Source organism: Idiotropiscis lumnitzeri, chromosome 2, assembly GCF_059441095.1.
Source record: "Idiotropiscis lumnitzeri isolate Australia: NSW breed Sydney's pygmy pipehorse chromosome 2, RoL_Ilum_1.0, whole genome shotgun sequence".
In the NCBI taxonomy this organism is placed as follows: Eukaryota; Metazoa; Chordata; class Actinopteri; order Syngnathiformes; family Syngnathidae; genus Idiotropiscis; species Idiotropiscis lumnitzeri.
The window spans coordinates 19,463,218-19,738,514 of NC_142392.1; the positions used below are offsets into that span (position 1 = coordinate 19,463,218).

At 42.8% G+C, this 275,297-nt stretch overlaps 5 protein-coding genes and 2 pseudogenes across 5 annotated transcripts; 4 read left to right on the forward strand and 3 right to left on the reverse strand.

Moving 5' to 3' along the window:
- Positions 1–12,664: 12,664 nt before the first annotated feature.
- Positions 12,665–19,408, reverse strand: LOC148341898 (uncharacterized). Its single transcript, XM_088287982.1, has 3 exons — positions 19,354–19,408; positions 15,388–16,761; positions 12,665–12,684 (listed from the first exon to the last, which is right to left on the reverse strand). The coding sequence occupies exons 1-3, from the start codon at positions 19,406–19,408 to the stop codon at positions 12,665–12,667; spliced, it is 1,449 nt and encodes a 482-aa protein (XP_088144108.1).
- An 8,771-nt stretch (positions 19,409–28,179) lies between these two features.
- Positions 28,180–31,278, forward strand: LOC148341899 (uncharacterized). The gene is made up of 2 exons (XM_088280880.1): positions 28,180–28,588; positions 29,803–31,278. Exons 1-2 carry the CDS (start codon positions 28,465–28,467, stop codon positions 31,038–31,040), a joined length of 1,362 nt encoding a protein of 453 aa, XP_088137006.1. The 5' UTR covers positions 28,180–28,464; the 3' UTR covers positions 31,041–31,278.
- Positions 31,279–49,232: 17,954 nt separating this feature from the next.
- LOC148341900 (uncharacterized) lies at positions 49,233–98,935 on the reverse strand (the record flags this gene model as incomplete). The annotated part of the gene is made up of 3 exons (XM_088287983.1): positions 49,233–49,238; positions 55,842–56,442; positions 98,259–98,935. Coding segments are annotated over 3 exons (1,284 nt in total), but the record flags the coding sequence as incomplete, so codon positions are not given.
- On the forward strand, positions 63,482–94,177 carry LOC148341901 (uncharacterized; annotated as a pseudogene).
- A 12,806-nt stretch (positions 98,936–111,741) lies between the features above and the next one.
- Positions 111,742–166,825, reverse strand: LOC148341902 (uncharacterized). Its single transcript, XM_088287984.1, has 3 exons — positions 166,773–166,825; positions 140,035–140,238; positions 111,742–113,642 (listed from the first exon to the last, which is right to left on the reverse strand). The coding sequence occupies exon 3, from the start codon at positions 113,509–113,511 to the stop codon at positions 111,742–111,744; it is 1,770 nt and encodes a 589-aa protein (XP_088144110.1). The 5' UTR covers positions 113,512–113,642; positions 140,035–140,238; positions 166,773–166,825.
- A 7,498-nt stretch (positions 166,826–174,323) lies between these two features.
- Positions 174,324–176,449, forward strand: LOC148341903 (uncharacterized; annotated as a pseudogene).
- Positions 176,450–178,706: 2,257 nt separating this feature from the next.
- On the forward strand, positions 178,707–232,728 carry LOC148341904 (uncharacterized). Its single transcript, XM_088287985.1, has 6 exons — positions 178,707–178,722; positions 196,964–197,745; positions 197,914–198,058; positions 217,918–218,297; positions 227,172–228,027; positions 232,700–232,728. The coding sequence occupies exons 1-6, from the start codon at positions 178,707–178,709 to the stop codon at positions 232,726–232,728; spliced, it is 2,208 nt and encodes a 735-aa protein (XP_088144111.1).
- Positions 232,729–275,297: the final 42,569 nt, after the last annotated feature.

Consider the following 275,297-nt stretch of genomic DNA (forward strand, 5'->3'; position numbering starts at 1 on the left):
TCTTTACAAATCAAATGAGAGTAAAACGTGTACAAACCTGCTTTGTGTGGCACAACACGAGGCTGGTTGCAAACTTCTCCCAGCAGTTGAAGATGTTGGTCGTTCTCTTCTTTTATTCCACAAAGTTCCTCTTTGTACTTGGGTGTCGTTCTTGCACACATTTTCAAATGATAATTCCAAAAAATCCACACTTGATCTCTGCTTGGCGATGAGTCATGTGCCTCTTTTCGTTAGCGGCTAGCAAGCTAACAAGCCAAGCTAACTACGCCAAAAAGCATCAACGCGCGAAGATGAGGTTATCGGGACACAAAGACTTAATGAATTATGTCGACGTCCTTTAGATGAGCACTGGACATCCTGTAAAAAAATTACAGTCAGTTCTACACTAAATCAGAAGAATTTAGCGGTGGGTGTTTTTGTTCCGGTGTGGACGGGTCGGTGGATGTGGTCGAGGTCCTTCGGAAGCTGCGCGCTTGCTAATGACGTCATGCTTCAGACACGTATTTTTCAAATATATTTCTTTGCCTCTGTGTCTGTTTTTACACCTTGCTGTTCTATTTTAATATATATTTTATATAATATTTGAATTCGGTTGATAAAAAAAATAAATTAACGCCACATTGGGGAGTCAGCTCTTACGTCACTTCCGCCTTTGCCCGGAGAATCCGCTGCTGCAACTGCAGTGGGAGTTTACGTTTCTCCGACCGAACTTGCAACAATGCTGTGGTTCACTCGTAGGCTTCGAAGTTAACTTTAAAAACTGCTAGCCCATAGGGCAAGTGCCACTAAAATTTGCGTTGCCCGAGTGGCCAAATTACTTGCCCAACTTGGGCAAGTGACAATTTTTTTTCTCTTGCCCAAAGATTAAATTACCTTGGCCTGAGTGACTTTTTGGATGACAAAGTGTCTAATTACAAATTGCATGAATTTTTTTTGTCGGACAGTGCCTCGAAAGAATTACAACAGAATTACAATTACATAGTCTTGTTTTCATAGCATAAACAGAACACAGTCACTGACACTATGTCAGGTCACATCATGGAGCTAATGAATTAACAGCCAATAATCAAATATTACTCCCTTCCTTACTCGCAACTGAATTGTCTACTTAAAAATATGCGAGCTACTTTAGTCATGTCAGAATCCGAAATGTTCGGATTTGAACGAACTCGTCGCCACTTGTAAACATGCGCAGAAGGTAAGAAAACTTCCGGCTGTCAATTTTCGGACGAAATATCGTAGGTTTTTGTTGTGTTTTTCAAACTTCAAATGAAGATGCAACTCCAGTGAGTTCCAATACTGCGGGGCAGTGCGGCGCTATGCCGAACCAACACACCAAAAAGTCGTAACTGGCGACCGTTCAAAAATCAGAAATATATTCTTTCTTTTTTTAAACCACAATGGCCGAAGGAGGGAAAAGTGTGATTTTTTATTGCAGATACACTTGCAAGGACATTTTCAAGTCGGACCTTTCAAGAGAAGCTATATCGTCCAACACTCACTCAGTGGTGCATAAGTGTGTTTCTGTATATTATTTGTCCAGCCGTGGTGTCATAAATGATGATATTTTGATGGGGATTTACTCAAGTAGGACAAAGTAGGACTTCACTGAAGGCACAGGTGTGAAATGCACTGAAGTAACTTAAAAAGTAAAAGTAAAAAAAAAAAAAAATTACGACTGTTTAATAATGTGCAAGAAAGAAAAATGTTGACAAATGTTGCAAATAATGATATTTTCCAGGAGGTATTTATTTCTTTGTTGTTTATTCATTCAATTCTATACTTATTTCAATATTTGAGTATTATTTTTCTTTCAATATGTCGTATATTTTGTCTTTGAAGTGTGGGTCCTTGCTGCCTTCCGGAGAGGCAGCCGAGCAAGGCTGGATTGGTGATGGAAAAGAACGAAAGAAAGAAGAAAGATTTTATTCTCGTCACATGCTGATGTCAAAAGAAGTCTCCCCAAAAACGTGTGCGTGTGTGCGCTCCGCACGCGTGCGAGCCCCCTCTCAGACATTCCCTTCTTACAGGGAATGCCCAAATAGGACATGAATATCTAATTTTCCCTTGTTGCATATGCATTCCCATCCCGCTAATCTTTGGGATTTCCCTCCAAAAGTCCCCCAGAGGGAGAGCAGATGCGTCTCCCCTTTGATACGACCAGTCTACTCGTGACCACCTTAAATTACTCTCATACTCTGGAAGGTCACTGACCTGGCGAGAGAATTGCCCCCACCATAAACAATGCTCAGGCCTATTTTCTCTCAGGGCAGTATCTGGTTACATCGGAACTTCAGAACCAAGACTGGTCACTTCTGTGAGCTCCAGTCCCGTCATAGTTTCATAAAGAGAATTACTTCCCATATCTATATTAGGCCATTTAAAAATACACTACTTTTTAATATATATTTAAGTTTGCTTATGTAATAATACAATATTTATTCAATTATTTTAATATGTAAAATTCTCAACAATTTAAACCTTTTTATTTCACACTTGAAAATTTCTTAACATATTTGTTCTTTTGAATATGTGTGCAATTTAAATTATTCCATCCATTCAGCCATTTTCTGCCACTCATCCAGGGTCGGGTTATTGAATTAATTTTTAAGTATTTTTTATAATTCAATATTTATTTCAAGATCAGGACTCTTCTCAATGAGTTCAATATTTATAAAATGTTTCTATATTTGTTATTAATTGAATTAAGTCTGTATGTGATTTCCAATTTTACATTTTAATATTTTCCTATTTCACTATATAAATAATCCAATCTATAAAAAATATAATAAAGCATGAAAAAAAATATTTGGTATATTTTTCCGAAGTGAGATTCTGCTTAGCAACAAACGCCAAACGCTTGATGGAGCTCAACCTAGAAAGTGTATTTAGCCAGTCAGAAATTTATTCAGAAAGCGAAATATTAAATGTATGTGAGGGGATATTTGATGAGTTTGAGTTTTGTTCAATGGACCATACATATACGAGCCAGCCAAACACAGCGAGAAAACCAGCGCTGACTCCAGTCGCTATCAAGTTGCCAACTCCTGACATACCAAAACCTTTGAGAGAAACTGAGACTATTTGCGTTTCTCTTTCTGGTTCTTTTTATTGTTCAACTTCTTGTTCTATTTTTCACCTTTTCACACAGTGTAATGAAGGCCAGTTGAGCAAGTGGAACAAGTGATTTTATTGATGATTGCGGAAGGCACCGATTTCATAAGCACAGTTTCTTCTCACACCTTTTCCATTAAATACGATTAAAAAGACAACTGAAAAGCATAATGTTAAAAAATGTTGTTCCAAGCAAAGGCAATTAATTTTATTTACATGTTTGATGTAAACACCAAAACAAATCATCACTCAGACACATTGCTTCTTCTGGCACAGATCACATTGGCTTAATGTCAATAAAAAAGCTTTGCAAAATTCAATATATCATATTTTATTCTAAATCAAAATTTACATCTTACCACAAAGAGTCAGTTCCTTCAGTTTTTTGTTTTCTTTTTTTTAAGCTTCAAGGATCGCTGCTTTTCTCACCAGCACAATTGTGTCTCACAGCATGCTGTTTAGTGGAGAATTTTTTAGCACAAACGCTGCAACTGAATGGCTCTTCTCCACTGTGTGTTCTTGTATGTTTTGTTAAATTTGCCTTTAGAGAGAAGCATTTTCCACAAACTGAGCATGAAAAAGGTTTTTCTCCATTGTGCGTTCTTGTGTGGATCGTTAAATAAAACTTTCGAGAGAAGCTTATGCCACAAACCGAGCAAGAAAAAGGGTTTTCTCCACTGTGCGTTCTTGTGTGGATTGGTAAATCAAACATTTGAGAGAAGCTTTTGCCACAAACTGAGCAGGAAAAAGGTTTTTCACCACTGTGCTTTCTTGTGTGACTTGTTAAATTTGATTTTCGAGAAAAGCTTTTACCACAAACCAAGCAGGAAAATGGTTTTTCTCCAGTGTGTGTTCTTGTGTGGCTTGTTAAATTTGCCTTATGAGAGAAGCATTTTCCACAAACTGAGCAAGAAAAAGATTTTTCACCACTGTGTGTTCTTGCGTGAATTATTAAATGAGACCTTCGAAAGAAACTCTTGCCACAAACTGAGCATGAAAAAGGTTTTTCTCCAGTGTGTAATCGTGTATGTGTTTTTAAATCTGGCTTAAAAGAAAAGCTTTTGCCACAAACTGAGCAAGAAAAAGGTTTTTCTCCAGTGTGCGTTCTTGTGTGTTTTGTTAACGTTGCGTTTTGAGAGAAGCCTCTGCCGCAAACTGAGCAGGAAAAGGGTTTGTCACCACTGTATGTTCTTGTGTGACTTGTTAAATGTACCTTTTGAGAGAATTCTTTGCCACAAACTGAGCAGCAAAAAGGTTTTTCTCCACTGTGCGTTCTTGTGTGCCCTTTTAAAGACAGCTTTGGAGTTAATGAGTCAGTGTGACATGCCCTTTCACCTTTGGCTTGCCCATCATCATCATTAGTATCATCATCATTGTCATGAGCGTCTGATAATGTGTCCTCATGATGTGCTTGTGATGGCCCCCAGTGGTCTTCATCACCGTCTGTTGTCACATGATGACTTGAGCTGCTGCTTGTAGGCTCCGCCCATCTGTTGTCCTCACTCTCATCCTTGTTTTCATCTTCAGTCTTTATAGGAAGAACGTTCACTGGTGACTTGTTGATCTCCTCCTCCTCCTTCTCCTTTTTGATGTGAGTCAAGTCTGGCTCCTCTTTCACAGAACGGAGATCGTTTTCACTGACGTCTGCAGGACACAAAAAGACAAATTTGGTTTGGTCATATCAAAGCTCAGGCAACGACTTTGTCTTATTTTCTACCGTGCTACCTTGACTTGTGCCTGCCGCATACGGAGCAATGTGTGGACCCCAACTTGGACTGGACCATAGGGGCATTTCACAGAATTACGTCCTACGATGTAAACCTCCCTTTCGCAGCACAACTGTGATAAACGAGTATTTAAAAAGGAAGCACCTTGCGGCTGATGCCCGATTTCATTCCTGACATAGTCACAGACGTTTCTGGAATATGAATTCAAATTCAACTAAGATACACCATCATATTTCTTTTAGAGTTCACTGAATTATTTTTTAACTGCAATGATGCTTAACAGCCATAGGGTGTCAGTAATGAGTAACAAAGTAACACAACACCTCCCATTGTTCCGTCATCATTGTCATTTGGATAAATTACCAGGAACTATGAGTTGTGGGGGAGATCCAAACCACCTGGGCCACAGGAACTTTATTACCAGGAACTAAATGTTCCTGGACTTGTAGGTAGAAAAGGGGGTTGTGACTTTCAGCCTTTTTGAGACCATAGTAAGACAAAGATGCAGATGCATTCCTTGCAGCATGCGCTTGTTCACTGATCGAGATCCGTGCAACCCTGGATGGATGCATTCAATGTATTTTAAATGTTTGGATGAGGTGAAATTACGCACATGTACACAAAACTGTGCAGGACCACCCGAGGTTCATTGACTCTCACACGACCAAGCCAGTACAAAGTTCAAAAATGAAAAAGACCGATACGTACTTGACTTTATCAAAAAAAAACAACTTAATATTTTGTGTTTTATTCACTAAAATTTATCAACCGCCATTGACGTTTTCGCAGTGTGCACATTTTTAGAGTCAGGCGAAATTCCTTCCGAAATGAATTGCTTGAACAAAATATAAAAACCAGAAAATGTTATTTTGTTATTTTAAATGTAAATTTTATCCTGGGAAAAACATGGAGTTCACCCCCCACTATTGGTTATTCTTTGGCATATATTTTCTGCACTGATTTCATTTGACATAAACAATTGCTCAGCAGACCTGCAAGTAAAAGGCAATATTTAAAAATAAAACGGCAATAACCTTGAACGCATTTCCCCCAAACAACTTAATGTTGTGATGCATATTTTTAACGATAGAAAGTCGTTGTTTACAAAGCAAATGAGAGTAAAACGTATACAAACCTGCTTTGAGTGGCAAAACACGAGGCTGGTTGCAAACTTCGCCCAGCAGTTGAAGATTTTGCTCGTTCTCTTCTTTTATTCCACAAAGTTCCTCTTTGTACTTGGGTGTCGTTCTTTCACACATTTTCAAATGATAATTCCAAAAAATCCGCACTTGATCTCTGCTTGGCTTTGAGTCATGTGCATCTTTTCGCTAGCGGCTAGCTAGCTAACAAGCTAAGCTAACTACGCCGAAAAGCATCAACGCGCGAAGATGAGGTTATCGGGACACAAAGACTTAATGAATTATGTCGTAGTCCTTTAGAGTAGCACTGGACATCCTTTGAGAAAAATTGCAGTCAGTTGCACACTAAATCAGAAGAATTTAGCGGTGGGTGTTTTTGTTCCGGTGTGGACGGGTCGATGGATGTGGTCGAGGTCCTTCGGAAGCTGCGCGCTTGCTAATGACGTCATGCTTTAAGCACGTATTTTTCAAATATATTTCTTTGCCTCCGTGTTTGTTTTTACACCTGGATGTTCTCTTTTAATATATATTCTATGTAATATTTTAATTCGGTTGATTAAAAAAATGTAACAAAATAATTAAAATAACGCCACAGTCAGCTCCGACGTCACTTCCCCCCTATGCCCGGAGAAGCCGCTGCTGCTCCAGCAGTGGGACGCTTACGTTTCTCCGACCGAATTTGCAACAATGCTGTGGTTCAATCGGGCAGCAAGATTGTATGAATATAATGTCTGCGTATACTCGCAGTGCTTCTCAATTATTTCACGCCCGCCCCTACCAAGAGGAAAAAGATTCGCGCCCCCCCACCACCATTTTTTTTCTGTTTTTGTAGATTGAGATTAGATTTTGTCAATAAAATATCCCTTAACTAAGCTAAATGGATAAGAAATATAATTTTGAGAACTATTATAGTGAGGATCTCGAAACTCAGTACTCTGTTGTGCAAATATTGATGAGATGACAAATATTTATCACATCATGTCATTATCCACACCGCTTATCCTGAACAGGGTCGCGGGACGGTGCTGGGGCCGATTCCAGCTGACTACGGGCGAAAGGCGCACTACACCCTGAACTGGTCGCCAGCCAGTCACAGGGCAGACATAGACACCGTCACTGAGTGGGAACTGAACCCACGTTGCCTGCACACAACTCAGGCGAGTGTACCACTACACCATCTGTTTTGGCCGTTATTATCTTTTCAATTGTTTATAGTTAAGAGACTGTTGCATGCCATTCCCCTTTAAGTCCCAGTTTGGTGGTGCACTGCCCCTTTAAGAGAGTGTCAAAAGTCAGCGCGAGAACAAGCGCTTCCTGCTCACACAAAGTCTGTTATACACGTAGCCAAGTAGCCGTTAGGTTGTGTCTGATGCTTAAGTCCATAAAACGGCATTCCCTGTAAGTGTTTTTAAAATATTTAACCATTGATTGATGCTAATTAGTAGAGTTTGTAAATCGCAAATTAGGATGTGAACTATTTGCATTGCCGACTGTGCCGCCATTTTGTTTATTGTTGTGATGTATTTGTTACCGTTTCACACCTGCCATATAAAGAGAAGGTCTAAACCCATCCTGGCGTCAGTGACTGATTGTGTGGAGGTGTTTAACTAACTGGTTAGCAGAAAGGTTCTGTGAGGCCAGTATACACACACATCCATGTCTAACCAAATTAAAGATTACATGGACTAAACTGGTTTGATTATTCCTCACCTGGACAATATTGTGTTCTAATCAACTCCTGAAAATCTGTCCTACAAGCAAATATTTTACAGAAGGATTGTATTATGATTGCTGGCATTATTTTAAACACTTACAGGACAGAAGGTCAATTATTTAATTTAGCAGGTTCATATTTACGGAATATGTTAAACATTGATGAAACAAAAAGCATTTATCAGATGAAAGTAGAAGCACGGCTCACAAGAATAACTGGGATTGTAGTCCTGATGTTTTCTGATTTATTATATTTTTCTCATATGCTAAATTTATAGTACTTAGTTTAAATGTGTGAACTTTATTGAAATTCTCAGTCGTGAGAACAAATTTGCACACATAGCATTTCCATGACTTGCATTCACAGCACTTCATGGACAAATATGACGAAGCACATTCTCCACATTGGCTGTAGAGATGCAAACATACCAAATTGGGCACTGGAGGACTCACACAGACGCTATAAAAAAAACACATTCCGAAAGACAGAACAATTGGAGATCGGAGCACATGCACATACGCATGCACACACACAAACACTTACATACACTTGCACATACACACGCACGTACACAAGCTCATACACATAGACTCGCACATACACATGTACATACACGTATACCTGCATATACACGTGCACATACACATGCACACCGACAAGATTCCAGAGCAATGGCAGCTGGAGAGACTGCCCGCCGGAGAAGGCCAGCCTTGGCGTGCCAGTCTTGGGCACAAGACGGGAATCAACTTATCCAGACGATGACTAACCTGGGGAGGACCTTCCCTTGGACGTGGACCCGTGCCGTGGGAGGGAGCGAGGACGACCGATTCAACCTACATTACCCTTGTGTTGCAAGTATGGTGACGAGCTTGCGTGACGTGTGGGGTGCGCATGCGTGGAGGAGGGAGGGGGCGGATGTTGTTGGAGTGTTGAATGAATGAAAAGGAGGAAGTGAAAAATGGAAGAGGGAAGAGCATGAAAACAATAAAGCGAGGCTACAGGTACACCACTGTCTCCCTGCTGGCGTGTTATTATTGATTGGGAGGACTCCGCTTTTCGACGACGTGCGCCGATCACGATCCCCGGGCAAATCCGGCCTTGGAGACTAATCTCCCCTGCGTCCCCCCCCCGACCACGGTCAGGAGGAAACCGAGCAGGAACGGATAACACTTGACATAAAAAACTCCTATTAAAACTGAAGCTGGGCTGAAAGATGGTGCGCATTTTTTGACTGTGCTCGCCCGAGTGGAGTTTCTCGTGAGATTAAGAAAAAGCCGCCCAGATATCTGTCTTTGTACTATTTCCTGAACTCCAGAAATGGAAGAAACTAAATATCGGAACTCTCATCAGTTGTTGAGTCTTTATTTGACCCTTTTCTTCTTGAGTACAAAAACCGAACACGCATTGGCGTAAGTTTGGCTTTTAAAAGTTGATTTACTAAATACTTCTCATTTCCACGGTGACTCAACTCCAACAATACTAAAGCTGTTGCTTTATGTTATCCCTATAGAATTTTTGTTTAAAATCCCCCTGGCTCTTCTTTTTGTCTTTTCTATATTATGTACGTATTAATAACTGTTTTTGTTAATGTTAATAAAGTTTTTGGCAAAAAATGTATTAGTAAATATTTATCATGTCACTGATGGTGTAGTGGTACACTCGCCTGAGTTGTGTGCAGGCAGTTCCCACTCAGTGACGGTGTCTATGTCTGCCCTGTGACTGGCTGGCGACCAGTTCAGGGTGTAGTGCGCCTTTCGCCCGTAGTCAGCTGGAATCGGCCCCAGCACCGTCCCGCGACCCTGTTCAGGATAAGCGGTGTGGATAATGACATGATGTGATAAATATTTGTCATCTCATCAATATTTGCACAACAGAGTACTGAGTTTCGAGATCCTCACTATAATAGTTCTCAAAATTATATTTCTTATCCATTTAGCTTAGTTAAGGGATATTTTATTGACAAAATCTAATCTCAATCTACAAAGACAGAAAAACAATTGGTGGTGGGGGTGTCATGTTCCGCGTCGGGCATGACAGGAGTTTTTGTCAGTGTTTACCTGTGCATGCGGGTTTTGTTATTGTTTTTGTCACCTTCTTCCTGCCATGTGCTTCTGTTATTGTTTGGTCAGCTGTGTTAGCGTTTCCCCTCAGCACTCGTCATCACCAGCCACGCACCTGCTTCCCATCTGCTCCCCTAATGACTTGGACTATTTAAACCCTCCAGACCGACAACGCAGTGTCGGGTCATTGTTCCTCCTTGCCGCATTTCCCGTGGGTCTCGCGACCTTGGACTGTCACGACCACGCCCTGTTCCCGTTAATGCTTTGTCATCGTTCCCTGTCCGCCTTGTTCGTTCCCGTCTCGTGTTTGTTCCTTGTCCTCGTTCCAGTTTAGTCTCGTTTGGTTTGCCCTTTTGTTATTTTGGCACCCTGCCACGTGTTTGTCCTTGTGTGACCCTGTCAATAAATTCCCTTAACCCTATCCACCTCCTGCCTCCTCGCCTTTTGGGTCCACCTCCTCCTTGCCGTAAGGCACTCATCACAGGGGGGGCGCGAATCTTTTTCTTCTTGGTAGGGGCGGGCGTGATATAATTGAGAAGCACTACTAGTATATGCAGACATTATATTCATACAATCTTACAGCCCGAGTGAACCACAGCATTGTTGCAAGTTCGGGAGGAGAAACGTAAACGGCTTCTCGGGGCATAGGCGGAAGTGACGTAAGAGCTGACGCGACGCGCAACTATGGCGTTAATTTAGTTATTTTGTTAATTTTTTATCAACCGAATAAAAATATTCTATAAAATATATATTAAAATCGAACAGCCAGGTGTAAAAACAAACGCAGAGGCAAAGAAACATTTGAAAAATACGTGCTTTAGCATGACGTCATTAGCAAGCGCGCAGCTTCCGAAGGCCCGTCCATATGGGCTGATATTTGTGCCACTAGAAACTGAATATTTGAATTGAAGACTGGATATTTGAATTGAAGACTGGATATTTGAATTGAAGAGTCGATATTTGAATAATTAATAATTCAAAAATTCAGTTTTTAATTCAAATATCCAGTCTTCAGTTCAAATATCCAGTCTTCAATTCAAATATTCAGTTTCTAGTGGCACAAATATCAGCCCATAGTATGGTCGTTTTTCAAAGTCGCACAGAAAGGATTTCCTGTTCGACACGAAAGCGGAAGAACAGGACACACCCCGCTGTGATATGATTGGCTGCTGGCTGTGTGGCGCACTGTCACCAACTCACCGACAGATGTCGCCATTTGCGATGCAAATCATTGTTATCTTCTAAACATTGGAAAAACGTAAGATTTGAACCGTATGCACGAGAACAAACATTTTAGTTCCCAAATATGAACTTGAGAGATGTATTGAATTTTACTTTTGTTGCTGGTTTTGTTTTCACATCTGACACCATGTTGTTGGTTGGATAGTATTCCAAATGTATTTCCCTATTATTAACAGTTGACATGATAAAGTGATACTTTATGTCAACATATTTGCACCTTTGCCTTTTTCCAGGCTTTTTCGACAAGTTGCGATGTGGTTGTAAATTTTAAATTAAAATATGTCACTCTTTTATTACTTAACTGTTATTGTGTTAGAAAATAATTTCGGTATTTATTTAAGTACTTTAATATTTCATTATTCGTTTCAGTATTCATTAAACTACAATAATTCACTATTAATTTCAAGATTCATTGAACTGCTTTAGGATTCATTTAGTATTCAATGTTTAATCGTTACAGAATTTCCTTTTTAAATTTTTGTTTCATCATTTTGTCCAATCTTAATCTCTTGGAAAATTATTAGCAAGCACCAACACAAGGTTTTTAAAGATAAAGATAAAGATGTCCTTTATTAGTCCCACAATGGGGAAATTTGAGGTGTTACAGCAGCAAAGAAATAGATCACACAGAGGCGGCGGCGTAATGTCGCCGTTAATGTATAACATTAGCAGCAGACATTCATAAAAAACATGCAAATATACACTGTATATACGTAAATACACAATCCCCATGTATATATACACACTTACATCCCACAACATATACAAGCGTAAGGAAACACTCCGAATGTCTGTCCATGGTAAAGGAAATTAATAAAAATACTGCAAAGATAAGACGACTGCAATGGTAATTGAAGGATTGTATTATGATTGCTGGCATTATTTTAAACACTTATACAGGACAGAAGGTCAATAATTAAAGTTAGCAGGTTCATATTTACGGAATATGTTAAACATTGATGAAACAAAAAGCATTTATCAAATGGAACTAGAAGCACTGGTCACAAGAATAATAACTGGGATTGTAGTCCTGATGTTTTCTGATTTATTATATTTTTCTCATATGCTAAATTTATAGTACTTAGTTTAAATGTGTGAACTTTATTGAAATTTTGGGTAGTGAGAACAAATTTGCACACATAGCATTTCCATGACTTGCATTCACATTCACAGCACTTCATAGACAAAGACGACGAAGCACATTCTCCACATTGGCTGTAGAGATGCAAACATACCAAATTGGGCACTGGAGGACTCACACAGACGCTATCGCAAAAAACACATTCCGAAAGACAGAACAATTGGAGATCAGAGCACATGCTCATACACAGGCACACATGCACACCGACAAGATTACTGTCAAGGCCCTCGGCTGGAAAGCGGTGGAGAGCGGACCCTTAAGCGCAGACACAGGAGGTAGAGTTGACAGGGTGTTTATTGAAAGCCGTCAAGCAACACACAATAATCGCTTTGGGTTAGAATCTATGAATTTGGGACCGCAAGGGTCCTAGGGTTACAACCGCCGGGAAGGCGAAACGAAAAACGCTGGGTGACCGAGTCACTCCAGGAAACAAATAACGAGGGAACAGAAAACGCTTGCAACGCAAGGAACCGAAAACACAATGCTTACCACGAAAGGGTGAAGACAAATCCAATTAGAACGAGAACTTAAAGCGAGCCGTAAATAGCTGAGAGGAAACAAAACACAAATACGCGAACAACAGAACGAGATCCAATCACGAGACAATCAATCTATGAACAGGAGCAAGAGCATGAGCAACGCAGGATAATAATCCGACGCGGGTATGTCCGTGTCGGCTGCTTAAATAGAGAGTCATTAGCGTCTTAATGACGCGCAGCTGAGGCAGTCGGGAGCGCGTCCCGCTCGTGGCCTCTTCCCGGAGTGGAGCCGCCGGGCCACGCAAATGCCCGCCGGAGAAGGCCAGCCTTGGCGTGCCAGTCTTGGAGACCTGACGGGAATCAACTTATCCAGACGATGACTAACCTGGGGAGGACCATCCCTTGGACGTGGACCCGTGCCGTGGGAGGGAGCGAGGACGACGGATTCAACCTACATTACCTTTGACATAAAAAAAACTCCTATAAAAACTGAAGCTGGGCTGAAAGATGGGGCGCATTTTTCGACTGTGCTCGCCCGAGTGCAGTTTTCTCGTGAGATTATATTATTATTTGTCCAGCCGTGGTGTCATAAATGATGGTATTTTAATGGGGATTTATTCAAGTAGGACGAAGTAGGAAGGTTCAGGTGTGAAATGCACTGAAGTAACTTAAAAATTAACAGTAAAAAAATTACGATTGTTTAAGAATGTGCAAGAAAGAACTCAATCTGATCGAAATGTTGTGCTTTGACAAATGTTGAAAATTATTATATTTTCCAGGAGGTATTTATTTCTTTGTTGTTTATTCATTATATTCTGGACTTATTTCTATATTTGAGTATTGTTTTTCTTTCAATATGTAGTATATTTTGTCTTTGAAGTGTGGGTCCTTGCTGCCTTCCGGAGAGGCAGCCGAGCAAGGCTGGATTGGTGATGGAAACGAACAAAAGAAAGAAGAAAGATTTTATTCTCGTCACATGCTGATGTCAAAAGAAGTCTCCCCAAAATCGTGTGCGTGTGTGCGCTCCGCACACGTGCGAGACCCCTCTCAGACATTCCCTTCTTATAGGGAAGGCCCAAATAGGACATGAATATCTAATTTTCCCTTGTTGCATATGCATTCCCATCCCGCTCGTCTTTGGGATTTCCCTCCAAAAGTCCCCCAGAGGGAGAGCAGATGTGTCTCCCCTTTGATACGACCAGTCTACTCGTGACCACCTTAAATTACTCTCATACTCTGGAAGGTCACCGACCTGGCGAGAGAATTGCCCCCACCATAAACAATGCTCAGGCCTATTTTCTCTCAGGGCAGTATCTGGTTACATCGGAACTTCAGAACCAAGACTGGTCACTCCTGTGAGCTTCAGTCCCTTCATAGTTTCATAAAGAGAATTACTTCCCATATCTAAATTAGGCCATTTAAAAATACACGACTTTTTTTTTTCATTTATTTCAATTCATATTTAAGATTGCTTCTATAATAATACAATATTTATTAAATTATTTTATTATGTAAAATTATCAACAATTTAAACCTTTTTATTTCACACTTGAATATTTCTTAACATATTTGTTCATTTGAATTTGGATGCAATTTAAATTATTCCATCCATCCAGCCATTTTCTGCCGCTCATCCAGGGTCGGGTTATTGAATTAATTTTTTTAGTATTTTTTACAATTCAAAATTTATTTCAAGATCAGGACTCTTCTCAATGAGTTCAATATTTCTAAAATGTTTCTATATTTGTTATTAATTGAATTAAGTCTGTATGTGGTTTCCAATTTTAATATTTCCCTATTTCATTATATAACTAATCCAATGTATACAAATATAATATAGCATGAAAAAAAATATTTGGTAGATTTGACAAAATGAGTTTTTCCAAAGTGAGATTCTGCTTAGCAACAGACCCCAAACGCTTGATAGAGCTCAACCTAGAAAGTGGTTTTAGCTAGTCAGAAATTTATTCAGAAAGCGAAATATTAAATGTATGTGAGGGGATATTTGAAGGGTTTGAATTTTGTTCAATGGACCATACATATACGAGCCAGCCTAACACAGCGAGAAAACCAGCGCTGACTCCAGTCGCCATCAAGTTGCCAACTCCTGACATTCCAAAACCTTTGAGAGAAACTGAGACGATTTGCGTTTCTCGGTCTGGTTTTTTTTATCGTTCAACTTCTTGTTCAGTTTTTCACCTTTTCACACAGCGTAATGAAGGCCAGTTGAGCAAGTGGAACAAGTGATTTTATTGATAATTGTGGAAGGCACCGATTTCATAAGCACCGCTTCTTCTCACACCTTTTCCATTAAGTACGATTAAAAAGACAACTGAAAAGCATAACGTTAACAAATGTTGTTCTAGGCAAAGGCAATTAATTTTATTTATAATGTTTGATGTGAACACACAAAAAAACTCATCCTCACTCAGACACAATGGTCCTTCTGGCACCTATCACATTGGCTTTGTGTCAATAAAAGATCTTTGCAAAATTCAATTTTATCATATTTTATTGAAAATCACATTCACATCTTACCACAAAGAGTCAGTTCCTTCAGTTTTTTTTTTGTCCATTTTTTAAGCTCCAAGGATTGCTGCAATTCTCGCCAGCACAATTGTGTCTCTCAGCACCCGTTTTAGAAAAGAATTTTTTAGCACAAACGCTGCAACTGAATGGCTTGTCTCCACTGTGCGTTCTTGTGTGGTATCGTAAATGTGACTCTTCAGAGAAGCATTTCCCACAAACTGAGCAGGAAAAAGGTTTTTCACCACTGTGTGTTCTTGTGTGACTTGTTAAATATGATTTTAGAGAAAAGCTTTTACCACAAACCAAACAGGAAAATGGTTTTTCTCCAGTGTGTGATCTTGTGTGATTTATTAAATCAGACTTTCGAGAGCAACTCTTGCCACAAACTGAGCAGGAAAAAGGGTGTTCTCCACTGTGATTTCTTGTGTGTTCTGTTAAACTTGCCTTTCGAGAGAAGCATTTTCCACAAACTGAGCATGAAAAAGGGTTTTCTCCAGTGTGTAATCGAGTATGTGTTTTTAAATTCCACTTAAAAGAAAAGCTTTTGCCACAAACTGAGCAAGAAAAATGGTTTTCTCCAGTGTGTGTTCTTGAGTGAATTATTAAATGAGACCTTCGAGAGAAACTCTTGCCACAAACTGAGCAGGAAAAAGGTTTTTCTCCACTGTGTGTTCTTGCGTGGCTTGTTAAATGTGTCTTTTGAGAGAAGCTTTTTCCACAAACTGAGCATGAAAAAGGTTTTTCTCCAGTGTGTGTTCTTGTGTGATTTGTTAAAAATGACTTTACATTAAAGCTTTTGCCACAAACTGAGCAGGAAAAAGGTTTTTCTCCACTGTGCTTTCTTGCGTGGCTTGTTAAATGCGACTTTTGAGAGAAGCTTTTTCCACAAACTGAGCATGAAAAAGGTTTTTCTCCAGTGTGTGTTCTTGTGAGACTTGTTAAACTTGAATTTTGAGAGAAGCATTTTCCACAAACTGAGCAGGAAAAAGATTTTTCAACACTGTGTCTTCTTGTGTGGATTTTTAATTGAAACTTTTGAGAGAAACTCTTGCCACAAACTGAGCAGGAAAAAGGTTTTTCTCCATTGTGCGTTCTTGTGTGGATTGTTAAAACAAACTTTTGAGAGAAGCTTTTGCCACAAACTGAACAGGAAAAAGGTTTTTCACCACTGTGCTTTCTTGTGTGACTTGTTAAATTTGATTTTTGAGAAAAGCTTTTACCACAAACCAAGCAGGAACATTGTTTTTCTCCAGTGTGTGTTCTTGTGTGGCTTGTTAAATTTTCCTTACGAGCGAAGCATTTTCCACAAACTGAGCAAGAAAAAGATCTTTCACCACTGTGTGTTCTTGTGTGAATTATTAAATGAGACCTTTGAGAGAAACTCTTGCCACAAACTGAGCAGGAAAAAGGTTTTTCTCCACTGTGCATTCTTGTGTGGTATGTTAAACCTGAATTTTGAAAGAAACTCTTGCCACAAACTGAGCAGGAAAAAGGTTTTTCTCCAGTGTGTATACTTTTGTGGTATGTTAAACCTGAATTTTGAGAGAAACTCTTGCCACAAACGGAGCAGGAAAAAGGTTTTTCTCCACTGTGTATTCTTTTGTGGTATGTTAAACCTGAATTTTGAGAGAAACTCTTGCCACAAACTGAGCAGGAAAAAGGTTTTTCTCCACTGTGTATTCTTTTGTGGCATGTTAAACCTGAATTTTGAGAGAAACCTTTTCCGCAAACTGAGCAGGAAAAATGTTTTTCTCCACTGTGGGTTCCTGTGTGCCTTACTAAATGAGACTTTCGAGAGAAGCTTTTGCCACAAACCAAGCAGGAAAAAGGTTTTTCACCACTGTGTGTTTTTCTGTGCCCTTTTAAAGACAGCTTTGAAGTGAATGAGTCAGTGTGACATGCCCTTTCACCGTTGGCTTGCCCATCATCATCATCATCATCATCATGAGCGTGTGATAATGTGTCCTCATTATGTGCTTGTGATGGTCCCCAGTGGTCTTCATCATCTTCTGTTGACACGTGATGACTTGAGCTGCTGCTTGTAGGCTCCGCCCCTCTGTTGTCCTCACTCTCATCCTTGTTTTCATCTTCAGTCTTTATAGGGACAACGTTCACTGGTGACTTGTTGATCTCCGCCTCCTCCTCCTCCTTTTTGATGTGAGTCAAATCTGGCTCCTCTTTCACAGAACGGAGATCATTTTGTCTGACGTCTGCAGGACACAAAAAGACAAATTTGGTTTGGTCAAGTCAAAGGTCAGGCGGCGACTTTGTCTTATATTGTTTCTACCGTGCTACCTTGACTTGTGCCTGCCGCATACGGAGCAATGCGTGCGACCCCTATTTAGAATTAGAATTAGAAATCCCTTTATTGTCATTGTACTCAAGTGTGCAACGAGATTAGAGAGCTCCCCTCTCCAGTGCAATACAACAATAATACAGACAAATATATAAATTGGATAAATAAGAGAGTGCAATGGAAAATAATACTGAATAGGGTATATAAAAAAACACATCACGATGCTGTTCTGCAAGGTAAGGGTGGTCTCGTGTGTGCGTGTGAGAGTTCAGAATAGAGATGGCTGTCTGAAAGTAACTGTTTCTCAGTCTATTGGTCCTCGATTTGATGCATCTGTAGCGCCTGCCAGAGGGCATCAGGTCGAACAGGTGTGAGTTTGGGTGGGTATTGTCTTTGACGATGTTGAGAGCCCTTCTGAGGCACCGGGCGGTGTAGATGTCCGACAGCGAGGGGAGAAGGCAGCCAATAATCCTTTGCGCTGTTTTGACTGTCCTGTGGAGCCTCACTCTGTCCGCCTCAGTGCAGCTGCTGTACCAGGTGGAGACACAGTAGGTCAGCAGGCTTTCGATGGACAAGTGGTCGAAGGTCAGCAACAGCTTCTTGTCCAGGTTGAATTTCCTGAGGACCCTCAGGAAGTGCAGACGCTGGTGGACCTTCTTTACCACTGCTGTGGTGTTGTGTTTCCAGGAGAGGTCATCGGAGCTCTGTACTCCCAGGAACTTGAACGTGTGGACCCTCTCCACACATTCGCCTCTGATGTAGAGGACGTGTGGCACAGTCTTATTCCTCCTAAAGTCGATGACGATCTCCTTTGTTTTTGAAATGTTAAGTTGCAGTCTGTTGTCCTCACACCAAGCCGTTAGTCTCTGGACCTCCTCCCTCCTGCCTCGTCACCTTTCGAGATCAGACCGACCACTGTCATGTCGTCGGCAAATTTGACGATGGTGTTGTTGCCGTGGGCCGGGCTGCAGTCGTAGGTGTAGAGGGCGTATAGGAGAGGACTCAGCACGCATCCTTGAGGGGAACCGGTGCTCAGCGTTCGGGTGGAGGACATGTAGGGGCCGAGTAACACAATCTGGGGTCTGTTGGTCAGAAAGTCCTTAATCCAGATGCGTGTGAGGGCAGGGAGACCGAGAATGTCCAGTTTGGAGATGAGGATGTCTGGTATTATCCTGTTGAATGTCGAGCTGTAGTCCACAAAGAGCATCCTGGCATAGCTCTGCTGTTGTTCCAGGTGGCCCAGCACACATGCAGAGCAGTGTCGATGGCGTCCTCAGTGGATCTGTTAGCCCGGTATGCAAACTGGTAGGGGTCCAGAGTGGGAGGAAGGCAGTCCCTGATGTGCTGGAGAACCAGCCTCTCGAAGCACTTCATGACGACTGGCGTGAGAGCAACAGGGCGGTCGTCATTCTGGTGGATTGTGGGTGACTTTTTGGGGCCAGGAATAATGGTGGAAGTTTTCAAGCAGGAGGGGATGACTGCATGAGCCAGGGAGCGGTTGAAGATCCTGCAAAAAACATGTGATAGTTGGCGGGCACATGCTCTGAGGAATTTGCCTGGTATTCCGTCGGGTCCAGTAGCTTTCCTGGGGTTAATAGCCAGGAGTGCACGCCTCACATCGTGTTCCTCTATGGTGAGTGAGGGGGAGTTGAGGCATGGAGTGCGGGAGTGTGACGGTTGGAGTGAGTCAAAGCGAGCAAAGAAGGGGTATAGCTCCTCCGCCAGCAACGTACTCAGGTCTACAGACGTTATGCTACTGGCTCGGCAGTTGGTGATGCTCCGTAGACCCTGCCACACCTCCTGTGGTCTGTTGCTGGCAAGGTGGGACTCCAGCCTCCCTTGTAGTCTGTTTTGGCTCGCTTAATGCCTTTTTTCAGGTCAGCACAGGCCACACTGTACATGTCTCTGTCACCTGACCTGAAGGCAGTGTCACGGGCCGTGAGGAGTGATCGAACCTGGCTGGACATCCAGGGTTTCGTGTTCGGGAAAGTCCGAAGGGTCCTGTTTAGAAACTTCTCTGACAGTTCCGAAATATGAACTTGACAAACGTCTTCAACTTAACTTTTATTGCCGATTTTGTTAAAACATCTGCCACCATGTTGTCGGTTGGACAGTATTTCACACAGATTATCCTGTACCGCAGGCGTGGGCAAACTACGGCCCCGGGGGCCACATGCGGCGTTTTGATCAGGCTCGCTGAACTTGAAAAAAAATTAAATGAATAAACCTTGTTCATGTTTTATTTTCAAAATACTGTGTTTTTTCAAAGACATATATATTGTTGGAATGCTTTTTTTTCACTTTCATTTAAAATTAAATGTATTTTTTTTTCTCAGATGAGGTGAGGGTACCAAAACACTTTATCCATCTGCTCCTGGTCCGGCCCGTCTGTCAAATTTTTAGAACCCATTGTGGCCCGCCAATCAAAATGTTTTCCCATCCCTGCTGTAAAGGATCACAGGAGCCTATCCCAGCTGTCTATGGGCGAAGGGCGCACAACTCCCTGAACTGGTCGCCAGCCAGGAACAAGGCAGACATAGACACTGTCACTGAGTGAGAACCTGAGAGTAAAACGTGTACAAACCTGCTTCGTGTTGTAGCACAACACGAGGCTGCTTGCAAACTTCGTCCAGCAGTTGAAGATGTTGCTCGTTCTCTTCTTTTATTCCACAAAGTTCCTCTTTGTACTTGGGTGTCATTCTAGCACACATTTTCAAACGCCAATCTCAACAAATCCGCACTTGGTCTTTGCTTGGCGATAACTCGTAAGCTTCTCTTTGTTCGACGAGACGAATGAAAGATGGCGTCGTTTTTTTCCTTCGAGAAAATGGCAGTCTGTTCGTCACGAAAGCGGAAGAACAGGACACACCCCGCTGTGATATGATTGGCTGCTGGCTGTGTGGAGCACTGTCACCAACTCACCGACAGATGTCGCCATTTGCGATGCAAATCATTGTTATCTTCTTCTAAACATAGAGAAAAACCTAAGATGCACATGAACAAACATTTTAGTTCCCAAATATGAACTTGAGAGATGTATTGAATTTTATTTTTGTTGCTGGTTTTGTTTTCACATCTGACACCATGTTGTTGGTTGGACAGTATTCCAAATGTATTTCCCTATTATTAACAGTTGACATGATAAAGTGAAACTTTATGTCAACATATTTTACAGGGTTTTTCGCCAGCGACGTGGTTGCGAATTTTAAATTAAAATACGTCACTGTTTTATTCTCTAAATGTTAGAGTCTTAAAAAATGATTTCAGTGTTTATAACTTAACTAACTTAAATATTTCATTATTCATTAAACTACGGTGATTTTTTTTTTCAAGATTCATTGAACTGTTTTAGTAATAATTTAGTATTCAATGTTTAATCGTTACTGTAGTTACTTTTTAAATATTTGTGTCACTATTTTGTTCAATTCTTATGTGATGGAAAATTATTTAGCAAGTCAGGTTTTTGTTATTTATTGTGGCCACCTGCTTTTGAAGAAAGTGTCTTTCGCTTCTTGTACTCGAGGATTCTTTGTGAAGCCAAAACAACACGACCTTGACTGATAAGTAGGCTCAATGCAGAAAAAGTATCTTTTTGTTTTAAGATTACACAGTTCCTGTCAAATAAATCTTCATCTTCCTGTGTGCGTCAGTATCTTCCCACGCACTTCTCCCACTGAGATCACTCTGCAGACTGACTCAAAAGACAATTTATTTTCCAGACTATCTCATTGATCTTCCCTTACTGCTGAAAATTCCACAACAATCTGGGGTCAGACGTGGGATAGCTGAAGATCCGCCGGTGAAATTCAGGGACGCTGGCGGGTGGCCTACAGGGTCTGTGATGACAAATAATCGCTGACTCCAGTCGCCATTAGATTGCAAACTCTTGACATTCCAAAACCTTTGCGAGAAACTGAGACAATTTGCGTTTCTCTTTCTTGTTCTTTTTATCGTTAAACTTCTATTGGCTTAGTGTCAATAAAAAATCTTTGCAAAATTCAATACATCATATTTTATTCAAAATCACATTTACATCCTATTAAAGGAGTCAGTTCCTTCATTTTTTTTGTCTTTTTTTAAGCTTCAAGGATCGCTGCTATTCTCGCCATCACAATCGTGTCTTTCAGCACTATGTTTTGTAGCGAATTTTTTATCACAAACGCTGCAACTGAATGGCTTTTCTCCACTGTGTGTTCTTGTGTGGATCCGTAAATGTGACTTTTCAGAGAAGCTTTTTCCGCAAACCGAGCAGGAAAAAGGTTTTTCTCCAGTGTGTATTCTTTTGTGGTATGTTAAACTTGAATTTTGAGAGAAACTCTTGCCACAAACTGAGCAGTAAAAAGGTTTTTCTCCAACGTGTGTTCTTGTGTGGATTCGTAAATATGACTTTTCAGAGAAGCTTTTACTGCAAACCGAGCAGGAAAAAGGTTTTTCTCCAGTGTGTGTTCTTGTGTGGCTTGTGAAATGCAACTTTTGAGAGAAACTCTTGCCACAAACTGAGCAGGGAAAACGTTTTTCACCACTGTGTGTTTTTCTATGTTTTGTTAAAGCCGAGTTGTCAGAGAAGCATTTTCCACAAACGGAGCATGAAAAAGGTTTTTCGCCAGTGTGCGTTCTTGTGTGATTTATTAAATCAGACTTTCGAGAGAAACATTTACCGCAAACCAAGCAGGAAAAAGGTTTTTCTCCACTGTGTGTCCTTGTGTGCCTTGTTAATCGTGACTTTAGAGAAAAGCTTTTACTGCAAACTGAGCAGGAAAAAGGTTTTTCACCACTGTGTGTTTTTCTATGTTTTGTTAAAGTTGATTTTTGAGAGAATCCTTTGCCACAAACAGAGCAGGACAAGGTTTTTTCTCCACTGTGTGTTCTTGTGTGCCTTGTTAAATGTGAGTTTTGGGAGAAGCTTTTACCACAAACTGAGCAAGAAAAAGGGTTTTCTCCACTGTGTGTTCTTGTGTGCGGTTTTAAAGACAGCTTTGATGTTAATGAGTCAGTGTGACATGCCCTTTCACCTTTGGCTTGCCCATCATCATCATCATCATTAGGATTATCGTCGTCATGAGCATCTGATAATGTGACCTTATGTGCTCGTGATGGCCCCCAGTGGTCTTCGTCACTTTCTGTTGTCACGTGATGACTTGAACTGCTGCTTGGAGGCTCCGCCCCTCTGTTGTCCTCACTCTCATCCTTGTTTGCATCTTCACACTTTATAGGGACAAAGTTCAGTGGTGACTTGTTGATCTCCTCCTCCCCCTCCTCCTTTTTGATATGAGTCAAGTCTGGCTCCTCTTTCACAGAACGGATATCGTTTTCACAGACGTCTGCAGGACACAAAAAGACAAACACACATTTGGTTTGGTCAAATCAAACCTCATGTGGCGACTTTGTCTTGTATTGTTTCTACATGACTTGTGCCTGCCGCACACGGAACAATGCGTGCGACCCGGTGTGAAAGAAATTACATGTCATGTCATCATGTTTCAAAACTATGCTTACAGATTAATAGAAGGTCACAAAAACATGGACCTCTTAAACAGGAAAACGTTAGTTCAGTGGTAACAGAGTTGTGTCTTTGCTGGCAGTTTAGCAGGAAGCCACAAAAACAGATGCGCATCTTGAACCGTGTTTGACAGGAAACCAAAGATGTTTTGGAAGCTGAAAACGTTACAACAAAAGGAAGCGTGTGGACGGGTGTGAAAGTGTGTCCATTTTGTATGAGTTTGCATATTCAAATCTGCATCAATAAAAAGCCACATGGGAGAAGAAATCTTTGGCTTTCACTCTGGGAACTACCATATTTTCCGACCCATAGGGCGCTCTTTAAAGTCCCACATCTTACCCTAAACAAACAAAGCGCCTTGTAAGGCGACTGCGCTCATCATATGGACTAAGTATCACTCGCGACCATCAACCCTTTTACTCATTGGGCTGTTTGGAGTGCATGTGAGCACACCCTGCTGGACAAAGTGTGAGTCATCTATGCTTCTAATTGACCGTGACTTATACATTATGTGACTATGGTGTTTGGGTGATGGTGAAGGAGAAAGCTGGACAAAAGGGCAGCTGTCCACAATGTTGTAGTCTGTCTTATCATTTATGTTATAGCAAGCAAGAAACGTCCCAGATTTAGATGACAGACAAAAAGCCCAAAGCACATCTCTCTAAACAGTCATGTGATTGGCTGAGTCTGAGTGGCTCCCAAGAAGCCATTGCTATAATCATTTTGTGTTATTTTTATTTCTTTTGGGTTTATTGATGGCATGAGAGATACATGTTTTGTTGTTAATTTTATTTCTTTGTTTCATTGTTTGCTTGTATGCTGAGTTTTTTTTGTTTTGATTTGAAACCGTGACTCTAAGGAGTGTGGTGACCAGTGAAGTCCCTCCCGTGACGTTGTCTTGTAGACTTTTGCCAAGACACCTGTTATTGGTTAGAGTCATTGTTAATGACAGTGATTCCCAATGGATTAATGGCATCTGTCATTGAAGTGGGGCAATTCCTTATGGTATTAAGTCCAAGTGAGTTGCCATCGGCTGAGTTAGCGCGAGCAGCTGAGCTGTAGCTGAGCTAACAGCAGCCGAGCTCGCCCCAACAGGTGATGCGCCCTTCGAGGCAGCGCGTCCTATGGCCGTAAAAATCCTGGCCTTGTTGGTAGAAAAGGGGGTTGTGGCGTACTCCCTTTTTAAGACCATTGTAAGGCAAATATGCAGATGCATTCCTTGCAGTATGTGCTTGTTCAATGATAAGATCCGAGCAACCCTAGATGGACGCATTCAATGTATTTTAAATGTTTGGATGGGGTGAAACTACGCACATGTGCACAAAACAGTGCAGAGCCACCCGAGGTTCATTGACTCTCACCTGACGAAGCCAGAACAAAGTTAATAAATAAATAAGACCAATACGTACTTGACTTTTTAAAATAACGTAATATTTTGTGGTTTATCCACTAAAATTGATCAACCACCATTGATGTTTTCGCCGCACTGTGCACATTTTTTAGAGTCAAGCAGAATTCCTTCCCTAAGGAATTGCTTGAACAAGATATAAAAACCAGAAAATGGAAAATAATCAGTTCAAATTTTATACTGGGAAAACACGGAGTTTACCCCCCACTATTGGTTATTCTTTGGCATTTATTTTCTGGACTGATTTCATTTGCCAAAAACAAATGTTCAGCAAACCGACAAGTAAAAGGCAATATTTAAAAATAAAACGGCAATAACCTTGAACGCATTTCCCCAAACAACTTAATGTTGTGATGAATATTTCTAATGATAGAAAGTCGCTCTTTACAAAACAAATGAGAATAAGACGTGTACAAACCTGCTTTGAGTGGCACAGCACGAGGCTAGTTGCAAACTTCGTCCAGTAGTTGAAGATGTTGCTTGTTCTCTTCTTTTATTCCACAAAGTTCCTCTTTGTACTTGGGTGTCGTTCTTTCACACATTTTCAAATGATAATTCCAAAAAATCCACACTTGATCTCTGCTTGGCGATGAGTCATGTGCCTCTTTTCGTTCGCGGCTAGCTAGCTAACAAGCTAAGCTAACTACGCCGAAAAGCATCAACGCGCGAAGATGAGGTTATCGGGACACAAAGACTTAATGAATTATGTCGTAGTCCTTTAGAGTAGCACTGGACATCCTATGAGAAAATTACAGTCAGTTCCACACTGAATCAGAAGAATTTAGCGGTGGGTGTTTTTGTTCCGGTGTGGATGTGGTCGAGGTCCTTCGGAAGCTGCGCGCTTGCTAATGACGTCATACTTTAAGCAAGTATTTTTCAAATATATTTATTTGCCTCTGTGTTTGTTTTTACCCCTGGCTGTTCTATTTTAATATATGTTTTATATAATATTTCAATTCGGTTGATAAAAAAAATTAACAAAATAACTAAATTAACGCCGCATTGGCGAGTCAGCCCTCCGTCACTTCCGCCTTTGCCCCGGAAACCGCTGCTGATCCAGCAGTGAGACGTTTCCATTTCTCCTACCGAACTTGCAACAATGCTGTGGTTCACTCGGGCTGCAAGATTGTATGAATATAATGTCTGCATATACTAGCAGTGCTTCTCAATTATTTCACACCCGCCCCTACCAAGAAGAAAAAGATTCGCGCCCCCCCACCACCAATTTTTTCTGTCTTTGTATGTTGATCTTAGATTGTCAATAAAATATCCATTAACTAAGCTAAATTGATAAGAAATATAATTTTGAGAAATAATATAGTGAGGATCTCGAAACTCAGTACTCTGTTGTGCAAATATTGATGAGATGACAAATATTTGTCATGTTATTGTTGGAGTTGAGTCATCGTGGAAATGAGAACTAGTTAGTAAGTCAACCTTTAAAAGCCAAACTTCCTCCAATGCGTGTTCGTTTTTTTGTGCTCGAGAAGAAAAGGGTCAAATAAAGACTCAACAACTGATTAGAGTTCCGATTTTTAGTTTCTTCCATATCTGGAGTTCAGGAAATAGTACAAAGACAGATATCTGGGTGGCTTTTTCTTAATCTCACGAGAAACTGCACTCGGGCGAAAAATGCGCGCCATCTTTCAGCCCAGCTTCAGTTTTTATAGGAGTTTTTTATGTCAAGGGTAATGTAGGTTGAATCGGTCGTCCTCGCTCCCTCCCATGGCACGGGTCCACATCCAAGGGAAGGTTAATCATCGTCTGGATAGTTGATTCCCATCTGGTCCCCAAGATTGGCACGCCAAGGCTGGCCTTCTCCGGCGGGCAGTCTCTCCAGCTGCCATTGCTCTGGAATCTTGTCGGTGTGCATGTGTATGTGCACGTGTATATGCAGGTATACGTGTATGTACACGTGTATGTGCGAGTCTATGTGTATGAGCTTGTGTACGTGCGTGTGTATGTGCAAGTGTATGTAAGTGTTTGTGTGTGTGCATGCGTATGTGCATGTGCTCCGATCTCCAATTGTTCTGTCTTTCGGAATGTGTTTTTTATAGCGTCTGTGTGAGTCCTCCAGTGCACAATTTGGTATGTTTGCATCTCTACAGCCAATGTGGAGAACGTGCTTCGTCGTATTTGTCCATGAAGTGCTGTGAATGTGAATGCAAGTCATGGAAATGCTATGTGTGCAAATTTGTTCTCACTACCCAAAATTTCAATAAAGTTCACACATTTCAACTAAGTACTATAAATTTAGCATATGAGAAAAATATAATAAATCAGAAAACATCAGGACTACAATCCCAGTTATTCTTGTGAGCCGTGCTTCTACTTTCATCTGATAAATGCTTTTTGTTTCATCAATGTTTAACATATTCCGTAAATATGAACCTGCTAAATTAAATAATTGACCTTCTGTCCTGTAAGTGTTTAAAATAATGCCAGCAATCATAATACAATCCTTCTGTAAAATATTTGCTTGTAGGACAGATTTTCAGGAGTTGATTAGAACACAATATTGTCCAGGTGAGGAATAATCAAACCAGTTTAGTCCATTTAATCTTTAATTTGGTTAGACATGGATGTGTGTGTATACTGGCCTCACAGAACCTTTCTGCTAACCAGTTAGTTAAACACCTCCACACAATCAGTCACTGACGCCAGGATGGGTTTAGACCTTCTCTTTATATGGCAGGTGTGAAACGGTAACAAATACATCACAACAATAAACAAAATGGCGGCACAGTCGGCAATGCAAATAGTTCACATCCTAATTTGCGATTTACAAACTCTAATAATTAGCATCAATCAATGGTTAAATATTTGGAAAACACTTACAGGGAATGCCGTTTTATGGACTTAAGCATCAGACACAACCTAACGGCTACTTGGCTTCGTGTATAACAGACTTTGTGTGAGCAGGAAGCGCTTGTTCTCGCGCTGACTTTTGACACTCTCTTAAAGGGGCAGTGCACCACCAAACTGGGACTTAAAAGGGAATGGCACGCAACAGTCTCTTAACTATAAACAATTGAAAAGATAATAACGGCCAAAACAGATGGTGTAGTGGTACACTCGCCTGAGTTGTGTGCAGGCAACGTGGGTTCAGTTCCCACTCAGTGACGATGTCTAAGTCTGCCCTGAGACTGGCTGGCGACCAGTTCAGGGTGTAGTGCGCCTTTCGCCCGTAGTCAGCTGGAATCGGCCCCAGCACCGTCCCGCGACCCTGTTCAGGATAAGCGGTGTGGATAATGACATGATGTGACAAATATTTGTCATCTCATCAATATTTGCACAACTGAGTTTCGAGATCCTCACTATAATAGTTCTCAAAATTATATTTCTTATCCATTTAGCTTAGTTAAGGGATATTTTATTGACAAAATCTAATCTCAATCTACAAAAACAGAAAAAAAATGGTGGTGGGGGGGCGCGAATCTTTTTCCTCTTGGTAGGGGCGGGCGTGAAATAATTGAGAAGCACTGCGAGTATACGCAGACATTATATCCATACAATCTTGCAGCCCGATTGAACCACAGCATTGTTGCAAGTTCGGGAGGAGAAACGTAACCTTCCCACGCTTGTTCCAGCAGCGGCTTCTCCGGGCATAGGGGGGAAGTGACGTCGGAGCTGACTCGCTTTTGTGGCGTTATTTTAATTATTTTGTTACATTTTTTTATCAACCGAATTAAAATATTACATAGAATATATATTAAAAGAGAACATCCAGGTGTAAAAACAAACACGGAGGCAAAGAAATATATTTGAAAAATACGTGCTTAAAGCATGACGTCATTAGCTAGCGCGCAGCTTCCGAAGGACCTCGACCACATCCATCGACCCGTCCACACCGGAACAAAAACACCCACCGCTAAAGTCTTCTGATTTAGTGTGCAACTGACTGCAATTTTTCTCAAAGGATGTCCAGTGCTACTCTAAAGGACTACGACATAATTCATTAAGTCTTTGTGTCCCGATAACCTCATCTTCGCGCGTTGATGCTTTTCGGCGTAGTTAGCTTAGCTTGTTAGCTAGCTAGCCGCTAGCGAAAAGATGCACATGACTCAAAGCCAAGCAGAGATCAAGTGCGGATTTTTTGGAATTATCATTTGAAAATGTGTGAAAGAACGACACCCAAGTACAAAGAGGAACTTTGTGGAATAAAAGAAGAGAACGAGCAAAATCTTCAACTGCTGGGCGAAGTTTGCAACCAGCCTCGTGTTGTGCCACTCAAAGCAGGTTTGTACACGTTTTACTCTCATTTGCTTTGTAAACAACGACTTTCTATCGTTAAAAATATGCATCACAACATTGAATTGTTTGGGGAAATCGTTCAAGGTTATTGCCGTTTTATTTTTAAATATTGCCTTTTACTTGCAGGTCTGCTGAGCAATTGTTTATGTCAAATGTAATCAGTGTAGAAAATATATGCCAAAGAATAACCAATAGTGGGGGGTGAACTCCATGTTTTTCCCAGGATAAAATTTACATTTAAAATAACAAAATAACATTTTCTGGTTTTTATATTTTGTTCAAGCAATTCATTTCGGAAGGAATTCCGCCTGACTCTAAAAATGTGCACACTGCGAAAACGTCAATGGCGGTTGATCAATTTTAGTGAATAAAACACAAAATATTAAGTTTTTTTTTTTTTTAAAGTCAAGTACGTATCGGTCTTTTTCATTTATGAACTTTGTACTGGCTTGGTCGGGTGAGAGTCAATGAACCTCGGGTGGCCCTGCACTGTTTTGTGCACGTGTGCGTAGTTTCACCCCATCCAAACATTTAAAATACATTGAATGCATCCATCCAGGGTTGCACGGTTCTCATCAGTGAACAAGCGCATGCTGCAAGGAATGCATCTGCATCTTTGTCTTACTATGGTCTCAAAAAGGCTGAAAGTCACAACCCCCTTTTCTACCTACAAGTCCAGGAACATTTAGTTCCTGGTAATAAAGTTACTGTGGCCCAGGTGGTTTGCATCTCCCCCGCAACTCATAGTTCTTGATAATTTATGCAAATGACAATGATGACGGAACAATGGGAGGTGTTGTGTTACTTTGTCACTCATTACTGACACCCTATGGCTGTTAAGCATCATTGCAGTTAAAAAATAATTCAGTGAACTCTAAAAGAAATATTATGGTGTATCTTAGTTGAATTTGAATTCATATTCCAGAAACGTCTGTGACTATGTCAGGAATGAAATCGGGCATCAGCCGCAAGGTGCTTCCTTTTTAAATACTCGTTTATCACAGTTGTGCTGCGAAAGGGAGGTTTACATCGTAGGACGTAATTCTGTGAAATGCCCCCATGGTCCAGTCCAAGTTGGGGTCCACACATTGCTCCGTATGCGGCAGGCACAAGTCAAGGTAGCACGGTAGAAAATAAGACAAAGTCGTTGCCTGAGCTTTGACTTTACCAAACCAAATTTGTCTTATTGTGTCCTGCAGACGTCAGTGAATACAATCTCCGTTCTGTGAAAGAGGAGCCAGACTTGACTCACATCAAAAAGGAGAAGGAGGAGGAGGAGATCAACAAGTCACCAGTGAACGTTCTTCCTATAAAGACTGAAGATGAAAACAAGGATGAGAGTGAGGACAACAGATGGGCGGAGCCTACAAGCAGCAGCTCAAGTCATCACGTGACAACAGACGGTGATGAAGACCACTGGGGGCCATCACAAGTACATCATGAGGACACATTATCAGATGCTCATGACAATGATGATGATACTAATGATGATGATGGGCAAGCCAAAGGTGAAAGGGCATGTCACACTGACTCATTAACTCCAAAGCTGTCTTTAAAAGGGCACAGAAAAACACACAGTGGTGAAAAACCTTTTTCCTGCTCAGTTTGTGGAAAAAGCTTCTCTCGAAAGTCTTATTTAGTAAGGCACACAAGAACGCACAGTGGAGAAAAACATTTTTCCTGCTCAGTTTGTGGCAAAGAATTCTCTCAAAAGGTACATTTAACAAGTCACACAAGAACACACAGTGGTGACAAACCCTTTTCCTGCTCAGTTTGCGGCAGAGGCTTCTCTCAAAACGCAACGTTAACAAAACACACAAGAACGCACACTGGAGAAAAACCTTTTTCTTGCTCAGTTTGTGGCAAAAGCTTTTCTTTTAAGCCAGATTTAAAAACACATACACGATTACACACTGGAGAAAAACCTTTTTCATGCTCAGTTTGTGGCAAGAGTTTCTCTCGAAGGTCTCATTTAATAATTCACACAAGAACACACAGTGGTGAAAAATCTTTTTCTTGCTCAGTTTGTGGAAAATGCTTCTCTCATAAGGCAAATTTAACAAGCCACACAAGAACACACACTGGAGAAAAACCATTTTCCTGCTTGGTTTGTGGTAAAAGCTTTTCTCGAAAATCAAATTTAACAAGTCACACAAGAAAGCACAGTGGTGAAAAACCTTTTTCCTGCTCAGTTTGTGGCAAAAGCTTCTCTCAAAAGTTTGATTTACCAATCCACACAAGAACGCACAATGGAGAAAAACCTTTTTCATGCTCAGTTTGTGGAAAATGCTTCTCTCTAAAGGCAAATTTAACAAAACATACAAGAACACACAGTGGAGACAAGCCATTCAGTTGCAGCGTTTGTGCTAAAAAATTCTCCACTAAACAGCATGCTGTGAGACACAATTGTGCTGGTGAGAAAAGCAGCGATCCTTGAAGCTTAAAAAAAAGAAAACAAAAAACTGAAGGAACTGACTCTTTGTGGTAAGATGTCAATTTTGATTTAGAATAAAATATGATATATTGAATTTTGCAAAGCTTTTTTATTGACATTAAGCCAATGTGTTCCGTGCCAGAAGAAGCAATGTGTCTGAGTGATGATTTGTTTTGGTGTTTACATCAAACATGTAAATAAAATTAATTGCCTTTGCTTGGAACAACATTTTTTAACATTATGCTTTTCAGTTGTCTTTTTAATCGTATTTAATGGAAAAAGTGTGAGAAGAAACGGTGCTTATGAAATCGGTGCCTTCCACAATCATCAATAAAATCACTTGTTCCACTTGCTCAACTGGCTTTTATTGCACTGTGTGAAAAGGTGAAAAATAGAACAAGAAGTTGAACAATAAAAAGAACCAGAAAGAGAAACGCAAATCGTCTCAGTTTCTCTCAAAGGTTTTGGAATGTCAGGAGATGGTAACCTGATGGTGACTGGAGTCAGCGCTGGTTTTCTTGCTGTGTTTGGGTGGCTCGGGTATGAATGGTCTATTGAACATAACTCAAACTCTTCAAATATCCCCTCACATACATTTAATATTTCGCTTTCTGAATAAATTTCTGACTAGCTAAATACACTTTCTAGGTTGAGCGCTATCAAGCGTTTGGGGTTTGTTGCGAAGCAGAATCTCACTTCGGAAAAACTATAATTTTGTCAAATATACCAAATATTTTTTTTCATGCTGTATTATATTTTTTATACATTGGATTATTTATATGTTGAAAAAGGAAAATATTAAAATTTAAAATTGGAAACCACATACAGACTTAATTCAATTAATAATAAACATAGAAACATTTTTGTCGCGGGTCGCTAAGCGACGAGGAGGGGGGAGGACCCAAAAAGCGAGGAGGCCGGGGAAGGTGTAACTTAAAGGGGATTTATTGAATGGTTTAACAGGGACAAACAACGAGGCAGGGTGAAAAATAACAAAGGTCAACTAAACGTGACTACACTGGCAGAAGGACAATGAACCAAAACGGGACGGAAACGAACGAAGCGGACAGGAACAGGAGACCAGGGCGGAGAGCATGAACAGGGCAGGAAACAAACGCGGTCGTGGAAATCCATGAAATGCGGCAAATGACCCGACACTGCGTTGTCGGTCTGGGAGGTTTAAAGAGACAGAGTGATCAGGGGAGCAGATGGGAATCAGGTGCGTGATGATTAACAGGGAACAGGTGCGTGGCTGGTGAGGACGAAAAGGCTGAGAGGGAAACGCCCCTACACAGCTGACAAAACAATAACAGAAAAGCACATGGCAGGAAGGAGGGAAGAAAATAACAACAGAAACACTGACATGCCCGACACGGGTCATGACAATTTTATAAATATTGAACTAATTGAGAAGAGTCCTGATCTTGAAATAAATATTGAATTATAAAAAATACTTAAAAAATTAATTCAATAACCCGACCCTGGATGAGCGGCAGAAAATGGCTGGATGGATGGAATAATTTAAATTGCACACATATTCAAAAGAACAAATATGTTAAGAAATATTCAAGTGTGAAATAAAAAGGTTTAAATTGTTGAGAATTTTACATATTAAAATAATTGAATAAATATTGTAGTATTACATAAGCAAGCTTAAATATAAATTGAAATAAATGAAAAAAAAAAGTCGTGTATTTTTAAATGGCCTAATATAGATATGGGAAGTAATTCTCTTTATAAAACTATGAAGGGACTTGAGCTCACAGAAGTGACCAGTCTTGGTTCTGAAGTTCCGATGTAACCAGATACTGCCCTGAGAGAAAATAGGCCTGAGCATTGTTTATGGTGGGGGCAATTCTCTCGCCAGGTCAGTGACCTTCCAGGGTATGAGAGTAATTTAAGGTGGTCACGAGTAGACTGGTCGTATCAACGGGGAGACGCATCTGCTCTCCCTCTGGGGGACTTTTGGAGGGAAATCCTCCTGGGATGAGGACATTCCAGAAAACCTGATTAAAAAGTCACAACATTGGTTGTCAGAATTTTCAAAACTACAAGGATTCACAGTGGACAGATGTTTTAAACCACTCAGATTTGGAAATGTCACATCTGCGCAACTTCATAATTTCGCAGACGCGAGTGAGAAAGGATACGGAGTGGTTACATACCTTCGTGTTACAAATGAAAGAGGTGAATCGCATTGCTCTTTTGTAATAGGCAAATCACGAGTATCGCCTTTGAAACAAACTACCATTCCTCGATTAGAGCTTACGGCGGCTGCTGAGGCTGTGAAAATGGACAAAATGATGAGAAAAGAGCTAAAAATGCCATTGAAGGAATCCATATTCTGGTCAGATAGTACCACAGTGTTGCGGTACCTTGCAAATGACAGTGCCAGATTTAAGACTTTCGTGGCAAATAGAGTATCGCTGATCAAAGATCATTCCATGGTCAGTCAGTGGAGGCACGTAAGTTCAGGGTTGAACCCGGCTGACTATGCATCTAGAGGAATGAAACCAAGCGAGTTCCTCTCAAACAAATCTTGGATTCAAGGACCGGACTTTCTTAAAGATGATTGTAAATCTTGGCCAGTGTCACCAGTAGCATCAATGGACATTCAGAATGACCCAGAAGTCAAGGTCATGAGCGTTACTGTTGATACTGTGCGAGACGATCCAATCAGCCAATTTATTTGGTACTACTCAGATTGGTACAGATTAAAAAAGGCTATTGCCTGGATGTTGAGATTCAAACAGCTACTCTTAAAACTGTCGCATGAGCGCAAAAGTTTGCCATCCAGTGATAGCCGATCGAAAAAGGGAAATACAGAGCAAAAGTTGAACAGAAATGAATGTTACTTAACTGTCACAGAACTGGAAGATGCAGAGAAGGAAATTGTGAAATTTTGTCAAAATCAGAGCTACAAAGATGAAATCCTTACTCTACAGAGGGGTCAAAAGGTCAAAAGGACTAGTCATATATTGAAACTAGATCCTGTGTTGGACAATGATGTCTTGAGGGTGGGCGGAAGGCTGGATAAATCTGCTTTACCATGCAATGTGAAACACCCTGTAATACTTCATCAAGACCACTATGTATCGTCTTTGATACTCAGACACATTCACATGCAAACAGGTCATAGTGGTAGGAATGTAATGTTGTCCAAGCTGAGAGAAAAATATTGGATTCCAAAAGCTGATGCAGCTCAAAGGAAAATCTTGTCAAAATGTGTCATTTGTAAAATGTTGTCAGTCAAACCTGGTGAACAGAAAATGGCAAATCTGCCAAAAGATAGACTTGAAATGGACAATCCCCCTTTCACAAACATAGGGATGGACTATTTTGGACCTTTTGATGTTAAATGTGGCAGGAGTAATGTGAAAAGGTATGGTGTTTTATTTACATGTCTTACCACAAGAGCAGTTCACATAGAAGTTGCGCACTCACTTGAAACTGATTCATGCATTAACGCATTCAGAAGGTTTGTAGCCAGGAGAGGTCAAGTTTCTGTTATGAGATCAGATAATGGTACAAACCTGGTTGGTGCACAAAAGGTAATGCGTGAAGCAATCAAAGGTTGGAACAAGTCAAAAATTGCTGAGTCACTTTTGCAAAAAGGTGTTACATGGATATTCAATCCACCTTCTGGGTCTCATTTCGGTGGGATTTGGGAGAGACAGATCCGTTCTGTTCGACGAATTCTTGTTTCATTATTGAAACTACAAACTCTAGATGATGAACGTCTTCACACTTTGTTTTGTGAAGTGGAATCTATTATTAATAATAGACCAATTACCAGAGTTTCAAACGATCTAAATGACATAGAAGCATTAACACCAAATCATTTGCTGCTTCTAAAAAGACAACCTGTTTTACCACCTGGTTTATTTGAAAAGGAAGATTTGCACTCAAAGAGAAGGTGGCGTCAGGTTCAATACTTGTCAGACATTTTTTGGAAGCGTTGGGCCAAAGAGTATCTCCCACTTTTGCAAGAAAGGCAAAAATGGTTCAATGTGAAAAGAAACCTACAACCCGGTGATATTGTTCTAATTGTAGATGACAGTGCACCTAGGGGTTCATGGGTAATGGGAAAGGTTGAAAATGCAATCCGTGATTCGAATGGTCACGTGAGAAGAGTTTTGGTTAAGACTAAAAGTAGTGTTTTGGAAAGGCCAGTTGACAAGTTATGCCTGTTGCTTGAAATGGAACAGTGATGTGATTAGTTTCAAAATACAAACGTGTTGCGTTTACATTTAAATATGGTTTCTATAATAGAACAGTTTAGAATGTCGCTTTTGTAATTTTTGTGATTGTTATGCCCAAACAGAACAATTAGGGGCCGGAATGTTAGCGCCATTTCACAAATGTTTATATTTTTATGGATAATGATTGCAAATATTTGTTTTTTTCCATTTGCATGTTTGTGAGAAGAAATTATACATTTCTTTGTCTTTTGTAATTATTTTGATTTGTGGAGTGAAATGTGTCAACGTTAGAGGGCGCAATTCTTTATTTACTGTAATGCACGAAGAAGAAAGTGTTTTTTTGGTTGAAGAAGAAATAAAGATGATGGCGAAGGAGCAACACGGTCTTTTTTCCGTGCTTCGACCATCAGTGTTTGTTCACGCGTAAAAAGTTGTTTTTATTCGCCACCAAACGAAGAGGTTGAACAACGAAAATAAGAAGAAACTAATGGAATCTAAAATAACCTCTACACATAGCATTTCCATGAGCTGCCCTCACATTCACAGCACTTCATGGACAAATACGACGAAGCACATTCTCCACATTGGCTGTAGAGATGCAAACATACCAAATTGGGCACTGGAGGACTCACACAGACGCTATCAAAAGAAAAATACATTCCGAAAGACAGAACAATTGGAGATCGGAGCTCATGCACATACGCATACACACACACAGACATATACATACACCTGCACATACACTTGCTCATACACGTGCACATACACACGCACACACCGACAAGATTACAAAAGAATGCCAGCGGAGAGAGAGACGGAGGGACTGCCCGCCGGAGAAGGCCAGCCTTGGCGTGTCAGTCTTGGGGACCAGACGGGAATCAACTATCCAGACGATGACTAACCTGGGAAGGACATTCCCTTGGACGTGGACCCGTGCCGTGGGAGGGAGCGAGGACGACCGATTCAACCTACATTACCTTTGACATATAAAACTCCTCTAAAAACTGAAGCTGGGCTGAAAGATGGCGCGCATTTTTCGACTGTGCTCGCCCGAGTGCAGTTTTCTCGTGAGATTAAGAAAAATACACCCAGATATCTGTATTTGTACTATTTCCTGAACTCCAGAATCTGAAGAAACTAAATATCGGAACTCTAATCAGTTGTTGAGTCTTTTTTTTTTACCCTTTTCTTGAGCACAAAAAACGAACACGCATTGGAGTAAGTTTGGCTTTTAAAGGTTGATTTACTAACTACTTCTTATTTCCACGGTGACCCAACTCCAACAATAACATGACAAATATTTGTCCTCTCATCAATATTTGCACAACAGAGTACTGAGTTTCGAGATCCTCACTATAATAGTTCTCAAAATTATATTTATTATCAATTTACGTTAGTTCAGGGATATTTTATTGACAATATAATATCAATATACAAAGACAGAAAAAATTGGTGGTGGGGGGGCGCGAATCTTTTTCTTCTTGGTAGGGGCGGGCGTGAAATAATTGAGAAGCACTACTAGTATATGCAGACATTATATTCATACAATCTTGCAGCCCGATTGAACCACAGCATTGTTGCAAATTCGGTAGGAGAAACGTAAACATCCCACTGCTGGAGCAGCAGCGGCTTCTCGGGGCAAAGGCGGAAGTGACGTCGGAGCTGACTCGCTTTTGTGGCGTTATTTTAATTATTTTGTTACATTTTTTTTATCAACCGAATTAAAATATTACATAGAATATATATTAAAAGAGAACAGCCAGGTGTAAAAACAAACACAGAGGCAAAGAAATATATTTGAAAAATACGTGCTTAAAGCATGACGTCATAAGCAAGCGCCAGCTTCCGAAGGACCTCGACCACATCCACCGACCCGTCCACACCGGAACAAAAACATCCACCGCTAAATTCTTCTGATTTAGTGTGGAACTGACTGTAATTTTCACACAGAATGTCCAGTGCTACTCTAAAGGACTACGACATAATTCATTAAGTCTTTGTGTCCCGATAACCTCATCTTCGCGCGTTGACGCTTTTCGGCGTTGTTAGCTTAGCTTGTTAGCTTGTTAGCCGCGAACGAAAAGAGGCACATGACTCATCGCCAAGCAGAGATCAAGTGTGGATTTTTTGGAATTATCATTTGAAAATGTGTGAAAGAACGACACCCAAGTACAAAGAGGAACTTTGTGGAATAAAAGAAGAGAACGAGCAACATCTTCAACTGCTGGACGAAGTTTGCAACCAGCCTCGTGTTGTGCTACACAAAGCAGGTTTGTACACGTCTTACTCTCATTTGCTTTGTAAACAACGACTTTTTATCGTTAAAAATATGCATCACAACATTAAGTTGTTTGGGGAAATCGTTCAAGGTTATTGCCGTTTTATTTTTAAATATTGCCGTTTACTTGCAGGTCTGCTGAACATTTGTTTATGACAAATGAAATCTGTGCAGAAAATATATGCCAAAGAATAACCATTAGTGGGGGGTAAACTCCGTGTTTTTTTCCCCAGTTTAAAATTCGAACTGATTATTTAACATTGTACATATTTCGGTATTTATATGTTGCTAAAGAAATTAAGTTTGTCATGTCATCATGTTTGAAAACTAATCTGACAGATGTAGTGTATTTTTATTTCCACTGTTGGAGTTGAGCCACCGAGAAAATGAGAAACATTTAGTAAATGAATATTCAAAGCCAAACTTACTCCATAGCGTGTTCGTTTTTTGTACTCAAGAAGAAAGGGGTCAAATAAAGGCTCAACAACAACTGATTAGAGTTCCGATATTTTAGTTTCTTCGATTTCTGGAGTTCAGGAAATAGTACAAATACAGATATCTGGGCGGCTTTTTCTTAATCTGACGAGAAACTATACTCGGACGAGTACAATCGAAAAATGGCGCGCTGATCTCAGCCCAGCCTCACATTTTCTAGGTTTTCTATGTCAAGGGTCATGTAGGTTGAATCGGTCGTCCTTGCTCCCTCCCCCGGTCCACGTTAAACGTCCAAAGCTGACCTTCTCAGGCAGGCGGCAGTCTCTCCGTCTCTCCTTCCCCTGTAATCTCGTCAGTGTGCAGATTGTGTGCTGTATGTTTTCACAGATCAAATTATGTGTTTTTGGTGTTCCTGATCGCGTCCCTGTGACGTCCTCCCCTGCCCAACTTGTTGTTTGTATCTTCTATGGCCTATGTGGAGAATGTGTTTTGTCGTATTTGTCCATGAAGTGCTATCTGGTTTGTCATCAGTTTGACCTGAGCAGACTGAATTTGTTTGTTCTGAATGAGAGTGTGTATGTAAGGATTTTTAATAGGACATGTCAACAATGATCATGCAGAGGTGAAAGAGTTGAAGATTGGGCCCAGCAGGAAGAATGCAAGCAGTGCGCTGTGGTCTCACCTCCATCTACTGTGGGACCAGTAAGTCAGGCAGCCCCCACGCAGGAGATAAGGGGTGATAGTTATAAACCAGTGCCGAATTGCCCCTTCTAAAACCCAAATGTTATTGCATTAATATTCCGTTTTATCAGTTCAACTAACGCGTGTGCGTCCTAGTGTGCATTGAAAGATGCAGCATAAAATATGTTTAAAAATTTGGATAATAACTAAAGCAAAATTAAAACGAGAAAGATAATTGGCTACATAATAATGGGGGTGAAATTAATCTTCATTGCAAGAAGCGGTGAATTAAATACAGAAATATAAGATCATAAAGGAATGAATGCATGTTCCGTGGAATGTGATTTGTCAACACGGAAAAGCCCTGAGTGATGAAATCGTTAACACTGATAAGAGATACAATTTTGTTGAAACAGGACTGCAAGGTTAAAGGTCATGCAAAACGGAAAAAAAAAAAGATCTAATGTTCCATACTTCAGTTTGGCGACGGATGTACAAGGGTAATTCAATTAATGGAACGACATTTTGAGATGGAAATGACAAGAATATGAATTATCATGTTATGAGGGGACTTTTGAGATACAGTAAATTGATTTAAATTAAATTAGAATTTTTTAGTCTGCGCATAATCCACTTCAAAGAATACTGACTCATTGGTTGAGGAAAACGGGGTTATATTAGTTCAGTGGTTCTCAATTATTTCCTGCCACACCCCCCCTACCTAGAAGAAAATAAATTTGCGCCCCCCACCACAATTGTTTTTACATTTCGTACTAATGTACAAGTTCTTTGTATATTAATGTTGGATTGTCAATAAAATATCCCTTAACAAAGCTAAATTGATTAAAAAAAATATATATAATTTTGAGAACGACTATTGTGAGGCTCTCGAAACTCAGCACTCTGTGGTGCGAATATTGATGGGATGATAAATATTTACTATACGTTTTTGTTTAGTTTTTTTTTAACTTTATTAACATGAACAAACCAAACAGTTATTAATGCGTACATAATATAGAAAAGACAAAAAGAGCCAGGGGGATTTCAAACAAAAATTCTTTATAAATAACATAAAGCAACAGTTTTAATTTGTTGACTATACATTTTTTTTCATGTTTACAATCTGTTTGACGTCAAACCGCTTCGTTTTGATGACGTCAGCCATTTCCGTGTTCCAGCCTGAGAGCGTCTGCTAAATTGCTCACGTAGCCATCGTCTTATTTTGTTTGGATACGTAATGGTTGCAATACAACATTTCTGTTCATAGCTGCTGGCTCTCCGCCCAAACGCGGTTTGAGTCAGACTTCTTTTAAAAGTCGAGCGTCCATCGAAGCAATTCATTTTAGCGATTAGCGCCTCCTTGCTCGCTCTGCTGCGGCGCAAGATAGCTTGGCGCGGGGCATTTAAGGAGCGGCGAAAGAAATCACTTCCGGGTCAACGAGCGACGGGGCGACGCTTTTTGTTTTTGTTAATCAGTACTGCGTGACAGGGCGACATGTTTTTTTAAAACCAGTACTGCGTGAACTCGGGGCACAAACAGCTTTGACGAGCTCAAACTCGCATTGCCTGAGATCGCCTTTTTCGGTCCCAAAACCATGCAAAAAAGCATGTTCGCCAGGGTCCCACACGCCCCCCTCAGCATCGCACCGCGCGCTACTATTTGAGAATCACTGGTGCAGCACAACACGAGGCTGCTTGCAAATTTCGCCCAGCAGTTGAAAATGTTGCTCGTTCTCTTCTTTTATTCCACAAAGTTCCCCTTTGTCCATCTGCGCCCCCTGGTCAGCTCCTCAATGGACCCACTCCAGTTTGCATACCAGCCTGGCATCAGTGTGGATGATGCCATCATCTACCTGCTCCACACTTCACTCTCCCAGCTGGAGAAGGCGGGGGGCACGGTGAGGATCATGTTCTTTGATTTCTCAAGTGCTTTCAACACCATCCAGCCCGCCTTATTGGGAGACAAGCTGGAGCAGGCGGGAGTGGCCCACCACCTCATCACATGGATTCACGACTACCTCACAAACCGGCCACAGTACGTGAGAACACAGGACTGTGTGTCTGACGTGCTCCTCTGCAGCACGGAAGCGCCGCAGGGAACTGTGCTGGCTCCCTTCCTGTTCACCCTCTACACCTCGGACTACAAATACAATTCCACAACCTGTCACCTGCAGAAGTTCTCTGATGACTCTGCGATTGTCGGCCTCATCACTGACGATGACGATCGGGAGTACAGAGGGGTTACGCAGGGGTTCGTGGACTGGTGTCAGCAGAACCGCCTCCAAATCAACGCTGGGAAATCCAAAGAGCTGGTGGTGGATTTCCGCAAGCGTCGGCACTCTCCACCTGCACCAGTGAATATCCAGGGAACAGACGTTGAGAGGGTCTCAACTTACAAGTACCTGGGTGTTCATCTGAACAATAAACTGGACTGGAGCGACAACACAGACGCTCTCTATAGGAAGGGTCAGAGCAGACTCTTCCTACTCAGGCGGCTGAGGTCCTTTGGCGTTCGGGGAACACTCCTCAGGAACTTCTATGACTCGGTGGTTTCATCAGTCATCTTCTATGGAGTGGTCTCCTGGGCAGGAGGCATCTCGGGCCGGGACAAAAAGAGACTGGACAAACTGGTGAGGAGGGCCAGCTCTGTCCTGGGCTGCTCCCTGGACTCTGTGGACTCAGTGGGGGGCAGGAGGATGACGGCAAAACTGTCATCAATGCTGGACAAACCAGCCCACCCATTCAATGACACTCTGAGAACACTCCACAGCTCCTTCAGTGACAGACTTTTCCACCCTCGCTGTACCAAAGAGAGATTTCGCCGCTCCTTCCTGCCGTCTGCTGTCAGACTTTTTAACAAGAACATTGGGTCAGGCCTACAAACGGGAGGGCATTAGTGCAATTGTGCAGTCCTAGGATGCAATATAAACCGCTACTGCACTTTCACCCAAAGGGTACTTTAATATTGACCAATGATGTATTTTGTTTATATTACAGTATTCTTATTACTGTACTTCTATCTCTGCAGTATTTCTACCATTGCAGGACGTTCACTATTACAGTACTTTTATCATTGCAGTACTTTTATAATTGCATTATTCCTATCATTGCAGTACTTTTACTATTACAGTACTTTTACCATTGCAGTATACTTTATCATTGCAGTACTTTTACCATTACACTACTTTTATCATTGCAATATTTTTATCATTGCAGTATTTCCAATCATTCAGTAGTTTTTATCATTGCAGTGTTTTCCCCCTCGGTATAATGGACAGACATTAGGAGTGTTTCCTTACACTAGATACGTTTATACTGTGTATATTTGCATGCTTATTATGAATGTCTGCTGCTAATGTTATACATTAACGGCTACATTACGTCTGTGTGATCTATATCTTTTCTCCTGTAACACCTCAAATTTCCCCATTGTGGGACTAATAAAGGACAACTTATCTTATCTTATCTTATCTTTGTACTTGGGTGTCGTTCTTTCACACATTTTCAAACGGCAATCTCAACAAATCCGCACTTGATCTCTGCTTAGCGATAACTCGTGTGCTTCTTTTTGTTAGACGAGAAGAATGAACGGCGTTGTCGTTTTTTAATGTCGTGCTGAATGGATTTCCTGGGTGAAAACTGCAGTCTGTTCAACACAAAAGTGGAAAAATAGGACACGCCCCGCTGTGATATGATTAGCTGCTGGCTGTGTGGAGCACTGTCATCAATTCATGCGCCCCCCTTAGCATCGCACCGCGCCCCACTATTTGAGAATCACTGTATTAGTTAGTTAAAAAAGAAGAGCTAAATTATAGTTGACGTGTTCATGGTTGTTCTGAAGGTTCGCATGTTTATAGAATCATCCCTTTGAGTTGTGATTAAGAAGGGGATATTTTCTGAATGAATGTTAATTGTGATGGCTTTATGATATACACAGTTATATGGTTAATAATTGTGCATCGTTTGACATTCTGCTGTATTGTTAATACTGTTTCCCTTTGATTGGTGTGGCGCATGTAATGGACAATGTGCTTATTTTGTCGGTTGCGGGATGTCGATGCGCAATCCCGATTGATGACGTGAGAGAGTGTGCACTTGAAGAAGGGGAGTGTGCGAGTCGCGGAAGGAGTCAGTTGGAAGGACAGTAAAAACCCGGTTATCGCGGTGAATGGGGACAGAGACCACCCGCGAAAACTGAAAATCCGCGAAGTAGCGGCACACCTTCAAAAATGCTTAAAAAAAATATATATATACAGTGGAACCTCGGTTCTCGAACGACTCTGAGGTCGAACTAATCGGAGTTCGAACAAACATCGGAGTTCGAACGCCCGTATGACGCGTGAGTGCGTACGCGAGGGTGGGACTGAGCGGCGTACGGGTGTAGATCACTCTCTTGCTCTCTTTATGACCAACTGTTGTCGCGTGCGGACGTGCTGCGTTTTGCTCTCGCGTTTTATAGAGGTGTACGAAGTGTTTTAGCCCCTAATCATGCCTCCAAAGAAAGTCAGTGCAAGCAGCAAAGGAATGTTTCAGTGTTTGAACAATTTGCTTTTCGAACAGGGTTCAGGAACGGATTATGGTCGAGAACCGAGGTTCCACTGTGTATGTATGGAACCTCGGTTCTCGAACGACTCTGAGGTCGAACTAATCGGAGTTCGAACAAAAAAAATAGAGAAATTGTTGCTTCGCAGTTCGAACAAACATCGGAGTTCGAACGCCGGTATAACGCGTGAGTGCGTACGCGAGGGTGGGATGCTGAGCAGCCAATTGACCAATTGTTGTCGCGTGCGGACGTGCTCCGTGCTGGGAAGTGTTTTAGCCCCTAATCATGCCTCCTAAGAAGGTCAGTGCAAGCAACAAAGCTGCTACTAGCGAAAAAAGAAAAGTAGTGCGTACAACTATTGCATTTGATTCGGTGTTCGAACAAATCGGTTCTCGAACAGGGTTCTGGAACGGATTATGGTCGAGAACCGAGGTTCCACTGAATAAATATCTCTTTGGCTTACGATGGGCTTAAAAAGGGAGAACGTCACAACCTCCTTTTCTACCAACAAGCCCAGGAATTTTTAGTTCTATCTCTTAATGCAAAAAGAAATACTTGTAAACATATTTCGCTTGAAGGATTTCTATTCTATCGATGACATTATGTTGCGATGGCCCCCAGTGGTCCCCATCAATAAGTTAGGGTCCCACAACAGGTGTTCCATCAGACGCACACAAAAGCCTGTGTGTGCTAACTTCAGCTCGCTTCCAGAAACGTCTGTGACTTTGTCCAGAATGAAATCGGGCATCAGCCGCAACGTGCTTCCTTTTTAAATGCTCGTTTATCACTGTTGTGCTGCTAAAGGGAGGTTTACATCGTAGGACGTAATTTTGTGAAATGCCCCCATGGTCTGGTCCAAATCGGGGTTGCACACATTGCTCCGTATGCGGCAGGCACAAGTCAAGGTAGCACGGTAGAAACAATATAAGACAAAGTCGTCGCATGAGGTTTGACTTGACCAAACCAAATGTGTTTGTCTTTTTGTGTCCTGCAGACGTCTGTGAAAACGATCTCCGTTCTGTGAAAGAGGAGCCAGACTTGACTCATATCAAAAAGGAGGAGGAGGAGGAGGAGATCAACAAGTAAGTCACCAGTGAACGTTGTCCCTATAAAGACTGACGATGAAAACAAGGATGAGAGTGAGGACAACAGAGGGGCGGAGCCTCCAAGCAGCAGCTCAAGTCATCATGTGACAACAGAAGGTGATGAAGACCACTGGGGGCCATCACAAGCACATAATGAGGACACATTATCACACTCTCCTGATGATGATGATGATGATGATGATGGGCAAGGCAAATGTGAAAAGGCATGTCACACTGACTCATTAACTTCAAAGCTGTCTTTAAAACCGCACACAAGAACACACAGTGGAGAAAAAACATTTTCATGCTCGTTTTGTCGCAAAAGCTTCTCTCGAAATTCAAGTTTAACAATCCACACAAGAACGCACACTGGAGAAAAACCTTTTTCCTGCTCAGTTTGTGGAAAATGCTTCTCTCAAAATTCAAGTTTAACAATCCACACAAGAACGCACACTGGAGAAAAACCTTTTTCCTGCTCAGTTTGTGGCAAAAGTTACTCTCGAAAGTCATATTTAATAATTCACACAAGAACACACACTGGAGAAAAAACATTTTCCTGCTTGGTTTGTGGTAAAAGCTTCTCTCAAAATTCAAGTTTAACAATCCACACAAGAACGCACACTGGAAAAAAACCTTTTTCCTGCTCAGTTTGTGGTAAAAGCTTCTCTCAAAATTCAAGTTTAACAATCCACACAAGAACGCACACTGGAGAAAAACCTCTTTCCTGCTCAGTTTGTGGAAAATGCTTCTCTCATAAGGCAAATTTAACAATCCACACAAGAACACACACTGGAGAAAAAACATTTTCCTGCTTGGTTTGTGGTAAAAGCTTCTCTCAAAAGTTTGATTTAACAATCCACACAAGAACACACAGTGGAGAAAAACCTTTTTCCTGCTTAGTTTGTGGCAAAAGCTTCTCTGATAAGTCAAATTTCACAAAACACACAAGAACACATAGTGGAGAAAAACATTTTTCCTGCTCAGTTTGTGCCAAGAGGTTCTCTCAAAAGTCGTATTTACGAAACCACACAAGAACACACACTGGAGACAAGCCATTCAGTTGCAGCGTTTGTGCTAAAAAATTCTCCACTAAACAATATGCGGAGAGTCACAATTGTGCTGGTGAGAAAAGCAGCAATCCTTGAAGCTTAAAAAAAAGAAAACAAATAACTGAAGGAACTGACTCTTTGTGGTAAGATGTAAATTTTGATTTTGAATAAAATATGATATATTGAATTTTGCAAAGCTTTTTTATTGACATTAAGCCAATGTGATCTGTGCCAGAAGAAGCAATGTGTCTGAGTGATCATGATTTGTTTTGTGTGTTTACATCAAACATGTAAAGGAAACTTTGCCTGTAACAACATTTGTTAATATTATACTTTTCAGCTGTCTTTTTAATCGTACCTAATGGAAAAGGTGTGAGAAGAAACTGTGCTTATGAAATCGGTGCCTTCCACAATCATCAATAAAATCACTTGTTCCACTTGCTCAACTGGCCTTCATTACGTTGTGAAAAGGTGAAAAACAGATCTAGAAGTTGAACTATAAAAAGAACAAGAAAGAGAAACGCAAATCGTCTCAGTTTCTCTTCAAGGTTTTGGTATGTCAGGAGTTGGCAACTTGATGGCGACTGGAGTCTGCGCTGGTTTTCTCGCTGTGTTTGGCTGGCTCGTATATGTATGGTCCATTGAACAAAACTCAAACTCTTCAAATATTCCCTCACATACATTTAATACAGTGAACCCCCGCTACTTCGCGGTTCACCTTTTGCGGGTTCAGTGCTTCGCGGGTCTAAAAAATATTCGGGAACATTGTAGTTTCGCCGAGCGGCACAAGGGGGCGCTGAAGCGGTTAGACGGCCGGCGTGCGCCGAAGAGGAGAGTGGACGAAGAAGAGCAGGTTCCCCCGGACGATTGGTGGCGATGGACACGATCGGACACCGTGCGTGAGCGCCGAAGGAGACCGGCCGGCGTGTGTGGCTGTCAAGCCGAAGATAAACAACTTCCGCCCGGGCACTCGCGCGGCGACATTTGGCTTCGTTCGGGACCGTGCGTGAGCTCCGAAGGAGACCGGCCGGCGTGCGTGGTAGTTAAGCCGAATAGGAGCACCTTCCGCCCGGGCAACGGCGGAGAGCGAGGCTGTCAGTTATGAATGAATAAATGAATAAATAAATAAATGAAGAATGCCACCTTTCATTTCACTGTCATGATCCGTGCCTGTCATGCCGCGTGTGTTTTTGTTTTTTCAGCTGTGTGGGCGTTCCTCCAGCGATAGTCTCGCGCCATGCCATCAGCTGCTGCGAGACGCGCTGATTACACTGACTATATTGTGATTATAATAAATATTGTAACGTTGTATAATATCAGGCCAATTTGTCCATCAGCGAACGCTTTTATTATTAAGCCAAAAACGGCTGCTGTTGGCCGCAACCACGCCGATCAGAGAGAGAGCAACACAACAACAACATAACGTTCACTCCCCTGCTGCCTTCACAGCCTCCACAGAAAAGAGGAAAACACAGAACCCTTGAACTATTTACAAAGTCGCTACACTATCTTTGTATCACCACCTTTTTTCCGTGTCTGCGTTTGGAGAGTCCTCTTCAATCCTCCAGTTCTGCTGGAGGATCATAACATTCACAGGGCACACCGGACGGCGTACCAGCAGGTAAAAGTCGAAGTAATTGAATAAATACAAAAATAATGGCTGGGGAATAAAAAAATAATAAGTTTTAATATTTGTTTTTTTGTTATAACATGAATTCGCTGGTCAGCTTAATACATATTTTTTAACATTATGCTTTTCAGTTGTCTTTTTAATCGTATTTAATGGAAAAGGTGTGAGAAGAAACTGTGCTTATGAAATCGGTGCCTTCCACAGTCATCAATAAAATCACTTGTTCCACTTGCTCAACTGGCTTTCATTACGCAAGCATAAGTTTAAATGTTTTACTTTTTCCGGACATTGGCTTTCTATAAATTTCTAGTCCTTACACGTCAATTGTTGTTTCGGATCCTTTTTTTCTAGCTTTTTACTGTTTGATTTCCCCATGTTTCCCTTAACTGTTCTCCAATCCCTGAACAGGTTGACAATTACTCTGTCTTAGGTAATTCCCAAGCTTCTGCTTCCCAGACAGTTGTTAGTTAAATTTCCCGTTCCAAAATGAGGTTGCAAGCCTCCATGCACATGTTACACAGCTTGAAATGATGGGCCAACTCATCTGCCGTGCAACGTATTTATTTTTCTCCAATCAGCAGCACTTCTCCCTGTCAGGGCACAATAGTAACATTCAGAAATGTTCTTGAAGCGCAGCTTCTCTTGCGTCCTCACAAATTGACTGTTCTTCTGCTACCGTCACACCAAAACCATTTCTATTACAATTTCTGACAATTCTATGACAATGGTTTTATATCTTAGACCACATAACTTGCTGTATTATGTTAGCGAGGAAAACACAATATGCACGTTTAATAACAAAGACTATAACTCAATGAAATATAATTAAATTAAAGGGTTTTAGCTGTTGCTCTTACAATACTTTTTCACATACTGAACTGGTTTAATCTACTTTACTACAGTTGTCTTAAACATTGAGAACTTCAGGATGAACATTGTATATCTTTGTGATGAAACCTAAGAATTAATAGATTTCTAAAACATTAAATGTGGGCAATGGTTTCCAGCACTGGCTAATGGGTTAGTGCTAATAGAAGCCCACAACATGCACTTTGGAGCTTAGCTTGGCAAAACACTAAGATTAATACTGGCACCTCATGACACAACCTATCCTGTTTCACATTAACTTTGGCACAACTTCAACTTCTAAACACCTCGCAACGTCAGTTACCAAATTACACATATCATGCTGTATTGTTTCGTCTCCCGCGATCGCGTCGCACAACGTATCCGCCATTGCAAACGTACGTCGTCACGAATCATATTCAAAAACTAATTTATATACACACATCTTCTATCTAACTAGACATCTACAACACCTGCAACGTTTGTGACCATTATCTACTCCTGCTTATCCTTTTTAGCTTATTTACAATAGATTTTACCTGTCAGGGCACAATAGTAACATTCAGAAATGTTCTTGAAGCGCAGCTTCTCTTGCGTCATCACAAATTGACTGTTCTTCTGCTACGGTAGTCAGCGTCGGCTCTGATGAGCAAGGTCCTAGGCACCCTCTGCTGGCGAAGCTAATATTGCACCCTGATAAACATACAGACACTAAACCCTCATGTTCTCATTGGAAAATGACATTCAGCCCAACGACAATAAAATTTCGGGGGGGCAACCATTTCTATGTATCCATTTATCGCATAGCGCCACACACACTTATTCATTCACACTATTTTTCCCCCTATTTTTCCTTTATTTTCCCTCTTGACTTTTATTTTTCCCCTTTTTTCTTTTTCCCCTTATCTCTCTCTTTTCCCTTATTTCTCTTCCCCTTATTTTTCCCCCTTCAAACGCGCGTGGAGGATACACCCCTGTTATCCTCTATCAGTTTTATAGACTATCTCTGTCTCTTCACGTAACATTGACTAGTATTCTTACGGTTTTACACAGTTTTAAAGACTTACTCTGTCTATTCGTAGTGGAGTCCGCCCTCCAATATCCCCACGGAATTTAACTACGTACCCCTTCAAATGCCCACATTTATCCTATTCGGAAATGACACACTCACCCAAGATGAGCTGAACGTCTCTCTCCGCAGCCTCCCTTCAACTTTCAGCCTTCCAGCAGCAAAGTCGAGGACCAGGTCCAAAAAAAGAAACACAAAAAAACAAAAAGAAAAAGGGGAAAAGAAAAATAAATCCTGGAAAAAAAAAAAAGAAATCCTCGTCGTGGCCACGATTGTCCCCGGTCGTCGGCTTCGCCCCCGGACGCTTCCAGTATGTTGGGTTCACGGCTCTCGAAGGACCAATTATATGTCAGGTTCGCCAATTTGACATATCGGGTTCATAGCTGGAAGGAGAAAGACGCACAGCCCAAGTGGATACTGAGAGGTTAACAACGTTTATTTGACAACTTTATCTCCCCCCTGTTCGTCAATGCTTTTTACACATTCCCTTTTATAACATCGGGGAATCAGATTACACTTCAAGAAATCAGATTACACTAAAGGGTGGTACAGTTCCTCTTCTCAAAAGCTGGTTTCGTCCGGTTCATCATTGGCGTGTCGCCGTGGGTCGCAGCTGACTGCAGCTGACTTTGACGTCAACATCTTCTATCAGGACCCCGCATGTTGTTGTTTGCGTCAGACTTTGGGGCCAACTTCTTCTTATCAGGGCTCATCACGACGTTGGTTACTTCATCCTCACTTCTGAAGAAGTGCCACCGCCCTGCCAATTCCTAGAAGCCCCTCTCTGCAGTAGAGGGGCCCTCCTGTATCACCCCCCACACTGCAAACACTCAGCACAGTTCACTCCACTGCAACATGATCTGTGCACTATGTATTGAAATAAAGTTGCGTCATGGCAAATGTAGAATAACATCTAAATATTATTCTAACACTAATAGAATAATAAAAGACTGCCCACTAAAACAGACCTGCAAAGTGCGCATGGAACGGGATCACGGCTGCAGGATTGTCATGTCATGTCATGTATCCGTGCATAACTGCGCGCACTGGCTTTTTGATTATTTCGTGGCGAGACAGAGGGGGAGGGTGGGAGGAGGAGATGAGGATTAGCTGGGAGGTAAGGATTAATTATGAAATACAACACAATTTCAAGGCTTTTGGCGGAAAGCGGGGAACAAAGGACCCTTTTGGGGAAAAGCGGGGAACATCGGACTTATATTTAGAAAAAGGGTCCTATATTCCCCGGTCCCATACAAAGCGGGGAACATAGATACGCTCCCCATGAAGGCCATGGTGTTTCTATGGTAAGGACCGGGATGGCGAGCGCAAAAAGGCGACTGCTTACGGACCGTTGTTGTCATTTATTTTGACTACTTTTACAGAGAGAGATAACGATAACTATCTTAATAACAGATAACTGCCCCTGGGACTCACTAAACTGGTCTAATCAAAAATTCATGTTCAGAAGAAGATTGGGCTGCCAGGATGGCCGAGTGGTCTAAGGCGCCGCGTTCAGGACCCAGTCTCCCCAGGAGGCCTGGGTTCGAATCTCGAATTTCCCCATTGTGGGACTAATAAAGGGCAAATTATTATTATTATTATAACTACAACCTATTTCATAATAACAGATAACTGCCCCTGGGACTCTCTGACACTAAACTGGTCGGGACCAAGTTTCATGAATGAAACCGAGTCCGTCTCCGCCAGCTTTCACAGGCACAGACGAGAAATCATTTCCTTATTCAATCAAACAGCCGGCCAATTTTGCTGTAGTTCCGTCGTCTTTAATGAAAAAAAAATATTGTTCATCACTTTTCACTACTATTACGAACATGGCATATCCTTTTGATGAGGATCCCATTGATGAAAGTGCAGCATTAACCCACAGAGAATTAACTACGTCGCGAGCGGATCATTCGACCCCGCATAGACGTCTAATCATATCCTGACAACTATCTGTTTGAGTGATACAGTTTCACTTTATAGTCCATTTCTACATCCATAACCTGCTATAATCCGTCCGCACATCTTCAACATCACCAGTCACAGTCTCATCCCAGCACACGAATGAACTCGCTGCTGTAACTCTCTGCTTAAGTCAAGCCCACCCTCGAGAGCCATATACTCCACCGTGATTGGTAGGTTCGTTCAGCTCCGCACAAAACACTGTAACGTGCCAGTCATATCAAATTCGCGGGCCGCACGAACATGAAACTTTCATAATAAGGCGGGGGCCGCAAACTATCATGCCGCGAGATTGAGACCCCTGTTCTAGGCAAAGGTAATTAATTTCATTGATAATGTTTGATATGAAAACAAAAAAAACTAATTATCACTCAGACACGTTGGTTCTTCTGGCGCTGATCACATTGGCTTAGTATCAATAAAAGAGCTTTGCAAAATTAAATTTATAATATTTTATTCAAAATCACATTTACATCTTACCACAAAGAGTCAGTTCCTTCAGTTTTTTGTTGTCTTTTTTTAAGCTTCAAGGATCGCTGCAATTCTCACCAGCACAATTGTGTCTCTCAGCACCCTTTTTAGAAAAGAATTTTTTATCACAAACGCTGCAACTGAATGGCTTGTCTCCAGTGTGTGTTGTTGTGTGGCTCGTTAAATGCGAAACTCTTTCCACAAACTGAGCAGGAAAAGGGTTTTTTGCAGCGTGTATTCTTGTGTGTTCTGTTAATCGTGACTTTTGAGAGAAACTTTTCCTCCAAACTGAGCAGAAAGAGTTTTCTCCGCTGTGTGTTCTTGCGTGCCTTGTTAAATGAGAATTTTGGGAGAAGCTTTTACCACAAACTGAGCACGAAAAGGGTTTTTCTCCAGTGTGCGTTCTTGTGTGTTTTGTTAACGTTGCATTTTGAGAGAAGCTTTTGCCGCAAACTGAGCAGGAAAAGGGTTTTTCACCACTGTGTGTTCTTGTGTGGCTTGTCAAATGCGACTTACGAGAGAAACTCTTTCCACAAACTGAGCAGAAAAAAGGTTTTTCTCCACTGTGTGTTCTTGTGTGACTTGTTAAATGTACCTTTTGAGAGAATTCTTTGCCACAAACTGAGCAGGAAAAGGGTTTTTCTCCACTATGTGTTGTTGTGTGTTTTATTAAATTAAACTTTCCAGAGAAGCTTTTGCCACAAACTGAGCAGAAAAAAGGTTTTTCTCCACTGTGTGTTCTTGTGTGCGGTTTTAAAGACAACTTTGAAGTTAATGAGTCAGTGTGACATGCCCTTTCACCCTCGGCTTGCCCATCATCATCATCATCATCATCATCGTCATGAGCGTCCGATAATGTGTCCTCATTATGTGCTTGTGATGGCCCCCAGTGGTCTTCATCACCTTCTGTTGTCACGTGATGACTTGAGCTGCTGCTTGGAGGCTCCGCCCCTCTCTTGTCCTCACTCTCATCCTTGTTTTCATCTTCAGTCTTTATAGGGACAACGTTCACTGGTGACTTGTTGATCTCCTCCTCCTCCTCCTCCTCCTTTTTGATATGAGTCAAGTCTGGCTCTTCTTTCACAGAACGGAGATCGTTTTCACTGACGTCTGAAGGACACAAAAAAAACACACATTTTGTTTGGTCAAGTCAAAGCTCATGCGGCGACTTTGTCTTATATTGTTTCAACCGTGCTACCTTGACTTGTGCCTACCGCATATGGAGCAATGCGTGCGACCCCGATTTGGACCGGACCATGGGGGTATTTCACAAAATTACGTCCTACGATGTAAACCTCCCTTTCCTAGCAGCACAACAGTGATAAAAGAAGCATTTAAAAAGGAAGCACGTTGCGGCTGATGCCGATTTCACTCCTGACATAGTCACAGATGTTTCTGGAAGCAAGCTGAAGTTAGCACACACAGGCTATTGTGTGCGTCTGATGGAACACCTGTTATGGGACCCCAACATATTGATGGGGGTCATCGCAACATAATGTGATTGATAGAATAGGAATCGTTCAAGTGAAATATGTTTACAAGTATTTCTTTTTGCATTTAGAGATAGTTTCATCGTGGGTATCATATTTTCGCGACCATCAGGCGCACTTTAAAGTCCTAAATCTTCCCCAAAACAAATGACGCGCCTTGTAATGCGACTCGCCAATTATATGGACTGAGAAACTCTCTCGACCATGGGCTCGTTCCCCTTGAGGTGTTTCAGAGGGCATTTTAGCACACACTGCTGGCCAAAGTCTGAGACATCTATACATCAAATTGACTGTGACATAAACATTATGTGAATACGTTCTTTGGCTGATGGTGCAGGAGAAAGCGGGACAAAAGGGCAGCTGTACACGATGTTGTAGTCTGTCTTATCATTCATGTTATTGCAAGCAAGATACATCACAGGTTTAGACAACAGACTGCAAAAAATAAATAAAAACACACTGCCCAAAGCACACCACTCACATTTATCTAACCAGCCATCTGATTGGCTGAGGCTCCCAGAATGCATCAGGACTGTTTTTGTGTTGTTTTTATTTCTTATGGGGATATGAATGGCATGAGAGATACATGTTTTGTGATAATTTTATTTCTTTGTTTCATTGTTTGCTTGTAAGCTGTTCAGAGATATTTTTGGTTTTGATTTGAAACCATGACTCTATGGTTCGGTGACCAGTGAAATCCCTCCCCTGACAATCTCAACAAATCCGCACTTGATCTCTGTGCTTCTATTTGTTAGACGAGACGAATGAAAGATTGCGTCGTTTTTTAAAGTAGCGCTGAATGGATCCGCTGCTTGAAAACGGCAGTCTGTTCGTCACGAACGCGGAAGAACAGGACACACCCCGCTGTGATATGATTGGCTGCTGGCTATGTGGAGCACTGTCATCAACTCACCAACAGATGTCGCCACTTGCGATGCAAATCATTGTCATTTTCTTCTAAACATCGGAAAAACTTAAGATTTAAACCGTATGCAAATGAACAAATATTTTAGTTCCCAAACATGAACTTGACAGATGAATTAAACTTAACTTTTGTTGCTGGTTTTGTTGAAAAATCTGCCACCATGTTGTCGGTTGGACAGTATTACAAATGTCATGCCATGTCATTATCCACACCGCTTATCCTGTACTGGGTCGCGGGAGAGTGCTGGAGCTGACGTGATAAAGTGTTTCTTAATGTCAACATATTTGCACCTTTGCCTTTTTACAGGCTTTTTCGCCAGTGCTATGGTGCCTTGATTGTCCTCAAAAACAATTAGTCGCTCTTTATTTTTTGCATGAGACATTTTTTTTTATCTCCCAAGGGGATAGTTCACGTGGATTGAGCTCTTAAGTAACTAAAAAAGTAAAAGAAAAAAATAATTAAGGTTCTTTAAGAATATGAATATGCAAGAAAGAAATCTCTCAGCTCAACATTTCACATTGTCGTTTGTCAAATGTTGATAAATTGTATTTTTCATTCGGGATTTGTGTTGTTTTTCATTTATTTGCACGTCACCATTTAAGTATTTTTTTCTTTTACTATTCTTTACCTCTAGCAGTATTTGATTCGATTTTCATGGAATTATTTAATCTTGCTTATGTAATACTGCAATATTTATTTAATTTTTTTAATACATAAAAATTATTTCAATATTTTTTAATTATTTTATTTAAATCTTGAATATTTGTCAACATATTTGTTCATTTAAATATGTGTGCAATTATTTTATTTATTTATTGCATTAATTAATACTTAAAATTTCATTCATTATTTTTTATCTTTCAAAATTCGTTCAATATTTATTAAATGTTTCTATATTTATTATGAATTTAATTAACTCAGTATGTGGTTGTGATTTTTTAATTGAAATATGTCGCTGTTTTATTCTGTAAATGTTAGAGTGTTAAAAAATATTTCTGTATTTATTTAGGTACTTAAATATTTAATTATTCGTTTCAGTATTCATTAAATTACGGTGATTCACTTTTGCAATTCAGACGCGCAGCAACGAACTGCGTAATGCGGATCCTCTCCTCCGTGGTGACAAAAAAAAAGAAGCGGGAAGATTAACGAAAGCAGGAACGGACCGTGCATCAGCAGAGCGATAAATACACTGTGTTCAGGAGGCGCACACGATATTTGTGCCTTTCTTCATTTTTACTTTGTTTATTAATGTACATTGTTTACATTGGCCTCAAGGACTCATTCGGCGTGTATGTATTTGTAGTTTTCACTGTCACGTGATTTCCTAACGCCATCAAAGGAAGAGAAATAAAAAAAAGAAAATCTGGACATCAGTCTGAATCGTGGCCTTTTCGCTGGACCGGTGTAGCTACACTCTTGACATTCCAAAACCTTTCAGAGAAACTGAGACTATTCGCGCTTCTCTTTCTTGTTCTTTTTATAGTTCAACTTCTAGTTCAGTTTTTCACCTTTTCACAGCGTAATGAAGGCCAGTTGAGCAAGTGGAACAAGTGATTTTATTGATGATGGTGGAAGGCACCGATTTCATAAGCACCGTTTCTTCTCACACCTTTTCCATTAGGTACAATTAAAAAGACAACTGAAAAGCATAATGTTAACAAATGTTGTTCCAGGCAAAGGCAATTAATTTTATTTATAATGTTTGATATAAAGCCACTGATGCTGTAGTGGTACACTTGCCCGAGTTGTGTGCAGGCAGCGTGGGTTCAGTTCCCACTCAGTGACGGTGTCTATGTCTGCCCTGTGACTGGCTGGTGACCAGTTCAGGGTGTAGTGCGCCTTTCGCCCGGAGTCAGCTGAGATAGGCTCCCGGCACCCTCCCGCGACCCTGTACCGGATAAGCGGTGTGGATAATGACATGACATGTTTGATATAAAAACAAAAAAAAATCATCATCACTCAGACACAATGGTTCTTCTGGCAATGATCACATTGGCTTAGTGTCAATAAAAAAGCTTTGCAAATTTCAATTTATCATATTTTATTCAAAATCACATTTTACCGCAAAGAGTCGGTTCCTTCAGTTTTTTTGTCCTTTTTTTAAGCTTCAGATCGAATTTTTTAGCACAAACGCTGCAACTGAATGTCTTGTCGCCACTGTGCGTTCTTGTGTGGATTCGTAAATTTGACTTTCCAGATAAATATTTACCGCAAACCGAGCAGGAAAAAGGTTTTTCTCCACTGTGTGTTCTTGCGTGCCTTGTTAAATGAGAATTTTGGGAGAAGCTTTTACCACAAACTGAGCAGGAAAAAGGTTTTTCTCCATTGTGTGTTCTTGTGTGGCTTGTTAACGTTGAGTTTTGAGAGAAGCTTTTACCACAAACTGAGCAAGAAAAAGGATTTTCTCCAGTGTGCTTTCTTGTGTGGCTTGTCAAACTTGACATATCAGAGAACCTTTTGCCACAAACTGAGCATGAAAAAGGTTTTTCACCACGGTGTGTTTTTGTGTGAATTTCTAAATTAGACTTTCTAGAGAAGTATCTTCCACAAACCAAGCAGGAAAAATGTTTTTCTCCACTGTGTGTTCTTGTGTGGTTTGTTAAATGCGACTTTTGAGAGAAACTCTTGCCACAAACTGAGCAAGAAAAAGGTTTTTCTCCAGGGTGTGTTCTTGTGTGCGTTTTTAAACTTGACTTTTGAGAGAAACTCTTGCCACAAACTGAGCAGGAAAATGTTTTTTCTCCACTGTGTTTTTTTGTGCAGTTTTAAAGACAACTTTGAAGATGAGTCAGTGTGACATGCCCTTTCACCTTTAGTTTGCTCATTGTCATCATCATCGTCACGAGCGCCTGATAATGTGTCCTCATTTTGTGCTTGTGATGGTCCCCAGTGGTCTTCATCACCTTCTGTTGTCACGTGATGACTTGAGCTGCTGCTTGGAGGCTCCGCCCCTCTGTTGTCCTCACTCTCATCCTTGTTTTCATCTTCAGTCTTTATAGGGACAACGTTCAGTGGTGACTTGTTGATCTCCTCCTCCTCCTCCTTTTTGATATGAGTCAAGTCTGGCTCCTCTTTCACAAAACGGAGATCGTTTTCACAGACGTCTGCAGGACACAAAAAGACAAACACAAATTTGGTTTGGTCAAGTCAAACCTCATGCGGCGACTTTGTCTTATATTGTTTCTACCGTGCTACCTTGACTTATGCCTGCCGCACACTGAGCAATGCATGCGACCCCAACTTGGACCGGACCATGGGGGCATTTCACAAAATTACGTTCGACGATGTAAACCTCCCTTTCCTAGCAGCACAGCTGTGATAAACGAGCATTTAAAAAGGAAGCACGTTGCGGCTGATGCCGATTTCATTCCTGACATAGTCACAGACGTTTCTGGAAGCGAGCTGAAGTTAGCACACACAGGCTATTGTGTGCGTCTGATGGAACACCTGTCGTGGGACCCTAACTTATTAATGGGGGCCACTGGGGGCCATCGCAACATAATGTCATTGATAGAATAGGAATCCTTCAAGTGAAATATGTTTACAAGTATTTCTTTTTGCATTTAGAGAAAGTTTCATCGTGGGTATTTTTGCTTCCATTATAATCTGGATCCCTAAAAGAATTAAAGGGGCCCTGGCATCAGAGTCGCTATTTATTGCACGATTTAATAATAATAATAATAATATTGCCTTTATTAGTCCCACAATGGGGAAATTCGAGATTCGAACCCAGGCCTCCTGGGGAGACTGGGTCCTGAACGCGGCGCCTTAGACCACTCGGCCATCCGAGTTTATCCTGCTAGTACATTCCAACATTCCCCTTTTTATTTTTTATAAAATTTCTGTTTTTAAATAAATTTTAAAACAACATTATGTTTGAAGAGTCAAAATCCCTACACATCAGCATTAAGCAACAACACTTTCACTGTGACTTTCATGTTGACATATTTGAATAATGACTGTATATTTTAAAGTTATCCAATATGTATTCAAATTCGACTAAGATACACCAAAATATTTTAAGAGTTCACTGAATTATTTTGGAACTGCAACGATGCTTAACAGCCATAGAGTGTCAGTAATGAGTAACAAAGTAACACAACAATGTCATTTGCATAAATTACCAGGAACTATGAGTTGCGGGGGAGATGCAAACCAGCTGGGCCACAGGAACTTTATTACCAGGAACTAAATGTTCCTGGGCTTGTTGGTAGAAAAGGGGGTTGTGGCGTACTCCCTTTTTAAGCCCATAGTAAGCCAAAGATGAAGATGCATTCCTTGCAGCATGTGCTTGTTCACTGATGAGATCCGTGCAACCCTGGATGGATGCATTAAATGTATTTTAAATGTTTGGATGGGGTGAAACTACGCACATGTGCACAAAACTTGAATTACACCCGACGAAGCCAGTACAAAGTTAATAAATAAATAAGACCATTACGTCCTTGATTTTTTTTAAAAAAACTTAATATTTTGTGTTTTATCCACTAAAATTGATCAACCGCCATTGATGTTTTCGCCCCAGTGTGCAGATTTTTTAGAGTCAGGCAGAATTCCTTCCGGAAGGAATTGCTTGAACAAGATATAAATACCAGAAAATGTAAAATGTTAAATAATCAGTTCAAATTTTATAAAAAAAAAAAAAACATGGAGTTCACCCCCGCCCCTATTGGTTATTCTTTGGCATATATTTTCTGCACTGATTTCATTTGGCAAAAACAAATGTTCAGCAAACCGACAAGCAATATTTAAAAATAAAACGGCAATAACCTTGGACGCATTTCCCCAAACAACTTAATGTTGTGATGCATATTTTTGACGATAGAAAGTCGTTCTTTACAAAGCAAATGAGAGTAAGACGTGTACAAACCTGCTTTGAGTGGCACAACACGAGGCTGGTTGCAAACTTCGTCCAGCAGTTGAAGATGTTGCTCGTTCTCTTCTTTTTTTCCACAAAGATCCACTTTGTACATGGGTGTCGTTCTTTCACACATATTCAAATGATAATTCCCAAAAATCCGCACTTGATCTCTGCTTGGCGATGAGTCATGTGCCTCTTTTTGTTAGCGGCTAGCTAGCTAACAAGCTAAGCTAACTACGCCGAAAAGCATCAACGCGCGAAGATGAGGTTATCGGGACACAAAGACTTAATGAATTATGTCGTAGTCCTTTAGAGTAGCACTGGACATCCTTTGAGAAAATTACAGTCAGTTCCACACTAAATCAGAAGAATTTAGCGGTGAACTGCTTTTGTTCCGGTGTGGACGGGTCGGTGGATGTGGTCGAGGTCCTTCGGAAGCTGCGCGCTTGCTTATGACGTCATGCTTTAAGCGGGTATTTTCCATATATATTTCTTTGCCTCAGTGGGTTTTATTTACACCTGGATGTTCTATTTTAATATTTATTTTATATAATATTTTAATTCGGTTGATAAAAACAATTAACAAAATAACTAAATTAACGCCACATTGGCGAGTCATCTCTCGCGTCACTTCCGCTTATGCCCCGAGAACGTTTACGTTTCTCCGACCGAACTTGCAACAATGCTGTGGTTCACTCGGGCTGCAAGATTGTATGAATATAATGTCTGCATATACTCGCAGTGCCTCTCAATTATTTCACGCCCTCCCCTACCAAGAAGAAAAAGATTCGCGCCCCCCCACCACCAATTGTTTTTCTGTCTTTGTAGATTGATATTAGATTGTCAATAAAATATCCCTTAACTAACCTAAATTGATAAGAAATATAATTTTGAGAACTATTATAGTGAGGATCTCGAAACTCAGTACTCTGTTGTGCAAATATTGATGAGATGACAAATATTTGTCATGTCATTATCCACACGGCTTAACCTGAACAGGGTCGCGGGAGGGTGCTGGAGCCTATCCCAGCTGACAACGGGCGAAAGGCGCACAACACCCTGAACTGGTCGCCAGCCAGTCACAGGGTAGACATAGACATCGTCACTGAGTGGGAACTGAACCCACGTTGCCTGCACACAACTCAGGCGAGTGTACCACTCCACCATCAGTGACATGATAAATATTTACGAAGACGTTTTTTGTCAAAACCTTTATTAACATTAACAAACAGTTATTAATACGTACATAATATAGAAAAGACAAAAAGAAGAGCCAGGGGGATTTTAAACAAAAATTCTATATGAATAACATAAAGCAACAGCTTTAGTATTGTTGGAGTTGAGTCACTGTGGAAATGAGAAGTATTTAGTAAATCAACTTTTAAAAGCCAAACTTACGCCAGTACGTGTTCGTTTTTTGTACTCAAGAAGAAAAGGGTCAAATAAAGACTTAACAACTGATTAAAGTTCCGATATTTAGTTTCTTCCATTTCTGGAGTTCAGGAAATAGTACAAAGACAGATATCTGGGCAGCTTTTTCTTAATCTCACGAGAAAACTGCACTCGGGCGAGCACAGTCGAAAAATGCGCGCCATCTTTCAGCCCAGCTTAAGTTTTTAGAGGAGTTTTTTTTATGTCAAAGGTAATGTAGGTTGAATCGATTGAATCGGTCGTCCTCGCTCCCTCCCACGGCACGGGTCCACATCCAAGGGAAGGTCCTCCCCAGGTTAGTCATCGTGTGGATAGTTGATTCCCGTCTGGTCCCCAAGGCTGGCCTTCTCCGGCGGGAAGTCTCTCCGTCTCTCCAGCTGGCATTGCTCTGGAATCTTGTCGGTGTGCATGTGTGCGTGTGTATGTGCACATGTATATGCAGGTATACGTGTATGTGTATGTGCGTGTGTATGTGCAGGTGTAAGGGTGTGTCTGTGTGTATGCATGCGCTCTGATCTCCAATTGTTCCGTATATCGGAATGTGTGTTTTTTTTATAGCGTCTGTGTGAGTCCTCCAGTGCCCAATTTGGTATGTTTGCATCTCTACAGCCAATGTGGAGAATGTGCTTCGTCGTATTAGACCATGAAGTGCTGTGAATGCAAGTTATGGAAATGCTATGTGTGCAAATTTGTTCTCACTACCCAAAATTTCAATAAAGTTCACACATTTAAACTAAGTACTATAAATTTAGCATATGAGAAAAATATAATAAATCAGAAAACATCAGGACTACAATCCCAGTTATTCTTGTGACCCGTGCTTCTAGTTTCATTTGATAAATGCTTCTTGTTTCATCAATGTTTAACATATTCCGTAAATATGAACCTGCTAAATTAAATAATTGACCTTCTGTCCTTTAAGTGTTTAAAATAATGCCAGCAATCATAATACAATCCTTCATTTACCATTGCAGTCGTCTTATCATTGCAGTTGTCAGGGTCGCCGGTCGGCGAGGAGGAGGTGGACCCAGAATGCGAGGAAGCTGGAGAAGGTGTAACTTAAGCAATTTATTAGGGGACCAAAATAATGACAGACAACGGGGCAGGGTGCAAAATAAGAAAGGCGAACTTAACGTGGCTAACTGGATCACACGAGTGAGGAGTAGTGATGGGTCCAACGACACCGAGGCGTCGATGCGCGCGCCGAGCTTCCAGGGCAAACCCCGTGTCGGTGCGCGTACTGCTTTGAGAAAGTCACGTGACCATTACCAGAATCGTGTCGACTCAGCGGTTGTGCGCCAAACTGTGTTCATAAGGAAGCGCATCTGTCAACAGGATGGACGCTCAAAACAAGCATCGAGTTATTGGCGCGTTACTTTGCATTAAATATCCGCAAGATGGAAGACGTCACTGTTGATGCGCACTCAGAGGTGCAGCGCTATATGTCAGCAGGACACGTTGCACGTACGGAAGACCCGCTCTTATACTGGAAGTCCAGGGAGGCAACGTTCCCTCACCTATTTATATTAGCCACACAGGCGTTGTGCACACCGGCCTCTTCAGTGCCTTGTGGGAGGATCTTCTCAAAGGCGGGGGAAATTGCCTAAAAAAAAAAAAGATATAAATAGACTGAAGAACAAAACGCTGGAGAAACTAATTTTTTTGAATAACAATCTTTAATTACAATGAGTCCATTGTCATTCACAACACTTTTACTTAGGCATTCAGACAGATTTAATTTTAATTTAATTGTAATTTTTTTTAATTAATTTATCAACTGCGTCTCAAATATCAAAGATTTTTTTATGAAAGTACGTATATGTAAAAATAATGTGAATGCAAATGCCTAATCAATGGAATTGGATAAAATTAGTTTGACAGATCAGTGTCAGATGACCCTGTAAAATTTTTCCTGCAAGTCCACCAGGTGTCAGTATTCAGCAACACAGTGTCAACACAGTGTCAATACAGTGTGTCACTGTGTCAAAACGATGCAGGATGCCTCATCTACCCATCACTAACGGGGACGAGAGCGGGGACGAGAGCGGGGACGAGAGCGGGGACGAGAGCGGGGACGAGAGCGGGGACGAGAGCGGGGACGAGAGCGGGGACGAGAGCGGGGACGAGAGCGGTGGCGCAGACAAGCGCATGAACGAGATCAGAGAGCAGTCGTGACAGTCCGTAACGGAGCAATGCACCGCCAATGAGTTGTCGGAGTGAGGTGTTCAAATAGTCCAGTAATTAGGGGAGCAGATGGGCATCAGGTGTGTGAGGGTAACGGGGAACAGGTGCGTGGCTGATGGGGAACGAGTGCTGGAGGGAACGCCCCACTCAGCTGACTAAATAAACAGAATGAGCACATGGCAGGAAGGTGAAGAAAATAATAACAAAAACACTGACATGACCGACACGGGTTATGACAGCAGTATTTTTTATCATTGCAGCATTTTATTAATTTTCCCTCTGTACCATAGACAGACATTCGGAGTGTTTCCTTACACTTGTATATGTTGTGGGATGTAAGTGTGTATATACACATGGGGACTTGTGTATTTACGTATATATTGTGTATATTCGCATAGGTTTGCTTTTTCTGAATGTCTGCTGCTAATGTTATACATTAACGGCCACATTGCACCACCGCCTCTGTGTGATCTATATCTTTGCTGCTGTAACATTGCAAATTTCCCCATTGTGGGACTATTAAAAGACATCTTTATCGTTATCTTTAAAAACCTTGTGTTGGTGCTTGCAAAATAATTTTCCATAAGATTAAGATTGAACAAAATGGGGAAACAAAAATTTAAAAAGTAAATACTGTAACTATTAAACATTGAATACTAAATTATTCCTAAAACAGATCAATGAATCTTGAAATTTAGAGTGAATTATTGCAGTTTAATAAATACTGAAACGAATAATGAAATATTACAGTACTTTAAATAAATACCGAAATCATTTTCGAACACAATAACAGTTAAGTAATAAAAGAGTGACATATTTTAATTTAAAATTCGCAATCACATCACAACCTGGTGAAAAACCCTGTAAAAAGGCAAATATGTTGACATAAAGTATCACTTTATCATGTCAACTGTTAATAATAGGGAAATACATTTGGAATACTATCCAACCAACAACATGGTGTCAGATGTGAAAACAAAACCAGCAACAAAAGTAAAATTCAATACATCTCTCAAGTTCATATTTGGGAACAAAAATGTTTGTTCATGTGCACACGGTTCAAATCGTACGTTTTTCCAATGTTGAGAAGAAGATAACAATGATTTGCATCGTAAATGGTGACATCTGTCGGTGAGTTGGTGACAGTGCTCCACAAAGCCAGCAGCCAATCATATCACAGCGGGGTGTGTCCTGTTCTTCCGCTTTCGTGACGAACAGACTGCCATTTTCTCGAAGGAAAAAAACGACGCCATCTTTCATTCGTCTCGTCGAACAAAGAGAAGCACACGAGTTATCGCCAAGCAGAGATCAAGTGCGGATTTGTTGAGATTGACGTTTGAAAATGTGTGCAAGAACGACACCCAAGTACAAAGAGGAACTTTGTGGAATAAAAGAAGAGAACGAGCAACATCTTCAACTGCTGGGCGAAGGTTGGAAGCAGCCTCGTGTTGTGCTACACGAAGCAGGTTTGTACACGTCTGACTCGCATTTGCTTGGTAAAGAACGACTTTCTATCATTAGAAATATGCATCACAACATTAAGTTGTTTGGGGAAATGCGTTCGAGGGTATTGCCGTTTTATTTTTAATTATTGCCTTTTACTTGCCGGTGTCGTGCCAAAATCTGTATCCCCTGTCGCGGGAGCGCGCACGCATTGACTGAAGGCGGCGCGATGTTACTACGTTTGTTTTCATTGAAAGGCACGAAGAATGTATGATTTTGTGTGTTTGATTTGCTGTAATTTAAACCAGGGTTTCCATAAAAGTGGTAGTCTTCGTCGGTGTGGGTTTCAGCACACCATTCGCTACAATTTAACACGTAAAGTAAGCGTTTGACTCCTCCGAAATCGGGGGGAAATTCCCTGAATTTGCATTAGTTAGACCAAAGAAATTTTGCAATCAATGAAGCTACCATAAGGGAATTTCAGTGATCAAAACACGATGGAAAGGGGAGAGGATTAGTGAAGTGGGCTATATCGTTTCAAATTAAGTGGCAACATACAGATAGGTGGTATCCTGTTAGAGAACACGTAATTGTATTCCAATTGACTGATTTGTTTATTTTTTTTTATAACCACCGATAGCTGCGTCAAGAGTAGCAAAAGAATAAAAAAATAAATAAAGTCACTCGCGTTCTGCGTCGGACTCGAGGTGCATTCACTGACCACTTACGCAGTAGGATAGTTACCAGGGGGGACTGATTCTGGCAGCACCTGCCAGAATAGGTACCCCCCCTCTAATCACCTGCTTTGATAAATGCAGTAATCAAATTAATGCATATGCAAACAGTCACAAACACACATTTACATATTTATTTAAGTGCTAATACTATAAAAAAATAAAATAAATAAATAATACTACTGTATCATAGAACTTTACATACTGTAATAGTGCAGTCCTTATGTAATATTTATGCTGTCCTCAGTAAATTGTGTCAGTTGTTTTATAATTGGAATTCTATTTCTATGTGTAATTTTGTTTATTGTTTGATCCTCAGTCGGTTACTTTGTGGCTTTTTGACTTTTTTTGCATGTAGGCTTAATATCATTATTGCGACACCTGGACCGAATTGAGTGTGTGGACACACTTGGACTGAAGAACTTCAGCCAGTTAAGTGTTGTAAACTGGCCAGATTTGCCAGTTGCAAATGAAGAAAGCACTCCTCGATTTCCTTCAGAAGTACAACAGGCAGACTGGATGGGAGGGTTGCTGAGGCTGTGACGTGTCGGAAGCTGTTGGATGACCATTTGATATGCCTCTCCTCACGAGGGTCGCAGGCATCCTGGAGGCTATTCCAACGGTCTTTGGCAGTAGGCGGGGGGACACCCTGAACTGGTTGCCAGCCAATCGCAGGGCACACAGAGACGGTCTGGTCAAGGCCACGCAAAATCAAAAACCTGGCTGCGGTCCGCCCCGTATTGGCACAGGATGTACGCAGGGGTTTGTGAAGAGATGAGATGAAAGTACGTGGAAGTTCGGCCTAATAAGGGGGGTTGCTGCTTCGTTTGTTTTTATTGTTATTTATGTTGACACATGTGGTGCATGTGTCAAAGGGGGGAGATAGGTGCAGTATTTTGTTCTCATGATTGTTTTTTGCATGTAAGGGTTTTTAATAGGACATGTCAACAATGATCATGCAGAGGTGAAAGAGTTGAAGATTGGGCCCAGCAGGAAGAATGCAAGCAGAGCGCTGTGGTCTCTCCTCCATCTACTGTGGGACCAGGAAGTCAGGCAGCCCCCACGCAGGAGATAAGGGGTGATAGTTATAAACCAGTGCCGAATTGCCCCTTCTAAAACCCAAATGTTATTGCATTAATATTCCGTTTTATCAGTTCAACTAACGCATGTGCGTCCTAGAGTGCATTGAAAGATGCAGCATAAAAAATGTTCAAAAATTTGGATAATAACTAAAGCAAAATTAGAATGAGAAAGATAATTGGCTACATAATCATTGGGGTGAAATTAATCTTCATTGCAAGAAGCGGTCATATAAATAGAGAAATCTAAGATCATAAAAGGATGAATGCATGTTCCGTGGAATCTGATTTGTCAACACGGAAACGCCCTGAGTGATGAAAACGTTAACATATGGTTAAGGAACAGGTCTCTTTGACGGCAAAAGTCTGACTATGGTAAACAATTGATAATTAGACCTCAATGAAGTGATTTTGCAGTTGAAAAAGTTCATATCTTGACTGTGAAAAGCTAAAGTGAGAAACTAGGATTAACTATTTGGCAAACACGAGAACGTATTCAGTCTCAAGGAAGACTGAATGCAGAAAAATTGCAATAAGAAGAACAATAAACCAGCCCAGAGTGTTACAATGTCCTGGAAACAAAAGTTTGGGATTGCCCCTGACGGTGAAATTCCTCTCTGAACTCCTCCTTTTTGCACCTGGCAGAAACTCATGAAACAGGGATACTGATAAGAGATACAATTTTGTTGAAACAGAACATGCAAGGTCAAAGGTCATGCAAAACGAAAAAAAAACATCTAATGTTCCATACTTCAGTTTGGCGACGGATGTACTACGGTAATTCAATTAATGGAACGACATTTTGAGATGGAAATGACAGGAATGTCATGAATTATCATGTTATGAGGGGACTTTTGATATACAGTAAATTGATATAAATTAAATTGGAAATTTTTAGTCTGCGCATAATCCACTTCAAAGAATACTGACTCATTGGTTGAGGAAAACGGGGTTATATTAGTTCAGTGGTTCTCGATTATTTCCTGTCACGCCCCCTCTACCAAGAAGAAAATAAATTTGCGCCCCCCCACTACAGTTTTTTTTTACATTTCGTACTAATGTACGTGTTCTTTGTATATTAATGTTAGATTGTCAATAAAATATCCCAAACAGTTATTAATACGTACCTAATATAGAAAAGACAAAAAGAGCCAGGGGGATTTGAAACAAAAATTCTATATAAATAACATAAAGCAATTTGTTGACTATACATTTTTTTTATGTTCACAATCTGTTTGACGTCGAACCGCTTCGTTGTGATGACGTCAGCCATTTCCGTGTTCCAGCCTGAGAGCGTCTGCTAAAGTGCTCACGTAGCCATCGTCTTATTTTTTTGGATACGTAATGGTTGCAATCCAACATTTCTGTTCATAGCTGCTGGCTCTCCGCCCGAACGCGGTTTGAGTCAGACTTCTTTTCAAAGTTGAGCGTCCATCGAAGCAATTCATTTTAGCGATTTGCGCCTCCTTGCTCGCTCTGCTGCGGCGCAAGATAGCTTGGCGCGGGGCATTTAAGGAGCGGCGAAAGAAATCACTTCCGGGTCAACGAGCGACGGGGTGACGCTTTTTTTTTGTTAATCAGTACTGCGTGAACTCGGGGCACAAACAGCTTTGACAAGCTCAAACTCGCGTTATCTGAGATCGCCTTTTTTGGTCCCAAAACCATGCAAAAAAGCATGTTCCCCAGGGTCCCACGCGCCCCCCTCAGCATCGCACCGCGCCTCCCCAGGGGGGCGCGCCCGACTATTTGAGAATCACTGTATTAGTTAGTTAAAAAAAGAATAGCTTAATTATAGTTTACGTGTTCATGGGGATTGAATATGAATAATAAACAGAAGACAAAACCAATTGGCATTTGTAAAATATATGTAAAATATTAAGTTTGTGAGCTCTTATGGGAGACGGGGCGAGACGCGAATGGATTGAAGCTTCCGCCAGTGACCCGTCCAATAGTGTCACCACCACACAGCTGTGCCGGGTGGCCGTCTTCGAGGGCGTGCGCCTCCCAGTTACTGACATCAAGCGAAACAATCCGTCAATGAGAAACTGCTAATCAGAATGAGTAGAACCCCCGTTTTTGCATCGATGAAAGAAAATATTGTATTGGATGTAGAAAAAGAATTGTTACACCTGCGGGTTCAGAGGGACAAGAGTGCTAATTCACCCGGAAAGGAAAAAAGAATATGGGAAAAAAAATTAAATAAAAGCGGGGGGAAGCAGTTAATGCAGCCGCCGACGCATGCAGCTCCCATTGCGTCTGCTCTTTCCGTTTCCGCTGCTCCTTGGCCATGTTCTGGTGACGCAGTGCCACAGCAGGCTTGTTGTCCGCACCGGCTGGTCAACAAGGTCACGTAACCAGGGTTCGCGGTTAACTTTAAAAACTGCTTGCCCATAGGGCAAGTGCCACTAAAATTTGCCTTGCCCGAGTGGCCAAATTACTTGCCCGACTTGGGCAAGTGACAATTTTTTTTCTCTAAGAATAAAATGTTTATGGTTGTAAAATGTGCGCCACAAATGTAAATAAACATATAATCTGATAAACATAAATTAATCTTGTTTTCATCATCAACCATGAAACCCTACTCACAACAGCATGTATCATGCTGTGCAGTTATTGAAAATGTTAATTGTAGTTTTAATAATTAACAAATCTGCATGTTAAATTGGGAAAATGATATTACAGCAATCCAGATTATCAATTTTAAATCCAGGAGAGCCTATTAATTGAGGAATCACATGAGTAAATTATGAGTGTGGGAAATTTGTGTATTCCTTTAAGACCAGTGCCTGTGGCGCTGCCTCCATAAGTTTCATAGCATAAACAGAAGACAGTCACTGACACTATGTCAGGTCACATCATGGAGCTAATGAATTAACAGCCAATAATCAAATATTACTCCCTTCCTTACTCGCAACTGAATTGTCTACTTAAAAATATTCGAGCTACTTTAGTCATGTCAGAATCCGAAATGTTCGGATTTGAACGAACTCGTCGCCACTTGTAAACATGCGCAGAAGGTAAGAAAACTTCCGGCTGTCAATTTTCGGCCGAAATATCGTAGGTTTTTGTTGTGTTTTTCAAACTTCAAATGAGGATGTGACTACAGAGAGTTCCAATACTGCGGGATTTATTGACGTCCACTTCAACTCGACATTCACTGAACTAACTGATCCCCGTAGCGCCCGCCCATTGCCCCCGATAAGGCCAATGGACCAAACCATAACATAAGGGGTGTCTGGGTTAAACCATCACCATAAAGTGCACACAAACAGATCACGTCACAGTTTTCGTCGGAATTAAAGATATTTGGCTGCTTTAAAAAATGCTTGCCCGGTCGGGCAAGTTGCCCATAATTTTACCTTGCCCGTGGCCAAATTTCACTTGCCCCGGGCAATTGGGAAGCGATTAACCGCGATCCCTGATGTTAGGGTCCCACAACTGGTGTTCCATCAGACGCACACGATAGCCTGTGTGTGCTAACTTCAGCTCGCTCCTAGAAACGTCTGTGACCATGTCAGGAAAGAAATCGGGCATCAAAAGGGAGGTTTACATCGTAGGACGTAATTTTGTGAAATGCCCTCATGGTCCGGTCCAAGTTGGGGTCCACGCATTGCTCCGTGTGCGGCAGGCACAAGTCAAGGTAGCACGGTAGAAACAATATAAGACAAAGTCGCCGCCTGAACTTTGACTTGACCAAACCAAATTTGTCTTTTTGTGTCCCGCAGACGTCAGTGTATACGATCTCCGTTCTGTGAAAGAGGAGCCAGACTTGACTCACATCAAAAAGGAGGAGGAGGAGGAGGAGATCAACAAGTCACCACTAAACGTTGTCCCTATAAAGACTGAAGATGAAAACAAGGATGAGAGTGAGGACAAGAGAGGGGCGGAGCCTCCAAGCAGCAGCTCAAGTCATTACGTGACAACAGAAGGTGATGAAGACCACCGGGGGCCATCACAAGCACAAAATGAGGACACATTATCAAATGCTCATGATGATGATGATGATGATAATGAGCAAACTAAAGGTGAAAGGGCATGTCACACTGACTCATTATCTTCAAAGTTGTCTTTAAAAGGGCACAGAAAAACACACAGTGGTGAAAAACCTTTTTCATGCTCAGTTTGTGGAAAAAGCTTCTCTCAAAAGACACATTTAACAAGCCACGCAAGAACACACAGTGGAGAAAAACCTTTTTCTTGCTCAGTTTGTGGCAAAAGCTTTTCTTTTAAGCAAAATTTAAAAACACATACACGATTACACACTGGAGAAAAACCTTTTTCATGCTCAGTTTGTGGAAAAAGCTTCTCTCAAAAGACACATTTAACAAGCCACGCAACAACACACAGTGGAGAAAAACCTTTTTCCTGCCCAGTTTGTGGCAAGAGTTTCTCTCGAAGGTCTCATTTAATAATTCACTCAAGAACACACAGTGGTGAAAACCCCTTTTCATGCTCAGTTTGTGGAAAATGCTTCTCTCAAAAGGCAAGTTTAACAGAACACACAAGAAAACACACGGGAGAAAAACCTTTTTCTTGCTCAGTTTGTGGCAAAAGCTTTTCTTTTAAGCAAAATTTAAAAACACATACACGATTACACACTGGAGAAAAACCTTTTTCATGCTCAGTTTGTGGAAAAAGCTTCTCTCAAAAGACACATTTAACAAGCCACGCAACAACACACAGTGGAGAAAAACCTTTTTCCTGCCCAGTTTGTGGCAAGGGTTTCTCTCGAAGGTCTCATTTAACAAGCCACTCAGGAACACACAGTGGAGAAAAACCTTTTTCCTGCTCAGTTTGTGGCAAGGGTTTCTCTCGAAGGTCTCATTTAACAATCCACTCAGGAACACACAGTGGAGAAAAACCTTTTTCCTGCTCAGTTTGTGGAAAATGCTTCTCTCAAAAGGCAAGTTTAAAAAAACATACACGATTACACACTGGAGAAAAACCTTTTTCATGCTCAGTTTGTGGAAAATGCTTCTCTCAAAAGGCAAGTTTAACAGTACACACAAGAAAACACACTGGAGAAAAACCTTTTTCATGCTCAGTTTGTGGAAAATGCTTCTCTCAAAAGGCAAGTTTAAAAAAACATACACGATTACACACTGGAGAAAAACCTTTTTCATGCTCAGTTTGTGGAAAAAGCTTCTCTCGAAAGACACATTTAACAAGCCACACAAGAAAGCACAGTGGAGAAAAACCATTTTCCTGCTCAGTTTGTAGGAAAGGTTTCACTCAAAAATCAACTTTAACAAATCATACAAGAACACACAGTGCAGAAAAACCCTTTTCCTGCTCAGTTTGTGGAAAGAGTTTCTATCTAAGTCGCTTTTAACGAGCCACACAAGAACACACACTGGAGACAAGCCATTCAGTTGCAGCGTTTGTGCTAAAAAAATTCTTTTCTAAAATCGGTGCTGAGAGTCACAATTGTGCTGGCGAGAAAAGCAGCGATCCTTGAAGCTTAAAAAAAAGAAAACAAAAAACTGAAGGAACTGACTCTTTGTGGTAAGATGTAAATTTTGATTTTGAATAAAATATGATCTATTGAATTTTGCAAAGCTTTTTTATTGACATAAAGCCAATGTGATCTGTGCCAGAAGAAGCAATGTGTCTGAGTGATGATGATTTGTTTTGGTGTTTACATCAAACATGTCAATAAAATAAATTGCCTTTGCCTGGAATAACATTTTTTAACATTATGCTTTTTAGTTGTCTTTTTCATCGTACTTAATGGAAAAGGTGTGAGAAGAAACTCTGCTTATGAAATCGTTACCTTCCACAATCATCAATAAAATCACTTCTTCCACTTGCTCAACTGGCTTTCATTACGCTGTGAAAAGGTGAAAAACTGAACTAGAAGTTGAACTATAAAAAGAACCAGAAAGACAAACGCAAATCGGCTCAGTTTCTCTCAAAGCTTTTGGAATGTCGGGAGTTGGCAACTTGATGGCGACTGGAGTCAGCGTTTATTTGTCACCACGGAGGAGATGATCCGCATCACGCAGTTTTTTGCTGCTGCTGTCTGAATTGGACCCCGGAGGCCACCCGCCAGCGTTCCTGAATTTCACCAGCGGATCTTCAGCTATCCCACGTCTGACCCCAGATTGTTGTGGAATTTTCAGCAGTAAACGGCATGCTGAGAGACACTATTGTGATGGCGAGAATATAGGGCTGGGCGATATGATCTAAAATCAATATTGCGATAAATTGAGCAATTTTACCTCGGTAATGATCGATGCACGATAAATTCCCCCTGAGGACCAAAATCAAAATAAATGCAGGAAGTGCATATTAACTGTTTTTTGTATTGACCAACTGGTACACATTAGTTTCAATGAAAAATAAAAGTACAAAAATCATTTGTATAAACATTCCAAATAGCTTGCTTTGCATGATTTGAACAATGTCACAAAGAACAGGAGAAAAAGGGTACCTCTCACAAAATCTTTTTCTGCAAATAGATTGTGCCGAGATGCTGTAATTCCATTTGCAAAGGCCTAGATTTGTGTAAAGGTATCTTGTAAACAATATAAATAATGCCATGTGCAAAAGAGCTGGTCGCCTGTAAACAAAATGCTAAATAGAATGGAAAAAAATGTCAATGGAATGCCAGTGCCAAATAAACGCATGTGCTTCATCAGGAAAATGCTGTCTCAAGTACGCTGGTGCGCGGTCGCCACTTGTCGTCTATGTCATGCACGGTCAGGCTCAAACAGGGAGCCATGCTGCGACCCGACCACAAGTCGGATGTGGATGCAAAATGCTTGACATGTCTAAGCTCCCGTCCCGATGTTGTCCATATCGGGAAGTGCTGTTTGCGGCAAAATATTTTCGTACCTCTCGTCGGCTACTTTCATGAGGCGTTTAAATCCTGTGCGCTCCACTGTAACTAGAGGAGCTAAATCTTTCGCTATGTGCGCGTCCACCTCTGAGACTCTCGTATGGTGTCGCCTCCGTTATGGGCTGTTGTCACTTGTCCAACCTTGCTTCTCACTTTGAACTTTTAGCACACATTGGTTGTGTTGGGGGTGGTGAAAAATAAAAGGTTGGACGCGCTGTTTCAGGTGTTTACGACGCACTTTGTAGTTTGTGTTCTTTTGCTCAAACATCGTCTTTATGGAACCCAAAACATTTCCAAACGACAGATGTCGAATTTCTTTTCGGGACAAGCACAACAGGAACAACTTCAACTAACGTTACTTCGCGTGTCAGCCGCTTCGGGATTTGAATCACCAGCTATGACCGTGTCGTCAGTTTTCTTTCTAGTTCAGCTGGGTGGAGTCACGTGACTAAAAAGACTATTCTTTTTTTTTTAAACACCGAATTTACCGACATGGGCAAAATGATTGTATTAAATTTCAGGAACAGTAAATTTTCGGTTTATCGTCCAGCCCTACGAGAATAGCAGCGATCCTTGAAGCTTAAAAAAAAGGACAAAAAAAACCTGAAGGAACCGACTCTTTGTGGTAAGATGTAAATGTAATTTTGAATAAAAAATGCTAAATTAAATTTTGCAAAGCTTTTTTATTGACATTAAGCCAATGTGATCAGTGCCAGAAGAACCATTGTGTTTGAGTGATGATGATTTTTTTTGTGATTTTACATCAAGATGTAAATAAAATTAATTGCCTTTGCCTGTAACAACATTTGTTAACGTTATGCTTTTCAGTTGTCTTTTTCATCGTACTTAATGGAAAAGGTGTGAGAAGAAACTCTGCTTATGAAATCGTTACCTTCCACAATCATCAATAAAATCACTTCTTCCACTTGCTCAACTGGCTTTCATTACGCTGTGAAAAGGTGAAAAACTGAACTAGAAGTTGAACTATAAAAAGAACCAGAAAGGCAAACGCAAATCGGCTCAGTTTCTCTCAAAGGTTTTAGGATGTCAGGAGTTGGCAACTTGATGGCGACTGGAGTCAGCGCTGGTTTTCTCGCTGTGTTTGGCTGGCTCGTATATGTATGGTCCATTGAACAAAACTCAAACTCTTCAAATATGCCCTCCCATACATTTAATATTTCACTTTCTGAATAAATTTCTGACTTGCTAAAACCACTTTCTAGATTGAGCTCTATCAAGCGTTTGGGGTTTGTTGCTTAGCAGAATCTCACTTTGGAAAAAAACTATCATTTTGTCAAATACAGTGAAACCCCGCTACTTCGCGTTTCACATTTCGCGGGTTCAGTGCTTCGGGGGTCTAAAAAATAATCGGGGACATTGTAGTTTCGCCGAGCGGCACAAGGGGGGCCGAAGAGGAGAGTGGACGAAGAAGAGAGTAGACGAAGAAGAGCAGGTTCCCCCGGACACAATTGATGGCGACGTTTCGCGCGGTTCGGACCGTATCAGAGCTCCGGCCGGCGTGCGTGGCAGTTAAGCCGTAGATGAGCACCTTCCCCGGGCACGGGCGGTGCCAAGCGGGCCCTAAGTTTAACCGAATGGAAGCTCCCGAGGAGGAGGGCATGCTCGCGTCACAGTAAGCCGAAGAGGAGCACCTTCCGCCCGGGCACCGGCGGAGCGCGAGGCTGTCAGTTATGAATGAATAAATGAAGAATGCCACCTATCATTTCACTGTCATGATCTGTGCCTGTCATGCCGAGTGTTTTTGTTTTTTCAGCTGTGTGGGCGTTCCTCCAGCGATCGTCTCGCGCCATGCCGTCAGCTGCTGCGAAACGCGCTGATTACACTGACTATATAGTGATTATAATAAATATCTTTGTATCACCACCTTTTTCCCCGGGTCTGCGTTTGGAGAGTCCTGTTCAATCCTCCAGCTCTGCTGGAGGATCATAACATTCACAGGGCACACCGGACGGCGTACCAGCAGGTAAAAGTCGAAGTAATTAAATAAATACAAAAAGAAGTAATTGAATAAATACAAAAATAATGGCTGGGGAATAAAAAAATAATAAGTTTTAATAATAATTTTTTTTGTTATAACATGAATTTCACTCTCTCTCTCGCTACCAGTGTGTGTATATATATATATATATATATATATATATATTTTTTTTTTTTAAGCATTTTGGAAGGTGTGCTGCTACTTCGCACCTATATATATTTATATATATATATATATATATATATTTATATATAGATATAGAAGTATTTATATACAGTGTTTTTTTTTTTTTGAAGGTGCGACACTACTTCGCGGATTTTCAGTTTTCGCGGGTGGTCTCGGTCCCCATTAACCGCGATAACCGGGGGTTCACTGTATACAGTCATAATTCAAATATGTCAACATGAAAGTCAGAGTGAAAGTGTTGTTGCTTAATGCTTATGTGTAGGGATTTTGTCTCTTCAAACGTAATTTTGTTTTAAATTGTATTTAGAAAGAGAAATTTTAGTAAAAAGGGGAATGTTGGAACGTACTAGCAGGCTAAAAGTCATTTTGGGGAAAAAAACAAAAAACAAACGTAAATCATGCAATAAATAGTGACTATGATGCCAGGGCCCCTTTAATTCTTTTTGGTATTGTAGTGTATTTTCACAAGGTCTGACATAGACAACTTATTTTATGGCCATGACAACTGTTGCTTTGAACTCCCTCAGGGCTTCCTGACTCCCCCTTTGACACGTAGATTGCCGCCCTGAGAGGCACGAGACTTTAACTTTATTTACGGGGGGTCAGGAAGCAGAACAGGGGTTATCTGCGTCCCAGGGAGGGGGTTTACAAAAGAGGGGTCTGGCGCCGGGAAGTCGCACCTTCGCGGAGTCTGTGCCCCGCAGCCATGGGGGCAGTTTGAGGAGTCAGCTAAGAGACAGCTGGATAAAATGCATATGCAATAAGGGAAAATTAGATATTCATGTCCTTTGTTTGCCTTCCCTATAAGAAGGGAAGGCGCGAGAAGGGGACACCTTTTTTCTTTTGGGAACTTCTGACATCAGCTGAGATCAATAAAATCTTCTTCCAACCACCGGTGTGTGTCAGAAGTTTTTTCCATCACCAAGCCAACCTTGCCTGGCGACCTGTCCGGAGGGGAGCTGAGCCAGACCCGCACATCAACAGCGGAAATTTACCACAGTATCCAGATTATAATGGAAGCAAAAAGTACCCACGATGAAACTATCTCGAAATGCAAAAAGAAATACTTGTAAACATATTTCTCGAAAAGGATTTCTATTCTATTAATGACATGTTGCGATGGCCCCCATCAATATGTTAGGGTCCCACAACAGGTGTTCCATCAGACGCACACAATAGCCTGTGTGTGCTAACTTCAGCTCGCTTCCGGAAACGTCTGTGACCATGTCAGGAATGAAATCGGGCATTAGCCGCAGCGTGCTTCCTTTTTAAATGCTTCTTTTATCACTGTTGTGCTGCTAGGAAAGGGAGGTTTACTGCGTCTGACGTAATTTTGTGAAATGTCCCCATGGTCCGGTCCAAATCGGGGTCGCACGCATTGCTCCGTATGCGGCAGGCACAAGTCAAGGTAGTCAGGTAGAAACAATATAAGACAAAGTTGCCGCCTGAGCTTTGACTTGACCAAACCAAATTTGTCTTTTTGTGTCCTGCAGACGTCAGTGAATACAATCTCCGTTCCGTGAAAGAGGAGCCAGACTTGACTCACATCAAAAAGGAGGAGGAGGAGGAGATCAACAAGTCACCAGTGAACGTTGTCCCTATAAAGACTGAAGATGAAAACAAGGATGAGAGTGAGGACAACAGAGGGCCGGAGCCGACAAGCAGCAGCTCAAGTCATCACGTGACAACAGAAGGTGATGAAGACCACTGGGGGCCATCACAAGCACATAGTGAGGACACATTATCAGATGCTCTTGACGATGATGATGATACTAATGATGATGATGGGCATGGCAAAGGTGAAAGGGCATGTCACACTGACAATTGGGTATGTTCTCAGTGTGGGAAATCATCAACTTCAAAGTTGTCTTTAAAACGGCACACAAGAACACATAGTGGAGAAAAAACTTTTTCATGCTCAATTTGCGGTAAATGCTTCACTCAAAAGTCTCATTTAGTAAGGCACACAAGAACACACAGTGGAGAAAAACCCTTTTCATGCTCAGTTTGTGGCAAAAGCTTCTCTCGAAAGTTTGATGTAACAATCCACACAAGAACACGCAGTAGAGAAAAACCTCTTTCCTGCTCAATTTGCGGTAAATGCTTCATCACAAAAGTCTCTAGTAAGGCACACAAGAACACACAGTGGAGAAAAACCCTTTTCATGCTCAGTTTGTGGCAAATGCTTCTCTCGAAAGTCTCATTTAGTAAGGCACACAAGAACGCACACTGGAGAAAAACCTTTTTCTTGCTCAGTTTGTGGCAAAAGCTTCTCTCGAAAGTTTGAGATAACAATCCACACAAGAACGCACAGTGGAGAAAAACCTTTTTCTTGCTCAGTTTGTGGAAAATGCTTCTCTCAAAAGGCACATTTAACAGAACACGCAAGAACCCATAGTGGAGAAAAACCTTTTTCCTGCTCAGTTTGTAGGAAAGGTTTCACTCAAAAATCAACTTTAACAAGGCACGCAAGAACGCACGGTGGCGAAAAACCCTTTTCCTGCTCAGTTTGTGGAAAGAGTTTCTATCGTAAGTGGTATTTAACGAGCCACACAAGAACACACACTGGAGACAAGCCATTCAGTTGCAGGGTTTGTGCTAAAAAATTCTTTTCTAAAAATGGTGCTGAGAGTCACAATTGTGCTGGTGAGAATTGCAGCGATCCTTGAAGCTTAAAAAAAGACAACAAAAAACTGAAGGAACTGACTCTTTGTGGTAAGATGTAAATGTGATTTTGAATCAAATATGTTATATTGAATTTTGCAAAGCTTTTTTATTGACATTAAGCCAATGTGATCAGTGTCAGAAGAACCATTGTGTCTGAGTGATGATGAGTTTTTTGTGTGTTTACATCAAACATGTAAATGAAATTAATTGCCTTTGCCTGGAACAACATTTGTTAACATTATGCTTTTCAGTTGTCTTTTTAATCGTACTTAATGGAAAAGGTGTGAGAAGAAACGGTGCTTATGAAATCGGTGCCTTCCACAATCATCAATAAAATCACTTGTTCCACTTGATCAACTGGCCTTCATTACGCTGTGTGAAAAGGTGAAAAACAGAACTAGAAGTTGAACTATAAAAAGAACCAGAAAGAGAAACGCAAATAGTCTGTTTCTCTCAAAGGTTTTGGAATGTCAGGAGTTGGCAACTTGATGGCGACTGGAATCAGTGCTGGTTTTCTCGCTGTGTTTGGCTGGCTCATATATGTATGGTTCATTGAACATAACTCAAACTCTTCAAATATGCCCTCACATACATTTAATATTTCACTTTCTGAATAAATTTCTGACTTGCTAAAACCACTTTCTAGATTGAGCTCTATCAAGCGTTTGGGGTTTGTTGCTAAGCAGGATCTCACTTCGGAAAAAACGTATAATTTTGTCAAATATACCAAATATTTTTTTTCATGCTATATTATATTTTTTATACATTGGATTACCTTATTTTCGCAGTCATCAGGCGCACTTTAAAGTCCTGAAACTCGTCCAAGAAAGCCAGGGCGCCTTTTGAGGTGGAGCGCCCATTATGTGGACCAAGTGCACCGCTGGGCTGACTGCAAACATTTACTGCATGCACACCGCTTATATAGAGAGAGAAGGCGGGCGTGGCTAACGACAGCAGGGGGCGTGACAGGGGAACGATCGGCGTGAACGACAACAGGCGGGTATGAGAGGGGAGATGGGCGTGAATGACAATGCAAAGGCACCCCCCAGTGCAAAGCAGCCCCAATGCCCCTATATATACCAGGTGCAACACGTTGCTCAGGCAATTAATCAGCAAAAATGGCATCAATGAAGAGACACTCTTACGAAGCACAGTTCAAGCTGCAAGCTATCAGCTACGCAAATGTTCATGGGAATCGAGCAGCTGCGAGGGAATTAAAAATAAACGAATCCATGGTTCGCAAGTGGAGGAAGCAGGAAGACAGACTCCGCCAAGTCAAGAAAACTACACTGAGTTTTCGTGGAAGCAAGGCAAGGTGGCCCGTGTTGGAAGACCAGCTCGAGCAATGGATTGCTGCTCACAGAACAGCTGGGAGAAGCGTATCTACCATCACCATTCGACAGAGGGCAGTAATGCTTGCTGGCGAATTGAACATCGAACATTTCCAAGGAGGGGCGTCTTGGTGTTTTCGTTTTATGAAACGGCGCCATCTATCCATCCGGGCAAAGACGACCGTCGCACAGCAACTCCCAGAGGATTACAAGGAGAAGATGGTCGCCTTCCGCTCTTACTGCAGCAAAAAGATTGCCGACAAACGTATCCAGCCCAGTCACATCACCAACATGGACGAGGTGCCGCTGACTTTCGACATCCCGGCGAACCGCACTGTGGAGAAGAAGGGGGTCAGCACGGTAGCAATCCGCACAACGAGACACGAGAAGTCGGCTTTTACTGTTGTCCTAGCTTGCCATCCTAACGGACAAAAATTACCAGCTATGGTGATTTTTAAGCGGAAGACGCTGCCTAAAGAGAAGTTTCCTGCCGGCGTTATCATCAAGGCCAATCAAAAGGGCTGGATGGACGAGGACAAAATGAGAGAGGGGCTGAGTGAGGTGTACGTAAAGAGACCCGTTGTTTTTTTCCATGCGTCACCGTCGCTGTTGGTCTGTGACTCCATGCGTGCCCATCTGACAGCCGCTGTGAAAAACCAAGTCACGCATATGAACTCAGAGCTTGCCATCATCCCGGGAGGCTTGTCAAAGGAACTCCAACCACTCGACATTAGTATAAACAGGGCGTTCAAAGTGAAGTTGCGTGCTGTGTGGGAGCGATGGATGGCGGAGTGCGAACACAGCTTCACAAAGGCTGGGAGACAGCGAAGAGCAAGTTATGCCACAATTTGCGAGTGGATTGTAGCTGCTTGGACGAACGTGTCTGCTAGCTCTATTGTAAGAGCTTTCGCGAAAGCCGGCATTACATCCGAGGAGCCGCTCAGCAGTGACACAGAATTGGACAATGACGAGAGGGAACCTGGCGTGTTTGTGGGAGAACTTGCCCAACTGTTTGTATCTGATACGGAAGAATCTGATTTTGAAGGATTTGTGGATGACTGATCAATATTAATGTGAGTAAATTGTTAAATAAAATACAACCAAACTCAGTTTTGCTCCTGTTGCCTTTTTAAAAACAGCTAGCCACGCTAACCGTGCTATCCTCTGTTTTAGTGTGCATGCATGTTAACTAAGCTAGTGTATGGTAATCTGGGAGGTGTAATTTTGCTGGGCCTACACTATTATGCTATTCAGTTGATTTGGGGTGATAGTTTTAGTTTTGATGTAACTCCGTGTGTCAAGGTTGAGGAAGGTGAGGACCCAAACGCAGGGAAGCCAGGCAGGGGTAACTTAAAGGGCATTTATTAAACAGAAAACTAAGGCAAACAAGGAACTTGGAAAAACTTAACGACAGGAAACCAACGACAGGGAGAGGCGACAGGAACTGGCAACAGGCACAGGCAACCGGGACAAGCGACAGGGACAAGCGACACTTAAAATGACAATGAACCAACAAGAACTGAAAGCAACCAGGGAACTAAATACACACAAATTGACGAGACAACGAGGAGCACCTGGACAAGACATGGAGGGTTGGAAGGACCGGATTGGTTGACACTAGGGATTGGGTAAACGAGCACAGGTGGACACAATAGACAAGACGAGACAAGACACATGAACAAGGCCAAAACATGAAACCAACTACTAAACCAAAAATAACAAATACAAATCATGACAGTACCCCCCCTTTAAGGGACGGATCCCAGACGTCCCAAACACAAACAAAAGAAAATTGTCCAAAATCAGGGTGGGCGGAAGGGGGCCAGGAGGCGGGACCACAGTCCGCAATCAAGGCTGGTCAGGCGGGCGTCCGGGAGGCCAGACCAGCGAGTCCAGCCGTGGCCCTTCAGGCGGCCGTCCGGGAAACCAGACCAGGGAGTCTAGCCGTGGCCATTCAGGCGGGCGTCCGGGAGGACAGACGCATAAATCCAAGGGCGGCCATTCAGGCGGACGTCCGGGATGACCCGAACGCCGCATGGAGTCCGCTGACGAGGCTGAGACGAGACGCGGCGGGGGGACGCCGGATGCAGCAGAGACCGGAGCTTGGAGCAGCGACGGGGCGGGCGCAGCCGAGGCAGGCACTTGGAGCGGCGGCTGGTCGTCGAGCCCCGCCGAGACAGGAACGTGGAGCGGCGGCCGGTCGTCAAACGCCGCCGAGAATGGAACGTGGAGCGGCGGCTGGTCGTCGAACCCCGCCGAGACAGGAACATGGAGCGGCGGCCGGTCGTCGAACGCCGCCGAGACTGGAACGTGGAGCGGCGGCCGGTCGTCGAACCCCGCCGAGACAGGAACGTGGAACGGCGGCTGGTCGTCGAACCCCGCAGAGACAGGAACGTGGAACGGCGGCCGGTCGTCGAACCCCGCCGAGACAGGAACGTGGAGCGGCGGCCGGTCGTCGAACCCCGCCGAGACAGGAACGTGGAGCGGCGGCCGGTCGTCGAACGCCGCCGAGACTGGAACGTGGAGCGGCGGCTGGTCGTCGAACCCCGCCGAGACAGGCACCGGGAGCGGCGGCGCTTCGTCGGGCGCCGCTGTGGCAGAGACGAGAAGCGACGGCGGGTCGTCATCCACCGCCCAGGCAGGAAACTGGAGCGCCGGCGGATCGTCGAGTCCCGCCGAAAAAGGAGCTTGGGGCGACGGCGGATCGTCGAGCACCGCCGAGGCAGGAATTTGGAGCGGCGGCGGGCCGGGCGCACCAGAGGCCGGGACTTGGAGCGGCGGCGGGCCGGGCGCAGCGGGGACAGGGACTGGTGGCGGACGCAGAACGTGCTCCGCCGGAACAGGGACTTGTGGCGGACGCAGGACGTGCTCCGCCGGAACAGGGACTTGTGGCGGACGCACGACGTGCTCCGCCGGAACAGGGACTTGTGGCGGACGCACGACGTGCTCCGCCGGAACAGGGACTTGTGGCGGACGCAGGGCGTGCTCCGCCAGAACAGGGACTTGTGGCGGACGCGTGGCGTGCGCCGCCGGAACAGGGACTTGTGGCGGACGCGTGGCGTGCTCCGCCGGAACAGGGACTTGTGGCGGACGCACGACGTGCTCCGCCGGAACAGGGACTTGTGGCGGACGCACGACGTGCTCCGCCGGAACAGGGACTTGTGGCGGACGCACGACGTGCTCCGCCGGAACAGGGACTTGTGGCGGACGCACGACGTGCTCCGCCGGAACAGGGACTTGTGGCGGACGCACGACGTGCTCCGCCGGAACAGGGACTTGTGGCGGACGCACGACGTGCTCCGCCGGAACAGGGACTTGTGGCGGACGCAGGGCATGCTCCGCCGGAACAGGGACTGGTGGCGGAGAGCCGGAACGGGGCTCAGCAGCTGGCGGGGAGCCGGAACGGGGCTCAGCAGCTGTCGAGGAGCCGGGACGAGGCTCAGCAGCTGGGGAGGAGCCGGAACAGGGTTCAGCAGCTGGCGGTGAGCCCGAGTGGGACTCTGGAGGCTGCGTGAGTTGCTGCAGCTGGTGAGGAGCCGGGACGGGACGCTGCAGCTGGCGAGGAGCCGGGACGGGACGCTGCAGCTGGCGAGGAGCCGGGAGGGGACGCTGCAGCTGGCGAGGAGCCGGGAGGGGACGCTGCAGCTGGCGAGGAGCCGGGACGGGACGCTGCAGCTGGCGAGGAGCCGGGACGGGACGCTGCAGCTGGCGCGGAGCCGGGACGGGACGCTGCAGCTGGCGAGGAGCCGGGACGGGACGCTGCAGCTGGCGAGGAGCCGGGACGGGACGCTGCAGCTGGCGAGGAGCCGGGACGGGACGCTGCAGCTGGCGAGGAGCCGGGACGGGACGCTGCAGCTGGCGAGGAGCCGGGACGGGACGCTGCAGCTGGCGAGGGGCCGGCACTGGAGGCTGCAGCTCGTGAGGAGCTGGGTCGGGGACCTGATCCCTATCAGCCTGCCGCCATAGGGATTCAGGGGAACGGGAGACGCGAAGGACACGAGGGACCGGGACTACAGGGGCTGGTGAACGTGAGCTATGAGACGCAAGGGGGACGTGACAAGGTGCGGAAACCGACAGTGGACGAGGTGAACGACGTGGCCGTGATTTACGTGACTTTCGTGATTTAGGGCGAGGTGAACGACGCGAGGTAACGTGGGAGGTGGTCTCAAAAGGGTCAAAAGAAAAAGGGGACAGAAATTGTTCGGGGGGAGGAAAGTGACTGGACCTAACAGAAACCGGGTCGCGCTGGGCATCTAAAAGGTTGTATATATATTCAAAATCATACTCATGATCCGAGTCAACTAAAACGTGAGGGGGTGAAATAGCAGGGTGTTCAAAATCATCTTCAAAATCAGAATCGATAAGGTGGGGAGGTTCGACAGGTGGGTAGTCATTATCGTGATCGTGGAACGAAGGGGGAAAAACAGACATAGAACGAAAAAAGGAACCTACGTGAAGGGAGCGGGGTTGGTCGGCAGGCTGAGGGGGGTACCAGCTTGGGCGGCGACGGCGAACTCGTCGCCGTGAGCTTCCTGCTGGGTCCAGTATTGGTTGGTTCATTCTGTCAAGGTTGAGGAAGGTGAGGACCCAAACGCAGGGAAGCCAGGCAGGGGTAACTTAAAGGGCATTTATTAAACAGAAAACTAAGGCAAACAAGGAACTTGGAAAAACTTAACGACAGGAAACCAACGACAGGGAGAGGCGACAGGAACTGGCAACAGGCACAGGCAACCGGGACAAGCGACAGGGACAAGCGACACTTAAAATGACAATGAACCAACAAGAACTGAAAGCAACCAGGGAACTAAATACACACAAATTGACGAGACAACGAGGAGCACCTGGACAAGACATGGAGGGTTGGAAGGACCGGATTGGTTGACACTAGGGATTGGGTAAACGAGCACAGGTGGACACAATAGACAAGACGAGACAAGACACATGAACAAGGCCAAAACATGAAACCAACTACTAAACCAAAAATAACAAATACAAATCATGACACCGTGACCGCACATCATTTGTTGATTAGTGACTTGCTCACACCGGCATTGTGTCGGCATCCCATCTGAGGGGTTGCGCGGCAGCGAGACGGCGAGGCAGACTGATAATGACTCTCGTGTTTGGTGGAGAACGTGTCCAGCTGTTTATCTTGGATACAGAAGACAAGGACTTGGTGCATTTTTGGATGAAGACAACTTCAGCACGTTGTTAAAAGCTAAAATAAAATACCACTGAACTCCCGCTGCCATTTTAAAAACACGCTAGTGCGACTGAGCAGCTAGTGCGACTGCTCTGTTGCTCGGTTCTGTTAGCGCCCAATGAGACGGTGCGTTGTATCTATGTGTTAGCGCCATTTCACAAATGTTTATATTTTTATGGATAATGATTGCAAATATTTGTTTTTTGCCATTTGTATGTTAGATTTCAAGTCCTTCCTAAGAGCTTTCGACCATACAATTGTCAGCAAGGTCGATAATGATAGTGACAAGATTTATTTTCTTGAACAATTCACAAAAGATGAACCTAGAGACCTAGTTCGAAGTTGCCAACAGATGAGCCCTCAAAAAGGCTATAACGAAGCAATGAAACTCTTATACTATCATTATGGCAACTAGATCAAAATTGCAACAGCTTACCTGAACAAGGTTGTTAACTGGCCTCAGGTGAAAGCAGATGATGCCAAAGCTTTGCATAGTTACTCTTTATTTCTAACTGGCTGTAACAATGCAATGCAGGATATTAATCATCTTGACGAACTCGATAATCCCACAAATCTCAAGGTCATAGTTTCTAAGTTGCCTTACAAAATGAGAGAAATGTGGAGGGTTTTTGCCTTCGACATTCAGGAAAACTCTGGTGGAAGAGCTAGGTTTTCAGATTTAGTGAGATTTGTTAACAGACAAGCTAAAATAGCTTCAGATCCGCTGTTTGGAGACATTAAAGATGTTGACAAGGACAAGCAGCATTCAAAACAAAACAAGACGTATAGACCGAAGGGCAGTGCATTTGCCACCAGTGTGGCACCTGCAAGAGAAGAAAAGATTCCAAATGGTAACAAAGGCATCATAAAGCAAAGAGTTGATGCGTTTAAGAGTCCGTGTGCATATTGTGAGAAAAAACACTCACTTGCGGACTGTCAGAAAATAAGACAACTGCATCACAAGGAAAGAGTGGAGTTCCTTAAGGGAAAAGGACTGTGCTTTTCATGCTTGACTCAAGGTCATTTGAGTAAGGACTGTAAGAAACGACTTCAATGTGATGAATGTTCAAAAAGACATCCCAGCCTCCTTCACTATGTTAAAACAGAGGACGGAACAGTTGAAAACAAATCCAATGATGGCAATGACATTTCACATACTGAAATCCCCAGCCCTACTGCAATCACAAGTGGAACATGTGGTGCCACTGGGGCCGGTAATGGCAATAGAATTTTGGCTATTGTGCCAGTTCATGTTAAGGTCAAGAAAAACAACAAAGTAATAGACACATACGCCTTTTTGGACAATGGTAGTGACGCAACTTTCTGCTCAGAGAAGCTCATGAGACAACTTGGTGTAGAAGGAATGAAGACTAGATTCCTTCTCCGCACGATGGGCCAGAAAAGGGTTGAGCCAAGTTACATTGTTTCAGGCTTGGAAGTTAGCGGTGTAAAAGAAAATGTGTACATTGATTTACCTGACACGTACACACACAAAGACATTCCAGTTTCGAAAGACAGCATCCCAAGGCAGACAGATTTGGAAAAGTGGCCTCATTTGAAAAAAGTTGATCTGCCAGCTATAGATGCAGATGTTGGACTCTTGATTGGAGCAAATACTCACAAGGCAATGGAGCCATGGGAAATCATTCACTGCGTAGATGATGGTCCCTATGCAGTCCGTACAATCCTCGGTTGGGTTATCAATGGACCTTTAAATAGAACAGACTCTGAAAATGAACACAGTGCTTCTGTCAACCGCATCTCACTGTCAGACATTGAAACACTGTGTGTGAAACAGTTTAACCATGACTTTCCAGAAAAGATTTCTGAAGAGCAACAAGAGATGTCACAAGAGGATAAACACTTCATAGACTCAGTCAAGAACACTGTTAAAAAGGTTGAAGGTCATTATTGCATTGGCCTCCCACTTAAAGATCAGTCTGTCAAACTACCCAACAACCGTAACCTAGCCGTGCAAAGAGCAGAAAGTCTCAAAAGGAAACTGTTGAAAAACAAAGATTTTCACGAAGAGTACACAGCATTCATGTCAGATCTCATTGATAAAAAATATGCTGTGTCTGTGCCAAGCGAACAACTGGAACGTGATGATGGGAGATTATGGTATATACCTCACCATGGGGTGTACCACCCACAGAAAGGAAAACTCCATGTTGTCTTTGACTGTGCTGCCTCATTTCAAGGCAATTCATTGAACAAGGAACTTTTACAGGGACCTGATTTGACAAATTCTTTAATTGGAGTTTTAACCCGTTTCAGACACGACCACATTGCCTTGATGTCTGATATAGAGGCAATGTACCACCAAGTGAAAGTTCCACCAGAGGACACAGATATGCTACGTTTTCTCTGGTGGCATGAAGGAAACCTGGATGTACCACTGCAGGAGTTCAAAATGACTGTGCATTTGTTCGGTGCTACGTCTTCACCAAGTTGTGCCAATTTTGCCTTAAAGAAAACGGCTGAGGATGCCATTAACAAGACATCACAGATGGCCATTAGTGCAGTGCAGAATAACTTTTATGTGGATGATTGTCTTGTGTCAGTCACAAGTGAAAGTGAGGCCTGTACTATGGTGAAGGAGTTAACGAAACTATGCGCAGGTGGAGGTTTTCACCTTACAAAATGGAATACTAACAGCAGACTTGTCCTGACTTCCATTCCCGAAAAGGAAAGAGCATCAGAGGTTAAAGCATTAGATCTCTGTCATGACGAACTTCCAGATGAACGGGTTTTAGGCGTAAATTGGTGTATTGAAACAGACTCTCTTAAAGTCAAAATCAATGAAAAAACAATGACACAAACCACACGTGGAATTCTGTCGTTCGTGAGTTCAATTTATGATCCTTTAGGGTTTTTGTCACCGGTAATTCTTCCAGCAAAAATTATTTTGTAGGAGCTGTGTAGAAAGAAATTCTCGTGGGATGAGGACATTCCAGAGAACCTGATTAAGAAGTCACAACAGTGGTTGTCAGAATTTTCAAAACTACAAGGATTCACAGTGGACAGATGTTTTAAACCACTCAGATTTGGAAATGTCACATCTGCGCAACTTCATAATTTCGCAGACGCGAGTGAGAAAGGATACGGAGTGGTTACATACCTTCGTGTTACAAATGAAAGAGGTGAATCGCATTGCTCTTTTGTAATAGGCAAATCACGAGTATCGCCTTTGAAACAAACTACCATTCCTCGACTAGAGCTTACGGCGGCTGCTGTGGCTGTGAAAATGGACAAAATGATGAGAAAAGAGCTAAAAATGCCATTGAAGGAATCCATATTCTGGTCAGATAGTACCACAGTGTTGCGGTACCTTGCAAATGACAGTGTCAGATTTAAGACTTTCGTGGCAAATAAGAGTATCGCTGATCAAAGATCATTCCATGGTCAGTCAGTGGAGGCACGTAAGTTCAGGGTTGAACCCGGCTGACTATGCATCTAGAGGAATGAAACCAAGCGAGTTCCTCTCAAACAAATCTTGGATTCAAGGACCGGACTTTCTTAAAGATGATTGTAAATCTTGGCCAGTGTCACCAGTAGCATCAATGGACATTCAGAATGACCCAGAAGTCAAGGTCATGAGCGTTACTGTTGATACTGTGCGAGACGATCCAATCAGCCAATTTATTTGGTACTACTCAGATTGGTACAGATTAAAAAAGGCTATTGCCTGGATGTTGAGATTCAAACAGCTACTCTTAAAACTGTCGCATGAGCGCAAAAGTTTGCCATCCAGTGATAGCCGATCGAAAAAGGGAAAGTTGAACAGAAATGAATGTTACTTAACTGTCACAGAACTGGAAGATGCAGAGAAGGAAATTGTTAAATTTTGTCAAAATCAGAGCTACAAAGATGAAATCCTTACTCTACAGAGGGGTCAAAAGGACTAGTCATATATTGAAACTAGATCCTGTGTTGGACAATGATGTCTTGAGGGTGGGCGGAAGGCTGGATAAATCTGCTTTACCATGCAATGTGAAACACCCTGTAATACTTCATCAAGACCACTATGTATCGTCTTTGATACTCAGACACATTCACATGCAAACAGGTCATAGTGGTAGGAATGTAATGTTGTCCAAGCTGAGAGAAAAATATTGGATTCCAAAAGCTGATGCAGCTCTAAGGAAAATCTTGTCAAAATGTGTCATTTGTAAAATGTTGTCAGTCAAACCTGGTGAACAGAAAATGGCAAATCTGCCAAAAGATAGACTTGAAATGGACAATCCCCCTTTCACAAACATAGGGATGGACTATTTTGGACCTTTTGATGTTAAATGTGGCAGGAGTAATGTGAAAAGGTATGGTGTTTTATTTACATGTCTTACCACAAGAGCAGTTCACATAGAAGTTGCGCACTCACTTGAAACTGATTCATGCATTAACGCATTCAGAAGGTTTGTAGCCAGGAGAGGTCAAGTTTCTGTTATGAGATCAGATAATGGTACAAACCTGGTTGGTGCACAAAAGGTAATGCGTGAAGCAATCAAAGGTTGGAACAAGTCAAAAATTGCTGAGTCACTTTTGCAAAAAGGTGTTACATGGATATTCAATCCACCTTCTGGGTCTCATTTCGGTGGGATTTGGGAGAGACAGATCCGTTCTGTTAGACGAATTCTTGTTTCATTATTGAAACCACAAACTCTAGATGATGAACGTCTTCACACTTTGTTTTGTGAAGTGGAATCTATTATTAATAATAGACCAATTACCAGAGTTTCAAACGATCTAAATGACATAGAAGCATTAACACCAAATCATTTGCTGCTTCTAAAAAGACAACCTGTTTTACCACCTGGTTTATTTGAAAAGGAAGATTTGCACTCAAAGAGAAGGTGACGTCAGGTTCAATACTTGTCAGACATTTTTTGGAAGCGTTGGGCCAAAGAGTATCTCCCACTTCTACAAGAAAAGCAAAAATGGTTCAATGTGAAAAGAAACCTACAACCCGGTGATATTGTTCTTATTGTAGATGACAATGCACCTAGGGGTTCGTGGGTAATGGGAAAGGTTGAAAATGCAATCCGTGATTCGAATGGTCACGTGACAAGAGTTTTGGTTAAGACTAAAAGTAGTGTTTTGGAAAGGCCAGTTGACAAGTTATGCCTGTTGCTTGAAATGGAACAGTGATGTGATTAGTTTCAAAATACAAACGTGTTGCGTTTACATTTAGATATGGTTTCTATAATAGAACAGTTTAGAATGTCGCTTTTGTAATTTTTGTGATTGTTATGCCCAAACAGAACAATTAGGGGCCGGAATGTTAGCGCCATTTCACAAATGTTTATATTTTTATGGATAATGATTGCAAATATTTGTTTTTTGCCATTTGTATGTTTGTGAGAAGAAATTATAAATTTCTTTGTCTTTTGTAATTATTTTGATTTGTGGAGTGAAATGTGTCAACGTTAGAGGGCGCAATTCTTTATTTACTGCAATGCACGAAGAAGAAAGTGTTTTTTGGTTGAAGAAGAAATAAAGATGATGGCGAAGGAGCAACACGGTCTTTTTGTCGTGCTTCGACCATCAGTGTTTGTTCACGCGTAAAAAGTTGTTTTTATTCGCCACCAAACGAAGAGGTTGAACAACGAAAATAAGAAGAAACTAATTGAATCTAAAATAACCTCTACACATAGCATTTCCATGAGCTGCCCTCACATTCACAGCACTTCATGGACAAATACGACGAAGCACATTCTCCACATGGGCTGTAGAGGGAAATATACCAAATTGGGCACTGGAGGACTCACACAGACGCTATCAAAAGAAACACATTCCGAAAGACAGAACAATTGGAGATCGGAGCACATGCACATACGCATACACACACACAGACATATACATACACCTGCACATACACGTGCACATACACGCGCACACACCGACAAGATTACAAAAGAATGCCAGCGGAGAGAGAGACGGAGGGACTGCACGCCGGAGAAGGCCAGCCTTGGCGTTCCAGTCTTGGGGACCAGACGGGAATCAATTTATCCAGACGATGACTAACCTGGGGAGGACCTTCCCTCGGACGTGGACCCGTGCCGTGGGAGCGAGCGAGGACAACCGATTCAACCTACATTACCCTTGACATAAAAAAACTCCTATAAAAACTGAAGCTGGGCTGAAAGATGGCGCGCATTTTTCGACTGTGCTCGCCCGAGTGCAGTTTTCTCGTGAGATTAAGAAAAAGACGCCCAGATATCTGTCTTTGTACTATTTCCTGAACTCCAGAAATTGAATAAACTAAATATCGGAACTCTAATCAGTTGTTGAGTCTTTTTTTTACCCTTTTCTTCTTGAGCACAAAAAACGAACACGCATTGGAGTAAGTTTGGCTTTTAAAGGTTGATTTACTAACTACTTCTTATTTCCACGGTGACCCAACTCCAACAATAACATGACAAATATTTGTCATATCATCAATATTTGCACAACATAGTACTGAGTTTCGAGATCCTCACTATAATAGTTCTCAAAATTATATTTCTTGTCAATTTAGCTTAGTTAAGGGATATTTTATTGACAATCTAATATCAATCTACAAAGACAGAAAACAAATTGGTGGTGGTGGGGGGGCGCGAATATTTTTCTTCTTGGTAGGGGCGGGTGTGAAATAATTGAGAAGCACTGCTAGTATATGCAGACATTATATTCATACAATCTAGCAGCCCGAGTGAACCACAGTATTGTTGCAAGTTCGGTAGGAGAAACGTAAACGTCCCACTGCTGTTCCAGCAGCGGCTTCTCCGGAAATAGGCGGAAGTGACGTCGGAGCTGACTCGCGAATGCGGCGTTAATTTAGTTATTTTGTTAATTTTTTTCATCAACCGAATTAAAATGTTATATAAAATATATATCAAAACAGAACAGCCAGGGGTAAAAACAAACACAGAGGCAAAGAAATATATTTGAAAAATACGTGCTTAAAGCATGACGTCATTAGCAAGCGCGCAGCTTGCGAAGCGCCTCGACCACATCCACCGACCCGTCAACACCGGAACAAAAGCAGTCCACCGCTAAATTCTTCTGATTTAGTGTGGAACTGACTGTAATTTTTTCACAGGATGTCCAGTGCTACTCTCAAGGACGTCGATATAATTCATTAAGTCTTTGTGTCCCGATAATCTCATTTTCGCGCGTTGATGCTTTTCGGCGTAGTTAGCATAGCTTGTTAGCTAGCTAGCCGCTAACGAAGAGAGGCACATGACTCATCGCCAAGCAGAGATCAAGTGCGGATTTGTTGAGATTGGCGTTTGAAAATGTGTGAAAGAACGACACCCAAGTACAAAGAGGAACTTCGTAGAATAAAAGAAGAGAACGAGCAACATCTTCAACTGCTGGGCGAAGTTAGCAAGCAGCCTCGTGTTGTGCTACACAAAGCAGGTTTGTACACGTCTTACTCTCATTTGCTTTGTAAAGAACGACTTTCTATCGTTAAAAATATGCATCACAACATTAAGTTGTTTGGGGAAATGCGTTCAAGGTTATTGCCGTTTTATTTTTAAATATTGACTTTTACTTGCAGTCTGCTGAACATTTGTTTATGCCAAATTAAATCAGTGCACAAAATAATTGCCAAAGAATAACCAATAGTGGGGGGTGAACTCCATGTTTTTCCCAGTATAAAATTTGAACTGATTATTTAACATTTTACATTTTCTGTTTTTTATATCTTGTTCAAGCAATTCCTTACGGAAGGAATTCTGCTTGAATCTAAAATATGTGCACACTGCGGCGAAAACATTAATGGCGGTTGATCAATTTTAGTGGATAAAACACAAAATATTAAGTTAAAAAAAAAAAATCAAGTACGTATTGGTCTTATTTATTTATTTATTAACTTTGTACTGGCTTCGTCGGGTGTAATTCAAGTTTTGTGCACATGTGCGTAGATTCACCTCATCCAAACATTTAAAATACATTGAATGCATCCATCCAGGGTTGCACGGATCTCATCAGTGAACAAGCGCATGCTGCAAGGAATGCATCTGCATCTTTGGCTTACTATGGGCTTAAAAAGGGAGTACGCCACAACCCCCTTTTCTACTAGCAAGCCCAGGAGCATTTAGTTCCTGGTAATAAAGTTCCTGTGGCCCAGGTGGTTTGCATCTCCACTGCAACTCATAGTTCCTGGTAATTTATCCAAATGGCAATGATGACGTCTCAGTGGGAGGTCTTGTGTTACTTTGTTACTCATTACTGACACCCTATGGCTGTTATGCATCATTGCAGGTACAAAATAATTAAGTGAACTCTAATATTATTATGGTGTATCTTAGTCTAATTTTAATACATATTGGATAACTTTAAAATATACGGTCATTATTCAAATATGTCAACATGAAAGTCAGAGTGAAAGTGTTGTTGCTTAATGCTTATGTGTAAGAACTTTTACTCTTCAAACGTAATTTTGTTTTAAAATTTATTTCAAAACAGAAATTTTATAAAAATAAAAAGGGTAATGTCGAAACTTACTCGCAGGATAAATGTCATTTTGGGTTAAAAAAAAAAAGTAACGTAAATCATACAATAAATAGCGACTCTGATGCCAGGGCTCCTTGAATTCTTTTAGGGATCCAGATTATAATGGAAGCAAAAAGTACCCACAATGAAACTATCCATAAATGCAAAATGAAATACTTGAAAACATATTTCGCTTGAAGGATTCCTATTTTATCAATGACATTATGTTGCAATGGCCCCCAGTGGCCCCCCATTAATATCTTAGGGTCCCACAACAGGTGTTCCATCAGACGCACACGATAGTGTGTGCTAACTTCAGCTCGCTTCCAGAAACGTCTGTGACTATGTCAGGAATGAAATCGGGCATCAGCCGCAACGTGCTTCCTTTTTAAATGCTCGTTTATCACTGTTGTGCTGCTAAAACGAGGTTTACATCGTAGGACGTAATTTTGTGAAATGCCCCCATGGTCTGGTCCAAATCGGGGTCGCAATCATTGCTCCGTGTGCGGCAGGCACAAGTTAAGGTAGCACGGGAGAAATAATATAAGACAGTCGCCGCCTGAACTTTGACTTGACCAAACCAAATTTGTCTTTTTGTGTCCCGCAGACGTCAGTGTATACGATCTCCGTTCTGTGAAAGAGGAGCCAGACTTGACTCATATCAAAAAGGAGGAGGAGGAGGAGGAGGAGATCAACAAGTCACCAGTGAACGTTGTCCCTAAAAAGACTGAAGATGAAAACAAGGATGAGAGTGAGGACAACAGAGGGGCGGAGCCGACAAGCAGCAGCTCAAGTCATCACTTGACAACAGAAGGTGATGAAGACCACTGGGGGCCATCACAAGCACAAAATGAGGGCACATCAGACGCTCATGACGATGATGATGATACTAATGATGATGATGATGATGATGATGGGCAAGCCAAAGGTGAAAGGGCATGTCACACTGACTCATTAACTTCAAAGCTGTCGTTAAAACCGCACACGAGAACACACAGTGGAGAAAAACCTTTTTCCTGCTTGGTTTGTGGTAAAAGCTTTTCTCTAAAATCAAATTTAACATACCACACAAGAACACACAGTGGTGAAAAACCCTTTTCGTGCTCAGTTTGTGGTAAAAGCTTCTCTCGAAAGACTCATTTAGTAAGGCACACAAGAACACACAGTGGAGAAAAACCTTTTTCTTGCTCAATTTGTGGCAAGAGTTTCTCTCAAAATTCTCATTTAACAATCCACACAAGAACACACAGTGGTGAAAAACCCTTTTCGTGCTCAGATTGTGGGAGAAGCTTCTCCCATAATTCTAATTTCACAAGGCATGCAAGAACACACAGTGGAGAAAAACCTTTTTCCTGCTCAGTTTGTGGCAAGAGTTTCTCTCAAAAGTTGCATTTAACAAACCACATAAGAAAGCACAGTGGTGAAAAACCTTTTTCCTGCTCAGTTTGTGGCAAAAGCTTTAATGTAAAGTCATTTTTAACAAATCACACAAGAACACACACTGGAGAAAAACCATTTTCCTGTTCAGTTTGTGCCAAGAGTTTCTCTCAAAAGTTGCATTTCACAAGCCACACAAGAACACACACTGGAGAAAAACCTTTTTCCTGCCCAGTTTGTGCCAAGAGTTTCTCTCAAAAGTCGCATTTCACAAGCCACACAAGAACACACAGTGGAGAAAAACCTTTTTCCTGCTCAGTTTGTGCCAAGAGTTTCTCTCAAAAATCGCATTTCACAAGCCACACAAGAACACACACTGGAGAAAAACCTTTTTCCTGCCCAGTTTGTGCCAAGAGTTTCTCTCAAAAGTCGCATTTCACAAGCCACACAAGAACACACACTGGAGAAAAACCTTTTTCCTGCTCAGTTTGTGCCAAGAGTTTCTCTCAAAGGTCAAGTTTACAAAGCCACACAAGAACACACAATGGAGACAAGCCATTCAGTTGCAGCGTTTGTGCTAAAACATTCTTCACTAAACAGCATGCTGAGAGACACAATTGTGCTGGTGAGAATTGCAGCGATACTTGAAGATTAAAAAAAGAAAAAAAAATGAAAGAACCGACTCTTTGTGGTAAGATGTAAATGTGATTTTCAATAAAATATGATGAAATTGAATTTTGCAAAGCTCTTTTATTGACACAAAGCCAATGTGATCAGTGCCAGAAGAACCATTGTGTCTGAGTGATGGTGAGTTTTTTTGTGTGTTAACATCAAACATGTAAATAAAATTTATTGCCTTTGCCTGGAATAACATTTGTTAACGTTATGCTTTTCAGTTGTCTTTTTAATCGTACTTAATGGAAAAGGTGTGAGAAGAAACTGTGTGCTTATGAAATCGGTGCCTTCCACAATCATCAATAAAATCACTTGTTCCACTTGCTCAACTGGCTTTCATTACGCTGTGTGAAAAGGTGAAAAACTGATCTCGAAGTTGAACTATAAAAAGAACCAGAAAGAGAAACGCAAATAGTCTCAATTTCTCTCAAAGGTTTTGGAATGTCAGGAGTTGGCAACTTGATGGCGACTGGAGTCAGCGCTGGTTTTCTCGCTGTGTTTGGCTGGCTCGTATATGTATGGTCCATTGAACATAACTCAAACTCTTCGAATATCCCCTCACATACATTTAATATTTCGCTTTCTGAATAAATTTCTGACTGGCTAAATACACTTTCTAGGTTGAGCTCTATCAAGTGTTTGGGGTTTGTTGCTCAGCAGAATCTCACTTCGGAAAAAACTATCATTTTGTCAAATATACCAAATATTTTTGTTCATGCTATATTATATTTTTTTTACTTTGGATTGCTTATATAATGAAATCGGGAAATATTAAAATGTAAAATTAGCAACGACATACAGACTTAATGCAATTAATAAGAAATATAGAAACATTTTATAAATATTGAACACATTGAGAAGAGTCCTAATCTTGAAATAAATATTGAAATATAAAAAATACTTATGTATTAAATTAATTCAATAACCCGACCCCGGATGAGCGGCAGAAAATGGCTGGATGGATGGAATAATTTAAATTGTACACATATTCAAATGAACAAATATGTTAAGAAATAATCAAGAGTGAAATAAAAAGGTTTAAATTAATATTGATATAATTTTGCATATTAAAATAATTGAATAAATGTTGTATTATTACATAAGCAAGCTTAAATATAAATTGAAATAAATGAAAAAAAAAGTTGTGTATTTTTAAATGGCCTAATATAGATATGGGAAGTAATTCTCTTTATAAGATAAGATAAGATAAGATGTCCTTTATTAGTCCCACAATGGGGAAATCTGAAGTGTTACAGCAGCAAAGATACAGATCACACAGAGTCGGCGGCGTAATGTAGCCGTTAATGTATAACATTAGCAGCAGACATTCATAAAAACGCATGCAAATATACACAGTATAAACGTATCTAAGTGTAAGGAAACACTCCTAATGTTTGTCCATTATACGGAGGGGGAAACGCTGTACTGATAAAAACTACTGAATGATTGAAAATACTGCAATCATAAAAATATTGCAATGATAAAAGTACTGTAATGGTAAGAGTACTGAAATGATAGAAAAGTACTGCATGATAGAAAATACTGCAATGGTAAAAGTACTGTAATAGTAAAAGTACTGCAACGATAGAAAAATACTGCAATGATGAAAGTACTGCAATGGTACAAGTACTGCAATGGTAAAAGTACTGTAATAGTAAAAGTACCGCAATGATAGAAAAATACTGCAATGATAGAAGTACTGCAATGATAAAAGTACTGTAATAGTGAACATCCTGCAGTGGTAGAAATACTACAGTGATAGAAGTATTGTAATAAGAATACTGTAATGGTAAACAAAATACATCATTGGTCAATATTTAAGTACACCCTTGGCTGAAAGTACAGTAGTAGTTAATATTGCATCCTAGGACTGCACAATTGCACTAATGCCCTCCCGTTTGTAGGCCTGACCCAATGTTCTTGTTAAAAAGTCTGACAGCAGTTGGCAGGAAGGAGCGGCGAAATCTCTCTTTGGTACAGCGAGGGTGTAAAAGTCTGTCACTGAAGGAGCTGTGGAGTGTTCTCAGAGTGTCATTGAATGGGTGGGCTGGTTTGTCCAGCATTGATGACAGTTTTGCCGTCATCCTTCTGCCCCCCACTGAGTCCACAGAGTCCAGGGAGCAGCCCAGGACAGAGCTGGCCCTCCTCACTAGTTTGTCCAGTCTCTTTTTGTCCCGGCCCGAGATGCCTCCTGCCCAGGAGACCACTCCATAGAAAATGACTGAGGAAACCACCGAGTCATAGAAGTTCCTGAGGAGTGTTCCCCGAACGCCAAAGGACCTCAGCCTCCTGAGTAGGAAGAGTCTGCTCTGACCCTTCCTATAGAGAGCGTCTGTGTTGTCGCTCCAGTCCAGTTTATTGTTCAGATGAACACCCAGGTACTCGTAAGTTGAGACCCTCTCAACGTCTGTTCCCTGGATATTCACTGGTGCAGGTGGAGAGTGCCGACGCTTGCGGAAATCCACCACCAGCTCTTTGGATTTCACAGCGTTGATTTGGAGGCGGTTCTGCTGACACCAGTCCACGAACCCCTGCGTGTAACCCCTCTGTACTCCAGATCGTCATTGTCAGTGATGAGGCCGACAATCGCAGAGTCATCAGAGAACTTCTGCAGGTGACAGGTTGTGGAATTGTATTTGTAGTCCGAGGTGTAGGGGGTGAACAGGAAGGGAGCCAGAACAGTTCCCTGCGGCGCTCCCGTGCTGCAGAGGAGCACGTCAGACACACAGTCCTGTGTTCTCACGTACTGTGGCCGGTTTGTGAGGTAGTTGTGAATCCATGTGATGAGGTGGTGGGCCACTCCCGCCTGCTCCAGCTTGTCTCCCAATAAGAACATGATCCTCACCGTGCCCCCAGCCTTCTCCAGGTGGGAGAGTGAAGTGTGGAGCAGGTAGATGATGGCATCATCCACACTGATGCCAGGCTGGTATGCGAAGAGAATTACTTCCCATATCTATATTAGGCCATTTAAAAATACACGACTTGTTTTTTTCATTTATTTCAATTTATATTTAAGCTTGCTTATGTAATAATACAATATTTATTCAATTATTTTAATATGCAAAATTATATCAATATTAATTTAAACCTTTTTATTTCACACTTGAATATTTCCGAACATATTTGTTCATTTGAATATGTATGCAATTTAAATTATTCCATCCATCCAGCCATTTTCTGCCGCTCATCCAGGGTCGTTTTATTGAATTAATTTAATACATAAGTATTTTTTATATTTCAATATTTATTTCAAGATTAGGACTCTTCTCAATGTGTTCAATATTTATAAAATGTTTCTATATTTCTTATTAATTGCATTAAGTCTGTATGTCGTTGCTAATTTTACATTTTAATATTTCCCGATTTCATTATATAAGCAATCCAAAGTATAAAAAATATAATATAGCATGAACAAAAATATTTGGTATATTTGACAATTTGACAAAATTATAGTTTTTCCGAAGTGAGATTCTGCTTCGCAACAAACCCCAAACACTTGATAGAGCTCAACCTAGAAAGAGAAACCGAGACTATTCGCGTTTCTCTTTTTGGTTCTTTTTAGAGTTCAACTTCTAGTTCAGTTTTTCACCTTTTCACACTGCGTAATGAAAGCCAGTTGAGCAAGTGGAACAAGTGATTTTATTTATGATTGTGGAAGGCACCGATTTCATAAGCACAGTTTCTTCTCACACTTTTTCCATTAGGTATGATTAAGACGACAACTGAAAAGCATAACGTTAAAAAATGTTATTCCAGGCAAAGGCAATAAATTTTATTTACATGTTTGATGTAAACACCAAAACAAATCATCACTCAAGACACATTGCTTCTTCTGGCACTAATCACATTGGCTTTGTGTCAATAAAAGAGCTTTGCAAAATTCAATGTCATCATATTTTATTCAAAATCACATTTACATCTTACCACAAAGAGTCGGTTCTTTCATTTTTTTTTTTTTTTTAATCTTCAAGTATCGCTGCAATTCTCACCAGCACAATTGTGTCTCTCAGCATAATGTTTCGTGGAGAATTTTTTAGCACAAACGCTGCAACTGAATGGCTTGTCTCCACTATGCTTTCTTGTGTGGATTCGTAAATGTGACTTTCGAGAGAAACTCTTGCCACAAACTGAGCACGAAAAAGGTTTTTCTCCACTATGTGTTCTTGCGTGTTCTGTTAAATGTGCCTTTTGAGAGAAGCATTTTCCACAAACTGAGCATGAAAGAGGTTTTTCTCCACTGTGTGTTCTTGTGTGGATTGTTAAATCAAACTTTTGAGAGAAGCTTTTACCACAAACTGAGCAAGAAAAAGGTTTTTCTCCACTGTGTGTTCTTGTGTGGATTGTTAAATCAAACTTTTGAGAGAAGCTTTTACCACAAACCAAGCAGGAAAAAGGTTTTTCTCCACTGTGTGTTCTTGTGTGCCTTTTTAAACTTGACTTTTGAAAGAAGCTTTTGCCACAAACTGAGCAGGAAAAAGGTTTTTCTCCACTGTGTATTCTTGTGTGGATTGTTAAATCAAACTTTTGAAAGAATCTTTTGCCACAAACTGAGCAAGAAAAAGGTTTTCCTCCACTGTGTGTTCTTGCATGTTCTGTTAAATTTGCCTTTTGAGAGAAACCTTTTCCGCAAACTGAGCAGGAAAAATGTTTTTCTCCACTGTGCGTTCTTGTGTGCCTTACTAAATGAGACTTTTGAGAGAATCTTTTGCCACAAACCGAGCAGGAAAAAGGTTTTTAACCACTGTGTGTTTTTCTGTGCCCTTTTAAAGACAGCTTTGCCCTTTCACCTTTGGCTTGCCCACCATCATCATCATCATCATCGTCATGAGCGCCTGATAATGTGTCCTCATTTTGTGCTTGTGATGGCCCCCAGTGGTCTTCATCACCTTCTGTTGTCACGTGATGCCTTGAGCTGCTGCTTGTAGGCTCCGCCCCTCTGTTGTCCTCACCCTCACCCTTGTTTTCATCTTCAGTCTTTATAGGGACAACGTTCAGTGGTGACTTGTTGATCTCCTCCTCCTCCTCCTCCTTTTTGATGTGAGTCCAGTCTGGCTCCTCTTTCACAGAACGGAGATCGTTTTCATTGACGTCTGCAGGACACAAAAAGACAAATTTGTTTTGGTCACGTCACACGGAGCAATGCATGCGACCCCGACTTGGACCGGACCATGGGGACATTTCACAAAATTACGTCCGACGATGTAAACCTCCTTTTAGCAGCACAACAGTGATAAACGAGCATTTAAAAAGGAAGCACCTTGCGGCTGATGCCCGATTTCATTCCTGAATTAGTCACAGACGTTTCTGGAAGCGAGCTGAGGTTAGCACACACAGGCTATTGTGTGCGTCTGATGGAACACCTGTTGTGGGACCCGAACATATTGATGCAGACCACTGGGGGTCATCGCAACATCATGTCATTGATAAAATAGGAATCCTTCAAGTGAAATATGTTTACAAGTTTTTCATTTTGCATTGAGAGATAGTTTCATTGTGGGTACTTTTTGCTTCCATTATAATCCGGATCCCTAAAAGAATTAAAGGGGCCCTGGACTCAGAGTCGCTATTTATTGTATGATTTACGTTTGTTTTTTTTTTACCCAAAATTATATTTATCCTGCGAGTAAGTTCCGACATTACCCTTTTTATTTTTCTAAAATTTCTGTTTTGAAATAAATTTTAAAACAAAATTACGTTTGAAGAGTAAAAGTTCTTACACATAAGCATTAAGCAACAACACTTTCACTCTGACTTTCATGTTGACATATTTGAATAATGACTGTATATTTTAAAGTTATCCAATATGTATTAAAATTAGACTAAGATACACCATAATATGAGTTCACTGAATTATTTTGTAACCGCAATGATGTATAACAGCCAGAGGGTGTCAGTAATGAGTAACAAAGTAACACAACACCTCCCACTGTTCCGTCATCGTTGTCTTTTGCATAAATTATCAAGAACTATGAGTTGCAGTCGAGATGCAAACCACATGGGCCACAGGAACTTTATTACCAGGAACTAAATGTTCCTGGACTTGTTGGTGGAAAAGGGGGTTGTGACGTTCTCCCTTTTTTAAGCCCATAGTAAGCCAAAGATGCAGATGCATTCCTTGCAGCATGCGCTTGTTCACTGATGCGATCCGTGCAACCCTGGATGGAGGCATTCAATGTATTTTAAATGTTTGGATGGGGTGAAACTACGCACATGTGCACAAAACAGTGCAGGGCCACCCGAGGTTCATTGACTCTCACCCGACGAAGCCAGTACAAAGTTAATAAATAAACAAATAAAACCAATACGTACTTGATTTTTAAAAAAAAAACCGTAATATTTTGTGTTTTATCCACTAAAATTGATCAACCGCCATTAATGTTTTCGCCGCAGTGTACACATATTTTAGATTCAAGCAGAATTCCTTCCGTAAGGAATTGCTTGAACAAGATATAAAAAACAGAAAATGTAAAATGTTAAATAATCAGTTCAAATTTTATACTGGGAAAAACATGGAGTTCACCCCCCACTATTGGTTATTCTTTGGCATTTATTTTCTGCACTGATTTCATTTGGCATCAGCAAATGTTCAGCAAACCGACAAGTAAAAGGCAATATTTAAAAATAAAACGACAATATCCTTGAACGTGTGATGCATATTTCTAACGATCGAAAGTCGTTCTATACAAAGCAAATGAGAGTTAGACGTGTACAAACCTGCTTTGTGTGGCACAACACGAGGTTGGTTGCAACCTTCGTCAAGCAGTTGAAGATGTTGCTCGTTCTCTTCTTTTATTCCACAAAGTTCCTCTTTGTACTTGGGTGTCGTTCTTTCACACATTTTCAAATGATAATTCCAAAAAATCCGCACTTGAGCTCTGCTTGGCGATGAGTCATGTGCCTCTTTTCGTTAGCGGCTAGCTAGCTAGCAAGCTAAGCTAACTACGCCGAAAAACATCAACGCGCGAAAATGAGATTATCGGGACACAAAGACTTAATGAATTATGTCGTAGTCCTTTAGAGTAGCACTGGACATCCTTTCAGAAAATTACAGTCAGTTCCACGCTAAATCAGAAGAATTTAGCGGTGGGTGTTTTTGTTCCGGTGTGGACGGCTCGGTGGATGTGGTCGAGGTCCTTCAGAAGCTGCGCGCTTGCTAATGACGTCATGCTTTAAGCACGTATTTTTCAAATATATTTCTTTGCCTTTGTGTTTGTTTTTACACCTGGCTGTTCTATTTTAATATATATATATATATTTTATATAATATTTTATTTCGGTTGATTAAAAATATTAACAAAATAACTAAATTCACGCCACATTGCTGCGTCAACTCTCGCGTCACTTCCGCCTATGCCCCGAGAAGCCTCTGCTGCTCCAGCAGTGGGACGTTTACGATTCTCTGACCGATGCTGCGGTTCACTCGGGCTGCAAGATTGTATGAATATAATGTCTGCATATACTAGCAGTGCCTCTCAATTATTTCACACCCGCCCCTACCAAGAAGAAAAAGATTCGCGCCCCCCCACCACCAATTTTTTTCTGTCTTTGTATATTGATGTTAGATTGTCAATAAAATATCCCTTAACTAAGCTAAATTGATAAGAAATATAATGTTGAGAACTATTATAGTGATGATCTCGAAACTCAGTACTCTGTTGTGCAAATATTTATAAGATGACAAATATTTACTCATACGTTTTTTGTAAAATCTTTATTCACAAAAGCAAACCAAACACAGTTATTAATACCAAAATCCATGCGATGCATCTAATTTGCTAAAATACTTAGCACCTGCCATGTCACTTCTTTTTTAATGTTTTCATTCAGATCTTTGGGGTCGAGGCAAACACGTAATTCAGTTCCTTTTTTAATCTATCCTTGAGAGGGGCTGGAACTCTTCTCGGGGCATGTACTACAGGTTTAGCATCTTCCTTGAGCTGTATTTTATAAGTGTAAGGTAGCATACCTTGTCATTTGAAGACAGAAAAGTATTTGTTCACTATACTCTTACTACCTTCACTCTGCAACACTTTGTTGTTCTTATTGACATCCTTGCTGTTGATTTGGTAAATTCTTTTTATCAATCCAAGATCTTCAGCTGCCTTGTCTCCAAGGATATACTACAGTCGACTTGGCACAATTTTGAACGTTAACTTGTGTTGTCTTCCCTTTGCTGTCACTTTTAGCCTTCAACATCCCTTTGTTTTTATTGGCTGATTGTTGTAAGTTTTCAATTTCACGGCCTTGTCTGTGACTCTTTCCGGTTTCTCTTCAAGTGATTTCAAGTCTTTTTCGTTTATTATGTTTGCTTTTGCTCCTGTGTCAATTTTAAAAGTAACTTGAGTCACATTGACAAGCAGTGGTGCAATCCATTTATCTTCTTATACTGCATTAACAGCTTGCTCTGGGTCTCCTCTAGTTTGTTGTTGCCTATCGCTTTCGTCATATGACACGATTTTGATGAAAAAAGTGTCACTTAGGTCATCACTATCATCTGTGTCTTCCAGCACGGTGTGCACTTTCTTCTTGGTGTTGCACATCTTAGCATAGTGATTTTGCTTTTTACACTTAGCACATGTTCTCCCAAATGCAGGACATCGTTTTGGCTCGTGCATTTCTCCGCACTTTTTTCCAGCTGAATGGAGCTTGATCATTTTCATTGTTTTTGGTCTTTTTCTTGAATCGCAGTTTACCTTTCCTTGTCACTGCCTTCACGGACTCTGTTTTTTTCACAAGATGGCGCTGCTTGGAAAGTTAGCACGTGCTGCTTTGCTAGCTCGTTAGCTTGGCAAGGCTTTCCTTATTATTGAGTTTTTCAGATCACCAAAGTTACAAGACTTAGCTTTAATTTTGAGATCGGTGAGGAAATTGTCAAAGGACTCACCGCGCTGTTAGAGTCTTGAACGAAACACGTATCTCTCATAAGTTTCGTTTTTCTTAGCAAGACAGTTTTCATCAAATTTTTGTAAGACCGTTTCAAACTTGTCTTTATCTTCGGTTCATCATAAACAAAGGTGTTGAATACCTCGATGGCCTCGGCTCCGGCATTGGTTCGCAAAAGGGCTATTTTTCTTTCGTCCGCTCTGTTACCGACTCCCACGGCGGCAAGGTAGAGCAGGAATTGTTGCTTGAAAGCTCGCCAACTCTCGTCCACATTTCCCGTCATTTTCAGCGCTTCTGGTGGCCTTACGGAGTCCATCTCGCGTCAGTCCTTTTCTTGACCCGCGACCTGGTACCATGTAATGTTCTGTCTTCTATCTTAAGAAGTCACGCAGGTAACGTGATGCTGCAAGCTTGTTTCTCTTTATTTACTGACTTGCATTCTCGTCTATGTGCAGACACACTTGTTCGTCTGGTAACCAAACACACGTCAGGCAATACTGCCAAATAGTGACTGATGATATAACTGCTATCATTACAGTTACTATACGTTTGACATCAAACCACTTCGTCGTGATGACGTCAGACATTTCCGTGTTCCTTTTATTTTATGTTTAGATACTTAATGGTTGCAATACAACATTTCTGTTCATAGTTGCTGGCTCTCCACCCAAACGCAGTTCAAGTCAGACTTCTATTAAACGTCGAGCGTACATAGAAACAATTCATTTTTGCGATTAGCGCGCTTATCACCTCCTCGCCTCCTCGTTTTGCACGCTACTTGTTAGTGGAGTCGTTTATTTGCCATCACGTATCTTGTTGCTGCTGCTGTGCATGTACTTACATATAGTTCAAATAAAGTCCGTGCTGCTGCGGCACAAGATAGCTTAGCGCAGGGCATTTAAGTAGCGGCGAAAGAAATCACTTCCGGGACAACAAGCGACAGGGCGACGCAATTTTTTCTTTTTTTTTAATCAGTACCGCGTGAACTAGGGGCACATACAGCTTTGTCCGAGATCGCCTTTTTCGGTCCCAAAACTATGCATCGTTCAGCTGGACTACGGCGGACAAAAGCATGTTCCCCAGGGTCCCACGCGCCCGCCTCAGCATCGCACCGCGATCCACGATTTGAGAATCACGGCTTTAAAGAGTGAAGATGAAGACAAGGGTGAGAGTGAGGACAACAGACACGCGGAGCCTCCAAGCATCACGTGACAACAGAAGGTGACGAAGACCACTGGGGGCCATCACAAGCACATAGTGAGTACACATCGTCCCACGCTCCTGAAGACGACAATGATGATAATGATGATGATGATTTTCGGCACCGCGCAAGTGGCTGCCTGTTTCAGCAGCACTGGCTCACCGTTGAGCCTTCTTCGTGTGTTTTTCCCTCTACCCTGTTTATTTATTTCACCTCATCACAGCAATGTACATCCAACTTGTGGTGGTTTTATTGCTGCTGGGGGCTGTTTTTTGCGCGACCGTGTCCGGAGACATAACTCTGAGCTACGGATCGATCGTGTACACAAGAGATCACCTGTTAGCACTCCGTGCTAACCCCGCACCGGCTGCCGGAGCGAGACCCGATGTCCCCCGGGAGCTGAGGAGGAAGAGACGGGGATGCGGGGGCTAAACACCAGGCAAGGAGGACACGAAAGCACCCCGTCCTCCCATCCGTTATTATGGGGAATGTTAGATCTGTTCCCAATAAAATGGACAAGCTAACAGCGTTAACCCGTCACGAGTGGAATTTCTGGGAGGCTAGCTTGCTGATGTTCACGAAGTCTTGGCTAACAGAGCTAACGCCGGACGCCATCGTCAAATTGGACGGCTTCCAAATTCTACGTGCGGACAGGACACTGGAAAGCGGTAAGAAGAAAGGAGGAGGGCTGGCTGTGTTTGTTCATGATAGATGGTGTAATCCTGGGCACATCACTATTAAGGAGCAACTTTGCAGTCGGGACATTGAACTTCTAGCTGTTAGCGTGCGTCCGTATTACGTCCTACGAGAGTTCAGTCATGTGATCTCGGTGGCGGTGTACGAACCTCCGTCTGCTATGAGTGAGACAGTCTATGACGTGCTGACTGCAGCTGTGAGTAGGCTACAAACAAAGCACCCAAATGCCCTGCTCCTTATCACTGGTGACTTCAATCATGCTTCTCCTTCCTCCTCTCTGCCTTCATTCACACAATCTGTGACTGCCACACCAGAGACAATAAAATCTTGGACCTTTTCTATGCCAACACCAAGGAGGCGTACACATCACTGACCCTCCCCTCGCTGGGCACAGATGATCACAACTTGGTGGCTCTCCTTCCTGTGTACAAACCTCTGGTCCGCAGGCCGCCAGCTGTGACAGGCAAAGTTCAGAGATGGTCTGGAGAAGCAGAGGAGGCCTTGAAGGACTGTTTCAACACAACTGTGGGGGAAGTATTCAGCGAAGCCCGCTGGGAGGACACTAATGGTCTAACGGACACAATTACAGACTATATTAATTTCTGCATGGAGAACACCATTCCCACCAGGACAGTAAGACGTTTCTCCAACAACAAACCATGCATCACACCAGACATTAAAGCTCTCCTGAAGGAGAAAAACAGGGCTTTTGTGTCAGGCGACAAGGAAGAGCTGAAGAGAAACGTCAGCTGAGAAGGAGGATCAGAGAGGGGAAAAAGTCCTATGGGATGCGGATGGAGGAAAAGCTGCAGAGTAATAATGCCATGGATGTCTGGAGGAGCCTGAAGACCATTTCAGGCCACAGACAACCAAAGCCCCAGAAGGGGGGGGACTTTCATTGGGCAAATGAGTTGAACCTATTTTTAAATATATTTGATCAGATGCGTGCCCCCGCTTAGTCTCAACTGCTGCAGCACCCACCAACCCCTCCTGCCGCGGCGAATGAAACCCTCTCTCCCCCTCTCTCTCCTCTCTCCCCCCCCCCCCCCCGCCCCCCACAGGCTTCAGTTCCCAGCCACATCAGACAACCACCACTTCCTCCTGCTCAGCCTTGTTCCTCACAACATCTCAGGTGAAGAACCAGGTGAGGAAGATAAAGTCAAGGAAGGCAGCAGGTCCAGGTGGGATTAGCTCCCAGCTCCTCAAATCCTGCGCAGACCAGCTGCGTGGAATCGTCCAGCACATGTTCAGCCTGAGCCTGAAGCTGGGAGAGTCCCCCAGCTGTGGAAAACATCCTGCCTGGTTCCGGTTCCAAAGACACCCCATCCGAAGGAGCTCAACAACTTCAGACCAGTGGCGCTGACGTCTCATCTGATGAAGACCCTGGAGAAACTGGTCCTCGTCCATCTGCGCCCCCTGGTGAGCTCTTCGATGGATCCACTCCAGTTTGCATACCAGCCTGGCATCAGTGTGGATGATGCCATCATCTACCTGCTCCACACTTCATTCTCCCACCTGGAGAAGGCGGGGGGCACGGTGAGGATCATGTTCTTTGATTTCTCAAGTGCTTTCAACACCATCCAGCCCGCCTTATTGGGAGACAAGCTGGAGCAGGCGGGAGTGGCCCACCACCTCATCACATGGATCCACGACTACCTCACAAACCGGCCACAGTACGTGAGGACACAAGACTGTGTGTCTAACGTGCTACTCTGCAGCACGGGAGCGCCGCAGGGAACTGTTCTGGCTCCCTTCCTGTTCACCCGCTAAACCTCGGACTACAAATACAATTCCACAACCTGTCACCTGCAGAAGTTCTCTGATGACTCCGCGATTGTCGGCCTCATCACTGACGGAGACGATCGGGAGTACAGAGGGGTTACGCAGGGTTTTGTGGACTGGTGTCAGCAGAACCGCCTCCAAATCAACGCTAGGAAATCCAAAGAGCTGGTGGTGGATTTCTGCAAGCGTTGGCACTCTCCACCTGGACCAGTGAATATCCAGGGAACAGACGTTGAGAGGGTCTCAACTTACAAGTACCTGGGTGTTCATCTGAACAATAAACTGGACTGGAGCGACAACACAGACGCTCTCTATAGGAAGGGTCAGAGCAGACTCTTCCTACTCAGGCGGTTGAGGTCCTTTGGCGTTCGGGGAACACTCCTCAGGAACTTCTATGACGCTGTGGTTTCATCAGTCATCTTCTATGGAGTGGTCTCCTGGGCAGGAGGCATCTCGGGCCGGGACAAAAAGAGACTGGACAAACTAGTGAGGAGGGCCAGCTCTGTCCTGGGCTGCTCCCTGGACTCTGTGGACTCAATGGGGGGTAGGAGGATGACGGCAAAACTGTCATCAATGCTGAACAACCCAGCCCACCCACTCAATGACACTCTTGGAGCACGCCACAGCTCCTTCAGTGATAGACTGAAGAGATTTTTCCGCTCCTTCCTGCCAGCTGCTGTCAGAGTTTTTAACAAGAACACTAGGTCAGGTCTACAAATGGGCGGGCATTAGTGCAATTGTGCAGTCCGAGGATGCAACAAACACAACTACTGTGCTTTATCCAATGCTGTACTTAAATATTGACCAATGGTGTATTTTGTTTACCATTGCAGTAGTCTTATCATTGCAGTACTTTTACCATTACAGCACTTTTATCATTGCAGCATTTTTATTAATTTCCCCTCTGTACCATGGACAGACATTCAGAGTGTTTCCTTACACTTGTATATGTTGTGGGATGTAAGTGTGTATATTCAGGGGGATTTGTGTATTTACGTATATACAGTGTATATTTGCATGCTTTTTATGAATGTCTGCTGCTAATGTTATACATTAACGGCTACATTACGCCGCCGCCTCTGTGTGATCTATACCTTTGCTGCTGTAACACTGCAAATTTCCCCATTGTGGGACTATAAAAGGACATCTTTATCTTTAAAAACCTTGTGTTGGTGCTTGTTAAATAATTTTCCATAAGATTAAGATGGTGAAACAAAAATTTAAAAAGTAAATTCTGTAACAATTAAACATCGAATACTAAATTATTCCTAAAACAGTTAAATGAATCTTGAAATTAATAGTGAATTATTGTAGTTCAATGAATACTAAAACGAATAATGAAATATTAAAGTACTGAAATAAATACCCAAATCATTTTCGAACACAATAACAGTTAAGTAATAAAAGAGTGACATGTTTTAATTTAAAATTTACAACCACATCGCAACTTGTCAAAAAAGCCTGTAAAAAGGCAAAGGTGCAAATATGTTGACATAAAGTATCACTTTATCATGTCAACTGTTAATAATAGGGAAATAGATTTGGAATACTATCCAACCAACAACATGGTGTCAGATGTATAAACAAAACCAGCAACAAAAGTCAAATTCAATACATCTCTCAAGTTCATATTTGGGAACTAAAATGTTCGGTCATACGCATACAGTTTAAATCTTAGGTTTTTTTCTATGTTTCGAAGAAGATAACAATGATTTGCATCGCAAGTGGCGACATCTGTTGGTGAGTTGATGACAGTGCTCCACAAAGCCAGCAGCCAATCATATCACAGCGGGGTGTGTCTTGTTCTTCCGCTTTCGTGCAGAACGGACTGCGGTTTTCTCGAAGGAAAAAAACGACGCCATCTTTCATTCGTCTCGTCGAACAAAAAGAAGCACACGAGTTATCGCCAAGCAGAGATCAAGTGCGGATTTGTTGAGATTGGCGTTTGAAAATGTGCGCAAGAACGACACCCAAGTACAAAGAGGAACTTTGTGGGGAAAAAAAGAAGAGAACGAGCAACATCTTCAACTTCTGGGAGAAGGTTGCAAGCAGCCTCGTGTTGTGCTACACAAAGCAGGTTTGTCATATGCTTCTGGCCATTTCGGAAAATAGTCCAAAGCAGCTAGGACATAACGGTTGCCTGTGTTAGTGCGTGAAAATGGGCCCATTCTGGCCCCCGCAATCCTCTCCATCGGCGCGCCCACTGCTAGCTGTTGGAGGTGGGCACGAGACCGGCCTGGTGGACCCTTGTGCGCTGTGCAGAGGTCACAACGGCGACAAAAGTCCTCAACATCTCGCCTTAATTGACCCCAATAGAAACTTTGCCGGAGTCTGCGAAGTGTTTTTGACACACCAAAGTGTCCTGCCTCTGCAGGCCCATGAGAGGCTTTCAACACAGCCTCTCTCAGAGCCCTGGGGATGACCACCTGCCATCTATCCTCCCCAGTAGCAGGCTCCTTCCAAGCTCTCTGGAGCACCCCATCCTTGACCTGAAGAGTCCCAATCTTTGAATACAGTCCTTTAGTGGCAGGCGAGTGTCCAGTGACCTTCTCCCACTTAGGGTTTTGACCCGACTCGACCCACTTTAATACAGGTCGGAGGTCAACATCCTGTTGCTGCTGCTTCCTCCATTCGGGTGCCTCCACAACCTGCACCTCCCTACATACGGGCTCGACATGATCATGCGCGGGACTTTGCTCATCACCACAAAGTTTCTTCTCTCGGGTCTCTCTCTTCTCGCAGAAGCGGCAGCCAGCAAGTGCACAAGGGCGTCGAGACATAGCGTCAGCGTTGGCATGGCAATTTCCAGTCCTGTGCTCCACTTGGAAGACGTATGGTGCCAGTTCTTCAAGCCAGCGTGCAATCTGTCCTTCAGGCTCCTTAAAAGACAATAGCCACTGGAGTGCCGCATGGTCAGTGTGTACAATGAAGGGTAAACCGGACAGATAATATCGAAATGGCTAATGGCTCTCACAATTGCCAGCAGTTCCCTTTGTGTGACACAATAACGCCGTTCAGCCTTGTTCAAGGTTTTGCTGAAGTATGCCACTACTCTCTCCCCGTCTGCCCCCACTTCACTCAAAACCGCCCCAATTCTGACATTGCTGGCATCAGTGTCCAGGACAAACGGCAGGTTGGCATCTGGGGGGACGAGAATGGGTGCCTCCGTCAGCACCTTCTTTAGTGAGCTGAAGGCCCGTCTGCACTCGGAAGTCCAGTCAAAATCAGTGTCCTTCCGCTGCAGGTGGAAAAGCGGTGCAGCTAGACATGAGAAACCCCGCACGAATCGCCTTTTAATAGGATGCCAGCCCAAGGACGCTCTTCAGTTCACGCGGGTTGCTGGGAGTAGGCCAGTCCCTCACGGCTCGCACTTTCTCCTCCAATGTGATAATGCCTTCCCCTCCAACTTTGTGTCCCAGGAACTCAAGCTCTCTTCTCATGAAGCAGCACTTGTCAGGGTGAAGTTTCAGACCCGCAGTGGAAATTCTTTGTAAGACCTGGCGCAGGGCCTCCAAGGCTGCATGGAAAGCGTTCCCATGGACCAGGATGTCATCCAAATAGACCAGACATTCCTGTCGGGGGATGCCAGCCAGCACCTTGTCCATAAGCCGCTCAAAGGTAGCAGGTGCATTACACAGGCCGAAACAGAGAACTCGAAACTGCCACAACCACCTGCCAGTACAGAAAGCAGTCTTTGGCCTGGCTTCCGGGCTGAGGGGCACCTGCCAATATCCACTGCGCAGGTCTAATGAGGAGAACCAGGACGATCCAGACACCAGATCCAGAGTCTCATCAATGCGGGGCAGTGGATAGGAGTCTTTCTTGGTCACGCTGTTTAAGGGTCTATAGTCCACACAGAACCTTTTCTTCACTGTCTTTTTTTTTTTTTACCATGACAACCCCTGAGGCCCAAGGGCTGTCAGATGGCTCAATGATGCCAGCTTTCAGCATCTCATCAATTGCGCTGTCCGCATCTGCCTGATGTGCAAGGGGAAGGCGGCGGGGGCGTGCTTTGATAGGTCGTGCATCCCCCGTGTCAATTTCGTGCTGCACCAAGTCTGTTCGGCCAACCTCCTCTTCTGTCAGCACAAAAATGTCCTTAAAGTCCCACAACAGTTGCCACAGCTCGTCTTGTTGCTTGGGTTCCAAACCATCACTGTTGCGCTTCCACACTTCGCGCACTGCCGTCAATCTGTCCACTCCACCTGTCATGGACCACGGGGCCGGGGAAGAGGAATGCTCATCAATGTGGGCATCTGATGTGGGTGGAGAAGTCATAGGAGCCAGCGGTTCATGGGTGGGATCAGACTCCTGCTGTGCAATGGCTGCGCTCGACGTCGGAAGGAATGACTTTTCAGGCTGTGTAGGGCGCACCATTTCAACGGTGGGGCCTCCTGGAAAAGCCAACGTGTTCCTCCCCTGGTCAAGCACGCACCGGGGTGTTCGGAGAAAGTCCAGTCCTATGATGCAGGGGTCGCGTACAGCGGCAACCCACACCCGAAAGTTCATGGATAGTCCCCCCACTTGGATAGTCACCACCCCCCTTCCAAGCATAGGGGTGAGCTTTGTTCTTTTTATAGTTCAACTTCTAGTTCAGTTTTTCACCTTTTCACAGCGTAATGAAGGCCAGTTGAGCAAGTGGAACAAGTGATTTTATTGATGATTGTGGAAGGCACCGATTTCATAAGCACCGTTTCTTCTCACACCTTTTCCATTAAGTACGATTAAAAACACAACTGAAAAGCATAATGTTAACAAATGTTATTCCAGGTAAAGGCAATTAATTTACATGTTTGATGTAACCACCAAAACAAATCATCACTCAGACACATTGCTTCTTCTGGCACGGATCACATTGGCTTAATGTCAATAAAAAAGCTTTGCAAAATTCAATATATAATATTTCATCCAAAATCACATATACATCTTACCACCAAGAGTCAGTTCCTTCAGTTTTTTGTTTTATTTTTTTCAAGCTTCAAGGATCGCTGCTTTTCTCACCAGCACAATTGTGACTCTCCGCATGCTGTTTAGTGAAGAATTTTTTAGCACAAACGCTGCAACTGAATGGCTTGTCTCCATTGTGTGTTGTTGTGTGGCTTCGTAAATGCGACTTTTGAGAGAAACTCTTGGCACAAACTGAGCAGGAAAAAGGTTTTTCTCCACTGTGTGTTCTTGTGTGGCTTGTTAAATTTGCCTTCTGAGAGAAGCATTTTCCACAAACTGAGCAGGAAAAAGATTTTTCACCACTGTGTCTTCTTGTGTGGATTGTTAAATGCGACTTTCGAGAGAAACTCTTGCCACAAACTGAGCAGTAAAAGGGTTTTTCTCCACTGTGTGCTCTTGTGTGGATTGTTAAATGCAACTTTCGAGAGAAACTCTTGCCACAAATTGAGCAGGAAAAAGGTTTTTCACCACTGTGTGTTCTTGTGTGCCTTGTTAAATGTGCCTTTTTAGAGAATCCTTTGCCACAAACTGAGCAGGAAAAGGGTTTTTCTCCACTGTGTGTTCTTGTGTGGATTGTTAAAAGCGACTTTTGAGAGAAACTCTTGCCACAAACTGAGCAGGAAAAGGGTTTTTCTCCACTGTGTGTTCTTGTGTGGATTGTTAAAAGCGACTTTCGAGAGAAACTCTTGCCACAAACTGAGCAGGAAAAGGGTTTTTCTCCACTGTGTGTTCTTGTGTGGTTTGTTAAATGCAACTTTTGAGAGAAACTCTTGCCACAAACTGAGCAGGAAAAGGGTTTTTCTACACTGTGTGTTGTTGTGTGGATTGTTAAATGTGCATTTTGAGAGAATCCTTTGCCACAAACTGAGCAGGAAAAGGGTTTTTCTCCACTGTGTGTTCTTGTGTGGATTGTTAAAAGCGACTTTCGAGAGAAACTCTTGCCACAAACTGAGCAGGAAAAGGGTTTTTCTCCACTGTGTGTTCTTGTGTGGATTGTTAAATATGCATTTTGAGAGAATCCTTTGCCACAAACTGAGCAGGAAAAGGGTTTTTCTCCACTGTGTGTTGTTGTGTGGATTGTTAAAAGCGACTTTCGATAGAAACTCTTGCCACAAACTGAGCAGGAAAAGGGTTTTTCTCCACTATGTGTTCTTGTGTGGATTGTTAAATATGCATTTTGAGAGAATCCTTTGCCACAAACTGAGCAGGAAAAAGGTTTTTCTCCACTGTGTGTTCTTGAGTGACTTGTTAACGTTGCGTTTTGAGAGATTTTGCCACAAACTGAGCAAGAAAAAGGTTTTTCTCCACTGTGTGTTCTTGCGTGCCTTTTTAAACTTGACTTTCGAGAGAAACTCTTGCCACAAACTGAGCAGGAAAAGGGTTTTTTTCCACTGTGCGTTCTTGTGTGTTTTATTAAATATGACTTAAAAGAAAAGCTTTTGCCACAAACTGAGCAAGAAAAAGGTTTTTCTCCACTGTGTGTTTTTGCGTGCCTTTTTAAACTTGACTTTCGAGAGAAGCTTTTGCGACAAAATGAGCACGAAAATGTTTTTTCTCCACTGTGTGTTCTTGTGTGCGGTTTTAAAGACAACTTTGAAGTTAATGAGTCAGTGTGACATGCCCTTTCCTCTTTGGCTTGCCCATCATCGTCATCATCATCATCATCAGGAGAGCATGATAATGTGTCCTCATTTTGTGCTTGTGATGGCCCCCAGTGGTCTTCGTCACCTTCTGTTGTCACGTGATGACTTGAGTTGCTGCTTGTAGGCTCCGCCCCTCTGTTGTCCTCACGCTCACCCATGTTTTCATCTTCAGTCTTTATAGGGACAACGTTCAGTGGTGACTTGTTGATCTCCTCCTCCTCCTCCTCCTTTTTGATGTGAGTCAAGTCTGGCTCCTCTTTCACAGAACGGAGATCATTTTGTCTGACGTCTGCAGGACACAAAAAGACAAATTTGGTTTGGTCAAGTCAAAGCTCAGGCGGCAACTTTGTCTGATATTGTTTCTACCGTGCTACCTTGACTTGTGCCTGCCGCACACGGAGCAATGCGTGCGACCCCGATTTGGACCGGACCATGGGGGCATTTCACAAAATTACGTCCTACGATGTAAACCTCCCTTTCCTAGCAGCACAACAGTGATAAACGAGCATTTAAAAAGGAAGCACGTTGCGGCTGATGCCAGATTTAATTCCTGACATAGTCACAGACGTTTCTGGAAGCGAACTGAAGTCGGCACACACACGCTATTGTGTGGGTGTGATGGAAGACCTGTTGTGGGACCCCAACATATTGATGCAGACCACTGGGGGTCATCGCAACATAATGTCATCGATAAAATAGGAATCCTTCAAGTGAAATATGTTAACAAGTATTTCTTTTTGCATTTCGAGATAGAACTAAATGTTCCTGGGCTTGTTGGTAGAAAAGGGGGTTGTGACGTTTTCCCTTTTTAAGACCATTGTAAGCCAGTACAAAGTTCATAAATAAGACCAATACGTACTTGATTTTTTTTAAAACTTAACCCTTTGTGTTTTATCCACTAAAATTCATCAACCGCCATTGATCTTTTTGCCGCAGTGTGCACAGTTTTTAGAGTCAGGTTGAATCATTCCATAAGGAATTGCTTGAACAAGATATGTGAGAGAAGTTATTGTAAAAAAACGCAACAAGCCTGCACAAATGAATCACCCAGCCAAGATTGTCTTTGTCACTTGCAAGGAGCAGTCCGCCAAAGAGAAAAGCGTTCCCGCTCCTGTGCGGCCTTTTATTGAAGCACAGCAAAGCAATTTGTATATGCCAACTCATAAAGAATGGAAAAACATGAACACTTTGACTTTATCACACCCGTCCACACGCTTCCTGTTGTTCGAACGGTTTCAGCTTACAACACATGTTTGGGTCACACTTCTGTTCAATGCGAGCTAAACGGTTTCCTGTCAAACACGGTTCAAGACGTGCATCTGTTTTTGTGGCTTCCTGCTAAACTGCCAGCATAGACACAACTCTGTTACCACTGAACTCACGTTTTCCTGTTTAAGAGGTCCATGTTTTTGTGACCTTCTATTAACCCGTAAGCATAGTTTTGAAACATGATGAGATGACAAACTTAATTTCTTTCACAATAATATAAAAACATTCGCAGATATAGCAAAAACAAATTGGAGAAGCTGTGGAGCAGAGCACAACATCAGTCAGACCCCGGGTCCACGACCTCTCTGGCAGAGACGCAAACAGAGCTTTCGCTTCAGAGTGACCCATTCACTGTCTACCAAAGTGTCGAAATTCGGAAAATGTTCCATAAGAGAAGAATTCGGAATGGGTGCTGAAACACCACACCCTGCTAGTGACATGGAGTATTCTACATCTGAAATTAACTCCGCCAACCGTCTTCACCAATGGGCCGAAATCTTTAGTATGATGATGCGAACCGATTGTTAATGTGATTTGTGGCTCAGCGAACATGGACAATTCTGACCGTTTCCTCTGCTCTGGGGCAAGGCACACATGCGAGGCAGCACCGGTAGACATCACAAATACATAATCCTAATGCAAGATGCACTTCTGACCCTCGAAATTGGGTGAATGCATCCTGACAAACCAAATAATCATAACTCAGTGTTCAATGCAAAGGACCAATTGGTGGTTTGAAGGGGTGGAGGCGGCTACACTACGCAGACCAGAGCAGGAACAGGACGTACCACCCGCGGGAGGATGGAGACCCTGGTCTCAGAGCTGCCCAGTCGACTGGAACGGAGGGCAACATATGCTTCCCCCGGCGGAAGTGCACAGTCAAATTCAGTCCCTTCTGGAAATTCAGTCCCACTCGAATTCCAGCGTTTGTTTCACAGGTGCGGGTTCAGTCCATGGCAGTGACTTGGCCAATCTCAAGAGTCCCACAAGCATGAGAGTATTGTTGCTCATTGTTGCTCATCAAGCTTGCAAAGCGTGGAATATCTGGTTCCACCATCTAAAACTGTTGTCCATCAATCGTCACCGGAATGCCAAGACCTGCCGGTCCTTGAATGCTGAGGCTCCGCGGGCACCCCTATCGTGGAATGGGGTCCCAATCGGGTTGAGGCGTCAAGTGTGCGTTTGGAAGCCATAGAAGCATTGTCGGAGGAGGGGGTAGCGGTGGCGCCCCTGTGCTAGTGGAGCTCTTTGTGACAGGCATGGCGCTGGACCACAGGATGGTACATCTCAGGAAGTGGCTCGGTTTGGACCGCTCATCACCCAGTGACCCCACACCCCACAGCAAAAGCACGTCCCACTCACAACCCATCTCTATAACCACCCCTACTTCTGTTACCAGGGTTCGCGGTTAACCGCTTCCCGTTTGCCCGGAGCAAGTGAAATTTGGCCACGTGCAAGATAAAATTATGGGCAACTAACCCGACCGGGCAAGCATTTTTTAAAGCAGCCAAATATCTTTAATTCCGACGAAAACTGTGGTGTGATCTGTTTGTGTGCACTGTATGGTGATGGTTTAACCCAGACACCCCCTTATGTTGTGGTCTGGTCCATTGGCCTTATCGGGGGCAATGGGCGGGCGCTACGGGGATCAGTTAGTTCAGTGAATGTCGAGTTAAAGTGGACGTCAATAAATCCCGCAGTATTGGAACTCGCTGTAGTCGCATCCTCATTTGAAGTTTGAAAAACACAACAAAAAACGACGATATTTCGGCCGAAAATTGACATCCGGAAGTTTTCTTACCTTCTGCGCATGTTTACAAGTGGCGACGAGTTCGTTCAAATCCGAACATTTCGGATTCCTCTGACATGACTAAAATAGCTCGAATATTTTTAAGTAGACAATTCAGTTGTGAGTAAGGAAGGGATTAATATTTGATTATTGGCTTTTAATTCATTAGCTCCATGATGTGACCTGACATAGTGTCAGTGACTGTGTTCTGTTTATGCTATGAAACTTATGGACGCAGCGCCACAGGCACTGGTCTTAAAGGAATACACAAATTTCCCACACTCACAATTTACTCATGTGATTCCTCAATTAATAGGCTGGACTTAAAATTGATCATCTGGATTGCTGTAATATCATTTTCCCAATTTAACATGCAGATTTGTTAATTATTAAAACTACAATTAACATTTTCATTAACTGCACAGGATGATACATGCTGTTGTGAGTAGGGTTTCATGGTTGATGATGAAAACAAGATTAATTTATGTTTATCAGATTATATGTTTATTTACATTTGTGGCGCACATTTTACAACCATAAACATTTTATTCTTAGAGAAAAAATATTGTCACTTGCCCAAGTCAGGCAAGTAATTTGGCCACTCGGGCAAGGCAAATTTTAGTGGCACTTGCCCTATGGGCAAGCAGTTTTTAAAGTTAACCGCGAACCCTGACTAGACCTTTCTTTTCTTTATCTTCTGCACATTTCTCCCGCACTAGTCCCTATTTACTTAGTTCCTATCATTTTTTTTTCCATTTATTTATTTATTTTTTCATACTTTTTCTAATGTTCTTTCATAGTGTGGTTACTTTGACATCTTTGAATGTTTTAATCATTTATAGAGGCCTCTTGTTTAAACAATAATTGAAACTAACACAGGGACATTTTCCATGACCAATCAGCCAGCAGACCCACACGCACAAGCTCTTTAATGACCCCAAAAGCCCCGACCGCTTGGACACAGGCGCACAACACCCATTGTGAGTAAAAGCATCTCACCGAAAGTTCAGCCGGCCGGCTGTTGAACGCCTGCGCCCCAGCACCCTGAGACCCTCAATGGAGCAAAATGCCAAAAATGTGGTATATTTTGTTGTTGATGTGTGGGTCTGGCTCAGCTTCCCTCCGGACAGGTCGCGGAGCATGGCAGAATTGGTGATGGAAAAAGATTCTCTGACACAGTCATTTTGGTTAGAAAGAGATTTTATTCTCGTCACATGCTGATGTCAAAAGAAGTCTCCCCAAAAAGCAAAAAGGGAAAGGTGTCCCCTCTCTCCGGCCTTCCCTTCTAATGGCCACACCGGACATGAATATTGAAGGTTTGTATTACGATTGCTGGCATTATTTTAAACACTTATGGGACAGAAGGTCAATTATTTAATTTAGCCGGTTCATATTTACTGAATATGTTCAACATTGATTAAACAAAAAGCATTTATCAAATGAAAGTAGAAGTACAGTGCATCGATAAGATTGACTGGGATTGTAGTCATGGTGTTTACTGATACATTCATATACTAAATTTATGACTTAGTTTAAATGTAAGACCTCAACAGGGTTTGCGGTTAACTTTAAAAACTGCTTGCCCATAGGGCAAGTGCCACTAAAATTTGCCTTGCCCGAGTGGCCAAATTACTTGCCTGACTTGGGCAAGTGACAATATTTTTTCTCTAAGAATAAAATGTTTATGGTTGTAAAATGTGCGCCACAAATGTAAATAAACATATAATCTGATAAGCATAAATTAATCTTGTTTTCATCATCAACCATGAAACCCTGCTCACAACAGCATGTATCATTCTGTGCAGTTTTTGAAAATGTTAATTGTAGTTTTAATAATTAACAAATCTGCATGTTAAATTGGGAAAATTATGTTACAGCAATCCAGATTATCAATTTTAAATCCAGGAGAGCGTATTAATTGAGGAATCACATGAGTAAATTATGAGTGTGGGAAATTTGTGTATTCCTTTAAGACCAGTGCCTGTGGCGCTGCCTCCATAAGTTTCATAGCATAAACAGAACACAGTCACTGACACTATGTCAGGTCACATCATGGAGCTAATGAATTAACAGCCAATAATCAAATATGACTCCCTTCCTTACTCGCAACTGAATTGTCGACTTAAAAATATTCGAGGTATTTTTGTCATGTCAGAGGAATCCGAAATGTTCGGGCGAACTCGTCGCCACTTTAAGCATGCGCAGAAGGTAAGAAAACTTCCGGCTGTCAATTTTCGGCCGAAATATCGTCGGTTTTTGTTGTGTTTTTCAAACTTCAAATGAGGATGCAACTCCAGCGAGTTCCAATACTGCGGGATTTATTGTCGTCCACTTTAACTCGACATTCACTGAACTAACTGATCCCCGTAGCGCCCGCCGATTGCCCCCGATAAGGCCAATGGACCAAACCATAACATAAGGGGGTGTCTGGGTTAAACCATCACCATACAGTGCATACAAACAGATCACACCACAGTTTTCGTCGAAATTAAAGATATTTGGCTGCTTAAAAAAATGCTTGCCCGGTCGGGTAAGTTGCCCATAATTTTATCTTGCACGTGGCCAAATTTCACTTGCCCCGGGCAATCGGGAAGCGGTTAACCGCGAACCCTGAATTGTGTCTCTCAGCACTATGTTTAGTGGAAATTTTTTTAGCACAAATGCTGCAACTGAATGGCTTGTCTCCACTGTGTGTTCTTGTGTGGCTTCGTAAATGCGACTTTTGAGAGAATCTCTTGGCACAAACTGAGCAGGAAAAAGGTTTTTCTACAGCGTGCTTTCATGTGTGCCTTTATAGAAAAGCTTTCACCACAAACTGAGCAGGAAAAAGGTTTTTCACCAGTGCGTGCTCTTGAGTGCGCTGTTAATTGGGACTTTCGAGAGAAACTTTTTCCGAATACTGAGCAGGAAAAAGGTTTTTCACCACTGTGTGTTCTTGCGTGACTTGTTAAATTTGACTTAAAAAATAAGCTTTTGCCACAAACCGAGCAGGAAAAAGGTTTATCTCCACTGTGTTTTCTTGTGTGCGGTTTTAAAGACAACTTTGAAGTTAATGATTTCCCACAGTGAGAACATATCCATCTGTCAGTGTGACATGCCCTTTCACCTTTGGCTTGCCCATCATCACCATCATCATCATCATCGTCATGAGCGTCTGATAATGTGTCCTCATTATGTGCTTGTGATGGCCCCCAGTGGTCTTCATCACCTTCTGTTGCCACGTGATGACTTGAACTGCTGCTTGGAGGTTCCGCCCCTCTGTTGTCCTCACTCTCATCCTTGTTTTCATCTTCAGTCTTTATGGGGACAGCATTCAGTGGTGACTTGTTGATCTCCTCCTCCTCCTTTTTGATGTGAGTCAAGTCTGGCTCCTCTTTCACAGAACGGAGATCGTATTCACTGACGTCTGCCGGACACAAAAAGACAAACACACATTTGGTTTGGTCAAGTCAAAGCTCATGCGGCGACTTTGTCCTATTTTCTACAGTGCTACCCTGACTTGAGCCTGCTGCACACAGATTAATGCGTGCGACCCCGATTTGGACCGGACCATGGGGACATTTCACTAAATTACGTCCTACGATGTAAATCTCCTTTTAGCAGCACAACTGTGATAAACGAGCATTTAAAAAGGAAGCACGTTGCGGCCGATGCCCGATTTCATTCCTGACATAGTCACAGACGTTTCTGGAAGCGAGCTGAAGTTATCACACACAGGCTATTGTGTGCGTCTGATGGAACACCTGTTGTGGGACCCTAACATATTGATGCAGACCACTGGGGGCCATCGCAACATAATGTCATTGATAGAATAGGAATCCTTCAAGTAAAATAAAAGTATTTCTTTTTGCATTAAGAGATAGAACTAAATGCTCCAGGGCTTGTTGGTAGAAAAGGGGGTTGTGACGTTCTCCCTTTTAAGCCCATAGTAAGCCAAAGATGCAGATGCATTCCTTGCAGCATGCGCTTGTTCACTGATGAGATCCATGCAACCCTGGATGGATGCATTCAATGTATTTTAAATGTTTGGATGAGGTGAAACTATGCACACGTGCACAAAACAGTGCAGGGCCACCCGAGGTTCATTGACTCTCACCCGACCAAGCCAGTAAAAAGTTCATAAATAAGACCAATACGTACTTGATTTTTAAAAAAAACTGAATATTTTGTGTTTCATCCACTAAAATTGATTACCCGCCATTGATGTTTTTGCCGCAGTGTGCACATTTTTTAGAGTCAGGCAGAATTCCTTCCGTAAGGAATTGCTTGAACAAGATACGTCAGAGTTTTTGTCAAAAACGAGACAAGCCTGCACAAATGAATCACCCAGCCAAGATTGTCTTTGTCACTTGCAAGGAGCAGTCCGCCAAAGAGAAAAGCTTTCCCGCTCCTGTGCGGCGTTTTATTGAAGCACAGCAAAGCAATTTGTATATGCAAAAACATGAACACTTTGACTTCATCACACCCGTCCACACTCTTCCTGTTGTTCGAACGGTTTCATCTTACAACACATGTTTGGGTAACACTTCTGTTAAATGCGAGCTAAACGGTTTCCTGTCAAACACGGTTCAAGACGTGCATCTGTTTTTGTGGCTTCTTGCTAAACTGCCAGCATAGACACAACTCTGTTACCACTGAACTCACATTTTCCTGTTTAAGAGGTCCATGTTTTTGTGACCTTTTATTAACCTGTAAGCATAGTTTTGAAACATGTGGTGTCAGGTAGAAATGCCCTGAGGCCTTTGGGAGAGCCTAATTTGCTGCTGACTGAAATAGCTGACTGCACCAGATAAAGGTGAGAGACACAAGGGAAAAAGCAGGCATTGTTGTTCATTTTTACATGTCGTCCTGCTTCCTTCAGCTCTGTGCACCCTCTCTCTGCTAGCCCCCCCGCCCCCCAATATTAAAAAAATAAAACGACAATAACCTTGAACGCATTTCCCCAAACAACTTAATGTTGTGATGCATATTTTTAACGATAGAAAGTCGTTCTTTACAAAGCAAATGAGAGTCAGACGGGTACAAACCTGCTTTGTGTAGCACAACACGAGGCTGCTTCCAACCTTCGTCCAGCAGTTGAAGATGTTGCTCGTTCTCTTCTTTTATTCCAGAAAGTTCCACTTTGTACTTGGGTGTCGTTCTTGCACACATTTTCAAACGTCAATCTCAACAAATCCGCACTTGGTCTTTGCTTGGCGCTAACTCGTGTGCTTCTCTTTGTTCGACGAGACGAATGAAAGAGCGACGTTCTTCAAAGTCGCAAGGAAAGGACTTCCTGTTCGTTACGAAAGCGGAAGAACAGGACACACCCCGCTGTGATATGATTGGCTGCTGGCTGTGTGGCGCACTGTCACCAACTCACCGTCAGATGTCGCCATTTGCGATGCAAATCATTGTTATCTTCTTCGAAACAGAGAAAAAACGTAAGATTTAAACCGTATGCACATGAACAAACATTTTTGTTCCCAAATATGAACTTGAGAGATGTATTGAATTTTACTTTTGTTGCTGGTTTTGTTTTCACATCTGACACCATGTTGTTGGTTGGATAATATTCCAAATGTATTTCCCTATTATTATCAGTTGACATGATAAAGTGATACTTTATGTCAACATATTTGCCTTTTTACAGGGTTTTTCGACAGGTTGCGATGTGGTTGCGAATTTCAAATTAAAATATGTCACTGTTTTATTACTTAACTGTTATTTCGGTATTTATTTAAGGACTTTAATATTTCATTATTCGTTTCAGTATTCGATAAACTACAATAATTCACTATTAATTTCAAGATTCATTGAAGTGTTTTAGGAATAATTTAGTATTCAATGTTTACTTTTTACTTTTTATTAGTGTTTGCTTGCTCTTATTGGCATCAACTGAGGCACAACATCGATATACCCGCCAAGACATCGTGAACATTGGATATCGATGCGAAATAACCATCACAGAGGAATTTTGCTATGATCGCAAAATTCCGAACGAACTGGCGAGGCTGCCCGGCTCACCATGGCTGGTCATCGGGGCCGGGAGGCGGCGCAGGCGACGCAGAGAGAGGAAGCAGAAGCGAGGCTGCAGGTCCGGTGTCTTGCAACGGCTGCGACGGCAGCCCCATAGGCAGCCACTACCGAGTCTGCACCTCACCAACGCCAGATCCGTGGTCCACAAAATCGACGACCTGGGATTACAAATCCTGGGAAACCGCTATGTGCGCGATAGCAGTGTGATCGTCGTCACGGAAACCTGGCTGCACGCAGACGTCCCCGACGCTAGCATCCAGCTGGCCGGGCGCTCGCTACATCGCGCGGATCGGACGAGGGACACCGGTAAGAGGAGGGGCGGGGGGCTCTGTGTTTACGTGCATGAGAACTGGTGCGGCGATAGCACGATCGTCGAGAAGCACTCTTCCCCCGACATCGAGTTCATGTCCGTTAAATGCCGGCCTTATTTTCTCCCGAGGGAGCTAACGGTAGTGATTGTCACAGCTGTTTACATCCCTCCCGACGCTAGCACTAGCACGGCGCTCTCGCTACTCGCGTGCGTCATCAATAAACATCAGCGGGCCCACCCTGATGGCGTTCACGTAGTAGCGGGAGACTTTATTAAGGCCAATTTAAAGACTGTACTCCCAGAGTTTCACCAGCATGTCAAGTGCCCAACGAGGGGAGACAACACTCTCGACCATGTGTACTCGAACATCAAGCACGCATACAGAGCCCTCCCACTCGCCCCTCTCGGCCAGTCAGACCACCTGTCCTTGCAGCTCGCACCTGCGTACACCCCTCTCAGGCGCAGATTCAGGCCTACCACAAAGACTGTGAAAACCTGGCGTGACGACGCCATGAGTGAATTACAGGACTGCTTTCATGACACAAACTGGGACCTCTTTGATCATCAGGACCTTGATGTCTACACGCAGTGTGTACTGGACTACATCAAGTTCTGCATGGAAACTGTGTCCCTACACAGGACTATACGGACTTTCCCAAATGCGAAGCCCTGGATGTCCAGCAGGGTTCGCTCTCTCCTCAAGGCCCGTGACGCTGCCTTCAGGTCAGGCGACAAAGCCCAGTACAGGGTGGCTCGTGCTGACCTGAGCAAAGGCATCAAGCTAGCCAAGGCAACCTACAAGGGGAGGCTGGAGGCCCACCTTGCCAGTAACAGGCCACGGGAGGTGTGGCAGGGTCTACGGAGCATCACCAACTTCCGTGGCAGCAGCACGACCTCTGTAGACCCGAGTGCATCGCTGGCAGAGGAGCTTAACTGCTTCTTCGCTCGCTTTGACTCGCCCCAACCGTCACACCCCCGCACTTCAAGCTCCAACTCCCCCCCACTCATCGTAGAGGAACACGATGTGAGGCGCGCGCTCCTGGCGGTCAACCCCAGGAAAGCTACTGGACCCGACGGAATACCAGGCAAGGTCCTCAGAGCATGTGCCCACCAACTGTCACATGTTTTCTGCAGGATCTTCAACCGCTCCCTGGCTCAGGCAGTCATCCCCTCCTGCTTGAAAACTTCCACCATTATTCCTGTCCCCAAAAAGTCACCAGCCGTCCACCTGAATGACTACCGTCCTGTTGCTCTCACACCAGTCATTATGAAGTGCTTCGAGAGGCTGGTTCTCCAGCACATCAGGGACTGCCTTCCTCCCACTCTGGACCCCTACCAGTTTGCATACCGGGCTAACAGATCCACTGAGGACGCCATCGACACTGCTCTGCATGTTGTGCTGGGCCACCTGGAACGACAGCAGAGCTATGCAAGGATGCTCTTTGTGGACTACAGCTCGGCATTCAACACGATCATCCCAGACATCCTCGTCGCCAAACTGGACACTCTCGGCCTCCCTGCCCTCACACGCATCTGGATTAAGGACTTTCTGACCAACAGACCCCAGACTGTGTTGCTCGGCCCCTACACGTCCTCCACCCTCATGCTGAGCACCGGTTCCCCCCAAGGATGCGTGCTGAGCCCTCTCCTGTACGCCCTCTACACCTACGACTGCAGCCCGGCCCACGGCAACAACACCATCGTCAAGTTTGCTGACGACACGACAGTGGTCGGTCTGATCTCGGAAGGTGACGAGACAGCCTACAGAGAGGAGGTAAAGAGACTGACAACTTGGTGCAAGGACAACAGACTGCACCTTAACTCTGCTAAAACAAAGGAGATTGTCGTCGACTTCAGGAGGAACAAGACGCTGCCGCCCCCCCTCTGCATCGAAGGCGTGTGTGTGGAGAGGGTCCACACGTTCAAGTTCCTGGGAGTACAGATCTCCGATGACCTTTCTTGGAGTCACAACACCACAGCAGTGGTAAAGAAGGTCCGCCAACATCTGCACTTCCTGAGAGTCCTCAGGAAATTCAACCTGGACAGGAAGCTGCTGCTGGCCTTCTACCACTCGTCCATCGAGAGCCTGCTGACGTACTGTGTCTCCACCTGGTACAGCGGCTGCACTGAGGCGGACAGAGTGAGGCTCCAGAGGACAGTCAAAACAGCGCAAAGGATTATTGGCTGCCCTCTCCCCCCACTGTCGGACATCTACACCGCCCGGTGCCTCAGAAGGGCTCTCAACATCGTCAATGACAATACCCACCCAAACTCACACCTGTTCGACCTGTTGCCCTCTGGCAGGCGCTACAGATGCATCAAATCAAGGACCAATAGACTGAGAAACAGTTTCTTTCCGAGAGCCATCTCCATACTGAACTCTCACACACACACGAGACCACCCTAACCTCGCAAAACAGCATTGTGATGTGTTTCTATATGCCCTATTCAGTACTGAATTCCATTGCACTGTCTTCTTTATTTATCTAATTTATATATTTGTCTGTATTATTGTTGTATTGCACTGGAGAGGGGAGCCCTCTAATCTCGTTGCACACTTGAGTACAATGACAATAAAGGGATTTCTATTTCTATTCTATTTCTATTTCTATAATTAAAGTTAGCAGGAGCATATTTACTGAATATGTATCCAATGAAACTAGAAGCACGGGTCACAAGAATGACTGGGATTATAGGTTTGATGTTTACTGATTTATTATATTATTCTCATATGCTAAATTTAGAGTACTTAGTTGAAATGTGTGAACTTTATTGAAATTCTCAGTAGTGAAAATAGATTTGCGCACATAGCATTTCCATGACTTGCATTCACAGCACTTCATGGACAAAGACGACGAAGCACATTCTCTACATTTCATGGTCTAATACGACGCTCATTCTCCACATTGGCTGTAGAAATGCAAACATACCAACTTGGGCACTGGAGGACTCACACAGACGCTATCGCAAAAACACATTCCGAAAGACAGAACAATTGGAGATCGGAGCACACGCACATACACGTACACCTGCACACACATGCACTCCGACAAGATTCCAGAGGAATGCCAGCGAGGCGAGCGACGGAGAGACTGCCCGCCAGGGAAGGCCAGCCTTGGCGTGCCAGTCTACGGGACCAGACGGGAATCAACTTATCCAGACGATGACTAACCTGGGGAGGACCTTCCCTTGGACGTGGACCCGTGCCGTGGGAGGGAGCGAGGACAACCGATTCAACCTACATTACCCTTGACATAAAAAACTCCTATAAAAACTGAAGCTGGGCTGAAAGATGGCCCGCATTTTTCGACTGTGCTCGCCCAAGTGCAGTTTCTCGTGAGATTAAGAAAAAGACGCCTAGATATCTGTCTTTGTACTATTTCCTGAACTCCAGAAATTGAAGAAACTAAATATCGGAACTCTAATCAGTTGTTGTTGAGTCTTTATTTGACCCTTTTCTTCTTGAGTACAAAAAAACTAACACGCATTGGAGTAAGTTTGGCTTTTAAAGGTTGATTTACGAAACTACTTCTTATTTCCATGGTGACTGAACTCCAACACCATCTTTCCACAAAGAGTCAGTTCCTTCAGTTTTTTTTTGTCTTTCTTTAAGCTTCAAACATTTTCCACAAACTAAGCATGAAAAAGATTTTTCACCACTGTGTGTTCTCATGTGCCTTACCAAATGAGACTTTTGAGAGAAACCTTTTCCGCAAACTGAACAGGAAAAGGGGTTTTCACCACTGTGTGTTCTTTTGTGGATTGTTAAACTTGAATTTTGAGAGAAGCTTTTTCCACAAATTGAGCAGGAAAAAGGTTTTTCTCCACTATGTATTCTTGTGTGACGTGTTAAATTTGCCTTTTGAGAGAAACTCTTGCCACAAACTGAGCAGGAAAAAGGTTTTTCACCACTGTGTGTTCTTGTGTGGCTTGTTAAATTTGATTTTAGAGAAAAGCTTTTACCACAAATTGAGCAGGAAAAAGGTTTTTCTCCACTATGTATTCTTGTGTGACGTGTTAAACTTATCTTATGAGAGAAACTCTTGCCACAAACTGAGCAAGAAAAGGGTTTTTCACCACTGTGTATTCTTCTATGTTTTGTTAAATTTGCCTTTTGAGAGAAACTCTTGCCACAAACTGAGCAAGAAAAAGGTTTTTCACCACTGTGTGTTCTTGTGTGTTCTGTTAAATATGTCTTTTCCGAGAAGCATTTTCCACAAACTGAGCAGGAAAAAGGTTTTTCACCACTGTGTGTTCTTGTGTGGCTTGTTAAATGTGATTTTTGGGAGAAACTCTTGCCACAAACTGAGCAGGAAAATGTTTTTTCTCCAGTGTGTGTTCTTGTGTGTCTTGTTAACGTTGCGTTTTGAGAGCTTTTACCATGAACTGAGCAAGAAAAAGGTTTTTCACCACTGTGTGTTTTTTGTGCCCTTTTAAACACAAAGTTAATGAGTCAGTGTGACATGCCCTTTCACCTTTGGCTTGCCCATCATCATCATCATCATCATCATCGTCATGAGCGTCTGATAATGTGTCCTCATTATGTGCTTGTGATGGCCCCCAGTGGTCTTCATCACCTTCTGTTGTCACGTGATGACTTGAGCTGCTGCTTGGAGGCTCCGCCCCTCTCTTGTCCTCACTCTCATCCTTGTTTTCATCTTCACTCTTTGTAGGGACAACGTTCACTGGTGACTTGTTAATCTCCTCCTCCTCCTTCTTGATGTGAGTCAAGTTTGGCTCCTCTTTCACAGAACGGAGATCGTTTGCACTGAAGTCTGTAGGACACAAAAAGACAAATTTGGTTTGGTCAAGTCAAACCTCATGCGGCGACTTTGTCTTATATTGTTTCTAGTACATTCCAACATTCCCCTTTTTATTTTTTTTTATAAAATTTCTGTTTCTAAATAAATTTGAAAACAAAATTACGTGTGAAGAATCAAAATCCCTACGCATAAATTAAGCAACAACACTTTCACTCTGACATATATGAATAAGGTGTATTTTAAAGTTATCCAATATGTATTAAAATTAGACTAAGATACACCATAATATTATTAGAGTTCACTGAATTATTTTGTAACTGCAATGATGCTTAACAGCCATAGGGTGTCAGTAATGAGTAACAAAGTAACACAAGACCTCCCTCTGATACATCATAATTGCCATTTGCATAAATTATCAAGAACTTTGAGCTGCGGGGGAGATGCAAACCACCTGGGCCACAGGAACTTTATGACCAGGAACTAAATGTTTCTGGACTTGTTGGTAGAAAAGGGGGTTGTGGCGTACTCCCTTTTTAAGCCCATAGTAAGCCAAAGATGCAGATGCATTCCTTGCAGCATGCGCTTGTTCACTGATGAGATCCGTGCAACCCTGGATGGATGCATTAAATGAATTTTAAATGTTTGGATGAGGTGAAACTACGCACACGTGCACAAAACTGTGCAGGACCACCCGAGGTTCATTGACCGAGCCAGTAAAAACAACATAAATAAATAAGACCAATACGTACTTGATTTTTTCAAAAACTTAGCCACTAAAATTCATCAACGCCATTGATCTTTTTGCCACAGTGTGCACAGTTTTTAGAGTCAGGTTCAATCATTCCATAAGGAATTGCTTGAACAAGATATGTCAGAGTGTTTGTCAAAAACGAGACAAGCCTTGATAAATGAATCACCCAACCAAGATTGTCTTTGTCACTTGCGAGGAGCAGTCCGCCAAAGAGAAAAGCTTTCCCGCTCCTGTGCGGCGTTTTATTGAAGCACAGCAAAGCAAATTGTAAATGCAAACTCATAAAGAATGGAAAAACATGAACACTTTGACATTGTCATATGTCAAATGTGAAATAATCAGTTCAAATTTTATACTGGAAAAAAACATGGAGTTTACCCCCCACTAATGGTTTTTCTTTGGCATTTATTTCCTGCACTGATTTAATTTGGCATCAACAAATGTTCAGCAGACCGGCAAGTGAAAAGCAAAAAATAAAAATAAAACGGCAATAACCTTGAACGCATTTCCCCAAATAACTTAATGTTGTGATGCATTTTTCGAACGATAGAAAGTCGTTCTTTACAAAGCAAATGAGAGTAAAACGTGTACAAACCTGCTTTGTGTGGCACAACACGAGGCTGCTTGCAAACTTCGCCCAGCAGTTGAAGATGTTGCTCGTTCTCTTCTTTTATTCCACAAAGTTCCTCTTTGTACTTGGGTGTCGTTCTTTCACACATTTTCAAATGATAATTCCAAAAAATCCACACTTGATCTCTGCTTGGCGATGAGTCATGTGCCTCTTTTCGTTAGCGGCTAACAAGCTAACTACGCCAAAAAGCATCAACGCGCGAAGATGAGGTTATCGGGACACAAAGACTTAATGAATTATGTCGACGTCCTTTAGAGTAGCACTGGACATCCTGTGAGAAAATTACAGTCGGTTCCACACTAAATCAGAAGAATTTAGCGGTGGGTGTTTTTGTTCCGGTGTGGAGGAGTCGGTGGATGTGGTCGAGGTCCTTCGGAAGCTGCGCGCTTGCTAATGCTTCAGACACGTATTTTTCAAATATATTTATTTGCCTCTGTTTCTGTTTTTACACCTTGCTGTTCTATTTTAATATATATTTTATATAATATTTGAATTCGGTTGATAAAAAAAAAAATAAAAAACTAAATTAACACCACATTGGCGAGTCAGCTCTTACGTCACTTCCGCCTTTGCCCGGAGAATCCGCTGCTGCAACTGCAGTGGGACGTTTACGTTTCTCCGACCGAACTTGCAACAATGCTGTGGTTCACTCGTAGGCTTCGAAGTTAACTTTAAAAACTGCTAGCCCATAGGGCAAGTGCCACTAAAATTTGCCTTGCCCGAGTGGCCAAATTACTTGCCCAACTTGGGCAAGTGACAATTTTTTTTCTCTTGCCCAAAGATTAAATTACCTTGCCCTGAGTGACTTTTTGGATGACAAAGTGTCTGATTACAAATTGCATGAATTTTTTTTTTCGGACAGTGCCTCGAAAGAATTACAACAGAATTACAATTACACAGTCTTGTTTTTGTTGTGTTTTTAATCCTGCAAATAAGGATGCCACTACAGCGAGGTCCGATACTGGCGGCTTTATTGACATACGCTCAACCCCACACTCAACTGCGTAGCGCCCGCCCATTGTCCCAGCTCGGGCCAATGGACCATACCACAACATAAAGGGGGTGTATGGGTTAAACCATCACCACCCGGTATATACACACAGATCACACCACATCTCCCCTTTTAAGTAAAACAATGAATGATCTTAAATAGTCCGAAGCATGCTCAACTTAAACAATGACATCACATACTTTTTTTTTTCCCAAAACACCAACATTTAAACAATGACATCAAATACTTTTTTTTTTCAAAACACCAACATTCCCATCAAAAATCCAATCAGTACATCCCAATGTTACCCCACCTTTTTTTTTTTTTTCTTTGGATCTGTTTTTTTTTTTTTTTTTTTTACAGATCCAGTCTAACGGGCTTCCTGACAGGTCTGCCCGACCTTGTTCTGGGAACGCCGGATTGCGGGCTGGCCGTGGGTGCTGGGGGGGCTGACACTGGAGCGGGTACAGCTGCTGGCGCAATGCTAGGCTCCCCCGTTGGAATCAAGTGATGGCGGTTTCTGCGCACAGTCCCACCAGGCACATCGACCATGTAGGATCGTGGTGTTGTGTGCTCGCCAACCACAGTCCCCGTGATCTTTGAGTCAGTCACCCACACCTCTTGTCCAGGTGCAAGCTTGTCTAGAACATGCACCCTGTGGCGCCTGTTAAAGTGATTCTGTTCCGCCAGTCGCATCTCCTTCTCCTTCGAGTTGACAATCGCGGCGTGAGGAAGAGACGGGATCAGCAGCGAAGGGAGAGTAGGGACAGTGGTCCTGAGCCTACGTCCCATCAGCAGCTCCGCCGGGCTGTGTCCGTTTTGGAGAGGAGTGGATCGGTAAGCCAGCAAAGCAAGATAGGGATCCTCAGTCTTCTTGAGGAGGCCTTTTACAGTCTGAACAGCGCGCTCAGCCTCACCGTTGCTTTGTGGAAACTTGGGACTGCTCGTGACGTGCTTAAATCCATAGCTCGCAGCAAAGGTGGCGAAGCCATGCGCAGCAAACTGAGGTCCATTGTCCGTTATCAAAGTCTCAGGCACTCCATGACGGGCAAACATGGACTTGAGATGCACTGTGATGTCAGCAGACTTTGTGAGGGAAAGGTTTGCTACTTCCACATACCTTGAATAGTAGTCAACGACCACCAAGTATGATTTTCCTGCCAAAGTGAACAGGTCCGCCCCAAGCTTTTGCCAAGGTCTCTCCGGGAGTTCTGAGGGCATGAGTGGTTCAATGTGATTTGTGCGTTCTTTAATGCACGTTCTACATTTCTGGACTAGCTCGTTGAGTTGTTGACTTAGGCCTGGCCACCACACAGTTTGTCTAGCGCGCTCCCTGCACTTCACTACTCCCTGGTGACCCTCATGTAACTTAGCAAGGACATCGTTCCGCATCGTTGACGGAATTACTAGCCTGGTCCCCTTTAACAGGAGACCGTCGTGGACGGTAAGAAAGGCACGTTCTGCCCAGTACAGCTTCAGGACCCCGCTACAGGAATTGTTGTCAGTCCAGCCCTCCTGGCACAGTTTCATGACAGCAGAGCACACACTGTCAGCTTTAAGGTTTTCTCTGAGAACGTCCATGTAGGTGGCGCTCACTGGAAGATTGTCGATGACGCTGTCTACATAGATATTTGTGCTCTCCATGAGCTCGTTGTCTGCGCGTGTTGTTTCTGCATGCAATGGCGCACGTGACAGAGTGTCGGCTGTCCACAGATTCTTTCCGGCAACATGAGACATTGTGTAGGAGTATCCCATGAGCCTCATCCTGAAGCGCTGTATGCGTGGTGGGAGAGTGTCCAAGGCTTGAGCACCTAGGAGACTCAGCAGAGGCTTGTGATCGGTCTCCAATCCAAAGTGATGTCCTAACAGGAAATCTCTAAAGCGTTCACATGCCCAAGTGAGTGCAAGGGCCTCCTTTTCGACCTGCGCGTATCTCTGTTCTACCGCTGTGAGGGAACGCGATGCGTAAGCGACAGGTCTCCATTCATCGCTCCACTTTTGCAGAAGCACTGCTCCCAACCCAAAGGAAGACGCGTCAGCCGACACCTTAGTCTCCTTGTTCGGGTCATATAGTGCCAGCACAGGTGTGGAAGAGAGCTCCTCTTTCAGTCTATTGAAAGCTTGAACTTGGTCAGCTCCCCAGACCCAACAGTTCTTCTTCGAGAGCAGGTCCCTGAGCGCTTTATCCTTCTCTGCCAGCTGCGGCAAAAACCTTCCCAGCTGGTTCACCATACCTAGGAAGCTGCGCAACTCACTGACATTAGTTGGCTCAGCCATCTCTCTGACAGCTGACGTTTTGGCTGGATCGGACTTCACTCCCTTGTCTGAGATGATGTGGCCCAGGAATTTCACTTCTTGAACTGAGATTTCACACTTCCCAAGGTTGAGTGTCATTCCAGCATCCACCATCTTTTTTAGAACGGCATGAAGTCGAGAATCATGCTCTTCCTGTGTGGTCCCCCATACAAGCATATCGTCCATGTGACACACTACTCCTTCCAGGCCTTCTGTGACTTGTGTGGCCATTCGGTTTTGGAAATGCTCCGGCGCAGAAGTAATTCCGAATGGCAGTCGGTTGAAGTAGAACCTCCCGAAGGGCGTGATAAAGGTAGTCAATTTTGCTGACTCCTCAGCCAACGGAATCTGCCAGAACCCCATGTTGGCGTCGAGCTTGCTGAAGATCTTAGCGCCTGCTAGTGAGCCCAGCGTCTGCTCAACTGACGGAAGGATGTACTTTTCTCGCCTCACCGACTCATTAAGCTTGGTTAGGTCGACACATATGCGTGGATCAGCATTCTTTTTAGGCACCACCACCATGCCCGAGCACCAATCTGTGGGCTCCTCCACTCTACTGATGACCCCGATCCTCTCCATGCGCTCCAGCTCCTTTTTGACTTTGGGCATTAAAGGAAGAGGGATCCTTCGTGGAGTCTTCAGCGAATATGGCACTGCATCGTCTTTCAGCTTGATGGTGTAAGGCTGCTCAACCACCCCCAGACCGTCGAATAGCTTCGGATAGCAGTCTTTCAGGGTCTGAATGCTAATGCTGTCCAGACGAGCTACTAGGCCCAACTTCACACTGGCTGACCTACCGAGCAGGGCTATGTGCAGGCTCCTGACCACAAACACTTCCTCGACAGTCTCTCTTCCTCGCCTCCGCAGCAGGATGTTCGTGGCCCCCAGCACTTCAAGTGGAAAGCCGCCTGGACCCAGCAGGGGTTTAGGTGCTTTGTGTAGGGAGGGTTTGTTGCTGGTGTACACTGCATCGAACACATATTTCGGAATCACAGTCACATCTGCGCCAGTGTCAATTTTGAACCGGACTTTTTTATTTTTCAGTTTGAGATTAACAGTCCATGGGTCATTTCCTGCTGCCACAGAACCTAGAAACAGGCTTTCATCCTCTGAGTTCTCCTGAACCTCATTGACTGATTTGGCTGATAGGCACACTCGTTTAAAATGTCCTTTTTTTCCACAGCCGTGACATATGACATCATTAGCAGGACATTGGCTAGGATGGTGCGATTGACTTTTTCCACATTTGCGGCACCGCTTGATTTTCTCAGCTGTAGCGTTACTGCCCATCTCTTTCTGAGCCTTTGGCTTCTTGTGCAGTTGCTTGCCTCTGAATGTAACTCTGTCAACTTTAGCAGACGCATCACCTCGCAGACTTGTTTGCTGACGTTTTATTTCCTCACTCTGCCTTGCCATGCTGATTGCTTTGTCCAACGTTAGGTCTTTATCCATCTGCATACGTTCAGACAATTTGGAATCAACTAGTCCTACCACTAGTCTGTCCCTAATCAGTTCGTTATGCAGAGCACCATACTCACAGTGTTCTGACAATGTGTACAAAGCAGTCAAAAAGGAATCCACACTTTCGGTTTCCCCTTGCTTCCTCATATTAAAGCGTGCTCTTTCGTATATCACGTTCTTTGAAACAATGAAGAAGGCATGGAAAGCATTCCTTACTGCGTCATACTGCCTCTCACGTGCGTAAGACAGGTTCAGTCCTTTCAAAATGTCGTCCGCCTCGTCGCCCATACAGTATATTAGAGTGTTCACTTGATTTTCCTGGGAAGATGAGTGAAGGTTGCTGGCCTGCCGAAACCTCTCGAACCTCCTAATCCATCTCTCCCAGTCCTGGTGTTTGCTGAAGTCGAACTGCTCCGGCGGTTGAATGCTGAACGTCGCACCCGGCGCCACCACAGCTGCCTCATGTATCCCCGACTCAGAAGCACGTTGGCCGCTTCGCGAACACGGCTCGTCTTGCTCTCCGTCCATCACGTCCACCGTTTCCAATAAACTCAGGACTTTACAAGCTTACTCTGGACACTCGCCTGTAGCCACTTCTGACACCATGTTGTGTTTTTAATCCTGCAAATAAGGATGCCACTACAGCGAGGTCCGATACTGTCGGCTTTATTGACATACGCTCAACCGCACACTGAACTGCGTAGCGCCCGCCCATTGTCCCAGCTCAGGCCAATGGACCATACCACAACATAAAGGGGGTGTATGGGTTAAACCATCACCACCCGGTATATACACACAGATCACACCACACGCGGGAGGATGGAGAACCAGGTTTCAGAGCTGCCCTCAGATGTTTCAGTTCAGCCAGTGGAATGGAGGAGAGCACCACATATGCTCCGCGGCCCCCTGTCATGGAATGGGGTACCAGCGGGTTGGTGTCAAGAGTGCGTTGGGAGTGGGTAACGGTGGCGCCCCCTGCGCTGGTTGAGCTCTGGGCGACAGGAATGGCACCGGACCAGAGGATGGCACATTCCAGAAAGTGGCTCGGTATGGACTGCTCATCACCCAGTGACCCCGCAGCAAGAGCACACCCCACTCACAACCCCCGTCTATAACCACCCCTACCTCTGTTACTGCAATCCCGACCTCGTTGACCGGCCGGGTACGGACAGCCAGTCTGCTGTGGTGCCGCGTCAACCGAACCTTGCCTAGGAGCAGCAGAAGCGGAAGGCGCAGGTGCAATGGGAGCTGCATGCATTAGCTGCCCCACCCCTTTTTTCCCTATTTTTTATTTTATCATTTTTACTCCTCTTGGCCACCTGAACCTGCAAGTACAACAATTTTTAGTAACACTCCTTAATCCAATCCCACATTTTCCTTTTCTGATGTCGTGCAAAATGATGTAAAAAAAAATGTGTTCTCCTGAGACTGATTAGCATTTTGTCATTGATGGACTGTTTCACATGATGTCCGAAACCGGAAGGACACGCCCTAAGGACGGCCAACTGGAACAGCTGCGGAATGACGACATTATTGGATGGGTCACTGCCGGAAGTCTCACTCCATTCACGTCTCGCCCTGGCCACATAGACCAGGCCTGTCTCCTCCGCTCCCCACCTGAAAGATACAGCAACATCGGCCCCAACGGGGCCAGAAATATCTGATGCACGGCACGGCCAATCTCACCTGAGGTGTCCCCATTCAGCCGGTGACCGTCATGCTGGTCTGTAGGTCTGGCCTCGGCCTCAAGTAAGGACAGTTCCTGACAAGTAAATTTTGTCCCGCATGTAACTCTGTAATCCCCTCTTCGAAGAACCTACCCTTGCGTTAAGTGAGTAATTTTCATAAAAACAGCGCCACCGCCAACTTAACTGAAATTAACCTCAAGTATCACCGCTGTGGTGCCGTATATTATGGAAAAGTCTTAACAATACAACAAAATTCTGCTCTATCCTGGACTAGGTGTGTGTTATCTATTCGTGCACCCAATGTGAATATTAAAACTGCGGAGCACATGAGCAGGCTAAAGCAACAACTATATCTTAATCTGTTTTCATGGAACCTAACTTAGAATATCTTATATCTCCCTCCTTGTTGAGGAGAAACTCCGGGATGGGCGTGATGAGACGCTATTTGAAGCGTTCTCCGGCCTTGTGGTCACACAGGTCACATGTCACCTAGAACCTGTGGAGAGAACTGGAGGAGTGGCACTTGCCAGTGAGAAGGGGTAAATTACCTCCCTTCTGAAAATTTCAGTTTTGCATAAATTTTGTGTAATAATGTCAATCAATCATTCACTTGATGCTTGAATTTGATTAGTCCAATCTGTCTCCAATAACAATTTGAAAATCAGTACTTGGGAGTGCAATAGGGATTCAGTTTGATCAGACCTGTCCGCCCATTGCTTCCTTCGTGCTGTTAGGGCTTGCCGGTGCCCTCAATCAGGTTTCTTTCCTGAGGCCCGTCCCTTAAACATTCACTCAAACCACTTAGACGTACAAACACTTTTTCTGTCACACTTTCATTCACCAAAAAGATACTTTCCAATTCTTTTATTCCACAAAGTTCCTCTTTGTACTTGGGTGTCGTTCTAGCACTCATTTTCAAACGCCAATCTCAACAAATCCGCACTTGGTCTTTGCTTGGCGATAACTCGTGAGCTTCTCTTTGTTCGACGAGACGAATGAAAGATGGCGTCGTTTTTCAAAGTCCCACAGAAAGGATTTCCTGTTCGGCACGAAAGCGGAAGAACAGGACACACCCCGCTGTGATATGATTGGCTGCTGGCTTTGTGGAGCACTGTCACCAACTCACCGACAGATGTCACCATTTGCGATGCAAATCATTGTTATCTTCTTCTAAACATAGAGAAAAACCTAAGATGCACATGAACAAACATTTTAGTTCCCAAATACGAACTTGAGAGATGTATTGAATTTGACTTTTGTTGCTGGTTTTGTTTTCACATCTGACACCATGTTGTTGGTTGGACAGTATTCCAAATGTATTTCTCTATTATTAACAGTTGACATGATAAAGTGAAACTTTATGTCAACATATTTGCCTTTTTACAGGGTTTTTCGCCAGCGACGTGGTTGCGAATTTTAAATTAAAATACATCACTGTTTTATTCTCTAAATGTTAGAGTCTTAAAAAATTATTTCAGTGTTTATAACTTAACTAACTTAAAAATGTCATTATTCGTTTCAGTATTCATTAAACTACGGTGATTCATTATTTATTTCAAGATTCATTGAACTGTTTTAGTAATAATTTAGTATTCAATGTTTAATCGTGACTAAATTTACTTTTTCAATATTTGTGTCACTATTTTGTTCAATCTTAATATTATGGAAAATTATTTTGCAAGTAAGGTTTTTGTTATTTATTGTGGCCACCTGCTTTTGAAGAAAGTGCCTTTCGCTTCTTGTACTCGAGGATTCTTTGTGAAGCCAAAACAACACGATCTTGACTGATAAGTAGGCTCAACGCAGAAAAAGTATCTTTTTGTTTTAAGATTACACAGTTCCTGTCAAATAAATCTTCATCTTCCTGTGTGCATCAGTATCTTCCCACGCACTTCTCCCACTGAGATCACTCTGCAGACTGACTCAAAAGACTATTTATTTTCCAGACTATCTCATTGATCTTCCCTTACTGCTGAAAATTCCACAACAATCTGGGGCCAGACGTGGGATAGCTGAATATCCGCCGGTGAAATTCAGGGACGCTGGCGGGTGGCCACCGTGGTCCAATTCAGACAGCAGCAGCAACGAACTGCGTGATACAGATCATCTCCTCCGTGGTGACAAACGCTGACTCCAGTCGCCATCAAGTTGCCAACTCCTGACATACCAAAACCTTTGAGAGAAACTGAGCCGATTTGCGTTTCTCTGTCTGGTTCTTTTTATAGTTCAACTTCTAGTTCAGTTTTTCACCTTTTCACACGGCGTAATGAAGGCCAGTTGAGCAAGTGGAACAAGTGATTTTATTGATGATTGTGGAAGGAACCGATTTCATAAGCACAGTTTCTTCTCACACCTTTACCATTAGGTACGATTTAAAAGACAACTGAAAAGCATAACGTTAAAAAATGTTGTTCCAGGCAAAGGCAATTAATTTCATTTAAATGTTTGATGTAAACACAAAAAAAAATCATCATCACTCAGACACAATGCACTGATCACATTGGCCTTGTGTCAATAAAAGAGCTTTGAAAATTCAATATATCATATTTTCTAAATCACATTTACATCTTACCACGAAGAGTCAGTTCCTTCAGGTTTTTTTTGTCTTTTTTTAAGCTTCAAGGATCGCTGCTATTCTCGTAGGGCTGGGCAATAAACCGAAAATTTACCGTGATCGAAATTTAATAAAATCATTTTGCCCATGTCGGTTAATTCGGTGTTTAAAAAAAAAAGAAGTCCTTTTAGTCTGCAGCTTTGTTCATGCCCCTGTAAAACGGCTTGAGCGGCTGTAGTCATGTGACTCCACCCAGCTGAACAAGAAACAAAACTGACGACGCGGTCGTAGCTGTCGATTCCAATCTAGAAGCAGCTGACACGGCTGAAGACGAAGTAACGTTAGTTGAAATTGTTCCTGTCGCGCTTGTCCCGAAAAGAAATTCGACATCTGTCGTTAGGAAATGTTTTGGGTTCCATGAAGACGATGTTTAAGCAAAAAAACATGAACTACAAAGTGCATCGTAAGCACCAAAACAGCGCGTCCAACCTTTTCTTTTTCACCACCCACAACACAACCATGCTGTTGACTTGGAGCTTGTGCTAAAAGCTCAAAGTGAGAAGCAAGGTTCGACAAGTGACAACAGCCCATAACGGAGGCGACACCATTCGGGAGAACGTCTCGGTGGTGGACGCGATAGCCGAGCACATAGCTAAAGATAGAGCTCCTCTAGTTACAGTGGAGCGGACAGGATTTAAACGCCTCATGAAAGTAGCCGACAAGAGGTACGAAAATATTTGTCACAAACTGTACTTCCCAATATGGACAACATCGGGACGGGAGCGGAGACATGTCAAGCGTTTTGCATCCACATCCGACTTGTGGTCGAGTCGCAACATGGATCCCGGTTTGAGCCTGAATGTGCATTACATAGACGACAAGTGGCGACTGCACACCGGAGTACTCGAGACGGCACATTTTCCTGATGAACCACACACGTTTATTTGGCATTGGCATTACATTGACATTTTTTTCATTTTATTTAGCATTTTGTTTACAGGCGACTAGCTCCTTTGCACATGGCAATATTTATATTGTTTACAAGATACCTTTACACAAATCTAGGCCTATGCAAATGGCATTACAGCATCTCAGCACAATATATTTGCAGAAAAAGATTTTGTGAGAGGTACCCTTTTTCTCCTGTTCTTTGTGACATTGATCAAATCATGCAAAGCAAGCTATTTGAAATGTTTATACAAATGATTTTTGTACTTTTATTTTTCATTGAAAGTAATGTGAACTAGTTGGCCAATAAAAAAATCAGTTAATATGCATTTCCTGCATTTATTTTGATTTTGGTCCTCAGGGGGAATTTATCGTGCATTTATCGTTATCAAGGTAAAATTGCCCAATTTATCGCGATATTGATTTTAGGTCATATCGCCCAGCCCTATATTCTCGCCATCACAATCGTGTCTCGCAGCATGCCGTTTAGTGGCGAATTTTTTAGCACAAACGCTGCAACTGAATGGCTAGCCACCACTATGTGTTGTTATGTGTTTAATTAAAGTAGACTTTTCAGAGAAGCATTTTCCACAAACTGAGCAGGAAAAAGGTTTTTCTCCACTGTGTGTTCTTGTGTGGCTTGTTAAATACGGCTTTTGGGAGAAGCTTTTACCACAAACTAAGCAAGAAAGACGTGCAGTGTGTGTTTTTGTATGTTCTGTTAATCGTGACTTTAGAGAAAAGCTTTTACCACAAATTGAGCAAGAAAAAGGTTTTTCTCCACTATGTATTGTTGTGTGTTTTCTTAAATTATACTTTCCAGAGAAGCTTTTGCCACAAACTGAGCAGGAAAAGGGTTTTTCTCCAGTGTGTGTTCTTGTGTGTTCTGTTAAATTTCCCCTTTCAGAGAAGCATTTTCCACAAACTGAGCAGGAAAAAGGTTTTTCTCCAGTGTGTGTTCTTGTGTGGATTGTAAACGTTGACTTATGCACGAAGCTTTTGCCACAAACCGAGCAAGAAAACTGTTTTTCACCACTGTGTGTTTTTCTGTGCCCTTTTAAAGACAGCTTTGAAGTGAATGAGTCAGTGTGACATGCCCTTTCACCTTTGGCTTGCCCATTATCATCATCATTAGTATCATCATCATCGTCATGAGCGTCTGATAATGTGTCCTCATTATGTGCTTGTGATGGCGCCCAGTGGTCTTCATCACCTTCTGTTGTCACGTGATGACTTGAACTGCTGCTTGTAGGCTCCGCCCCTCTGTTGTCCTCACTCTCATCCTTGTTTACATCTTCAGTCTTTATTGGGACAACGTTCACTGGTGACTTGTTGATCTCCTCCTCCTCCTCCTCCTTTTTGATGTGAGTCAAGTCTGGCTCCTCTTTCACAGAACGGAGATCATTTTGTCTGACGTCTGCAGGACACAAAAAGACAAATTTGGTTTGGTCATGTCAAAGCTCATGCGGCGACTGTCTTATTTTCTACCGTACTACCTTGACTTGTTCCTGCCGCACACGGAGCAATGCGTGCGACCCCAACTTGGACCGGACCATGGGGGCATTTCACAAAATTACGTCCTACGATGTAAACCTCCTTTTTGCAGCACAACAGTGAAAAACGAGCATTTAAAAAGGAAGCATGTTGTGGCTGATGCCCGATTTCATTCCGGACATAGTCACAGGCGTTTCTGGAAGCGATCTGAAGTTAGCACACACAGGCTATTGTGTGCGTCTGATGGAACACCTGTTGTGGGACCCTAACATCTTGATGCAGACCACTGGGGGCCATCGCAACATAATGTCATTAATAGAATAGAAATCCTTCAAGTGAAATATGTTTACAAATTTTTCATTTTGCATTTAGAGATAGTTTCATCGTGGGTACTTTTTGCTTCCATTCTAATCTGTATGCCTAAAAGAATTAAAGGGGCCCTGGCATCATAGTCGCGATTTATTGCATGATTTATGTTTGTTTTTTGTTTTGGTTTTTTTTCCCCAAAATGACATTTAGCCTGCTAGTACGTTCCAACATTCCCCTTTTTAATTTTTTTTTTTGTAAAATTTCTGTTTCTAAATAAATTTTTAAACAAAATTACGAGTGAAGAATCAAAATCCCTACACATAAATTAAGCAACAACACTTTCACTCTGACTTTCATGTTGACATATTTGAATAATGTATATTTAAAAGTTATCCAATATGAATTAAAATTAGACTAAGATACACCATAATATTATTAGAGTTCACTGAATTATTTTGTAACTGCAATGATGCTGAACAGCCATAGGGTGTCAATAATGAGTAACAAAGTAACACAAGACCTCGCACTGATACATCATCATTGTCATTTGCATAAATTATCAAGAACTATGAGTTGAGGGGGAGATGCAAACCACCTGGGCCACAGGAACTTTATTACCAGGAACTAAATGTTCCTGGCCTTGTTGGTAGAAAAGGGGGTTGTGACGTTCTCCCTTTTAAGCCCATCGTATGCCAAAGATGCAGATGCATTCCTTGCAGCATGCGCTTGTTCACTGATGAGAACCGTGCAACCTTGGATGGATGCATTCAATGTATTTTAAATGTTTGGATGAGGTGAAACTACGCACCCGAGGTCCATTGACTGTCACCCGACCAATCCAGTAAAAAGTTAATAAATAAATAAGACCAATACGTACTTGGTTTTTTTTAAACGTAATATTTTGCGTTTTATCTACTAAAATTGATCAACCGCCATTGATGTTTTCGCCGCAGTGTGCACATTTTTTAGAGTCAGGCAGAATTCCTTCCCTAAATCATTGCTTGAACAAGATATAAAAACCAGAAAATGTAAAATCTTAAATAATCAGTTCGAATTTTAAACTGAGAAAAAAAACATGGAGTTCACCCCCCACTATTGGTTATTCTTTGGCATTTATTTTCTGCACTGATTTAATTTGGCATAAACAAATATTTAGCAAGCCGACAAGCAATATTTAAAAATAAAACGACAATAACCTTGAACGCATTTCCCCAAACAACTTATTGTTGTGATGCATGCAATGTTGTTCTTGACAAAGCAAATGAGAGTAAAACGTGTACAGACCTGCTTTGAGTGGCACAACACGAAGATGGTTGCAACCTTCGCCCAGCAGTTGAAGATGTTGCTCGTTCTCTTCTTCTTATATTCCACAAAGTTCCTCTTTGTACTTGGGCGTCGTTCTTGCACACATTTTCAAATGATAATTCCAAAAAATCCGCACTCGATCTCTGCTTGGCGATGAGTCATGTGCCTCTTTTCGTTAGCGGCTAGCTAGCTAACAAGCTAAGCTAACTACGCCGAAAAGCATCAACGCGCAAAGATGAGGTTATCGGGACACAAAGACTTAATGAATTATGTCGACGTCCTTTAGAGTAGCACTGGACATCCTTTGAGAAAATTACAGTCAGTTCCACACTAAATCAGAAGAATTTAGCAGTGGGTGTTTTTGTTCCGGTGTGGACGGGCCTTCGGAAGCTGCGCGCTTGCTAATGACGTCATGCTTTAAGCACGAATTTTTCAAATATATTTCTTTGCCTCTGCGTTTGTTTTTGACCCTGACTGTTCTATTTTAATATACATTTTATATAATATTTTAATTCGGTTGATAAAAAAAACAAACTAAATTAACGCCACATTTGCGCGTCAGCTCCTACGTCACTTCCGCCTATGCCACGAGTAGCCGCTGCTGGAACAACAGTGGGACGTTTACGTTTCTCCTACCGAACTTGCAACAATACTGTGGTTAAATCGGGCTGCAAGATTGTATGAATATAATGTCTGCATATACTAGTAGTGCTTCTCAATTATTTCACGCCCGCCCCTACCAAGAAGTAAACGATTCGCGCCTCCCCACCACCAATTTGTTTTCTGTCTTTGTAGATTGATGTTAGATTGTCAATAAAATAATAATAATAATAATAATAATAATAATATTCCCTTTATTAGTCCCACAATGGGGAAATTCGAGATTCGAACCCCGGCCTCCTGGGGAGACTGGGTCCGGAACGCGGCGCCTTAGACCACTCGGCCATCCTGGCAACTTAGCTTTCTCTTAACTAAGCTAAATTGACAAGAAATATAATTTTGAGAACTATTATCGTAAGGATCGTAAACTCAGTACTCTATGGTGCAAATATTGATGAGATGATAAATATTTACTCATACGTTTTTTGTAAAAAAAAAACCTTTATTAACATTAACAACCAAACACAGTTATTAATTCATACATAATATAGAAAAGACAAAAAGAAGAGCCAGGGGGATTTTAAACAAAAATTCTTTGTAAATAACAAAGCAACAGCTTTAGTATGTTTACGATAGTTTTTTTTTTTCAAAAAAAATTATGGTGACTATCCGTTTTTTTAATGGTTACTGTAAAGTTTTGTCTTCTATCTTAAGAAGTCACGCAGGTCCAGTGATGCTGCAAGCTTGTGTCTCTTTAGTTATTGACTTGCATTCTCGTCTCTGTGTGTACACACGAGTGCGTCTGGTAACCAAACACACGTCAGGCAATACTGCCAACTAGTGACTAATGATATAACTGCTATCATTACATCTCCCTTTCAAATGTTAAACAATGCCTATGACTTTTTTAAATTATTTTTTTTAAATTTTATTATTATTATAATAATTTTGTTTTGTTATCAATTATTTTCACTTCTGATCAATATCTACCCATTTTATTATGACAACAAGCAGCTCTACAACCATTTTAGCAACAATAACACAACATTAAACATTTTCAATCAGCCTGTCCGGTTGTCGTCTAACTCTTGTTGATCTTCGAAGAGGTTCAGTAATCCCAGAAATTGCTGGTGGTTGAGGTCTGTGCTCCTTCGATGTATCCACCTGCTTTGCAGCCTCAGCCGCATCATAAGATTTCTTGCAGTCCTCGGTAGTGATGGGTAGATGAGGCATCCTGTATCGTTTTGACACAGTGACACACTGTATTGACACTGTGTTGCTGAATACTGACACCTGGTGGACTTGCAGGAAAATTTTGACAGGGTCATCAGACGCTGATCTGTCAAACTAATTTTATCCAATTCCATTGATTAGGCATTTCCATTCACATTATTTTTACATATACATACTTTCATAAAAAAAATCGTTGATATTCGAGACGCAGTTGATAAATTAAGTGAAAATCTGTCTAAATGCCGAAGTAAAAGTGTTGTGAATGACAATGGACTCATTGGAATTAAAGATTTGTATTCAAAAAAATTAGTTTCTCCAGCGTTTTGTTATTCAGTCTATTTATATCTTTTTTTTTTAAGGCAATTTCCCCCGCCTTTGAGAAGATCCTCTCACAAGGCACTGAAGAGGCCGGTGTGCACAACGCCTGTGTGGCTACTATAAATAGGTGAGGGAACGTTGCCTCCCTGGACTTCCAGTATAAGAGCGGGTCGTCCGTACGTGCAACGTGTCCTGCTGACATATAGCGCTGCACCTCTGAGTGCGCACAAGGCAGAAAACTTGCGTTTACCAGTGACGTCTTCCATCTTGCGGATATTTAACGCAAAGTAACGCGCCAATAACTCGATGCTTGTTTTGAGCGTCCATCCTGTTGACAGATACGCTTCCTTATAAACACAGTTTGGTGCGCGACCGCCGTGTCGACACGATTCCGGTAGTGGTCACGTGACTTTCTTAAAGCGGTACGCGCACCGACACGGGGTTTGCCCTGGAAGCTCGGCGCGCGCATCGACGCCTCAGTGTCGCTGGAACCATCACTAGTCCCCGGGAACCTTCAAAAGACTCCTCCTGTTCCGCCTCACTCTTTGTCCATCCTTTGTTTCCACAATGTAAGATCTCGGTCCGGCTTCGCTGAGGACAGTCGCTTTTCTGTCCCAATGAGGTCCCTCGATCCTTACAGTGTCTTTCTCAGAAAGAGGTTCCAGATGTTTTGTAGCTCTGTCATATGCAATTTTCTGTTTGAGTTTGAGCATTCTCTTCTTTTCAATCCAAATGTTGTTGTCATGTCCTTGTGGTATTTGTGGTGCGAAGCTTACGGCACATGAGTAGGTCAGCAGGCGAAGCTCCCCACTCCAGATGTGCAGCTCTGTCACTCAATAGGGCAAGGTAAGGATCAGATGCATCATCCTTGGCCTTCCTTAGCAGTCTCTTGATGATTTGCACTCCCTTCTCAGCCTGGCCATTTGCCTGTGGGAATAAAGGGCTTGAAGTGACGTGCTTGAATCCATATTGCTTTGCAAATTGTTGAAATTCTCCACAGTCAAATTGCGGATCGTTGTCACTGACAACACACTTCGGAATTCCGTGTCTTGCAAAGAACCCTTTCATGTGCACAATAATGGACTTTGCAGTGGCGCTGGTGAGTTGGGCAATCTCAGGATAGAGTAAGAGTCAATAACAATAAGATAGTCTTTGCCATGTAAATGAAACAAATCAGTGCCTACCTTCTGCCAGGGAGTTGTGGGAAGGTCAGCTACCAGCATTGGCTCTTTGACTTGTTTGTGTTCATGTTTTTGGCAAACTTGGCATTTTTTAATCATTTCTTCTCTGTCTTTGTTAATGCCCGGCCAGTAGATGGCTTCTCGTGCTCTTCTCTTACATTTCTCCACTCCCAGGTGTCCTTTGTGAAGACGCTGAAGCATGTCCTTGTGCATAGCTTGTGGAACTACAATCCTGTCCTTCCTCAGCAGGAGGCCGTCCGCCATGCACAACTCCGCTCTCATCGGGTAAAACTGAGGGCAGTTCCCTTTTGACCATCCATTGTTCATACATTGTGACACTTGTTAATGTGAGCCTCAGCCTCCTCCGCCGTAACGCAGTCCTTGATGTCACTGTTAGGGTGCGACGCTCGGGATAACGCATCAGCAAGCACAATATATTTTCCAGGCGTGTATATTAGCTCAAAATCATAGCGCTGCAATGTCATCATGTGTTGAATTCTGGGCGTCATGTCATTGAGATTTTTCTTCCTAATTGAAATCAGTGGCTTATGATCAGTCTCTGCTATGAACGTGGGCAGTCCATACACATACGTGTGAAATTTGCCACATCCAAACACTAAACCCAGTGACTCCTTTTCGATCTGAGCAGAGCGTTTTTCAGTCTCTGACATTGACCTGGATGCATAGGCTACAGGTTGCCATGTGTCTCTCGCCTTTTGCAGCAGTACGGCACCTAGCCCATCTTTCGACGCATCCGTGGAAATTTTGGTTGGTTTTGATGGATCAAAGTAGGCAAGGACTGGCTCAGCTGTCACAGTTCTCTTTAGATCTTGCCATTCTTCGTCATGTTTTGTTGTCCACTCAAAGACTACGTTGTGATGCAGCAGCTCTCTAAGGGACTTTGTCCTCGACGAGAGGTTTGGAATGAACTTGCCCAGGAAGTTTATCATCCCCATTGCTCGCAGAAGTCCTTTTTTCTCAGTTGGAGCTGGCATGTCCGGCATTGCTTGCACTTTGGTTCTGTCTGGCACCACTCCATCTGCTGTGAGCTTGTCTCCCAAGAATGTCAATTCTGTAACTCCAAACAGACATTTCAGAAATCAGACATCCCTTTATTGACATTGTACTCAAGTGTGCAACGAGATTAGAGATTTCTCTCGTTTTAGTTTAAGTCCATTCATTTTAACTCTTGTAGCAGTTCCTCGAGTCTCTCATTGTGTTCTTGTTCTGTGTTTCCCCAAACAACCAAATCATCAATGAACACACGGGTTCCTTCCAGACCTTCTATGATTGACTCCATAGCTCTGTGAAAGATCTCAGGCGCAGATTTTATGCCAAATGGCAGTCTCAGAAAACAGAAACGCCCAAATGGTGTGTTGAAGGTGGTGTTCCTGCTGCTTTCGGTGTCCAGCTTCAGCTGCCAAAATCCATGCGATGCATCTAATTTGAAGTACTTAGCACCTGCCATGTCACTCTGGATTTCTTCACGCTTGGGAATCTGATAATGTTCGTTTTTAATGTTCTCATTCAGATCTTTGGGGTCGAGGCAAACACGTAACTCTGGGAAGTTCCTCTTTTTAACACACGTGACGGAATTTACCCAGTCGGTGGGTTCTTCCACTTTCTCTCTGACTCTTATTGGTGTCATTCTGCTCAGTTCCTTTTTTAATCTCTCTTTGAGAGGGGCTGGAACTCTTCTGGGGGCATGTACTACAGGTTCAGCATCTTCCTTGAGCTGTATTTTATAAGTGTAAGTTAGCGTACCTTGTCCTTTGAAGACAGAAAAGTATTTGTTCACTATACTCTTACTACCTTCACTCGGCAACACTTTGTTCTTCTTATTGACATCCTTGCTGTTGATTTAGTAAATTATTTTTATCAATCCAAGATCTTCAGATGTCTTGTCTCCAAGGATTGACTCCAGTCCACTTGACACAATTTTGAACGTTAACTTGTGTTGTCTTCCCTTTGCTGTCACTTTTAGCCTACAACATCCCTTTGTTTTTATTGGCTGATTGTTGTAGGTTTACAATTTCACGGCCTTGTCTGTGACTCTTTCCGGTTTCTCTTCAAGTGATTTCAAGTCTTTTTCGTTAATTATGTTTGCTTTTGCTCCTGTGTCAATTTTAAAAGTAACTAGTGTCCCATTGACAAGCAGTGGTGCAATCCATTTATCTTCTTTTACTGCATTAACAGCTTGCTCTGGGTCTCCTCTAGTTTGTTGTTGCACATCGCTTTCGTCATATGACACGATTTTGATGAAAAATGTGTCACTTAGGTCATCACTATCATCTGTGTCTTCCTGCACGGTGTGCACTTTCTTCTTGGTGTTGCACATCTTAGCATAGTGATTTTGCTTTTTACACTTAGCACATGTTCTCCCAAATGCAGGACATCGTTTTGGCTCGTGCATTTCTCCGCACTTTTTTCCAGCTGAATGGAGCTTGATCATTTTCATTGTTTTTGGTCTTTTTCTTGAATCGCAGTTTACCTTTCCTTGTCACTGCCTTCACGGACTCTGTTTTTTTTCATAAAATGGCGCTGCTTGGAAAGTTAGCACGTGCTGCTTTGCTAGCTCGTTAGCTTGGCAAGGCTTTCCTTATTATTGAGTTTTTCAGATCACCAAAGTTACAAGACTTAGCTTTAATTTTGAGATCGGTGAGGAAATTGTCAAAGGACTCACCGCGCTGTTAGAGTCTTGAACAAAACACGTATCTCTCATAAGTTTCGTTTTTCTTAGCAAGACAGTTTTCATCAAATTTTTGTAGGACCGTTTCAAACTTGTCTTTATCTTCGGGTTCATCATAAACAAAGGTGTTGAATACCTCGATGGCCTCGGGTCCGGCATTCGTCCGCTCTGTTACCGACTCCCACGGCGGCAAGGTAGAGCTGGAATTGTTGCTTGAAAGCTCGCCAACTCGCGTCCACATTTCCCGTCATTTTCAGCGCTTCTGGTGGCCTTTCGGAGTCCATCTCGCGTCAGTCCTTTTCTTGACCCGCGACCTGGTACCATGTAATGTTCTGTCTTCTATCTTAAGAAGTCACGCATGTAACGTGATGCTGCAAGCTTGTTTCTCTTTATTTACTGACTTGCATTCTCGTCTTTGTGCATACACACTTGTTCGTCTGGTAACTAAACACACATCAGGCAATACTGCCAAATAGTGACTAATGATATAACTCCTATCATTACAGTTACTTTACGTTTGACATCAAACCACTTCGTCGTGATGACGTCAGACATTTCCGTGTTCCTTTTATTTTATGTTTAGATACTTAATGGTTGCAATACAACATTTCTGTTCATAGTTGCTGGCTCTCCACCCAAACGCAGTTCAAGTCAGACTTCTATTAAACGTCGAGCGTACATAGAAACAATTCATTTTCGCGATTAGCGCGCTTATCACCTCCTCGCCTCCTCGTTTAGCACGCTACTTGTTAGTGGAGTCGTTTATTTGCCATCACGTAGCTTGTTGCTGCTGCTGTGCATGTACTTACATATAGTTCAAATAAAGTCCGTGCTGCTGCGGCACAAGATAGCTTAGCGCAGGGCATTTAAGTAGCGGCGAAAGAAATCACTTCCGGGACAACAAGCGACAGGGCGACGCAATTTTTTATTTTTTTTTAATCAGTACCGCGTGAACTAGGGGCACATACAGCTTTGTCCGAGATCGCCTTTTTCGGTCCCAAAACGATGCATCGTTCAGATGGACTACGGCGGGAAAAAAGCATGTTCCCCAGGGTCCCACGCGCCCGCCTCAGCATCGCACCGCGACCCACGATTTGAGAATCACGGCTTTAAAGAGTGAAGATGAAGACAAGGGTGAGAGTGAGGACAACAGACACGCGGAGCCTCCAAGCATCACGTGACAACAGAAGGTGACGAAGACCACTGGGGGACATCACAAGCACATAGTGAGGACACATCGTCCCACGCTCCTGAAGACGACAATGATGATAATGAGGATGATGATTTTCAGCACCGCGCAAGTGGCTGCCTGTTTCAGCAGCACTGGCTCACCGTTGAGCCTTCTTCGTGTGTTTTTCCCTTTACCCTGTTTATTTATTTATTTATTTCACCTCATCACAGCAATGGACATCCAACTTGTGGTGGTTTTATTGCTGCTGGGGGCTGTTTTTTGCGCGACCGTATCCGGAGACATAACTCTGAGCTACGGATCGATCGTGTACACAAGAGATCACCTGTTAACACTTCGTGCTAACCCCGCACCAGCTGCCGGAGCGAGACCCGATGTCCCCCGGGAGCTGAGGAGGAAGAGACGGGGATGCGGGGGCTAAACACCAGGCAAGGAGGAGACGAAAGCACCCCGTCCTCCCGTCCGTTATTATGGGGAATGTTAGATCTGTTCCCAATAAAATGGACAAGCTAACAGCGTTAACCCGGCACGTGTGGAATTTCCGGGAGGCTAGCTTGCTGATGTTCACGAAGTCTTGGCTAACAGAGCTAACGCCGGACGCCGTCGTCGAATTGGACGGCTTCCAAATTCTACGTGCGGACAGGACACTGGAAAGCGGTAAGAAGAAAGGAGGAGGGCTGGCTGTGTTTATTAATGATAGATGGTGTAATCCTGGGCACCTCACTATTAAGGAGCATCTTTGCAGTCGGGACATTGAACTTCTAGCTGTTAGCGTGCGTCCGTATTACATCCTACGAGAGTTCAGTCATGTGATCTCGGTGGCGGTGTACGAACCTCCGTCTGCTAAGAGTGAGACAGTCTGTGACGAGACAGTCTGTGACGTGCTGACTGCAGCTGTGAGTAGGCTACAAACAAAGCACCCAAATGCCCTGCTCCTTATCACTGGTGACTTCAATCATGCTTCTCCTTCCTCCTCTCTGCCTTCATTCACACAATATGTGACCTGCCACACCAGAGACAATAAAATCTTGGACCTTTTCTATGCCAACACCAAGGAGGCGTACACATCACTGTCCCTCCCCTCGCTGGGCACAGATGATCACAACTTGGTGGCTCTCCTTCCTGTGTACAAACCTCTGGTCCGCAGGCCGCCAGCTGTGACAGGCAAAGTTCAGAGATGGTCTGGAGAAGCAGAGGAGGCCCTAAAGGACTGTTTCAACACAACTGTGTGGGAAGTATTCAGCGAAGCCCGCTGGGAGGACACTAATGGTCTAACGGACACAATTACAGACTATATTAATTTCTGCATGGAGAACACCATTCCCACCAGGACAGTAAGACGTTTCTCCAACAACAAACCATGCATCACACCAGACATTAAAGCTCTCCTGAAGGAGAAAAACAGGGCTTTTGTGTCAGGCGACAAGGAAGAGCTGAAGAGAAACGTCAGCTGAGAAGGAGGATCAGAGAGGGGAAAAAGTCCTATGGGATGCGGATGGAGGAAAAGCTGCAGAGTAATAATGCCATGGATGTCTGGAGGAGCCTGAAGACCATTTCAGGCCACAGAAACCAAAGCCCCAGAAGGGGGGGGGGACCTTCATTGGGCAAATGAGTTGAACCTATTTTTCAATATGTTTGATCAGATGCGTGCCCCCGCTTAGTCTCCCCTGCTGCAGCCCCCACCAAGCCCTCCTGCCGCTGCGAATGAGACCCTCTCTCCCCCTCTCTCTCCTCTCTCCTCTCCCCCCCACAGGCTTCAGTTCCCTGCCACATCAGACAACCACCACTTCCTACTGCTCAGCCTTGTTCCTCACAACATCTCAGGTGAAGAACCAGCTGAGGAAGATAAAGGCAAGGAAGGCAGCGGGTCCAGGTGGGATTAGTTCCCAGCTCCTCAAATCCTGCGCAGACCAGTTGTGTGGAATCGTCCAGCACATGTTCAGCCTGAGCCTGAAGCTGGGAGAGTCCCCCAGCTGTGGAAAACATCCTGCCTGGACCCCCCATCCGAAGGAGCTCAACAACTTCAGACCAGTGGCACTGACGTCTCATCTGATGAAGACCCTGGAGAAACTGGTCCTCGTCCATCTGCGCCCCCTGGTGAGCTCTTCGATGGACCCACTCCAGTTCGCATACGAACCTGGCATCAGTGTGGATGATGCCATTATCTATCTGCTCCACACTTCACTCTCCCACCTGGAGAAGGTGGGGAGCACTGTGAGGATCATGTTCTTTGATTCCTCCAGTGCTTTCAACACTATCCAGCCCACCCTATTGGGAGACAAGCTGGAGCAGCAGGGAGTGGCCCACCACCCCATCACATGGATTCATGACTTCCTCACAAACCGGCCACAGTACGTGAGAACACACGACTGTGTGTCTAACGTGCTCCTCTGCAGCACAGGAGCGCCGCAGGGAACTGTTCTAGCTCCCTTCCTGTTCACCCTCTCCACCTCGGACTACAAATACAATTCCTCTACCTGTCACCTGCAGAAGTTCTCTGATGACTCTGCGATTGTCGGCCTCATCACTGACGGAGACGATCGGGAGTACAGAGGGGTTACGCAGGGTTTTGTGGACTGGTGTCAGCAGAACCGCCTCCAAATCAACGCTGGGAAATCCAAAGAGCTGGTGGTGGATTTCCGCAAGCGTCGGCACTCTCCACCTGCACCAGTGAATATCCAGGGAACAGACGTTGAGAGGGTCTCAACTTACAAGTACCTGGGTGTTCATTTGAACAATAAACTGGACTGGAGCGACAACACAGACGCTCTCCATAGGAAGGGCCAGAGCAGACTCTTCCTACTCAGGAGGCTGAGGTCCTTTGGCGTTCGGGGAACACTCCTCAGGAACTTCTATGACTCGGTGGTTTCATCAGTCATTTTCTATGGAGTGGTCTCCTGGGCAGGAGGCATCTCGGGCCGGGACAAAAAGAGACTGGACAAACTAGTGAGGAGGGCCAGCTCTGTCCTGGGCTGCTCCCTGGACTCTGTGGACTCAGTGGGGGGCAGGAGGATGATGGCGAAACTGAACAGACGTTGAGAGGGTCTCAACTTACAAGTACCTGGGTGTTCATCTGAACAATAAACTGGACTGGAGCGACAACACACACGCTCTCTATGGGAAGGGTCAGAGCAGACTCTTCCTACTCAGGAGGCTGAGGTCCTTTGGCGTTCAGGGGACACACCTCAGGAATTTCTATGACTCTGTGGTTTCATCTGTCTTTTTCTATGGAGTGGTCTCCTGGGCAGGAGGCATCTCGGACCGGGACAAAAAGAGACTGGACAAACTAGCGAGGAGGGCCAGCTCTGTCCTGGGCTGCTCCCTGGACTCTGTGGACTCAGTGGGGGGCAGGAGGATGACGGCAAAACTGGCATCAATGCTGAACAACCCAGCCCACCCACTCAATGGCACTCTAGGAGCACGCCACAGCTCCTTCAGTGATTGACTGAAGAGATTTTTCCGCTCCTTCCTGCCGGCTGCTGTCAGACTTTTTAACAAGTACACTAGGTCAGGTCTACAAATGGGCGGGCATTAGTGCAATTGTGCAGTCCGAGGATGCAATACAAACTACTACTGTGCTTTATCCAATGCTGTACTTAAATATTGACCAATGCTGTATTTTGTTTACCATTGCAGTAGTCTTATCATTGCAGTACTTTTACCATTACAGCACTTTTATCATTGCAGTATTTTCTATCATTGCAGTATTTTTTATCATTGCAGCATTTTTATTAATTTCCCCTCCGTACCATTGACAGACATTCGGAGTGTTTCCTTACACTTGTACAGTGAACCCCCGCTACTTCGCGGTTCACCTTTCGCGGGTTCAGTGCTTCGCGGGTCTAAAAAATATTCGGGAGCATTGTAGTTTCGCCGAGCGGCACAAGGGGGCGCTGAAGCGGTTAGACGGCCGGCGTGCGCCGAAGAGGAGAGTGGACGAAGAAGAGAGTGGCCAAAGAAGAGCAGGTTCCCCCGGACGATTGGTGGCGACGGACACGATCGGACACCGTGCTTGAGCTCCGAAGGAGACCGGCCGGCGTGCGTGGTAGTTAAGCCGAATAGGAGCACCTTCCGCCCGGGCAACGGCGGAGAGCGAGGCTGTCAGTTATGAATGAATAAATAAATAAATGAAGAATGCCACCTTTCATTTCACTTCAGTGAAATTGTCATTGGTGAGAATAGATTTGCCCACATAGCATTTCCATGAGCTGCCCTCACATTCACAGCACTTCATGGACAAATACGATGAATCACATTCTCTACATTGGCTGTAGAAGATGCAAACATACCAAATTGGGCACTGGAGGACTCACACAGACGCTATCAAAAGAAAAACACATTCCGAAAGACATAACAACTGGAGATCAGAGCACATGCACATAAGCATACACACACACAGACATATACTTACACCTGCACATACACATGCTCATACACGCACAGACACTTGGACATACACAAGCGCACACCGACAAGATTACAGAGGAATGCCTGCGAGGAGAGAGACGGAGAGACTGCCCGCCGGAGAAGGCCAGCCTTGGCGTGCCAGTCTACGGGACCAGACAGGAATCGACCATCATCAACTACCCAGACGATGACTAACCTGGGCAGGACCTTCCCTTGGACGTGGAGCCGTGCCGTGGGAGGGAGCGAGGACGACTGATTCAACCGATTCAACCTACATTACCCTTGACATAAAAAACTCCTATAAAAACTGAAGCTGGGCTGAAAGATGGCGCACATTTTTCGACTGTGCTCGCCCGAGTGCAGTTTTCTCGTGAGATGAAGAAAAAGCCGCCCAGATATCTGTCTTTGTACTATTTCCTGAACTCCAGAAATTGAAGAAACTAAATATCGGAACTCTAATCAGTTGTTGAGTCTTTATTTGACCCTTTTCTTCTTGAGCACAAAAAACGAACACGCATTGGAGGAAGTTTGGCTTTTAAAGGTTGATTTACTAACTAGTTCTCATTTCCACGGTGACTCAACTCCAACAATAACATGCCAAATATTTGTCATCTCATCAATATTTGCACAACAGAGTACTGAGTTTCGAGATCCTCACTATAACTGTTCTCAAAATTATATTTCTTCTCAATTTAGCTTAGTTAAGGGATATTTTATTGACAATCTAACATCAGTACTAAAGGAGTGGAAGAGTTTAAACCTGGCTAGTTTTATTCGATGTCCTGCATCTTGTGTCACTGTTATTCTGTGGAATGCTGTGTGTGAGGTTTGGGAGGTTTTAGGTCGGTGCCTGGCGCAGACAGATACCTCGAGAGGGAAGGGATGCACAAGAAACTGGACCCTTCAGCCACAAGCAGGAGGGGCCACCACTTGAAGAAAGACCAAGAGAAGCAAGCTAAAGTTAACTGCAGCATACACATAGCCAATAGAATCATGCCAGGATGCCTTTGTCTCTGTGTCATTTGCATATTGTGTCTATAAATTATTGCTGAACAGCGGAGACGCAGAGAGCTGTATTGAGAAGGGACCGAGACAAGTTGTAGATTTGTGTGTTAGGAATAAATCCACTCGTGTGTGAAAATGCCGGCTTCCTGATACCTTTCTATTGCAGAACGAGCGCGCATATTGTTGGATGAGTGAGAGTTGGGTAAAGTCACAAATTGGAGTCAGATTATTAATTTGAGTTTACATTGGTTTAAAATTAAATTCTAACATTGATTTAAAGATAAATTCCAACAATTTATGGTGACCCCGACGTGATGCATGAGAGGTAAAAGAAGTTTGGAACTTCGAGAAAGACCACATGAGACTGGGTCTCGCACGTCCACACCAGGTGACGACCTGATAGGAGCCGCACATCCGACCGTCTTTCCTCTTTGGGCCCACAGTGACATAAGGTAAGCAGATCCTTTTCAAATTCTGCACATTGGCAACGCTAAATTATAAGAGGAAGGAGGAGCGGAACGGCATAATAAAAAGAAAAAATAAATAAAAAAAAAAAAGTGTAACAGTGTGGACGTTAGTAGGATATAAAATCTGGGATTTACCTGCTAGAATAGTTTGGAACTATTCGTGGGTAAGATACGGTATAAAATCTGGGATTTACGTATCAGGACACGGTTTAAAATCTGGGATTTACGTGTCTGTGTGGAAGCGGTGTGAATGTGAAGCCTAAATTTGTTCTGCGTATGAAGTGCTTGGGACACGCACGAGTGGATTTGGAGATGGAAAATGGGAGGAAATGTGAGGGTTTTCTTGTGTCTGGCGCTTCAGACGAGCGGGCGGAAGTCTGGTCGGAGATTAATGGTCATTATGCTCAGCTGGAATCACAGTTGATTAGTGGAATGGAAAGTAAGAAAATTAAGAAGGTGAAAGAATGGAGTCAGAAGTTGTTTCTGAAATTAAAAAAGGATGATTTGTTTTGCGGTGGTCCCGGAACGTGGGACATGTCGAAGTTAGCGAGGCAGTTACAGAAAAAGGAAACCAGAATGTTGGCAAATATTCGAGATATGAAGGAGGATCAGAGCCAAGCTGGATGGCGACAGCGTATTAAACTTGAGAAGGAAGTGAAGGAATTGGACAAAGATAGACGAGGCATTCACCAATTGGCAATTATTGCCACTGCGCTGGGGGCAATAAAAGAGGAAGAGAGTGTGAATGAAGTAAAAAAGAAGGATGAAGTGATTGGAAAAGTGGAAGAAAAGACGGAAGGTCGGAGAGGCATTTATCCACAGTTGCCTGACTCGCGACAGTATGTGTATGAGCCGCCGCCGTATCCGATGGCGCAAATAATGGCCCCCGTAGTCACTTTGGGCGGCAGGATGGTTTTGGATGTAGAAGATCACGATTCACGGATGACGCCAGCGACCATACAGTTGATTGAACAGGCTGTGAATAATGAAAGGAAGAGAGTGCGCGGAGAGCAGCAGGGGAATGTGGAGTCACCCGTGCTGACGTCAGGGGCAGCGCTCGCAGGAGGTGGGGGCACCCCGAGTGCCGGGAGTGAGAGAAATTCGAAACCGCTGATGAAGGAGGCGTCGCGAAAGTTGTTGGAAGGACACAGGGTGCAAAGTGAGGAAAGAGAGATGTTAGAGGGAGTGATGACGGGGACACGGAAACATGGGCAGGCAATGCCCAGTGACGCTGATCCCCGCGAGGAGGAAGTGGAAAGTGATGAGGAAGCCGAGGTAGTGTTACGTGAACAGCGGCAGATGCTCAGAGCGTTGAGTGAAGGAGAGAGGCTGGGCGATAGTGAGGAGAGCATGTCCAGGGCTGAGCGAGGCTATAATACACGCAGTAAAGATAAGATGATGGCACAGCAGGAGCAGCCTCAAACAATGGCACCCCTAGTGGTGACTCACGCTGGCCGTCACTATGAGCCTCTGGTGCTTCGGGATGTGGCTGCATTGGTGGAAAAATTGCCTCCGCTGCATAAAGGGGCACGAGCCTGGATTACTAAATTCTTAGCCGCCATGTCAGGACAGGGAGTAGCATTGGGAGATTTTAGACAAGCCATTTTGGGATCGTGTTCCCTGATTCAATTACAGAATATTGAGGGGGCAGCTGGCACCCGCCAGCTGGGGAGAGAAACCCCCTTGGCTGAGACTTCTGAGGCGTTGTTTCGGGAGCTGAGGGCGGCCTTTCCCTCCCCAGTGGATGTGGCGCCAACAATTTTTAATTACGGAAAAGATGTGACTCCCGAGCAACATTATGCTCAGGCATTGGAGCTGTGGATTGAGACCACAGGTAAACACCCAGGCAACTATCCTGAAGCTGAAATGATGTTCAGGACGGCGATGCTGAACGGCCTCCCAAATGAGGTGCAGGCGATTTTGAGAATTGATCCGGACATTTTGGTTTGTCCGGAACCGAGATTTAAGAGGCATTTGATACACCATTGCCGCATCTACATGGAAAAAGCAAATAAAGATCAAAAGGAATCTGACGCTCTGGCGACTAGTTTGGTTAAACTACAGTTGGCAAAGTTGCATGGTGAGGCAAAACAAGAAAAGGTGAAACAAAAACAGATGTATCAAACTCCAGTGGGGGCTGAACGGCGCCAAGGTCAAGGGTTCCGTGGTAGATACAGAGGGCGTGGTCGTGGCGCCCCCCCAGGCCGGGGGCGGAATGGGTTCGCTCCAGGAACTTGCTTCAACTGCGGGTCCCTTGACCACTGGGCACGTGATTGTCATGGCAACCCACCACCAGGGGTGGAGCAGCAGAACCAGCAAGCAGGGCCACCACATCAAGGGGGACCGCAGCAGCCCCGCCCGTGGCCACAGCCGAATCCAAGGGGTCAGTATTTCCAAGCTGACCAGTGGTACGGCCCAGACGAATAGGGGGGCCTGGGAAGCTCGGGAAGCACTGGCCAGGCAGAGCCAATGCTTCAGTTGACAGTGGCGGACACTCCAGTCCAGATGTTGGTGGACACTGGAGCAACACATTCATCAATCAACATGCCACTGCCAAGTACAGCGTTGTCGAGGCGAGTTACAACGTTAGTCGGCTTCTCGGGACGTCCTCAGACTCTGCCCTTTACTCGGCCACTGAAAACGGAAATTACAAACACTGGACAGAGACTATATCATTCCTATGTTCATGCAATGGACACACCCATCAATTTAATGGGCAGAGACATGTTGTCAGCATTGAGAGCCCAGATATTGTGCGGCGAGAAGGGACTTACAGTGACATTTCCTGACGGACAGGTACTGGAATGCTTCCAGCCTGTGACACCTAGGGGTCAGTGGTTGATGGCACCACTCCCCACAGTACCTGAAACGGCACGGATCTACTGGGCTAGATTGAATCCTGAGACTCCACTTCGGGGAGGTGTCTACTCCACATACCTCTTGTGGAAACCGTGGATCCAGACATTGGCACCGTACCACCCCACACTGGATCCATTGCACTGCACTCTATATTATGATAGAGAATCAGATGACATATATAGAGATGCGTTTGAAGAAATTGAGGAGGATGGTTGGATATTGCGCGCACCATGCATCTTTGTGGGCCCCGAGGGGGTGGCAGCATATGTGCAGTTGTCGCCGGAGCAAGAGCAATGGTATCGAATGAGTGAGGAAGGTTTGCCTCACGTGTCACTAGCTGTGTCGCCAGGCCATGAGCCCCGCCAATTGGGGCCCATGGTGAAACGATTAACACAACAACATGACTGGATGATGACTGAAATTCAAGATGTGTGGCACTCAGCTGCAACCAAAAGTTACAGGATAATGGCAAAAATGGTAGATAAGTCAGACCTTGAATTGGTATTCTTGGACCGCCATCATGGGCGGGAACAGACGGAACATGAGTCCGCACAGGCAATGTTGGATCAAATGCCACAGACCGTGTGGTCACAGGGTCCATTTGATGTTGGTTTTTGTCGGACGGTTCAGCCAATCCAATTGGAAGTTGACTGCTCCATTCCGGTTCGCCGTCCTCAATATCGATGGCCGAAGGAAGCAGACAAAGGAATGGAGGACACAGTGGCAGGATTGTGGGATGCGGGGGTGTTGGAAACGTCGGCGTCCTCTTGGAACACACCTCTGAGGCCGGTCCAGAAGGCTGATGGGGTGACATGGAGGATGGCCCACGATTTGCGGCCAGTGAATGACATCACTATAACTCCAGTTTTGCCAGTTCCTGACCCCCATCGCATCCTGTCCTCCCTGGACCCGCAGAAACAGTGGTATACGGTTATTGATTTGGCGAATGCATATTTCTGTTTACCGCTGGCTGAATCAATACGACACGTGTTTGCATTTTCTTACAAAGGGGTGAAATTGCAGTACAAAAGACTCCCTCAGGGCTTTAAGAATTCGCCAGGAATTTTTAATCAGGTCTTGAAGGACTTGTTATTTTCATGTGCGCTACCCCAAGGCTCAGTGCTCCTGCAGTATGTGGACGATCTCCTCATTGCGGCCGAAACATCCGACCAGTGTGTGGAAGCCACACGAGCAGTGCTGTTGAAGCTTGCTGACCTGGGCTTCAAAGTGTCAAGGAAAAAGTTACAGTGCTGTCGTAAGTCTGTGATTTTTCTGGGGCGTGTCATCACCCCAGCCGGCTTGGCTATGTCCCCAAATCACCGCAGCTCCATCCTGCGACACCCACGTCCACACACAGTGCAGGACATGTTGTCTTTCTTGGGATTGTGTGGCTACAGCCGAGCATACATCCCATGTTATGTGGATAAAACAGCAGGCTTGCGGGCCCTGGTCAAACAACAAGGGGTCCGAAATTTGAAGGCCACATTGCAGTGGACCCCTGAGGATGATGCATTGTTTGTGCAATTAAGTCAGGAATTAGCATCAGCAGCAGCTTTGGCTACTCCAGATTACACTAAGGTGTTTTATTTAGACGTTGCGAGCAGTGAGAAAACGGTGAATGCGGCATTGTACCAAAGACATGGAACAGACAGGGCAGTTTTATTGTATTGTAGTGTGCCATTAGACGGAATTGAACAGAAACAAGCAGACTGTGTTCGGTACGCGGCAGGCCTGGCAAAGGTCCTACAGAAAACAGCTCATGTGGTCATGGGGTATCCCGTCCAGGTGTTGACAGATCATGGGGTGTCAGCTTTTGTAGCATCGGTGACATTTACATTGACACCCCTGCGACAAACACGGATGATGAAAACATTGACGGCACCAAACGTTACTTATGTGCATGATGGTGTGAACATGGCTAATCACCTCCTGGAAGGGGCACATGAGTGCGCTCTGAAAGTACAGAAAGATCAGAAGGTCCGTGAGGACTTGTATGCGGAACCATTGGAAGGTGGACGGGTTATGTTCACCGATGGGTGTTGTTGGCGTGCCAAGGATGGGACACTCCACGCGGCCGCGGCAGTGGTGGAGTGGAAAGGTTCTTTCTTCCTCCCAGTGACAGCTCAGAAGTTGACAATAAAACCCTCCGCCCAGGCGGCAGAGGTGTTGGCGCTGGTGTTGGCCTTGGAACAGTGTCCAGGACAGCAATTAACTGTATATACTGATTCGGCATATGCAGCGTCAGCTGCCCTGATTGACCTAAAGGGGTGGTTGCACAATGGCTGGCTAACAGCGAAAGGCAAAGAAATTGCTCATAGAACTTTGATGGAGCGATTGTATGAAGCAATTAAGGGTCCACACGAATTGGCGATTGTAAAGGTCCCGGGACACTCAAAGGCCAACACCATGGTGGCGAAAGGTAATGAGAGGGCGGATGCTCTCGCGAAAGAGGTGGCTGGATACACGCCTCAGGGCGGGATGATGTTAACAACCCCAGCTGTGGTCTGGGATGGGGAACCCCCGGATCTTCCAGTGGCACCCGAAGTGGCACTGGAGGATATTATGGATGCACAAGGTAAGTCGTCGCCGGAACAAAAATCAATGTGGATCGCATCTAAGGCGGTCAGGCGATCGGATGGTCTCTGGGTGGGTCCCAGGGGCCAGCCGGTCCTCCCTGAGGGAAAACTCATGACCTCAGTGTTGGCTGAGGCCCATTCAGTGGCACATGTGGGGCCTCAGGCAATGCTTCCAAAACTTCGTCAGTGGTGGCATCCAAGGTTACAGGAGGTGGTCTGGCAGTTTGTGGCGGCTTGTGAACTATGTCAAACAATTAATGCACGACCGACATTAAAACCCAAGCCAGGGGCGTTCTCCCCTGTGGCCTGGCCTGGAGCAGAAATTGTAATTGATTTCACGGACATGATTGACAGGGTGAACGGGAAGCGGTTCCTTCTGGTCATTGTGGATTCTTATTCACGCTGGCCGGAGGCGTATCCGTGTGCAAAGGAAGATACCACGTCAGTCATTAAAGCTTTGGTAAATCATTATATTCCGACACATGGTTTCCCTGCTTTAATCAGATCTGATAATGGGACACATTTTAACAACAAAGCGCTGGCTAAAGTGGAGGCGCTGTTGGGGCTGAAGCATCGCTTTGGGTGTGTCTACCACCCCCAGAGCCAAGGCAAAGTTGAAAGGTTTAACAGGAATTTGAAAGAAAAATTGGCTAAGATCATGGCTCAAACAAAAATGACGTGGTTGCAAGCTTTGCCCCTAGCCCTGTTGGTCGTCCGCCAAACTGTTCACAAAATAACAGGTTTTGCGCCATACGAACTATTAACTGGTCGCTTAATGCCAGGGCCTGCCTCCACCTTGGTCCCGCCAGTTGATGTACCGACACCTGATTTGTCGCACGCTGCGTATTGGAAGTATCTTCATTCACTTGTATCCAGTGTGTCTGCGCAGGTCACCGACAAGGCAGTTGCAGATTCGTTATCAACACCGCTGGAGTCGGACATCGCTCCGTACGTCTACCTCCGGGTGCTGTCCCGGAAGTGGACTGAACCTCGCTGGAAAGGACCGTTTAGAGTTCTGGCTAGAACCTCACATGCTGTCCAATTGGAAACTAAAGGACAAAAGTGGTACCATTATTCACAGTTGCGCCCGGACCCAGGTTTTGTACCTGCCAATGGTGAGCTTAGAGGTTGACCGCCCTGACGGGCAGGTCAAGAGAGGGATTGTGAAGATGGCGAGAATTGGATCAAAGTCGGACTCGAAAGTGTCTGAACAAAGACGAGGACGATGCAAATGTTTGACTATATTGACTATTTTGCTGGCTGGCTTGTGCTTTGTGTGGACTATGTTGGCGTTTGAACATAGGATGCAGGATGACAGAAGTGATGGAGTGAAAGGAGAACGAGTGATGGTGTACTATTCCTGTAATGGAACGGTATGGTATGAAGCAGAGCGAGATGGTGGTAAGACGCTGACACAGACACAACAACTACTGCTAAATCTGAAATGTCAACAACCGACACAGGTGAACACTTGGGTGACAATTTTTAATTGGACACACACGTGGAATGATGTAGTCTATAAATTGGGGAATTATCAGCATCAATATCAAGAGTGGCCTGTGAAACCTCCAGTAACCCGTAAAGTGAAAAGACAGACAGGACAAGGTTACTGGGACCAATTTGAAAAGGGATTTCAGCCATGGATAGTTAAGTGGGCATATAATAACTCGTTACGGTTTATAGTGGCTCCAAACACAACCACCCAAATTAGTGTGCCAATAAAAGCATTGAGAGGGTTCCAAGAAGCATGGTACTCCTCAGCATGGAGAGCAATGTCTGAAGTAACGGGGGCTATGTTTCCGCGATATTGGTGGTATTTGACAGGACATGTGACAAAATTCGGGTGGGATGCATTAATAACAACACAGGTAGGTGACTACTGGAGTCCCCCTCGAAGTGAGATAAGTAAGTACTATAGACATAAAGTGACTATGGGCAAGGAGGGGGAAGTGTTGAAATTAAAGGTGGCAATGGGGAATACATCTATTGCATACCCACAGCAGGAGATAATGATTGTAAATACGTCATGCTGGGGATTCTTGTTATGGGCATACTCAGCAGGAAAGGATCCGTATTTTCCTATCATAATTTGTGAAGATACTACTATGAATAGAGGAGATGCACCGTTAATGAATAAGTATACTGCAACAGCGGGAGCAACTGCTAAGACTATGGTGACGGTAGACGACTGGTTTAGGATTCAGACAGGTATTTCAATGGTCACTAATAATTGGCTCCTGATGGCTGAGCAGGCAGCTAATAATACTAATGAGAATTGTTTGGTATGTTTAGGTGCAAGACCAGTTTTGAAAATCGTGGCAGCAACTGCCATATCTAAAACCTGCCTCATGGGTTTCCTGTATAATAAGACTCTCCGAGGAGAGTGCGGCCAATTGGACTCAACCTTTCCACTGACAGGAATGGAAAAGAAAAAGCCTATTTTTGACCCCCAAGTTGCAAAACAAAATTTCACCTGCCTAAAGTTAAATGGGACTGGCCCTGGGATTGGAAATATCCAGGAGTCATGGTGTAATGAAAATGTGTCCTTGCCAGCAGGAATCCCTCTCGCTCGTGCTGATGTTTGGCTGTGGTGTGGAGAGAAAGTGCTGTACGATAGGCTTCCCACCAATGCCTCAGGTAAGTGCGCCCTGGTAACGCTGATCATGCCAGTTAGTGTGACAGCCTTAGATATGGCCAAAACGGAATGGGAAGACGTTAGAAAATGGGGAAGAATCCCCTTCCTTAACAGGAAGAGAAGGGACATGCAAGAATGGTTGAATGCAGGAGATCCCACGTATATAGATGCAATTGGAGTTCCAAGAGGGATCCCTGACGAGTATAAATTGGTGGATCAAATTGCGGCAGGATGGGAGAGCCTTTTCCTGTTCGTTACAGTAAACAAAAATGTGGACCGGATTAATTATGTCCACTATAATGTCCAACGATTGGCGAATTTTACCACCTCAGCACTCCAGGCAGTGCATGAGCAATTGGCTGCCACGTCTCTTATGGCATTCCAGAACAGAATAAGCTTAGATATGGTGTTAGCCGAAAGAGGAGGGGTGTGTGGTATTTTTGGGGATCAGTGTTGTACTCTGATTCCCAACAATACATCTCCTGACGGTCGCCTTACCAAGGCATTGGAGGGTCTGCGCACGTTAAGTGACAAAATGAAGGAGCACTCAGGTGTGGACACCAGTTGGTACTCTGACTGGTTAAACATCTTTGGCAAATATAAAAGCTTGATTGCATCAGTACTGATTTCTATCGCTGTGTTTGCCGCTATTATGGTGTTATGTGGATGTTGTTGTATTCCATGTATCAGATCATTAACTGTTAAGACAATTGAACGCACGTTGGGGCCGCTCCCTCCTGGTGGTCAGTACATGATGATCCCTCAGAAGGACCCCCAGGAGGGGGAGACAGCTGTGGCCCTCCGGGAGTCCGGGATGTGAGTATGTGTAGATGGCCTCAGCGACCTGAGGCCATGAGGAGGGAATGAAATTTTCTACGGATTTTCTACTAGAATGACATTTTCTATTGATTTTTAAGTTTTACTAATTTTCTATTGATTTTTAAGTTTTACTAATTTTCTATTGATTTTTAATTTTTACTAATTTTTATTGATCTTTAGTCTTTTACTAACTCTCTATTGAGCTTTACCTCACATTCTATTGATTTGTAAGTTGTTACTAACTTTTCATTGTTTGATTTTGAGCTCGTGTGTAACAATAAAATAATGGGTTCGAGTGATGACCTCAGTTGTCTGAGGTCATGAGAGGGAATAAAGTAGTGGAAGAGTTTAAACCTGGCTAGTTTTATTCGATGTCCTGCATCTTGTGTCACTGTTATTCTGTGGAATGCTGTGTGTGTGGCTGGTGAAGCTGGACAAAGAAAGTGAAAGAATGTGAGGTTTGGGAGGTTTTAGGTCGGTGCCTGGCGCAGACAGATACCTCGAGGGGGAAGGGATGCACAAGAAACTGGACCCTTCAGCCACAAGCAGGAGGGGCCACCACTTGAAGAAAGACCAAGAGGAGCAAGCTAAAGTTAACTGCAGCATACACATAGCCAATAGAATCATGCCAGGATGCCTTTGTCTCTGTGTCATTTGCATATTGTGTCTATAAATTAATGCTGAACAGCGGAGACAGAGAGAGCTGTATTGAGAGGGACCCAAACTCAAGTTGTAGATTTGTGTGTTAGGAATAAATCCACTCGTGTGTGAAAATGCCGGCTTCCTGATACCTTTCTATTGCAGAACGAGCGCGCATATTGTTGGATGAGTGAGAGTTGGGTAAAGTCACAAATTGGAGTCAGATTATTAATTTGAGTTTACATTGGTTTAAAATTAAATTCTAACATTGATTTAAAGATAAATTCCAACAGTGGTGACAAATAAACGCTGATTCCAGTCACCATCAAGCTGCCAACTCCTGACATACCAAAACCTTTGAGAGAAACTGAGCCGATTTGCGTTTGTCTTTCTGGTTCTTTTTAGAGTTCAACTTCTTGTTCAGTTTTTCACCTTTTCACACAGCGTAATGAAGGCCAGTTGAGCAAGTGGAACAAGTGATTTTATTGATGATTGTGGAAGATACCGATTTCATAAGCACCGTTTCATCTCACACCTTTTCCATTAGGATTAAAAAGACAACTGAAAAGCATAACGTTAACAAATGTTGTTCCAGGAAAAGGCAATTAATTTCATTGATAATGTTTGATATTAAAACAAAACAACTCATCATCACTCAGAGACAATGGTTATTCTGGCACTGATCACATTGGCTTAATGTCAATAAAAAAAGCTTTTCAAAATTAAATTTATCATATTTTATTCAAAATCACATTTACATAGTTTTTTTTTTTTTTAAGCTTCAAGGATTACTGCAATTCTCACCAGCACAATTGTGACTCTCAGCACCCTGTTTAGTGAAGAATTTTTTAGCACAAACACTGCAACTGAATGGCTTTTCTCCACTGTGTGTTCTTGTGTGGTTCGTTAAAAGCGACTTACGATAGAAACTCTTTCCACAAACTGAGCAGGAAAAGAGTTTTTCGCCACCGTGTGTTCTTCTATGATTTGTTAAAGTTGATTTTTGAGTGAAACCTTTCCTACAAACTGAGCAGGAAAAAGGTTTTTCACCACTGTGTATTCTTTTATGTTTTGTTAAAGTTGACTTTCCAGAGAAGCTTTTGCCACAAACTGAGCATGAAAAGGGTTTTTCTCCACTGTGTGTTGTTGTGTGTTCTATTAAATTAAACTTTCCAGAGAAGCTTTTGCCACAAACTGAGCAGGAAAAAGGCTTTTCTCCACTGTGTCTTCTTAAGTGGCTTGTTAAATTATACTTTTGAGAGAAGCATTTTCCACAAACTGAGCAGGAAAAAGGCTTTTCTCCACTGTGTTTTCTTGTGTGGATTGTTAAATTAGACTTTTGAGAGAAGCTTTTGCCACAAACTGAGCAAGAAAAAGGTTTTTCTCCACTATGTATTGTTGTGTGTTTTATTAAATGCGACTTATGATAGAAATTATTTCCACAAATTGAGCAGGAAAAAGGTTTTTCACCACTGTGTGTTCTTGTATGTTCTGTTAATCGTGACTTTTGAGAGAAACTTTTCCTACAAATTGAGCAGAAAAAAGGTTTTTCTCCACTGTGTGTTCTTGTGAGTTCTGTTAAACTTGAGTTCCTGGAGAAGTGTTTTCCACAAACTGAGCAGGAAAAAGGTTTTTCTCCACTGTGTATTGTTGTGTGTTTTCTTAAATATGACTTTAAAGAAAAGCTTTTGCCACAAACTGAGCAGGAAAAAGGCTTCTCTCCACTGTGTGTTCTTGTGTGTTCTGTTAAATGTGACTTTTGAGAGAAACTTTTTCCGCAAACTGAGCAGGAAAAATGTTTTTCTCCACTGTGTATTGTTGTGTGTTTTATTAAATATGACTTTAAAGAAAAGCTTTTGCCACAAACTGAGCAGGAAAAAGGCTTCTCTCCACTGTGTATTCTTGTGTGTTCTGTTAAATGTGCCTTTTGAGAGAATCCTTTGCCACAAACCGAGCATGAAAAAGGCTTCTCTCCACTGTGTGTTCTTGTGTGCCTTGTAAATTGTGCCTTTTGTGAGAAGCTTTTGCGACAAAATGAGCATGAAAATGTTTTTTCTCCACTGTGTGTTCTTGTGTGTGGTTTTAAAGACAACTTTGAAGTTAATGAGTCAGTGTGACATGCCCTTTCACCTTCGGCTTGCCCATCATCCTCATCATCATCGTCATGAGCGTCTGATAATGTGTCCTCATGATGTGCTTGTGATGGCCCCCAGTGGTCTTCATCACCTTCTGTTGTCACGTGATGACTTGAACTGCTGCTTGTAGGCTCCGCCCCTCTGTTGTCCTCACTCTCATCCTTGTTTTCATCTTCACTCTTTATAGAGACAACGTTCACTGGTGACTTGTTGATCTCCTCCTCCTCTTCCTTTTTGATGCGAGTCAAGTCTGGCTCCTCTTTCACAGAACAGAGATCGTTTTCACTGACGTCTGTGGGACACAAATAGACAAATTTGGTTTGGTCAAGTCAAACCTCAAGCGGTGACTTTGTCTAATATTGTTTCTACCGTACTACTTTGCCTTGTGCCTGCCGCACACGGAGCAATGCGTGCGACCCCAACTTGGACCGGACCATGGGGACACTTCACAAAATTCCGTCCTACGATGTAAACCTCCCTTTCGCAGCACAACGGTGATAAACGAGCATTTAAAAAGGAAGCACGTTGCGGCTGATGCCCAATTTCATTCCGGACATAGTCACAGACGTTACTGGAAGCGAGCTGAAGTTAGCACACACAGGCTATTGTGTGCGTCTGATGGAACACCTGTTGTGGGACCCTAACTTATTGATGGGGACCACTGGGGGCCATCGCAACATCATGTCATTGATAGAATAGGAATCCTTCAAGTGAAATATCTTTACAAGTTTTTCATTTTGCATTCAGAGATACAGTGGAACCTCGGTTCTCGAACGACTCTGAGGTCGAACAAATCGGAGTTCGAACAACAAAAAAGAGAAATTCTTGCTTCGCAGTTCGAACAAACCTCGGAGTTCGAACGCCGGTATGACGCATGAGTGCGTATGCGAGGGTGGGATGCTGAGCGGCGTACGGGTGTAGATCGCTCTCTTGCTCTCTTCGTGACCAACTGTTGTCGCGTGCGGACGTGCTGCGTTTTGCTCTCGCATTTTATATAGGTGTACGAAGTGTTTTAGCCCCTAATCATGCCTCCAAAGAAAGTCAGTGCAAGCAGCAAAGGAATGGTTTCGGTGTTCGAACAATTCGCTTTTCGAACAGGGTTCAGGAACGGATTATGGTCGAGAACCGAGGTTCCACTGTATAGGGAAATATTAAAATTGGCAACCACTTACAGACTTAATTCAATTAATAATAAAGATAGAAACATTTTATAAATATTGAACTAATTGAGAAGAGTCCTGATCTTGAAATAAGTATTGAAATATAAAAATACCTACATATTAAATTAATCCAATAAGCCGACCCCGGATGAGCGGCAGAAAATGGCTGGATGGATGGAATAATTTAAATTGCATCCATATTCAAATGAACAAATATGTTAAGAAATACTCAAGAGTGAAATAAAAAGGTTTAAATTAATATTGATATAATTTCACATATTAAAATAATTGAATAAATATTGTAGTATTAAATAAGCAATCTTAAATATACATTGAAATAAATTTTTTAAAAAAATTATGGTGTATCTTAGTTGAATTTGAATACATATTCCAGAAACGTCTGTGACTATGTCAGGAATGAAATCGGGCATCAAAAGGGAGGTTTACATCGTAGGACGTAATTTTGTGAAATGTCCCCATGGTCCGGTCCAAATCGGGGTTGCACGCATTGCTCCGTGTGCGGTGAGCACAAGTCAAGGTAGCATGGTAGAAACAATATAAGTCGAAGTCGCCGCCTGAGCTTTGACTTGACCAAACCAAATTTGTCTTTTTGTGTCCTGCAGACGTCAGACAAAATGATCTCCGTTCTGTGAAAGAGGAGCCAGACTTGACTCACATCAAAAAGGAGGAGGAGGAGGAGGAGATCAACAAGTCACCACTGAACGTTGTCCCTATAAAGACTGAAGATAAAAAAAAGGATGAGAATGAGGACAACAGAGGGGCGGAGCCTACAAGCAGCAACTCAAGTCATCACGTGACAACAGAAGGTGATGAAGACCACTGGGGGCCATCACAAGCACAAAATGAGGACACATTATCAGATGCTCATGACGATGATGATGATGATGATGATGATGATGGGCAAGCCAAAGGTGAAAGGGCATGTCACACTGACAGTTGGGTATGTTCTCAGTGTGGGAAATCAACAACTTCAAAGTTGTCTTTGAAACGGCACACAAGAACACACGGAGAAAAACCTTTTTCATGCTCAGTTTGTGGAAAATGCTTCTCTGAAAAGTCACATTTACAAATCCACACAAGAACACACAGTGGAGAAAAACCTTTTTCCTGCTCAGTTTGTGGTAAATGCTTCTCTCAAAAGACTCATTTAGTAAGGCACACAAGAACACACAGTGGAGAAAAACCGTTTTCATGCTCAGTTTGTGGCAAATGCTTCTCTCGAAAGTCTCATTTAGTAAGGCACACAAGAACCCACAGTGGAGAAAAACCTTTTTCTTGCTCGGTTTGTGGCAAAAGCTTCTCTCGAAAGTTTGATTTAACGATCCACACAAGAACGCACAGTGGAGAAAAACCTTATTCATGCTCAGTTTGTGGAAAATGCTTCTCTCAAAAGGCACATATAACAGAACACGCAAGAACACACAGTGGTGAAAAACCTTATTCATGCTCAGTTTGTGGAAAATGCTTCTCTCAAAAGTTTGATTTAACATATCACACAAGAACGCACAGTGGAGAAAAACCTTTTTCCTGCTCAGTGTGTGGTAGACGCTTCTCTGTAAAGTCAAATTTAACTTGTCACACAAGAACACACACTGGAGAAAACCCTTTTTCTTGCTCAGTTTGTGGTAAAAGCTTCTCTCAAAATTCAAGTTTAACATATCACACAAGAACGCACAGTGGAGAAAAACCTTTTTCCTGCTCAGTTTGTGGCAAAAGCTTCTCTGTAAAGTCAAGTTTACAAAGCCACACAAGAACACACAATGGAGACAAGCCATTCAGTTGCAGCGTTTGTGCTAAAAAATTCGCCACTAAACGTAGTGCTGAGAGACACGATTGTGATGGTGAGAAGAGCAGCGATCCTTGAAGCTTAAAAAAAAGAAAACAAAAAACTGAAGGAACTGACACTTTGTGGTAAGATGTAAATGTTATTATGAATAAAATATGATGTATTGAATTTTGCAAAGCTTTTTTATTGACACTAAGCCAATGTGATCATTGCCAGAATAACCAATGTGTCTGAGTGATGATGATTTTTTTTTTATGTTTACATCAAACATGTAAATAAAATTAATTGCCTTTGCCTGGAATAACATTTGTTGACGTTATGCTTTTCAGTTGTCTTTTGAATCGTACTTAATGGAAAAAGTGTGAGATGAAACTGTGCTTATGAAATCGTTGCCTTCCACAATCATCAATAAAATCACTTGTTCCACTTGCTCAACTGGCCTTCATTACGCTGTGAAAAGGTGAAAAACAGATGTAGAAGTTGAACTATAAAAAGAACCAGAAAGAGAAACGCAAATAGTCTCAGTTTCTCTCAAAGGTTTTGGAATGTCAGGAGTTGGCAACTTGATGGCGACTGGAGTCAGCGCTGGTTTTCTCGCTGTGTTTGGCTGGCTCGTATATGTATGGTCCAATGAACAAAACTCAAACTCTTCAAATATCCCCTCACATACATTTAATATTTCACTTTCTGAATAAATTTCTGACTGGCTAAATACACTTTCTAGGTTGAGCTCTATCAAGCGTTTGGGGTTTGTTGCTAAGCAGAATCTCACTTCGGAAAAAACTATCATTTTGTCAAATATACCCAATTAAATGTTTTATACGTTGGATTATTTATATAATGAAATAGGGAAATATTAAAATTGGCAACCACATACAGACCTAATTCAATTAATAAGAAATATGGAAACATTTTAAAAATATTGAGATCATTGAGAAGAGTCCTAATCTTGAAATAAATATTGAAAGATAAAAATGACTAATGTTTTAAATTATTTCAATAACCCGACCCCGGATGAGTGGCAGAAAATGGCTGGATGGATGGAATAATTTAAATTACATACATATTCAAATGAACAAATATGTTAAGAAATATTCAAGTGTGAAATAAAAAGGTTTAAATTAATATTGATATAATTTCATATTAAAATAATTGAATAAATATTGTAGTATTACATAAGCAAGCTTAAATATACATTGAAATGAATTTAAAAAAAAGTTGTGTATTTTTAAATGGCCTAATATAGATAAGGGAAGTAATTCTCTTTATGAAACTATGAAGGGACTGGAGCTCACAGAAGTGACCAGTCTTGGTTCTGAAGTTCCGATGTAACCAGATACTGCCCTAAGAGAAAATAGGCCTGAGCATTGTTTATGGTGGGGGCAATTCTCTCGCCAAGTCAGTGACCTTCCAGGGTATGAGAGTAATTTAAGGTGGTCACGAGTAGACTGGTCGTATCAACGGGGAGACGCATCTGCTCTCCCTCTGGGGGACTTTTGGAGGGAAATCCCGAAGACTAGCGTGATGGGAATGCATATGCAACAAGTCAAGTCAAGTCAATTTTATTTGTATAGCCCTTAATCACAGACAGTCTCAAAGGGCTTTACATCACCACAATCGACATCCCAGATCTTAACCCCCAGGAGGGCAAGGAAAAACTCACAAAACCTCATTAGGGGAAAAGTGAGAAACCTTGAGAAGGGACCACAGATGGGGGAATCCCCCTTCCAGGCTGCAATGGATGCCAACTGGGCAACATTTGACACATAAAATCATGCTATTCAATGTTAGATGAGATAATGTGAGAGTCAATCAAAAGAAGTGCTGCAGGAAGATGACTTCAGTGGAGTGCGTCCTCATCCAGGGCCGTAATCTCCATGGCAGCATATCCAAGGATGAGCCTTCGATCTTGTACCGGTCAGTTGGTGTAAATTCAGAACAGCCACTTCCAAGTGAATCACCATCATCTAATTCCCAAGTCGGGGAATTGGGAACATAAAGAAGAAACAGAAATAATAAACAGGCCAACAAGTAGTTCAACGAAGTTCTGAAATATAAGGAAATCAGAAAAGGCGCTGCATGAAGACGACTTCGGCAGAGCAGGTCCCTTCCCGGTTCGTCAGTGCCGTAATCTTCAAAGCATGTCCCCATCACCTAATTCCCAAGCAGGGGAAGGAGGGGGCAGAAAAGAGAAGAAGCGGCAGTAAACAGGCCAACAAATAATTAAATTAGATGCTAAAGTATATAAATAAATTGATCAAATGTCGCGCTGCAGGAAGACGACATCACTGGAACAGGTGCATGCCCAGTTGGTCAATGCCTTAAACTTCCTAGTGGGTCACCGTCACCCACCTAATCTCCCAGCCGGGGGAAAAGGGGGCAGAAAAGAAAACAAAAGAGAAAAAAAAAAAACGGCAGTAAACAGGCCAACAGATATTTCAGCTAAATGCACAAGAGTATAAATGCGTCTTTAATAGTGTTTTGAACATTTCTACTGAAGTGGCACCTCTAATATCTGAGGGAAGTGCATTCCAAAGCATTGGTGCCCGAATAGAGAACGCTCGAGAACCTGCAGACTTCTTTTTGGCTCGCGGGATCGCTAAAAGACCAACATCTTGTGAGCGAAGGTTTCGGGACGGAATATATGGTACCGTGAGGTCAACGAGATAGGAAGGTGCTAAGCCGTGCAAAATTTTAAAAGTAAGTAGCAGAACTTTAAAATCACATCTCAAGTGGACCGGAAGCCAATGCAAAATGGCTCATATCGGGGTAATATGATCAAACTTTCTCGTCCTAGTCAAGAGTCTAGCTGTTGCATTTTGAACCACAGTGGAACCTCGGTTCTCGACCATAATCCGTTCCAGAACCCTGTTCGAAAAGCGATTTGTTCGAACACCGAATTAAATGCAATAGTTGTACGCACTACTTTTCTTTTTTGCTAGTAGCAGCTTTGTTGCTTGCTCTGACCTTCTTTGGAGGCATGATTAGGGGCTAAAACACTTTGCAGCACGTAGCACGTCCGCACGCGACAACAATTGGTCAATTGGCCGCTCAGCATCCCACCCTCGCGTGCGCACTCACGCGTCATACCGGCGTTCGAACTCCGATGTTTGTTCGAACTGCGAAGCAAGAATTTCTCTTTTTTTTTGTTCGAACGCCGATTTGTTCGACCTCAGAGTCGTTCGAGAACCAAAGTTCCACTGTAGTTATTTACCAGCTTTCGAGTGGTATTATTTTGAGAGAGCGGCTCGTCGTCGATAAAACTGACCGAGGAGGAATGCTTAAACCCATCATGTATTGCCACCTCAGTAGAAATTATATCAGTATGAGATGTAACAGCGTATGGTGTGTAGCGCTCAAATCTAGAAGAAACGCTATGTGTGTTGTCTAAGTCTAGCATAGCGCTAGTTAGCGCTAGCCTTACAGACTCCATACCCTCCCTTACAGGCTCACTATTCGCCTGCAACCCGACCTGCTCTAATATGAATAGTCATGGAAGGCTCAAACAATAATCTATGTTTCTAGAAAGAGTGATGGCGCCTTCCCAGTTAGGGTGAAGGCCGACCATCCTCAGCAGGTCGGGTCGGCCCCAGAAAGAAGGCCAGTTATCTATAAACTGCAGTCCCTGCTCACTACAAAAACTAGCCAGCCACTTATTTAGCAAGAATAATCTACGAAACCTCTCATCATTGCCTCTCGAAGGCAAGGGGCCAGAGACAATTACTCGATGCTGACTCATCTTTCTGGCGAGATCACAAGTCCTTGCTATGTTTTTCTTTGTTATCTCTGATTATTTCATCCCAGTGTCATTGGAGCCGATGTGTATTACTATATCTGAATAGCTAGCGTTGTTTGCACTGCGCCGGTGTCTAGGTGTCTTGCGCGCTAGCTCCATAAGATTAGCTTCTATGTCGGGTGCTCTGGCCCCAGGAATACACGTTACTGTGGCTGGATTTTCAAGCTTAATGTTGCGGGTAATGGAGTCACCTATCACTAAGGTGCGGGAGCCATGAGACAGAGGTGGAATGGAACTGCTATGTGTCTTAACAGGCTCACCGCGATTAGCAAGCCGTTTACGGCCAATGCTAACCAGACTAGCAGGTTGGCTACAACCCGTGCTAACAGTCGTGTCCGCCACGTTTACGCTTACCACATTACTCTGCTCTAGCTGGCGGACACGTCCCTCTATCAGGGAGAGTCTTTCCATGAGAATGGTGCAAGTGTTGCATGTGGTGGTGCACGAAACCATAGTTGCGTTTACTCGCCCGGTGGATAAAAGCGGAGGAAAAGATGTCGCGCCGAAAGTGACGTCCTGAAAGTGGCGGTCAAGCAATTATTTTGTTTTATTTTTTTATCAACCAAATAAAAATATGATAGAATATATATTAAAATAGAACAGCCAGAGGTAAAAACAAACACAGAGGCAAAGAAATATATTGGGAAAAAATACTTTAAAAGCATGACGTCATAAGCAAGCGCTGCCTCTGAAGGACCTCGACCACATCGGGAAAAAAAAAAAAAAAAAAAAAAAAAAAGACCTCGACCACATCGAGCAACTAGTCCACACCGGAACAAAAACCCACTCCGCTAAATTCTTCTGATTTAGCGTGGAACTGACTGTAATTTTCACACAGGATGTCCAGTGCTATTCTAAAGGACTACGACATGATTCATTATGTCTTTGTGTCCCCATAACCTCATCTCGTCACGCGTTGATGCTTTTTGGCGTAGTTAGCTTAGCTTGCGAGCTAGCTAGCCGCTAACGAAAAGAGGCACATGACTCATCGCCGAGCAGAGATCAAGTGCGGATTTTTTGGGATTGTCATTTGAAAATGTGTGAAAGAACGACACCCAAGTACAAAGAGGAAGTTTGTGGAATAAAAGAAGAGAGCGAGCAACATCTTCAACTGCTGGACGAAGTTTGCAACCAGTCTCGTGCTGTGCCACTCAAAGCAGGTTTGTACACGAGTGGGTTGATCAGAATCAGAATGACTCGACCAAACCAAATGTGTGTTCGTCTTTTTGTGTCCTGCAGACGTCAGTGAAAAATATTTCTGTTCTGTGACAGAGGAGCCAGACTTGACTCACATCAAAAAGGGGGAAGAGGAGGAGATCAACAAGTCACCACTGAACTTAGTCCCTATAAAGACTGAAGATGAAAACAAGGGTGAGCGTGAGGACAACAGAGGGGCGGAGCCTCCAAGCAACAGCTCAAGTCATCACGTGACAACAGAAGGTGATGAAGACCACTGGGGGCCATCACAAGCACATAATGAGGAGACATTATCAGATGCTCATGACGATGATGATACTAATGATGATGATGATGATGATGATGATGATGATGGGCAAGCCAAAACTGAAAGGGCATGTCACACTGACTCATTAACCTCAAAGTTGTCTTTAAAACGACACACAAGAAACCACGGTCAAGAAAAACCTCTTTTTTGCTCAATTTGTGGCAAAATTTTCTCTCGAAAGTTTCATTTGACAATTCACACAAGAACACACCGTGGAGAAACATCTTTTTGCTGCTCAGTTTGTGGCAAAAGCTTTTCTTTAAAGTCAAATTTAAAAACACATACACGATTACACACTGGTGAAAAACCTTTTTCATGCTCAGTTTGTGGAAAATGCTTCTCTCAAAAGGCAAGTTTAACAGAACACACAAGAACACACAGTGGCGAAAAACCTTTCTCCTGCTCAGTTTGTGGCAAAAGCTTTTCTGGAAAGTCAAATGTAACAAGTCACATAAAAACACACAGTGGAGAAAAAAACTTTTCCTGCTCAGTTTGTGGCAAAAGCTTTTCTTTAAAGTCAAATTTGACAAGTCACATAAAAACACACACTGGAGAAAAAAACGTTTCCTGCTCAGTTTGTGGCAAAAGCTTTTCTTTAAAGTCAAATTTAACAAGTCACATAAAAACACACACTGGAGAAAAACCTTTTTCATGCTCAGTTTGTGGCAAGAGTTTCTCTCAAAAGTCAAGTTTAACAGAACATATAAGAACGTACTGTAGAGAAAAAACCTTTGCCTGCTCAGTTTGTGGCAAAGGATTCTCTCTAAAATCAACTTTAACAAAACATAGAAGAATACACAGTGGAGAAAAACCTTTTTCCTGCTCAGTTTGTGGAAAATGCTTCTCTGTAAAGTCAACGTTAACAAGCCACACAAGAACTCACAGTGTAGAAAAACCTTTTTCCTGCTCAGTTTGTGGTAAAAGCTTCTCTCAAAACTCAACGTGAACAAGCCACACAAGAACACACAGTGGAGAAAAACCTTTTTCCTGCTCAGTTTGTGGAAAATGCTTCTCTGTCAAGTCAACGTTAACAAGCCACACAAAAACACACAGTGGAGAAAAACCCTTTTCGTGCTCAGTTTGTGGCAAAAGTTTCTCTGATAAGTCAAGTTTAACAAAACACACAACAACACATACTGGAGAAAAACCCTTTTCCTGCTTGGTTTGTGGTGAACGCTTTTCTATAAAGGCAAGTTTAATAAGCCACACAAGAAAGCACACTGGAGAAAAACCTTTTTCCTGCTCAGTTTGTGGTAGACGCTTCTCTGTAAAGTCACATTTACAAATGCACACAAGAACACACAGTGGAGAAAAACCTTTTTCATGCTCAGTTTGTGGCAAGAGTTTCTCTCAAAAGTCGAATTTAACAAGCCATACAAGAACACACAGTCGAGACAAGCCATTCAGTTGCAGCGTTTGTGCTAAAACATTCTCCACTAAACATAGTGCTGAGAGACACAATTGTGTTGGTGACAAAAGCAGCGATGCTTGAAGCTTAAAAAATGACAAAAAAAACTGAAGGAACCGACTCTTTGTGGTAAGATGTGAATGTGATTTTCAATAAAATATGATGAAATTGAATTTTGCAAAGATCTTTTATTGACACAAAGCCAATGTGATCAGTGCCAGAAGAACCATTGTGTCTGAGTGATGATGATTTGTTTTGGTGTTTACATCAAACATTATAAATGAAATTAATTGCCTTTGCCTAGAACAACATTTGTTAACGTTATGCTTTTCAGTTGTCTTTTTAATCGTACTTAATGGAAAAGGTGTGAGAAGAAACGGTGCTTATGAAATCGGTGCCTTCCACAATCATCAATAAAATCACTTGTTCCACTTGCTCAACTGGCCTTCATTACGCTGTGAAAAGGTGAAAAACAGAACTCGAAAAAGAACAAGAAAGAGAAACGCAAATAGTCTCAGTTTCTCTCAAAGGTTTTGGTATGTAAGGAGTTGGCAACTTGATGGCGACTGGAGTCAGCGCTTGTTTTCTCGGTGTGTTTGGCTGGCTCGTATATGTATGGTCCATTGAACATAACTCAAACTCTTCAAATATCCCCTCACATACATTTAATATTTCACTTTCTGAATAAATTTCTGACGAGCTAAAACCACTTTCTAGGTTGAGCTCTATCAAGTGTTTGGGGTTTGTTGCTAAGCAGAATCTCACTTTGGAAAAACTATCATTTTGTCAAACATACCAAATATTTTTTTTCATGCTATATTATATTTTTTATACATTGGATTATTTATATAATGAAATTGGAAACCACATACAGACTTAATTCAATTAATAAGTAATATAGAAACATTTTATAAATATTGAACTAATTGAGAAGAGTCCTAATCTCTAAATAAATATTGACATATAAAAAATACTTAAGTATTAAATTAATTCAATAACCCGACCCCGGATGAGCGGCAGAAAATGGCTGGATGGATGGAATAATTTAAATTGCATACATATTCAAATGAACAAATTTGTTCAGAAATATTCAAGAGTGAAATAAAAAGGTTTAAATTAATATTGATAAAATTTAACATTAAAATAATTAAAGAAATATTGTAGTATTACATAAGCAAGCTTAAATATAAATTGAAATAAATTAAAAAAAAAGTTGTGTATTTATAAATGGCCTAATATAGATATGGGAAGTAATTCTCTTTATGAAACTATGAAGGGACTGGAGCTCACAGAAGTGACCAGTCTTGGTTCTGAAGTTCCGATGTAACCAGATACTGCCCTGAGAGAAAATAGGCCTGAGCATTGTTTATGGTGGGGGCAATTCTCTCGCCAGGTCAGTGACCTTCCAGGGTATGGAAGTAATTTAAGGTGGTCACGAGTAGACTGGTCGTATCAAAGGGGAGACGCATCTGCTCTCCCTCTGGGGGACTTTTGGACGGAAATCCCGAAGACTAGCGGGATGGGAATGCATATGCAACAAGGGAAAATTAGATATTCATGTCCTATTTGGGCATTCCCCATAAGAAGGGAATGTCTGAGAGGGGGCTCGCACGTTTTTGGGGAGACTTCTTTTGATATCAGCATGTGATGAGAAAAAAATCTTTTTTGAACCAGTTCTTTTCCATCACCAATCCAGCCTTGCTCGGCTGCCTCTCCGGAAGGCAGCAAGGACCCACACTTCAAAGACAAAATATACTACATATTGAAAGAAAAATAATACTCAAATATTGAAATAAGTATAGAATTGAATGAATAAACAACAAAGAAATAAATACCTCCTGGGAAATATCATTATTTTTAACATTTGTCAACATTTTTCTTTCTTGCACATTCTTAAGCAATCATAATTTTTTTACTTTTACTTTTGAAGTTACTTCAGTGCATTTCACACCTGTGCCTTCGGGGAATTCCTACTTTGTTCTACTTGAATAAATCCCCATCAAAATATCATCATTTATGACACCACGGCTGGACAAATAATATCCAGAAACACACTTACGCACCACTGAGTGAGTGTTGGACGATATAGCTTCTTTTGAAAGGTCCGACTTGAAAATGTCCTTGCAAGTTCATCTGCAATTAAATCCACGCTTTTCCCTCCTTTGGCCATTGTGGTTTAAAAAAAAGCAAGAATATATTTTAGATTTTTGAACGGTCGCCAATTACGACTTCCGGTTGATTCTGCATAGTGTTGCACATATAATAATAGGGCAAAGCTCATCCAAGTGCAATATATTTATTTATTATCGTGGAGGGGGCGGGGATGTGTTAACACAGAAACAAGCGCATAATGTGTCAGCACATCGGTTGCATCACGTTTCATACGTCTAATGCAACACGAGCTAGCGGAATTCTGATTGGATTCAAAACTCACCTAAAAATACAACGCTCAGCTATAATATGACATCAATGTGAAGATTCTGATCATTTTTTTTTATTGATTATGTTCGGCCAACAGAGAAGGCCTTGAAGGCCTACCACTGAGTTACTTAATAGCCTAAATTAAACTTTACTTTCATCAATAGAGTTAAAGTTATGCTTTATTGTAGGATTTATGTAATTAATAGCCTTTAGTGTACTTAATGTAAACTGGTAACGCTGAAAAAACAAAACAGACAGCAATTCAAGTTTAAACCCATATCCGTGAAATGCGCTTTAGAAATAAAGTATATTTTTGCACACATTACACCGACATTGAGTTACTCCAGATCGACGCTGACCTCAGTGATTAAGAGAGCCAATCAAAAATCGCAACCCAAAACACAAGCAAACAGGAAAAAGTGACAAACAAGAAAGCTGGCAAAGTGAAGAGTGTGAAACAGGTGAGAAACTCAACAACATTTTACCTTTGTATTTCCATACGTTGTAATTTATGGATGGTAATAAATCTTCATTTCTACTTCTAACATAGCGCAACTGTTGTTTTTTGGGGGAACTTCTGGCATCAGCTAATTTGACACCAATACAATTGTCAGGTTTAAAATGGCCCTGATGCCTTTTTTACACCGGGAATTATTTAAATAATGATGGCTGAATGTCCAAAGTCAATCAAGCAAAGTTTTATTTTCCAATTTGCGAGTTGGTGAGAGAGAGAGAGCCGGAGGCCGAACAGGCCTGTTCGGCCTCCCACACTCCCTTCATCTGACCCCCTCCTCTGACTCTCCTCCGGACATAAAGAGACAAAGAGGGGGGCTGTCTTCTGGAATTCTAGCAGGCAGGCAGGAAACAACCAATCACAACAGTCAGTTTAAAACTTCAGCTCGAAGATTCAGAAACTTGAAACCGAATGTGTGTGTGTGTGTGTGTGTTCAAGCTGTGCTCATGTGTGCTAAATGAGTGTCTGTGTGTATACAGTTATTAGTGATACAAATAGTGTATGAAACATGATTATGAATACACAAAATTGGTGACATATCCTAACATTCCCCCCTGTTGTGAATTCAAAATCATGGCCCTACGGCTTTAGGACAGATCATCATTATGAAATCATACAACAGTGTGGTCATCCGTGGAGAGGCGAAAAACCCTCAGTAGGGACAAAAATTCCTCTCCTCTCTTCCGACGTGGAACGAGATCTTCATCATTTGATGACCATCAGGGAATAAAACATATAAAAATACATTTCAATGTGCCTAGTGAAAAATAACAAAACTGTCTCCACGCAGAGCTTGTCCCTGGGGTGACTTGATGCAGGCCCCTTGCCTCGCTGTAGGAGGAGACAGCCGTCTTTACCTCCCGGATCTTCGTGTGTGGTGTATGTGTATGCACGTGTGGGGCTTGGGCGACAAGTCCATATTCTTTTTACGTTTCAGTGTCCAGTTCGAGTCCGTCATTGTCCAGTTCGAGTTTGTCATACTCAACATCAATCAGATTGTAATGTTACTTTTGGACAACAAACATGCAATTAATCATCATTTTTGTCATAAAAATAATGCAACAAAAACAGTCTACACATAACAAAAATGAAAACCATAATTATCCCGATATATTGTCTTTCAAATTCTTCATAGTGGTCATAACATCAATAATTGTTTCATTTTTAAAACTTTAAATGCAATTATGTTCTTCAATCAAGGCTAAAATTTCTTTATGTACGTCATTAATTTCCAAACCATATCTAATCTTTTTATTCTGTGGCTTCAACATTCGTATCTGTGGCTGGTGGTGTGGTTCTGATGTGCGTGTGGTCCGAGATTGTGACTCGGGGAGGGATTCGCGTTGCTAGGCCTTTAGCTGGAAACCGGTGAAGTTTGTACTGCAACTGGTGGATCCAGCTGCCACGCCCCGCGACCTTTGCTGCGTCGGGGTCACCGCCATCATCTGGCGAGGGCCATCTCAGCATTCACTTCCCCCCAACGAGGTCGTTTCAACACCTTGAAGAAGAGTTGGTCTCCCACACGGACGTAATTTCTGTAAATCAGAACAACACTTGACCAGTATTGGCGTCTTTTGGATCTTTTTCGGTCAAACATATTTTTCGTTGGTGGTTCTGATGAACCTGAGAGTCTATAGGGGATAGTGTCCTTCCTTCGGCTGGCATTGTCCTCATTGCTGTGATTGAAACACAGTCTGGCCATTGTCTCTTTTTTTTTTCATTGTCTTGATAAGTCTGGCCATAACAGTTCAATTAGTGCGTTCCACAAGTCCTGCAGACTGTATGCACAGTGACGCTTTGAGTCCATTTTTTAACAACTGTCCCACTTGTTACAACATCATTCACAAAATGCATCATTTTCACTTCAAATCACTTCTGGAAATTCCAAATGTCAGGATAATTTGATTACACAACACTTTTCCCAATCGTTTTTAGCATCAGCATGTGTTGATGGAAACAACTTAATCCATTTTGAAAACATTTTAATTATAACCAAACAATATTGCAACCCAAACAACTAACACTTTGTCTAAAAAAAAGTTTTTTGTTGAAAAGTCTATATGTGGGAACAATTTCATATCATACTTCCCCCTGTTGACACACGACTGTCTGCTCGTGTGTCAATCATCTTATTCCTCTAATCAATGAATTAGGCAGCCAGGATTTGCCATCTGCCAATTTGCTGATCCTGTCCTCAGCAATGTTTGCACCTTTGTTCTCACATGTGCATGTTCAATTAGTGATGCCTTTTTCCCTGGCCTGAGATCAACTTGTCAAGTTGATTTACTGTGTGTGGGGGGGGTGCGTGGGTGTGTGTGTGTGTGTGTGTGTGTGTGTGTGTGCTTTCATTAAACTTCTTGTGCTTTGTTGACTCTGGGGTTATGGCTTGGCTCCAGCCTTTATTCAATCGTAATCGTGTCATTTTCTGTTCAGAGAATTTTCTTTTTTATTTACAAATACTTATTTAGACGTGCTTTATGCACAATTTTTCTTTCATCTTCTGTGATTTTTTTAAAAACGCCGTTTGCCCAATGTCGACAGAACACATAAACATTTGTCAGTTCACATTGTAACCATACAGCTCATAGAAAATGGAAAACTCCAAATTTTAATTAGCTCACAACCGCCTACGCTCTTCCTGCTTATCCTAACAATTTCTCTCTTTTACAAGTTATCTGTTGGTATCGCACTACTAATACTCCCATCGCATAAAAGTCAGCGTGATTTCTTCCTACAACCTTGGTTCTCAGACACTTTCTTATCAGTCTGGAAGGTGCACCTGGTCTTCAAGTCCTACACGTCTTAACTCCTCCAGTCGGGAGGAAAATATGTCAAAAAGTCAAGTCATGGGTTTGGTGAAAATTTGGACGGCTCCACAGTCGTGTGGCGCCTTCTAAATGGTGCGTGGAAAAAGAATGGCGCTGGGCTTAAATGCATCGCACCTTATTAATGTAATGTTACAATTAAATCGCCGTGCAATGTGAATGTCGTGTGATGGAATGTCATTTTTTTCATTCCTTAAAGCAGCAGTGAAAGCTCTTGATCACACTCTTAAGTGGTTCTCTGCCACGAGATCCAAATTGTTGTGACTAATATGCAAATGGATTCACTTTCCTGTGTTTCTGCAGCAACACAAGTCCATGAAGCCATTTTTTGCAGTCACTGTTTGCCCAAATGGCTTATAATAATAATTTGGTAGTGCATTAAGATGCTTTGTAAATACAATCTTGCAGTGTATCTCCACAAGTTCCAACATACACAACCCATTTTATGGCCATGATACTATTGTTTTAAACTCACCCTAAGCCTGTTGGGCTCTTTCTCTGCCGCATAAATTACAGCCCTGAGAGACTTTGGGCTCCAACTTTATCTATGAAAGGTCAGGGACTTAATGGAGGTCATGAAAGTGCCAAGGAAGGTGTTTACACAACAGTGGTCTGGCAAAGATTTATTACTATTTTTCTTCCCGCTTATCACTGACAATGCGTCCTTTTAAAGTTTTGACTCTTGTTTAAATTCGCCCTTGCTTATTGATTCTGATATTAAAGTCCAATTGTCAGTGTATCACGGCCTAATAAGCAAAACGCATGTTGATGTAGAAGTCCTTCTACACACACTTTTTATGTTAGTTTTTTTCTTTCGCCATGTGATCTTCTATTGCTTCTCTCTTCGTCCTGAAAAGTTATTGTTTATCACAAGACTCTCTGCTTCCTTCTTTTTTTTAAAATGTTTTCTCTTTTCCTTCCTTCTGCTCAACACGTTCAAGCTTTTTGTGCATAATTTAGAATCTTCTTTTCCATTTTACAAGTTGGCCAATTTAAATTAGGTTGTTTTATTTGAAAAGCCTGTAATTCTCTTTTTCCTTTTTCACATAATCACAAATTTCTTATCACAAAATGAACATGTTAATTCTACTTCAAAGTGGACAAGTACACATCAATGTTATTTGCAATTTCTAATTTCTTCTCTGCTTTAATGAAAATTATAGCCCTTGCCAAATTTTTCCTGTATCATTTATATTTCTGCATTTCATTGCATCTCTGGCCTACTTTAATATAAACATCATCAACTGGAATATGAAATCTAAAATATTTATTTCTTCAATTCACCAAAAAGCAAAATCTAATTTCTATCCTCCTCCTCACAGGAGCCTCTCCACAGTCTGCTCCTAATTTCCAAATTCACTGTAGTTTTTCCACAACCACTCAAACCTACCAATGTCTCGAATCAAAATTTAAAAAATCAAGAAACACCTATGTTTTTGCAAAAATTCCTCATGTTCACTGTCAGAAGCTTCATCCAATTGTTAAAATTTCATAACACCTACTTCTCCCTTTCTGAAGGAGACGCAAGTATACAATTAAGTAAAAACCATCATCAAAATGATATATCTTGTCTATTGAATCATGTAAATATAAATTATCTCATCACTAAACTTTTTCTGTAAATTAATCACATCCCCACAACTTGGGCTCTCATTATTCTGTAAAAATAAAACTAATTTCAATTCATGCAACCAACTCAGTGGCCTTCTGGGTCCCTCAACCACACAGGTTCTAATTCTGTTACTCTATTAATTTTTCCACTTGCACATCTAACTATGGCCCCTTTCTCACTTGCCCTATCATTTGAAATTGATTTATTATAAGCAATCCTATCTGCACCAATGTCACATAAAAAGGGTAATTGGTGTCCCATTACCAATACGGTTATTTCAGCTCAATCATTTAATCAAAAGCCAATATCTTTTGTAAATTTAGGAAAACCTCTTCATTTAAAAACTCATCTGTTCTTTAATCTTTCTATCTTAGTCATGCTGAAGGCTGCTTCTTCTCAAGGCAATTTCTTGCTATCTGGCCTTCTTTTAGTGTGGTCTTCCTGTGTGGTTGACGGCAGTTTCTGGCAAAGTGTCCTGATCTGCCACAACTGTAAAAAATATCATCTCCGGTGGGAAGGCGTCCTTGTCTCAGCCTCTTCCACCTTGATAAAAGACTTTCTGACCTTTATTCTGATAAAAAGTGTCTATAGACCTCTGTTTCTTTTTATTTTCTATCTTCTCAGCATGGAGGGCGTGATTTACATACTCCTTCAGGGTACCTGTTGGCAGGCAAATGTAATGTTTATTTACCCACTTATGAATTTCCTCTCTTGATCCTGCATGTAAAGCATTCTTCAACTGCTGTTGAAATGCCCCATCCACATCACCATCTTCCTGCAGCCCGCTGTGGTTTTAAAACACAGCTGTCATTCTCACTTTGTATTGCCCAAATGTCTCATCTTCCTCTTGTTTTACTCTTCCTATTTCAGCCTAATTTGCTCCATCTGACTTTTCACATTTCTTTCCCTTGCTTATTTTGTTTTCATCCTTTCTTTTCTGTTTATTGTCACCCTCTTCTCTTTTTAAGGCTACCCTCATCCAATATTCTGTTTCCTCAAAGCCATTTTTCTTAATCTTTTTGTGGTCTTTCTTTGTCTTTGCTATGATTGATTTCTGCAATGCGGCTATTTTTCGTGTTTTTAACTGACCATTAAAACCATGTTCAGCTTTCCATGAGTCTAAATACTGAATTTTATCAAGATCCTGTTTTTTTTATGAACTTCCTTATCTTCACTCATCTTTTTAAACCAGCCTAGGCGTCTGGGTTCAATTTCTTTATTTTTCAGAAAACGCACATCAGGCTATTTCTCTCTTTTCTTTTAAGCCTATCCCGTTGTATAAGTTATTTTATTTAATTTCAAATTTAAATGAATTTATCTCCTCAAATCATCTTTATTAATTTCTTTTGTAAATTTGGGAATTATTTTTCTCAATAAGATCTCGTCACTCATAAGTAGCCTTTTGTTGGTTACTAATCCTTGATTCCATTTTATCTCTACTTCATCAATCCTTTTAGCATAATTCCAACCACTTTTATCACTCTCCCTGACATTTAGACACACAGACAGACACACAGACATATACACGGGCCCACAAAACGACACACACAGTTCTAAACACGGAACAACTTCAAACAAGAATAACATGTTAGTAATAACAGCAACACAATCCATCTTTATCTTTTGCCCATAATAAGTCCTTTAATTCAACTAATATCGCTCATAATTATGTGTGTGCAGCCCTATAGGGCCAATGCAGCCTCTGCCACAAATGCACACTGCCACTTATACACGCAACACATTGAGGTGAGCGCTTTTTTGGTTTGTCTATCTTTTCTGGGGGTTTTTGTCTTATCGATGCAATTCTGTCTGATCTAGTTGTCATTCTATGTGGCGTTACCTGATAATGTGGAGGTGGGGGTAAGTCAGGATGCAGGGGGCATTTGCACCCCCTCCCCCTTTACCTTCTTTTACAACCTTCTCTGTCATCCTCAAATACTATTCCTGTTTATAACCCTTATTGCATTATACGGGATAAAATACCAAATGGTATTTGTAATCCCCAATCACACCATTCACTCACTTTGCATACAGCAAAATGATCATTCCACATCTGGTGTTGTGTGTGCGGGTTTTTTTTTTTTTTTTTCCTTCAGCTTCTCTGCAAATTCTTCTCTCACTACCCTGAAACCTGATCCTTCAGGCTTGGCCCAGCCAGACCTCTTCTTTTGCTGTTGTCTGGTCAGCTACTTCTCCAAACCCACACACACACACACACACACACGCACACTCACGCACGTACGCTCTTTCTCACTGACTCAACCCTGTTTTTTGTCCTCATACACACACACACACGCAGCTGCGCAGCTATAAAGAAATTCAAATAAAAATAATGAAAACCACCAAAAATAATGCCTTATTATTCCCTAAATTTTAAATGTGAAATTGTGAGGAGACCTTCCCCAGTGCGATCTTCTCCAGGCCGATTTCTATTTATCGACACCGGAGGGAGCCTTCTAATTTTCGCGGAAACCTTGTTTCCCTTCTCTGGCGGATTATCTCTAAAATTTGCTCAGTTTCAACGAGCTATGGCCAATTCGCTACCATCGACGCCGAGGAAACTCTACTCAATTTGTTCACCGTGCTATTCGTATCTCTAAAATTTGCTCAGTTTCAACGAGCAATGGTCAATTCGCTACCGATGAGTTATGGCCTAATTCGCTACCGATTATTTTTACATAACTCCTTGGACTAGCACGATGCAGTTTTTGTTACCGTACTGACTAAACGGTCGAGGCCCGGCCTCTGCGCGCGCTTGTCTCCCTCTCACCTCTTTCACTCCCCTTCCAATTATTTTAATATTTTAAAATTTGAAATGGTGGCACAAAATAATTTGAGAAACAATACCTGGCTTCCTCCGGATCCGCCTGGTCCGACAGGGAACCGACATCCGGGCGGACGGTCGCGCCGGAGTTCAGAGACCCGCTTTCAAATGGTGAAGCGCTGACGTCAGATTCGTTAGCCCCCAAAATATCCAGCGACGTTCGTCCGTCCGGGTGTGGCTCCCGGGTTGACCGGCACCAATAAATGTCAGGTTTAAAAGGTCCTGACGCCTTCATTAGACTGAATTAAATGCAGAGAACCAGAGGAATAACCAGGGAAGGTTTTGTCTTTTCTCCATCGCGATGGGAGGAGAAGCCAGGAAGTGAAGTAGACGTCTTGCCAGTTCACTCTCCCGCACTCTCACTGGCTTCTTCACCCATCCCTCTGGACTTTATTCAAAGAAAAACGAAACCTATGGAAAGTGAAACCCAAACAAGCGTGTGGGTGTGCGCATGTGTGCTGAAGCAATGATGTGCGTGTCTGTGAGTGTGTGTGTAATTATCATTGTTACAAATAGTGTATAAAAAACATGATTAAAAATACACAAACTATTTACATACTCTCACAGGCCAAGGCCTTATTAATATTAATATTAAGATTGAACAAAATAGTGACACAAATATTGAAAAAGTAACTACAGTAACGAGTAAACATTGAATACTAAATTATTACCAAAACAGTTCAATGAATCTTGAAATAAATAATGAATCACCGTAGTTTAATGAATACTGAAACGAATAATGAAATATTTAAGTTAGTTAAGTTATAAACACTGAAACCATTTTTTAAGACTCTAACATTTAGAGAATAAAACAGTGATGTATTTTAATTTAATATTCACAACCACGTCGCTGGCGAAAAACCCTGTAAAAAGGCAAATATGTTGACATAAAGTTTCACTTTATCATGTCAACTGTTAATAATAGAGAAATACATTTGGAATACTGTCCAACCAACAACATGGTGTCAGATGTGAAAACAAAACCAGCAACAAAAGTAAAATTCAATACATCTCTCAAGTTCGTATTTGGGAACTAAAATGTTTGTTCATGTGCATCTTAGGTTTTTCTCTATGTTTAGAAGAAGATAACAATGATTTGCATCGCAAATGGCGACATCTGTCGGTGAGTTGGTGACAGTGCTCCACACAGCCAGCAGCCAATCATATCACAGCGGGGTGTGGCCTGCTCTTCCGCTTTCGTGACGAACAGGAAATCCTTTCAGTGGGACTTTGAAGACGGTCTCTCTTTCATTCGTCTCGTCGAACAAAGAGAAACACACGAGTTATCGCCAAGCAGAGACCAAGTGCGGATTTGTTGAGATTGACGTTTGAAAATGTGTGAAAGAACGACACCCAAGTACAAAGTGGAACTTTGTGGAATAAAAGAAGAGAACGAAGCAGGTTTGTACACGTCTTACTCGCATTTGCTTTGTAAAGAACGACTTTCTATCGTTAAAAATATGCATCACAACATTAAGTTGTTTGGGTAAATCGTTCAAGGTTATTGCCGTTTTATTTTTGAATATTGCCGTTTACTTGCAGGTCTGCTTAACATTTGTTTATGCCAAATGAAATCAGTGCCGAAAATATATGCCAAAGAATAACCATTTGTGGGGGGTAAACTCCGTGTTTTTTTTCCCCATTTTAAAATTCGAACTGATTATTTAACATTTTACATATTCCGGTATTTATATGTTGCTAAAGAAATTAAGTTTGTCATGTCATTATGTTTCAAAACTATGCTGACAGATGTAGTGTATTTTTATATCCACTGTTGGAGTTGAGCCACTGAGAAAATGAGAAACATTTAGTAAATGAATCTTCAAAGCCAAACTTACACCAATGCGTGTTCGTTTTTTGTACTCAAGAAGAAAAGGGCCAAATAAAGACTCAACAACAGCTGATTAGGGTTGCGATATTTTAGTTTCTTCGATTTCTGGAGTTCAGGAAATAGTATCTGGGCGGCTTTTTCTTAATCTGACGAGAAACTGTACTCGGACGAGCCCAATCGAAAAATGTTGCGCTGATCTCAGCCCAGTCTGACATTTTCTAGGAGGTTTTCTTTGTCAAGGGACATGTAGGTTGAATCGGTCGTCCTTGCTCCTTCCCACGTTCCACGTCCAAGGCTGACCTTCTCAGGCAGTCTCTCCGTCTCTCCTGCTTACATTCCCCTGTAATCTTGTCAGTGTTCAGATTGTGTGGTGTAAATTTTCACAGTTCAAATTATGTATTTTTGGTGTTCTTGATCGCGTCCCTGTGACGTCCTCCCCGGCCCAACTTGATATGTTTGAATCTTCGATGGCCTATATGGAGAATGTGTTTAGTCGTATTTGTCCATGAAGTGCGATCTGGTTTGTCATCAGTTTAACCTGAGCAGACTGAATCTGTTTGTTCTGAATGAGAGTGTGGGTCATGAAAATACTATGTGTGTAATTTTGAGGTCTTGCATTTAAACTTAGTCATACAAATTTAGCATATGAATGCATCAGTAAACACCATGACTACAATCCCAGTCAATCTTATCGATGCACTGTACTTCTACATACATTTGATGAATGCTTTTTGTTTAATCAATGTTGAACATATTCAGTAAATATGAACCTGCTAAATTAAATAATTGACCTTCGGTCCCGTAAGTGTTTAAAATAATGCCAGCAATCGAAATACAGTGAACCCCCGGTTATATATATATATATATATATATATATATATATATATATATATATATATATATATATATATATATATATATATATATATATATATATATATATATATATATATATATATATATACATACATATACACGGGTAGAGAGAAAGAGAGAGAGAGTGAAATTCATGTTATAACAAAAAAATATTATTAAAACGTATTATTTTTTTATTCCCCAGCCATTATTTTTGTATTTATTCAATTACTTCTTTTTGTATTTATTTAATTACTTCGACTTTTACCTGCTGGTACGCAGTCCGGTGTGCCCTGTGAAATGAAAGGTGGCATTTTTCATTTATTTATTTATTCATTTATTCATTCATAACTGACAGCCTCGCGCTCCGCTCACGCACGCCGGTGTCGTGCCAAAGTACTTACCCCCTGCCAAAATCTGTATCCCCTGTCGCGGGAGCGCGCACGCATTGACTGAAGGCGGCGCGATGTTACTACGTTTGTTTTCATTGAAAGGCACGAAGAATGTATGAGTTTGTGTTTTTGATTTGCTGTCATTTAAACTAGGGTTTCCATCAGTGGTAGTCTTAGTCGGTGCGGTTTTCAGCACACCATTCGCTACAATTCAACACGTAGAGTAAGCGTTTGGCTCGGGGGGAATTACCTGCATTTGCATTAGTTAATCCAAAGAAATTTCGCAATCAATGAAGCTACCATAAAGGAATTTCAGTGATCAAAACACGATGAAAAGGGGAGAGGATGAGTTAAGTGGGCGATCGTGTTTCCAGCGAGATCAAATTAAGTGTCAACATACACAAAGATGGTATCCTGTTAGAGAACACGTAATTGTATTCCAATTGACTGATTTCTTTATTTTTTATAACCACCGATAGCCGCGTCAAGAGTAGCACAAGAATAAAAAAATAAAGTCACTCGCGTTCTGCGTCGGACTCGAGGAGCATTCACTGACCACTTACGCAGTAGGAAAGTTACAGGGGGGGACTGATTCTGGCAGCCTCTGCCACAATAAGTACCCCCCCTCTAATCACAAAAATTGACCCCAACCATCAAGTGACTTATTCTGTGTACCTATTGGGTCATTTTGAGTATGTGTGGCAAATTTGAGCAGGATCTCTCTTTTCTAGGCAAAGTTATCAGGGGGGGGGCTGCCAGAATCCGTCACCCCTGGTAACTTTCCTACTGCATAAGTGGTCAGTGAATGCACCTCGAGTCCGACGCAGAACGCGAGTGACTTTATTTTTTTATTCTTTTGCTACTCTTGACGCAGCTATCGGTGGTTATAAAAAATAAACAAATCAGTCAATTGGAATACAATTACGTGTTCTCTAACAGGATACCATCTTTGTGTATGTTGACACTTAATTTGATCTCGCTGGAAACACGATCGCCCACTTAACTCATCCTCTCCCCTTTTCATCGTGTTTTAATCACTGAAATTCCCGTATGGTAGCTTCATTGATTGCGAAATTTCTTTGGTCTAACGAATGCAAATGGAGGGAATCCCCCCCCCCACCCCACCCGATTTTGGCGCAGTCTAACGCTTACTTGACGTGTTGAATTGTAGCGAATGGTGTGCTGAAAACCGCACCGACTAAGACTACCACTGATGGAAACCCTAGTTTAAATGAAAGCAAATCAAAAACACAAACTCATACATTCTTCGTGCCTTTCAATGAAAACAAACGTAGTAACATCGCGCCGCCTTCAGTCAATGCGTGCGCGCTCCCGCGACAGGGGATGCAGATTTTGGCAGGGGTAATAAGTACTTTGGCACGACACCGGTCCCGAACGAAACGGGCGGAGGTTGTTCCTCTACGGCTTGACTGCCACGCACGCACGCCGGCCGGTCTCCTCCGGAACTCTCGCAAGGCCCCCGAGCGAGGCGAAATGTCGCTCTTCTCTGTCCACTCTCTTCTTCTCCCACGCTCTTCTTCGGCGCACGCCGGCCGTCTAACCGCTCCAGCGCCCCGTCGTGCCGCTCGGCGAAACTACAATGCCCCCGAATATTTTTTAGACCCGCGAAGCACTGAACCCGCGAAAGGTGAACCGCGAAGTAGCGGGGTTTCACTGTACAAACCTTCAATATTCATGTCCGGTGTGGCCATTCCCTATAAGAAGGGAAGGCCGGAGAGAGGGGACACCTTTCCCTTTTTTCTTTTTGGGGAGACTTCTTTTGACATCAGCATGTGACGAGAATAAAATCTCTTTCTAACCAAAATGGCTGTGTCAGAGAATTTTTTTCCATCACCAATTCTGCCATGCTCCGCGACCTGTCCGGAGGGAAGCTGAGCCAGACCCACACATCAACAACAAAATATACCACCGTTTTGGCATTTTGCTCCATTGAGGGTCTCAGGGTGCTGGGGCGCAGGCGTTCAACAGCCGGCCGGCTGAACTTTCGGTGAGATGCTTTTACTCACAATGGGTGTTGTGCGCCTGTGTCCAAGCGGTCGGGGCTTTTGGGGTCGTTAAAGAGAGCTTGTGCATGTGGGTCTGCTGGCTGATTGGTCATGGAAAATGTCCCTGTGTTAGTTTCAATTATTGTTTAAACAAGAGGCCTCTATAAATGATTAAGACATTCACAGATGTCAAAGTAAAAAAATGATGATAGGAACTAAGTAAATGGGGACTAGTGTGGGAGAAATGTGCAGAAGATAAAGAAAAGAAAGGTCTAGTGGTTAAAGAGATGAGAAATAAGAAGTGTAAAACTATAGCTATAGACAACATAGTCGTGAATAAGCTCAGTTGTAGCACAGACCCTGGCCAGGGTGTAAATTTTAGCAGGAAAATGATGAGCTGAAAATAGAAATAATGAAGAGCAGCGCGCTTCCACGTATCGTATTGGGCACTTTGTGGCATGGAACACAGTAAGGATCGAGGCGTACCGTTGTGTGGAGGGCCCGACGGTTTTGCTGGTACGTAGCAAGAGTAAGGAATTAAGTCTGGGCCGGTTCGACTCCGCTGTTCAGATACGTTCCCTGTGATTAATCGTGTTCTGGTCAAGGCCACGCAAAATCAAAAACCTGGCTGCGGTCCGCCCCGTATTGGCACAGGATGTACGCAGGGGTTTGTGAAGAGATGAAAGTACGTGAAAGTTCGGCCTAATTAGGGGGGTTGCTGCTTCGTTTGTTTTTATTGTTATTTGTGTTGACACATGTGGGGCATGTGTCAAAGGGGGGAGATAGGTGCAGTATTTTGTTCTCATAATTGTTTTTTTGCATGTAAGGATTTTTAATATGACATGTCAACAATGATCATGCAGAGGTGAAAGAGTTGAAGATTGGGCCCAGCAGGAAGAATGCAAGCAGAGCGCTGTGGTCTCACCTCCATTTACTGTGTGACCAGGAAGTCAGGCAGCCCCCACGCAGGAGATAAGGGGTGATAGTTATAAACCAGTGCCAGTCCCTCCTTTGTAGAAAGAAATGCCCCTTCTAAAACCCAAATGTTATTGCATTAATATTCCGTTTTATCAGTTCAACTAACGCGTGTGCGTCCTAGTGTGCATTGAAAGATGCAGCATAAAAAATGTTCAAAATTTTGGATAATAACTAAAGCAAAATTAGAATGAGAAAGATAATTGGCTACATAATCATTGGGGTGAAATTAATCTTCATTGCAAGAAGCGGTCATATAAATAGAGAAATCTAAGATCATAAAAGGATTAATGCATGTTCCGTGGAATGGGATTTGTCAACACGGAAAAGCCCTGAGTGATGAAAACGTTAACATATGGTTCAGGAACAGGTCTCTTTGACGGCCAAAGTCTGACTATGTTAAACAATTGATAATTAGACCTCAATGAAGTGATTGTGCAGTTGAAAAAGTTCATATATTGACTGTGAAAAGCTAAAGTGAGAAACTAGGATTAACTATTTGGCAAACACTAGAACATATTCAGTCTCGAGGAAGACTGAATGCAGTAAAATTGCAATAAGAAGAACAATAAACCAGCCCAGAGTGTTACAATGTCCTGGAAACAAAAGTTTGGGATTGCCCCTGACGGGGAAATTCCTCTCTGAACTCCTCCTTTGTGCCCCCGGCAGCAACTCATGAAACAGGGAAACTGATAAGAGATACAATTTTGTTGAAACAGAACATGAAAGGTTAAAGGTTATGTAAAACGAAAAAAAAACATCTGATGTTCCATACTTCAGTTTGGCGACGGATGTACTACGATAATTCAATTAATGGAACAACATTTTGAGATGGAAATGACAGGAATGTCATGAATTATCATGTTATGAGGGGACTTTTCATATACAGTTAATTAATATAAATTAAATTAGAAATTTTTAGTCTGCGGATATTCCACTTCAAATTATACTGACTCATTGGTTGAGGAAAACGGGGTTATATTAGTTCAGTGGTTCTCAATTATTTCCTGTCACGCCCCCCCTACCAAGAAGAAAATAAATTTGCGCCCCCCCACTACAGTTTTTTTTACATTTCGTACTCATGTACATGTTCTTTGTATTATAAATGTTGGATTGTCAATAACATATCCCTTAACAAAGATAAATTGATTAAAAAAAAACATCATTTTGAGAACGACTATTGTGAGGATCTCGAAACTCAGCACTCTGTGGTGCGAATATTGATGCGATGATAAATATTTACTATACGTTTTTGTTTAGTTTGTTAAAACTTTATCAACATGAACAAACCAAACAGTTATTAATACATACATAATATAGAAAAGACAAAAAGAGCCAGGGGGATTTCAAACAAAAATTCTATATAAATAACATAAAGCAACAGTTTTAATTTGTTGACTATACATCTTTTTTTTATGTTTACAATCTGTTTGACGTCAAACCGCTTCGTTGTGATGACGTCAGCCATTTCCGTGTTCCAGCCTGAGAGCGTCTGCTAAAGTGCTCACGTAGCCATCGTCTTATTTTGTTCGGATACGTAATGGTTGCAATACAACATTTCTGTTCATAGCTGCTGGCTCTCCGCCCGAACGCGGTTTGAGTCAGACTTCTTTTCAAAGTTGAGCGTCCATCGAAGCAATTCATTTTAGCGCTTAGCGCCTCCTTGCTCGCTCTGCTGCGGCGCAAGATAGCTTGGCGCGGGGGATTTAAGGAGCGGCGAAAGAAATAACTTCCGGGTCAACGAGCGACGGGGGCGACGCTTTTTTTTTTTTTTAATCAGTACTGCGTGACAGGGCAACACATTTTTTTTTTTAAACCAGTACTGCGTGAACTCGGGGCACAAACAACTTTGACGAGCTCAAACTTGTTGTCTGAGATCGCCTTTTTTGGTCCCAAAACCATGTAAATCATGTTCCCCAGGGTCCCACGCGCCCCCCTCAGCATCGCACCGCGCCTCCCCAGGGGGGCGCACCCCACTATTTGAGAATCACTGTATTAGTTAGTTAAAAAAGACTAGCTAAATTATAGTTTGTGTTCATGGGGATTGAATATGAATCATAAACAGAAGACAAAACCAATTGGCATTGGCATTTGTAAAATATGATGAGGGATTAAGTTTGTGAGCTCTTATGGGAGACGGGGCGAGACGCGAATGGATTGAAGCTTCCGCCAGTGACCCGTCCAATAGTGTCACCACCACACAGCTGTGCTGGTGGCCGTCCTCGAGGACGTACGCCTCCCAGTTACTGACATCATGCGAAACAGTCCGTCAATGAGAAACTGCTAATCAGTATGAGTAGAATCCCCGTTTTTGCATCGATGAAAGAAAATATTGTATTGGATGGAGAAAAAGAATTGTTACAGTTGCGGGTTCAGGGGGCCAAGAGTGCTAATTCACCAGGAAAGGAAAAAAGAATATGGGGGAAAAAAACTAAAATAAAACAGGGGAAGCAGCTAATGCAGCAGCCGACGCATGCAGCTCCCATTGCGTCTGCTCTTTCCGTTTCCGCTGCTCCTGGGACATGTTCTGGTGACGCAGCGCCACAGCAGGCTTGTTGTCCGCACCGGCTGGTCAACAAGGTCACGTAACCAGGGTTCGCGGTTAACTTTAAAAACTGCTTGCCCATAGGGCAAGTGCCACTAAAATTTGCCTTGCCCGAGTGGCCAAATTACGTGCCCGACTTGGCCAAGTGACAATTTTTTTTCTCTAAGAATAAAATGTTTATGGTTGTAAAATGTGCGCCACAAATGTAAATAAACATATAATCTGATAAGCATAAATTAATCTTGTTTTCATCATCAACCATGAAACCCTGCTCACAACAGCATGTATCATCCTGTGCAGTTATTGAAAATGTTAATTGTAGTTTTAATAATTAACAAATCTGCATGTTAAATTGGGAAAATTATATTACAGCAATCCAGATGATCAATTTTAAGTCCAGCCTATTAATTGAGGAATCACATGAGTAAATTATGAGTGTGGGAAATTTGTGTATTCCTTTAAGACCAGTGCCTGTGGCGCTGCCTCCATAAGTTTCATAGCATAAACAGAACACAGTCACTGACACTATGTCAGGGCACATCATGGAGCTAATGAATTAACAGCCAATAATCAAATATTACTCCCTTCCTTACTCGCAACTGAATTGTCTACTTAAAAATATTCGAGCTATTTTAGTCATGTCAGAGGAATCCGAAATGTTCGGATTTGAACGAACTCGTCGCCACTTGTAAACATGCGCAGAAGGTAAGAAAACTTCCGACTGTCAATTTTCGGCCGAAATATCGTCGTTTTTTGTTGTGTTTTTCAAACTTCAAATGAGGATGCAACTACAGAGAGTTCCAATACTGCGGGATTTATTGACGTCCACTTTAACTCGACATTCACTGAACTAACTGATCCCCGTAGCGCCCGCCCATTGCCCCCGATAAGGCCAATGGACCAAACCATAACATAAGGGGTGTCTGGGTTAAACCATCACCATACAGTGCACACAAACAGATCACGTCACAGTTTTCGTCGGAATTAAAGATATTTGGCAGCTTTAAAAAATGCTTGCCCGGTCGGGCAAGTTGCCCATAATTTTACCTTGCCCGTGGCCAAATTTCACTTGCCCCGGGCAATCGGGAAGCGATTAACCGCGATCCCTGATGTTAGGGTCCCACAACAGGTGTTCCATCAGACGCACACGATAGCCTGTGTGTGCTAACTTCAGCTCGCTCCTAGAAACGTCTGTGACCATGTCAGGAATGAAATCGGGCATCAAAAGGGAGGTTTACATCGTAGGACGTAATTTTGTGAAATGCCCTCATGGTCCGGTCCAAGTTGGGGTCCACGCACTGCTCCGTGTGCGGCAGGCACAAGTCAAGGTAGCACGGTAGAAACAATATAAGACAAAGTCGCCGCATGAGCTTTGACTTGACCAAACCAAATAACTTTTTGTGTCCGACAGAGGTTAGTGAAAACGATCTCCGTTCTGTGAAAGAGGAGCGAGACTGGACTCACATCAAAAAGGAGGAGGAGGAGGAGGAGATCAACAAGTCACCACTAAACGTTGTCCCTATAAAGACTGAAGATGAAAACAAGGATGAGAGTGAGGACAAGAGAGGGGCGGAGTCTCCAAGCAGCAGCTCAAGTCATCACGTGACAACAGAAGGTGTTGAAGACCACCGGGGGCCATCACAAGCACAAAATGAGGACACATTATCAGATGCTCATGATGATGATGATGATGATAATGAGCAAACTAAAGGTGAAAGGGCATGTCACACTGACTCATTATCTTCAAAGTTGTCTTTAAAAGGGCACAGAAAAACACACAGTGGTGAAAAACCTTTTTCCTGCTCAGTTTGTGGCAGAAGCTTCTTTGAAAAGTCAACTTTTACAAAACATAGAAGAACACACAGTGGAGAAAAACCTTTTTCTTGCTCAGTTTGTGGCAAAAGCTTTTCTTTTAAGCAAAATTTAAAAACACATACACGATTACACACTGGAGAAAAACCTTTTTCATGCTCAGTTTGTGGAAAAAGCTTCTCTCAAAAGACACTTTTAACAAGCCACGCAACAACACACAGTGGAGAAAAACCTTTTTCCTGCCCAGTTTGTGGCAAGAGTTTCTCTCGAAGGTCTCATTTAATAATTCACTCAAGAACACACAGTGGTGAAAGCCCCTTTTCATGCTCAGTTTGTGGAAAATGCTTCTCTCAAAAGGCAAGTTTAACAGAACACACAAGAAAACACACGGGAGAAAAACCTTTTTCCTGCTCAGTTTGTGGCAAGGGTTTCTCTCGAAGGTCTCATTTAACAAGCCACTCAGGAACACACAGTGGAGAAAAACCTTTTTCCTGCTCAGTTTGTGGCAAGGGTTTCTCTCGAAGGTCTCATTTAACAAGCCACTCAGGAACACACAGTGGAGAAAAACCTTTTTCCTGCTCAGTTTGTGGCAAGAGTTTCTCTCGAAGGTCTCATTTAACAAGCCACTCAAGAACACACAGTGGTGAAAACCCTTTTTCATGCTCAGTTTGTGGAAAATGCTTCTCTCAAAAGGCAAGTTTAACAGTACACACAAGAAAACACACTGGAGAAAAACCTTTTTCATGCTCAGTTTGTGGAAAATGCTTCTCTCAAAAGGCAATTTAACAGAACACACAAGAAAACACACTGGAGAAAAACCTTTTTCTTGCTCAGTTTGTGGCAAAAGATTTTCTTCTAAGTCAAGTTTAAAAAAAACATACACGATTACACACTGAAGAAAAACCTTTTTCATGCTCAGTTTGTGGAAAAAGCTTCTCTCGAAAGACACATTTAACAAGCCACACAAGAAAGCACAGTGGAGAAAAACCATTTTCCTGCTCAGTTTGTAGGAAAGGTTTCACTCAAAAATCAACTTTAACAAATCATACAAGAACACACAGTGCAGAAAAACCCTTTTCCTGCTCAGATTGTGGAAAGAGTTTCTATCGTAAGTCGCTTTTAACGAGCCACACAAGAACACACACTGGAGACAAGCCATTCAGTTGCAGCGTTTGTGCTAAAAAATTCTTTTCTAAAAATGGTGCTGAGAGTCACAATTGTGCTGGTGAGAATTGCAGCGATCCTTGAAGCTTAAAAAAAGACAACAAAAAACTGAAGGAACTGACTCTTTGTGGTAAGATGTAAATGTGATTTTGAATCAAATATGTTATATTGAATTTTGCAAAGCTTTTTTATTGACATTAAGCCAATGTGATCAGTGTCAGAAGAACCATTGTGTCTGAGTGAAGATGAGTTTTTTGTGTGTTTACATCAAACATGTAAATGAAATTAATTGCCTTTGCCTGGAACAACATTTGTTAACATTATGCTTTTCAGTTTTCTTTTTAATCGTACTTAATGGAAAAGGTGTGAGAAGAAATGGTGCTTATGAAATCGGTGCCTTCCACAATCATCAATAAAATCACTTGTTCCACTTGATCAACTGGCCTTCATTACGCTGTGTGAAAAGGTGAAAAAGAGAACTAGAAGTTGAACTATAAAAAGAACAAGAAAGAGAAACGCAAATAGTCTCAGTTTCTCTCAAAGGTTTTGGAATGTCAGGAGTTGGCAACTTGATGGCGACTGGAATCAGTGCTGGTTTTCTCGCTGTGTTTGGTTGGCTCGTATATGTATGGTTCATTGAACATAACTCAAACTCTTCAAATATGCCCTCACATACATTTAATATTTCACTTTCTGAATAAATTTCTGACTTGCTAAAACCACTTTCTAGATTGAGCTCTATCAAGCGTTTGGGGTTTGTTGCTAAGCAGAATCTCACTTCGGAAAAACTTTCATTTTGTCAAATATACCAAATGTTTTTTTTCATGCTATATTATATTTTTTATACATTGGATTACCTTATTTTCGCAGTCATCAGGCCCACTTTAAAGTCCTGAAACTCGTCCAAGAAAGCCAGGGCGCCTTTTGTGGTGGAGCGCCCATTATGTGGACCAAGATCAACAAGTGCACTGCTGGGCTGACTGCGAACATTTACTGCATGCACACCGCTTATATAGAGAGAGAAGGCGGGCGTGGCTAACGACAGCAGGGGGCGTGAGAGGGGAACGATGGGCGTGAACGACAACAGGCGGATATGAGAGGGGAGATGGGCGTGAATGACAATGCAAAGGCACCCCCCCAGTGCAAAGCAGCCCCGATGCCTCTTTGTATACCAGGTGCAACACGTTGCTCAGGCAATTAATCAGCAAAAATTGCATCAATGAAGAGACACTCTTACGAAGCACAGTTCAAGCTGCAAGCTATCAGCTACGCAAATGTTCATGGGAATCGAGCAGCTGCGAGGGAATTAAAAATCAACGAATCCATGGTTCGCAAGTGGAGGAAGCAGGAAGACAGACTCCGCCAAGTCAAGAAAACTACACTGAGTTTTCGTGGAAGCAAGGCAAGGTGGCCCGTGTTGGAAGACCAGCTCGAGCAATGGATTGCTGCTCACAGAACACCTGGGAGAAGCGTATTGAGGTAAATTTCCGCTGTTGATGTGCGGGTCTGGCTCAGCTCCCCTCCGGACAGGTCGCCAGGCAAGGTTGGCTTGGTGATGGAAAAAACTTCTGACACACACCGGTGGTTGGAAGAAGATTTTATTGATCTCAGCTGATGTCAGAAGTTCCCAAAAGAAAAAGGTGTCCCCTTCTCGCGCCTTCCCTTCTTATAGGGAAGGCAAACAAAGGACATGAATATCTAATTTTCCCTTATTGCATATGCATTTTATCCAGCTGTCTCTTAGCTGACTCCTCAAACTGCCCCCATGGCTGCGGGGCACAGACTCCGCGAAGGTGCGACTTCTCGGCGCCAGACCCCTCTTTTGTAAACCCCCTCCTTGGGACGCAGATAACCCCTGTTCTGCTTCCTGACCCCCCGTAGATAAAGTTAAAGTCTCGTGCCTCTCAGGGCGGCAATCTACGTGTCAAAGGGGGAGTCAGGAAGCCCTGAGGGAGTTCAAAGCAACAGTTGTCATGGCCATAAAATAAGTTGTCTATGTCAGACCTTGTGAAAATACACTACATAATCCCCCCTTCGAGGCAAATCCAGATTGCCTCGACACTTAGTTAAGATAAACCAAAAACGACATCAGCATGAACCCAAAAATCTCAATCCAACATTTTATGCCAATCCCATGTCTACAATTTGAAACCCTATTTGTCTAGATCCTAAATGATGCTCAAGGCATGTTACTTAAGGTTAACTTTAGACTAGGAAAAGCTAATCTAATAAGGCCAAATCACTCCCTGATGGCACCCTAACACCTCCCACAGGACTACACACCACCGCAAAAATTTAAAAGATCTCATATCAACCACCCCGGTCGCATCAAATTCACCCCTTGACTGGTAATTCTTTTAGCAAACCGACATTAACATTAAGCAAATTTTGATGCAGTCCATACGGAAGTGTGAGGGACCCACCGAGCCTCCGTCGGAAAAAACCCCCTCGTGTAGAGAGTGGGGAAAAAGAGGGAGGCCCATACTAAGCAACAAACAATGTTTACAGATTGCCACAAATACAAAAGCCATGAACATGAAAACGGATATGAAGGCTTCGTATGACAAGCTGAAGCACCACCGATATAAATGAAAGAATAGTCATGCAGCAAATACAAATGATATCAAAACACAGTAAACATGTTCCACCGTTCCGTGCCTCCTGTGTGCGTAGTTGTGTGCTTGTGTATGTGTTGTACAGTCCATTGCACTGATAGAAAGGCACGCCGACAAACAGGACAATACTGGTAAGGGCCCGCAGCCCATAGTCATTGACCTCGCACCAACGTTTACAGTCCCCTCAACGGTCTGCAGGACCCTGGCCAGTTCCTTAGTGTCCTGTAGCAGTAAAAGCATCATAAATCTCCTTTGACCCCCCTTGGATCCCATCCAACCTCACAGCCATATTCAGGACATGATTGACTTGCTCGGGCAACACTTTAGGAAAAAACAGATCTGATGGTCGCATCCTACAACACTCATAGGAGTCCTCCTTGTCACTTGCTCCAAGCGGGGTTCCAATCTGCATCCACCTCCAGTTACACTCCACCTGAAATACAACAAGCAGAAACACTCCACACAAAATTGAGCACCTGAGGTGCCAAATTAAATCATTTTCAACATGAGAAATAGGCACATTCCAGGACGTAGATGGCTCCAAGGCCGCTGCAGTCTTCAACACAGCCACCGTCTCCGGAATGCCCCCCTTCGTCCCCAAACTGTACCAACACTGACTCTGTCAAATAGGGGAGGGTGCAGAGACAGCAAAAAATTGGGGAAGCCGCGGAGCGGAGCCCAACATCAGTCGAACTCCGGGTCCACAACCCCTCCGGCAGAGATGCAAACAGGACTTTCGCTTCCGAGTGACCCATTCCCTGTCCCGCATAGTGTCGAGAAATTTGGTAATGTTCCAAAACAAATGAATTTGTAATGGGGCAGAAATACGCTACCCTGATAGTGAAACAGAGTATTCAACATCTGAACTGAAAACCCGTCAGTCATCTTCACCATGGGGCCTAAGTCTTTAGTATGATCATGCGCGCCGTCAGGTAATGTGATCTGTGGCAGGCGAACGTAGACCATTCATACCGTCTCCTCTGCTCCGGAGCAAGGCGCACATGCAAGGCAACGCCGGTAGACATAACAAACACATAATCATCATGTAAGATCTATTTCTCACCCTCGATTTTGGGTGAATGCACACTGGCAAACCAAATCATCATAACTCAGTGTTCAATGCAAAGTATCAATCGGTGGTTTGAATGAGTGGAGGCGGCTACGCCACACAGACCAGAGCAGAAACAGGACGTACAAACCGCGGGAGGATGGTGACCCTGGTTTCAGAGCTGCCCAGTCTACTGGAATGGAGGAGAGCACAACGTATTTGTCCCCCGGCGGATGTGCATAGTCAAATTCAGTCCCATCTGGTAATGCCACTCAAATACCAGTGTTAGTTTCATTTGTGTGGTGTCGGTCCACTGCAGTGACTCGGGTAATCTCCAGAAGTCCACGAGGGTTGACAGTGTTGTTGCTCACTGCGATGTGCAGAGGGAGCTTGCAAAGCCTGGAGCATCTTGTCCCCCCATCAAAAACTGATGTCCATCTACCGTCACCGGAATGCCGGGACCTGCCAGTCCTTGAACGCTGAGGCTCCTCGGGCACCCCTATTGCGGAATGGGGGTCCCAATCTGGTTGAGGAGTCAAGTGTGCTTTGAGAGGCCATGGAAGCGTTGTCAGAGGAGTGGGTAGCGGTGGCGCCCCCTCGCTGGTGGAGCTCTTTGTGACCGGCATGGCACTGGACCACAGGATGGCACCTTTCAGGAAGTGGCGCAGTATGGACAGCTCATCACCCAGTGACCCAACACCCCACAGCAAGGGTACGTCCCACTCACAACCCATGTCTATAACCACTCCTACTTTTGTTACGTGACCTTGCTGACCGTCTGGCGCGGACAACAAGCCTGCTGTGGCGCTGCATCACCAGAACCTGGCGCAGGAGCAGCAGAAACGGAAGGCGCAAGCGCAGTGGGAGCTGTCTGTATTAGCCGCAGCATTCGCTGCCCCCCCCTTTATTTATTTTTCCTCTTTTTTTTTTTTTTTCCTTTCCATATTCTTTATCCTTTCCCAATGAATTTGCACTCTTGGCCCTCTGGACCCGCAAATGTAGCAATTCTTTTTCTACATCCAAGACAATATTTTCTTTCATCGATGGCGTACAAATTGACGCAAAAATGTGTGCACTACTCAAACCGATTAGCAGTTTCTCATTGACGGACTGTTTCGCATGACGTCAGTAACGGGAAGGGGCACGCCCTTAAGGACGGCCACCTGGAACAGCTGTGTGGTGATGACACTATTGGACGGGTCACTGGCGGAAGTTTCAATCCATTCACGTCTCGCCCTGGCAACCTGTCTCCCATAAGAGCTCACTAACCTAATCCCTCATAACAATGACTAGATGTAATCAACTCACAATTAACAGCACGTGTCATCTCTAAATTATTTTAAATTATGTTGAACCCCTTAAAGGTCTGTCTTGTAAAAACAAAAATTCCTGACTGTTAATCACCCAAACCTAAATTATTTCTCCCAATAGGTATCCTCATCATATTTTACCTATTCCGATGCCAATTGGTTTTGTCTTCTATTTATTATTCCCTTTTAATTCCCATGAACACATCAACCATAATTTAGCTATTCTTTTTCAGCTAACTCTTATATGACCCCGTTTTCCTCAACCAATGAGTCACTAGCCTTTAAACTGGATTATCTGCAAGTTAAAATTTCTACTTTACTGTATATCAAAAGTCCCCTAATAACATGACAATTCGTCATATTCCCATATAATTTCTATCTCAAAATGCCGTTCCATTCATTGAATTACCTCAGTACAACCGTCACCAAACTGGAGCATGCAACATTAGACGTATTTTGTTTGGCATGACCTCTAACCTTGCGTGTTCTGTTTTAACCCAATTGTATCTCTTATCAGTATCGCTGTTTCATTAGTTGCTGCCGGTCGTAAAAAGGAGGGGTTCAGAGTGGAATTTCACTCTCAGGGGCAATCCCAAACTTATGTTTCCAGTACATTGTGACATTCTAGGCCGGTTTATTATCCTTCTTATTGCAATTTTACTGCATTCAGTCTTCCTCAAGACTGAATACATTATAGTTTTTCTCTCATATTTAATCGTAGTTTGTCACTTTAGCTTTTGCGCTTTTCATATTGCCAAGTCAGATTCTACGCATCATGCCTTTATCCTTTTAAGATCTTGGATTTCTCTCTTTAAAACACCCCTACTTGAATCTAAGATTAATTTCACCCCCATGATTTTGTAGCCAATTATCTTTTTATCATTCTAATTTTGCTTTAGTTATTATCCAAAATTTTAAATATATTTTATGCTGCATCTTTCAATGCAAACTACGACGCACACGCGTTAGCTTTTTTGATAAACTGATGACACTGCTTAATAATGCAATCGCCTAAGGACACATGGGTTTTTTAGAAGGGGCACTTCTGACTACAAAGGACCTTGCACTGGTTTATAACTATAACCCCTTATCTCCTGCGTGGGGGCTGCCTGACGTCCTGGTCCCACAGTAGATTGAGGTGAGACCCCAGCGCTCTGCTTGCATTCTTCCTGCTGGGCCCAATCTTCAACTCTTTCACCTCGGCATGATCATTGTTGATATGTCCTGTTAACACTTAAACATCTTTACAGGCAAAAACAATTATGTGAACAAAATACTGCATCCATCTCCCCCCTTTGACACATGCCCCACATGTGTCAACACAAATAACAATAAAAACCGACAAACCAGCAATTCCAGACCATCCTACCCGTGACGAACCAGACTTAATTCGTTGACCAGCCGTCTCTCCTTCTGGAATGGACACTTACTTGAATGCTGAAACACAACTGGAAACAACTCACGCAAACAAATTCACTTTCCATCCAGTAGCTGCTCCCGCAACGTGCCTGACATGGAAACGGCTCTAACAAAACACACCTCAATAAACAAACACCCACTTACGACAACAAACCACATCATACAAATCAAACACCACACAATCTCGGAACTGGAATCAGCAGCGTCCATCCTGTAAATCAGCCTGAATTCATCATCAACAAAATCAATCAAACATGAAAAATAAAGGGTTGGGGTTAAAAAATCAACAAATATAGCATATCATCCTCTCAGAAGGTGATCCGCAACCTGCAAAATTAACATAAATCATATAACCAACACCGCGTCTGTTCCTTTAGCAACGGCCGAGCATTCAAGCTGAAAAAAAGGTTAAAAAACAAAACATTTCACGAAGTCACAATTGTCTTTCAACCTCAGTCTCTGGCACGAATGCCATATGTAGGGTCACTGTCCAAGTTTTTCGTCTCATAGTCGACATCTGTGTCACCCCTCATACAGTCCAAAGTCATTCACAGCTGGTACAGTTGTGTCCAGCAATATTTCCGCAATAGGCCTTCTCCATTTGACTAATTTGGTTGTCAAATGGTGCCATAAGATGTACCACTTCCAGATTATTCGTCCACACAGATTTGGTCAAGAACCGTCACCGATCAGTCGGTGTATCCCATTTGTTGAACCGCACAGCTTATGCAGTATATACTTCCAGATGAGAGGAATTTATCCTCTTATCTTGTTCACATCATCTCCAACTCTCGATGCACTTTTCCTTGAACATCTTCACACATGCCTCTTCAAGCATGCTACCTTTTATCAATTAAACAATCCCCCATGTGGTTGATTGACTCCCATTCTCAATATATATAGTCTAAGTGTATTTTTAATGGTGGCCACCCACACACACACACACACACACACACACACACACACACACACACACCGCACTAGTGACTGACACATTTTCATCCTCTCACAAAACCTTTAATCACACGCAAATGAGTCATTTCACAGAATCAGAGCTAATTTTCTTCAATCAACAGCTCCAATCCTCCATTACCAGTATTATTGCTTTCCCCAACTCCTTTCCAACCAATTGTAGTCCAATAGATTAGATGGATATCAAGTGCAAGACCTAATTTACCTTGAAAACAACTCCGCCTCCTCATTGGCTCTAATCTCCTCAAATAAATCCTAAAATGAACATCGAATTGTATGTTTAAAGTTCTTCCCGTGGCCTTCCCAAATACACCTATAATCCTAGAACATGGTTCAAATCCCCTCTTTGTTTGCTTCAATTGTTAAAACCTTCACACCTAAAGTTGTGCTGTATCTTCAAGTTCTTCTGTTTAATACCTCTTGGATTACAACTGCTCTTTTTTCTTCCCACATCCATGTGTTTATCTTCTCATTTGTTGTCATCCCGAACCTCTCTTGCAGGTTGTCAAACTCTATTTTGTTTTGTCTTGATTTCTTACTCGTTTATTTTATTATTTGTATTTCCTCAACGTCACTTTACAACGTTCATGCCTCCCCTTTTTCTAGTTCATTTTATTGTTTTCTGTGTGCAATTCCTTGGTGTTGTCACATGATCTTAATTACAGTAGTTAAATGTATATAATTTCTTCCTGTTTTGTAACCCCCTATAAGATTTCTCCGACTAAAAGGTTGTGGTCATTCAAATTCACTGTTCGAGCTGCAAATAGTTCATTCCTAATCAATCTACGAATGCTTTTTTCCTCAAGAGTTAATCCGTCTAGCTAACTATGGGAAGCCTACAATACCCCCCTTTAATGATGCCTCAAATGAACAGTTTGTTTTGTTTTGCTTTGTTATTTTTATTTATTTATTTATTTATTTTTCCTTTTCCCATGCCGCTGTCAACCAAGAAAGTATTGATAGAAATGTATCGCCTAATCATCTGATCAAATCTGGTGATTCATAATTTACCACTGGCTAATTCCAACTCTGCTGCATTAAATCCCACTGTTAGTTGTCGCCACGTGTATATTTTCCTTCTATTTTAATTTAATTCCATATGACTGCTACTCTTCTAAGATGTAACTCACAAGTATTTTATAAATTAGTTGCCCTATACGAATAGTTAAATTGTTTCCTCTTACTAGAGTTCGTATAGTTAGATTGAGTGATTTAACAGTCCAGCCACCTGCAGACTGAATTGAAGACAGCTCAACTTCCATTCCATATTCTAAGTTTCCCAATCAGGCCATTTGTACTCTGCTTCTTCCACCCAGGCTTTATGAACCCAACTCAGTGGGGGAGGCTGAGATCCCTCCTTTGACACCCCTCGTTGTTCACTACCTCAAAGCAAAGGCAAACGACATCTTCTGTTGGGGTCAGAAACAGGAGGTGAACGCAGGATTCTGGATCGGCCTGCTAAAATATTTAGACACAATGTTAAATAACATTCTATTTATTAAAAGTCATTAGTTATGGCTAGCCTACTTGTAACTGCCTTTTCCAATTCATGGAATTCCATGTTGTATACTCTAGTATTTCTGTAGTGCTGTATGGTTCTGGCCATATTTAACATTATCCTGCCCCTGACCAATTAAATCCCCTGACACCACACATAACTTACTCACTTCCCCAAATTCCTTTTCTGACCGTTCTCACTGTCTGTCAAGAAAATATTTCACTGAATCCCTTCATTAAGCATTAATTTTCTTTCGTTCTTCCTTAAAGCCAGGATGGCCGAGTGGTCTAAGGCGCCGCGTTCAGGACCCAGTCTCCCCAGGAGGCCTGGGTTCGAATCTCGAATTTCCCCATTGTGGGACTAATAAAGGCAATATTATTATATTATTATTAAAACAGTTCCTCAATCCTTCATTTTGCACTTCCTCATTCCTTCATTTTGCACTTCCTCAATCCTTCAAACGTCATACATTTTCCCAATCGTACACTTCCTTAAAACAAGTTCTCAACCCTTCATTCATTAATTATGTAAATTACTCGTCTTCTCCTTGGCCGCCCTCGTGTGCAAGCCTATCCTAGATGCTCACAGCAGAAAAAGAAGGGAAGGGGGGGCGACTCACTGTTCATACACCGATCACGCGGCCCCCGGGTTACGAGGGGTTACGCCCCCTACCAAAGGCTCCAGTTTACCGGCCACTCCTCCCTGCCAATTTACAAGCAGGCAATCTCAAGCCAACGGTAACAGCTCCTACCCCCTGAACTTTCCACTCGTTCCAATTCACTTACGTTTTTCTTACTCAACCTACCTTGCCTCTCAGTTAGAGAACCAAATTCTGCCCCCGCACCTCAGGTTTGACACCCCTTAAAATTTCAAATTTTTTTTTTTTTCAAGGCACAATTTTGATAGAACATTCCTTATCGATCTCGTGATGCCCCCCTTTAACCATTTAATGACTCTTTCCCCACATTTTGACACACAAACAGACGCAGACAGACACAGACACGGGCCCACTCCATAGAAGACAATGTTCACGAAAAGAACAGACACAAACAATAAACTGACAACAATTCAATCTATTTCATTTTGGCTTATGATAATTCTCGTTTTGATGGCTATTTTTCTCGAAACTATTACATGTACACAACCCTCTAAGGTTGGCGGCCAACGGCCACGCGTGCACGCGTTCACGCGCAGCACATGGACGTGTGCGCGTTTTGGATTTTTCCGATATTCAGTCATTTTTGCCATTCTTACTTTCTTCATCCTTATATTAATACAATCACATTATAGTTAATATTATTCTCGGTACGTCTCTATTGATTTTCAAAGCGCTTGTATATCGTTATCATTACTTCTGCAGACTTTCAAACATTTCTATTGTGTGCACATATCATTCATATACTGGTATACCATTATTAAACCCCCTAATTAGGCCTAATTTCCACGTACCCATATCACTTCATAAACCCCTGCGTACATCCTTAGCCAAACGTGGACCGCAGCCAGGTTCTTGATTTTGCGTGGCCTTGACCAGAGCGCATTTGATCACCGGATATGTCTCAAACAGCGGAATCGAACCGGCTTGACAAGGAACCTCCGTAACATACCGACCACAACGACAGCTCCTGGCTCCGCGCCGTCAACACTGAAGTGCGTCTCGTGCCTCAAATGCGCTCCATGCCTCGCTTGCCCAAACGATACGTGATAGCGCGCGTCTCTACTTCTGTTCGGATTTCTCTCATGCCAAACTGTCCGAACTTCTCATCTCATCATCTCTTCTATTTCATATCTTCTCTTCTTATCTCATTAGTGGTCTTTTCCGCTCATAATTTCCTGCAAAAATTTACACCCTGGCCAGGGTCTGTACTCAAACTAAGCCTTTCACGACTATATAATCCATAGTTCGCTTCTTAGCTTTTCAACAGCAGTCTCGGAGCTTTCCACTTCTTGTTTCTCATCTCTTTGACCACTCCCGCACAAGTCTCTTTACTTAGTTTCTTTCCTCAGTTTTTTTTTATACTTTCCTAATGTTATTGCATAGTGGGTTACCTCATGTCCCCTCACTAAGGCTCCATTTACTTAGTTTCTTTCATCAGTTTTTTCCTACTTTTTCTAATGTTCTTGCATAGTGCGGTTACTTTGACCTTTTCTCATGTCTTAATCCTTACAGCGGCCTTTCCTACTCTAAAAACCAAGACATAGGGACAGCATTTTCCATGACCAACCAACCAGCAGACCCACACGCACAAGCTCTCTTTAACTGCCCCAGAACCCCCGACCGCTCAGACACAGGCGCCCAACATCCATTGTGAGTAAAAGCAACTCACCTCTAGTTCCGCCGGCCGGCTGTTGAACGCCTGCACCCCAGCACCCGGAGGCCCTCACTGGAGCACGAATCCTGTTCGTGACGCCAAAAATGTGGTAAATTTCGTTGTTGATGTGCGGGTCTGGCTCAGCTCCCCTCCAGACAGGTTGCCGGGCAAGGTTGGTTTGGTGATGGAAAAAACTTCTGACAGACACCGGTGGTTGGAAAAAGAGTTTATTGATCTCAGCTGATGTCAGAAGTTCCCAAAAGAAAAAAAAGTGTCTCCCTCTCGCGCCTTCCCTTCTTATAGGGAAGACAAACAAAAGACATGAATATCTAATTCTCGCTTGTTGCATATTCATTTTTATCCTGCTGCCTCTCAAACTGCACCCCCGTGGCTGCGGGGCACAGACTCCCCGCCGTTGCGCCTTCCCGGCGCCAGACCCCTCTTTTGTAAACACCCTCCTCGGGACGCAGATAACCCCTGTTCAGCTTCCTGACCCCCCTTAGATAAGGCTAAAGTCCCGTGCCTCTCAGGGCGGCAATCTACGTGTCAAAGGGGGGGTCAGGAAGCCCTGGGGGAGTTCAAAGAAACAGTTGTCATGGCCATAAAATAAGTTGTCTAGGTCAGACCTTGTGAAAAAACACTACAACTTCAAAACAAAAATGTGGCGTATTTTGTTCGCCTGAGTGAACACACGGAGAAACAAGCAACTTTCATGAGAAAAACCGCAAAGGTAAGCGAGAGAGCCCTTAAAGCTAGCTACCACGTCGCTGAACTTGTGGCTAGATAAAAAAAAGTCTCACTCGTGGCAGAGGAATTAATACTTTGATTCCTGCCAATATATCAGCTCTGTGTTCATCCAAACAGGCACAGGTTTCACACTGAGTATAAATGTGAAAGATTTTACGATACTTTATTCTTTGTTTATTTGATTCATATTCAAGACTTTTAATAGGTCATTTTTCAATGTTAAAAAACACTTTTTTTCACATTTTCAGCTGGTAGTGTGCCGCGGGATTTTTTCAATGAAAAAAATGTGCCTTGGCTCAAAAAAGGTTGAAAAACACTGGCCTAGCACATAGCTAAAGATGTAGCTCCTCGAGCGACAGTGGAGCGCACAAGATTTAAACGCCCCATAAAAGTAGTCGACAAGAGGTCCGAAAATATTTGTTGCAAACCGTACTTCCCGATATGGACAACATCGGGACGGGAGCGGAGACATGTCAAGCGTTTTGCATCCACATCCGACTTGTGGTCGAGACGCGACATGGACCCCTGTTTGACCCCGACTGTGCATGACATTGACGACAAGTGGCAACTGCGCACCGGAGTACTCGAGACCGCACATTTTCCTGATGAAGTACACTTGTTTATTTGGCATTGGCATTCCATTGACATTTTTTTTCATTTTATTTAGCATTTTGTTTACAGGCGACTAGCGCCTTTGCACATGGCATTACAGCATCTTGGCACAATCTATTTGCAGAGAAGATTTTGCGAGAAGTACCCTTTTTCTCCTGTTCTTTGTGACATTGTTCAAGTCATGCAAAGTAAGATATTTGGAAGGCTTCTACACATGATTTTTGTACTTTTATTTTCCATTGAAAGTAATGTGTACCACTTGGTCAATAAAGAAAACAGTTATGTATTTCCTGCATTTATTTTGATTTTGGTCCGCGGACTGAAATCTATTGTGATTCATCGTTATAGAGGTAAAATTGCTCATTTTATTGCGATATTGATTTTAGGTCATATTGCCCAGCCCTATATTCTCTCCATCACAATCGTGTCTCTCAGCCTGCTGTTTAGTGGTGAATTTTTTAGCACAAACGCTGCAACTGAATGGCTTATCTCCACTGTGTGTTCTTGTTTGGTATCGTAAATGTGACTTTTCAGAGAAGCATTTTCCACATACTGAGCAGGAAAAAGGTTTTTCTCCACTGTGAGTTCTTGTGTGTCTTGTTAACGTTGACTTTTCAGAGAAGCATTTTCCACAAACTGAGCAGGAAAAAGGTTTTTCTCCACTGTGAGTTCTTGTGTGTCTTGTTAAACTTGCCTTTTGAGAGAAACTTTTTCCGCAAACTGAGCAGGAAAAAGGATTTTCACCACTGTGTGTTCTTGTGTGTTCTGTTAAATGTGACTTATGGGAGAAGATTTTACCACAAAATGAGCAAGAAAGAGGTTCTTCAGTGTGTGTTCTTGCATGCTCTGTTAATCGGAACTTTAGAGAAAAGCTTTTGCCACAAACTGAGCAGGAAAAAGGTTTTTCACCACTGTGTGTTCTGTTAAATTTCCCTTTTGAGAGAAGCATTTTCCACAAACTGAGCAGGAAAAAGGTTTTTCTCCAGTGTGTGTTCTTGTGTGGATTGTAAACGTTGACTTATGCAGGAAGCTTTTGCCACAAACCGAGCAAGAAAATGGTTTTCCTCCACTGTGTATTCTTTTGTGTGCTATGAACCTTGCCTTTTGAGAGAAACCTTTTCCGCAAACTGAGCAGGAAAAATGTTTTTCTCTACTGTGCGTTCTTGTGTGCCTTGTTAAATGTGACTTTACAGAGAACCTTTTGCCACAAACCGAGCAGGAAAAAGGTTTTTCTCCACTGTGCATTCTTGTGTGGATTGTTAAATCAAACTTTCGAGAGAAGCAATTCCCACAAACTGAACAAGAAAAAGGTTTTTCACCACTGTGTGTTTTTCTGTGCCCTTTTAAAGACAGCTTTGAAGTGAATGAGTCAGTGTGACATGCCCTTTCACTTTTAGCTTGCCCATCATCATCATCATCATCATCATTAGTATCATCATCGTCATGAGCATCTGATAATGTGTCCTCATTTTGTGCTTGTGATGGCCCCCAGTGGTCTTCATCACCTTCTGTTGCCACGTGACGACTTGAACTGCTGCTTGTAGGCTCCGCCCCTCTGTTGTCCTCACTCTCATCCTTGTTTTCATCTTCACTCTGTATCGGGAAAACGTTCACTGGTGACTTGTTGATCTCCTCCTCCTCCTCCTCCTCCTCCTCCTTTTTGATGCGAGTCCAGTCTGGCTCCTCTTTCACAGAACAGAGATCATGTTGTCTGACGTCTGCAGGACACAAAAGGACTAATTTGGTTTGGTCAAGTCAAAGCTCATGCGGCGACTTTGTCTTATATTGTTTTTACCGTGCTACCTTGACTTGTGCCTGCCGCACACGGAGCAATGCGTGCGACCCCGATTTGGACCGGACCATGGGGGCATTTCACAAAATTACGTTCGACGATGTAAACCTCCCTTTCCTAGCAGCACAGCTGTGATAAACGAGCATTTAAAAAGGAAGCACGTTGCGGCTGTTGCCGATTTCATTCCTGACATAGTCACAGACGTTTCTGGAAGCGAGCTGAAGTTAGCACACACAGGCTATTGTGTGCGTCTGATGGAACACCTGTTGTGGGACCCGAACATATTGATGGGGGCCACTGGGGGCCATCGCAACATAATGTCATTGATAAAATAGGAATCCTTCAAGCGAAATATGTTTACAAGTTTTTCATTTTGCATTTAGAGATAGTTTCATCGTGGGTACTTTTTGCTTCCATTATAATCTGGATCCCGAAAAGAATTAAAGGGGCCCTGGAATCAGAGTGGCTATTTATTGCATGATTTACGTGTTTGTTTTTTTACCCAAAATGACATTTATCCTGCTAGTATATTCCGACATTCCCCTTTTTACTTTTTTTAAATACAATTTCTGTTTCTAAATCAAATTTAAAAAAAGATTATGTTTGAAGAGACAAAATCCCTACACATCAGCATTAAGCAACAACACTTTGACTCTGACTTTCATGTTGACATATTTGAATAATGACTGTTTATATTAAAGTTATCCAATACATATTCAAATTAGACTAAGATACACCATAATATTATAAGAGTTCCCTGAATTATTTTGTAACTGCAATGATGCTTAACAGCCATAGGGTGTCAGTAATGAGTAACAAAGTAACACATCATTGTCATTTGGATAAATTACCAGGAACTATGAGTTGCGGGGGAGATGCAAACCACCTGAGCCACAGGAACTTTATTACCAGGAACAAAATGTTCCTGGCCTTGTTGGTAGAAAAGGGGGTTGTGACGTTCTCCCTTTTTAAGCCCATAGTAAGCCAAAGATGCAGATGCATTCCTTGCAGCATGCGCTTTTTCACTGATGAGATCCGTGCAACCCTGGGTGGATGCATTAAATGTATTTTAAATGTTTGGATGGGGTGAATCTACGCACATGTGCACAAAACAGTGCAGAGCCACCGGAGGTTCATTGACTCTCACCGGACGAAGCCAGTACAAAGTTAATAAATAAATAAATAAAACCATTACGTACTTGATTTTTTTTTAAAAACTTAATATTTTGTGTTTTATCCACTAAAATTGATCAACCGCCATTAATGTTTTCGCCGCAGTGTGCACATATTTTAGATTCAAACAGAATTCCTTCCGTAAGGAATTGCTTGAACAAGATATAAAAAACAGAAAATGTAAAATGTTAAATAATCAGTTCAAATTTTATACTGGAAAAACACGGAGTTCACCCCCCACTATTGGTTATTCTTTGGCATTTATTTTCTGCACTGATTACATTTGACATAAACAATTGCTCAGCAGACCTGCAAGTAAAAGGCAATATTTAAAAATAAAGCGGCAATAACCTTGAACGATTTCCCCAAACAACTTAATGTTGTGATGCACATTTTTAACGATAGAAAGTCGTTCTTTACAAAGCAAATGAGAGTAAGACGGGTACAAACCTGCTTCGTGTAGCACAACACGAGGCTGGTTGCAAACTTCGTCCAGCAGTTGAAGATGTTGCTCGTTCTCTTCTTTTTTTCCACAAAGTTCCTCTTTGTACTTGGGTGTCGTTTTTTCACACATTTTCAAATGATAATTGCAAAAAATCCGCACTTGATCTCTGCTTGACGATGAGCCATGTGCCTCTTTTCGTTAGCGGCTAGCTAGCTAACAAGGTAAGCTAACTACGCCGAAAAGCATCAACGCGCGAAAATGAGGTTATCGGGACACAAAGACTTAATGAATTATGTTGACGTCCTTTAGAGTAGCACTGGACATTCTGTGAAAAAATTACAGTCAGTATCACACTAAATCAGAAGAATTTAGCGGTGGTTGTTTTTGTTTCGGTGTGGACGGGTCGGTGGATGTGGTCGAGGCCCTTCGCAAGCTGCGCGCTTGCTTATGACGTCATGCTTTAAGCGCGTATTTTTCAAATATATTTCTTTGCCTCTGTCTTTCTTTTTACCCCTGGCTGTTCTATTTTAATATATATTTTATATAATATTTAAATTCGGTTGATAAAAAAACAAAACAAAATAACTAAATTAACGCCACTTTGGCGAGTCAACCACTACGTCACTTCCGCCTTTGCCCCGAGAAGCAGCTGCTGCAACAGCAGTGGGACGTTTACGTTTCTCCGACCGAACTTGCAACAATGCTGTGGTAATGTCTGCATATACTCGCAGTGCTTCTCAATTATTTCACGCCCGCCCCTACCAAGAACAAAAAGATTCGCGCCCCCCCACCACCAATTTTTTTCTGTCTTTGTATATTGATGTTAGATTGTCAATAAAATATCCCTTAACTAAGCTAAATTGATAAGAAATATCATGTTGAGAACTATTATAGTAAGGATCTCGAAACTCTGTACTCTGTTGTGCGAATATTGATGAGAGGACAAATATTTGTCATGTCATTGATGGAGTTGGGTCACCGTGGAAATGAGAAGTAGTTAGTAAATCAACCTTTAAAAGCCAAACTTACTCCAACGCGTGTTTGTTTTTTGTACTCAAGAAGAATAGGGTCAAATAAAGACTCAACAACAACTGAATAGAGTTCCAATATTTAGTTTCTTCAATTTCTGGCGTTCAGGAAATAGTACAAAGATATCTGAGCGGCTTTTTCTTCATCTCACGAGAAAACTGCACTTGGGCGAGCACAGTCGACAAATGCGCACCATCTTTCAGCCCAGCTTCAGTTTTCATAGGAGTTTTTTATGTCAAGGGTAATGTAGGTTGAATCGGTCGTCCCCGCTCCCTCCCACGGCACGGGTCCACGTCCAAGGGATGGTCCTTCCCAGGTTAGTCATCGTCTGGATAAGTTGATTCCCGTCTGGTCCCCAAGACTGGCACGCCAAGGCTGGCCTTCTCCGGCGGGCAGTCTCTCCGTCTCTCTCCCCGCTGGATCATCACGTTGTCGTCGTGCGGTGGCAGAGTAGCCATACGGGGAAACCAAGAATGATCCAAAAACCCGGCGTCCGAACCGAAACTCTGTTTCGCTCCCGGACCCACACCTCTATGAATAGAGGTGTCGCCATACGAAACTTACTTACTTCTTTCTCCCCGCTGGCATTCCTCTGTAATCTTGTTGGTGTGTGTGTGTCCGTGGGTATGTGCAAGTGTGTATGTGTGTGTGCTCCGATCTCCAATTGTTATGTCTTTCGGAATGTGTTTTTCTTTTGATAGCGTCTGTGTGAGTCCTCCAGTGCCCAATTGGGTATGTTTGCATCTCTACAGCCAATGTGGAGAATGAGCGTCGTATTTGTCCATGAAGTGCTGTGAATGTGAATGCAAGTCATGGAAATGCTATGTGCGCAAATCTATTCTCACGATTGAGAATTTCAATAAAGTTCACACATTTAAACTAATTACTCTAAATTTAGCATATGAGAATAATATAATAAATCAGTAAACATCATGACTACAATCCCAGTCATTCTTGTGACCCGTGCTTCTAGTTTCTTTTGAAAAATGCTTTTTGTTTAATCAATGTTTAACATATTCAGTAAAAATGAACCTGCTAAATTAAATAATTGACCTTCTGTCCTGTAAGTGTTTAAAATAATGCCAGAAATCATAATACAATCCTTCATTTACCATTGCAGTCGTCTTATCATTGCAGTATTTTCTATCATTGCAGAATTTTTTATCATTGCAGCATTTTTATTAATTTCCCCTCTGTACCATGGACAGACATTCGGAGAGTTTCCTTACACTTGTATATGTTGTGGGATGTAAGCGTGTATATACATGGGGATTGTGTATATACGTATATACAGTATATATTTGCATGATTTTTATGAATGTCTGCTGCTGTTATACATTACGCCGCCGCCTCTGTGTGATCTATACCTTTGCTGCTGTAACACTGCAAATGTCCCCATTGTGGGAATATGAAAGGACATCTTTATATTTATCTTTATCTTTAAAAACCTTGTGTTGGTGCTTCTTAAATAATTTTCCATAAGATTAAGATTGAACAAAATGGTGAAACAAAAATTTAAAAAGTAAATTTTGTAACAATTAAACTTTGAATACTAAATTATTCCTAAAACAGTTCAATAAATCTTATAATTAATTGTGAATTATTGTAGTTTAATGAATACTAAAACGAATAATGAAACATTAAAGTACTTAAATACCGAAATCATTTTCGAACACAATAACAGTTAAGTCATAGAACAGTGACATATTTTAATTTAAAATTCGCAGTCACAACCTGGTGAAAAACCCTGTAAAAAGGCAAATATGTTGACATAAAGTATCACTTTATCATGTCAACTGTTAATAATAGGGAAATAGATTTGGAATACTATCCAACCAACAACATGGTGTCAGATGTGAAAACAAAACCAGCAACAAAAGTAAAATTCAATACATCTCTCAAGTTCATATTTGGGAACAAAAATGTTTGTTCATGTGCATCTTAGGTTTTTCTCTATGTTTAGAAGAAGATAACAATGATTTGCATCGCAATGGCGACATCTGTCGGTGAGTTGGTGATAGTGCTCCACACAGCCAGCAGCCAATCAAATCACAGAGGGGTGTGTCCTGTTCTTCCGCCTTCGTGACGAACAGGAAATCCTTTCTGTGCGACTTTGAAGAATTTGAAAATGCGTGAAAGAACGACACCCAAGTACAAAGAGGAACTTTGTGGAATAAAAGAAGAGAACGTGCAACATCTTCAACTGCTGGACGAAGTTTGCAACCAGCCTCGTGTTGTGCCAATCAAAGCAGGTTTGTACACGAGTGGGTTGATCTGAATCAGAATGACTTGACCAAACCAAATGTGTGTTTGTCTTTTTGTGTCCTACAGACGTCAGTGAAAACTATCTCCGTTTTGTGAAAGAGGAGCCAGACTTGACTCACATCAAAAAGGAGGAGGAGGAGGAGGAGGAGGAGATCAACAAGTCACCACTGACCTTTGTCCCTATAAAGACTGAAGATGAAAATAAGGATGAGAGTGCGGACAAGAGAGGGGCGGAGCCTCCAAGCAGCAGTTCAAGTCATCACGTGACAACAGATGGTGATGAAGACCATTGGGGGCCATCACAAGCACATAATGAGGACACATTATCACACTCTCCTGATGATGATGATGATAATGGGCAAGCTAAAGGTGAAAGGGCATGTCACACTGACTCATTAACTTCAAAGTTGTCTTTAAAACGGCACACAAGAAACCACGGTAAAGAAAAAACTCTATTTTGCTCTATTTGTGGCAAAATTTTCCCTCGAAAGTTTCACTTGACAATTCACACAAGAACACACAGTGGAGAAACATCTTTTCGATGTCAGTTTGTGGCAAAAGCTTTTCTTTAAAGTCAAATTTAAAAACACATACACGATTACACACTGGAGAAAAACCTTTTTCATGCTCAGTTTGTGGAAAATGCTTCTCTCAAAAGACAAGTTTAATAGCACACACAAGAACACACAGTGGCGAAAAACCTTTTTCCTGCTCAGTTTGTGGCAAAAGCTTTTCTGGAAAGTCAAATTTAACAAGTCACATAAAAACACACACTGGAGAAAAAAACTTTTCCTGCTCAGTTTGTGGCAAAAGCTTTTCTGTAAAGTCAAATTTAACAAGTCACATAAAAATACACACTGGAGAAAAACATTTTTCATGCTCAGTTTGTGGCAAGAGTTTCTCTCAAAAGTCAAGTTTAACAGAACATATAAGAACGCACTGTGGAGAAAAAACCTTCGCCTGCTCAGTTTGTGCCAAAGGATTCTCTCTAAAATCAACTTTAACAAAACAGAAGAACACACAGTGGAGAAAAACCTTTTTCCTGCTTAGTTTGTGACAAGAGTTTCTCTCAAATGTCGCATTTAACAAGCCATACAAGAACACACAGTGGAGACAAGCCATTCAGTTGCAGCGTTTGTGCTAAAAAATTCTCCACTAAACAGCATGCGGAGAGTCACAATTGTGCTGGTGAGAATAGCAGCGATCCTTGAAGCTTAAAAAAAAGAAAACAAAAAACTGAAGGAACTGACTCTTTGTGGTAATATGTAAATTTTGATTTTGAATAAGATATGATATATTGAATTTTGCAAAGCTTTTTGATTGACATTAAGCCAATGTGATCCGTGCCAGAAGAAGCAATGTGTCTGAGTGATAATGATTTGTTTTGGTGTTTACATCAAACATGTAAATAAAATCAATTGCCTTTGCCTAGAACAACATTTGTTAACGTTATGCTTTTCAGTTGTCTTTTTAATCGTATTTAATGGAAAAGGTGTGAGAAGAAACTGTGCTTATGAAATTGTTGCCTTCCACAATCATCAATAAAATCACTTGTTCCACTTGCTCAACTGGCCTTCATTACGCTGTGTGAAAAGGTGAAAAACAGATCTCGAAGTTGAACTAAAAAAAGAACCAGAAAGAGAAACGCGAATGATCTCAGTTTCTCTCAAAGTTTTTGGAATGGCAGGAGTGTAGCCACACCGGTCCAGCAAAAAGGCCACGATTCAGACTGATATCCAGATTTTCCTTTTTTATTTCTCCTTTTCCTCTGACGGCGTTCGGAAATTCCGGAGCCCCTTAGGGGACATGGAAGAAAAAAAAACAACAACAAATCTTTGCTTTCCCTTGCAAAGATTGCGTTCCCTCGCAAATGCAAAGTTGTTTTTTTTTTGAGTGAATGTTCGTTTATTTATTTTTTCAATACGTGTTTTTGTACTTCCGGGTCAGTTTGGCTTGCCTAGCCTCTGATGCGCGGCTGTTCGAGAGACGACAGTACGTCAGATGCGGCAATAATCTTAGAGGGGGACTTGGAACGTTTCTTGCGGTCAAGAGATGTCCCTCACTGTGACATTCTGCACATGAAAAGCAACAAGGTACATACAATTCACTCTAACGCACATGTCAAACTCAAGGCCCGGGGGCCAGATCTGGCCCGCAACCTCATTTTATGTGGCCCGCAAAGGGCAAATCATCTGCATCAACTTCCTGTTTCTATCATATTTTCTTCACTTTTAACAACACTGAGATATGAGATATTGCCATTTATTTGTTAGCAGTCCTCCCCTTTTAAAATACATTGAAAAATTGTTGAACAATTACTTAGGAGCTTCTGATTTCAAAACTGGCTTTCCATTCAATTTATATGGGTTCACAGTCATACCGGCCCTCTGAGGGAAACCACAACTATGATGTGGCCCGTCCACAAAAATAAGTTTGACACCGCTGCTCTAACGAAATAACCTTAATAATAGCAATATGGGTCCCTACCAATGTTCCCTCTAAGCTGCGCGCGTGCGCAATCGCGCACTGCTTGCACACACTCAGCGCACAAGAACGTCTATGCAGCGCACAAAATAAAATAAAACAGAAACGCATTACTTAATATCTAATTTTAGAACTGATATAATCTAATTAATTAGACCAGTTATATATATATTTTTGTACCATTTTGCAATGTAACTTAATGAGTGACATGTGTCCAGCCAATAATGCCGTACAGTTCGTGTACGCCTACGCAGCCAATCGGAGCAGAACGTCGCGAATGTGCCCTGCCCATATGCGCCGTTGCTCAGGGAGCTTGTGTGTCTGCTCAGACACATGAAAAATTAGAGGGAACATTGGTCCCTACTGTTCATGTTTTTGCATAATACTAGCGTGCAAACTGTTTACCTTTTGAGTGGCAAGAAAAGAATTGCTGTTCTGTTTTCAATTTGTAGTTCATTTAAATCCTGTTATTGCATTCAAATTACTGTGAAGTGTAACGTTAAATATTTTTCTAAATGTTTTTTGTACAACGCAACTTTAGTTTCGTTATGAAGCAGCGTAGTTCGTACCCGGAAATGACGTCATCAAATCGGATGTCGCAGAAGCAGGAAGTATAATAATAGATCACCAATAAGAGAGAAATGTGATGATAATGAAGTCCAATCGAGCACAATCTGCATACATCTTTTGCCTTATCGAAGCCGGACTGAGAACTTACATTGTGGAAACAAAGTATGGACAAAGAGTGAGGAGGAACAGGAGTCTTCTGAAGGTTCCCGAGGACTGTAAGAAATCTTCTGATGCGGCTGAGGCTGCAAAGCAGGTGGATACATCGAAGGAGCACAGACCTCAACCACCAGCAATTTCTGGGATTACTGAACCTCTTCGAAGATCAACAAGAGTTAGACGACAACCGGACAGGCTGATTGAAAATGTTTAATGTTGTGTGATTGTTGCTAAAATTGTTGTAGAGCTGCTTGTTGTCATAGAAATGTGTGGATATTGATAAGAAGTGAAAATAATTGATAACAAAACAAAATAAAAATAATAATAAACAATAATAATAATAAAAAAAGGCATAGGCATTGTTTAACGTTTGAAAGGGAGATGTAATGATAGCAGTTATATCATTGGCCACTAGTTGGCAGTATTGCCCGATGTGTGTTTTGGTTACCAGACGAACAAGTGTGTCTGCACATAGACGAGAATGCAAGTCAATAAATAAATAGACACAAGTTTGCAGCGTCACGTTGCCTGCGTGACTTCTTAAGATAGAAGACGGAACATTACAGTAACCATTAAAAAAACGTAAAGTAACCATAAAATTATTTTAAAAAACGTATCGTAAACATACTAAAGCTGTTGCTTTATGTTATTTACAAAGAATTTTTGTTTAAAATCCCCCTCGCTCTTCTTCTTGTCATTTCTATATTATGTACGTATTAATAACTGTTTGGTTTGCTAATGTGAATAATGTTTTTTTTTTTTTTTTACAAAAAAACGTATGAGTAAATATTTATCATCTCATCAATAATTGCACAACAGAGTACTGAGTTTCGAGATCCTCACAATAGTAGTTCTCAAAATCATATTTCTTATGAATTTAGCTTAGTTAAGGGATATTTTATTGACAATCTAACATCAATATATATATATATATATATATATATATATGTATAGCGTTTTTGACCGAAAGTTGTTGTTATTGTACCTTGTGACGCGCCACTTTCGTTTCCTTCTTGAAGGATGCCGTTTCAAGGCTTATGTGGCTCATAAGCCACTTACATTGGCAATGTCGAAGGTTACTGAACCATGGTCGGCCCGCCAGCAACAGCACTTAGCGGCCATTTCTGAGTTTACGACAGACATTGGGCACGTGGCTGGTAAATGTAACCCTGTAGCTGAGTGATTATCGCGCGCCATCATATGTCCAGTCCAGCTCGGGGTTGATTTTTCAGAAATGGCTGCCGACCAGTCCGATGATCATGACACCCGCAACCTCAAGACGGTGAGTACGGCTCTTAAACTTGAAGTAGTGATGCGTGGCGGCGGCCCTGCTGTCCTCTGTGTGGCAGACATTAGGACTATGCCTCTCACCCAGCAGGCATAGTGCTTGGGGGCGTGTTCATGAAAATGTTTTTTGGTGCAAATTTATGATTGTGCATTATTCTGTTGTTGCTAGTCTTCAAATAAATTCCGACTGCCACATAGTAACCATAAATTAAAAAAAAATAAAAATGTCGCGAATACATACTAAAGCTGTTGCTTTGTAATTTATGTAGAATTTTTGTTTAAAATCGCCCTTGCTCTTCTTTTTGTCTTTTCTCTATTTTGTACGTATTAATAACTGTGTTTGGTTTGTTAACGTTAATAAAGTTTTTTAACATAAACAAATATTCGTAAATATTTATCATCTCATCAATATTTGGACAACAGAGTACCGAGTTTCGAGATGCTTGCGATAATCGTTCTCAAAATTGTATTTCTTGTCAATTTAGCTTAGTTAAGGGATATTTTATTGACAATCTAACATCAATATAAAAAGACAGAAAAAAATGGTGGTGGGGTGGCGCGAATCTTTTTTTTCTTGGTAGGGGCGGGCGTGAAATATTTGAGAAGCACTGCTAGCATATGCAGACATTATATTCATACAATCTTGCAGCCCAATTGAACCACAGCATTGTTGCAAGTTCGGTAGGAGAAACTTGAACGTCCCACTGCTGTTCCAGCAGCGGCTTCTCGGGGCATAGGCGGAAGTGACGTCAGAGCTGACTCGCCAATGTGGCGTTAATTTAGTTTTTTTTTAATCAACCGAATTAAAATATTATATAAAATATATATTAAAATAGACCAGCCAGGGTTAAAAAACAAACACAGAGGCAAAGAAATATATTTGAAAAATACGTGCTTAAAGCATGACGTCATTAGAAAGCGCGCAGCTTCCGAAGGACTTCGACCACTGTATTACTAATAAAGCCAAGGTGATACATTTTAATATCTTACATAATATATATCCGGTTAATTCCTTAATTTCCAAATTTATTGATATTAGCAATATTTGTTCTTTCTGTGGGAATGAAACTGAAACAATATCTCATTTATTCTTTGACTGTATGATCACAAAGCAATTTTGGGCTGATTTAACGTTTCATTTCTTTAAACTATCTGAAACCCCCTGTGTTCTTAATCTGAAGGATATTGTTTGCGATTATAGTAACCCAAACGATAACAATTTTGCATACTTAATTAATTTAATCATTCTTGATGCAAATTTTTTTTATCCACAAACAGAAATTTTCAAGATCCTCTCCCAGATTTATGCCTTTCCTGATAGAGTTGAAATCCATATTTAATTCGATTAAATTAATTAGCAACAAGATATTGACATTTTTGAGTGCCTTTTTCCTTTAAAAGCCTTAATTACATATATCCAAAGACATTGTTCCTGTTTTACTGTGTATTTTTATTTTATAATATAATTTTTTTTCTACATTCATTATCCTTTGTTGTGAATTCTATTTAAGGATGAAAAATGTATATGTTCGTTCAATACCTGAACTGATCTTGTGATACTGTAGTACTGTCTATTCAAAATGTTCAATAAAGTAAAAAAAAAAAAAAAAAGGACTTCTACCACATGCACCGACCCGTCCACGCCGAAATAAAAACAAACACCGCTAAATTCTTCTGATTTAGTGTGGAACTGACTGTAATTTTCTCACAGGATTTCCAGTGCTGCTCTAAAGGACTACGACATAATTCATTAAGTCTTTGTGTCCCGATAACCTCATCTTCGCGCGTTGATGCTTTTCGGCTTAGTTAGCTTAGCTTGTTAGCTAGCTAGCCGCTAACGAAAAGAGGCACATGACTCATCGCCAAGCAGAGATCAAGTGCGGATTTTTTGGAATTATCATTTGAAAATGTGTGCAAGAACGACACCCAAGTACAAAGAGAAACTTTGTGGAATCAAAGAAGAGAACGAGCAACATCTTCAACTGCTGGACGAAGTTTGCAACCAGCCTCGTGTTGTGCCACTCAAAGCAGGTTTGTACACGTCTTACTCTCATTTGCTTTGTATAGAACGACTTTCTTTCATTAGAAATATGCATCACAACATTAAGTTGTTTGGGGAAATGCGTTCAAGGTTATTGCCGTTTTATTTTTTAATGTTGCCTTTTACTTGCAGGTCTGCTGAACATTTATTTTTGACAAATGAAATCAGTGCAGAAAATAAATGCCAAAGAATAACCAATAGTGGGGGGTGAACTCTGTTTTTCCCAGGATAAAATTTGAACTGATTATTTTCCATTTTCTGGTTTTTATATCTTGTTCAAGCAATTCCTTCCGGAAGGAATTCTGCTTGAATCTAAAATATGTGCACACTGCGGCGAAAACATTAATGGCGGTTGATCAATTTTAGTGGATAAAACACAAAATATTAACTTTTTCTTTTTAAAAATGAAGTACGTATCAGTCTTTTTTATTTATGAACTTTGTACTGGCTTGGTCGGGTGAGAGTCAATGAACCTCGGGTGGCCCTGCACTGTTTTGTGCACGTGTGCATAGTTTCACCCCATCCAAACATTTAAAATACATTGAATGCATCCATCCAAGGTTGCACGGATCTCATCAGTGAACAAGCGCATGCTGCAAGGAATGCATCTGCATCTTTGGCTTACTATGCGCTTAAAAAGGGAGAACGTCACAACCCCCTTTTCCACCAACATTTAGTTCCTGGTAATAAAGTTCCTCTAGCCCAGGTGGTTTGCATCTCGACTGCAACTCATAGTTCTTGATAATGTATGCAAAAGACAATGATGACGTAACAGTGGGAGGTCTTGTGTTACTTTGTTACTCATTACTGACACCGTATGGCTGTTATACATCATTGCGGTTACAAAATAATTCAGGGAACTCTTATAATATTATGGTGTGTCTTAGTCTAATTTGAATATGTATTGGATAACTTTAATATAAACAGTCATTATTCAAATATGTCAACATGAAAGTCAGAGTGAAAGTGTTGTTGCTTAATGCTTATGTGTAAGAACTTTTACTCTTCAAACGTAATTTTGTTTTAAAATTTATTTCAAAACAGAAATTTTATAAAAATAAAAAGGGTAATGTCGGAACTTACTCGCAGGATAAGTATCATTTTGGGTAAAAAAAACAAAAACAAACGTAAATCATACAATAAATCACGACTCTGATTCCAGGGACCCTTTTTTGGGATCCAGATTATAATGGAAGCAAAAAGTACCCACGATGAAAGTATCTCTAAATGCAAAATGAAATAATTGTAAACATATTTCACTTGAAGGATTCCTATTTTATCAATGTCATTTTGTTGCGATGGCCCCCAGTGGTCTGCATCAATATGTTCGGGTCCCACAACAGGTGTTCCATCAGACGCACACGATAGCCTGTGTGTGCTAACTTCAGCTTGCTTCCAGAAACGTCTGTAACTTTGTCCAGAATGAAATCGGGCATCGGCCGCAACATGCTTCCTTTTTAAATGCTCGTTTATCACAGTTGTGCTGCTAAAGCAGGGATGTCCAAACTTTTTGCAAAGGGGGCCGGATTTGATGTAAAATGTGGGAGGGCCGACCTCGGCTGACATTAACTACATAAAGAACAATATATTCAAACACATTTTAGCAAGTGATTCTGTGTTTCACATTTGCTTTTTTATTTTCATTTAAACCATCAAACATGTATTTTGGTTCATTTGAAACATGAACATCACATGCAATTGAATATTTGCTTAACTTTTTTTCTTAAACAGAACTAATTATAGTCTTGAGTGCAAATAATATTTGAACATGAATTATATCATTATAGGAGTTCAATGTTCACAGAATTTTTGAATTACAGAAATGATTATCCACAAGTGCAAGGACTAATTTGATATATATGACATATCATCAAATATAAATGTTGAAGGAACATTTTATTCTGGAATGAAAACCGACAACTTGTTTAAATTTGTGACTGAACAAAACAAAATTAAGTCAGTTATTTAAATGACAAATGACTTGCCTGCATTAATGTGACGGATGATACTGAGATCTGGACTGCAGCACAACGGCCAGGTCTGGCTCAAAGGCAGTGGTATTGATGCGCGAGGTGAGAGTCTGTGAGCCGTGTCCTCACGCGACTCTGATTTAAGTTCATAACCGAGAATGTCTTTTCACACAAATACGTCGACCCAAACGAGCTCAGCATTTTCCTAGCAAACCCTCGAATCTCTCGAAACCTGCCTTTATCCATCTGTCGGTAAAAGTTGCCGAGAGAAAGTTGCCGGTGCCGACTGCGGCTCTCGGCGTCACACTGCAGCTCAATGAGCTCCAGCTGGGCTGGAACATTGTCTGTGTCCACGGAGAAAGGTGATGAAAAAAGAGGATATGCTTCTCAATCGCTGCAAAATCCCGAAAGCGTCGTGTGAACTCTTCAGCCAAAGACTTCATATCTAATGCGTACTTTGTTTGCGCACTGATATTGCTCTCAGTCAACTTTCCTTTTTTTGTTTATTTTCGCCATTTTAGAAATTGGGGGTAAAGGTCACCCGGGGTGATGTCGCAGAGTGGTACTGCCTCTAGTGGGTAAATTAGGAACAGCAATTAAGAAGAGAGCGAACTAAGCACTGTATATGTGTGGGCCAGAATTTATTAATTTTATTACAGAGGCTGCGGGCCAGATGAAGTTTGACCCCGGGCCGCATTTGGCCCCCGGGCCGGACTTTGGACATGTCTGTGCTAAAGGGAGGTTTACATCGTGGGACGTAATTTTGTGAAAGGCCCCCATGGTCCGGTCCAAATCGGGGTCGCACGTATTGATTCGTGTGCGGCAGGCACAAGTCAAGGTAGCAGGGTAGAAACAATATAAGACAAAGTCGCCACCTGAGGTTTGACTTGACCAAACCAAATTTGTCTTTTTGTGTCCTGCAGACGTCAGTGAAAACGATCTCCTTTCTGTGAAAGAGGAGCCAGACTGGACTCACATCAAAAAGGAGGAGGAGGAGATCAACAAGTCACCACTGAACGTTGTCCCTATAAAGACTGAAGATAAAAAAAAGGATGAGAATGAGGACAACAGAAGGGCGGAGCCTCCAAGCAGCAGCTCAAGTCATCACGTGACAACAGAAGGTGATGAAGACCACTGGGGACCATCACAAGTACATAATGAGGACACATCAGATGCTCATGACAATGATGATGATGCTAATGATGATGATGATGATGATGATGATGGGCAAGCCAAAGGTGAAAGGGCATGTCACACTGACTCATTCACTTCAAAGCTGTCTTTAAAAGGGTACAGAAAAACACACAGTGGTGAAAACCCTTTTTCCTGCTCGGTTTGTGGCAAAAGCTTCTCTCTCAAGTCTTATTTAGTAAGGCACACAAGAACCCACAGTGGAGAAAAACCTTTTTCTTGCTCAGTTTGTGGCAAAAGCTTTTCTTTCAAGTCATATTTAAAAAAACATACACGATTACACACTGGAGAAAAACCTTTTTCATGCTCAGTTTGTGGCAAGAGTTTCTCTCGAAGGTCTCATTTAATAATTCACACAAGAACACACAGTGGGGAAAAATCTTTTTCCTGCTCTGTTTGTGGAAAATGCTTCTCTCAAAAGGCAGGTTTAACATATCACACAAGAAAGCACAGTGGAGAAAAACCTTTTTCATGCTCAGTTTGTAGCAAGAGTTACTCTGACAAATCTAGTTTAACAAGCCACACAAGAACACACAGTGGTGAAAAACCTTTTTCTTGCTCGGTTTGTGGCAAAAGTTTCTCTCAAAAGTCACATTTGACAACGCACACAAGAACACACAGTGGAGAAAAACCTTTTTCCTGCTCGGTTTGTGGCAAAAGCTTCTCTTTAAAGTCACATTTAAAAAGGCACACAAGAAAGCACAGTGGAGAAAAACCTTTTTCATGCTCAGTTTGTGGCAAGAGTTTCTCTGACAAGTCTCGTTTAACAAGCCACACAAGAACACACAGTGGTGAAAAACCTTTTTCTTGCTCGGTTTGTGGCAAAAGTTTCTTTCAAAAGTCACATTTAACAACGCACACAAGAACACACAGTGGAGAAAAACCTTTTTCCTGCTCGGTTTGTGGCAAAAGCTTCTCTGGAAAGTCACCTTTAATAAAACATAGAAGAATACACAGTGGTAAAAAACCTTTTTCCTGCTCAGTTTGTAGGAAAGGTTTCACTCAAAAATCAACTTTAACAAATCATAGAAGAACACACAGTGATGAAAAACCCTTTTCCTGCTCAGTTTGTGCCAAGAGTTTCTCTCAAAAGTCGCATTTACGAAACCACGCAAGAACACACAGTGGAGAAAAGCCATTCAGTTGCAGCGTTTGTGCTAAAAAATTCTTTTCTAAAACGGGTGCTGAGAGACATAATTGTGCTGGTGAGAATAGCAGCGATCCTTGAAGCTTAAAAAAAATAAAACAAAAAACTGAAGGAACTGACTCTTTGTGGTAAGATGTAAATTTTGAATAAAATATGATATATTGAATTTTGCAAACCTCTTTTATTGACACTAAGCCAATGTGATCTGTGCCAGAAGAAGCAATGTGTCTGAGTGATGATGATTTGTTTTGGTGTTTACATTAACCATGTAAATGAAATTAATTGCCTTTGCCTGGAACAACATTTTTTAACATTATGCTTTTCAGTTGTCGTTTTAATCATACCTAATGGAAAAAGTGTGAGAAGAAACTGTGCTTATGAAATCGGTGCCTTCCACAATCATCAATAAAATCACTTGTTCCACTTGCTCAACTGGCCTTCATTACACTGTGTGAAAAGCTGAAAAACTGAACTCGAAGTTGAACTAAAAAAAGAACCAGAAAGAGAAATGCGAATAGTCTCAGTTTCTCTCAAAGGAGTTGACCTGATGGCGACTGGAGTCAGCGCTGGTTTTCTCGCTGTGTTTGGCTGGCTCGTATATGTATGGTCCATTGAACAAAACCCAAACTCTTCAAATATCCCCTCACATACATTTAATATTTCACTTTCTGAATACATTTCTGACTGGCCAAATACACTTTCTAGGTTGAGCTCTATCAAGTGTTTGGGGTTTGTTGCTAAGCAGAATCTCACTTCGGAAAAACTATAATTTTGTCAAATATACAAAATACTTTTTTCATGCTATATTATATTTTTTATACTTTGGATTGCTTATATAATGAAATCGGGAAATATTGAAATGTAAAATTAGCAACGACATACAGACTGCAATTAATAAGAAATATAGAAACATTTTATAAATATTGAACACATTTAGAAGAGTTAATCTTGAAATAAATATTGAAATATAAAAAATACTTGTGTTTTAAATTATTTCAATAACCCGACCCCGGATGAGCGGCAGAAAATGGCTGGATGGATGGAATGATTTAAATTGCATACATATTCAAATGAACAAATATGTTAAGAAATATTCAAGTGTGAAATAAAAAGGTTTAAATTAATATTGATATAATTCCACATTAAAATAATTGAATAAATATTGTAGTATTACATCAGCAAGCTTAAATATACATTGAAATAAATAAAAAAAAAAAGTCATGTATTTTTAAATGGCCTACTCTAGATATGGGAAGTTCAAAGAAGTGACCAGTCTTGGTTCTGAAGTTCCGATGTAACCAGATACTGCCCTGAGAGAAAATAGGCCTGAGCATTGTTTATGGTGGGGGCAATTCTCTCGCCAGGTCAGTGACCTTCCAGGGTATGGAAGTAATTTAAGGTGGTCACGAGTAGACTGGTCGTATCAACGGGGAGACGAATCTGCTCTCCCTCTGGGGGACTTTTGGACGGAAATCCCGAAGACTAGCGGGATGGGAATGCATATGCAACAAGGGAAAATTAGATATTCATGTCCTATTTGGGCATTCCCTATAAGAAGGGAATGTCTGAGAGGGGGCGTGCACGTGTGCGGAGCGCACACACACACACGTTTTTGGGGAGACTTCTTTTGACATCAGCATGTGACGAGAATAAAATCTTTCTTCTTTCTTTCGTTCTTTTCCATCACCAATCCAGCCTTGCTCGGCTGCCTCTCCGGAAGGCAGCAAGGACCACACTTCAAAGACAAAATATACGACATATTGAAAGAAAAATAATACTCAAATATTGAAAAAAGTATAGAATTGAATGAATAAACAACAAAGAAATAAATACCTCCTGGAAAATATCATTATTTATCAACATTTCTCAAAGCACAACATTTCGATCAGATTGAGTTCTTGCTTGCACATTCTTAAACAATCGTAAGTTTTTTACTTTTAATTTTTAAGTTACTTCAGTGCATTTCACACCTGTGCCTTCAGTGAAGTCCTACTTTGTCCTACTTGAATAAATACCCATCAAAATACCATAATTTATGACACCACGGCTGGACAAATAATATCCAGAAACACATTTACGCACCACTGAGTGAGTGTTGGAAGATATAGCTTCTCTTGAAAGGTCCGACTTGAAAATGTCCTTGCAAGTGGATCTAACATTAAATCCATGCTTTTGCCTCCTTTGGCCATTGTGGTTTAAAAAAAAGCAAGAATATATTTCAGATTTTCGAACGGTCGCCAGTTACGACTTTCGGGTGTGTTGATTCGGCATAGCGCCGCCCCCTCCCGAGTGAGTATCCAATCATAAAACGCGTTCATCACCCTCAGCGTAAGGCCAGCGAGAAGGCTCACTGTAACCAACTCGTGATCTGATTGGCTATCGCAACCGTCTAACAAATATGAAAGCTCATTGACTTTGACAGAAGAGAAGCCCGCACAATTGCATCTTCAGGCCTCGGAACGCATAATGCCCGCTCCCCGTATTGTGAAACCTGCCCGGCAACACGAGCGAGCGGAATTCCAATTGGATTCAAAACTCTCACCTAAAAATACAACGCTCAGCTATAATATGACATCAATGCGACGATTATGATCATTTTTTTTTTTATTGATTATGTTCGGCCAACAGAGAAGACCTTGAAGGCCCACCACTGAGTTACTTAATAGCCTAAATTAAACTTTACTTTCATCAATAGAGTTAAAGTTATGCTTTATTGTAGGATTTATGTAATTAATAGCCTTTGATGGACTTTAGTGTACTTAATGTAAACGGGTAACGCTGAAAAATCAAAACAGACAGCAATTCAAGTTTAAACCCATATACGTGAAATGCGCTTTAGAAATAAAGTATATTTTTGCACACATTACGAGTTCCTCCAGATCGACGCTGACCTCAATGATGAAGAGAGCCAATCAAAAATCGCAACCCAAAACACAAGCAAACAGGAAAAAGTGACAAACAAGAAAGCTGGGAAAGTGAAGAGTGTGAAACAGGTTTGTATTTCCATACGTTGTAACTTATGGACGGGAATAATTCTTCATTTCTACTTCTAACATAGCGCAACTGTTGGTCTGGTGAATGTATAATCTTGCGTTGAGCCGCCACTACAATGAGTTACGATTCTAATGCAGTGGGCCTCAACATAGTTTATGTCAGGTCAGGGATTTCGACAGGGGTCCCCGACTTATCAAGGGATGGATATACAGGAATGGGTCCCGGGTTAGACGAGATGGCGCCGAGGAGCAACATAAGGGGAGTCCACATCTGTTCTCACCTTGAGGGTTTTGGATGGCCATGTAAGGGCAAGTAGGTTGAGAATGCATATGTAACAGGGGAGAACTGGATATTTATATCTTTTGTTAGCTTTCCATATAAGAAGGGAAGAATCGAGAGGGGGGCCGGGGTGGGGGTGGGGGGGGACACACCCTTTTTTGGGGGAACTTCTGGCATCAGCCAATTTGACACCAATCAATCTTTTTCCAACCACCGGAGTGTCTCAGAAGTTTTTTTATATCACCACTCCAGCCTTGCTTGTCGACCTGTCCGGAGGGAACCTGGGCCAGACCCGCACATCTCCAACAATAATATACCACAAAGGTTAAAAGTCGTTGTTTATTAAACAGTAGGTGGCGAGAAAACCCGTCTTCACTCATTCAAAACTGTGGAAAACATTGCCACCTGCAGGCGAGAAAACGCAATTGCAGTCTTTCAAGTTGTCCCTCTCCGACCACTTCCAGGAAACTCAAATAAATAGAAAAGCCGTTTTTCCATTTTTGCTCGTGTTATATTCTATTTTTGTCGTCGAAACAAAATTTTAAATTCAAGCTGTTTTGAGACGTTTCCTTCCTTGTTGCAGAAAACAAACAAGCTGTATTTCAATTTGGGAATTTATTTTTTAAAATGAAAATCAAATAACCAGTTGTTTTTCCTTTATTAATATCTGCTTCCAAATGTAATATAACTACTTTTCAACAAACACTTCCTTCACTACCTCATACATCATTTTTATGCCATTATGGGCGTGGTCTGGAATAGTTACTTCAACAGGCACTCGGTGTTACTCCTTTCGAGTTCAATCAAAGCTCAACTTCTTTCTTCGGTTTCAACAGACATTTAATGTTGTCGACAAGTCTTTTTACATGTTAAAGCAACAAGCGACAATGCAGTCAGAACTAAGAAAACAGCGATATAAACAGGGGTGCACATAATATTTTTCATGGGTTACTCACATGAGTACCAGGAGATAGTGTGGGGTACTCACGTCTTTTTTTTTCTTCCTCAATGCCCTCCTGACGTTATAAAACTTACTACACAAAAGAGATCCCATTTTCTTTGCACAATTTCTTCAGTGTTTCAATGTTTTTTTGCACCACCTTTCTGTAAATAAAACTGCATCAGCTTTAAATGTGACACAGTAGGGCACACCGTGATCACCTGACTTGGCTCAGTTCTCCAGTGTCTGCGGTGCACAAAATGTGCACCAGGGAGCCTCCAACTGCAGCGAGTTGCTTAAGTTTCGGCACAATGCCGTTGTACGCTCCAACGTTAACGTGCACACAGCGACCAGTTTAGCGGCCCAGTTATTCAAGCCTGCGTCCTCGAAAAGTGGCTTGTGCGGTTCGATCAGCACCCAGTTCAATTAGTCCAACGAAGTCTGAGGTAAGTTCGCCGTCACTGGACACCGACACGACGTAAACGATCTCCTGCTCAGTTTTTGTGATGTCCTCGGATCCATCAAAAAGCAGACCCAGGTCTTTGAGCAAAACGCACCCCTTTTATCAACTATATGTGGATGTGAGCGGCAAATCTTGCACCACATTTCAGTACGCTCATCATTAGCTTCAAGCCACGGCACATCTTGGAGCCACTTTTTTGAAAAGGCTCTCTAGTTCGGCTCAGGCTCGCTTGGCTGTTTCTTTTTTGGTGGTGAAAGACCCAAAAATTTGCTTAAAGTCTGTTGTTTTTTTGGCATTTTTCACCTCGTTCGTTGTGCTTCTGATGAAATAGTGGATTGATGGCAGTGTGTACAGGTACGCAAAGGCGCGTCGTGACGCACTTGACGTTCCGCATCCCTGATTTCTGTTGCGCATGCGTACCTGCGTACCAGTTATGCGCACCCCTGGATATAAACGGATAAAGCACACAAATAAGGATGGCTCACAAAACAATAAAGAAACTTAAAGTAAATAGCACCTCATTGGCCACATTCACTCAAAAGGAATAAAGGTTTACAATTCTTTACACAAACGTGACTTGTCTTGCCTTCTCTTCAGGGTACATTGCCTCTTCTGGCCATTGTGTGCATCTATGCCCATGTCCCTAAACAACAGTTTATACATGTGGAAGAAAAAACAAGTTCCCCCCTTTACTACGATTTTAAACCAAAACACCTGAAAATTATACCTTACTTAACATTTTAAACACAAAATAATGTCTTCATTCAGTGTACTTTTGAACCACATTAAACTATTGTGGTAAATTTCGTTGTTGATGTGCGGGTCTGGCTCAGCTCCCCTCCGGACAGGTCGCCAGGCAAGGTTGGCTTGGTGATGGAAAAAACTTCTGACACACACCGGTGGTTGGAAGAAGATTTTATTGATCTCAGCTGATGTCAGATGTTCCCGAAAGAAAAAAAGGGTCTCCTCCTCTCGAGCCTTCCCTTCTTATAGGGAAGGCAAACAAAAGACATGAATATCTAATTCTCCCTTATTGCATATGCATTTTTATCCTGCGGCCCCTTAACTGAACTTTTCAACAACCTCCTATGGGTGCGAGGCACAGACCCCCATGCAGCGGCGACTTCTTGGCGCCAGACCCCTCTTCTGTAAACACCTTCCTTGGGGCTTCGATGACCCTTGCTCAGATTCCAGACTCTTCGTAAATAATGTTAAGGCCCGCTGCCATTCAAGGCTGTAACCTAAGTATTAGGGAGGTCCAACCCAAGAGTTGGTATTCCCAGAGGCACCAACATCGTCATGGCCATAAAATGGGTTGCATATGTTTGACCTTGCGAAAATACACTACATAATCCCCCCTTCGAGGCAAACCCAGATTGGCTCGACACTTAGTTAAGATAAAACAAAAACGACATCAGCATGAATTCAAAAATCTCATTCCAACATTTTATGTCGATCCCATGTCTACAATTTGAAAACCTATTTGACTAGATCCTAAATGATGCTCAAGGCATGTTACTTAAGGTTAACTTTAGACTAGGAAAAACTACATCTAATAAGGCCAAATAACTCCCTGATGGCACCCTAACACCTCCCACAGGACTACACACATCCGCAAGAATTCAAAAGATCTCATGTCAACCACCCCGGTCGCATCAAATTTACCCCTTGAGCGGTAATACCTTTAGCAAACCGACATTAACATTAAGTAAATTTCGATGCAGTCCTTACGGAAGTGTTAGGGATCCACCGAGCCTCCGTCGGAAAAAAAACCCTCGTGTAGAGAGTGGGGAAAAAGAGGGAGGTCCTTTCTAACACATCCACAATCCAATCAGGATGAAGGAACACTGTCACAAAGATAATAAACACATGACACAAAGTACAATAGCCGTAAACATCTAAAATGGAAATAAAGGCCTAATGTGACATGCATAAACATCACAAACATAAGTGAAACAAACTAGTCATGCAGCAAATCCAAACAATATCAAAACATAGTAAAGATTTTCCACCGTTCCGTGCCTCCTGTGTGCGTGTCTGCGTGTGTGTGTATGTAGTGTACAGTCCATTGCACTGATAGAAAAGCACGCCGACAAACAGGACAACGCTGGTAAGGGCCCGCAGCCCATAGTCATTGGCCTCGCACCAACGTTTACTGTCCCATCAACGGTCTGCAGGACCCTGAACAGTTCCACAGTATCCTGCAACAGTAAAACATCTGACAGTAGAAAGTAATGACAATAAACACAAACCGTCAGTATCATATGTAAAAACACCACACTCAACAAAGACAGTCATGTTCAAAGTGAGGCCGCGGATTGAACTAAATGGACCCATTAAGCCAATGATATCCGAACGCATAAGGCTAACTCTATGAACGCAACAAACCAACCATAAATCCCCTTAGACCCCCCTTGGATCCCATCCAACCTCACAGCCCTATTCAGGACATGACTGACTTGATCGGGCAACACTGTAGGAAAAAACAGATCTGATGTTCGCATCCTACAACACTCATAGGAGTCCTCCTTGTCGCTTGCTCCAAGTGAGGTTCCAATCTGCATCCACCTCCAGTTACACTCCACCTGAAATACAACAAGCAGAAACACTCCACACAAAATTGGGCACCTGAGGTGCCAAATGAAAAAATTTTCAACAAGAAAAAAAACAGGCACATTCCAGGACGTGGATGGCTCCAAGGCCGCTGCAGTCTTCAACACAGCCACCGTCTCCGGAATGCCCCCCTTCGTCCCCAAACGGTACCAACACACACTCTGTCAAATAGGGGAGGGTGCAGAGACAGCAAAAAATTGGGAAAGCCATGGAGCAGAGCCCAACATCAGTCGAACTCCGGGTCCACAACCCCTCCGGCAGAGATGCAAACAGGACTTTCGCTTCCGAGTGACCCATTCCCTGTATAGCATAATGTTGAGAAATTTGTTAATGTTCCAAGACAAAAGAATTTGTAATGGGGCTGAAATACGCTACCCTGATAGTGAAACAGAGTATTCAACATCTGAACTGAAAACCCGTCAGTCGTCTTCACCATGGGGCCTAAGTCTTTAGTATGATAATGCGCGCCGTCAGTTAATGTGATTTGTGGCAGGCGAACGTAGACCATTCATACTGTCTCCTCTGCTCCGGAGCAAGGCGCACATGCAAGGCAACGACGGTAGACATAACAAACACATAATCATCATGTAAGATCTATTTCTCACCCTCGATTTTGGGTGAATGCACACTGGCAAACCAAATCATCATAACTCAGTGTTCAATGCAAAGTATCAATCGGTGGTTTGAATGAGTGGAGGCGGCTACGCCACGCAGACCAGAGCAGGAACAAGGACGTACCACCCGCGGGAGGATGGAGACCCTGGTCTCAGAGCTAACCAGTCTACTGGAACGGAGGACAACATATGCTTCCCCCGCCGGATGTGCACAGTCAAATTCAGTCCCATCTGGTAATGCCACTCAAATACCAGTGTTAGTTTCATTTGTGTGGTGTCGGTCCACTGCAGTGACTCGGGCAATCTCCAGAAGTCCACAAGGGTTGACAGTCTTGTTGCTCACTGCGATGTGCAGAGGGAGCTTGTAAAGCCGGGAATATCTTGTCCCACCATCAAAAACTGTTGTCCATCTACCGTCACCGGAATGCCGGGACCTGCCAGTCCTTGAACGCTGAGGCTCCTCGGGCACCCCTATTGCGGAATGGGGGTCCCAATCTGGTTGAGGAGTCAAGTGTGCTTTGAGAGGCCATGGAAGCGTTGTCAGAGGAGTGGGTAGCGGTGGTGCCCCCTCGCTGGTGGAGCTCTTCGTGACAGGCATGGCACTGGACCACAGGATGGCACCTTTCAGGAAGTGTCTCAGTATGGACAGCTCATCACCCAGTGACCCAACACCCCACAGCAAGGGCACGTCCCACTCACAACCCATGTCTATAACCACTCCTACTTTTGTTACGTGACCTTGCTGACCGGCTGGTGCGGACAACAAGCCTGCTGTGGCGCTGCATCACCAGCACCTGGCGCAGGAGCAGCAGAAACGGAAGGCGCAAGCGCAGTGGGAGCTGTCTGTATTAGCCGCAGCATTCGCTGCCCCCCCCCTTATTCATTTTCCTCTTTTTTTTTCCTTTCCATATTCTTTATCCTTTCCCAATGAATTTGCACTCTTGGCCCTCTGGACCCGCAAATGTAACAATTCTTTTTCTACATCCAAAACAATATTTTCTTTCATCGATGGCGTACAAATTGACGCAAAAATGTGTGCACTACTCAAACCGATTAGCAGTTTCTCATTGATGGACTGTTTCGCATGACATCAGCAACGGGAAGGGGCACGCCCTTAAGGACGGCCACCTGGAACAGCTGTGTGGTGATGACACTATTGGACGGGTCACTGGCGGAAGTTTCAATCCATTCACGTCTCGCCCTGGCAACCTGTCTCCCATAAGAGCTCACTAACCTAATCCCTCATAACCATGACTAGATGTAATCAACTCACAATTAACAGCACGTGTCATCTATAAATTATTTTAAATTATGTTGAATCCCCTAAAGGCCTGTCTTTTAAAAACAAAAATTCCTGGCTATTAATCATCCAAACCTAAATTATTTCTCCCAATAGGTATCCTCATCATATTTGACCTATTCCGATGCCAATTGGTTTTGTCTTCTATTTATTATTCCCTTTTAATTCCCATGAACACATCAACCATAATTTAGCCATTCTTTTTCAGCTAACTCTTATATGACCCCGTTTTCCTCAACCAATGAGTCACTAGCCTTTAAACTGGATTATCTGCAGACTAAAAACTTCTACTTTACTGTATATCAAAAGTCCCCTCATAACATGACAATTCGTCATATTCCCATATAATTACTATCTCAAAATGCCGTTCCATTCATTGAATTACCTCAGTACAACCGTCACCAAACTGGAGCATGCAACATTAGACGTATTTTGTTTGGCATGACCTCTAACCTTGCGTGTTCTGTTTTAGCCCAATTGCATCTCTTATCAGTATCGTTGTTTCATTAGTTGCTGCCGGTCGTAAAAAGGAGGGGTTCAGAGAGGAATTTCACTCTCAGGGGCAATCCCAAACTTATGTTTCCAGTACATTGTGACACTCTAAGCTGGTTTATTATCCTTCTTATTGCAATTTTACTGCATTCAGTTTTCCTCAAGACTGAATACATTATAGTTTTTCTCTCATAGTTAATCGTAGTTTGTCACTTTAGCTTTTGCGCTTTTCATATTGTCAAGTCAGATTCTACGCATCATGCCTTTATCCTTTTAAGATCTTGGATTTCTCTCTTTAAAACACCCCTACTTGGATTGAAGATTAATTTCACCCCAATGTTTTGTAGCCAATTATCTTTTTATCGTTCTAAATTTGCTTTAGTTATTATCCAAATTTTGAAATATATTTTATGCTGCATCTTTCAATGCAAACTACGACGCACACGCGTTAGCTTTTTTGATAAACTGATGACACTGCTTAATAATGCAATCGCCTAAGGACACATGGGTTTTTTAGAAGGGGCACTTCTGACTACAAAGGACCTTGCACTGGTTTATAACTAGAACCCCTTATCTCCTGCGTGGGGGCTGCCTGACGTCCTGGTCCCACAGTAGATTGAGGTGAGACCCCAGCGCTCTGCTTGCATTCTTCCTGCTGGGCCCAATCTTCAACTCTTTCATCTCAGCATGATCATTGTTGATATGTCCTGTTAACACTTAAACATCTTTACAGGCAAAAACAATTATGTGAACAAAATACTGCATCTATCTCCCCCCTTTGACACATGCCCCACATGTGTCAACACAAATAACAATAAAAACCGACAAACCAGCAATTCCAGACCATCCTACCCGTGACGAACCAGACTTAAATCGTTGACCAGCCATCTCTCCTTCTGGAATGGACACTTACTTGAATGCTGAAACACAACTGGAAACAACTCACGCAAACAAATTCACTTTCCATCCAGTAGCTGCTCCCGCAACGTGCCTGACATGGAAACGGCTCTAACAAAACACACCTCAATAAACAAACACCCACTTACGACAACAAACCACATCATACAAATCAAACACCACACAATCTCGGAACTGGAATCAGCAGCGTCCATCCTGTAAATCAGCCTGAATTCATCATCAACAAAATCAATCAAACATGAAAAATAAAGGGTTAGGGTTAAAAAATCAACAAATATAGCATATCATCCTCTCAGAAGGTGATCCACAACCTGCAAAATTAACATAAATCATATAACCAACACAGCGTCTGTTCCTTTAGCAACGGCTGAGCATTCAAGCTGAAAAGAAAAAGGTTAAAAAACAAAACATTTCACGAAGTCACAATTGTCTTTCAACCTCAGTCTCTGGCACGAATGCCATATGTAGGGTCACTGTCCAAGTTTTTTCATCATGTCACCTCTCATACAGTCCAAAGTCATTCACAGCTGGTACAGTTGTGTCCAGCACTATTACCGCAGTAGGCCTTCTCCATTTGACTAATTTGGTTGTCAAATGGTGCCATAAGATGTACCACTTCCAAATTATTCGTCCACACAGATTTGGTCAAGAACCGTCACCGATCAGTCGGTGTATCCCATTTGTTGAACCGCACAACTTATGCAGTACATCCTTCCAGGAGAGAGGAATTTATCCTCTTATCTTGTTCACATCATCTCCAAATCTCAATGAACTTGAATATCTTCACACATGCCTCTTCAAGCATGCTACCTTTTATCAATTAAACAATTCACCGCGTGGTTGATTGACTCCCATTCTCAATATATAGTCTAAGTGTAATTTTAATGGTGGCCACCCACACACACACACACACACACACCGCACTAGTGACTGACACATTTCCATCCTCTCACAAAACCTTCAATCACACGCAAATGAGTCATTTCACAGAATCAGAGCTAATTTTCTTCAATCAACAGCTCCAATCCACCATTACCAGTATTATTGCTTTCCCCAACTCCTTTTCAACTAATTGTAGTCCAATAGATCAGATGGATATCAAGTGCAAGACCTAATTTACCTTGAAAACAACTCCGCCCCCTCATTGGCTCTAATCTCCTCAAATTAATCCACAAATGAATATCGAATTGTATGTTTCAAGTTCTTCCCGTGGCCTTCCAAAATACACCTATAATCCTAGAACGTGGTTCAAATCCCCTCTTTGTTTGCTTCAATTGTTAACAAAACTTTAATACCTAAAGTTGTGCTGTATCTTCAAGTTCTTCTGTTTAATACCTCTTGGATTACAACTATTCTTTTTCTTCCCACATCCATGTGTTTATCTTCTCATTTGTTGTCATCCCGAACCTCTCTTGCAGGTTGTCAAACTCTATTTTGTTTTGTCTTGATTTCTTACTCGTTTATTTAATTATTTGTATCTCCTCAACGTCAATTTACAACGCTCATGCCTCCCCTTTTCTAGTTCATTTTATTGTCTTCTGTGTGTAATTCCTTGGTGTTGTCACATGATCTAAATTACAGTAGTTAAATGTATATAATTTCTTTCTGTTTTGTAACTCCCTATAAGATTTCTCTGACTAAAAGTTTGTGGTCATTCAAATTCACTGTTCGAGCTGCAAATAGTTCATTCCTAATCAATCTATGAATGCTTTTTTCCTCAAGAATTAATCCGTCTAGCTAACTATGGGAAGCCTACAATACCCCCCTTTAATGATGCCTCAAATGAACAGTTTGTTTTGTTTTGCTTTTTTATTTTTATTTATTTATTTATTTTTCCTTTTCCCATGCCGCTGTCAACCAAGAAAGTATTGATAGAAATGTATCGCCTAATCATCTGATCAAATCTGGTGATTCATAATTTACCACTGGCTAATTCCAACTCTGCTGCATTAAATCCCTCCGTTAGTTGTTGCCACATGTATATTTTCCTTCTATTTTAATTTAATTCCATATGACTGCTACTCTTCTAAGATGTAACTCACAAGTATTTTATAAATCAGTTGCCCTATACGAATAGTTAAATTGTTTCCTCTTACTAGAGTTCGTATAGTTAGATTGAGTGATTTAACAGTCCAGCCACCTGCAGACTGAATTGAAGACAGCTCAACTTCCATTCCATATTCTAAGTTTCCCAATCAGGCCATTTGTACTCTGCTAGTTCCACCCAGGCTTTATGAACCCACCTCGGTGGGGGAGGCTGAAATCCCCCCTTTGAAACCCCTCGTTGTTCACTACCTCAAAGCAAAGGCAGAAGACATCTTCTGTTGGGGTCAGAAACAGGAGGTGAACGCAGGATCCTGGATCTGCCTGCTAAAATATTTAGACACAATGTTAAATAACATTCTATTTATTAAAAGTCATTAGTTATGGCTAGCCTGCTTGTAACTGTATTTTCCAATTCATGGAATTCCATGTTGTATACTCTAGTATTTCTGTAGTGCTGTATGGTTCTGGCCATATTTATCAAACATTTTCCTGCCCCCGACCAATTAAATCTCTTGACACCACACGTAACTTACTCACTTCCCCAAATTCCTTTTCTGACCGTTCTCACTGTCTGTCAAGAAAATATTTCACTGAATCCCTTCATTAAGCATTAATTTTCTTTCGTTCTTCCTTAAAACAGTTCTCAACCCCTCATTTTGCACTTCCTCATTCCTTCATTTTGCACTTCCTCAATCCTTCAAACGTCATTCATTTTTCCAATCGTACACTTCCTTAAAACAAGTTCTCAACCCTTCATTCATTAATTATGTAAATTACTCGTCTTCTCCTTGGCCGCCCTCGTGTACAAGCCTATCCTAGACGCTCACAGCAGAAAAAGAAGGGAAGGGGGGGCGCCTCACTGTTCATACGCCGATCACGCGGTCCCCGGGTTACCAGGGGTTACGCCCCCTACCAAAGGCTCCAGTTTACCGGCCACTCCTCCCTGCCAATTTACGAGCAGGCAATCTCAAGCCAATGGCAACAGCTCCTTCCCCCTAAACTTTCCGCTCGTTCCAATTCACTTACGTTTTTCTTACTCAACCTACCTTGCCTCTCAGTTAGAGAACCAAATTCTGCCCCCGCACCTCAGGTTTGACACCCCTTAAAATTTCACATTTTTTGTTTTTCAAGGCACAATTTTGCTAGAACATTCCTTATCGATCTCGTGATGCCCCCCTTTAACCATTTAATGACTCTTTCCCCACATTTTGACACACAAACAGACGCAGACAGACACAGACACGGGCCCACTCCATAGAAGACAATGTTCACGAAAAGAACAGACACAAACAATAAACTGACAACAATTCAATCTATTTCATTTTGGCTTATGATAATTCTCGTTTTGATGGCTATTTTTCTCGAAACTATTACATGTACACAACCCTCTAAGGTTGGCGGCCAACGGCCACGCGTGCGCGCGTTCACGCGCAGCACATGGACGTGTGCGCGTTTTGGATTTTCCGATATTCAGTCATTTTTGCCATTCTTACTTTCTTCATCCTTATATTAATACAATCACATTATAGTTAATATTATTATCGGTACGTCTCTATTGATTTTCAAAGCGCTTGTATATCATTATCATTACTTCTGCAGACTTTCTGTGACGGTTCGGGTCGGGGAGGAGGGCGTGGCAGTTCTGTTTGTTACAGGTTCACGATCCACCCAGCCAGGCTCTCCTCCGGAGAAAGTGGGCGTCGGCTCCGGCGCACCTGCAGCTCGTTGCCGGCAATCAGCGCCGGCTTAAGAACCAGCCACGCCAGGAGTCCGACGCCGGATTATCTTGTCACCTCACGTGGTACTGGCTCATGTCTCGTCTTGTTTCCCGTTCGCCTGACTCGCCTTGCTCTCGTGCTTGCTTGACCCCTGCTCTGCCGTCTCCCCCCTCTAGCCGACCTGAACCCGTCTGGTCCCGCTCCGCACGCCAGCGCCTCCGAGATCCCGCCCGGCAAACATCCCGCCAGCGCTCTCCGCTCCGCCGTGCTTCGCGCTACCACGCCAGCCCGACTTCGCCTCCCAACACGTCTCGCTCGACCGCACCCTCGTCCGCGCCACCCGGCACTGGCCCGTCGGCTTCCTTCGACGCTGTCCTGGACGACGCCTGCCTTGCGGTGGACTCTCTCCAGCTCGCATCCCCACTCCAGCCTTCAATAAACCCTGTTTCCCACTCACCTGTCGCTTTCGGGTCCTCCTTCCTTCCCACACGGTTCATAGAACCGCGACAGAATAATCCGGCCAAGTTAATGGACCCCGCGACCACGGACCCCCTGGGCGAAGCGCTTGCCCACCAGGGCAGCGTGCTCGAGCGCCATGATCGAATGCTGCAGGAAGTTCCGGGCTCCCTCCAGGCCATCCAACACCAGCTCTCGCACCTCTCTAACCAGGTGGGTTCACTCGCTCCCCCCTCCAACCTCCCCAGGGACGCGACCCTGGCCCCCCCGGCCGCCGCATTGCATTATGCGGGCGGTCGAGAGCCCCACGTTCCTACTCCCGAACCCTACTCCGGGGACTTGGGCTCGTGTAGCCAATTCTTACTCAGCACTTCCCTGGTTTTCGACCTCCAGCCCCACAGTTACGCTACCGAACGGGCCAGGATCGCTTATACCATCAACTTGCTTCGCGGCCGCGCCGCCAAGTGGGCAACCGCATTGTGGGAGGCGGCGTCTCCTGCGATGTCTACTTACGCGGATTTCAGCCAGGAGTTACGCCGTGTCTTCGACCACCCGGTGCAGGGGCGCGAGGCGTCCCGCCGGCTCCTCTCCCTCCGACAGGGTTCCCGCTCCGCGGCCGATTTCTCGGTGGAATTCCGCATCCTGGCCCACGAGAGCCGTTGGAACGAGCCGGCTCTCCGCGAGGCGTTTCTCAACGGGTTGACCGACGCCCTCAAGGACGAGCTGGCGATCCGAGACGAAACCACGACGCTCGAAGAACTAATCGCCCTGGCCATCAAGGTGGACCATCGGTTGCGGGACCGGCAGGCTGATCGTTTCCGACGCCCCGCCAGAGTCGCCGCCCGGGCAGCCATTCCCCGACCCGAGGTTCGCTCGCCATCGCCGGTTCAGCTATCCACCGGCGCGGAGGAACCGATGCAGGTAGGAAGAACTACTCTGGACCCTCTGGAGCGCCAGCGCCGTCGGTCCCATCAGCTCTGCCTGTATTGCGGCCTCCCCGGCCACGTCTTGATCCACTGTCCCAGTAACCCAAAAGAGCAGGCTCGTCGTTGAGGGAGAGCCCAACGCCGAGCCTGCTGGTCTCCGCTTCTGGCTCTTCTTCCCGGATGTCCATCTCCGCCCGGCTGCTGGGTCCACACACCCCCCGCTCGGTCACCGCGCTGGTCGACTCGGGGGCCGACGGCAGCTTCTTGGACCTGACCCTTGCCCGCCAGCTCGGCATCACCATGGAACCCATTCTGTCTCCCCGAAGGGTGGTCGCGCTGGACGGACATCTCATCGCCCGGGTCTCCCAACAGACCGCTCCCCTGACCCTCATCGTCTCTGGAAATCACCGGGAGTCCATCAGATTTTTTCTGATTCACTCTCCCCAGGTCCCCCTGGTCTTAGGGTTCCCCTGGCTCCAGACCCACAATCCCACCATCGATTGGAGGAGGTGCGTGCTGACAGGATGGAGTGAGTTCTGCCACTCCCACTGCCTGCGTTCAGCGGATCCGCCCCCTTCCTCTACGCTTCCCCCCCCCCCTCCCCCTGACGTCTCCTCCGTTCCCCCGGACTACCACGACCTGGCGCAGGTCTTCAACAAGGACCTTGCCCGTACCCTCCCCCCCCATCGTCCGTACGACTGCGCCATCGACCTCCTCCCGGGGGCCCCCCTGCCCAACACCCGGCTATACAACATCTCCAGGCCAGAGAAGGAGGCCATGGAGACGTACATCCGGGAGTCACTTGCGACCGGTCTCATCCGCCCCTCGTCTTCTCCTCTGGGCGCGGGCTTCTTTTTCGTAAAAAAGAAGGACGCCTCGCTCCGCCCCTGCATTGACTTCAAACCATTAAACCAAATAACGGTCAAAAACAAGTCTTCGCTCCCCCTCATCGACCCGTCGTTCGAACCCCTATGTGAGGCCCAGATTTTCTCAAAGTTGGACTTACGAAATGCGTACCACCTGGTCCGCATCAGGGAGGGGGACGAGTGGAAGACGGCATTCAACACACCATTGGGGCACTTCGAGTATCTGGTGATGCCTTTCGGACTTACCAACGCCCCCGCCGTCTTCCAGACCCTCATGACGGACGTTTTCCGCGACATGCTCAACCGGTTCGTATTCATATACCTCGACGACATCCTCATATTCTCCCGCTCTCTCGCAGATCACCGCCGGCATGTTCGACTGGTCCTCCAGCGCCTCCTGGAGAACCGCCTCTACGTGAAGCCCGAGAAATGCGAGTTCCACGTCCCTTCGGTGCCCTTCCTTGGCTATATCATCGCCAGGGGGCAACTTCGCCCCGACCCGGCCAAGATCCAGGCCGTGGCGGAGTGGCCCCAGCCCACCACCCGGAAGGAGCTGCAACGTTTTCTCGGATTCGCAAATTTCTACCGCCGTTTCATCCGGGACTACAGTAAGGTCGCCAGTCCACTCACCGCGCTTACGTCCACAGCCACCACATTCCAGTGGACCCCGGCGGCCGCCCAGGCCTTCACCCACCTGAAGAAGGCCTTCACCAGCGCCCCCGTACTCCGGCACCCAGACCCCGCCCTCCAGTTCATCGTGGAGGTGGACGCCTCCGACACCGGGGCGGGGGCCGTCCTCTCCCAGCGGGATTCCGGCACCCAGGTAGTCCATCCGTGTGCCTTCTTTTCCAGGCGCCTATCCCCCGCCGAGCGAAACTACGACGTGGGCAATCGAGAACTCCTCGCGGTGGTATGGGCTCTCCAGGAGTGGCGGCACTGGCTCGAGGGCACCTCGACCCCTTTTTTGGTCTGGACCGACCACAAAAACCTGGCATACCTGCAGTCCGCCAAGAGACTCAACCCCCGCCAGGCACGCTGGAACTTGTTCTTGAGCCGTTTCAATTTTACCCTCTCCTTCCGCCCCGGCTCGAACAATGGGAAGGCGGACGCCCTCTCACGTCAGTTCTCGCCCCCTGCCAGCCCTGACGCTCCGGAGCCCATTCTTCCCTCGGCCTGTCTACTGGGGGCGGCCACCTGGGACATCGAGCAGGTCGTCCGCAACGCTCAGGAGCAGCAACCAGACCCGCGCCCAGTCCCTTCCGACCGCTTGTTCGTTCCCGACACCGTGCGGTCACAGGTACTGCAATGGGGGCACTCATCCACACTCACCTGCCACCCGGGGGTGGCACGCACTCTCCGCTTCCTCCAGCAGCGTTTCTGGTGGCCCCGGATGGCTAAGGATACCCGGGAATTCGTGCGAGCCTGCTCCGTCTGCGCCCGCGGAAAGGCCTCCCACGCGGTCCCCGCCGGCCTCCTCCAGCCCCTGCCGATTCCAAGCCGTCCATGGTCGCACATCGCCCTGGACTTTGTTACCGGTCTCCCTCCGTCCAACGGACACACAGTCATCCTCACCCTGGTCGACAGGTTTTCCAAAAGCGTCCACTACGTCCCCCTGCCCAAGCTGCCCACCGCGCTTGAGACCGCCAAACTCGTCACCCAACACGTTTTCCGACCCCACGGCATCCCGGAGGACATCGTGTCCGACCGGGGCCCCCAGTTCGCTTCACAAGTTTGGCAGGAATTCTGCAAGGCAGTCGGGGCCACCGCCAGTCTCTCCTCGGGCTACCACCCCCAATCCAACGGCCAGACGGAGCGGGCCAACCAGGACCTGGAAGCCGCCCTCCGATGCGTGGTGGCCCGCAACCCGGACTCCTGGAGCGACGCACTACCCTGGGTCGAGTACGCCCATAACTCCCTCTCCACCACGGCCACAGGTATGTCTCCCTTCATGGTCTGTTTCGGTTACCAACCACCTCTCTTCAAGGACCAGGAGCATACCGTGGCCATTCCTTCCGTGGAGGAGCACCTCCGCCGGATCCGGGGGGTGTGGGCCGAAGCGAGGGCCGCCCTCATCCGAACAGCCCAGAGGACCAAGCGACTGGCTGATCGCCGTCGGTCCCCAGCCCCGGACTACGTGCCTGGCCAAATGGTGTGGCTCTCCTCACGCGATCTTCCCCTACAAGTCGAGTCTCGTAAGCTGGCTCCTCGCTTTATCGGTCCCTTTCCCGTCGAAAGAATCATCAACCCATGCTCTGTTCGACTCAAACTTCCCGACTCCCTGAAGATTCACCCCACATTCCATGTCTCCCTCCTCAAACCGGTATCCTCCAGCCCTCTGAGCCCTCCGGCGGCACCCCCCCCACCCCCCATGATAATAGACGACCACCCGGCTTACACGGTGGCAAAAGTCCTGGACGTTCGGCGCCGGGGCCGGGGCTACCAGTACCTGGTGGACTGGGAGGGTTACGGTCCGGAGGAGCGCTCCTGGATCTCCCGAAAACTGTTTCTGACCGACGCCCCCATCAGGGAGTTTTACGCACTTCACCCGGACAAGCCGGGTAGGACGCCAGGAGGCGTCCGTTAGGGGGGGGGTACTGTGACGGTTCGGGTCGGGGAGGAGGGCGTGGCAGTTCTGTTTGTTACAGGTTCACGATCCACCCAGCCAGGCTCTCCTCCGGAGAAAGTGGGCGTCGGCTCCGGCGCACCTGCAGCTCGTTGCCGGCAATCAGCGCCGGCTTAAGAACCAGCCACGCCAGGAGTCCGACGCCGGATTATCTTGTCACCTCACGTGGTACTGGCTCATGTCTCGTCTTGTTTCCCGTTCGCCTGACTCGCCTTGCTCTCGTGCTTGCTTGACCCCTGCTCTGCCGTCTCCCCCCTCTAGCCGACCTGAACCCGTCTGGTCCCGCTCCGCACGCCAGCGCCTCCGAGATCCCGCCCGGCAAACATCCCGCCAGCGCTCTCCGCTCCGCCGTGCTTCGCGCTACCACTCCAGCCCGACTTCGCCTCCCAACACGTCTCGCTCGACCGCACCCTCGTCCGCGCCACCCGGCACTGGCCCGTCGGCTTCCTTCGACGCTGTCCTGGACGACGCCTGCCTTGCGGTGGACTCTCTCCAGCTCGCATCCCCACTCCAGCCTTCAATAAACCCTGTTTCCCACTCACCTGTCGCTTTCGGGTCCTCCTTCCTTCCCACACGGTTCATAGAACCGCGACACTTTCAAACATTTCTATTGTGTGCACATATCATTCATATACTGGTATACCATTATTAAACCCCCTAATTAGGCCTAATTTCCACGTACCCATATCACTTCATAAACCCCTGCGTACATCCTATGCCAAACGTGGACCGCAGCCAGGTTCTTGATTTTGCGTGGCCTTGACCAGAGCGCATTTGATCACCGGATATGTCTCAAACAGCGGAATCGAACCGGCTTGACAAGGAACCTCCGTAACATACCGAACACAACGACAGCTCCTGGCTCCGCGCCGTCAACACTGAAGTGCATCTCGTGCCTCAAATGCGCTCCATGCCTCGCTTGCCCAAACGATACGTGATAGCGCGCGTCTCTACTTCTGTTCGGATTTCTCTCATGCCAAACTGTCCGAACTTCTCATCTCATCATCTCTTCTATTTCATATCTTCTCTTCTTATCTCATTAGTGGTCTTTTCAGCTCATAATTTCCTGCAAAAATTTACACCCTGGCCAGGGTCTGTACTCAAACTAAGCCTTTCACGACTATATCATCCATAGTTCGCTTCTTAGCTTTTCAACAGCAGTCTCGGAGCTATCCACTTCTTGTTTCTCATCTCTTTGACCACTCCCGCACAAGTCTCTTTACTTAGTTTCTTTCATCATTTTTTTTATACTTTCCTAATGTTATTGCATAGTGGGTTACTCCGTGTCCCCTCACTAAGGCTCCATTTACTTAGTTTCTTTCATCTTTTTTTTTATACTTTCCTAATGTTATTGCATAGTGGGTTACTCCGTGTCCCCTCACTAAGGCTCCATTTACTTAGTTTCTTTCATCAGTTTTTTTATACTTTTTCTAATGTTCTTGCATAGTGCGGTTACTTTGACCTTTTCTCATGTCTTAATCCTTACAACGGCCTTTCCTACTCCAAAAACCAAGACATAGGGACAGCATTTTCCATGACCAACCAACCAGCAGACCCACACGCACAAGCTCTCTTTAACTGCCCCAGAACCCCCGACCGCTCAGACACAGGCGCCCAACATCCATTGTGAGTAAAAGCAACTCACCTCTAGTTCAGCCGGCCGGCTGTTGAACGCCTGCACCCCAGCACCCGGAGGCCCTCACTGGAGCACGAATCCTGTTCGTGACGCCAAAAATGAGGTAAATTTCCGCTGTTGATGTGCGGGTCTGGCTCAGCTCCCCTCCGGACAGGTCGCCAGGCAAGGTTGGCTTGGTGATGGAAAAAACTTCTGACACACACCGGTGGTTGGAAGAAGATTTTATTGATCTCAGCTGATGTCAGAAGTTCCCAAAAGAAAAAGGTGTCCCCTTCTCGCGCCTTCCCTTCTTATAGGGAAGGCAAACAAAGGACATGAATATCTAATTTTCCCTTATTGCATATGCATTTTATCCAGCTGTCTCTTAGCTGACTCCTCAAACTGCCCCCATGGCTGCGGGGCACAGACTCCGCGAAGGTGCGACTTCCCGGCGCCAGACCCCTCTTTTGTAAACCCCCTCCTTGGGACGCAGATAACCCCTGTTCTGCTTCCTGACCCCCGTAAATAAAGTTAAAGTCTCGTGCCTCTCAGGGCGGCAATCTACGTGTCAAAGGGGGAGTCAGGAAGCCCTGAGGGAGTTCAAAGCAACAGTTGTCATGGCCATAAAATAAGTTGTCTATGTCAGACCTTGTGAAAATACACTACAGGTGCTTGCAAAATAATTTTCCATAAGATTAAGATTGAACAAAATGGTGAAACAAAAATTTAAAAAGTAAATACTGTAACTATTAAACATTGAATACTAAATTATTCCTAAAACAGATCAATGAATCTTGAAATTAATAGTGAATTATTGTAGTTTAATAAATACTGAAACGAATAATGAAATATTACAGTACTTTAAATAAATACCGAAATCATTTTCAAACACAATAACAGTTAAGTAATAAAAGAGTGACATATTTTTATTTAAAATTCGCAATCACATCACAACCTGGTGAAAGACCCTGTAAAAAGGCAAATATGTTGACATAAAGTATCACTTTATCATGTCAACTGTTAATAACAGGGAAATACATTTGGAATACTATCCAACCAACAACATGGTGTCAGATATATAAACAAAACCAGCAACAAAAGTAAAATTCAATACATCTCTCAAGTTCATATTTGGGAACTAAAATGTTTCTTCATGTGCATCTTGGGTTTTTCTCTATGTTTAGAAGAAGATAACGATGATTTGCATCGCAAATGGCGACATCTGTCGGTGAGTTGGTGACAGTGCTCCACAAAGCCAGCAGCCAATCAAATCACAGCGGGGTGTGTCCTGTTCTTCCGTTTTCGTGCCGAACAGACTGCCATTTTCTCGGAGGATATTCTTTCAGTGCGACTCTGAAAAAACGACGCCATCTTTCATTCGTCTCGTCGAACAAAGAGAAGCACACGAGTTATCGCCAAGCAGAGATCAAGTGCGGATTTGTTGAGATTGGCGTTTGAAAATGTGTGAAAGAACGACACCCAAGTACAAAGAGGAACTTTGTGGAATAAAAGAAGAGAACGAGCAACATCTTCAACTTCTGGGCGAAGGTTGCAAGCAGCCTCGTGTTGTGCTACACAGAGCAGGTTTGTACACGTCTTACTCTCATTTGCTTTGTCAAGAACGACTTTCTATCGTTAAAAATATGCATCACAACATTAAGTTGTTTGGGGGAATGCGTTCAAGGTTATTGCCGTTTTATTTTTAAATATTGCCTTTTACTTGCCGGTTTGCTGAACATTTGTTTATGCCAAATGAAATCAGTGCAGAAAATGGATGCCAAAGAATAACCATTAGTGGGGGGTAAACTCCGTGTTTTTTTTCCCAGTTTAAAATTTGAACTGATTATTTAACATTTTACATATTCCAGTTTTTATACGTTGTGAAAGAAATTAAGTTTGTAATGTCTCAAAACTATGCTGACAGATGTAGTGTATTTTTATATCCACTGTTGGAGTTGAGCCACCGAGAAAATGAGAAACATTTAGTAAATGAATCTTAAAAGCCAAACTTACTCCAATGCGTGTTCGTTTTTTGTACTCAAGAAGAATAGGGTCAAATAAAGACTCAACAATAACTGATTAGAGTTCCGATATTTTAGTTTCTTTGATTTCTGGAGTTCAGGAAATAGTACAAAGACAGATATCTGGGCGTCTTTTTCTTAATCTGACGAGAAACTGTACTCGGACGAGCACAATCGAAAAATGGCGCGCTGATCTCAGCCCAGCCTCACATTTTATAGGTTTTCTTTGTCAAGGGTCATGGAGGTTGAATCGGTCGTCCTTGCTCCTTCTCCTGTCCACGTCCAAGGCTGACCTGCTCACATTCCCCTGTAATCTCGTCAGTGTACAGATTGTGTGGTGTATTTTTTCCCAGATCAGATTATGTTTTTGGTGTTCTTGATCGCGTCCCTGTGACGTCCTCCCCGGCCCAACTTGATATGTTTGTATCTTCTATGGCCTATGTGGAAAATGTGTTTTGTCGTATTTGTCCATGAAGTGCTATCTGGTTTGTCATCAGTTTGACCTGAGCAGACTGAATCTGTTTGTTCTGAATGAGAGTGTGGGTCATGAAAATACTATGTGTGCAAGTTTGAGGTCTTGCATTTAAACTAAGTCATAGAAATTAAGCATATGAATGCATCAGTAAACACCATGACTACAATCCCAGTCAATCTTATCGATGCACTGCACTTCTACTTTCATTTGAAAAATGCTTTTTGTTTATCAATGTTGAACATATTCAGTAAATATGAACCTGCTAAATTAAATAATTGACCTTCTGTCCCATAAGTGTTTAAAATAATGCCAGCAATCGTAATACAATCCTTCAATATTCATGTCCGGTGTGGCCATTCCCTATAAGAAGGGAAGGCCGGAGAGAGGGGACACCTTTCCCTTTTTTCTTTTTGGGGAGACTTCTTTTGACATCAGCATGTGACGAGAATAAAATCTCTTTCTAACCAAAATGACTGTGTCAGAGAATTTCTTTCCATCACCAATTCTGCCATGCTCGGCGACCTGTCCGGAGGGAAGCTGAGCCAGACCCACACATCAACAACAAAATATACCCCATTTTTGGCATTTTGCTCCATTGAGGGTCTCAGGGTGCTGGGGCGCAGGCGCTCAACAGCCGGCCGGCTGAACTTTCGGTGAGATGCTTTTACTCACAATGGGTGTTGTGCGCCTGTGTCCAAGCGGTCGGGGCTTTTGGGGTCGTTAAAGAAAGCTTGTGCGTGTGGGTCTGCTGGCTGATTGGTCATGGAAAATGTCCCTGTGTTAGTTTCAATTATCGTTTAAACAAGAGGCCTCTATAATGATTAAGACATAAAAGATGTCAAAGTAACCGCACTTTGAAAGAACATTCGAAAAAGTATAAAAAAAAAATAAATCGATTTAAAAAATGATGATAGGAACTAAGTAAATGGGACTAGTGCGGGAGAAATGTGCAGAAGATAAAGAAAAGAAAGGTCTAGTGGTTAAAGAGATGAGAAATAAGAAGTGTAAAACTATCGCTATAGACAACATAGTCGTGAATAAGCTCAGTTTGAGCACAGACCCTGGCCAGGGTGTAAATTTTAGCAGGAAAATGATTAGCTGAAAATAGAAATAATGAAGAGAAGCGCGCTTCCACGTATCGTATTGGGCACTTTGTGGCATGGAACACAGTAAGGATCGAGGCGTACCGTTGTGTGGAGGGCCCGACGGTTTCGCTGGTACGTAGCAATCGTAATGCATTAAGTCTGGTCGTGGACCCGGGGTCTGACTGATGTTGTGCTCTGCTCCACAGCTTCTCCAATTTGTTTTTGCAACATCTGCGAAAGTTTTATATTATTGTGAAAGAAATTAAGTTTGTCATGTCATCATGTTTCAAAACTATGCTTACGGGTTAATAGAAGGTCACAAAAACATGGACCTCTTACACAGGAAAACGTGAGTTCAGTGGTAACAGAGTTGTGTCAATGCTGGCAGTGGAGCAGGAAGCCACAAAAACAGATGCACGTCTTGAACCGTGTTTGACAGGAAACCGTTTAGCAGATGTGTGACCCTAACATGTCTTGTAAGCTGAAACCGTTCGAACAACAGGAAGCGTGTGGACGGGTGTGATGAAGTCAAAGTGTTCATGTTTTTCCATTCTTTATGAGTTTGCATATTCAAATTGCTTTGCTGTGCTTCAATAAAGGCCGCACAGGAGCGGGAAAGCTTTTCTCTTTGCCGGACTGCTCCTCGCAAATGACAAAGACAATCTTGGCTGGGTGATTCATTTATGAAGGCTTGTCTCGTTTTTGACAAAAACTCTGACATATCTTGTTCAAGCAATTCCTTATGGAATGATTCACTCTGACTCGAAAAACTGTCCACACTGCGGCAAAATGATCAATGGCGGGTGATGAATTTGAGTGGATAAAGCACAAAGGATTACGTTTTTTTTTCATAAATCAAGTACGTATTGGTCTTATTTATGAAATTTTTACTGGCTCGGTCAATGAACCTCCGGTGGCTCTGCACTGTTTTGTGCACATGTGCGTAGTTTCACCTCATCCAAACATTTAAAATACATTTAATGCATCCATCCAGGGTTGCACGGATCTCATCAGTGAACAAGCGCATGCTGCAAGGAATGCATCTGCATCTTTGGCTTACTATGGTCTCAAAAAGGCTGAAAGTCACAACCCCCTTTTCTACCTACAAGTCCAGGAACATTTAGTTCCTGATAAAGTTCCTGTGGCCCAGGTGGTTTGCATCTCCCCCACAACTCATAGTTCCTGGTAATTTATGCAAATGACAATGATCAACAATGGGAGGTCTTGTGTTACTTTGTTACTCATTACTGACACCCTATGGCTGTTATACATCATTGCGGTTACAAAATAATTCAGTGAACTCATAATATTTTGGTGTATCTTAGTCTAATTTGAATAAATATTGGATAACTTTAATATATACAGTCATTATTCAAATATGTCAACACGAAAGTCAGAGTGAAAGTGTTGTTGCTTAATGCTTTTGTGTAAGAACTTTTACTCTTCAAATGTAATTTTGTTTTAAAATTTATTTAGAAACAGAAATTTTATGAATATAAAAAGAGTAATGTCGGAACGTACTCGCAGGATAAATATCATTTTGGGTAAAAAAACCCAAACGTAAATCATACAATAAATAGCGACTCTGATTCCAGGGCCCCTTTAATTCTTTTAGGGATCCAGATTATCATGAAAGCAAAAAGTACCCACGATGAAACTATCCATAAATGCAAAATGAAATACTTGTAAACATATTTCACTTGAAGGATTTCTATTCTATTAATGACATTATGTTGCGATGGCCCCCAGTGGTCTGCATCAATATGTTAGGGTCCCACAACAGGTGTTCCATCAGACGCACACAATAGCCTGTGTGTGCTAACTTCAGCTCGCTTCCAGAAACGTCTGTGACTATGTCAGGAATGAAATCGGGCATCAGCCGCAACGTGTTTCCTTTTTAAATGCTCTTTTATCACAGTTGTGTTGCTAAGAAAGGGAGGTTTACATAGTAGGACGTAATTTTGTGAAATGCCCCCATGGTCCGGTCCAAGTTGGGGTCGCACGCATTGCTCCGTGTGCGGCAGGCACAAGTCAAGGTAGCACGGTAGAAACAATATAAGACAAAGTCGCCGCATGAGCTTTGACTTGACCAAACCAAATGTGTGCTTGTCTTTTTGTGTCCTCCAGACGTCAGTGAAGACGTTCTGTGAAAGAGGAGCCAGACTTGACTCACATCAAAAAGGAGGAGGAGGAGATCAACAAGTCACCAGTGAACGTTGTCCCTATAAAGACTGAAGATGAAAACAAGGATGAGAGTGAGGACAACAGAGGGGCGGAGCCTACAGGCAGCAGCTCAAGTCATTACGTGACAACAGAAGGTGTTGAAGACCACTGGGGGCCATCACAAGCACAAAATGAGGACACATTATCAGGCGCTCGTGACGATGATGATGACAATGAGCAAACTAAAGGTGAAAGGGCATGTCACACTGACTCATCTTCAAAGTTGTCTTTAAAACTGCACAAAAAAACACACAGTGGAGAAAAAACATTTTCCTGCTCAGTTTGTGGCAAGAGTTTCTCTCAAAAGTCAAGTTTAAAAACGCACACAAGAACACACACTGGAGAAAAACCTTTTTCTTGCTCAGTTTGTGGCAAGAGTTTCTCTCAAAAGTCGCATTTAACAAACCACACAAGAACACACAGTGGAGAAAAACCTTTTTCCTGCTTGGTTTGTGGAAGATACTTCTCTAGAAAGGCTAATTTACAAATTCACACAAAAACACACTGTGGTGAAAAAACTTTTTCATGCTCAGTTTGTGGCAAAAGGTTCTCTGATATGTCAAGTTTGACAAGCCACACAAGAAAGCACACTGGAGAAAACCCTTTTTCTTGCTCAGTTTGAGGTAAAAGCTTCTCTCAAAACTCAACGTTAACAAGGCACGCAAGAACACACAGTGGAGAAAAACCTTTTTTCCTGCTCGGTTTGCGGTAAATCTTTCTCTGTAAAGTCAAATTTACGAATCCACACAAGAACGCACAGTGGCGACAAGACATTCAGTTGCAGCGTTTGTGCTAAAAAATTCGATCTGAAGCTTAAAAAAAGGAGAAAAAAAAACTGAAGGAACCGACTCTTTGCGGTAAGATGTAAATGTGATTTTGAATAAAATATGATAAATTGAAATTTGCAAAGCTTTTTTATTGACACTAAGCCAATGTGATCAGTGCCAGAAGAACCATTGTGTCTGAGTGATGATGATTTTTTTTGTTTTTATATCAAACATGTGATGTCATTATCCACACCGCTTGTCCGGTACAAGGTCGCGGGAGGGTGCTGGAGCCTATCTCAGCTGACTCCGGGCGAAAGGCGCACTACACCCTGAACTGGTCACCAGCCAGTCACAGGGCAGACATAGACACCGTCACTGAGAGGGAACTGAACCCACGCTGCCTGCACACAACTCAGGCGAGTGTACCACTACACCATCAGTGGCTTTATATCAAACATAAATAAAATTAATTGCCTTTGCCTGGAACAACATTTGTTAACATTATGCTTTTCAGTTGTCTTTTTAATCGTACCTAATGGAAAAGGTGTGAGAAGAAACGGTGCTCATGAAATCGGTGCCTTCCACCATCATCAATAAAATCACTTGTTCCACTTGCTCAACTGGCCTCCATTACGCAGTGTGAAAAGGTGAAAAACTGAACTAGAAGTTGAACTTTAAATAGAACAAGAAAGATAAATGCAAGTAGTCTCAGTTTCTCTCAAAGATTTTGGAATGTCAAGAGTGTAGCTACACCGGTCCAGCGAAAAGGCCACGATTCAGACTGATGTCCAGATTTTCTTTTTTTATTTCTCTTCCTTTGATGGCTTTAGGAAATCACGTGACACAGTGAAAACTACAAATACATACACGCCGAATGAGTCCTTGAGGCCAATGCAAACAATGTACATTAATAAACAAAGTAAAAATGAAGAAAGGCAGAAATATCGTGTGCGCCTCCTGAACACAGTGTATTTATCGCTCTGCTGATGCACGGTCCGTTCCTGCTTTCGTAAATCTTCCCGCTTCTTTTTTTTCGTCACCACGGAGGAGAGGATCCGCATTACGCAGTTCGTTGCTGCGCGTCTGAATTGCAAAAGTGAATCACCGTAATTTAATGAATACTGAAACGAATAATTAAATATTTAAGTACCTAAATAAATACAGAAATATATTTTAACACTAACATTTACATAATAAAACAGCGACATATTTCAATTTAAAATTCACAACCACATACTGAGTTAATTAAATTCATAATAAATATAGAAACATTTAATAAATATTGAACGAATTTTGAAAGATAAAAAATAATGAATGAAATTTTAAGTTTTAATTAATGCAATAAATAAATAAAATAATTGCACACATATTTAAATGAACAAATATGTTGACAAATATTCAAGATTTAAATAAAATAATTAAAAAATATTGAAATAATTTTTATGTATTAAAAAAATTAAATAAATATTGCAGTATTACATAAGCAAGCTTAAATAATTCCATGAAAATCGAATCAAATACTGATAGAGGTCAAGAATAGTAAAAGAAAAAAATACTTAAATGGTGACGTGCAAATAAATGAAAAACAACACAAATCCCTAATGAAAAATACAATTTATCAACATTTGACAAACGACAATGTGAAATGTTGATCTGAGAGATTTCTTTCTTGCGTATTCATATTCTTAATGAACCTTAATTATTTTTTTCTTTTACTTTTTTAGTTACTTAAGAGCTCAATCCACGTGAAATATCCCCTTGGGAGATAAAAAAATATCTCATGCAAAAAATAAAGAGCGACTAATTGTTTTTGAGGACAATCAAGGCACCATAGCACTGGCGAAAAAGCCTGTAAAAAGGCAAAGGTGCAAATATGTTGACATTAAGAAACACTTTATCACGTCAGCTCCAGCACTCTCCCGCGACCCAGTACAGGAAAAGCGGTGTGGATAATGACATGGCATGACATTTGTAATACTGTCCAACTGACAACATGGTGGCAGATTTTTCAACAAAACCAGCAACAAAAGTTAAGTTTAATTCATCTGTCAAGTTCATGTTTGGGAACTAAAATGTTTGTTCATTTGCATACGGTTTAAATCTTAAGTTTTTCCGATGTTTAGAAGAAAATGACAATGATTTGCATCGCAAGTGGCGACATCTGTTGGTGAGTTGATGACAGTGCTCCACATAGCCAGCAGCCAATCATATCACAGCGGGGTGTGTCCTGTTCTTCCGCATTCGTGACGAACAGACTGCCATTTTCAAGCAGGGGATCCATTCAGCGCTACTTTAAAAAACGACGCAATCTTTCATTCGTCTCGTCTAACAAATAGAAGCACAGAGATCAAGTGCGGATTTGTTGAGATTGTCAGGGGAGGGATTTCACTGGTCACCACACCATAGAGTCATGGTTTCAAATCAAAACCAAAAATATCTCTGAACAGCTTACAAGCAAACAATGAAACAAAGAAATAAAATTATCACAAAACATGCATCTCTCATGCCATTCATATCCTCATAAGAAATAAAAACAACACGAAAACAGTACTGATGCATTCCGGGAGCCTCAGCCAATCAGATGGCTGGTTAGAGAAATGTGAGTCGTGTGCTTTGGGTAGTGTGTTTTTATTTATATTTTTGCAGTCTGTTGTCTAAACCTGTGATGTATCTTGCTTGCAATAACATTAATGATAAGACAGACTACAACATCGTGGACAGCTGCCATTTTGTCCCGCTTTCTCCTGCACCATCAGCCAAAGAACGTATTCACATAATGTTTATGTCACAGTCAATTTGAAGCATAGATGTCTCAGACTTTGGCCAGCAGTGTGTGCTAAAATGCCCTCTGAAACACCTCAAGGGGAACGAGCCCATGGTCGAGAGAGTTTCTCAGTCCATATAATTGGCACATTACAAGGCGTCTCGTTTGTTTTGGGGAAGATTTAAGACTTTGAAGTGTGCCTTATGGTCGTGAAAATACGATACCCACGATGAAACTATCTCTATGCAAAAAGATGATAATCGCCATCCACTCTTCTCCCATGTACCAGTCCCTCCCAGGCTGAAATCTAGGAAAAGTTTCATTTCAACTGAAAGTCTGCCTGAAAACATCACCCCTAGACGGTATAGAATGAATAAATGGAGAGAAAAAGAAAACATGGGACCAGAACAACCGTGTGTCCCAAAACCAAAAGAAAAACGACCCAAGGGCACAAACCTTGAAAGGAAAAAATGGTGTACCCTAAACCGTGCAAGATCTGGTGTTGGGAAAACCAAAGACAACCTAACAAAATGGGGCCTTGCCACATCCTCAGTATGTGACTGTGGTTTCCTAAACCAAAATATGAAACATATCCAACTTGAATGTCCAATAAGCCCTGTATATATCACTCCACCAGACCTACAAAAGGTCACAGACAGGGCAAAAATATGGATAAACCACTGGTGTGACACGATATGATGATATGCAAAAAGAAATACTTGTAAACATATTTCACTTGAAGGATTTCTATTCTATCAATGACATAATGTTGCGATGGCCCCCAGTGGTCTGCATCAATATGTTTGGGTCCCACAACAGGTGTTCCATCAGACGCACACAATAGCCTGTGTGTGCTAACTTCAGCTTGCTTCCAGAAACGTCTGTGACTATGTCAGGAATGAAATCGGCATCAGCCGCAACGTGCTTCCTTTTTAATTGCTCGTTTATCACAGTTGTGCTGCTAAAGGGAGGTTTACATCGTAGGACGTAATTTTGTGAAATGCCCCCATGGTCCGGTCCAAATCGGGGTCGCACGCATTGCTCCATATGCGGTAGGCACAAGTCAAGGTAGCACGGTAGAAACAATATAAGACAAAGTCGCCGCATGAGCTTTGACTTGACCAAACAAAATGTGTGTTCGTCTTTGTGTCCTTCAGACGTCAGTGAAAACGATCTCCGTTCTGTGAAAGAGGAGCCAGACTTGACTCATATCAAAAAGGAGGAGGAGGAGGAGGAGATCAACAAGTCACCACTGAACGTTGTCCCTATAAAGACTGAAGATGAAAACAAGGATGAGAGTGAGGACAAGAGAGGGGCGGAGCCTACAAGCAGCAGTTCAAGTCATCATGTGACAACAGAAGGTGATGAAGACCACTGGGGGCCATCACAAGCACATAATGAGGACACATTATCGGACGCTCATGACGATGATGATGATGATGATGATGATGGGCAAGCCGAGGGTGAAAGGGCATGTCACACTGACTCATTAACTTCAAAGTTGTCTTTAAAACCGCACACAAGAACACACAGTGGAGAAAAACCTTTTTTCTGCTCAGTTTGTGGGAAAAGCTTCTCTGGAAAGTTTAATTTAATAAAACACACAACAACACATAGTGGAGAAAAACCCTTTTCCTGCTCAGTTTGTGGCAAAGAATTCTCTCAAAAGGTACATTTAACAAGTCACACAAGAACACACAGTGGAGAAAAACCTTTTTTCTGCTCAGTTTGTGGAAAAAGTTTCTCTCGTAAGTCGCATTTGACAAGCCACACAAGAACACACACTGGTGAAAAACCCTTTTCCTGCTCAGTTTGCGGCAGAAGCTTCTCTCAAAATGCAACGTTAACAAAACACACAAGAACGCACACTGGAGAAAAACCCTTTTCGTGCTCTGTTTGTGGTAAAAGCTTCTCCCAAAATTCTCATTTAACAAGGCACGCAAGAACACACAGTGGAGAAAACCCGTTTTTCTGCTCAGTTTGGAGGAAAAGTTTCTCTCAAAAGTCACGATTAACAGAACACACAAGAATACACGCTGCAAAAAAAACCTTTTCCTGCTCAGTTTGTGGAAAGAGTTTATTTCGTAAGTCGCATTTAACAAGCCACATAAGAACACACAGTGGAGAAAAACCTTTTTTCTGCTCAGTTTGTCGGAAAAGTTTCTCTCAAAAGTCACGATTAACAGAACATACAAGAATACACTCTGCAGAAAAACCCTTTTCCTGCTCAGTTTGTGGAAAGAGTTTCTATCGTAAGTCGCATATAACAAGCCACTCAAGAACACACAGTGGTGAAAAACCCTTTTCCTGCTCAGTTTGCGGCAAAAGCTTCTCTCAAAATGCAACGTTAACAAAACACACAAGAACGCACACTGGAGAAAAACCCTTTTCGTGCTCAGTTTGTGGTAAAAGCTTCTCCCAAAATTTTCATTTAACAAGGCACGCAAGAACACACAGTGGAGAAAACCCTTTTTTCTGCTCAGTTTGGAGGAAAAGTTTCTCTCAAAAGTCACGATTAACAGAACACACAAGAATACACGCTGCAAAAAAACCCTTTTCCTGCTCAGTTTGTGGAAAGAGTTTATTTCGTAAGTCGCATTTAACAAGCCACATAAGAACACACAGTGGAGAAAAACCTTTTTTCTGCTCAGTTTGTAGGAAAGGTTTCTCTCAAAAGTCACGATTAACAGAACATACAAGAATACACTCTGCAGAAAAACCCTTTTCCTGCTCAGTTTGTGGAAAGAGTTTCTATCGTAAGTCGCATATAACAAGCCACACAAGAACACACAGTGGTGAAAAACCCTTTTCCTGCTCAGTTTGCGGCAAACGCTTCTCTCAAAATGCAACGTTAACAAAACACACAAGAACGCACACTGGAGAAAAACCCTTTTCGTGCTCACTTTGTGGTAAAAGCTTCTCCCAAAATTCTCATTTAACAAGGCACGCAAGAACACACAGCGGAGAAAACCCTTTTTCTGCTCAATTTGGAGGAAAAGTTTCTCTCAAAAGTCACGATTAACAGAACACACAAGAATACACGCTGCAAAAAACCCTTTTCCTGCTCAGTTTGTGGAAAGAGTTTCGCATTGAACGAGCCACACAACAACACACACTGGAGACAAGCCATTCAGTTGCAGCGTTTGTGATAAAAAATTATTTTCTAAAAAGGGTGCTGAGAGACACAATTGTGCTGGTGAGAATTGCAGCGATCCTTGAAGCTTAAAAAAAGACAACAAAAAAACTGAAGGAACTGACTCTTTGTGGTAAGATGTAAATGTGATTTTGAATAAAATATTATAAATTTAATTTTGCAAAGCTCTTTTATTGACACTAAGCCAATGTGATCAGCGCCAGAAGAACCAACGTGTCTGAGTGATAATTAGTTTTTTTTGTTTTCATATCAAACATTATCAATGAAATTAATTACCTTTGCCTAGAACAGGGGTCTCAATCTCGCGGCATGATAGTTTGCGGCCCCCGCCTTATTATGAAAGTTTAATGTTCGTGCGGCCCGCGAATTTGATATGACTGGCACGTTACAGTGTTTTGTGCGGAGCTGAACGAACCTACCAATCACGGTGGAGTATATGGCTCTCGAGGGTGGGCTTGACGTAAGCAGAGAGTTACAGCAGCGAGTTCATTCGTGTGCTGGGATGAGACTGTGACTGTTGATGTTGAAGATGTGCGGACGGATTATAGCAGGTTATGGATGTAGAAATGGACTATGAAGTGAAACTGTATCACTCAAACAGATAGTTGTCAGGATATGATTATACGTCTATGCGGGGTCTAATGATCCGCTCGCGACGTAGTTAATTCTCTGTGGGTTAATGCTGCACTTTCATCAATGGGATCCTCATCAAAAGGATATGCCATGTTCGTAATAGTAGTGAAAAGTGATGAACAATATTTTTTTTTATTCAAGACGACGGAACTACGGCAAAATTGGCCGGCTGTTTGATTGAATAAGGAAATGATTTCTCGTCTGTGCCTGTGAAAGCTGGCGGAGACAGACTCTGTTTCATTCATGAAACTTGGTCCCGACCAGTTTAGTGTCAGAGAGTCCCAGGGGCAGTTATCTGTTATTATGAAATAGGTTGTAGTTATAATAATAATAATAATTTGCCCTTTATTAGTCCCACAATGGGGAAATTCGAGATTCGAACCCAGGCCTCCTGGGGAGACTGGGTCCTGAACGCGGCGCCTTAGACCACTCGGCCATCCTGGCAGCCCAATCTTCTTCTGAACATGAATTTTTGATTAGACCAGTTTAGTGAGTCCCAGGGGCAGTTATCTGTTATTAAGATAGTTATCGTTATCTCTCTCTGTAAAAGTAGTCAAAATAAATGACAACAACGGTCCGTAAGCAGTCGCCTTTTTGCGCTCGCCATCCCGGTCCTTACCATAGAAACACCATGGCCTTCATGGGGAGCGTATCTATGTTCCCCGCTTTGTATGGGACCGGGGAATATAGGACCCTTTTTCTAAATATAAGTCCGATGTTCCCTGCTTTTCCCCAAAAGGGTCCTATGTTCCCCGCTTTCCGCCAAATGCCTTGAAATTGTGTTGTATTTCATAATTAATCCTTACCTCCCGGCTAATCCTCATCTCCTCCTCCCACCCTCCCCCTCTGTCTCGCCACGAAATAATCAAAAAGCCAGTGCGCGCAGTTATGCACGGATACATGACATGACATGACAATCCTGCAGCCGTGATCCCGTTCCATGCGCACTTTGCAGGTCTGTTTTAGTGGGCAGTCTTTTATTATTCTATTAGGTTTTATAATTATAAATAGTTTAAAGACGATCAGACATTTATGTCTAAAAGCCGGTCTAAGGAACACACATGTCCCCAGACATTTGACTCATTATTATTATTATTATTTATTACTGATTAATGTTCTTATTAATTCCTTATTTATTTTTAAATCTTATTTTGTGTTAAAAAATAAAAATAAAGACATTTGAGAAGATTAGATTTTTTTTAATTTTTTTTCTTGCGGATAACCTGATGCGGCCCAGCCTCAGCCAGAGTCTGCCTCTAGTGGCCCCCAGGTAAATTTAGTTTGAGACCCCTGGTTTAGACCTTTCCATAATATCTGGCACCACAGTGATGATATTTGAAGTTAATGCCAGTAAAGTGGAGTGGTTGCGCTGTTTTTATGAAAAAAATACTCACTTAATGCAAGGGTAGGTTCTTTGTAGAGCGGATTACAGAGTTACATTTGGGACAAAATTTACTTCACAGAAACTGTCCTCACTTGAGGCCGAGGCCAGACCTGCTGCATGATGGTCACCGGCTGAATGGGGACACCTCAGGTGAGATTGGCCGTGCCATGCATCAGATATTTCTGGCCCGTTGGGGTCGATGTTGCTGTATCTTTCAGGTGGGGAAGGGGGAAGACAGGCCTGGTCTATGTGGCCAGGGCGAGGCGTGAATGGAGTGAGACTTCCGGAAGTGACCCATCCAATAATGTCGTCACTACACAGCTGTTCTAGTGGGCCGTCCTCAAGGGCGTGTCCCTTGCGGTTGCAGACATCATGCGAACAGTCCATCAATGAAAAACTGCTAATCAGTCTAAGTAGAATGCATTTGTTACACAATTTTACACAACATCAGAAAAGGAAAATATGGGATTGGATTAAGGAGCGCTACTAAAAATTGTTGTACTTGCAGGTTTAGGAGGCCAAGAGAGATAAAAAAGGGGGAGCAGCTAAGGCAGCAGCCGATGCATGCGGCTCCCATTGCACCTGCTCCTTCCAATTTTGCGGCTCCTAGGCAAGGTTCGGGTGACGCGGCGCCACAGCAGACCGGCTGTCCATAGCAAGGCGGTCAACGAGGTCGGGACTGCGGTAACAGAGATAGGGTGGTTATAGACGGGGGTTGTGAGTGGGGTGTGCTCTTGCTGCGGGGTGTGGGGTCACTGGGTGATGAGCTGTCCATACCGAGCCACTTTCTGGAATGTGCCATCCTCCGGTGCCATATCTGTCACAAAGAGCTCCACCAGCGCAGGGGGCGCCACCGTTGCCCACTCCCAACGCACTCTTGACACCAACCCGCTGGTACCGCATTTCATGACAGGGGGCCGCGGAGCTTCAGCGTTCGAGGACTGGCAGGTCCCTGCATTCCGGGGACGGTGGATGAACAAGTTTTCGATGGTGCTTGATACTGAGGCGAGATATTCCACGCGCTGTGAACTCCTTCCACACCTCCCAGTGAGCAACAACTCTATCCTCCTTGAGGACTCTCGAGATTGACTGAGTCACTGCCATTGACTGAACAAACACTGGAATTCGAGTGGCATTTCCGGATGGGACTGAACTTGACTGTGCATATCCTTCGTAGGGAGCATATGTGGTGCTCTCCTCCATTCCAGTGGCTGAACTGAAATATCTGAGGGCAGATCGGAAACCTGGTTCTCCATCCTCCCGCGTTGGGGATACCCTGTTCCTGCTCTGGTCTGAGTGGTGTAGCAACCTCCACCCATTCAATTCACCAATTGACACAGTACATTGTACATGTGATCACACACATGATTTGGTTTTTCAAAAATGCATTCATCCAAATTTAGTCATGAGTACATCTTGCATTAGAATTATATATTTGTCTACCGGCGTTGCCTCGCATGCGTGCCTTGTCCCTGAGCAGCGGAAATGGTATGAATTGTTTACTTTCGCCGAGCCACAAATCACATTGAATATCGATGTGCGTCGTCATACTAAAGAACTAGGCGCCATAGTTGTTGAATACTCCGCGTCACTATCAGGATATCATACTTCAGCACCCACTACAAATTCTTCGGTTTTGGGAACATCACTAAATTTCAAAATTTCCAGAGAAGGGTCACTCGGAAGAGGTAGTTCTGTGTTTGTGTCTCTGTTAGAGGAGTTGTGGTCCCAGGGCTTGACTGATTTGGGGCTCGGCTCCGCGATTGTTTTTACTGTCTCTACACCCTTCCCCAGTTGACAGAATCAGTGTGGGCACGGCCTCAAGGTGGAGGGAGGCATTCGGGAGACAATAGGAGGTGAAGACTGCAGCGGTCTTTGGAGCTGTCTATGTCTTGGAGAGCACCTATTCTTCCCGTAAAAAAAAAAGGTTTAATTTGGTATCTGTGTTATTATAGTTTTAGGATTTTTTATTTTTTATTTTATTTTTATATTTCATTTGGGTTGCTTTAAAGATTTGACAAAAAACGGTCAAAATTGGATCGTTGGCTCGGGGCTTAATTGGTAATCTCTAAACACAGTTAGATATTTGAACTCAGTGAACTAAATTTTATTTGATTCAGGAATGATTCTCCCATGTTGCGAAGCCAAATTCTAATATTGTGCTATATTAGCTAAATTTATACGTTAGAGAATTGTTTCTGGGGGCAATGCCTGTGAGGATGAAACGGTCTAGATTATATTCGAAGAAAGGTTTTACAACAGTCTGGGAATTGAAATAGATATAATATTTGGTGGGTTTACGTTATATTATTCAAGTGACTGATACAAGCTTCACAAATAAATTGAAAAAGGTGATCGAATACAATTAATTATGGTATTATTGCGATTATTTAGTTAAGAAATTTAATCGCGGGACGGCACTAGTTTATTTGTTACTTTTTGTTGTCTAATATAACTTTGATTGGGATCGACCCCACTAGGGGGTGGGGTCGACAGGGGGTCATTTTATATTTTTCATAGTATATTTTTTGCTGCATGCATTTTTTTGGAAGGATTGTATAACGATTGCTGGCATTATTTTAAACACTTACGGGACAGAAGGTCAATTATTTAATTTAGCAGGACGCTTTTAGTATGTTTGCTTCTACTCTATCAGACTGTTTTTTAGACAGACGGAGTGGAGACAAAAATTGTGATGTTACAATACCACTGCAACCAGACGGTCATGTACGAGGAACGGGAGGACAGCTCGGATAGGTTGACAGACGCACAGGTGATATTGTTTTATAAAATTTGTGACCAAGACCCCAAGGTTGGTATATGTGCGAAATTATTCAATCTCACAATTGATTTGGAGAATTCAAGGGTTTGATAATGAGGTGGCCAAGCAAAATTTTACGTGTTTGAAATTGAATGGAACAGGACAGACAATTGGACAAATACCGTGGGATTGGTGTGAAACGAATGTGTCTCTTCCAGCAGGACCCCCGCTTTCCCGTGCAGACGTCTGGTTGTGGTGTGGTGGGAAATTTCTATATGACAGGCTGCCGACCAATGCCTCTGGCAGGTGTTCCCTGGTGACCTTAATTATGTCGGTGAGTGTGGCACCTGTAGATTTGGACCAGTTAAAGTGGGATCAATTCAATCAAGTCGTCCCGATGTCCGGTGTGGATAGACAAAAAAGAGGCCTGAGAGATTGGTTACGATAAGCGTGCCAAGAGGGGTCCCGGACAAATACAAATTGGCAGACCAAATTGCATCAGGGTTTGAAAGCATTTGACCCCAAACAAAAATGTGGATTGCATAAATTATGTTCATTACAACGCTCAGAGATTGAGTAATTTTACTACAGAAGCTTTAGAGGCGGTACATGAACAATTGTCAAAAACTTCATTAATGACGTTTCAAAATAGGATTGCTTTAGATATGTTATTGGCTGAAAAACAAGGAGTGTGCGGGACATTTCGGGATCAATGTTGTAGTTTCACACCAAACAACACGGCACCGGATGGGCGTCTCACCAAGGCATTGGAAGGTTTGCAAACTTTGAACAAAAAGATGAAAGAACATTCAGGTGTAGATTCGGAAATGAGGTCAGGATGGTTGAATGTCTTTGCTAAATGGAAAGGTCTGATTAGCTCTATATTAATCTCAGTGGCAGTATTTACAGCTTTATCTTTATCTTTATCTTTTATTATGGTGCTTTGCGGATGTTGTTGTATACATTGTATCTGTCAGGCTGCGGGGTCGTCGCGGTAGCGGGCAGGACCCAAAGAGGCAGGGAAGCCAAGGCAAGGTAACTTGGAGGGAGTTTATTAAATGAACAGGCAGGCGAACGAGGAAACTGGACAAACCAGAACGAGGCGGGGTGCGAAAATAACGAAGGATGAACAGAAAGTGACTAGACTGAAACAGTGACGGGGAGCAAGGACAGTGACCAGTTCCAAATGAGCATGAACATGAACGAGGACGTGATGAATGAGCAATCGGAGCAACGCGAATAGAGGGTGTAGCTGGAGCAATGCACCGACGCTGAGCTGTCGGCACGGGGTGGTTAAATAGTCCATTGATTCGGGGAGCAGATGGGAGTCAGGTGTGCGCGGCTAACGAGGAACAGGTCCGTGGCTGGTGGGGACGGAGTGCTGGGGGGAAACGCCCCTACTCAGCTGACAAACTAAACAGAATGAAGACATGGCAGGGAGGTGAAGAAAAAGAATAAAAAACACTGACATGACCAACACGGGTCATGACAGTACCCCCCCCCAAGGGACGGATTCCAGACGTCCCAAACAAGGCAAAAAAAGAAAAAGCGAAAACAAAGTCCAAGACGAGGGTGGGCGGAAGGGGTCGGGAGGCGGGACCACAACCCCTGTTCGAGGCCGGTCTGGGGGATGTCCGGGAGGCCAGACCAGCGAGTCTTTTCGTGGCCCTTCAGGCGGCCGTGCGGGTGGCCAGATCAATACGTCCCACTGTGGCCATTCAGGGGGACGTCCGGGAGGACCTGAACGCCACATGGAGTCCGCTGACGAGGCTGAGACGAGAAGCGGCGGCGGGACGCCGGATGCAGCAGAGGCAGGATCTCGGGGCGGCGGTGGGCTGGCGGGTGCAGCCGAGACAGGAACCCGGAGTGGCGGCGGTCCGTCGGGCTGATCGTGGAACGCCCCCAAGAAAGGAACTTGGAGCGGCGGCTGATCGTCGAGCGCCGCCGAGACAGGGGTGGTTAAATAGTCTATTGATTAGGGGAGCAGATGGGAGTCAGGTGTGCGCGGCTAATGGGGAACAGGTCCGTGGCTGGTGGGGACGGAGTGCTGGGGGGAAACGCCCCTACTCAGCTGACAAAATAAACAGAATGAAGACATGGCAGGGAGGTGAAGGAAAAACAATGACAAAAAACACTGACATGACCAACGCGGGTCATGACAGTATCAGATCTCCTACAGTTATAAGCCTTGAACGCACCTTGGGCCCGCTGCCACTGGGTGGCAAGTACATGATGATCCCCGTGTCGGGCCCACAGCCAGTTCCTCGGGCAGCCAGCAGGTCCATGGGGTTCAGCGGAGTCAGTGGTAATGGCCTCAGTTGTCTGAGGCCATGAGAGGGAATACAATTTTTATATATCATTCTACATTTTTATTTTTTACTGTTTTGATTATTTTTCTATTCTTATTTTTGTGGGGGTGACGGCCTCAGTTCGCTGAGGCCATGTGAGGGATTAAAGGATTTTATACAATTGACTACAAGTTTATTCAGTTTAGTGCAATAAAGATATGTACTGATTGTGCTTTAATTCAATGTACAATAAAAGGTCAGGGCAGGCTGTGTGAAGTGCATAGGTGGCAGATGTTTTGTGCAGGACGAGCCGCACGTCGGAGAACTGGGTGAGCTGACGCGGAAAAGTTCCAGACATCAAGGACATCCAGGTGCTGTTGTGTGAGATGGTCAGACGGTCGACCGTGAGAGTGGAATAACAGATCGAGTGGCTCATGGGCAGTTGAGCGCATGAACAACTGCCTTGGCGCGCGCACATGGGAAGAGCTGACCCGCCATCATGCGGGGTGAAGATATCCAATAAGAGAAAGCTCAAGTTAGTTGCAGATGACACATAGCAAATAGGAGACTAGTCTTTGATGTCTTTGCTTTGTTTTGTTGAAATGTATAAATGATCCTGGGCAACTCGGGCGGGGCGTCGTCCTCTGTTGGGTACAGGGACGCGCAGAGCTGTAATGGTAGGAACCGAGCCCCAGGCTTTGTATTAGATCTCCTGTTAGAAATAAATCCGCTCCCGTGTGAAGTTGCCGGCTTTTGAATTAAAATACGTCACTGTTTTATGTCCTAAATGTTAGTGTTAAAAATGATTACAGTGTTGATATAAGGACTTAAATATTTCATGATAAACGCAGAAAAAATATATTTTTGTTTGAAGATTCCACAGTTCCTGTCAAATAAATTTTCATCTTCCTGTGTGCATCAGTATCTTCCCAGCACTTCTCCCACTGAGATCACTCTGCAGACTGACCCAAAGGACAATTTATTTTCCAGACTATCTCATTGATCTTCCCTTACTGCTGAAAATTCCATAACAATCTGGGGTCAGACGTGGGATAGCTGAAGATCCGCCGGTGAAATTCAGGGACGCTCGCGTGTGGCCACCCGGGTCCAATTCAGACAGCAGCAGCAACGAACTGCGTGATGCGAATCATCTCCTCAGTGGTGACAAATGAACGCTGACTCCAGTCGCCATCAAGTTGCCAACTCCTGACATACCAAAACCTTTAAGAGAAACTGAGACTATTTGCATTTCTCTTTCTGGTTCTTTTTATAGTTCAACTTCTAGTTCAGTTTTTCACCTTTTCACAGCGTAATGAAGGCCAGTTGAGCAAGTGGAACAAGTGTTTTTATTGATAATTGTGGAAGATACCGATTTCATAAGCACCGTTTCTTCTCACACCTTTTCCATTAGGTACGATTAAAAAGACAACTGAAAAGCATAATGTTAAAAAATGTTGTTCCAGGCAAAGGCAATTAATTTCATTTAAATGTTTGAACACAAAAAAACTCATCATCACTCAGACTTAATGGTTCTTCTGGCAGTGATCACATTGGCTTAATGTCAATAAAAAAGCTTTGCAAAATTCAAAACATCATATTTTATTCAAAATCACATTTACATCTTACCACAAAGAGACAGTTCCTTCAGTTTTTTGTCTTTTTTGTTAGCTTCAAGGATCGCTGCTAATCTCGCCATCACAATCGTGTGTCTCAGCATGCTGTTTAGTGGCGGATTTTTTTAGCACAAACGCTGCAACTGAATGGCTTTTCTCCAGTGTGTGTTCTTGGGTGGCTTCTTAAATACGACTTTTGAGAGAAACTCTTGCCACAAACTGAGCAGGAAAAACGGTTTTCACCAAGGTGTGTTCTTCTATGTTTTGTTAAAGCCGAGTTATCAGAGAAGCATTTTCTACAAACGGAGCATGAAAAAGGTTTTTCTCCAGTGTGTGTTCTTGTGTGATTAATTAAATCAGACTTTTGAGAGAAACATTGACCGCAAACCAAGCAGGAAAAAGGTTTTTTTTTCCACTGTGTGTTCTTCTATGTTTTGTTAAAGTTCATTTTTGAGAGAATCCTTTGCCACAAACTGAGCAGGCGAAGGTTTTTCTCCACTGTGTGTTCTTGTGTGACTTGTTAAATGTGACTTTTGAGAGAAGCTTTTGCAACAAACTGAGCAGGAAAAAGGTTTTTCTCCACTGTGTGTTCTTGTGTGACTTGTTAAATGTGACTTTCGAGAGAAGCTTTTGCAACAAACTGAGCAGGAAAAAGGTTTTTCTCCACTGTGTGTTCTGTTAAATATGCCTTTCTCCAGAAGCATTTTCCACAAGCTGAGCAGGAAAAAGGTTTTTCTCCAGTGTGTCTTCTTGTGTGGGTTGTTAAATGCGACTTTTGGGAGTAGCTTTTACCACAAACTGAGCAAGAAAGAGGTTCTGTCGTGTGTGTTCTTGTATGTTCTGTTAATCGTGACTTTAGAGAAAAGCTTCTACCACAAACTGAGCAAGAAAAAGGTTTTTCTCCACTATGTGTTGCTGTGTGTTTTCTTAAATTAGACTTTCCAGAGAAGCTTTTGCCACAAACTGAGCAGGAAAAAGGTTTTTCTCCAATGTGTGTTCTTGTGTGGTCTGTTAAATTTCCCTTTTCAGAGAAGCTTTTTCCACAAACCGAGCAAGAAAATGTTTTTTCTCCATTGTGTTTTCTTGTGTGGGTTGTTAAATGAGACTTTTGAGAGAAGCTTTTGCCACAAACTGAACAGGAAAAAGGTTTTTCTCCACTGTGTGTTCTTGTGTGGGTTGTTAAATGAGACTTTCGGGAGAAGCTTTTACCACAAACTGAGCAAGAAAAAGGTTTTTCTGCAGCGTGTGTTCTTGTATGTTCTGTTAATTGTGACTTTAGGGATAAGCTTTTACCACAAACTGAGCAAGAAAAAGTTTTTTCTCCACTATGAGACTTTCGAGAGAAGCTTTTGGCACAAACTGAAAAGGAAAAAGGTTTTTCTCCACTGTGTGTTCTTGTGTGTGGTTTTAAGGACAACTTTGTAGTTAATGAGTCAGTGTTACATGCCCTTTCACCTTTGGCTTGCCCATCATCATCATCATCATAATCATCATCGTCATGAGCGTCTGATAATGTGTCCTCATTATGTGCTTGTGATGGCCCCCAGTGGTCTTCATCACTTTCTGTTGTCACGTGATGTCTTGAGCTGCTGCTTGGAGGCTCCGCCCCTCTGTTGTCCTTGTTTTCATCTTCAGTCTTTATAGGGACAACGTTCACTGGTGACTTGTTGATCTCCTCCTCCTCCTCCTTCTTGATGTGAGTCCAGTCTGGCTCCTCTTTCACAGAACGGAGATCGTTTTCACTGACGTCTGCAGGACACAAAAAGACAAATCCACATTTTGTTTGGTCAAGTCAAAGGTCAGGCGGCGACTTTGTCTTATATTGTTTCTACCGTGCTACCTTGACTTGTGCCTGCCGAACACAAATCAATGCGTGCGACCCCGATTTGGACCGGAACATGGGGGTATTTCACAAAATTACGTCCTACGATGTAAACCTCCTTTTAGCAGCATAACTGTGATAAACGAGCATTTAAAAAGGAAGCACATTGCGGCTGACGCCCGATTTCATTCCTGACATGGTCACAGACGTTTCTGGAAGCGAGCTGAAGTTAGCACACACAGGCTATTGTGTGCGTCTGATGGAACACCTGTTGTGGGACCCTAACATATTAATGGGGGCCACTGGGGGCCATCGCAACATAATGACATCAATAAAATAGGAATCGTTCAAGTGAAATATGTTTACAAGTTTTTCATTTTGCATTTAGAGATAGTTTCATCGTGGGTACTTTTTGCTTTAATGATAATCTGGATCCCTAAAAGAATTAAAGGAGCCCTGGCATCATAGTCGCTATTTATCGCATGATTTACGTTTGTTTTTTTACCCAAAATTACATTTATCCTGCTAGTACGTTCCGACATTACCTTTTTTATTTTTATAAAATTTCAGTTTTTAAATAAATTTTAAAACAAAATTACGTTTGAAGAGTACAAATTCCTACACATAAGTATTAAGCAACAACACTTTTACTCTGACTTTTATGTTGACATATTTGAATAATGACCGTATATTTTAAAGTTATCAAATATGTAATAAAATTAGACTAAGATACACCATAATATTATAAGAGTTCACTGAATTATTTTGTACCTGCAATGATGCATAACAGGCAAAGGGTGTCAGTAATGAGTAACAAAGTAACAACACCTCCAATTGTTCCGTCATCATCGTCATTTACAAAAATTACCAGGAACTATGAGTTGCGGGGGAGATGCAAACCACCTGGGCCACAGGAACTTTATTACCAGGAACTAAATGTTCCTGGACTTGTAGGTAGAAAAGGGGGTTGTGACGTTCAGCCTTTTTGAGACCATCGTAAGACAAAGATGCAAATGCATTCCTTGCAGCATGTGCTTGTTCAGTGATGAGATCCGTGCAACTCTGGATGGATGCATTCAATGAATTTTAAATGTTTGGATGAGGTGAAACTACGCACACGTGTACAAAACAGTGCAGAGCCACCGAAGGTTCATTGACTCTCACCCGACGAAGCCAGTACAAAGTTCATAAATAAATAAGACCAATATGTACTTGATTTTTTTTTTTTTTAAACTTAATATTCTGTGTTTTATTCACTAAAATTGATCAACCGCCATTGATGTTTCGCCGCAGTGTGCACCTTTTTTTAGAGTCAGGCAGAATTACTTCCGGAAGGAATTGCTTGAACAAGATATAAAAACCAGAAAATGTAAAATGTTAAATAATCAGTTCAAATTTTATACTGGGAAAAACATGGAGTTCACCCCCCACTATTGGTTATTCTTTGGCATATATTTTCTGCACTGATTTCATTTGGCATAAACAAATGTTCGGCAAACCGACAAGTAAAAGGTGAAGGATTGTATTACGATTACTGGCATTATTTTAAACACATATGGGACAGAATGTCAATGATTAAAGTTAGCAGGTTCATATTTACTGAATATTTTAAACATGGATGGAACAAATAGCATTTATCAAATGAAACTAGAAGCACGGGTCACAAGAATGACTGGGATTTTAGGCCTGATGTTTACTGATTTCTTATATTCTTCTCATATGCTAAATTTATAGTACTTAGTGTGTGAACTTTATTGAAATTCTCAGTAGTGGGAACAAATTTGCGCACATAGCATTTCCATGAGCTGCCCTCACATTCACAGCACTTCATGGACAAAGAAGACAAAGCACATTCTCCACATTGGCTGGAGAGATGCAAACATACCAAATTGGGCACTGGAGGACTCACGCAGACGCTATAAAAAAAACACATTCAGAAAGACATAACAATTGGAGATCGGAGCACACGCACATTCACACTTGCACATTCACACGCACATACACATATACCTGCACACACATGCACACCGACAAGATTACAGAGGAATGCCAGCGGGGAGAGAGACGGAGAGACTGCCCGCCGGAGAAGGCCAGCCTTGGCGTGCCAGTCTTGGGGACCAGACGGGAATCAACTATCCAGACTAACCTGGGGAGGACCTTCCCTTGGACGTGGACCCGTGCCGTGGGAGGAAGCGAGGACGACCGATTCAACCTACATTACCCTTGACATAAAAAAACTCCTATAAAAATTGAAGCTGGGCTGAAAGATGGCGCGCATTTTTCGACTGTGCTCGCCCGAGTGCAGTTTTCTCGTGAGATTAAGAAAAAGACGCCCAGATATCTGTCTTTGTACTATTTCCTGAACTCCAGAAATGGAAGAAACTAAATATCGGAACTCTAATCAGTTGTTGAGTCTTTATTTGACCCTTTTCTTCTTGAGTACAAAAAACGAACACGCATTGGAGTAAGTTTGGCTTTTAAAGGTTGCTACTACTATTACTAACTACTTCTCATTTCCACGGTGACTCAACTCCAACAAAGGCAACATTTAAAAATAAAATGGCAATATCCGTGAACGCTTGTCCCCAAACAACTTAATGTTGTGATGCATATTTCTAACGATAGAAAGTCGTTCTATACAAAGCAAATGAGAGTAAAACGGGTACTAACCTGCTTTGAGTGGCATAACACGAAGCTGGTTGCAAACTTCGCCCAGCAGTTGAAGATGTTGGTCGTTCTCTTCTTTTATTCCACAAAGTTCCTCTTTGTACTTGGGTGTCGTTCTTTCACACATTTTCAAATGATAATTACAAAAAATCCGCACTTGATCTCTGTTTGGCGATGAGTCATGTGCCTCTTTTCGTTAGCGGCTAGCTAGCTAACAAACTAAGCTAACTACGCCGAAAAGCATCAACGCGCGAAGATGAGGTTATCGGGACACAAAGACTTAATGAATTATGTCGTAGTCCTTTAGAGTAGCACTGGACATCCTGTAAGAAATTTACAGTCAGTTCCACACTAAATCAGAAGAATTTAGCGGTGGGTGTTTTTGTTTCGGTGTGGACGGGTCGGTGGATGTGGTCGAGGTCCTTCGGAAGCTGCGCGCTTGCTTATGACGTCATGCTTTAAGCACGTATTTTTCAAATATATTTATTTGCCTCTGTTTGTTTTTACACCTGGCTGTTCTATTTTAATATATATTCTATATAATATTTTAATTCGGTTGATA

Coding starts and splice junctions, on each gene's coding strand:
- LOC148341898 (XM_088287982.1), bottom strand. CDS start 19,408: ATGTCCAGCCAGGTTCGATCACTCCTCACGGCCCGTGACACTGCCTTC. Junction 16,762..19,353: donor TGACACTGCCTTCAGGTCAG/GTGACAGAGACA, acceptor CTCAAAATTCAG/GTTTAACATACCACAAAAGA. Junction 12,685..15,387: donor TCACACAAGAACACACAGTG/GTGAAAAACCTT, acceptor GTTTCCTCTCAG/CTATTTACGGCTCGCTTTAA.
- LOC148341899 (XM_088280880.1), top strand. CDS start 28,465: ATGTGTGAAAGAACGACACCCAAGTACAAAGAGGAACTTTGTGGAATA. Junction 28,589..29,802: donor TGTTGTGCCACTCAAAGCAG/GTTTGTACACGT, acceptor TGTGTCCTGCAG/ACGTCAGTGAATACAATCTC.
- LOC148341902 (XM_088287984.1), bottom strand. CDS start 113,511: ATGGGTGAGCGTGAGGACAACAGAGGGGCGGAGCCTACAAGCAGCAAC.
- LOC148341904 (XM_088287985.1), top strand. Junction 198,059..217,917: donor ACCCTTTTCCTGCTCAGATT/GTGGAAAGAGTT, acceptor TTTCGATGTCAG/TTTGTGGCAAAAGCTTTTCT. Junction 218,298..227,171: donor AGTCAAGTTTAACAGAACAT/ATAAGAACGCAC, acceptor TTAAAAGGGTAC/AGAAAAACACACAGTGGTGA.